Source organism: Clavelina lepadiformis, chromosome 9, assembly GCF_947623445.1.
Source record: "Clavelina lepadiformis chromosome 9, kaClaLepa1.1, whole genome shotgun sequence".
Classification (NCBI taxonomy): Eukaryota; Metazoa; Chordata; class Ascidiacea; order Aplousobranchia; family Clavelinidae; genus Clavelina; species Clavelina lepadiformis.
In genome coordinates, this window is record NC_135248.1 from 6,422,316 (window position 1) to 6,710,673 (window position 288,358).

Here is a 288,358-nt window from a genome sequence, read left to right on the forward strand (position 1 = left end):
TATACTGCATATGTTATAGTTAAGTTCTTTTAACGATAACAGACAAACCTTGTATTGGTTAACTGTTGTACTTTTATTATTTACTTATGAGACTATAATAAAAATTTTGAGACGCGTTAGAACTTTTTGGAATGTGAATTAAACATTTTGCACCGTATAGTTCACAAGGCTCTTTTTAGGACCAATATAACTAATGTATAGTGCATATGTTATAGTTAAGTTCTTTTAACGATAAGAGACAAACCTTTTATTGGTTAACTGTTATACTTTTATTATTTACTTATTAGACTCTAATAAAAATTTTGAGACGCGTTAGAACTTTTGGGAATGTGAATTAAACATTTCGCACCGTATAGTTCACAAGGCACCTTTTAGGACTTATATAACTAATGTATAGTGCATATGTTATAGTTAAGTTCTTTTAAAGATAAGAGACAAACCTTTTATTGGTTAACTGTTATACTTTTATTATTTACTTATTAGACTCTAATAAAAATTTTGAGACGCGTTAGAACTTTTGGGAATGTGAATTAAACATTTTGCACCATATAGTTCACAAGGCATCTTTTAGGTCCTATATAACCAATGTATACTGCATATGTTATAGTTAAGTTCTTTTAACGATAACAGACAAACCTTGTATTGGTTAACTGTTGTACTTTTATTATTTACTTATGAGACTATAATAAAAATTTTGAGACGCGTTAGAACTTTTTGGAATGTGAATTAAACATTTTGCACCGTATAGTTCACAAGGCTCTTTTTAGGTCCTATATAACTAATGTATAGTGCATATGTTATAGTTAAGTTCTTTTAACGATAAGAGACAAATCTTTTAATGGTTAACTGTTATGCTTTTATTATTTACTTATTAGACTCTTATAAAAATTTTGAGTCTCGTTAGAACTTTTGGAAATGTGAATTAAACATTTTGCACCGTATAGTTCACAAGGCTCTTTTTAGGTCCTATATAACCAATGTATAGTACATATCTTGTAGTTAAGTTCTTTTAACGATACCAGACAAACCTTTTATTGGTTAACTGTTATACTTTTATTATTTACTTATTAGACTCTAATAAACATTATGAGACGCGTTAGAACTTTTGGGAATGTGAATTAAACATTTTGCACCATATAGTTCACAAGGCATTTTTTAGGTCCTATATAATCAATGTATAGTGCATATGTTATAGTTAAGTTCTTTTAACGATAACAGACAAACCTTTTATTGGTTAACTGTTATACTTTTATTATTTACTTATTATACTCTAATAAACATTTTGAGACGCGTTAGAACGTTTAGGAATATGAATTAAACATTTTGCACCATATAGTTCACAAGGCACTTTTTAGGTCCTATATAACCAATGTATAGTACATTTGTTGTAGTTAAGTTCTTTTAACGATAACAGACAAACCTTTTATTGGTTAACTGTTATACTTTTATTATTTACTTATTATACTCTAATAAAAATTTTGAGACTCGTTAGAACTTTTTGGAATGTGAATTAAACATTTTGCACCATATAGTTCACAAGGCTCTTTTTAGGTCCTATATAACTAATGTATAGTGCATATGTTACAGTTAAGTTCTTTTAACGATAACAGACAAACCTTTAATTGGTTAACCGTTATACTTTTATTATTTACTTATGAGACTCTAATAAACATTTTGAGACTCGTTAGAACTTTTAGGAATGTGAATTAAACATTTTGCACCGTATAGTTCACAAAGCTCTTTTTAGGTCCTATATAACTAATGTATAGTGCATATGTTATAGTTAAGTTCTTTTAACGATAACTGACAAACCTTTTAATGGTTAACTGTTATGCTTTTATTATTTACTTATTATACTCTAATAAAAATTTTGAGACTCGTTAGAACTTTTAGGAATGTGAATTAAACATTTTGCACCGTATAGTTCACAAGGCTCTTTTTAGGTCCTATATAACCAATGTATAGTGCATATGTTGTAGTTAAGTTCTTTTAACGATAAGAGACAAACCTTTTATTGGTTAACTGTTATAATTTTATTATTTACTTATTAGACTCTAATAAAATTTTGAGACTCGTTAGAAATTTTGGGAATGTGAATTAAACATTTTGCACCATATAGTTCACAAGGCACCTTTTAGGACCTATATAACTAATGTATAGTGCATATGTTATAGTTAAGTTCTTTTAACGATAACAGACAAACCTTTTATTGGTTAACTGTTATACTTTTATTATTTACTTATTATACTCTAATAAAAATTTTGAGACGCGTTAGAACTTTTGGGAATGTGAATTAAACATTTTGCACCCTATATTTCACAAAGCTCTTTTTAGTTCCTATATAACTAATGTATAGTACATATGTTATAGTTAAGTTCTTTTAACGATAAGAGACAAACCTTTTATTGGTTAACTGTTATACTTTTATTATTTACTTATTATACTCTAATAAACATTTTGAGACGCATTAGAACTTTTAGGAATTTGAATTAAACATTTTGCACCATATAGTTCACAAGGCACTTTTTAGGTCCTATATAACCAATGTATAGTACATATGTTGTAGTTAAGTTCTTTTAACGATAACAGACAAACCTTTTATTGGTTAACTGTTAAACTTTTATTATTTACTTTATATACTCTAATGAAAATTTTGAGACTCGTTAGAACTTTTGGGAATGTGAATTAAACATTTTGCACCATATAGATCACAAGGCACTTTATGGAACCTATATAACTAATGTATAGTGCAAATTTTGTAGTTAAGTTCTTTTTAAGATAAGAGACAAACCTTTTATTGGTTAACTGTTATACTTTTATTATTTACTTATTAGACTCTAATAAACATTTTGAGACGCGTTAGAACGTTTAGGAATGTGAATTAAACATTTTGCACCATATAGTTCACAAGGGACCTTTTAGGAAATATGTAACTAATGTATAATACATATGTTATAGTTAAGTTCTTTTAACGAGAACAAACAAACCTTTTATTGGTTAACTGTTATACTTTTATTATTTACTTATTAGACTCTAATAAAAATTTTGAGTCTCGTTAGAACTTTTGGGAATGTGAATTAAACATTTTTCACCGTATAGTTCACAAGGCTCTTTTTAGGTCCTATATAACCAATGTATAGTGCATATGTTATAATTAAGTTCTTTTAACGATAACAGACAAACCTTTTATTGGTTAACTGTTATTCTTTTATTATTTACTTATTAGACTCTAATAAAAATTTTGAGACGCGTTAGAACTTTTGGGAATGTGAATTAAACATTTTGCACCATATAGTTCACAAGGCACCTTTTAGGACCTATATAACTAATGTATAGTGCATATGTTGTAGTTAAGTTCTTTTAACGATAACAGACAAACCTTTTATTGGTTAACTGTTATACTTTTATTATTTACTTACTAGACTCTAATAAAAATTTTGAGACTCGTTAGAACTTTTTGGAATATGAATTAAACATTTTGCACCATATAGTTCACAAGGCTCTTTTTAGGACCTATATAACTAATGTATAGTGCATATGTTATAGTTAAGTTCTTTTAACGATAACAGAAAAACTGTTTATTGGTTAACTGTTATACTTTTATTATTTACTTATTAGACTCTAATAAAAATTTTGAGACGCGTTAGAACTTTTGGGAATGTGAATTAAACATTTTGCACCATATAGTTCACAAGGCACCTTTTAGGACCTATATAACTAATGTATAGTGCATATGTTGTAGTTAAGTTCTTTTAACGATAACAGACAAACCTTTTATTGGTTAACTGTTATACTTTTATTATTTACTTACTAGACTCTAATAAAAATTTTGAGACGCGTTAGAACTTTTTGGAATATGAATTAAACATTTTGCACCATATAGTTCACAAGGCACTTTTTAGGACCTATATAACTAATGTATAGTGCATATGTTATAGTTAAGTTCTTTTAACGATAACAGAAAAACCTTTTATTGGTTAACTGTTATACTTTTATTATTTACTTATTAGACTCTAATAAAAATTTTGAGACGCGTTAGAACTTTTTGGAATATGAATTAAACATTTTGCACCGTATAGTTCACAAGGCTCTTTTTAGGACCAATATAACTAATGTATAGTGCATATGTTATAGTTAAGTTCTTTTAACGATAAGAGACAAACCTTTTATTGGTTAACTGTTATACTTTTATTATTTACTTATTAGACTCTAATAAAAATTTTGAGACGCGTTAGAACTTTTGGGAATGTGAATTAAACATTTCGCACCGTATAGTTCACAAGGCACCTTTTAGGACTTATATAACTAATGTATAGTGCATATGTTATAGTTAAGTTCTTTTAAAGATAAGAGACAAACCTTTTATTGGTTAACTGTTATACTTTTATTATTTACTTATTAGACTCTAATAAAAATTTTGAGACGCGTTAGAACTTTTGGGAATGTGAATTAAACATTTTGCACCATATAGTTCACAAGGCATCTTTTAGGTCCTATATAACCAATGTATACTGCATATGTTATAGTTAAGTTCTTTTAACGATAACAGACAAACCTTGTATTGGTTAACTGTTGTACTTTTATTATTTACTTATGAGACTATAATAAAAATTTTGAGACGCGTTAGAACTTTTTGGAATGTGAATTAAACATTTTGCACCGTATAGTTCACAAGGCTCTTTTTAGGTCCTATATAACTAATGTATAGTGCATATGTTATAGTTAAGTTCTTTTAACGATAAGAGACAAATCTTTTAATGGTTAACTGTTATGCTTTTATTATTTACTTATTAGACTCTAATAAAAATTTTGAGACGCGTTAGAACGTTTAGGAATGTGAATTAAACATTTTGCACCATATACATCACAAGGCACTTTTTAGGTCCTATATAACTAATGTATAGTGCATATGTTATAGTTAAGTTCTTTTAACGATAACAGACAAACCTTTTATTGGTTAACTGTTATGCTTTTATTATTTACTTATTAGACTCTTATAAAAATTTTGAGTCTCGTTAGAACTTTTGGAAATGTGAATTAAACATTTTGCACCGTATAGTTCACAAGGCTCTTTTTAGGTCCTATATAACCAATGTATAGTACATATCTTGTAGTTAAGTTCTTTTAACGATACCAGACAAACCTTTTATTGGTTAACTGTTATACTTTTATTATTTACTTATTAGACTCTAATAAACATTATGAGACGCGTTAGAACTTTTGGGAATGTGAATTAAACATTTTGCACCATATAGTTCACAAGGCATTTTTTAGGTCCTATATAATCAATGTATAGTGCATATGTTATAGTTAAGTTCTTTTAACGATAACAGACAAACCTTTTATTGGTTAACTGTTATACTTTTATTATTTACTTATTATACTCTAATAAACATTTTGAGACGCGTTAGAACGTTTAGGAATATGAATTAAACATTTTGCACCATATAGTTCACAAGGCACTTTTTAGGTCCTATATAACCAATGTATAGTACATTTGTTGTAGTTAAGTTCTTTTAACGATAACAGACAAACCTTTTATTGGTTAACTGTTATACTTTTATTATTTACTTATTATACTCTAATAAAAATTTTGAGACTCGTTAGAACTTTTTGGAATGTGAATTAAACATTTTGCACCATATAGTTCACAAGGCTCTTTTTAGGTCCTATATAACTAATGTATAGTGCATATGTTACAGTTAAGTTCTTTTAACGATAACAGACAAACCTTTAATTGGTTAACCGTTATACTTTTATTATTTACTTATGAGACTCTAATAAACATTTTGAGACTCGTTAGAACTTTTAGGAATGTGAATTAAACATTTTGCACCGTATAGTTCACAAAGCTCTTTTTAGGTCCTATATAACTAATGTATAGTGCATATGTTATAGTTAAGTTCTTTTAACGATAACTGACAAACCTTTTAATGGTTAACTGTTATGCTTTTATTATTTACTTATTATACTCTAATAAAAATTTTGAGACTCGTTAGAACTTTTAGGAATGTGAATTAAACATTTTGCACCGTATAGTTCACAAGGCTCTTTTTAGGTCCTATATAACTAATGTATAGTGCATATGTTATAATTAAGTTCTTTTAACGATAACAGACAAACCTTTTATTGGTTAACTGTTATACTTTTATTATTTACTTATTATACTCTAATAAAAATTTTGAGACGCGTTAGAACTTTTTGGAATGTGAATTAAACATTTTGCACCGTATAGTTCACAATGTTCTTTTTAGGACCTATATAACTAATGTATAGTGCATATGTTATAGTTAAGTTCTTTTAACGATAACAGACAAACCTTTTATTGGTTAACTGTTATACTTTAATATTTACTTATTAGACTCTAATAAACATTTTGAGACGCGTTAGAACTTTTTAGAATATGAATTAAACATTTTGCACCATATAGTTCACAAGGCTCTTTTTAGGTCCTATATAACCAATGTATAGTGCATATGTTATAGTTAAGTTCTTTTAACGATAACTGACAAACCTTTTAATGGTTAACTGTTATGCTTTTATTTTTTACTTATTATACTCTAATAAACATTTTGAGACGCATTAGAACTTTTAGGAATGTGAATTAAACATTTTGCACCGTATAGTTCACAAGCCACTTTTTAGGTCCTATGTAACCAATGTATAGTACATATGTTGTAGTTAAGTTCTTTTAACGATAAAAGACAAACCTTTTATTGGTTAACTGTTATACTTTTATTATTTACTTATTAGACTCTAATAAAACTTTGAGACACGTTAGAACTTTTTGGAATGTGAATTAAACATTTTGCACCGTATAGTTCACAAGGCTCTTTTTAGGTCCTATATAACCAATGTATAGTGCATATGTTGTAGTTAAGTTCTTTTAACGATAAGAGACAAACCTTTTATTGGTTAACTGTTATAATTTTATTATTTACTTATTAGACTCTAATAAAATTTTGAGACTCGTTAGAAATTTTGGGAATGTGAATTAAACATTTTGCACCATATAGTTCACAAGGCACCTTTTAGGACCTATATAACTAATGTATAGTGCATATGTTATAGTTAAGTTCTTTTAACGATAACAGACAAACCTTTTATTGGTTAACTGTTATACTTTTATTATTTACTTATTATACTCTAATAAAAATTTTGAGACGCGTTAGAACTTTTGGGAATGTGAATTAAACATTTTGCACCCTATATTTCACAAAGCTCTTTTTAGTTCCTATATAACTAATGTATAGTACATATGTTATAGTTAAGTTCTTTTAACGATAAGAGACAAACCTTTTATTGGTTAACTGTTATACTTTTATTATTTACTTATTATACTCTAATAAACATTTTGAGACGCATTAGAACTTTTAGGAATTTGAATTAAACATTTTGCACCATATAGTTCACAAGGCACTTTTTAGGTCCTATATAACCAATGTATAGTACATATGTTGTAGTTAAGTTCTTTTAACGATAACAGACAAACCTTTTATTGGTTAACTGTTAAACTTTTATTATTTACTTTATATACTCTAATGAAAATTTTGAGACTCGTTAGAACTTTTGGGAATGTGAATTAAACATTTTGCACCATATAGATCACAAGGCACTTTATGGAACCTATATAACTAATGTATAGTGCAAATTTTGTAGTTAAGTTCTTTTTAAGATAACAGACAAACCTTTTATTGGTTAACTGTTATACTTTTATTATTTACTTATTAGACTCTAATAAACATTTTGAGACGCGTTAGAACGTTTAGGAATGTGAATTAAACATTTTGCACCATATAGTTCACAAGGGACCTTTTAGGAAATATGTAACTAATGTATAATACATATGTTATAGTTAAGTTCTTTTAACGAGAACAAACAAACCTTTTATTGGTTAACTGTTATACTTTTATTATTTACTTATTAGACTCTAATAAAAATTTTGAGTCTCGTTAGAACTTTTGGGAATGTGAATTAAACATTTTTCACCGTATAGTTCACAAGGCTCTTTTTAGGTCCTATATAACCAATGTATAGTGCATATGTTATAATTAAGTTCTTTTAACGATAACAGACAAACCTTTTATTGGTTAACTGTTATTCTTTTATTATTTACTTATTAGACTCTAATAAAAATTTTGAGACGCGTTAGAACTTTTGGGAATGTGAATTAAACATTTTGCACCATATAGTTCACAAGGCACCTTTTAGGACCTATATAACTAATGTATAGTGCATATGTTGTAGTTAAGTTCTTTTAACGATAACAGACAAACCTTTTATTGGTTAACTGTTATACTTTTATTATTTACTTACTAGACTCTAATAAAAATTTTGAGACTCGTTAGAACTTTTTGGAATATGAATTAAACATTTTGCACCATATAGTTCACAAGGCTCTTTTTAGGACCTATATAACTAATGTATAGTGCATATGTTATAGTTAAGTTCTTTTAACGATAACAGAAAAACTGTTTATTGGTTAACTGTTATACTTTTATTATTTACTTATTAGACTCTAATAAAAATTTTGAGACGCGTTAGAACTTTTGGGAATGTGAATTAAACATTTTGCACCATATAGTTCACAAGGCACCTTTTAGGACCTATATAACTAATGTATAGTGCATATGTTGTAGTTAAGTTCTTTTAACGATAACAGACAAACCTTTTATTGGTTAACTGTTATACTTTTATTATTTACTTACTAGACTCTAATAAAAATTTTGAGACGCGTTAGAACTTTTTGGAATATGAATTAAACATTTTGCACCATATAGTTCACAAGGCACTTTTTAGGACCTATATAACTAATGTATAGTGCATATGTTATAGTTAAGTTCTTTTAACGATAACAGAAAAACCTTTTATTGGTTAACTGTTATACTTTTATTATTTACTTATTAGACTCTAATAAAAATTTTGAGACGCGTTAGAACTTTTTGGAATATGAATTAAACATTTTGCACCGTATAGTTCACAAGGCTCTTTTTAGGACCAATATAACTAATGTATAGTGCATATGTTATAGTTAAGTTCTTTTAACGATAAGAGACAAACCTTTTATTGGTTAACTGTTATACTTTTATTATTTACTTATTAGACTCTAATAAAAATTTTGAGACGCGTTAGAACTTTTGGGAATGTGAATTAAACATTTTTCACCGTATAGTTCACAAGGCACCTTTTAGGACTTATATAACTAATGTATAGTGCATATGTTATAGTTAAGTTCTTTTAAAGATAAGAGACAAACCTTTTATTGGTTAACTGTTATACTTTTATTATTTACTTATTAGACTCTAATAAAAATTTTGAGACGCGTTAGAACTTTTGGGAATGTGAATTAAACATTTTGCACCATATAGTTCACAAGGCATCTTTTAGGTCCTATATAACCAATGTATACTGCATATGTTATAGTTAAGTTCTTTTAACGATAACAGACAAACCTTGTATTGGTTAACTGTTGTACTTTTATTATTTACTTATGAGACTATAATAAAAATTTTGAGACGCGTTAGAACTTTTTGGAATGTGAATTAAACATTTTGCACCGTATAGTTCACAAGGCTCTTTTTAGGTCCTATATAACTAATGTATAGTGCATATGTTATAGTTAAGTTCTTTTAACGATAAGAGACAAATCTTTTAATGGTTAACTGTTATGCTTTTATTATTTACTTATTAGACTCTAATAAAAATTTTGAGACGCGTTAGAACGTTTAGGAATGTGAATTAAACATTTTGCACCATATACATCACAAGGCACTTTTTAGGTCCTATATAACTAATGTATAGTGCATATGTTATAGTTAAGTTCTTTTAACGATAACAGACAAACCTTTTATTGGTTAACTGTTATGCTTTTATTATTTACTTATTAGACTCTTATAAAAATTTTGAGTCTCGTTAGAACTTTTGGAAATGTGAATTAAACATTTTGCACCGTATAGTTCACAAGGCTCTTTTTAGGTCCTATATAACCAATGTATAGTACATATCTTGTAGTTAAGTTCTTTTAACGATACCAGACAAACCTTTTATTGGTTAACTGTTATACTTTTATTATTTACTTATTAGACTCTAATAAACATTATGAGACGCGTTAGAACTTTTGGGAATGTGAATTAAACATTTTGCACCATATAGTTCACAAGGCATTTTTTAGGTCCTATATAATCAATGTATAGTGCATATGTTATAGTTAAGTTCTTTTAACGATAACAGACAAACCTTTTATTGGTTAACTGTTATACTTTTATTATTTACTTATTATACTCTAATAAACATTTTGAGACGCGTTAGAACGTTTAGGAATATGAATTAAACATTTTGCACCATATAGTTCACAAGGCACTTTTTAGGTCCTATATAACCAATGTATAGTACATTTGTTGTAGTTAAGTTCTTTTAACGATAACAGACAAACCTTTTATTGGTTAACTGTTATACTTTTATTATTTACTTATTATACTCTAATAAAAATTTTGAGACTCGTTAGAACTTTTTGGAATGTGAATTAAACATTTTGCACCATATAGTTCACAAGGCTCTTTTTAGGTCCTATATAACTAATGTATAGTGCATATGTTACAGTTAAGTTCTTTTAACGATAACAGACAAACCTTTAATTGGTTAACCGTTATACTTTTATTATTTACTTATGAGACTCTAATAAACATTTTGAGACTCGTTAGAACTTTTAGGAATGTGAATTAAACATTTTGCACCGTATAGTTCACAAAGCTCTTTTTAGGTCCTATATAACTAATGTATAGTGCATATGTTATAGTTAAGTTCTTTTAACGATAACTGACAAACCTTTTAATGGTTAACTGTTATGCTTTTATTATTTACTTATTATACTCTAATAAAAATTTTGAGACTCGTTAGAACTTTTAGGAATGTGAATTAAACATTTTGCACCGTATAGTTCACAAGGCTCTTTTTAGGTCCTATATAACTAATGTATAGTGCATATGTTATAATTAAGTTCTTTTAACGATAACAGACAAACCTTTTATTGGTTAACTGTTATACTTTTATTATTTACTTATTATACTCTAATAAAAATTTTGAGACGCGTTAGAACTTTTTGGAATGTGAATTAAACATTTTGCACCGTATAGTTCACAATGTTCTTTTTAGGACCTATATAACTAATGTATAGTGCATATGTTATAGTTAAGTTCTTTTAACGATAACAGACAAACCTTTTATTGGTTAACTGTTATACTTTAATATTTACTTATTAGACTCTAATAAACATTTTGAGACGCGTTAGAACTTTTTAGAATATGAATTAAACATTTTGCACCATATAGTTCACAAGGCTCTTTTTAGGTCCTATATAACCAATGTATAGTGCATATGTTATAGTTAAGTTCTTTTAACGATAACAGACAAACCTTTTAATGGTTAACTGTTATGCTTTTATTATTTACTTATTAGACTCTAATAAACATTTTGAGACGCGTTAGAACGTTTAGGAATGTGAATTAAACATTTTGCACCATATAGTTCACAAGGGACCTTTTAGGAAATATGTAACTAATGTATAATACATATGTTATAGTTAAGTTCTTTTAACGAGAACAAACAAACCTTTTATTGGTTAACTGTTATACTTTTATTATTTACTTATTAGACTCTAATAAAAATTTTGAGTCTCGTTAGAACTTTTGGGAATGTGAATTAAACATTTTTCACCGTATAGTTCACAAGGCTCTTTTTAGGTCCTATATAACCAATGTATAGTGCATATGTTATAATTAAGTTCTTTTAACGATAACAGACAAACCTTTTATTGGTTAACTGTTATTCTTTTATTATTTACTTATTAGACTCTAATAAAAATTTTGAGACGCGTTAGAACTTTTGGGAATGTGAATTAAACATTTTGCACCATATAGTTCACAAGGCACCTTTTAGGACCTATATAACTAATGTATAGTGCATATGTTGTAGTTAAGTTCTTTTAACGATAACAGACAAACCTTTTATTGGTTAACTGTTATACTTTTATTATTTACTTACTAGACTCTAATAAAAATTTTGAGACTCGTTAGAACTTTTTGGAATATGAATTAAACATTTTGCACCATATAGTTCACAAGGCTCTTTTTAGGACCTATATAACTAATGTATAGTGCATATGTTATAGTTAAGTTCTTTTAACGATAACAGAAAAACTGTTTATTGGTTAACTGTTATACTTTTATTATTTACTTATTAGACTCTAATAAAAATTTTGAGACGCGTTAGAACTTTTGGGAATGTGAATTAAACATTTTGCACCATATAGTTCACAAGGCACCTTTTAGGACCTATATAACTAATGTATAGTGCATATGTTGTAGTTAAGTTCTTTTAACGATAACAGACAAACCTTTTATTGGTTAACTGTTATACTTTTATTATTTACTTACTAGACTCTAATAAAAATTTTGAGACGCGTTAGAACTTTTTGGAATATGAATTAAACATTTTGCACCATATAGTTCACAAGGCACTTTTTAGGACCTATATAACTAATGTATAGTGCATATGTTATAGTTAAGTTCTTTTAACGATAACAGAAAAACCTTTTATTGGTTAACTGTTATACTTTTATTATTTACTTATTAGACTCTAATAAAAATTTTGAGACGCGTTAGAACTTTTTGGAATATGAATTAAACATTTTGCACCGTATAGTTCACAAGGCTCTTTTTAGGACCAATATAACTAATGTATAGTGCATATGTTATAGTTAAGTTCTTTTAACGATAAGAGACAAACCTTTTATTGGTTAACTGTTATACTTTTATTATTTACTTATTAGACTCTAATAAAAATTTTGAGACGCGTTAGAACTTTTGGGAATGTGAATTAAACATTTCGCACCGTATAGTTCACAAGGCACCTTTTAGGACTTATATAACTAATGTATAGTGCATATGTTATAGTTAAGTTCTTTCAAAGATAAGAGACAAACCTTTTATTGGTTAACTGTTATACTTTTATTATTTACTTATTAGACTCTAATAAAAATTTTGAGACGCGTTAGAACTTTTGGGAATGTGAATTAAACATTTTGCACCATATAGTTCACAAGGCATCTTTTAGGTCCTATATAACCAATGTATACTGCATATGTTATAGTTAAGTTCTTTTAACGATAACAGACAAACCTTGTATTGGTTAACTGTTGTACTTTTATTATTTACTTATGAGACTATAATAAAAATTTTGAGACGCGTTAGAACTTTTTGGAATGTGAATTAAACATTTTGCACCGTATAGTTCACAAGGCTCTTTTTAGGTCCTATATAACTAATGTATAGTGCATATGTTATAGTTAAGTTCTTTTAACGATAAGAGACAAATCTTTTAATGGTTAACTGTTATGCTTTTATTATTTACTTATTAGACTCTAATAAAAATTTTGAGACGCGTTAGAACGTTTAGGAATGTGAATTAAACATTTTGCACCATATACATCACAAGGCACTTTTTAGGTCCTATATAACTAATGTATAGTGCATATGTTATAGTTAAGTTCTTTTAACGATAACAGACAAACCTTTTATTGGTTAACTGTTATGCTTTTATTATTTACTTATTAGACTCTTATAAAAATTTTGAGTCTCGTTAGAACTTTTGGAAATGTGAATTAAACATTTTGCACCGTATAGTTCACAAGGCTCTTTTTAGGTCCTATATAACCAATGTATAGTACATATCTTGTAGTTAAGTTCTTTTAACGATACCAGACAAACCTTTTATTGGTTAACTGTTATACTTTTATTATTTACTTATTAGACTCTAATAAACATTATGAGACGCGTTAGAACTTTTGGGAATGTGAATTAAACATTTTGCACCATATAGTTCACAAGGCATTTTTTAGGTCCTATATAATCAATGTATAGTGCATATGTTATAGTTAAGTTCTTTTAACGATAACAGACAAACCTTTTATTGGTTAACTGTTATACTTTTATTATTTACTTATTATACTCTAATAAACATTTTGAGACGCGTTAGAACGTTTAGGAATATGAATTAAACATTTTGCACCATATAGTTCACAAGGCACTTTTTAGGTCCTATATAACCAATGTATAGTACATTTGTTGTAGTTAAGTTCTTTTAACGATAACAGACAAACCTTTTATTGGTTAACTGTTATACTTTTATTATTTACTTATTATACTCTAATAAAAATTTTGAGACTCGTTAGAACTTTTTGGAATGTGAATTAAACATTTTGCACCATATAGTTCACAAGGCTCTTTTTAGGTCCTATATAACTAATGTATAGTGCATATGTTACAGTTAAGTTCTTTTAACGATAACAGACAAACCTTTAATTGGTTAACCGTTATACTTTTATTATTTACTTATGAGACTCTAATAAACATTTTGAGACTCGTTAGAACTTTTAGGAATGTGAATTAAACATTTTGCACCGTATAGTTCACAAAGCTCTTTTTAGGTCCTATATAACTAATGTATAGTGCATATGTTATAGTTAAGTTCTTTTAACGATAACTGACAAACCTTTTAATGGTTAACTGTTATGCTTTTATTATTTACTTATTATACTCTAATAAAAATTTTGAGACTCGTTAGAACTTTTAGGAATGTGAATTAAACATTTTGCACCGTATAGTTCACAAGGCTCTTTTTAGGTCCTATATAACTAATGTATAGTGCATATGTTATAATTAAGTTCTTTTAACGATAACAGACAAACCTTTTATTGGTTAACTGTTATACTTTTATTATTTACTTATTATACTCTAATAAAAATTTTGAGACGCGTTAGAACTTTTTGGAATGTGAATTAAACATTTTGCACCGTATAGTTCACAATGTTCTTTTTAGGACCTATATAACTAATGTATAGTGCATATGTTATAGTTAAGTTCTTTTAACGATAACAGACAAACCTTTTATTGGTTAACTGTTATACTTTAATATTTACTTATTAGACTCTAATAAACATTTTGAGACGCGTTAGAACTTTTTAGAATATGAATTAAACATTTTGCACCATATAGTTCACAAGGCTCTTTTTAGGTCCTATATAACCAATGTATAGTGCATATGTTATAGTTAAGTTCTTTTAACGATAACAGACAAACCTTTTAATGGTTAACTGTTATGCTTTTATTATTTACTTATTAGACTCTAATAAACATTTTGAGACGCGTTAGAACGTTTAGGAATGTGAATTAAACATTTTGCACCATATAGTTCACAAGGGACCTTTTAGGAAATATGTAACTAATGTATAATACATATGTTATAGTTAAGTTCTTTTAACGAGAACAAACAAACCTTTTATTGGTTAACTGTTATACTTTTATTATTTACTTATTAGACTCTAATAAAAATTTTGAGTCTCGTTAGAACTTTTGGGAATGTGAATTAAACATTTTTCACCGTATAGTTCACAAGGCTCTTTTTAGGTCCTATATAACCAATGTATAGTGCATATGTTATAATTAAGTTCTTTTAACGATAACAGACAAACCTTTTATTGGTTAACTGTTATTCTTTTATTATTTACTTATTAGACTCTAATAAAAATTTTGAGACGCGTTAGAACTTTTGGGAATGTGAATTAAACATTTTGCACCATATAGTTCACAAGGCACCTTTTAGGACCTATATAACTAATGTATAGTGCATATGTTGTAGTTAAGTTCTTTTAACGATAACAGACAAACCTTTTATTGGTTAACTGTTATACTTTTATTATTTACTTACTAGACTCTAATAAAAATTTTGAGACTCGTTAGAACTTTTTGGAATATGAATTAAACATTTTGCACCATATAGTTCACAAGGCTCTTTTTAGGACCTATATAACTAATGTATAGTGCATATGTTATAGTTAAGTTCTTTTAACGATAACAGAAAAACTGTTTATTGGTTAACTGTTATACTTTTATTATTTACTTATTAGACTCTAATAAAAATTTTGAGACGCGTTAGAACTTTTGGGAATGTGAATTAAACATTTTGCACCATATAGTTCACAAGGCACCTTTTAGGACCTATATAACTAATGTATAGTGCATATGTTGTAGTTAAGTTCTTTTAACGATAACAGACAAACCTTTTATTGGTTAACTGTTATACTTTTATTATTTACTTACTAGACTCTAATAAAAATTTTGAGACGCGTTAGAACTTTTTGGAATATGAATTAAACATTTTGCACCATATAGTTCACAAGGCACTTTTTAGGACCTATATAACTAATGTATAGTGCATATGTTATAGTTAAGTTCTTTTAACGATAACAGAAAAACCTTTTATTGGTTAACTGTTATACTTTTATTATTTACTTATTAGACTCTAATAAAAATTTTGAGACGCGTTAGAACTTTTTGGAATATGAATTAAACATTTTGCACCGTATAGTTCACAAGGCTCTTTTTAGGACCAATATAACTAATGTATAGTGCATATGTTATAGTTAAGTTCTTTTAACGATAAGAGACAAACCTTTTATTGGTTAACTGTTATACTTTTATTATTTACTTATTAGACTCTAATAAAAATTTTGAGACGCGTTAGAACTTTTGGGAATGTGAATTAAACATTTCGCACCGTATAGTTCACAAGGCACCTTTTAGGACTTATATAACTAATGTATAGTGCATATGTTATAGTTAAGTTCTTTCAAAGATAAGAGACAAACCTTTTATTGGTTAACTGTTATACTTTTATTATTTACTTATTAGACTCTAATAAAAATTTTGAGACGCGTTAGAACTTTTGGGAATGTGAATTAAACATTTTGCACCATATAGTTCACAAGGCATCTTTTAGGTCCTATATAACCAATGTATACTGCATATGTTATAGTTAAGTTCTTTTAACGATAACAGACAAACCTTGTATTGGTTAACTGTTGTACTTTTATTATTTACTTATGAGACTATAATAAAAATTTTGAGACGCGTTAGAACTTTTTGGAATGTGAATTAAACATTTTGCACCGTATAGTTCACAAGGCTCTTTTTAGGTCCTATATAACTAATGTATAGTGCATATGTTATAGTTAAGTTCTTTTAACGATAAGAGACAAATCTTTTAATGGTTAACTGTTATGCTTTTATTATTTACTTATTAGACTCTAATAAAAATTTTGAGACGCGTTAGAACGTTTAGGAATGTGAATTAAACATTTTGCACCATATACATCACAAGGCACTTTTTAGGTCCTATATAACTAATGTATAGTGCATATGTTATAGTTAAGTTCTTTTAACGATAACAGACAAACCTTTTATTGGTTAACTGTTATGCTTTTATTATTTACTTATTAGACTCTTATAAAAATTTTGAGTCTCGTTAGAACTTTTGGAAATGTGAATTAAACATTTTGCACCGTATAGTTCACAAGGCTCTTTTTAGGTCCTATATAACCAATGTATAGTACATATCTTGTAGTTAAGTTCTTTTAACGATACCAGACAAACCTTTTATTGGTTAACTGTTATACTTTTATTATTTACTTATTAGACTCTAATAAACATTATGAGACGCGTTAGAACTTTTGGGAATGTGAATTAAACATTTTGCACCATATAGTTCACAAGGCATTTTTTAGGTCCTATATAATCAATGTATAGTGCATATGTTATAGTTAAGTTCTTTTAACGATAACAGACAAACCTTTTATTGGTTAACTGTTATACTTTTATTATTTACTTATTATACTCTAATAAACATTTTGAGACGCGTTAGAACGTTTAGGAATATGAATTAAACATTTTGCACCATATAGTTCACAAGGCACTTTTTAGGTCCTATATAACCAATGTATAGTACATTTGTTGTAGTTAAGTTCTTTTAACGATAACAGACAAACCTTTTATTGGTTAACTGTTATACTTTTATTATTTACTTATTATACTCTAATAAAAATTTTGAGACTCGTTAGAACTTTTTGGAATGTGAATTAAACATTTTGCACCATATAGTTCACAAGGCTCTTTTTAGGTCCTATATAACTAATGTATAGTGCATATGTTACAGTTAAGTTCTTTTAACGATAACAGACAAACCTTTAATTGGTTAACCGTTATACTTTTATTATTTACTTATGAGACTCTAATAAAAATTTTGAGACTCGTTAGAACTTTTAGGAATGTGAATTAAACATTTTGCACCGTATAGTTCACAAGGCTCTTTTTAGGTCCTATATAACTAATGTATAGTGCATATGTTATAGTTAAGTTCTTTTAACGATAACTGACAAACCTTTTAATGGTTAACTGTTATGCTTTTATTATTTACTTATTATACTCTAATAAAAATTTTGAGACTCGTTAGAACTTTTAGGAATGTGAATTAAACATTTTGCACCGTATAGTTCACAAGGCTCTTTTTAGGTCCTATATAACTAATGTATAGTGCATATGTTATAATTAAGTTCTTTTAACGATAACAGACAAACCTTTTATTGGTTAACTGTTATACTTTTATTATTTACTTATTATACTCTAATAAAAATTTTGAGACGCGTTAGAACTTTTTGGAACGTGAATTAAACATTTTGCACCGTATAGTTCACAATGTTCTTTTTAGGACCTATATAACTAATGTATAGTGCATATGTTATAGTTAAGTTCTTTTAACGATAACAGACAAACCTTTTATTGGTTAACTGTTATACTTTAATATTTACTTATTAGACTCTAATAAACATTTTGAGACGCGTTAGAAATTTTTTGGATATGAATTAAACATTTTGCACCATATAGTTCACAAGGCTCTTTTTAGGTCCTATATAACCAATGTATAGTGCATATGTTATAGTTAAGTTCTTTTAACGATAACAGACAAACCTTTTAATGGTTAACTGTTATGCTTTTATTATTTACTTATTATACTCTTATAAACATTTTGAGACGCGTTAGAACGTTTAGGAATGTGAATTAAACATTTTGCACCATATAGTTCACAAGGCTCTTTTTAGGTCCTATATAACCAATGTATAGTGCATATGTTATAGTTAAGTTGTTTTAACGATAACAGACAAACCTTTTATTGGTTAACTGTTATAATTTTATTATTTACTTATTATACTCTAATAAACATTTTGAGACGCGTTAGAACGTTTAGGAATGTGAATTAAACATTTTGCACCATATAGTTCACAAGGCTCTTTTTAGGTCCTATATAACTAATGTATAGTGCATATGTTATAGTTAAGTTGTTTTAACGATAACAGACAAACCCTTTATTGGTTAACTGTTATACTTTTATTATTTACTTATTATACTCTAATAAAAATTTTGAGACGCGTTAGAACTTTTGGGAATGTGAATTAAACATTTTGCACCGTATAGTTCACAATGCTCTTTTTAGGTCCTATATAACTAATGTATAGTGCATATGTTATAGTTAAGTTCTTTTAACGATAACAGACAAACGTTTTAATGGTTAACTGTTATGCTTTTATTATTTACTTATTAGACTCTAATAAACATTTTGAGACGCATAAGAACTTTTAGGAATATGAATTAAACATTTTGCACCATATAGTTCACAAAGCACTTTTTAGGTCCTATATAACCAAAGTATAGTACATATGTTGTAGTTAAGTTCTTTTAACGATAAAAGACAAACCTTTTATTGGTTAACTGTTATACTTTTATTATTTACTTATTAGACTCTAATAAAACTTTGAGACACGTTAGAACTTTTTGGAATGTGAATTAAACATTTTGCACCGTATAGTTCACAAGGCACTTTTTAGGTCCTATATAACCAATGTATAGTACATATGTTGTAGTTAAGTTCTTTTAACGATAACAGACAAAACTTTTATTGGTTAACCGATATACTTTTATTATTTACTTATGAGACTCTAATAAAATATTTGAGACGCATTAGAACTTTTGGGAATGTGAATTAAACATTTTGCACCATATAGTTCACAAGGCTCTTTTTAGAACCTATTTAACTAATGTATAGTGCATATGTTATAGTTAAGTTCTTTTAACGATAACAGACAAAACTTTAATTGGTTAACTGTTATACTTTTATTATTTACTTATTAGACTCTAATAAAAATTTTGAGACGCGTTAGAACTTTTGGGAATGTGAATTAAACATTTTGCACCGTATAGTTCACAAGGCTCTTTTTAGGTCCTATATAACCAATGTATAGTACATATGTTATAGTTAAGTTCTTTTAACGATAACAGACAAACCTTTTAATGGTTAACTGTTATGCTTTTATTTTTTACTTATTATACTCTAATAAACATTTTGAGACGCATTAGAACTTTTAGGAATATGAATTAAACATTTTGCACCGTATAGTTCACAAGCCACTTTTTAGGTCCTATGTAACCAATGTATAGTACATATGTTGTAGTTAAGTTCTTTTAACGATAAAAGACAAACCTTTTATTGGTTAACTGTTATACTTTTATTATTTACTTATTAGACTCTAATAAAACTTTGAGACACGTTAGAACTTTTTGGAATGTGAATTAAACATTTTGCACCGTATAGTTCACAAGGCTCTTTTTAGGTCCTATATAACCAATGTATAGTGCATATGTTGTAGTTAAGTTCTTTTAACGATAAGAGACAAACCTTTTATTGGTTAACTGTTATAATTTTATTATTTACTTATTAGACTCTAATAAAATTTTGAGACTCGTTAGAAATTTTGGGAATGTGAATTAAACATTTTGCACCATATAGTTCACAAGGCACCTTTTAGGACCTATATAACTAATGTATAGTGCATATGTTATAGTTAAGTTCTTTTAACGATAACAGACAAACCTTTTATTGGTTAACTGTTATACTTTTATTATTTACTTATTATACTCTAATAAAAATTTTGAGACGCGTTAGAACTTTTGGGAATGTGAATTAAACATTTTGCACCCTATATTTCACAAAGCTCTTTTTAGTTCCTATATAACTAATGTATAGTACATATGTTATAGTTAAGTTCTTTTAACGATAAGAGACAAACCTTTTATTGGTTAACTGTTATACTTTTATTATTTACTTATTATACTCTAATAAAAATTTTGAGACTCGTTAGAACTTTTTGGAATGTGAATTAAACATTTTGCACCGTATAGTTCACAAGGCTCTTTTTAGGTCCTATATAACCAATGTATAGTGCATATGTTATAGTTAAGTTCTTTTAAATATAACAGACAAACCTTTTAATGGTTAACTGTTATGCTTTTATTATTTACTTATGAGACTCTAATAAAATTTTGAGACACGTTAGAACTTTTTGGAATGTGAATTAAACATTTTGCACCATATAGTTCACAAGGCTCTTTTTAGGTCCTATATAACTAATGTATAGTGCATATGTTATAGTTAAGTTCTTTTAACGATAACAGACAAACCTTTTAATGGTTAACTGTTGTACTTTTATTATTTACTTATGAGACTCTAATAAAATTTTGAGACACGTTAGAACTTTTGGGAATGTGAATTAAACATTTTGCACCATATAGTTCACAAGGCATCTTTTAGGTCCTATATAACCAATGTATACTGCATATGTTATAGTTAAGTTCTTTTAACGATAACAGACAAACCTTGTATTGGTTAACTGTTGTACTTTTATTATTTACTTATGAGACTATAATAAAAATTTTGAGACGCGTTAGAACTTTTTGGAATGTGAATTAAACATTTTGCACCGTATAGTTCACAAGGCTCTTTTTAGGTCCTATATAACTAATGTATAGTGCATATGTTATAGTTAAGTTCTTTTAACGATAAGAGACAAATCTTTTAATGGTTAACTGTTATGCTTTTATTATTTACTTATTAGACTCTAATAAAAATTTTGAGACGCGTTAGAACGTTTAGGAATGTGAATTAAACATTTTGCACCATATACATCACAAGGCACTTTTTAGGTCCTATATAACTAATGTATAGTGCATATGTTATAGTTAAGTTCTTTTAACGATAACAGACAAACCTTTTATTGGTTAACTGTTATGCTTTTATTATTTACTTATTAGACTCTTATAAAAATTTTGAGTCTCGTTAGAACTTTTGGAAATGTGAATTAAACATTTTGCACCGTATAGTTCACAAGGCTCTTTTTAGGTCCTATATAACCAATGTATAGTACATATCTTGTAGTTAAGTTCTTTTAACGATACCAGACAAACCTTTTATTGGTTAACTGTTATACTTTTATTATTTACTTATTAGACTCTAATAAACATTATGAGACGCGTTAGAACTTTTGGGAATGTGAATTAAACATTTTGCACCATATAGTTCACAAGGCATTTTTTAGGTCCTATATAATCAATGTATAGTGCATATGTTATAGTTAAGTTCTTTTAACGATAACAGACAAACCTTTTATTGGTTAACTGTTATACTTTTATTATTTACTTATTATACTCTAATAAACATTTTGAGACGCGTTAGAACGTTTAGGAATATGAATTAAACATTTTGCACCATATAGTTCACAAGGCACTTTTTAGGTCCTATATAACCAATGTATAGTACATTTGTTGTAGTTAAGTTCTTTTAACGATAACAGACAAACCTTTAATTGGTTAACCGTTATACTTTTATTATTTACTTATGAGACTCTAATAAACATTTTGAGACTCGTTAGAACTTTTAGGAATGTGAATTAAACATTTTGCACCGTATAGTTCACAAAGCTCTTTTTAGGTCCTATATAACTAATGTATAGTGCATATGTTATAGTTAAGTTCTTTTAACGATAACTGACAAACCTTTTAATGGTTAACTGTTATGCTTTTATTATTTACTTATTATACTCTAATAAACATTTTGAGACGCATTAGAACTTTTTGGAATTTGAATTAAACATTTTGCACCATATAGTTCACAAGGCTTTTTTTAGGTCCTATATAACCAATGTATAGTACATATGTTGTAGTTAAGTTCTTTTAACGATAAAAGACAAACCTTTTATTGGTTAACTGTTATACTTTTATTATTTACTTATTAGACTCTAATAAAAATTTTGAGACTCGTTAGAACTTTTAGGAATGTGAATTAAACATTTTGCACCGTATAGTTCACAAGGCTCTTTTTAGGTCCTATATAACTAATGTATAGTGCATATGTTATAATTAAGTTCTTTTAACGATAACAGACAAACCTTTTATTGGTTAACTGTTATACTTTTATTATTTACTTATTATACTCTAATAAAAATTTTGAGACGCGTTAGAACTTTTTGGAATGTGAATTAAACATTTTGCACCGTATAGTTCACAATGTTCTTTTTAGGACCTATATAACTAATGTATAGTGCATATGTTATAGTTAAGTTCTTTTAACGATAACAGACAAACCTTTTATTGGTTAACTGTTATTCTTTAATATTTACTTATTAGACTCTAATAAACATTTTGAGACGCGTTAGAACTTTTTAGAATATGAATTAAACATTTTGCACCATATAGTTCACAAGGCTCTTTTTAGGTCCTATATAACCAATGTATAGTGCATATGTTATAGTTAAGTTCTTTTAACGATAACAGACAAACCTTTTAATGGTTAACTGTTATGCTTTTATTATTTACTTATTATACTCTTATAAACATTTTGAGACGCGTTAGAACGTTTAGGAATGTGAATTAAACATTTTGCACCATATAGTTCACAAGGCTCTTTTTAGGTCCTATATAACCAATGTATAGTGCATATGTTATAGTTAAGTTGTTTTAACGATAACAGACAAACCTTTTATTGGTTAACTGTTATAATTTTATTATTTACTTATTATACTCTAATAAACATTTTGAGACGCGTTAGAACGTTTAGGAATGTGAATTAAACATTTTGCACCATATAGTTCACAAGGCTCTTTTTAGGTCCTATATAACTAATGTATAGTGCATATGTTATAGTTAAGTTGTTTTAACGATAACAGACAAACCCTTTATTGGTTAACTGTTATACTTTTATTATTTACTTATTATACTCTAATAAAAATTTTGAGACGCGTTAGAACTTTTGGGAATGTGAATTAAACATTTTGCACCGTATAGTTCACAATGCTCTTTTTAGGTCCTATATAACTAATGTATAGTGCATATGTTATAGTTAAGTTCTTTTAACGATAACAGACAAACGTTTTAATGGTTAACTGTTATGCTTTTATTATTTACTTATTAGACTCTAATAAACATTTTGAGACGCATAAGAACTTTTAGGAATATGAATTAAACATTTTGCACCATATAGTTCACAAAGCACTTTTTAGGTCCTATATAACCAAAGTATAGTACATATGTTGTAGTTAAGTTCTTTTAACGATAAAAGACAAACCTTTTATTGGTTAACTGTTATACTTTTATTATTTACTTATTAGACTCTAATAAAACTTTGAGACACGTTAGAACTTTTTGGAATGTGAATTAAACATTTTGCACCGTATAGTTCACAAGGCACTTTTTAGGTCCTATATAACCAATGTATAGTACATATGTTGTAGTTAAGTTCTTTTAACGATAACAGACAAAACTTTTATTGGTTAACCGATATACTTTTATTATTTACTTATGAGACTCTAATAAAATATTTGAGACGCATTAGAACTTTTGGGAATGTGAATTAAACATTTTGCACCATATAGTTCACAAGGCTCTTTTTAGAACCTATTTAACTAATGTATAGTGCATATGTTATAGTTAAGTTCTTTTAACGATAACAGACAAAACTTTAATTGGTTAACTGTTATACTTTTATTATTTACTTATTAGACTCTAATAAAAATTTTGAGACGCGTTAGAACTTTTGGGAATGTGAATTAAACATTTTGCACCGTATAGTTCACAAGGCTCTTTTTAGGTCCTATATAACCAATGTATAGTACATATGTTATAGTTAAGTTCTTTTAACGATAACAGACAAACCTTTTAATGGTTAACTGTTATGCTTTTATTTTTTACTTATTATACTCTAATAAACATTTTGAGACGCATTAGAACTTTTAGGAATATGAATTAAACATTTTGCACCGTATAGTTCACAAGCCACTTTTTAGGTCCTATGTAACCAATGTATAGTACATATGTTGTAGTTAAGTTCTTTTAACGATAAAAGACAAACCTTTTATTGGTTAACTGTTATACTTTTATTATTTACTTATTAGACTCTAATAAAACTTTGAGACACGTTAGAACTTTTTGGAATGTGAATTAAACATTTTGCACCGTATAGTTCACAAGGCTCTTTTTAGGTCCTATATAACCAATGTATAGTGCATATGTTGTAGTTAAGTTCTTTTAACGATAAGAGACAAACCTTTTATTGGTTAACTGTTATAATTTTATTATTTACTTATTAGACTCTAATAAAATTTTGAGACTCGTTAGAAATTTTGGGAATGTGAATTAAACATTTTGCACCATATAGTTCACAAGGCACCTTTTAGGACCTATATAACTAATGTATAGTGCATATGTTATAGTTAAGTTCTTTTAACGATAACAGACAAACCTTTTATTGGTTAACTGTTATACTTTTATTATTTACTTATTATACTCTAATAAAAATTTTGAGACGCGTTAGAACTTTTGGGAATGTGAATTAAACATTTTGCACCCTATATTTCACAAAGCTCTTTTTAGTTCCTATATAACTAATGTATAGTACATATGTTATAGTTAAGTTCTTTTAACGATAAGAGACAAACCTTTTATTGGTTAACTGTTATACTTTTATTATTTACTTATTATACTCTAATAAAAATTTTGAGACTCGTTAGAACTTTTTGGAATGTGAATTAAACATTTTGCACCGTATAGTTCACAAGGCTCTTTTTAGGTCCTATATAACCAATGTATAGTGCATATGTTATAGTTAAGTTCTTTTAAATATAACAGACAAACCTTTTAATGGTTAACTGTTATGCTTTTATTATTTACTTATGAGACTCTAATAAAATTTTGAGACACGTTAGAACTTTTTGGAATGTGAATTAAACATTTTGCACCATATAGTTCACAAGGCTCTTTTTAGGTCCTATATAACTAATGTATAGTGCATATGTTATAGTTAAGTTCTTTTAACGATAACAGACAAACCTTTTAATGGTTAACTGTTATGCTTTTATTATTTACTTATTAGACTCTAATAAACATTTTGAGACGCATTAGAACTTTTAGGAATATGAATTAAACATTTTGCACCATATAGTTCACAAGGCACTTTTTAGGTCCTATATAACCAATGTATAGTACATATGTTGTAGTTAAGTTCTTTTAACGATAAAAGACAAACCTTTTATTGGTTAACTGTTATACTTTTATTATTTACTTATTAGACTCTAATAAAACTTTGAGACACGTTAGAACTTTTTGAAATGTGAATTAAACATTTTGCACCGTATAGTTCACAAGGCATTTTTTAGGTCCTATATAACTAATGTATAGTACATATGTTGTAGTTAAGTTCTTTTAACGATAAGAGACAAACCTTTTATTGGTTAACTGTTATAATTTTAGTATTTACGTATTAGACTCTAATAAAAATTTTGAGACGCGTTAGAACGTTTAAGAATGTGAATTAAACATTTTGCACCATATAGTTCACAAGGGACCTTTTAGTAACTATGTAACTAATGTATAGTACATATGCTATAGTAAAGTTCTTTTAACGATAACAGACAAACCTTTTATTGGTTAACCGTTATACTTTTATTATTTACTTATTAGACTCTAATAAACATTTTGAAACTCGTTAGAACTTTTGGGAATGTGAATTAAACATTTTGCACCATATACATCACAAGGCACTTTTTAGGTCCTATATAACCAATGTATAGTACATATGTTGTAGTTAAGTTCTTTTAACGATAAGAGACAAACCTTTTATTGGTTAACTGTTATACTTTTATTATTTACTTATTATACTCTAATAAAAATTTTGAGACTCGTTAGAACTTTTTGGAATGTGAATTAAACATTTTGCACCGTATAGTTCACAAGGCTCTTTTTAGATCCTATATAACTAATGTATAGTGCATATGTTATAGTTAAGTTCTTTTAACGATAACAGACAAACCTTTTATTGGTTAACTGTTATACTTTTATTATTTACTTATTAGACTCTTATAAAAATTTTGAGTCTCGTTAGAACTTTTGGGAATGTGAATTAAACATTTTGCACCGTATAGTTCACAAGGCTCTTTTTAGGTCCTATATAACCAATGTATAGTACATATCTTGTAGTTAAGTTCTTTTAACGATACCAGACAAACCTTTTATTGGTTAACTGTTATACTTTTATTATTTACTTATTAGACTCTAATAAAAATTTTGAGACGCGTTAGAACTTTTGGGTATGTGAATTAAACATTTTGCACCATATAGTTCACAAGGCACCTTTTAGGACCTATATAACTAATGTATAGTGCATATGTTGTAGTTAAGTTCTTTTAACGATAAGAGAGAAACCTTTTATTGGTTAACTGTTATACTTTTATTATTTACTTATTATACTCTAATAAACATTTTGAGACGCGTTAGAACTTTTTGGAATATGAATTAAACATTTTGCACCATATAGTTCACAAGGCACTTTTTAGGACCTATATAACTAATGTATAGTGCATATGTTATAGTTAAGTTCTTTTAACGATAACAGACAAACCTTTTATTGGTTAACTGTTATACTTTTATTATTTACTTATTAGACTCTAATAAACGTTATGAGACGCGTTAGAACTTTTGGGAATGTGAATTAAACATTTTGCACCATATAGTTCACAAGGCATTTTTTAGGTCCTATATAATCAATGTATAGTGCATATGTTATAGTTAAGTTCTTTTAACGATAACAGACAAACCTTTTATTGGTTAACTGTTATACTTTTATTATTTACTTATTATACTCTAATAAACATTTTGAGACGCGTTAGAACTTTTAGGAATATGAATTAAACATTTTGCACCATATAGTTCACAAGGCACTTTTTAGGTCCTATATAACCAATGTATAGTACATTTGTTGTAGTTAAGTTCTTTTAACGATAACAGACAAACCTTTTATTGGTTAACTGTTATACTTTTATTATTTACTTATTATACTCTAATAAAAATTTTGAGACTCGTTAGAACTTTTTGGAATGTGAATTAAACATTTTGCACCGTATAGTTCACAAGGCTCTTTTTAGGTCCTATATAACCAATGTATAGTACATATGTTGTAGTTAAGTTCTTTTAACAATAACAGACTAAACTTTTATTGGTTAACTGTTATACTTTTATTATTTACTTATGAGACTCTAATAAACATTTTGAGACTCGTTAGAACTTTTTGGAATGTGAATTAAACATTTTGCACCGTATAGTTCACAAGGCTCTTTTTAGGTCCTATATAACTAATGTATAGTGCATATGTTATAGTTAAGTTCTTTTAACGATAACTGACAAACCTTTTAATGGTTAACTGTTATGCTTTTATTATTTACTTATTATACTCTAATAAACATTTTGAGACGCATTAGAACTTTTTGGAATTTGAATTAAACATTTTGCACCATATAGTTCACACGGCACTTTTTAGGTCCTATATAACCAATGTATAGTACATATGTTGTAGTTAAGTTCTTTTAACGATAAAAGACAAACCTTTTATTGGTTAACTGTTATACTTTTATTATTTACTTATTAGACTCTAATAAAAATTTTGAGACTCGTTAGAACTTTTAGGAATGTGAATTAAACATTTTGCACCATATAGTTCACAAGGCTCTTTTTAGGTCCTATATAACTAATGTATAGTGCATATGTTATAATTAAGTTCTTTTAACGATAACAGACAAACCTTTTATTGGTTAACTGTTATAGTTTTATTATTTACTTATTAGACTCTAATAAACATTTTGAGACGCGTTAGAACGTTTAAGAATGTGAATTAAACATTTTGCACCATATAGTTCACAAGGGACCTTTTAGTAACTATGTAACTAATGTATAGTACATATGTTATAGTAAAGTTCTTTTAACGATAACAGACAAACCTTTTATTGGTTAACCGTTATACTTTTATTATTTACTTATTAGACTCTAATAAACATTTTGAGACGCGTTAGAACTTTTTGGAATATGAATTAAACATTTTGCACCATATAGTTCACAAGGCTCTTTTTAGGACCTATTTAACTAATGTATAGTGCATATGTTATAGTTAAGTTCTTTTAACGATAACAGACAAACCTTTTATTGGTTAACTGTTATACTTTTATTATTTACTTATTATACTCTAATAAAAATTTTGAAACTCGTTAGAACTTTTGGGAATGTGAATTAAACATTTTGCACCATATACATCACAAGGCACTTTTTAGGTCCTATATAACCAATGTATAGTACATATGTTGTAGTTAAGTTCTTTTAACGATAAGAGACAAACCTTTTATTGGTTAACTGTTATACTTTTATTATTTACTTATTATACTCTAATAAAAATTTTGAGACTCGTTAGAACTTTTTGGAATGTGAATTAAACATTTTGCACCGTATAGTTCACGAGGCTCTTTTTAGATCCTATATAACTAATGTATAGTGCATATGTTATAGTTAAGTTCTTTTAACGATAACAGACAAACCTTTTATTGGTTAACTGTTATACTTTTATTATTTACTTATTAGACTCTTATAAAAATTTTGAGTCTCGTTAGAACTTTTGGGAATGTGAATTAAACATTTTGCACCATATAGTTCACAAGGCACCTTTTAGGACCTATATAACTAATGTATAGTGCATATGTTGTAGTTAAGTTCTTTTAACGATAAGAGAGAAACCTTTTATTGGTTAACTGTTATACTTTTATTATTTTCTTATTATACTCTAATAAACATTTTGAGACGCGTTAGAACTTTTTGGAATGTGAATTAAACATTTTGCACCATATAGTTCACAAGGCACTTTTTAGGACCTATATAACTAATGTATAGTGCATATGTTATAGTTAAGTTCTTTTAACGATAACAGACAAACCTTTTATTGGTTAACTGTTATACTTTTATTATTTACTTATTAGACTCTAATAAACATTATGAGACGCGTTAGAACTTTTGGGAATGTGAATTAAACATTTTGCACCATATAGTTCACAAGGCATTTTTTAGGTCCTATATAATCAATCTATAGTGCATATGTTATAGTTAAGTTCTTTTAACGATAACAGACAAACCTTTTATTGGTTTACTGTTATACTTTTATTATTTACTTATTATACTCTAATAAACATTTTGAGACGCGTTAGAACTTTTAGGAATATGAATTAAACATTTTGCACCATATAGTTCACAAAGCACTTTTTAGGTCCTATATAACCAAAGTATAGTACATATGTTGTAGTTAAGTTCTTTTAACGATAAAAGACAAACCTTTTATTGGTTAACTGTTATACTTTTATTATTTACTTATTAGACTCTAATAAAACTTTGAGACACGTTAGAACTTTTTGGAATGTGAATTAAACATTTTGCACCGTATAGTTCACAAGGCACTTTTTAGGTCCTATATAACCAATGTATAGTACATATGTTGTAGTTAAGTTCTTTTAACGATAACAGACAAAACTTTTATTGGTTAACCGATATACTTTTATTATTTACTTATGAGACTCTAATAAAATATTTGAGACGCATTAGAACTTTTGGGAATGTGAATTAAACATTTTGCACCATATAGTTCACAAGGCTCTTTTTAGAACCTATTTAACTAATGTATAGTGCATATGTTATAGTTAAGTTCTTTTAACGATAACAGACAAAACTTTAATTGGTTAACTGTTATACTTTTATTATTTACTTATTAGACTCTAATAAAAATTTTGAGACGCGTTAGAACTTTTGGGAATGTGAATTAAACATTTTGCACCGTATAGTTCACAAGGCTCTTTTTAGGTCCTATATAACCAATGTATAGTACATATGTTATAGTTAAGTTCTTTTAACGATAACAGACAAACCTTTTAATGGTTAACTGTTATGCTTTTATTTTTTACTTATTATACTCTAATAAACATTTTGAGACGCATTAGAACTTTTAGGAATATGAATTAAACATTTTGCACCGTATAGTTCACAAGCCACTTTTTAGGTCCTATGTAACCAATGTATAGTACATATGTTGTAGTTAAGTTCTTTTAACGATAAAAGACAAACCTTTTATTGGTTAACTGTTATACTTTTATTATTTACTTATTAGACTCTAATAAAACTTTGAGACACGTTAGAACTTTTTGGAATGTGAATTAAACATTTTGCACCGTATAGTTCACAAGGCTCTTTTTAGGTCCTATATAACCAATGTATAGTGCATATGTTGTAGTTAAGTTCTTTTAACGATAAGAGACAAACCTTTTATTGGTTAACTGTTATAATTTTATTATTTACTTATTAGACTCTAATAAAATTTTGAGACTCGTTAGAAATTTTGGGAATGTGAATTAAACATTTTGCACCATATAGTTCACAAGGCACCTTTTAGGACCTATATAACTAATGTATAGTGCATATGTTATAGTTAAGTTCTTTTAACGATAACAGACAAACCTTTTATTGGTTAACTGTTATACTTTTATTATTTACTTATTATACTCTAATAAAAATTTTGAGACGCGTTAGAACTTTTGGGAATGTGAATTAAACATTTTGCACCCTATATTTCACAAAGCTCTTTTTAGTTCCTATATAACTAATGTATAGTACATATGTTATAGTTAAGTTCTTTTAACGATAAGAGACAAACCTTTTATTGGTTAACTGTTATACTTTTATTATTTACTTATTATACTCTAATAAAAATTTTGAGACTCGTTAGAACTTTTTGGAATGTGAATTAAACATTTTGCACCGTATAGTTCACAAGGCTCTTTTTAGGTCCTATATAACCAATGTATAGTGCATATGTTATAGTTAAGTTCTTTTAAATATAACAGACAAACCTTTTAATGGTTAACTGTTATGCTTTTATTATTTACTTATGAGACTCTAATAAAATTTTGAGACACGTTAGAACTTTTTGGAATGTGAATTAAACATTTTGCACCATATAGTTCACAAGGCTCTTTTTAGGTCCTATATAACTAATGTATAGTGCATATGTTATAGTTAAGTTCTTTTAACGATAACAGACAAACCTTTTAATGGTTAACTGTTATGCTTTTATTATTTACTTATTAGACTCTAATAAACATTTTGAGACGCATTAGAACTTTTAGGAATATGAATTAAACATTTTGCACCATATAGTTCACAAGGCACTTTTTAGGTCCTATATAACCAATGTATAGTACATATGTTGTAGTTAAGTTCTTTTAACGATAAAAGACAAACCTTTTATTGGTTAACTGTTATACTTTTATTATTTACTTATTAGACTCTAATAAAACTTTGAGACACGTTAGAACTTTTTGAAATGTGAATTAAACATTTTGCACCGTATAGTTCACAAGGCATTTTTTAGGTCCTATATAACTAATGTATAGTACATATGTTGTAGTTAAGTTCTTTTAACGATAAGAGACAAACCTTTTATTGGTTAACTGTTATAATTTTAGTATTTACGTATTAGACTCTAATAAAAATTTTGAGACGCGTTAGAACGTTTAAGAATGTGAATTAAACATTTTGCACCATATAGTTCACAAGGGACCTTTTAGTAACTATGTAACTAATGTATAGTACATATGCTATAGTAAAGTTCTTTTAACGATAACAGACAAACCTTTTATTGGTTAACCGTTATACTTTTATTATTTACTTATTAGACTCTAATAAACATTTTGAAACTCGTTAGAACTTTTGGGAATGTGAATTAAACATTTTGCACCATATACATCACAAGGCACTTTTTAGGTCCTATATAACCAATGTATAGTACATATGTTGTAGTAAAGTTCTTTTAACGATAACAGACAAACCTTTTATTGGTTAACTGTTATACTTTTATTATTTACTTATTATACTCTAATAAAAATTTTGAGACTCGTTAGAACTTTTTGGAATGTGAATTAAACATTTTGCACCGTATAGTTCACAAGGCTCTTTTTAGATCCTATATAACTAATGTATAGTGCATATGTTATAGTTAAGTTCTTTTAACGATAACAGACAAACCTTTTATTGGTTAACTGTTATACTTTTATTATTTACTTATTAGACTCTTATAAAAATTTTGAGTCTCGTTAGAACTTTTGGGAATGTGAATTAAACATTTTGCACCGTATAGTTCACAAGGCTCTTTTTAGGTCCTATATAACCAATGTATAGTACATATCTTGTAGTTAAGTTCTTTTAACGATACCAGACAAACCTTTTATTGGTTAACTGTTATACTTTTATTATTTACTTATTAGACTCTAATAAAAATTTTGAGACGCGTTAGAACTTTTGGGTATGTGAATTAAACATTTTGCACCATATAGTTCACAAGGCACCTTTTAGGACCTATATAACTAATGTATAGTGCATATGTTGTAGTTAAGTTCTTTTAACGATAAGAGAGAAACCTTTTATTGGTTAACTGTTATACTTTTATTATTTACTTATTATACTCTAATAAACATTTTGAGACGCGTTAGAACTTTTTGGAATATGAATTAAACATTTTGCACCATATAGTTCACAAGGCACTTTTTAGGACCTATATAACTAATGTATAGTGCATATGTTATAGTTAAGTTCTTTTAACGATAACAGACAAACCTTTTATTGGTTAACTGTTATACTTTTATTATTTACTTATTAGACTCTAATAAACGTTATGAGACGCGTTAGAACTTTTGGGAATGTGAATTAAACATTTTGCACCATATAGTTCACAAGGCATTTTTTAGGTCCTATATAATCAATGTATAGTGCATATGTTATAGTTAAGTTCTTTTAACGATAACAGACAAACCTTTTATTGGTTAACTGTTATACTTTTATTATTTACTTATTATACTCTAATAAACATTTTGAGACGCGTTAGAACTTTTAGGAATATGAATTAAACATTTTGCACCATATAGTTCACAAGGCACTTTTTAGGTCCTATATAACCAATGTATAGTACATTTGTTGTAGTTAAGTTCTTTTAACGATAACAGACAAACCTTTTATTGGTTAACTGTTATACTTTTATTATTTACTTATTATACTCTAATAAAAATTTTGAGACTCGTTAGAACTTTTTGGAATGTGAATTAAACATTTTGCACCGTATAGTTCACAAGGCTCTTTTTAGGTCCTATATAACCAATGTATAGTACATATGTTGTAGTTAAGTTCTTTTAACAATAACAGACTAAACTTTTATTGGTTAACTGTTATACTTTTATTATTTACTTATGAGACTCTAATAAACATTTTGAGACTCGTTAGAACTTTTTGGAATGTGAATTAAACATTTTGCACCGTATAGTTCACAAGGCTCTTTTTAGGTCCTATATAACTAATGTATAGTGCATATGTTATAGTTAAGTTCTTTTAACGATAACTGACAAACCTTTTAATGGTTAACTGTTATGCTTTTATTATTTACTTATTATACTCTAATAAACATTTTGAGACGCATTAGAACTTTTTGGAATTTGAATTAAACATTTTGCACCATATAGTTCACACGGCACTTTTTAGGTCCTATATAACCAATGTATAGTACATATGTTGTAGTTAAGTTCTTTTAACGATAAAAGACAAACCTTTTATTGGTTAACTGTTATACTTTTATTATTTACTTATTAGACTCTAATAAAAATTTTGAGACTCGTTAGAACTTTTAGGAATGTGAATTAAACATTTTGCACCATATAGTTCACAAGGCTCTTTTTAGGTCCTATATAACTAATGTATAGTGCATATGTTATAATTAAGTTCTTTTAACGATAACAGACAAACCTTTTATTGGTTAACTGTTATAGTTTTATTATTTACTTATTAGACTCTAATAAACATTTTGAGACGCGTTAGAACGTTTAAGAATGTGAATTAAACATTTTGCACCATATAGTTCACAAGGGACCTTTTAGTAACTATGTAACTAATGTATAGTACATATGTTATAGTAAAGTTCTTTTAACGATAACAGACAAACCTTTTATTGGTTAACCGTTATACTTTTATTATTTACTTATTAGACTCTAATAAACATTTTGAGACGCGTTAGAACTTTTTGGAATATGAATTAAACATTTTGCACCATATAGTTCACAAGGCTCTTTTTAGGACCTATTTAACTAATGTATAGTGCATATGTTATAGTTAAGTTCTTTTAACGATAACAGACAAACCTTTTATTGGTTAACTGTTATACTTTTATTATTTACTTATTATACTCTAATAAAAATTTTGAAACTCGTTAGAACTTTTGGGAATGTGAATTAAACATTTTGCACCATATACATCACAAGGCACTTTTTAGGTCCTATATAACCAATGTATAGTACATATGTTGTAGTTAAGTTCTTTTAACGATAAGAGACAAACCTTTTATTGGTTAACTGTTATACTTTTATTATTTACTTATTATACTCTAATAAAAATTTTGAGACTCGTTAGAACTTTTTGGAATGTGAATTAAACATTTTGCACCGTATAGTTCACGAGGCTCTTTTTAGATCCTATATAACTAATGTATAGTGCATATGTTATAGTTAAGTTCTTTTAACGATAACAGACAAACCTTTTATTGGTTAACTGTTATACTTTTATTATTTACTTATTAGACTCTTATAAAAATTTTGAGTCTCGTTAGAACTTTTGGGAATGTGAATTAAACATTTTGCACCATATAGTTCACAAGGCACCTTTTAGGACCTATATAACTAATGTATAGTGCATATGTTGTAGTTAAGTTCTTTTAACGATAAGAGAGAAACCTTTTATTGGTTAACTGTTATACTTTTATTATTTTCTTATTATACTCTAATAAACATTTTGAGACGCGTTAGAACTTTTTGGAATGTGAATTAAACATTTTGCACCATATAGTTCACAAGGCACTTTTTAGGACCTATATAACTAATGTATAGTGCATATGTTATAGTTAAGTTCTTTTAACGATAACAGACAAACCTTTTATTGGTTAACTGTTATACTTTTATTATTTACTTATTAGACTCTAATAAACATTATGAGACGCGTTAGAACTTTTGGGAATGTGAATTAAACATTTTGCACCATATAGTTCACAAGGCATTTTTTAGGTCCTATATAATCAATCTATAGTGCATATGTTATAGTTAAGTTCTTTTAACGATAACAGACAAACCTTTTATTGGTTTACTGTTATACTTTTATTATTTACTTATTATACTCTAATAAACATTTTGAGACGCGTTAGAACTTTTAGGAATATGAATTAAACATTTTGCACCATATAGTTCACAAGGCACTTTTTAGGTCCTATATAACCAATGTATAGTACATTTGTTGTAGTTAAGTTCTTTTAACGATAACAGACAAACCTTTTATTGGTTAACTGTTATACTTTTATTATTTACTTATTATACTCTAATAAAAATTTTGAGACTCGTTAGAACTTTTTGGAATGTGAATTAAACATTTTGCACCGTATAGTTCACAAGGCTCTTTTTAGGTCCTATATAACTAATGTATAGTGCATATGTTATAGTTAAGTTCTTTTAACGATAACAGACAAACCTTTAATTGGTTAACCGTTATACTTTTATTATTTACTTATTAGACTCTAATAAAAATTTTGAGACGCGTTAGAACGTTTAAGAATGTGAATTAAACATTTTGCACCATATAGTTCACAAGGGACCTTTTAGTAACTATGTAACTAATGTATAGTACATATGTTATAGTAAAGTTCTTTTAACGATAACAGACAAACCTTTTATTGGTTAACCGTTATACTTTTATTATTTACTTATTAGACTCTAATAAACATTTTGAGACGCGTTAGAACTTTTTGGAATATGAATTAAACATTTTGCACCGTATAGTTCACAAGGCTCTTTTTAGGACCTATTTAACTAATGTATAGTGCATATGTTATAGTTAAGTTCTTTTAACGATAACAGACAAACCTTTTATTGGTTAACTGTTATACTTTTATTATTTACTTATTATACTCTAATAAAAATTTTGAAACTTGTTAGAACTTTTGGGAATGTGAATTAAACATTTTGCACCATATACATCACAAGGCACTTTTTAGGTCCTATATAACCAATGTATAGTACATATGTTGTAGTTAAGTTCTTTTAACGATAAGAGACAAACCTTTTATTGGTTAACTGTTATACTTTTATTATTTACTTATTATACTCTAATAAAAATTTTGAGACTCGTTAGAACTTTTTGGAATGTGAATTAAACATTTTGCACCGTATAGTTCACAAGGCTCTTTTTAGATCCTATATAACTAATGTATAGTGCATATGTTATAGTTAAGTTCTTTTAACGATAACAGACAAACATTTTATTGGTTAACTGTTATACTTTTATTATTTACTTATTAGACTCTTATAAAAATTTTGAGTCTCGTTAGAACTTTTGGGAATGTGAATTAAACATTTTGCACCGTATAGTTCACAAGGCTCTTTTTAGGTCCTATATAACCAATGTATAGTACATATCTTGTAGTTAAGTTCTTTTAACGATACCAGACAAACCTTTTATTGGTTAACTGTTATACTTTTATTATTTACTTATTAGACTCTAATAAAAATTTTGAGACGCGTTAGAACTTTTGGGAATGTGAATTAAACATTTTGCACCATATAGTTCACAAGGCACCTTTTAGGACCTATATAACTAATGTATAGTGCATATGTTGTAGTTAAGTTCTTTTAACGATAAGAGAGAAACCTTTTATTGGTTAACTGTTATACTTTTATTATTTACTTATTATACTCTAATAAACATTTTAAGACGCGTTAGAACTTTTTGGAATGTGAATTAAACATTTTGCACCATATAGTTCACAAGGCACTTTTTAGGACCTATATAACTAATGTATAGTGCATATGTTATAGTTAAGTTCTTTTAACGATAACAGACAAACCTTTTATTGGTTAACTGTTATAGTTTTATTATTTACTTATTAGACTCTAATAAACATTATGAGACGCGTTAGAACTTTTGGGAATGTGAATTAAACATTTTGCACCATATAGTTCACAAGGCACTTTTTAGGTCCTATATAATCAATGTATAGTGCATATGTTATAGTTAAGTTCTTTTAACGATAACAGACAAACCTTTTATTGGTTAACTGTTATACTTTTATTATTTACTTATTATACTCTAATAAACATTTTGAGACGCGTTAGAACTTTTAGGAATATGAATTAAACATTTTGCACCATATAGTTCACAAGGCACTTTTTAGGTCCTATATAACCAATGTATAGTACATTTGTTGTAGTTAAGTTCTTTTAACGATAACAGACAAACCTTTTATTGGTTAACTGTTATACTTTTATTATTTACTTATTATACTCTAATAAAAATTTTGAGACTCGTTAGAACTTTTTGGAATGTGAATTAAACATTTTGCACCGTATAGTTCACAAGGCTCTTTTTAGGTCCTATATAACTAATGTATAGTGCATATGTTATAGTTAAGTTCTTTTAACGATAACAGACAAACCTTTAATTGGTTAACCGTTATACTTTTATTATTTACTTATGAGACTCTAATAAACATTTTGAGACTCGTTAGAACTTTTTGGAATGTGAATTAAACATTTTGCACCGTATAGTTCACAAGGCTCTTTTTAGGTCCTATATAACTAATGTATAGTGCATATGTTATAGTTAAGTTCTTTTAACGATAAAAGACAAACCTTTTATTGGTTAACTGTTATGCTTTTATTATTTACTTATTATACTCTAATAAACATTTTGAGACGCATTAGAACTTTTTGGAATTTGAATTAAACATTTTGCACCATATAGTTCACAAGGCACTTTTTAGGTCCTATATAACCAATGTATAGTACATATGTTGTAGTTAAGTTCTTTTAACGATAAAAGACAAACCTTTTATTGGTTAACTGTTATACTTTTATTATTTACTTATTAGACTCTAATAAAAATTTTGAGACTCGTTAGAACTTTTAGGAATGTGAATTAAACATTTTGCACCGTATAGTTCACAAGGCTCTTTTTAGGTCCTATATAACTAATGTATAGTGCATATGTTATAATTAAGTTCTTTTAACGATAACAGACAAACCTTTTATTGGTTAACTGTTATAGTTTTATTATTTACTTATTAGACTCTAATAAAAATTTTGAGACGCGTTAGAACGTTTAAGAATGTGAATTAAACATTTTGCACCATATAGTTCACAAGGGACCTTTTAGTAACTATGTAACTAATGTATAGTACATATGTTATAGTAAAGTTCTTTTAACGATAACAGACAAACCTTTTATTGGTTAACCGTTATACTTTTATTATTTACTTATTAGACTCTAATAAACATTATGAGACGCGTTAGAACTTTTGGGAATGTGAATTAAACATTTTGCACCATATAGTTCACAAGGCATTTTTTAGGTCTTATATAATCAATGTATAGTGCATATGTTATAGTTAAGTTCTTTTAACGATAACAGACAAACCTTTTATTGGTTAACTGTTATACTTTTATTATTTACTTATTATACTCTAATAAACATTTTGAGACGCGTTAGAACTTTTAGGAATATGAATTAAACATTTTGCACCATATAGTTCACAAGGCACTTTTTAGGTCCTATATAACCAATGTATAGTACATTTGTTGTAGTTAAGTTCTTTTAACGATAACAGACAAACCTTTTATTGGTTAACTGTTATACTTTTATTATTTACTTATTATACTCTAATAAAAATTTTGAGACTCGTTAGAACTTTTTGGAATGTGAATTAAACATTTTGCACCGTATAGTTCACAAGGCTCTTTTTAGGTCCTATATAACTAATGTATAGTGCATATGTTATAGTTAAGTTCTTTTAACGATAACAGACAAACCTTTAATTGGTTAACCGTTATAATTTTATTATTTACTTATTATACTCTAATAAACATTTTGAGACGCATTAGAACTTTTTGGAATTTGAATTAAAGATTTTGCACCATATAGTTCACAAGGCACTTTTTAGGTTCTATATAACCAATGTATAGTACATATGTTGTAGTTAAGTTCTTTTAACGATAAAAGACAAACCTTTTATTGGTTAACTGTTATACTTTTATTATTTACTTATTAGACTCTAATAAAAATTTTGAGACTCGTTAGAACTTTTAGGAATGTGAATTAAACATTTTGCACCGTATAGTTCACAAGGCTCTTTTTAGGTCCTATATAACTAATGTATAGTGCATATGTTATAATTAAGTTCTTTTAACGATAACAGACAAACCTTTTATTGGTTAACTGTTATAGTTTTATTATTTACTTATTAGACTCTAATAAACATTTTGAGACGCGTTAGAACGTTTAAGAATGTGAATTAAACATTTTGCACCATATAGTTCACAAGGCACCTTTTACTAACTATGTAACTAATGTATAGTACATATGTTATAGTAAAGTTCTTTTAACGATAACAGACAAACCTTTTATTGGTTAACCGTTATACTTTTATTATTTACTTATTAGACTCTAATAAACATTTTGAGACGCGTTAGAACTTTTTGGAATATGAATTAAACATTTTGCACCATATAGTTCACAAGGCTCTTTTTAGGACCTATTTAACTAATGTATAGTGCATATGTTATAGTTAAGTTCTTTTAACGATAACAGACAAACCTTTTATTGGTTAACTGTTATACTTTTATTATTTACTTATTAGACTCTAATAAAAATTTTGAAACTCGTTAGAACTTTTGGGAATGTGAATTAAACATTTTGCACCATATACATCACAAGGCACTTTTTAGGTCCTATATAACCAATGTATAGTACATATGTTGTAGTTAAGTTCTTTTAACGATAAGAGACAAACCTTTTATTGGTTAACTGTTATACTTTTATTATTTACTTATTATACTCTAATAAAAATTTTGAGACTCGTTAGAACTTTTTGGAATGTGAATTAAACATTTTGCACCGTATAGTTCACAAGGCTCTTTTTAGGTCCTATATAACTAATGTATAGTGCATATGTTATAGTTAAGTTCTTTTAACGATAACAGACAAACCTTTTATTGGTTAACCGTTATACTTTTATTATTTACTTATGAGACTCTAATAAACATTTTGAGACTCGTTAGAACTTTTTGGAATGTGAATTAAACATTTTGCACCGTATAGTTCACAAGGCTCTTTTTAGGTCCTATATAACTAATGTATAGTGCATATGTTATAGTTAAGTTCTTTTAACGATAACTGACAAACCTTTTAATGGTTAACTGTTATGCTTTTATTATTTACTTATTATACTCTAATAAACATTTTGAGACGCATTAGAACTTTTTGGAATTTGAATTAAACATTTTGCACCATATAGTTCACAAGGCACTTTTTAGGTCCTATATAACCAATGTATAGTACATATGTTGTAGTTAAGTTCTTTTAACGATAAAAGACAAACCTTTTATTGGTTAACTGTTATACTTTTATTATTTACTTATTAGACTCTAATAAAAATTTTGAGACTCGTTAGAACTTTTAGGAATGTGAATTAAACATTTTGCACCGTATAGTTCACAAGGCTCTTTTTAGGTCCTATATAACTAATGTATTATGCATATGTTATAGTTAAGTTCTTTTAACGATAACAGACAAACCTTTTATTGGTTAACTGTTATAGTTTTATTATTTACTTATTAGACTCTAATAAACATTTTGAGACGCGTTAGAACGTTTAAGAATGTGAATTAAACATTTTGCACCATATAGTTCACAAGGGACCTTTTAGTAACTATGTAACTAATGTATAGTACATATGTTATAGTAAAGTTCTTTTAACGATAACAGACAAACCTTTTATTGGTTAACCGTTATACTTTTATTATTTACTTATTAGACTCTAATAAACATTTTGAGACGCGTTAGAACTTTTTGGAATATGAATTAAACATTTTGCACCATATAGTTCACAAGGCTCTTTTTAGGACCTATTTAACTAATGTATAGTGCATATGTTATAGTTAAGTTCTTTTAACGATAACAGACAAACCTTTTATTGGTTAACTGTTATACTTTTATTATTTACTTATTATACTCTAATAAAAATTTTGAAACTCGTTAGAACTTTTTGGAATATGAATTAAACATTTTGCACCGTATAGTTCACAAGGCTCTTTTTAGATCCTATATAACTAATGTATAGTGCATATGTTATAGTTAAGTTCTTTTAACGATAACAGACAAACCTTTTATTGGTTAACTGTTATACTTTTATTATTTACTTATTATACTCTAATAAAAATTTTGAGACGCGTTAGAACTTTTGGGAATGTGAATTAAACATTTTGCACCGTATAGTTCACAAGGCTCTTTTTAGTTCCTATATAACTAATGTATAGTGCATATGTTATAGTTAAGTTCTTTTAACGATAACAGACAAAACTTTAATTGGTTAACTGTTATACTTTTATTATTTACTTATGAGACTCTAATAAAAATTTTGAGACGCGTTAGAACTTTTGGGAATGTGAATTAAACATTTTGCACCGTATAGTTCACAAGGCTCTTTTTAGGTCCTATATAACAAATGTATAGTGCATATGTTATAGTTAAGTTCTTTTAACGATAACAGACAAACCTTTTAATGGTTAACTGTTATGCTTTTATTATTTACTTATTATACTCTAATAAACATTTTGAGACGAATTAGAACTTTTAGGAATTTGAATTAAACATTTTGCACCATATAGTTCACAAGGCACTTTTTAGGTCCTATATAACTAATGTATAGTACATATGTTGTAGTTAAGTTCTTTTAACGATAAAAGACAAACCTTTTATTGGTTAACTGTTATACTTTTATTATTTACTTATTAGACTCTATTGAAAATTTTGAGACTCGTGAGAACTTTTGGGAATGTGAATTAAACATTTTGCACCGTACAGTTCACAAGGCTCTTTTTAGGTCCTATATAACTAATGTATAGTGCATATGTTATAGTTAAGTTCTTTTAACGATAACAGACAAACCTTTTATTAGTTAACTGTTATACTTTTATTATTTACTTATTATACTCTAATAAAAACTTTGAGACGCGTTAGAACTTTTGGGAATGTGAATTAAACATTTTGCACCATATAGTTCACAAGGCACCTTTTAGGACCTATATAACTAATGTATAGTGCATATGTTGTAGTTAAGTTCTTTTAACGATAAGAGAGAAACCTTTTATTGGTTAACTGTTATACTTTTATTATTTACTTATTATACTCTAATAAACATTTTGAGACGCGTTAGAACTTTTTGGAATGTGAATTAAACATTTTGCACCATATAGTTCACAAGGCACTTTTTAGGACCTATATAACTAATGTATAGTGCATATGTTATAGTTAAGTTCTTTTAACGATAACAGACAAACCTTTTATTGGTTAACTGTTATACTTTTATTATTTACTTATTAGACTCTAATAAACGTTATGAGACGCGTTAGAACTTTTGGGAATGTGAATTAAACATTTTGCACCATATAGTTCACAAGGCATTTTTTAGGTCCTATATAATCAATGTATAGTGCATATGTTATAGTTAAGTTCTTTTAACGATAACAGACAAACCTTTTATTGGTTAACTGTTATACTTTTATTATTTACTTATTATACTCTAATAAACATTTTGAGACGCGTTAGAACTTTTAGGAATATGAATTAAACATTTTGCACCGTATAGTTCACAAGGCTCTTTTTAGGTCCTATATAACTAATGTATAGTGCATATGTTATAGTTAAGTTCTTTTAACGATAACTGACAAACCTTTTATTGGTTAACTGTTATGCTTTTATTATTTACTTATTTTACTCTAATAAACATTTTGAGACGCATTAGAACTTTTTGGAATTTGAATTAAACATTTTGCACCATATAGTTCACAAGGCACTTTTTAGGTCCTATATAACCAATGTATAGTACATATGTTGTAGTTAAGTTCTTTTAACGATAAAAGACAAACCTTTTATTGGTTAACTGTTATACTTTTATTATTTACTTATTAGACTCTAATAAAAATTTTGAGACTCGTTAGAACTTTTAGGAATGTGAATTAAACATTTTGCACCGTATAGTTCACAAGGCTCTTTTTAGGACCTATATAACTAATGTATAGTGCATATGTTATAATTAAGTTCTTTTAACGATAACAGACAAACCTTTTATTGGTTAACTGTTATAGTTTTATTATTTACTTATTAGACTCTAATAAAAATTTTGAGACGCGTTAGAACGTTTAAGAATGTGAATTAAACATTTTGCACCATATAGTTCACAAGGGACCTTTTAGTAACTATGTAACTAATGTATAGTACATATGTTATAGTAAAGTTCTTTTAACGATAACAGACAAACCTTTTATTGGTTAACCGTTATACTTTTATTATTTACTTATTAGACTCTAATAAACATTATGAGACGCGTTAGAACTTTTGGGAATGTGAATTAAACATTTTGCACCATATAGTTCACAAGGCATTTTTTAGGTCTTATATAATCAATGTATAGTGCATATGTTATAGTTAAGTTCTTTTAACGATAACAGACAAACCTTTTATTGGTTAACTGTTATACTTTTATTATTTACTTATTATACTCTAATAAACATTTTGAGACGCGTTAGAACTTTTAGGAATATGAATTAAACATTTTGCACCATATAGTTCACAAGGCACTTTTTAGGTCCTATATAACCAATGTATAGTACATTTGTTGTAGTTAAGTTCTTTTAACGATAACAGACAAACCTTTTATTGGTTAACTGTTATACTTTTATTATTTACTTATTATACTCTAATAAAAATTTTGAGACTCGTTAGAACTTTTTGGAATGTGAATTAAACATTTTGCACCGTATAGTTCACAAGGCTCTTTTTAGGTCCTATATAACTAATGTATAGTGCATATGTTATAGTTAAGTTCTTTTAACGATAACAGACAAACCTTTAATTGGTTAACCGTTATAATTTTATTATTTACTTATTATACTCTAATAAACATTTTGAGACGCGTTAGAACTTTTTGGAATTTGAATTAAAGATTTTGCACCATATAGTTCACAAGGCACTTTTTAGGTTCTATATAACCAATGTATAGTACATATGTTGTAGTTAAGTTCTTTTAACGATAAAAGACAAACCTTTTATTGGTTAACTGTTATACTTTTATTATTTACTTATTAGACTCTAATAAAAATTTTGAGACTCGTTAGAACTTTTAGGAATGTGAATTAAACATTTTGCACCGTATAGTTCACAAGGCTCTTTTTAGGTCCTATATAACTAATGTATAGTGCATATGTTATAATTAAGTTCTTTTAACGATAACAGACAAACCTTTTATTGGTTAACTGTTATAGTTTTATTATTTACTTATTAGACTCTAATAAACATTTTGAGACGCGTTAGAACGTTTAAGAATGTGAATTAAACATTTTGCACCATATAGTTCACAAGGCACCTTTTAGTAACTATGTAACTAATGTATAGTACATATGTTATAATAAAGTTCTTTTAACGATAACAGACAAACCTTTTATTGGTTAACCGTTATACTTTTATTATTTACTTATTAGACTCTAATAAACATTTTGAGACGCGTTAGAACTTTTTGGAATATGAATTAAACATTTTGCACCATATAGTTCACAAGGCTCTTTTTAGGACCTATTTAACTAATGTATAGTGCATATGTTATAGTTAAGTTCTTTTAACGATAACAGACAAACCTTTTATTGGTTAACTGTTATACTTTTATTATTTACTTATTAGACTCTAATAAAAATTTTGAAACTCGTTAGAACTTTTGGGAATGTGAATTAAACATTTTGCACCGTATAGTTCACAAGGCTCTTTTTAGGACCTATATAACTAATGTATAGTGCATATGTTATAATTAAGTTCTTTTAACGATAACAGACAAACCTTTTATTGGTTAACTGTTATAGTTTTATTATTTACTTATTAGACTCTAATAAAAATTTTGAGACGCGTTAGAACGTTTAAGAATGTGAATTAAACATTTTGCACCATATAGTTCACAAGGGACCTTTTAGTAACTATGTAACTAATGTATAGTACATATGTTATAGTAAAGTTCTTTTAACGATAACAGACAAACCTTTTATTGGTTAACCGTTATACTTTTATTATTTACTTATTAGACTCTAATAAACATTATGAGACGCGTTAGAACTTTTGGGAATGTGAATTAAACATTTTGCACCATATAGTTCACAAGGCATTTTTTAGGTCTTATATAATCAATGTATAGTGCATATGTTATAGTTAAGTTCTTTTAACGATAACAGACAAACCTTTTATTGGTTAACTGTTATACTTTTATTATTTACTTATTATACTCTAATAAACATTTTGAGACGCGTTAGAACTTTTAGGAATATGAATTAAACATTTTGCACCATATAGTTCACAAGGGACCTTTTAGTAACTATGTAACTAATGTATAGTACATATGTTATAGTAAAGTTCTTTTAACGATAACAGACAAACCTTTTATTGGTTAACCGTTATACTTTTATTATTTACTTATTAGACTCTAATAAACATTATGAGACGCGTTAGAACTTTTGGGAATGTGAATTAAACATTTTGCACCATATAGTTCACAAGGCATTTTTTAGGTCTTATATAATCAATGTATAGTGCATATGTTATAGTTAAGTTCTTTTAACGATAACAGACAAACCTTTTATTGGTTAACTGTTATACTTTTATTATTTACTTATTATACTCTAATAAACATTTTGAGACGCGTTAGAACTTTTAGGAATATGAATTAAACATTTTGCACCATATAGTTCACAAGGCACTTTTTAGGTCCTATATAACCAATGTATAGTACATTTGTTGTAGTTAAGTTCTTTTAACGATAACAGACAAACCTTTTATTGGTTAACTGTTATACTTTTATTATTTACTTATTATACTCTAATAAAAATTTTGAGACTCGTTAGAACTTTTTGGAATGTGAATTAAACATTTTGCACCGTATAGTTCACAAGGCTCTTTTTAGGTCCTATATAACTAATGTATAGTGCATATGTTATAGTTAAGTTCTTTTAACGATAACAGACAAACCTTTAATTGGTTAACCGTTATAATTTTATTATTTACTTATTATACTCTAATAAACATTTTGAGACGCGTTAGAACTTTTTGGAATTTGAATTAAAGATTTTGCACCATATAGTTCACAAGGCACTTTTTAGGTTCTATATAACCAATGTATAGTACATATGTTGTAGTTAAGTTCTTTTAACGATAAAAGACAAACCTTTTATTGGTTAACTGTTATACTTTTATTATTTACTTATTAGACTCTAATAAAAATTTTGAGACTCGTTAGAACTTTTAGGAATGTGAATTAAACATTTTGCACCGTATAGTTCACAAGGCTCTTTTTAGGTCCTATATAACTAATGTATAGTGCATATGTTATAATTAAGTTCTTTTAACGATAACAGACAAACCCTTTATTGGTTAACTGTTATAGTTTTATTATTTACTTATTAGACTCTAATAAACATTTTGAGACGCGTTAGAACGTTTAAGAATGTGAATTAAACATTTTGCACCATATAGTTCACAAGGCACCTTTTAGTAACTATGTAACTAATGTATAGTACATATGTTATAGTAAAGTTCTTTTAACGATAACAGACAAACCTTTTATTGGTTAACCGTTATACTTTTATTATTTACTTATTAGACTCTAATAAACATTTTGAGACGCGTTAGAACTTTTTGGAATATGAATTAAACATTTTGCACCATATAGTTCACAAGGCTCTTTTTAGGACCTATTTAACTAATGTATAGTGCATATGTTATAGTTAAGTTCTTTTAACGATAACAGACAAACCTTTTATTGGTTAACTGTTATACTTTTATTATTTACTTATTAGACTCTAATAAAAATTTTGAAACTCGTTAGAACTTTTGGGAATGTGAATTAAACATTTTGCACCGTATAGTTCACAAGGCTCTTTTTAGGACCTATATAACTAATGTATAGTGCATATGTTATAATTAAGTTCTTTTAACGATAACAGACAAACCTTTTATTGGTTAACTGTTATAGTTTTATTATTTACTTATTAGACTCTAATAAAAATTTTGAGACGCGTTAGAACGTTTAAGAATGTGAATTAAACATTTTGCACCATATAGTTCACAAGGGACCTTTTAGTAACTATGTAACTAATGTATAGTACATATGTTATAGTAAAGTTCTTTTAACGATAACAGACAAACCTTTTATTGGTTAACCGTTATACTTTTATTATTTACTTATTAGACTCTAATAAACATTATGAGACGCGTTAGAACTTTTGGGAATGTGAATTAAACATTTTGCACCATATAGTTCACAAGGCATTTTTTAGGTCTTATATAATCAATGTATAGTGCATATGTTATAGTTAAGTTCTTTTAACGATAACAGACAAACCTTTTATTGGTTAACTGTTATACTTTTATTATTTACTTATTATACTCTAATAAACATTTTGAGACGCGTTAGAACTTTTAGGAATATGAATTAAACATTTTGCACCATATAGTTCACAAGGCACTTTTTAGGTCCTATATAACCAATGTATAGTACATTTGTTGTAGTTAAGTTCTTTTAACGATAACAGACAAACCTTTTATTGGTTAACTGTTATACTTTTATTATTTACTTATTATACTCTAATAAAAATTTTGAGACTCGTTAGAACTTTTTGGAATGTGAATTAAACATTTTGCACCGTATAGTTCACAAGGCTCTTTTTAGGTCCTATATAACTAATGTATAGTGCATATGTTATAGTTAAGTTCTTTTAACGATAACAGACAAACCTTTAATTGGTTAACCGTTATAATTTTATTATTTACTTATTATACTCTAATAAACATTTTGAGACGCGTTAGAACTTTTTGGAATTTGAATTAAAGATTTTGCACCATATAGTTCACAAGGCACTTTTTAGGTTCTATATAACCAATGTATAGTACATATGTTGTAGTTAAGTTCTTTTAACGATAAAAGACAAACCTTTTATTGGTTAACTGTTATACTTTTATTATTTACTTATTAGACTCTAATAAAAATTTTGAGACTCGTTAGAACTTTTAGGAATGTGAATTAAACATTTTGCACCGTATAGTTCACAAGGCTCTTTTTAGGTCCTATATAACTAATGTATAGTGCATATGTTATAATTAAGTTCTTTTAACGATAACAGACAAACCTTTTATTGGTTAACTGTTATAGTTTTATTATTTACTTATTAGACTCTAATAAACATTTTGAGACGCGTTAGAACGTTTAAGAATGTGAATTAAACATTTTGCACCATATAGTTCACAAGGCACCTTTTAGTAACTATGTAACTAATGTATAGTACATATGTTATAGTAAAGTTCTTTTAACGATAACAGACAAACCTTTTATTGGTTAACCGTTATACTTTTATTATTTACTTATTAGACTCTAATAAACATTTTGAGACGCGTTAGAACTTTTTGGAATATGAATTAAACATTTTGCACCATATAGTTCACAAGGCTCTTTTTAGGACCTATTTAACTAATGTATAGTGCATATGTTATAGTTAAGTTCTTTTAACGATAACAGACAAACCTTTTATTGGTTAACTGTTATACTTTTATTATTTACTTATTAGACTCTAATAAAAATTTTGAAACTCGTTAGAACTTTTGGGAATGTGAATTAAACATTTTGCACCATATACATCACAAGGCACTTTTTAGGTCCTATATAACCAATGTATAGTACATATGTTGTAGTTAAGTTCTTTTAACGATAAGAGACAAACCTTTTATTGGTTAACTGTTATACTTTTATTATTTACTTATTATACTCTAATAAAAATTTTGAGACTCGTTAGAACTTTTTGGAATGTGAATTAAACATTTTGCACCGTATAGTTCACAAGGCTCTTTTTAGGTCCTATATAACTAATGTATAGTGCATATGTTATAGTTAAGTTCTTTTAACGATAACAGACAAACCTTTTATTGGTTAACCGTTATACTTTTATTATTTACTTATGAGACTCTAATAAACATTTTGAGACTCGTTAGAACTTTTTGGAATGTGAATTAAACATTTTGCACCGTATAGTTCACAAGGCTCTTTTTAGGTCCTATATAACTAATGTATAGTGCATATGTTATAGTTAAGTTCTTTTAACGATAACTGACAAACCTTTTAATGGTTAACTGTTATGCTTTTATTATTTACTTATTATACTCTAATAAACATTTTGAGACGCATTAGAACTTTTTGGAATTTGAATTAAACATTTTGCACCATATAGTTCACAAGGCACTTTTTAGGTCCTATATAACCAATGTATAGTACATATGTTGTAGTTAAGTTCTTTTAACGATAAAAGACAAACCTTTTATTGGTTAACTGTTATACTTTTATTATTTACTTATTAGACTCTAATAAAAATTTTGAGACTCGTTAGAACTTTTAGGAATGTGAATTAAACATTTTGCACCGTATAGTTCACAAGGCTCTTTTTAGGTCCTATATAACTAATGTATTATGCATATGTTATAGTTAAGTTCTTTTAACGATAACAGACAAACCTTTTATTGGTTAACTGTTATAGTTTTATTATTTACTTATTAGACTCTAATAAACATTTTGAGACGCGTTAGAACGTTTAAGAATGTGAATTAAACATTTTGCACCATATAGTTCACAAGGGACCTTTTAGTAACTATGTAACTAATGTATAGCACATATGTTATAGTAAAGTTCTTTTAACGATAACAGACAAACCTTTTATTGGTTAACCGTTATACTTTTATTATTTACTTATTAGACTCTAATAAACATTTTGAGACGCGTTAGAACTTTTTGGAATATGAATTAAACATTTTGCACCATATAGTTCACAAGGCATTTTTTAGGTCCTATATAATCAATGTATAGTGCATATGTTATAGTTAAGTTCTTTTAACGATAACAGACAAACCTTTTATTGGTTAACTGTTATACTTTTATTATTTACTTATTATACTCTAATAAACATTTTGAGACGCGTTAGAACTTTTAGGAATATGAATTAAACATTTTGCACCGTATAGTTCACAAGGCTCTTTTTAGGTCCTATATAACTAATGTATAGTGCATATGTTATAGTTAAGTTCTTTTAACGATAACTGACAAACCTTTTATTGGTTAACTGTTATGCTTTTATTATTTACTTATTTTACTCTAATAAACATTTTGAGACGCATTAGAACTTTTTGGAATTTGAATTAAACATTTTGCACCATATAGTTCACAAGGCACTTTTTAGGTCCTATATAACCAATGTATAGTACATATGTTGTAGTTAAGTTCTTTTAACGATAAAAGACAAACCTTTTATTGGTTAACTGTTATACTTTTATTATTTACTTATTAGACTCTAATAAAAATTTTGAGACTCGTTAGAACTTTTAGGAATGTGAATTAAACATTTTGCACCGTATAGTTCACAAGGCTCTTTTTAGGACCTATATAACTAATGTATAGTGCATATGTTATAATTAAGTTCTTTTAACGATAACAGACAAACCTTTTATTGGTTAACTGTTATAGTTTTATTATTTACTTATTAGACTCTAATAAAAATTTTGAGACGCGTTAGAACGTTTAAGAATGTGAATTAAACATTTTGCACCATATAGTTCACAAGGGACCTTTTAGTAACTATGTAACTAATGTATAGTACATATGTTATAGTAAAGTTCTTTTAACGATAACAGACAAACCTTTTATTGGTTAACCGTTATACTTTTATTATTTACTTATTAGACTCTAATAAACATTATGAGACGCGTTAGAACTTTTGGGAATGTGAATTAAACATTTTGCACCATATAGTTCACAAGGCATTTTTTAGGTCTTATATAATCAATGTATAGTGCATATGTTATAGTTAAGTTCTTTTAACGATAACAGACAAACCTTTTATTGGTTAACTGTTATACTTTTATTATTTACTTATTATACTCTAATAAACATTTTGAGACGCGTTAGAACTTTTAGGAATATGAATTAAACATTTTGCACCATATAGTTCACAAGGCACTTTTTAGGTCCTATATAACCAATGTATAGTACATTTGTTGTAGTTAAGTTCTTTTAACGATAACAGACAAACCTTTTATTGGTTAACTGTTATACTTTTATTATTTACTTATTATACTCTAATAAAAATTTTGAGACTCGTTAGAACTTTTTGGAATGTGAATTAAACATTTTGCACCGTATAGTTCACAAGGCTCTTTTTAGGTCCTATATAACTAATGTATAGTGCATATGTTATAGTTAAGTTCTTTTAACGATAACAGACAAACCTTTAATTGGTTAACCGTTATAATTTTATTATTTACTTATTATACTCTAATAAACATTTTGAGACGCGTTAGAACTTTTTGGAATTTGAATTAAAGATTTTGCACCATATAGTTCACAAGGCACTTTTTAGGTTCTATATAACCAATGTATAGTACATATGTTGTAGTTAAGTTCTTTTAACGATAAAAGACAAACCTTTTATTGGTTAACTGTTATACTTTTATTATTTACTTATTAGACTCTAATAAAAATTTTGAGACTCGTTAGAACTTTTAGGAATGTGAATTAAACATTTTGCACCGTATAGTTCACAAGGCTCTTTTTAGGTCCTATATAACTAATGTATAGTGCATATGTTATAATTAAGTTCTTTTAACGATAACAGACAAACCTTTTATTGGTTAACTGTTATAGTTTTATTATTTACTTATTAGACTCTAATAAACATTTTGAGACGCGTTAGAACGTTTAAGAATGTGAATTAAACATTTTGCACCATATAGTTCACAAGGCACCTTTTAGTAACTATGTAACTAATGTATAGTACATATGTTATAGTAAAGTTCTTTTAACGATAACAGACAAACCTTTTATTGGTTAACCGTTATACTTTTATTATTTACTTATTAGACTCTAATAAACATTTTGAGACGCGTTAGAACTTTTTGGAATATGAATTAAACATTTTGCACCATATAGTTCACAAGGCTCTTTTTAGGACCTATTTAACTAATGTATAGTGCATATGTTATAGTTAAGTTCTTTTAACGATAACAGACAAACCTTTTATTGGTTAACTGTTATACTTTTATTATTTACTTATTAGACTCTAATAAAAATTTTGAAACTCGTTAGAACTTTTGGGAATGTGAATTAAACATTTTGCACCATATACATCACAAGGCACTTTTTAGGTCCTATATAACCAATGTATAGTACATATGTTGTAGTTAAGTTCTTTTAACGATAAGAGACAAACCTTTTATTGGTTAACTGTTATACTTTTATTATTTACTTATTATACTCTAATAAAAATTTTGAGACTCGTTAGAACTTTTTGGAATGTGAATTAAACATTTTGCACCGTATAGTTCACAAGGCTCTTTTTAGGTCCTATATAACTAATGTATAGTGCATATGTTATAGTTAAGTTCTTTTAACGATAACAGACAAACCTTTTATTGGTTAACCGTTATACTTTTATTATTTACTTATGAGACTCTAATAAACATTTTGAGACTCGTTAGAACTTTTTGGAATGTGAATTAAACATTTTGCACCGTATAGTTCACAAGGCTCTTTTTAGGTCCTATATAACTAATGTATAGTGCATATGTTATAGTTAAGTTCTTTTAACGATAACTGACAAACCTTTTAATGGTTAACTGTTATGCTTTTATTATTTACTTATTATACTCTAATAAACATTTTGAGACGCATTAGAACTTTTTGGAATTTGAATTAAACATTTTGCACCATATAGTTCACAAGGCACTTTTTAGGTCCTATATAACCAATGTATAGTACATATGTTGTAGTTAAGTTCTTTTAACGATAAAAGACAAACCTTTTATTGGTTAACTGTTATACTTTTATTATTTACTTATTAGACTCTAATAAAAATTTTGAGACTCGTTAGAACTTTTAGGAATGTGAATTAAACATTTTGCACCGTATAGTTCACAAGGCTCTTTTTAGGTCCTATATAACTAATGTATTATGCATATGTTATAGTTAAGTTCTTTTAACGATAACAGACAAACCTTTTATTGGTTAACTGTTATAGTTTTATTATTTACTTATTAGACTCTAATAAACATTTTGAGACGCGTTAGAACGTTTAAGAATGTGAATTAAACATTTTGCACCATATAGTTCACAAGGGACCTTTTAGTAACTATGTAACTAATGTATAGCACATATGTTATAGTAAAGTTCTTTTAACGATAACAGACAAACCTTTTATTGGTTAACCGTTATACTTTTATTATTTACTTATTAGACTCTAATAAACATTTTGAGACGCGTTAGAACTTTTTGGAATATGAATTAAACATTTTGCACCATATAGTTCACAAGGCATTTTTTAGGTCTTATATAATCAATGTATAGTGCATATGTTATAGTTAAGTTCTTTTAACGATAACAGACAAACCTTTTATTGGTTAACTGTTATACTTTTATTATTTACTTATTATACTCTAATAAACATTTTGAGACGCGTTAGAACTTTTAGGAATATGAATTAAACATTTTGCACCATATAGTTCACAAGGCACTTTTTAGGTCCTATATAACCAATGTATAGTACATTTGTTGTAGTTAAGTTCTTTTAACGATAACAGACAAACCTTTTATTGGTTAACTGTTATACTTTTATTATTTACTTATTATACTCTAATAAAAATTTTGAGACTCGTTAGAACTTTTTGGAATGTGAATTAAACATTTTGCACCGTATAGTTCACAAGGCTCTTTTTAGGTCCTATATAACTAATGTATAGTGCATATGTTATAGTTAAGTTCTTTTAACGATAACAGACAAACCTTTAATTGGTTAACCGTTATAATTTTATTATTTACTTATTATACTCTAATAAACATTTTGAGACGCGTTAGAACTTTTTGGAATTTGAATTAAAGATTTTGCACCATATAGTTCACAAGGCACTTTTTAGGTTCTATATAACCAATGTATAGTACATATGTTGTAGTTAAGTTCTTTTAACGATAAAAGACAAACCTTTTATTGGTTAACTGTTATACTTTTATTATTTACTTATTAGACTCTAATAAAAATTTTGAGACTCGTTAGAACTTTTAGGAATGTGAATTAAACATTTTGCACCGTATAGTTCACAAGGCTCTTTTTAGGTCCTATATAACTAATGTATAGTGCATATGTTATAATTAAGTTCTTTTAACGATAACAGACAAACCTTTTATTGGTTAACTGTTATAGTTTTATTATTTACTTATTAGACTCTAATAAACATTTTGAGACGCGTTAGAACGTTTAAGAATGTGAATTAAACATTTTGCACCATATAGTTCACAAGGCACCTTTTAGTAACTATGTAACTAATGTATAGTACATATGTTATAGTAAAGTTCTTTTAACGATAACAGACAAACCTTTTATTGGTTAACCGTTATACTTTTATTATTTACTTATTAGACTCTAATAAAAATTTTGAGACGCGTTAGAACTTTTTGGAATATGAATTAAACATTTTGCACCATATAGTTCACAAGGCTCTTTTTAGGACCTATTTAACTAATGTATAGTGCATATGTTATAGTTAAGTTCTTTTAACGATAACAGACAAACCTTTTATTGGTTAACTGTTATACTTTTATTATTTACTTATTAGACTCTAATAAAAATTTTGAAACTCGTTAGAACTTTTGGGAATGTGAATTAAACATTTTGCACCGTATAGTTCACAAGGCTCTTTTTAGGACCTATATAACTAATGTATAGTGCATATGTTATAATTAAGTTCTTTTAACGATAACAGACAAACCTTTTATTGGTTAACTGTTATAGTTTTATTATTTACTTATTAGACTCTAATAAAAATTTTGAGACGCGTTAGAACGTTTAAGAATGTGAATTAAACATTTTGCACCATATAGTTCACAAGGGACCTTTTAGTAACTATGTAACTAATGTATAGTACATATGTTATAGTAAAGTTCTTTTAACGATAACAGACAAACCTTTTATTGGTTAACCGTTATACTTTTATTATTTACTTATTAGACTCTAATAAACATTATGAGACGCGTTAGAACTTTTGGGAATGTGAATTAAACATTTTGCACCATATAGTTCACAAGGCATTTTTTAGGTCTTATATAATCAATGTATAGTGCATATGTTATAGTTAAGTTCTTTTAACGATAACAGACAAACCTTTTATTGGTTAACTGTTATACTTTTATTATTTACTTATTATACTCTAATAAACATTTTGAGACGCGTTAGAACTTTTAGGAATATGAATTAAACATTTTGCACCATATAGTTCACAAGGCACTTTTTAGGTCCTATATAACCAATGTATAGTACATTTGTTGTAGTTAAGTTCTTTTAACGATAACAGACAAACCTTTTATTGGTTAACTGTTATACTTTTATTATTTACTTATTATACTCTAATAAAAATTTTGAGACTCGTTAGAACTTTTTGGAATGTGAATTAAACATTTTGCACCGTATAGTTCACAAGGCTCTTTTTAGGTCCTATATAACTAATGTATAGTGCATATGTTATAGTTAAGTTCTTTTAACGATAACAGACAAACCTTTAATTGGTTAACCGTTATAATTTTATTATTTACTTATTATACTCTAATAAACATTTTGAGACGCGTTAGAACTTTTTGGAATTTGAATTAAAGATTTTGCACCATATAGTTCACAAGGCACTTTTTAGGTTCTATATAACCAATGTATAGTACATATGTTGTAGTTAAGTTCTTTTAACGATAAAAGACAAACCTTTTATTGGTTAACTGTTATACTTTTATTATTTACTTATTAGACTCTAATAAAAATTTTGAGACTCGTTAGAACTTTTAGGAATGTGAATTAAACATTTTGCACCGTATAGTTCACAAGGCTCTTTTTAGGTCCTATATAACTAATGTATAGTGCATATGTTATAATTAAGTTCTTTTAACGATAACAGACAAACCTTTTATTGGTTAACTGTTATAGTTTTATTATTTACTTATTAGACTCTAATAAACATTTTGAGACGCGTTAGAACGTTTAAGAATGTGAATTAAACATTTTGCACCATATAGTTCACAAGGCACCTTTTAGTAACTATGTAACTAATGTATAGTACATATGTTATAGTAAAGTTCTTTTAACGATAACAGACAAACCTTTTATTGGTTAACCGTTATACTTTTATTATTTACTTATTAGACTCTAATAAACATTTTGAGACGCGTTAGAACTTTTTGGAATATGAATTAAACATTTTGCACCATATAGTTCACAAGGCTCTTTTTAGGACCTATTTAACTAATGTATAGTGCATATGTTATAGTTAAGTTCTTTTAACGATAACAGACAAACCTTTTATTGGTTAACTGTTATACTTTTATTATTTACTTATTAGACTCTAATAAAAATTTTGAAACTCGTTAGAACTTTTGGGAATGTGAATTAAACATTTTGCACCATATACATCACAAGGCACTTTTTAGGTCCTATATAACCAATGTATAGTACATATGTTGTAGTTTAGTTCTTTTAACGATAAGAGACAAACCTTTTATTGGTTAACTGTTATACTTTTATTATTTACTTATTATACTCTAATAAAAATTTTGAGACTCGTTAGAACTTTTTGGAATGTGAATTAAACATTTTGCACCGTATAGTTCACAAGGCTCTTTTTAGGTCCTATATAACTAATGTATAGTGCATATGTTATAGTTAAGTTCTTTTAACGATAACAGACAAACCTTTTATTGGTTAACCGTTATACTTTTATTATTTACTTATGAGACTCTAATAAACATTTTGAGACTCGTTAGAACTTTTTGGAATGTGAATTAAACATTTTGCACCGTATAGTTCACAAGGCTCTTTTTAGGTCCTATATAACTAATGTATAGTGCATATGTTATAGTTAAGTTCTTTTAACGATAACTGACAAACCTTTTAATGGTTAACTGTTATGCTTTTATTATTTACTTATTATACTCTAATAAACATTTTGAGACGCATTAGAACTTTTTGGAATTTGAATTAAACATTTTGCACCATATAGTTCACAAGGCACTTTTTAGGTCCTATATAACCAATGTATAGTACATATGTTGTAGTTAAGTTCTTTTAACGATAAAAGACAAACCTTTTATTGGTTAACTGTTATACTTTTATTATTTACTTATTAGACTCTAATAAAAATTTTGAGACTCGTTAGAACTTTTAGGAATGTGAATTAAACATTTTGCACCGTATAGTTCACAAGGCTCTTTTTAGGTCCTATATAACTAATGTATTATGCATATGTTATAGTTAAGTTCTTTTAACGATAACAGACAAACCTTTTATTGGTTAACTGTTATAGTTTTATTATTTACTTATTAGACTCTAATAAACATTTTGAGACGCGTTAGAACGTTTAAGAATGTGAATTAAACATTTTGCACCATATAGTTCACAAGGGACCTTTTAGTAACTATGTAACTAATGTATAGCACATATGTTATAGTAAAGTTCTTTTAACGATAACAGACAAACCTTTTATTGGTTAACCGTTATACTTTTATTATTTACTTATTAGACTCTAATAAACATTTTGAGACGCGTTAGAACTTTTTGGAATATGAATTAAACATTTTGCACCATATAGTTCACAAGGCTCTTTTTAGGACCTATTTAACTAATGTATAGTGCATATGTTATAGTTAAGTTCTTTTAACGATAACAGACAAACCTTTTATTGGTTAACTGTTATACTTTTATTATTTACTTATTATACTCTAATAAAAATTTTGAAACTCGTTAGAACTTTTTGGAATGTGAATTAAACATTTTGCACCGTATAGTTCACAAGGCTCTTTTTAGATCCTATATAACTAATGTATAGTGCATATGTTATAGTTAAGTTCTTTTAACGATAACAGACAAACCTTTTATTGGTTAACTGTTATACTTTTATTATTTACTTATTATACTCTAATAAAAATTTTGAGACGCGTTAGAACTTTTGGGAATGTGAATTAAACATTTTGCACCGTATAGTTCACAAGGCTCTTTTTAGTTCCTATATAACTAATGTATAGTGCATATGTTATAGTTAAGTTCTTTTAACGATAACAGACAAAACTTTAATTGGTTAACTGTTATACTTTTATTATTTACTTATGAGACTCTAATAAAAATTTTGAGACGCGTTAGAACTTTTGGGAATGTGAATTAAACATTTTGCACCGTATAGTTCACAAGGCACTTTTTAGGTCCTATATAACTAATGTATAGTACATATGTTGTAGTTAAGTTCTTTTAACGATAAAAGACAAACCTTTTATTGGTTAACTGTTATACTTTTATTATTTACTTATTAGACTCTATTGAAAATTTTGAGACTCGTGAGAACTTTTGGGAATGTGAATTAAACATTTTGCACCGTACAGTTCACAAGGCTCTTTTTAGGTCCTATATAACTAATGTATAGTGCATATGTTATAGTTAAGTTCTTTTAACGATAACAGACAAACCTTTAATTGGTTAACTGTTATACTTTTATTATTTACTTATTAGACTCTAGTAAACATTTTGAGACGCGTTAGAACGTTTAGGAATGTGAATTAAACATTTTGCACCATATAGTTCACAAGGGACCTTTTAGGAACTATGTAACTAATGTATAGTACATATGTTATAGTTAAGTTCTTTTAACGATAACAGACAAACCTTTAATTGGTTAACCGTTATACTTTTATTATTTACTTATTATACTCTAATAAAAATGTTGAGACTCGTTAGAACTTTTTGGAATGTGAATTAAACATTTTGCACCGTATAGTTCACAAGGCTCTTTTTAGGTCCTATATAACTAATGTATAGTGCATATGTTATAGTTAAGTTCTTTTAACGATAACAGACAAACCTTTTGTTGGTTAATTGTTATACTTTTATTATTTACTTATTATACTCTAATAAAAATTTTGAGACGCGTTAGAACTTTTTAGAATATGAATTAAACATTTTGCACCATATAGTTCACAAGGCTCTTTTTAGGTCCTATATAACCAATGTATAGTGCATATGTTATAGTTAAGTTCTTTTAACGATAACAGACAAACCTTTTAATGGTTAACTGTTATGCTTTTATTATTTACTTATTATACTCTAATAAACATTTTGAGACGAATTAGAACTTTTAGGAATGTGAATTAAACATTTTGCACCATATAGTTCACAAGGCACTTACTTTTATTATTTACTTATTAGACTCTAATAAACATTTTGAGACGCGTTAGAACTTTTTGGAATATGAATTAAACATTTTGCACCATATAGTTCACAAGGCTCTTTTTAGGACCTATTTAACTAATGTATAGTGCATATGTTATAGTTAAGTTCTTTTAACGATAACAGACAAACCTTTTATTGGTTAACTGTTATACTTTTATTATTTACTTATTAGACTCTAATAAAAATTTTGAGACGCGTTAGAACTTTTGGGAATGTGAATTAAACATTTTGCACCATATGCATCACAAGGCACTTTTTAGGTCCTATATAACCAATGTATAGTACATATGTTGTAGTTAAGTTCTTTTAACGATAAGAGACAAACCTTTTATTGGTTAACTGTTATACTTTTATTATTTACTTATTATACTCTAATAAAAATTTTGAGACTCGTTAGAACTTTTTGGAATGTGAATTAAACATTTTGCACCATATAGTTCACAAGGCTCTTTTTAGATGCTATATAACTAATGTATAGTGCATATGTTATAGTTAAGTTCTTTTAACGATAACAGACAAACCTTTTATTAGTTAACTGTTATACTTTTATTATTTACTTATTATACTCTAATAAAAATTTTGAGACGCGTTAGAACTTTTGGGAATGTGAATTAAACATTTTGCACCGTATAGTTCACAAGGCTCTTTTTAGGTCCTATATAACTAATGTATAGTGCATATGTTATAGTTAAGTTCTTTTAACGATAACAGACAAAACTTTAATTAGTTAACCGTTATACTTTTATTATTTACTTATGAGACTCTAATAAAAACTTTGAGACGCGTTAGAACTTTTGGGAATGTGAATTAAACATTTTGCACCATATAGTTCACAAGGCACCTTTTAGGACCTATATAACTAATGTATAGTGCATATGTTGTAGTTAAGTTCTTTTAACGATAAGAGAGAAACCTTTTATTGGTTAACTGTTATACTTTTATTATTTACTTATTATACTCTAATAAACATTTTGAGACGCGTTAGAACTTTTTGGAATGTGAATTAAACATTTTGCACCATATAGTTCACAAGGCACTTTTTAGGACCTATATAACTAATGTATAGTGCATATGTTATAGTTAAGTTCTTTTAACGATAACAGACAAACCTTTTATTGGTTAACTGTTATACTTTTATTATTTACTTATTAGACTCTAATAAACGTTATGAGACGCGTTAGAACTTTTGGGAATGTGAATTAAACATTTTGCACCATATAGTTCACAAGGCATTTTTTAGGTCCTATATAATCAATGTATAGTGCATATGTTATAGTTAAGTTCTTTTAACGATAACAGACAAACCTTTTATTGGTTAACTGTTATACTTTTATTATTTACTTATTATACTCTAATAAACATTTTGAGACGCGTTAGAACTTTTAGGAATATGAATTAAACATTTTGCACCATATAGTTCACAAGGCACTTTTTAGGTCCTATATAACCAATGTATAGTACATTTGTTGTAGTTAAGTTCTTTTAACGATAACAGACAAACCTTTTATTGGTTAACTGTTATACTTTTATTATTTACTTATTATACTCTAATAAAAATTTTGAGACTCGTTAGAACTTTTTGGAATGTGAATTAAACATTTTGCACCGTATAGTTCACAAGGCTCTTTTTAGGTCCTATATAACCAATGTATAGTACATATGTTGTAGTTAAGTTCTTTTAACAATAACAGACAAAACTTTTATTGGTTAACTGTTATACTTTTATTATTTACTTATGAGACTCTAATAAACATTTTGAGACTCGTTAGAACTTTTTGGAATGTGAATTAAACATTTTGCACCGTATAGTTCACAAGGCTCTTTTTAGGTCCTATATAACTAATGTATAGTGCATATGTTATAGTTAAGTTCTTTTAACGATAACTGACAAACCTTTTAATGGTTAACTGTTATGCTTTAATTATTTACTTATTATACTCTAATAAACATTTTGAGACGCATTAGAACTTTTTGGAATTTGAATTAAACATTTTGCACCATATAGTTCACACGGCACTTTTTAGGTCCTATATAACCAATGTATAGTACATATGTTGTAGTTAAGTTCTTTTAACGATAAAAGACAAACCTTTTATTGGTTAACTGTTATACTTTTATTATTTACTTATTAGACTCTAATAAAAATTTTGAGACGAATTAGAACTTTTAGGAATTTGAATTAAACATTTTGCACCATATAGTTCACAAGGCACTTTTTAGGTCCTATATAACTAATGTATAGTACATATGTTGTAGTTAAGTTCTTTTAACGATAAAAGACAAACCTTTAATTGGTTAACTGTTATACTTTTATTATTTACTTATTAGACTCTAGTAAACATTTTGAGACGCGTTAGAACGTTTAGGAATGTGAATTAAACATTTTGCACCATATAGTTCACAAGGGACCTTTTAGGAACTATGTAACTAATGTATAGTACATATGTTATAGTTAAGTTCTTTTAACGATAACAGACAAACCTTTAATTGGTTAACCGTTATACTTTTATTATTTACTTATTATACTCTAATAAAAATGTTGAGACTCGTTAGAACTTTTTGGAATGTGAATTAAACATTTTGCACCGTATAGTTCACAAGGCTCTTTTTAGGTCCTATATAACTAATGTATAGTGCATATGTTATAGTTAAGTTCTTTTAACGATAACAGACAAACCTTTTGTTGGTTAATTGTTATACTTTTATTATTTACTTATTATACTCTAATAAAAATTTTGAGACGCGTTAGAACTTTTTGGAATATGAATTAAACATTTTGCACCATATAGTTCACAAGGCTCTTTTTAGGTCCTATATAACCAATGTATAGTGCATATGTTATAGTTAAGTTCTTTTAACGATAACAGACAAACCTTTTAATGGTTAACTGTTATGCTTTTATTATTTACTTATTATACTCTAATAAACATTTTGAGACGAATTAGAACTTTTAGGAATGTGAATTAAACATTTTGCACCATATAGTTCACAAGGCACTTACTTTTATTATTTACTTATTAGACTCTAATAAACATTTTGAGACGCGTTAGAACTTTTTGGAATATGAATTAAACATTTTGCACCATATAGTTCACAAGGCTCTTTTTAGGACCTATTTAACTAATGTATAGTGCATATGTTATAGTTAAGTTCTTTTAACGATAACAGACAAACCTTTTATTGGTTAACTGTTATACTTTTATTATTTACTTATTAGACTCTAATAAAAATTTTGAGACGCGTTAGAACTTTTGGGAATGTGAATTAAACATTTTGCACCATATGCATCACAAGGCACTTTTTAGGTCCTATATAACCAATGTATAGTACATATGTTGTAGTTAAGTTCTTTTAACGATAAGAGACAAACCTTTTATTGGTTAACTGTTATACTTTTATTATTTACTTATTATACTCTAATAAAAATTTTGAGACTCGTTAGAACTTTTTGGAATGTGAATTAAACATTTTGCACCATATAGTTCACAAGGCTCTTTTTAGATGCTATATAACTAATGTATAGTGCATATGTTATAGTTAAGTTCTTTTAACGATAACAGACAAACCTTTTATTAGTTAACTGTTATACTTTTATTATTTACTTATTATACTCTAATAAAAATTTTGAGACGCGTTAGAACTTTTGGGAATGTGAATTAAACATTTTGCACCGTATAGTTCACAAGGCTCTTTTTAGGTCCTATATAACTAATGTATAGTGCATATGTTGTAGTTAAGTTCTTTTAACGATAACAGACAAAACTTTAATTAGTTAACCGTTATACTTTTATTATTTACTTATGAGACTCTAATAAAAACTTTGAGACGCGTTAGAACTTTTGGGAATGTGAATTAAACATTTTGCACCATATAGTTCACAAGGCACCTTTTAGGACCTATATAACTAATGTATAGTGCATATGTTGTAGTTAAGTTCTTTTAACGATAAGAGAGAAACCTTTTATTGGTTAACTGTTATACTTTTATTATTTACTTATTATACTCTAATAAACATTTTGAGACGCGTTAGAACTTTTTGGAATGTGAATTAAACATTTTGCACCATATAGTTCACAAGGCACTTTTTAGGACCTATATAACTAATGTATAGTGCATATGTTATAGTTAAGTTCTTTTAACGATAACAGACAAACCTTTTATTGGTTAACTGTTATACTTTTATTATTTACTTATTAGACTCTAATAAACGTTATGAGACGCGTTAGAACTTTTGGGAATGTGAATTAAACATTTTGCACCGTATAGTTCACAAGGCTCTTTTTAGGTCCTATATAACCAATGTATAGTACATATGTTGTAGTTAAGTTCTTTTAACAATAACAGACAAAACTTTTATTGGTTAACTGTTATACTTTTATTATTTACTTATGAGACTCTAATAAACATTTTGAGACTCGTTAGAACTTTTTGGAATGTGAATTAAACATTTTGCACCGTATAGTTCACAAGGCTCTTTTTAGGTCCTATATAACTAATGTATAGTGCATATGTTATAGTTAAGTTCTTTTAACGATAACTGACAAACCTTTTAATGGTTAACTGTTATGCTTTTATTATTTACTTATTATACTCTAATAAACATTTTGAGACGCATTAGAACTTTTTGCAATTTGAATTAAACATTTTGCACCATATAGTTCACACGGCACTTTTTAGGTCCTATATAACCAATGTATAGTACATATGTTGTAGTTAAGTTCTTTTAACGATAAAAGACAAACCTTTTATTGGTTAACTGTTATACTTTTATTATTTACTTATTAGACTCTAATAAAAATTTTGAGACGAATTAGAACTTTTAGGAATTTGAATTAAACATTTTGCACCATATAGTTCACAAGGCACTTTTTAGGTCCTATATAACTAATGTATAGTACATATGTTGTAGTTAAGTTCTTTTAACGATAAAAGACAAACCTTTAATTGGTTAACTGTTATACTTTTATTATTTACTTATTAGACTCTAGTAAACATTTTGAGACGCGTTAGAACGTTTAGGAATGTGAATTAAACATTTTGCACCATATAGTTCACAAGGGACCTTTTAGGAACTATGTAACTAATGTATAGTACATATGTTATAGTTAAGTTCTTTTAACGATAACAGACAAACCTTTAATTGGTTAACCGTTATACTTTTATTATTTACTTATTATACTCTAATAAAAATGTTGAGACTCGTTAGAACTTTTTGGAATGTGAATTAAACATTTTGCACCGTATAGTTCACAAGGCTCTTTTTAGGTCCTATATAACTAATGTATAGTGCATATGTTATAGTTAAGTTCTTTTAACGATAACAGACAAACCTTTTGTTGGTTAATTGTTATACTTTTATTATTTACTTATTATACTCTAATAAAAATTTTGAGACGCGTTAGAACTTTTTGGAATATGAATTAAACATTTTGCACCATATAGTTCACAAGGCTCTTTTTAGGTCCTATATAACCAATGTATAGTGCATATGTTATAGTTAAGTTCTTTTAACGATAACAGACAAACCTTTTAATGGTTAACTGTTATGCTTTTATTATTTACTTATTATACTCTAATAAACATTTTGAGACGAATTAGAACTTTTAGGAATGTGAATTAAACATTTTGCACCATATAGTTCACAAGGCACTTACTTTTATTATTTACTTATTAGACTCTAATAAACATTTTGAGACGCGTTAGAACTTTTTGGAATATGAATTAAACATTTTGCACCATATAGTTCACAAGGCTCTTTTTAGGACCTATTTAACTAATGTATAGTGCATATGTTATAGTTAAGTTCTTTTAACGATAACAGACAAACCTTTTATTGGTTAACTGTTATACTTTTATTATTTACTTATTAGACTCTAATAAAAATTTTGAGACGCGTTAGAACTTTTGGGAATGTGAATTAAACATTTTGCACCATATGCATCACAAGGCACTTTTTAGGTCCTATATAACCAATGTATAGTACATATGTTGTAGTTAAGTTCTTTTAACGATAAGAGACAAACCTTTTATTGGTTAACTGTTATACTTTTATTATTTACTTATTATACTCTAATAAAAATTTTGAGACTCGTTAGAACTTTTTGGAATGTGAATTAAACATTTTGCACCATATAGTTCACAAGGCTCTTTTTAGATGCTATATAACTAATGTATAGTGCATATGTTATAGTTAAGTTCTTTTAACGATAACAGACAAACCTTTTATTAGTTAACTGTTATACTTTTATTATTTACTTATTATACTCTAATAAAAATTTTGAGACGCGTTAGAACTTTTGGGAATGTGAATTAAACATTTTGCACCGTATAGTTCACAAGGCTCTTTTTAGGTCCTATATAACTAATGTATAGTGCATATGTTATAGTTAAGTTCTTTTAACGATAACAGACAAAACTTTAATTAGTTGACCGTTATACTTTTATTATTTACTTATGAGACTCTAATAAAAACTTTGAGACGCGTTAGAACTTTTGGGAATGTGAATTAAACATTTTGCACCATATAGTTCACAAGGCACCTTTTAGGACCTATATAACTAATGTATAGTGCATATGTTGTAGTTAAGTTCTTTTAACGATAAGAGAGAAACCTTTTATTGGTTAACTGTTATACTTTTATTATTTACTTATTATACTCTAATAAACATTTTGAGACGCGTTAGAACTTTTTGGAATGTGAATTAAACATTTTGCACCATATAGTTCACAAGGCACTTTTTAGGACCTATATAACTAATGTATAGTGCATATGTTATAGTTAAGTTCTTTTAACGATAACAGACAAACCTTTTATTGGTTAACTGTTATACTTTTATTATTTACTTATTATACTCTAATAAACGTTATGAGACGCGTTAGAACTTTTGGGAATGTGAATTAAACATTTTGCACCATATAGTTCACAAGGCATTTTTTAGGTCCTATATAATCAATGTATAGTGCATATGTTATAGTTAAGTTCTTTTAACGATAACAGACAAACCTTTTATTGGTTAACTGTTATACTTTTATTATTTACTTATTATACTCTAATAAACATTTTGAGACGCGTTAGAACTTTTAGGAATATGAATTAAACATTTTGCACCATATAGTTCACAAGGCACTTTTTAGGTCCTATATAACCAATGTATAGTACATTTGTTGTAGTTAAGTTCTTTTAACGATAACAGACAAACCTTTTATTGGTTAACTGTTATACTTTTATTATTTACTTATTATACTCTAATAAAAATTTTGAGACTCGTTAGAACTTTTTGGAATGTGAATTAAACATTTTGCACCGTATAGTTCACAAGGCTCTTTTTAGGTCCTATATAACCAATGTATAGTACATATGTTGTAGTTAAGTTCTTTTAACAATAACAGACAAAACTTTTATTGGTTAACTGTTATACTTTTATTATTTACTTATGAGACTCTAATAAACATTTTGAGACTCGTTAGAACTTTTTGGAATGTGAATTAAACATTTTGCACCGTATAGTTCACAAGGCTCTTTTTAGGTCCTATATAACTAATGTATAGTGCATATGTTATAGTTAAGTTCTTTTAACGATAACAGACAAACCTTTTAATGGTTAACTGTTATGCTTTTATTATTTACTTATTATACTCTAATAAACATTTTGAGACGCATTAGAACTTTTTGGAATTTGAATTAAACATTTTGCACCATATAGTTCACACGGCACTTTTTAGGTCCTATATAACCAATGTATAGTACATATGTTGTAGTTAAGTTCTTTTAACGATAAAAGACAAACCTTTTATTGGTTAACTGTTATACTTTTATTATTTACTTATTAGACTCTAATAAAAATTTTGAGACTCGTTAGAACTTTTAGGAATGTGAATTAAACATTTTGCACCATATAGTTCACAAGGCTCTTTTTAGGTCCTATATAACTAATGTATAGTGCATATGTTATAATTAAGTTCTTTTAACGATAACAGACAAACCTTTTATTGGTTAACTGTTATAGTTTTATTATTTACTTATTAGACTCTAATAAACATTTTGAGACGCGTTAGAACGTTTAAGAATGTGAATTAAACATTTTGCACCATATAGTTCACAAGGGACCTTTTAGTAACTATGTAACTAATGTATAGTACATATGTTATAGTAAAGTTCTTTTAACGATAACAGACAAACCTTTTATTGGTTAACCGTTATACTTTTATTATTTACTTATTAGACTCTAATAAACATTTTGAGACGCGTTAGAACTTTTTGGAATATGAATTAAACATTTTGCACCATATAGTTCACAAGGCTCTTTTTAGGACCTATTTAACTAATGTATAGTGCATATGTTATAGTTAAGTTCTTTTAACGATAACAGACAAACCTTTTATTGGTTAACTGTTATACTTTTATTATTTACTTATTATACTCTAATAAAAATTTTGAAACTCGTTAGAACTTTTGGGAATGTGAATTAAACATTTTGCACCATATACATCACAAGGCACTTTTTAGGTCCTATATAACCAATGTATAGTACATATGTTGTAGTTAAGTTCTTTTAACGATAAGAGAGAAACCTTTTATTGGTTAACTGTTATACTTTTATTATTTACTTATTATACTCTAATAAACATTTTGAGACGCGTTAGAACTTTTTGGAATGTGAATTAAACATTTTGCACCATATAGTTCACAAGGCACTTTTTAGGACCTATATAACTAATGTATAGTGCATATGTTATAGTTAAGTTCTTTTAACGATAAGAGACAAACCTTTTATTGGTTAACTGTTATACTTTTATTATTTACTTATTAGACTCTAATAAACATTATGAGACGCGTTAGAACTTTTGGGAATGTGAATTAAACATTTTGCACCATATAGTTCACAAGGCATTTTTTAGGTCCTATATAATCAATCTATAGTGCATATGTTATAGTTAAGTTCTTTTAACGATAACAGACAAACCTTTTATTGGTTAACTGTTATAATTTTATTATTTACTTATTATACTCTAATAAACATTTTGAGACGCGTTAGAACTTTTAGGAATATGAATTAAACATTTTGCACCATATAGTTCACAAGGCACTTTTTAGGTCCTATATAACCAATGTATAGTACATTTGTTGTAGTTAAGTTCTTTTAACGATAACAGACAAACCTTTTATTGGTTAACTGTTATACTTTTATTATTTACTTATTATACTCTAATAAAAATTTTGAGACTCGTTAGAACTTTTTGGAATGTGAATTAAACATTTTGCACCGTATAGTTCACAAGGCTCTTTTTAGGTCCTATATAACTAATGTATAGTGCATATGTTATAGTTAAGTTCTTTTAACGATAACAGACAAACCTTTAATTGGTTAACCGTTATACTTTTATTATTTACTTATTAGACTCTAATAAAAATTTTGAGACGCGTTAGAACGTTTAAGAATGTGAATTAAACATTTTGCACCATATAGTTCACAAGGGACCTTTTAGTAACTATGTAACTAATGTATAGTACATATGTTATAGTAAAGTTCTTTTAACGATAACAGACAAACCTTTTATTGGTTAACCGTTATACTTTTATTATTTACTTATTAGACTCTAATAAACATTTTGAGACGCGTTAGAACTTTTTGGAATATGAATTAAACATTTTGCACCGTATAGTTCACAAGGCTCTTTTTAGGTCCTATATAACTAATGTATAGTGCATATGTTATAGTTAAGTTCTTTTAACGATAACAGACAAAACTTTAATTAGTTAACCGTTATACTTTTATTATTTACTTATGAGACTCTAATAAAAACTTTGAGACGCGTTAGAACTTTTGGGAATGTGAATTAAACATTTTGCACCATATAGTTCACAAGGCACCTTTTAGGACCTATATAACTAATGTATAGTGCATATGTTGTAGTTAAGTTCTTTTAACGATAAGAGAGAAACCTTTTATTGGTTAACTGTTATACTTTTATTATTTACTTATTATACTCTAATAAACATTTTGAGACGCGTTAGAACTTTTTGGAATGTGAATTAAACATTTTGCACCATATAGTTCACAAGGCACTTTTTAGGACCTATATAACTAATGTATAGTGCATATGTTATAGTTAAGTTCTTTTAACGATAACAGACAAACCTTTTATTGGTTAACTGTTATACTTTTATTATTTACTTATTATACTCTAATAAACGTTATGAGACGCGTTAGAACTTTTGGGAATGTGAATTAAACATTTTGCACCATATAGTTCACAAGGCATTTTTTAGGTCCTATATAATCAATGTATAGTGCATATGTTATAGTTAAGTTCTTTTAACGATAACAGACAAACCTTTTATTGGTTAACTGTTATACTTTTATTATTTACTTATTATACTCTAATAAACATTTTGAGACGCGTTAGAACTTTTAGGAATATGAATTAAACATTTTGCACCATATAGTTCACAAGGCACTTTTTAGGTCCTATATAACCAATGTATAGTACATTTGTTGTAGTTAAGTTCTTTTAACGATAACAGACAAACCTTTTATTGGTTAACTGTTATACTTTTATTATTTACTTATTATACTCTAATAAAAATTTTGAGACTCGTTAGAACTTTTTGGAATGTGAATTAAACATTTTGCACCGTATAGTTCACAAGGCTCTTTTTAGGTCCTATATAACCAATGTATAGTACATATGTTGTAGTTAAGTTCTTTTAACAATAACAGACAAAACTTTTATTGGTTAACTGTTATACTTTTATTATTTACTTATGAGACTCTAATAAACATTTTGAGACTCGTTAGAACTTTTTGGAATGTGAATTAAACATTTTGCACCGTATAGTTCACAAGGCTCTTTTTAGGTCCTATATAACTAATGTATAGTGCATATGTTATAGTTAAGTTCTTTTAACGATAACAGACAAACCTTTTAATGGTTAACTGTTATGCTTTTATTATTTACTTATTATACTCTAATAAACATTTTGAGACGCATTAGAACTTTTTGGAATTTGAATTAAACATTTTGCACCATATAGTTCACACGGCACTTTTTAGGTCCTATATAACCAATGTATAGTACATATGTTGTAGTTAAGTTCTTTTAACGATAAAAGACAAACCTTTTATTGGTTAACTGTTATACTTTTATTATTTACTTATTAGACTCTAATAAAAATTTTGAGACTCGTTAGAACTTTTAGGAATGTGAATTAAACATTTTGCACCATATAGTTCACAAGGCTCTTTTTAGGTCCTATATAACTAATGTATAGTGCATATGTTATAATTAAGTTCTTTTAACGATAACAGACAAACCTTTTATTGGTTAACTGTTATAGTTTTATTATTTACTTATTAGACTCTAATAAACATTTTGAGACGCGTTAGAACGTTTAAGAATGTGAATTAAACATTTTGCACCATATAGTTCACAAGGGACCTTTTAGTAACTATGTAACTAATGTATAGTACATATGTTATAGTAAAGTTCTTTTAACGATAACAGACAAACCTTTTATTGGTTAACCGTTATACTTTTATTATTTACTTATTAGACTCTAATAAACATTTTGAGACGCGTTAGAACTTTTTGGAATATGAATTAAACATTTTGCACCATATAGTTCACAAGGCTCTTTTTAGGACCTATTTAACTAATGTATAGTGCATATGTTATAGTTAAGTTCTTTTAACGATAACAGACAAACCTTTTATTGGTTAACTGTTATACTTTTATTATTTACTTATTATACTCTAATAAAAATTTTGAAACTCGTTAGAACTTTTGGGAATGTGAATTAAACATTTTGCACCATATACATCACAAGGCACTTTTTAGGTCCTATATAACCAATGTATAGTACATATGTTGTAGTTAAGTTCTTTTAACGATAAGAGAGAAACCTTTTATTGGTTAACTGTTATACTTTTATTATTTACTTATTATACTCTAATAAACATTTTGAGACGCGTTAGAACTTTTTGGAATGTGAATTAAACATTTTGCACCATATAGTTCACAAGGCACTTTTTAGGACCTATATAACTAATGTATAGTGCATATGTTATAGTTAAGTTCTTTTAACGATAAGAGACAAACCTTTTATTGGTTAACTGTTATACTTTTATTATTTACTTATTAGACTCTAATAAACATTATGAGACGCGTTAGAACTTTTGGGAATGTGAATTAAACATTTTGCACCATATAGTTCACAAGGCATTTTTTAGGTCCTATATAATCAATCTATAGTGCATATGTTATAGTTAAGTTCTTTTAACGATAACAGACAAACCTTTTATTGGTTAACTGTTATAATTTTATTATTTACTTATTATACTCTAATAAACATTTTGAGACGCGTTAGAACTTTTAGGAATATGAATTAAACATTTTGCACCATATAGTTCACAAGGCACTTTTTAGGTCCTATATAACCAATGTATAGTACATTTGTTGTAGTTAAGTTCTTTTAACGATAACAGACAAACCTTTTATTGGTTAACTGTTATACTTTTATTATTTACTTATTATACTCTAATAAAAATTTTGAGACTCGTTAGAACTTTTTGGAATGTGAATTAAACATTTTGCACCGTATAGTTCACAAGGCTCTTTTTAGGTCCTATATAACTAATGTATAGTGCATATGTTATAGTTAAGTTCTTTTAACGATAACAGACAAACCTTTAATTGGTTAACCGTTATACTTTTATTATTTACTTATTAGACTCTAATAAAAATTTTGAGACGCGTTAGAACGTTTAAGAATGTGAATTAAACATTTTGCACCATATAGTTCACAAGGGACCTTTTAGTAACTATGTAACTAATGTATAGTACATATGTTATAGTAAAGTTCTTTTAACGATAACAGACAAACCTTTTATTGGTTAACCGTTATACTTTTATTATTTACTTATTAGACTCTAATAAACATTTTGAGACGCGTTAGAACTTTTTGGAATATGAATTAAACATTTTGCACCGTATAGTTCACAAGGCTCTTTTTAGGACCTATTTAACTAATGTATAGTGCATATGTTATAGTTAAGTTCTTTTAACGATAACAGACAAACCTTTTATTGGTTAACTGTTATACTTTTATTATTTACTTATTATACTCTAATAAAAATTTTGAAACTTGTTAGAACTTTTGGGAATGTGAATTAAACATTTTGCACCATATACATCACAAGGCACTTTTTAGGTCCTATATAACCAATGTATAGTACATATGTTGTAGTTAAGTTCTTTTAACGATAAGAGACAAACCTTTTATTGGTTAACTGTTATACTTTTATTATTTACTTATTAGACTCTTATAAAAATTTTGAGTCTCGTTAGAACTTTTGGGAATGTGAATTAAACATTTTGCACCATATAGTTCACAAGGCACCTTTTAGGACCTATATAACTAATGTATAGTGCATATGTTGTAGTTAAGTTCTTTTAACGATAAGAGAGAAACCTTTTATTGGTTAACTGTTATACTTTTATTATTTACTTATTATACTCTAATAAACATTTTGAGACGCGTTAGAACTTTTTGGAATGTGAATTAAACATTTTGCACCATATAGTTCACAAGGCACTTTTTAGGACCTATATAACTAATGTATAGTGCATATGTTATAGTTAAGTTCTTTTAACGATAACAGACAAACCTTTTATTGGTTAACTGTTATACTTTTATTATTTACTTATTAGACTCTAATAAACATTATGAGACGCGTTAGAACTTTTGGGAATGTGAATTAAACATTTTGCACCATATAGTTCACAAGGCATTTTTTAGGTCCTATATAATCAATCTATAGTGCATATGTTATAGTTAAGTTCTTTTAACGATAACAGACAAACCTTTTATTGGTTAACTGTTATACTTTTATTATTTACTTATTATACTCTAATAAACATTTTGAGACTCGTTAGAACTTTTTGGAATGTGAATTAAACATTTTGCACCGTATAGTTCACAAGGCTCTTTTTAGGTCCTATATAACTAATGTATAGTGCATATGTTATAGTTAAGTTCTTTTAACGATAACAGACAAACCTTTAATTGGTTAACCGTTATACTTTTATTATTTACTTATTAGACTCTAATAAAAATTTTGAGACGCGTTAGAACGTTTAAGAATGTGAATTAAACATTTTGCACCATATAGTTCACAAGGGACCTTTTAGTAACTATGTAACTAATGTATAGTACATATGTTATAGTAAAGTTCTTTTAACGATAACAGACAAACCTTTTATTGGTTAACCGTTATACTTTTATTATTTACTTATGAGACTCTAATAAACATTTTGAGACTCGTTAGAACTTTTTGGAATGTGAATTAAACATTTTGCACCGTATAGTTCACAAGGCTCTTTTTAGGTCCTATATAACTAATGTATAGTACATATGTTGTAGTTAAGTTCTTTTAACGATAAAAGACAAACCTTTTATTGGTTAACTGTTATACTTTTATTATTTACTTATTAGACTCTAATAAAAATTTTGAGACTCGTTAGAACTTTTAGGAATGTGAATTAAACATTTTGCACCGTATAGTTCACAAGGCTCTTTTTAGGTCCTATATAACTAATGTATAGTGCATATGTTATAATTAAGTTCTTTTAACGATAACAGACAAACCTTTTATTGGTTAACTGTTATAGTTTTATTATTTACTTATTAGACTCTAATAAAAATTTTGAGACGCGTTAGAACGTTTAAGAATGTGAATTAAACATTTTGCACCATATAGTTCACAAGGGACCTTTTAGTAACTATGTAACTAATGTATAGTACATATGTTATAGTAAAGTTCTTTTAACGATAACAGACAAACCTTTTATTGGTTAACCGTTATACTTTTATTATTTACTTATTAGACTCTAATAAACATTATGAGACGCGTTAGAACTTTTGGGAATGTGAATTAAACATTTTGCACCATATAGTTCACAAGGCATTTTTTAGGTCTTATATAATCAATGTATAGTGCATATGTTATAGTTAAGTTCTTTTAACGATAACAGACAAACCTTTTATTGGTTAACTGTTATACTTTTATTATTTACTTATTATACTCTAATAAACATTTTGAGACGCGTTAGAACTTTTAGGAATATGAATTAAACATTTTGCACCATATAGTTCACAAGGCACTTTTTAGGTCCTATATAACCAATGTATAGTACATTTGTTGTAGTTAAGTTCTTTTAACGATAACAGACAAACCTTTTATTGGTTAACTGTTATACTTTTATTATTTACTTATTATACTCTAATAAAAATTTTGAGACTCGTTAGAACTTTTTGGAATGTGAATTAAACATTTTGCACCGTATAGTTCACAAGGCTCTTTTTAGGTCCTATATAACTAATGTATAGTGCATATGTTATAGTTAAGTTCTTTTAACGATAACAGACAAACCTTTAATTGGTTAACCGTTATAATTTTATTATTTACTTATTATACTCTAATAAACATTTTGAGACGCATTAGAACTTTTTGGAATTTGAATTAAAGATTTTGCACCATATAGTTCACAAGGCACTTTTTAGGTTCTATATAACCAATGTATAGTACATATGTTGTAGTTAAGTTCTTTTAACGATAAAAGACAAACCTTTTATTGGTTAACTGTTATACTTTTATTATTTACTTATTAGACTCTAATAAAAATTTTGAGACTCGTTAGAACTTTTAGGAATGTGAATTAAACATTTTGCACCGTATAGTTCACAAGGCTCTTTTTAGGTCCTATATAACTAATGTATAGTGCATATGTTATAATTAAGTTCTTTTAACGATAACAGACAAACCTTTTATTGGTTAACTGTTATAGTTTTATTATTTACTTATTAGACTCTAATAAACATTTTGAGACGCGTTAGAACGTTTAAGAATGTGAATTAAACATTTTGCACCATATAGTTCACAAGGCACCTTTTAGTAACTATGTAACTAATGTATAGTACATATGTTATAGTAAAGTTCTTTTAACGATAACAGACAAACCTTTTATTGGTTAACCGTTATACTTTTATTATTTACTTATTAGACTCTAATAAACATTTTGAGACGCGTTAGAACTTTTTGGAATATGAATTAAACATTTTGCACCATATAGTTCACAAGGCTCTTTTTAGGACCTATTTAACTAATGTATAGTGCATATGTTATAGTTAAGTTCTTTTAACGATAACAGACAAACCTTTTATTGGTTAACTGTTATACTTTTATTATTTACTTATTAGACTCTAATAAAAATTTTGAAACTCGTTAGAACTTTTGGGAATGTGAATTAAACATTTTGCACCATATACATCACAAGGCACTTTTTAGGTCCTATATAACCAATGTATAGTACATATGTTGTAGTTAAGTTCTTTTAACGATAAGAGACAAACCTTTTATTGGTTAACTGTTATACTTTTATTATTTACTTATTATACTCTAATAAAAATTTTGAGACTCGTTAGAACTTTTTGGAATGTGAATTAAACATTTTGCACCGTATAGTTCACAAGGCTCTTTTTAGGTCCTATATAACTAATGTATAGTGCATATGTTATAGTTAAGTTCTTTTAACGATAACAGACAAACCTTTTATTGGTTAACCGTTATACTTTTATTATTTACTTATGAGACTCTAATAAACATTTTGAGACTCGTTAGAACTTTTTGGAATGTGAATTAAACATTTTGCACCGTATAGTTCACAAGGCTCTTTTTAGGTCCTATATAACTAATGTATAGTGCATATGTTATAGTTAAGTTCTTTTAACGATAACTGACAAACCTTTTAATGGTTAACTGTTATGCTTTTATTATTTACTTATTATACTCTAATAAACATTTTGAGACGCATTAGAACTTTTTGGAATTTGAATTAAACATTTTGCACCATATAGTTCACAAGGCACTTTTTAGGTCCTATATAACCAATGTATAGTACATATGTTGTAGTTAAGTTCTTTTAACGATAACAGACAAACCTTTTATTGGTTAACTGTTATACTTTTATTATTTACTTATTAGACTCTAATAAAAATTTTGAGACTCGTTAGAACTTTTAGGAATGTGAATTAAACATTTTGCACCGTATAGTTCACAAGGCTCTTTTTAGGTCCTATATAACTAATGTATTATGCATATGTTATAGTTAAGTTCTTTTAACGATAACAGACAAACCTTTTATTGGTTAACTGTTATAGTTTTATTATTTACTTATTAGACTCTAATAAACATTTTGAGACGCGTTAGAACGTTTAAGAATGTGAATTAAACATTTTGCACCATATAGTTCACAAGGGACCTTTTAGTAACTATGTAACTAATGTATAGTACATATGTTATAGTAAAGTTCTTTTAACGATAACAGACAAACCTTTTATTGGTTAACCGTTATACTTTTATTATTTACTTATTAGACTCTAATAAACATTTTGAGACGCGTTAGAACTTTTTGGAATATGAATTAAACATTTTGCACCATATAGTTCACAAGGCTCTTTTTAGGACCTATTTAACTAATGTATAGTGCATATGTTATAGTTAAGTTCTTTTAACGATAACAGACAAACCTTTTATTGGTTAACTGTTATACTTTTATTATTTACTTATTATACTCTAATAAAAATTTTGAAACTCGTTAGAACTTTTTGGAATATGAATTAAACATTTTGCACCGTATAGTTCACAAGGCTCTTTTTAGATCCTATATAACTAATGTATAGTGCATATGTTATAGTTAAGTTCTTTTAACGATAACAGACAAACCTTTTATTGGTTAACTGTTATACTTTTATTATTTACTTATTATACTCTAATAAAAATTTTGAGACGCGTTAGAACTTTTGGGAATGTGAATTAAACATTTTGCACCGTATAGTTCACAAGGCTCTTTTTAGTTCCTATATAACTAATGTATAGTGCATATGTTATAGTTAAGTTCTTTTAACGATAACAGACAAAACTTTAATTGGTTAACTGTTATACTTTTATTATTTACTTATGAGACTCTAATAAAAATTTTGAGACGCGTTAGAACTTTTGGGAATGTGAATTAAACATTTTGCACCGTATAGTTCACAAGGCTCTTTTTAGGTCCTATATAACAAATGTATAGTGCATATGTTATAGTTAAGTTCTTTTAACGATAACAGACAAACCTTTTAATGGTTAACTGTTATGCTTTTATTATTTACTTATTATACTCTAATAAACATTTTGAGACGAATTAGAACTTTTAGGAATTTGAATTAAACATTTTGCACCATATAGTTCACAAGGCACTTTTTAGGTCCTATATAACTAATGTATAGTACATATGTTGTAGTTAAGTTCTTTTAACGATAAAAGACAAACCTTTTATTGGTTAACTGTTATACTTTTATTATTTACTTATTATACTCTAATAAACATTTTGAGACTCGTTAGAACTTTTTGGAATGTGAATTAAACATTTTGCACCATATAGTTCACAAGGCACTTTTTAGGACCTATATAACTAATGTATAGTGCATATGTTATAGTTAAGTTCTTTTAACGATAACAGACAAACCTTTTATTGGTTAACTGTTATACTTTTATTATTTACTTATTAGACTCTAATAAACATTATGAGACGCGTTAGAACTTTTGGGAATGTGAATTAAACATTTTGCACCATATAGTTCACAAGGCATTTTTTAGGTCCTATATAATCAATCTATAGTGCATATGTTATAGTTAAGTTCTTTTAACGATAACAGACAAACCTTTTATTGGTTAACTGTTATACTTTTATTATTTACTTATTATACTCTAATAAACATTTTGAGACTCGTTAGAACTTTTTGGAATGTGAATTAAACATTTTGCACCGTATAGTTCACAAGGCTCTTTTTAGGTCCTATATAACTAATGTATAGTGCATATGTTATAGTTAAGTTCTTTTAACGATAACAGACAAACCTTTAATTGGTTAACCGTTATACTTTTATTATTTACTTATTAGACTCTAATAAAAATTTTGAGACGCGTTAGAACGTTTAAGAATGTGAATTAAACATTTTGCACCATATAGTTCACAAGGGACCTTTTAGTAACTATGTAACTAATGTATAGTACATATGTTATAGTAAAGTTCTTTTAACGATAACAGACAAACCTTTTATTGGTTAACCGTTATACTTTTATTATTTACTTATGAGACTCTAATAAACATTTTGAGACTCGTTAGAACTTTTTGGAATGTGAATTAAACATTTTGCACCGTATAGTTCACAAGGCTCTTTTTAGGTCCTATATAACTAATGTATAGTGCATATGTTATAGTTAAGTTCTTTTAACGATAACTGACAAACCTTTTATTGGTTAACTGTTATGCTTTTATTATTTACTTATTATACTCTAATAAACATTTTGAGACGCATTAGAACTTTTTGGAATTTGAATTAAACATTTTGCACCATATAGTTCACAAGGCACTTTTTAGGTCCTATATAACCAATGTATAGTACATATGTTGTAGTTAAGTTCTTTTAACGATAACAGACAAACCTTTTATTGGTTAACTGTTATACTTTTATTATTTACTTATTAGACTCTAATAAAAATTTTGAGACTCGTTAGAACTTTTAGGAATGTGAATTAAACATTTTGCACCGTATAGTTCACAAGGCTCTTTTTAGGTCCTATATAACTAATGTATTATGCATATGTTATAGTTAAGTTCTTTTAACGATAACAGACAAACCTTTTATTGGTTAACTGTTATAGTTTTATTATTTACTTATTAGACTCTAATAAACATTTTGAGACGCGTTAGAACGTTTAAGAATGTGAATTAAACATTTTGCACCATATAGTTCACAAGGGACCTTTTAGTAACTATGTAACTAATGTATAGTACATATGTTATAGTAAAGTTCTTTTAACGATAACAGACAAACCTTTTATTGGTTAACCGTTATACTTTTATTATTTACTTATTAGACTCTAATAAACATTTTGAGACGCGTTAGAACTTTTTGGAATATGAATTAAACATTTTGCACCATATAGTTCACAAGGCTCTTTTTAGGACCTATTTAACTAATGTATAGTGCATATGTTATAGTTAAGTTCTTTTAACGATAACAGACAAACCTTTTATTGGTTAACTGTTATACTTTTATTATTTACTTATTATACTCTAATAAAAATTTTGAAACTCGTTAGAACTTTTTGGAATATGAATTAAACATTTTGCACCGTATAGTTCACAAGGCTCTTTTTAGATCCTATATAACTAATGTATAGTGCATATGTTATAGTTAAGTTCTTTTAACGATAACAGACAAACCTTTTATTGGTTAACTGTTATACTTTTATTATTTACTTATTATACTCTAATAAAAATTTTGAGACGCGTTAGAACTTTTGGGAATGTGAATTAAACATTTTGCACCGTATAGTTCACAAGGCTCTTTTTAGTTCCTATATAACTAATGTATAGTGCATATGTTATAGTTAAGTTCTTTTAACGATAACAGACAAAACTTTAATTGGTTAACTGTTATACTTTTATTATTTACTTATGAGACTCTAATAAAAATTTTGAGACGCGTTAGAACTTTTGGGAATGTGAATTAAACATTTTGCACCGTATAGTTCACAAGGCTCTTTTTAGGTCCTATATAACAAATGTATAGTGCATATGTTATAGTTAAGTTCTTTTAACGATAACAGACAAACCTTTTAATGGTTAACTGTTATGCTTTTATTATTTACTTATTATACTCTAATAAACATTTTGAGACGAATTAGAACTTTTAGGAATTTGAATTAAACATTTTGCACCATATAGTTCACAAGGCACTTTTTAGGTCCTATATAACTAATGTATAGTACATATGTTGTAGTTAAGTTCTTTTAACGATAAAAGACAAACCTTTTATTGGTTAACTGTTATACTTTTATTATTTACTTATTATACTCTAATAAACATTTTGAGACTCGTTAGAACTTTTTGGAATGTGAATTAAACATTTTGCACCATATAGTTCACAAGGCACTTTTTAGGACCTATATAACTAATGTATAGTGCATATGTTATAGTTAAGTTCTTTTAACGATAACAGACAAACCTTTTATTGGTTAACTGTTATACTTTTATTATTTACTTATTAGACTCTAATAAACATTATGAGACGCGTTAGAACTTTTGGGAATGTGAATTAAACATTTTGCACCATATAGTTCACAAGGCATTTTTTAGGTCCTATATAATCAATCTATAGTGCATATGTTATAGTTAAGTTCTTTTAACGATAACAGACAAACCTTTTATTGGTTAACTGTTATACTTTTATTATTTACTTATTATACTCTAATAAACATTTTGAGACTCGTTAGAACTTTTTGGAATGTGAATTAAACATTTTGCACCGTATAGTTCACAAGGCTCTTTTTAGGTCCTATATAACTAATGTATAGTGCATATGTTATAGTTAAGTTCTTTTAACGATAACAGACAAACCTTTAATTGGTTAACCGTTATACTTTTATTATTTACTTATTAGACTCTAATAAAAATTTTGAGACGCGTTAGAACGTTTAAGAATGTGAATTAAACATTTTGCACCATATAGTTCACAAGGGACCTTTTAGTAACTATGTAACTAATGTATAGTACATATGTTATAGTAAAGTTCTTTTAACGATAACAGACAAACCTTTTATTGGTTAACCGTTATACTTTTATTATTTACTTATGAGACTCTAATAAACATTTTGAGACTCGTTAGAACTTTTTGGAATGTGAATTAAACATTTTGCACCGTATAGTTCACAAGGCTCTTTTTAGGTCCTATATAACTAATGTATAGTGCATATGTTATAGTTAAGTTCTTTTAACGATAACTGACAAACCTTTTATTGGTTAACTGTTATGCTTTTATTATTTACTTATTATACTCTAATAAACATTTTGAGACGCATTAGAACTTTTTGGAATTTGAATTAAACATTTTGCACCATATAGTTCACAAGGCACTTTTTAGGTCCTATATAACCAATGTATAGTACATATGTTGTAGTTAAGTTCTTTTAACGATAAAAGACAAACCTTTTATTGGTTAACTGTTATACTTTTATTATTTACTTATTAGACTCTAATAAAAATTTTGAGACTCGTTAGAACTTTTAGGAATGTGAATTAAACATTTTGCACCGTATAGTTCACAAGGCTCTTTTTAGGTCCTATATAACTAATGTATAGTGCATATGTTATAATTAAGTTCTTTTAACGATAACAGACAAACCTTTTATTGGTTAACTGTTATAGTTTTATTATTTACTTATTAGACTCTAATAAAAATTTTGAGACGCGTTAGAACGTTTAAGAATGTGAATTAAACATTTTGCACCATATAGTTCACAAGGGACCTTTTAGTAACTATGTAACTAATGTATAGTACATATGTTATAGTAAAGTTCTTTTAACGATAACAGACAAACCTTTTATTGGTTAACCGTTATACTTTTATTATTTACTTATTAGACTCTAATAAACATTATGAGACGCGTTAGAACTTTTGGGAATGTGAATTAAACATTTTGCACCATATAGTTCACAAGGCATTTTTTAGGTCTTATATAATCAATGTATAGTACATATGTTGTAGTTAAGTTCTTTTAACGATAAGAGACAAACCTTTTATTGGTTAACTGTTATACTTTTATTATTTACTTATTATACTCTAATAAAAATTTTGAGACTCGTTAGAACTTTTTGGAATGTGAATTAAACATTTTGCACCGTATAGTTCACAAGGCACTTTTTAGGTCCTATATAACCAATGTATAGTACATTTGTTGTAGTTAAGTTCTTTTAACGATAACAGACAAACCTTTTATTGGTTAACTGTTATACTTTTATTATTTACTTATTATACTCTAATAAAAATTTTGAGACTCGTTAGAACTTTTTGGAATGTGAATTAAACATTTTGCACCGTATAGTTCACAAGGCTCTTTTTAGGTCCTATATAACTAATGTATAGTGCATATGTTATAGTTAAGTTCTTTTAACGATAACAGACAAACCTTTAATTGGTTAACCGTTATAATTTTATTATTTACTTATTATACTCTAATAAACATTTTGAGACGCATTAGAACTTTTTGGAATTTGAATTAAAGATTTTGCACCATATAGTTCACAAGGCACTTTTTAGGTTCTATATAACCAATGTATAGTACATATGTTGTAGTTAAGTTCTTTTAACGATAAAAGACAAACCTTTTATTGGTTAACTGTTATACTTTTATTATTTACTTATTAGACTCTAATAAAAATTTTGAGACTCGTTAGAACTTTTAGGAATGTGAATTAAACATTTTGCACCGTATAGTTCACAAGGCTCTTTTTAGGTCCTATATAACTAATGTATAGTGCATATGTTATAATTAAGTTCTTTTAACGATAACAGACAAACCTTTTATTGGTTAACTGTTATAGTTTTATTATTTACTTATTAGACTCTAATAAACATTTTGAGACGCGTTAGAACGTTTAAGAATGTGAATTAAACATTTTGCACCATATAGTTCACAAGGCACCTTTTAGTAACTATGTAACTAATGTATAGTACATATGTTATAGTAAAGTTCTTTTAACGATAACAGACAAACCTTTTATTGGTTAACCGTTATACTTTTATTATTTACTTATTAGACTCTAATAAACATTTTGAGACGCGTTAGAACTTTTTGGAATATGAATTAAACATTTTGCACCATATAGTTCACAAGGCTCTTTTTAGGACCTATTTAACTAATGTATAGTGCATATGTTATAGTTAAGTTCTTTTAACGATAACAGACAAACCTTTTATTGGTTAACTGTTATACTTTTATTATTTACTTATTAGACTCTAATAAAAATTTTGAAACTCGTTAGAACTTTTGGGAATGTGAATTAAACATTTTGCACCATATACATCACAAGGCACTTTTTAGGTCCTATATAACCAATGTATAGTACATATGTTGTAGTTAAGTTCTTTTAACGATAAGAGACAAACCTTTTATTGGTTAACTGTTATACTTTTATTATTTACTTATTATACTCTAATAAAAATTTTGAGACTCGTTAGAACTTTTTGGAATGTGAATTAAACATTTTGCACCGTATAGTTCACAAGGCTCTTTTTAGGTCCTATATAACTAATGTATAGTGCATATGTTATAGTTAAGTTCTTTTAACGATAACAGACAAACCTTTTATTGGTTAACCGTTATACTTTTATTATTTACTTATGAGACTCTAATAAACATTTTGAGACTCGTTAGAACTTTTTGGAATGTGAATTAAACATTTTGCACCGTATAGTTCACAAGGCTCTTTTTAGGTCCTATATAACTAATGTATAGTGCATATGTTATAGTTAAGTTCTTTTAACGATAACTGACAAACCTTTTAATGGTTAACTGTTATGCTTTTATTATTTACTTATTATACTCTAATAAACATTTTGAGACGCATTAGAACTTTTTGGAATTTGAATTAAACATTTTGCACCATATAGTTCACAAGGCACTTTTTAGGTCCTATATAACCAATGTATAGTACATATGTTGTAGTTAAGTTCTTTTAACGATAACAGACAAACCTTTTATTGGTTAACTGTTATACTTTTATTATTTACTTATTAGACTCTAATAAAAATTTTGAGACTCGTTAGAACTTTTAGGAATGTGAATTAAACATTTTGCACCGTATAGTTCACAAGGCTCTTTTTAGGTCCTATATAACTAATGTATTATGCATATGTTATAGTTAAGTTCTTTTAACGATAACAGACAAACCTTTTATTGGTTAACTGTTATAGTTTTATTATTTACTTATTAGACTCTAATAAACATTTTGAGACGCGTTAGAACGTTTAAGAATGTGAATTAAACATTTTGCACCATATAGTTCACAAGGGACCTTTTAGTAACTATGTAACTAATGTATAGTACATATGTTATAGTAAAGTTCTTTTAACGATAACAGACAAACCTTTTATTGGTTAACCGTTATACTTTTATTATTTACTTATTAGACTCTAATAAACATTTTGAGACGCGTTAGAACTTTTTGGAATATGAATTAAACATTTTGCACCATATAGTTCACAAGGCTCTTTTTAGGACCTATTTAACTAATGTATAGTGCATATGTTATAGTTAAGTTCTTTTAACGATAACAGACAAACCTTTTATTGGTTAACTGTTATACTTTTATTATTTACTTATTATACTCTAATAAAAATTTTGAAACTCGTTAGAACTTTTTGGAATATGAATTAAACATTTTGCACCGTATAGTTCACAAGGCTCTTTTTAGATCCTATATAACTAATGTATAGTGCATATGTTATAGTTAAGTTCTTTTAACGATAACAGACAAACCTTTTATTGGTTAACTGTTATACTTTTATTATTTACTTATTATACTCTAATAAAAATTTTGAGACGCGTTAGAACTTTTGGGAATGTGAATTAAACATTTTGCACCGTATAGTTCACAAGGCTCTTTTTAGTTCCTATATAACTAATGTATAGTGCATATGTTATAGTTAAGTTCTTTTAACGATAACAGACAAAACTTTAATTGGTTAACTGTTATACTTTTATTATTTACTTATGAGACTCTAATAAAAATTTTGAGACGCGTTAGAACTTTTGGGAATGTGAATTAAACATTTTGCACCGTATAGTTCACAAGGCTCTTTTTAGGTCCTATATAACAAATGTATAGTGCATATGTTATAGTTAAGTTCTTTTAACGATAACAGACAAACCTTTTAATGGTTAACTGTTATGCTTTTATTATTTACTTATTATACTCTAATAAACATTTTGAGACGAATTAGAACTTTTAGGAATTTGAATTAAACATTTTGCACCATATAGTTCACAAGGCACTTTTTAGGTCCTATATAACTAATGTATAGTACATATGTTGTAGTTAAGTTCTTTTAACGATAAAAGACAAACCTTTTATTGGTTAACTGTTATACTTTTATTATTTACTTATTAGACTCTATTGAAAATTTTGAGACTCGTGAGAACTTTTGGGAATGTGAATTAAACATTTTGCACCGTACAGTTCACAAGGCTCTTTTTAGGTCCTATATAACTAATGTATAGTGCATATGTTATAGTTAAGTTCTTTTAACGATAACAGACAAACCTTTAATTGGTTAACTGTTATACTTTTATTATTTACTTATTAGACTCTAGTAAACATTTTGAGACGCGTTAGAACGTTTAGGAATGTGAATTAAACATTTTGCACCATATAGTTCACAAGGGACCTTTTAGGAACTATGTAACTAATGTATAGTACATATGTTATAGTTAAGTTCTTTTAACGATAACAGACAAACCTTTAATTGGTTAACCGTTATACTTTTATTATTTACTTATTATACTCTAATAAAAATGTTGAGACTCGTTAGAACTTTTTGGAATGTGAATTAAACATTTTGCACCGTATAGTTCACAAGGCTCTTTTTAGGTCCTATATAACTAATGTATAGTGCATATGTTATAGTTAAGTTCTTTTAACGATAACAGACAAACCTTTTGTTGGTTAATTGTTATACTTTTATTATTTACTTATTATACTCTAATAAAAATTTTGAGACGCGTTAGAACTTTTTGGAATATGAATTAAACATTTTGCACCATATAGTTCACAAGGCTCTTTTTAGGTCCTATATAACCAATGTATAGTGCATATGTTATAGTTAAGTTCTTTTAACGATAACAGACAAACCTTTTAATGGTTAACTGTTATGCTTTTATTATTTACTTATTATACTCTAATAAACATTTTGAGACGAATTAGAACTTTTAGGAATGTGAATTAAACATTTTGCACCATATAGTTCACAAGGCACTTTTTAGGTCCTATATAACCAATGTATAGTACATATGTTGTAGTTAAGTTCTTTTAACGATAAGAGACAAACCTTTTATTGGTTAACTGTTATACTTTTATTATTTACTTATTATACTCTAATAAAAATTTTGAGACTCGTTAGAACTTTTTGGAATGTGAATTAAACATTTTGCACCATATAGTTCACAAGGCTCTTTTTAGATGCTATATAACTAATGTATAGTGCATATGTTATAGTTAAGTTCTTTTAACGATAACAGACAAACCTTTTATTAGTTAACTGTTATACTTTTATTATTTACTTATTATACTCTAATAAAAATTTTGAGACGCGTTAGAACTTTTGGGAATGTGAATTAAACATTTTGCACCGTATAGTTCACAAGGCTCTTTTTAGGTCCTATATAACTAATGTATAGTGCATATGTTATAGTTAAGTTCTTTTAACGATAACAGACAAAACTTTAATTAGTTAACCGTTATACTTTTATTATTTACTTATGAGACTCTAATAAAAACTTTGAGACGCGTTAGAACTTTTGGGAATGTGAATTAAACATTTTGCACCGTATAGTTCACATGGCTCTTTTTAGGTCCTATATAACAAATGTATAGTGCATATGTTATAGTTAAGTTCTTTTAACGATAACAGACAAACCTTTTAATGGTTAAGTGTTATGCTTTTATTATTTACTTATTATGCTCTAATAAACATTTTTTGACGCATCACAACTTTTAGGAATTTGAATTAAACATTTTGCACCATATAGTTCACAAGGCTCTTTTTAGTTCCTATATAACTAATGTATAGTGCATATGTTATAGTTAAGTTCTTTTAACGATAAAAGACAAACCTTTTATTGGTTAACTGTTATAATTTTATTATTTACTTATTATACTCTAATAAAAATTTTGAGACTCGTTAGAACTTTTTGGAATGTGAATTAAACATTTTGCACTGTATAGTTCACAAGGCTCTTTTTAGGTCCTATATAACTAATGTATAGTGCATATGTTATAGTTAAGTTCTTTTAACGATAACAGACAAACCTTTTATTAGTTAACTGTTATACTTTTATTATTTACTTATTATACTCTAATAAACATTTTGAGACGCGTTAGAACTTTTTGGAATGTGAATTAAACATTTTGCACCGTATAGTTCACAATGCTCTTTTTAGGACCTATATAACTAATGTATAGTGCATATGTTATAGTTAAGTTCTTTTAACGATAACAGACAAACCTTTTATTGGTTAACTGTTATACTTTAATATTTACTTATTAGACTCTAATAAACATTTTGAGACGCGTTAGAACGTTTAGGAATGTGAATTAAACATTTTGCACCAAATAGTTCACAAGGATCTTTTTAGGTCCTATATAACTAATGTATAGTGCATATGTTATAGTTAAGTTCTTTTAACGATAACAGACAAACCTTTTATTGGTTAACTGTTATACTTTTATTATTTACTTATTATACTCTAATAAAAATTTTGAGACGCGTTAGAACTTTTGGGAATGTGAATTAAACATTTTGCACCGTATAGTTCACAATGCTCTTTTTAGGTCCTATATAACTAATGTATAGTGCATATGTTATAGTTAAGTTCTTTTAACGATAACAGACAAACCTTTTATTGGTTAACTGTTATGCTTTTATTATTTACTTATTATACTCTAATAAACATTTTGAGACGCGTTAGAACGTTTAGGAATGTGAATTAAACATTTTACACCATATAGTTCACAAGGCTCTTTTTAGGTCCTATATAACTAATGTATAGTGCATATGTTATAGTTAAGTTCTTTTAACGATAACAGACAAACCTTTTATTGGTTAACTGTTATACTTTTATTATTTACTTATTATACTCTAATAAAAATTTTGAGACGCGTTAGAACTTTTGGGAATGTGATTTAAATATTTTGCACCGTATAGTTCACAATGCTCTTTTTAGGTCCTATATAACTAATGTATAGTGCATATGTTATAGTTAAGTTCTTTTAACGATAACAGACAAAACTTTTATTGGTTAACCGTTATACTTTTATTATTTACTTATGAGACTCTAATAAAAACTTTGAGACGCATTAGAACTTTTGGGAATGTGAATTAAACATTTTGCACCATATAGTTCACAAGGCTCTTTTTAGGACCTATTTAACTAATGTATAGTGCATATGTTATAGTTAAGTTCTTTTAACGATAACAGACAAACCTTTAAATGGTTAACCGTTATACTTTTATTATTTACTTATTATACTCTAATAAACATTTTGAGACTCGTTAAAATTTTTTGGAATGTGAATTAAACATTTTGCACCGTATAGTTCACAAGGCTCTTTTTAGGTCCTATATAACTAATGTATAGTGCATATGTTATAGTTAAGTTCTTTTAACGATAACAGACAAACCTTTTATTGGTTAACTGTTATACATTTATTATTTACTTATTATACTCTAATAAAAATTTTGAGACGCGTTAGAACTTTTTGGAATGTGAATTAAACATTTTGCACCGTATAGTTCACAATGCTCTTTTTAGGACCTATATAACTAATGTATAGTGCATATGTTATAGTTAAGTTCTTTTAACGATAACAGACAAACCTTTTATTGGTTAACTGTTATACTTTAATATTTACTTATTAGACTCTAATAAACATTTTGAGACGCGTTAGAACTTTTTAGAATATGAATTAAACATTTTGCACCATATAGTTCACAAGGCTCTTTTTAGGTCCTATATAACCAATGTATAGTGCATATGTTATAGTTAAGTTCTTTTAACGATAACAGACAAACCTTTTAATGGTTAACTGTTATGCTTTTATTATTTACTTATTATACTCTAATAAACATTTTGAGACGCGTTAGAACGTTTAGGAATGTGAATTAAACATTTTGCACCATATAGTTCACAAGGCTCTTTTTAGGTCCTATATAACCAATGTATAGTGCATATGTTATAGTTAAGTTGTTTTAACGATAACAGACAAAATTTTATTGGTTAACTGTTATAATTTTATTATTTACTTATTATACTCTAATAAACATTTTGAGACGCGTTAGAACGTTTAGGAATGTGAATTAAACATTTTGCACCATATAGTTCACAATGCTCTTTTTAGGTCCTATATAACTAATGTATAGTGCATATGTTATAGTTAAGTTCTTTTAACGATAACAGACAAACGTTTTAATGGTTAACTGTTATGCTTTTATTATTTACTTATTAGACTCTAATAAACATTTTGAGACGCATAAGAACTTGTAGGAATATGAATTAAACATTTTGCACCATATAGTTCACAAAGCACTTTTTAGGTCCTATATAACCAAAGTATAGTACATATGTTGTAGTTAAGTTCTTTTAACGATAAAAGACAAACCTTTTATTGGTTAACTGTTATACTTTTATTATTTACTTATTAGACTCTAATAAAACTTTGAGACACGTTAGAACTTTTTGGAATGTGAATTAAACATTTTGCACCGTATAGTTCACAAGGCACTTTTTAGGTCCTATATAACCAATGTATAGTACATATGTTGTAGTTAAGTTCTTTTAACGATAACAGACAAAACTTTTATTGGTTAACCGATATACTTTTATTATTTACTTATGAGACTCTAATAAAAATTTTGAGACGCATTAGAACTTTTGGGAATGTGAATTAAACATTTTGCACCATATAGTTCACAAGGCTCTTTTTAGGACCTATTTAACTAATGTATAGTGCATATGTTATAGTTAAGTTCTTTTAACGATAACAGACAAAACTTTAATTGGTTAACTGTTATACTTTTATTATTTACTTATTAGACTCTAATAAAAATTTTGAGACGCGTTAGAACTTTTGGGAATGTGAATTAAACATTTTGCACCGTATAGTTCACAAGGCTCTTTTTAGGTCCTATATAACCAATGTATAGTACATATGTTATAGTTAAGTTCTTTTAACGATAACAGACAAACCTTTTAATGGTTAACTGTTATGCTTTTATTTTTTACTTATTATACTCTAATAAACATTTTGAGACGCATTAGAACTTTTAGGAATATGAATTAAACATTTTGCACCGTATAGTTCACAAGGCACTTTTTAGGTCCTATGTAACCAATGTATAGTACATATGTTGTAGTTAAGTTCTTTTAACGATAAAAGACAAACCTTTTATTGGTTAACTGTTATACTTTTATTATTTACTTATTAGACTCTAATAAAACTTTGAGACACGTTAGAACTTTTTGGAATGTGAATTAAACATTTTGCACCGTATAGTTCACAAGGCTCTTTTTAGGTCCTATATAACCAATGTATAGTGCATATGTTGTAGTTAAGTTCTTTTAACGATAAGAGACAAACCTTTTATTGGTTAACTGTTATAATTTTATTATTTACTTATTAGACTCTAATAAAATTTTGAGACTCGTTAGAAATTTTGGGAATGTGAATTAAACATTTTGCACCATATAGTTCACAAGGCACCTTTTAGGACCTATATAACTAATGTATAGTGCATATGTTATAGTTAAGTTCTTTTAACGATAACAGACAAACCTTTTATTGGTTAACTGTTATACTTTTATTATTTACTTATTATACTCTAATAAAAATTTTGAGACGCGTTAGAACTTTTGGGAATGTGAATTAAACATTTTGCACCGTATATTTCACAAAGCTCTTTTTAGTTCCTATATAACTAATGTATAGTACATATGTTATAGTTAAGTTCTTTTAACGATAAGAGACAAACCTTTTATTGGTTAACTGTTATACTTTTATTATTTACTTATTATACTCTAATAAAAATTTTGAGACTCGTTAGAACTTTTTGGAATGTGAATTAAACATTTTGCACCGTATAGTTCACAAGGCTCTTTTTAGGTCCTATATAACCAATGTATAGTGCATATGTTATAGTTAAGTTCTTTTAAATATAACAGACAAACCTTTTAATGGTTAACTGTTATGCTTTTATTATATACTTATGAGACTCTAATAAAATTTTGAGACACGTTAGAACTTTTTGGAATGTGAATTAAACATTTTGCACCATATAGTTCACAAGGCTCTTTTTAGGTCCTATATAACTAATGTATAGTGCATATGTTATAGTTAAGTTCTTTTAACGATAACAGACAAACCTTTCATTGGTTAACTGTTATGCTTTTATTATTTACTTATTAGACTCTAATAAACATTTTGAGACGCATTAGAACTTTTAGGAATATGAATTAAACATTTTGCACCATATAGTTCACAAGGCACTTTTTAGGTCCTATATAACCAATGTATAGTACATATGTTGTAGTTAAGTTCTTTTAACGATAAAAGACAAACCTTTTATTGGTTAACTGTTATACTTTTATTATTTACTTATTAGACTCTAATAAAACTTTGAGACACGTTAGAACTTTTTGGAATGTGAATTAAACATTTTGCACCGTATAGTTCACAAGGCATTTTTTAGGTCCTATATAACTAATGTATAGTACATATGTTGTAGTTAAGTTCTTTTAACGATAAGAGACAAACCTTTTATTGGTTAACTGTTATAATTTTAGTATTTACGTATTAGACTCTAATAAAATTTTGAGACTCGTTAGAACTTTTGGGAATGTGAATTAAACATTTTGCACCATATACATCACAAGGCACTTTTTAGGTCCTATATAACCAATGTATAGTACATATGTTGTAGTTAAGTTCTTTTAACGATAAGAGACAAACCTTTTATTGGTTAACTGTTATAATTTTATTATTTACTTATTAGACTCTAATAAAATTTTGAGACTCGTTAGAAATTTTGGGAATGTGAATTAAACATTTTGCACCATATAGTTCACAAGGCACCTTTTAGGACCTATATAACTAATGTATAGTGCATATGTTATAGTTAAGTTCTTTTAACGATAAGAGACAAACCTTTTATTGGTTAACTGTTATACTTTTATTATTTACTTATTATACTCTAATAAAAATTTTGAGACTCGTTAGAACTTTTGGGAATGTGAATTAAACATTTTGCACCGTATAGTTCACAAGGCTCTTTTTAGGTCCTATATAACTAATGTATAGTGCATATGTTATAGTTAAGTTCTTTTAACGATAACAGACAAACCTTTTATTGGTTAACTGTTATACTTTTATTATTTACTTATTATACTCTAATAAAAATTTTGAGACGCGTTAGAACGTTTAGGAATGTGAATTAAACATTTTGCACCATATAGTTCACAAGGGACCTTTTAGGAACTATGTAACTAATGTATAGTACATATGTTATAGTTAAGTTCTTTTAACGATAACAGACAAACCTTTTGTTGGTTAACCGTTATATTTTTATTATTTACTTATTAGACTCTAATAAACATTTTGAGACGCGTTAGAACTTTTTGGAATATGAATTAAACATTTTGCACCGTATAGTTCACAATGCTCTTTTTAGGTCCTATATAACTAATGTATAGTGCATATGTTATAGTTAAGTTCTTTTAACGATAACAGACAAATCTTTTATTGGTTAACTGTTATACTTTTATTATTTACTTATTAGACTCTAATAAACATTTTGAAACGCGTTAGAACTTTTTGGAATATGAATTAAACATTTTGCACCATATAGTTCACAAGGCTCTTTTTAGGTCCTATATAACTAATGTATAGTGCATATGTTATAGTTAAGTTCTTTTAACGATAACAGACAAAACTTTTAATGGTTAACTGTTATGCTTTTATTATTTACTTATTAGACTCTAATAAACATTTTGAGACGCATTAGAACTTTTAGGAATATGAATTAAACATTTTGCACCATATAGTTCACAAGGCACTTTTTAGGTCCTATATAACCAATGTATAGTACATATGTTGTAGTTAAGTTCTTTTAACGATAAAAGACAAACCTTTTATTGGTTAACTGTTATACTTTTATTATTTACTTATTAGACTCTAATAAAACTTTGAGACACGTTAGAACGTTTTGGAATGTGAATTAAACATTTTGCACCGTATAGTTCACAAGGCACTTTTTAGGTCCTATATAACTAATGTATAGTACATATGTTATAGTTAAGTTCTTTTAACGATAAAAGACAAACCTTTTATTGGTTAACTGCTATACTTTTATTATTTACTTATTAGACTCTAATAAAACTTTGAGACACGTTAGAACTTTTTGGAATGTGAATTAAACATTTTGCACCGTATAGTTCACAAGGCACTTTTTAGGTCCTATATAACTAATGTATAGTACATATGTTGTAGTTAAGTTCTTTTAACGATAAGAGACAAACCTTTTATTGGTTAACTGTTATAATTTTAGTATTTACGTATTAGACTCTAATAAAATTTTGAGACTCGTTAGAACTTTTGGGAATGTGAATTAAACATTTTGCACCATATAGTTCACAAGGCACTTTTTAGGTCCTATATAACCAATGTATAGTACATATGTTGTAGTTAAGTTCTTTTAACGATAAGAGACAAACCTTTTATTGGTTAACTGTTATAATTTTATTATTTACTTATTAGACTCTAATAAAATTTTGAGACTCGTTAGAAATTTTGGGAATGTGAATTAAACATTTTGCACCATATAGTTCACAAGGCACCTTTTAGGACCTATATAACTAATGTATAGTGCATATGTTATAGTTAAGTTCTTTTAACGATAAGAGACAAACCTTTTATTGGTTAACTGTTATGCTTTTATTATTTACTTATGAGACTCTAATAAAATTTTGAGACACGTTAGAACTTTTTGGAATGTGAATTAAACATTTTGCACCATATAATTCACAAGGCTCTTTTTAGGTCCTATATAACTAATGTATAGTGCATATGTTATAGTTAAGTTCTTTTAACGGTAACAGACAAACCTTTTAATGGTTAACTGTTATGCTTTTATTATTTACTTATTAGACTCTAATAAACATTTTGAGACGCATTAGAACTTTTAGGAATATGAATTAAACATTTTGCACCGTATAGTTCACAAGGCACTTTTTAGGTCCTATATAACTAATGTATAGTACATATGTTGTAGTTAAGTTCTTTTAACGATAAGAGACAAACCTTTTATTGGTTAACTGTTATAATTTTAGTATTTACGTATTAGACTCTAATAAAATTTTGAGACTCGTTAGAACTTTTGGGAATGTGAATTAAACATTTTGCACCATATACATCACAAGGCACTTTTTAGGTCCTATATAACCAATGTATAGTACATATGTTGTAGTTAAGTTCTTTTAACGATAAGAGACAAACCTTTTATTGGTTAACTGTTATAATTTTATTATTTACTTATTAGACTCTAATAAAATTTTGAGACTCGTTAGAAATTTTGGGAATGTGAATTAAACATTTTGCACCATATAGTTAACAAGGCACCTTTTAGGACCTATATAACTAATGTATAGTGCATATGTTATAGTTAAGTTCTTTTAACGATAACAGACAAACCTTTTATTGGTTAACTGTTATACTTTTATTATTTACTTATTGTACTCTAATAAAAATTTTGAGACTCGTTAGAACTTTTTGGAATGTGAATTAAACATTTTGCACCGTATAGTTCACAAGGCTCTTTTTAGGTCCCATATAACCAATGTATAGTACATATGTTATAGTTAAGTTCTTTTAACGATAACAGACAAACCTTTTAATGGTTAACTGTTATGCTTTTATTATTTACTTATGAGACTCTAATAAAATTTTGAGACTCGTTAGAACTTTTGGGAATGTGAATTAAACATTTTGCACCGTATAGTTCACAAGGCTCTTTTTAGGTCCTATATAACTAATGTATAGTGCATATGTTATAGTTAAGTTCTTTTAACGATAACAGACAAACCTTTTATTGGTTAACTGTTATACTTTTATTATTTACTTATTATACTCTAATAAACATTTTGAGACGCGTTAGAACGTTTAGGAATGTGAATTAAACATTTTGCACCATATAGTTCACAAGGGACCTTTTAGGAACTATGTAACTAATGTATAGTACATATGTTATAGTTAAGTTCTTTTAACGATAACAGACAAACCTTTTGTTGGTTAACCGTTATACTTTTATTATTTACTTTTTAGACTCTAATAAACATTTTGAGACGCGTTAGAAGTTTTTGGAATATGAATTAAACATTTTGCACCGTATAGTTCACAATGCTCTTTTTAGGTCCTATATAACTAATGTATAGTACATATGTTGTAGTTAAGTTCTTTTAACGATAAGAGACAAACCTTTTATTGGTTAACTGTTATAATTTTAGTATTTACGTATTAGACTCTAATAAAATTTTGAGACTCGTTAGAACTTTTGGGAATGTGAATTAAACATTTTGCACCATATACATCACAAGGCACTTTTTAGGTCCTATATAACCAATGTATAGTACATATGTTGTAGTTAAGTTCTTTTAACGATAAGAGACAAACCTTTTATTGGTTAACTGTTATAATTTTATTATTTACTTATTAGACTCTAATAAAATTTTGAGACTCGTTAGAAATTTTGGGAATGTGAATTAAACATTTTGCACCATATAGTTCACAAGGCACCTTTTAGGACCTATATAACTAATGTATAGTGCATATGTTATAGTTAAGTTCTTTTAACGATAAGAGACAAACCTTTTATTGGTTAACTGTTATACTTTTATTATTTACTTATTATACTCTAATAAAAATTTTGAGACTCGTTAGAACTTTTGGGAATGTGAATTAAACATTTTGCACCGTATAGTTCACAAGGCTCTTTTTAGGTCCTATATAACTAATGTATAGTGCATATGTTATAGTTAAGTTCTTTTAACGATAACAGACAAACCTTTTATTGGTTAACTGTTATACTTTTATTATTTACTTATTATGCTCTAATAAAAATTTTGAGACGCGTTAGAACGTTTAGGAATGTGAATTAAACATTTTGCACCATATAGTTCACAAGGGACCTTTTAGGAACTATGTAACTAATGTATAGTACATATGTTATAGTTAAGTTCTTTTAACGATAACAGACAAACCTTTTGTTGGTTAACCGTTATACTTTTATTATTTACTTATTAGACTCTAATAAACATTTTGAGACGCGTTAGAACTTTTTGGAATATGAATTAAACATTTTGCACCGTATAGTTCACAATGCTCTTTTTAGGTCCTATATAACTAATGTATAGTGCATATGTTATAGTTAAGTTCTTTTAACGATAACAGACAAATCTTTTATTGGTTAACTGTTATACTTTTATTATTTACCTATTAGACTCTAATAAACATTTTGAAACGCGTTAGAACTTTTTGGAATATGAATTAAACATTTTGCACCATATAGTTCACAAGGCTCTTTTTAGGTCCTATATAACTAATGTATAGTGCATATGTTATAGTTAAGTTCTTTTAACGATAACAGACAAAACTTTTAATGGTTAACTGTTATGCTTTTATTATTTACTTATTAGACTCTAATAAACATTTTGAGACGCATTAAAACTTTTAGGAATATGAATTAAACATTTTGCACCATATAGTTCACAAGGCACTTTTTAGGTCCTATATAACCAATGTATAGTACATATGTTGTAGTTAAGTTCTTTTAACGATAAAAGACAAACCTTTTATTGGTTAACTGTTATACTTTTATTATTTACTTATTAGACTCTAATAAACATTTTGAGACGCGTTAGAACTTTTTGGAATATGAATTAAACATTTTGCACCGTATAGTTCACAATGCTCTTTTTAGGTCCTATATAACTAATGTATAGTGCATATGTTATAGTTAAGTTCTTTTAACGATAACAGACAAATCTTTTATTGGTTAACTGTTATACTTTTATTATTTACTTATTAGACTCTAATAAACATTTTGAAACGCGTTAGAACTTTTTGGAATATGAATTAAACATTTTGCACCATATAGTTCACAAGGCTCTTTTTAGGTCCTATATAACTAATGTATAGTGCATATGTTATAGTTAAGTTCTTTTAACGATAACAGACAAAACTTTTAATGGTTAACTGTTATGCTTTTATTATTTACTTATTAGACTCTAATAAACATTTTGAGACGCATTAGAACTTTTAGGAATATGAATTAAACATTTTGCACCATATAGTTCACAAGGCACTTTTTAGGTCCTATATAACCAATGTATAGTACATATGTTGTAGTTAAGTTCTTTTAACGATAAAAGACAAACCTTTTATTGGTTAACTGTTATACTTTTATTATTTACTTATTATACTCTAATAAAAATTTTGAGACTCGTTAGAACTTTTGGGAATGTGAATTAAACATTTTGCACCGTATAGTTCACAAGGCTCTTTTTAGGTCCTATATAACTAATGTATAGTGCATATGTTATAGTTAAGTTCTTTTAACGATAACAGACAAACCTTTTATTGGTTAACTGTTATACTTTTATTATTTACTTATTATACTCTAATAAAAATTTTGAGACGCGTTAGAACGTTTAGGAATGTGAATTAAACATTTTGCACCATATAGTTCACAAGGGACCTTTTAGGAACTATGTAACTAATGTATAGTACATATGTTATAGTTAAGTTCTTTTAACGATAACAGACAAACCTTTTGTTGGTTAACCGTTATACTTTTATTATTTACTTATTAGACTCTAATAAACATTTTGAGACGCGTTAGAACTTTTTGGAATATGAATTAAACATTTTGCACCGTATAGTTCACAATGCTCTTTTTAGGTCCTATATAACTAATGTATAGTGCATATGTTATAGTTAAGTTCTTTTAACGATAACAGACAAATCTTTTATTGGTTAACTGTTATACTTTTATTATTTACCTATTAGACTCTAATAAACATTTTGAAACGCGTTAGAAATTTTTGGAATATGAATTAAACATTTTGCACCATATAGTTCACAAGGCTCTTTTTAGGTCCTATATAACTAATGTATAGTGCATATGTTATAGTTAAGTTCTTTTAACGATAACAGACAAAACTTTTAATGGTTAACTGTTATGCTTTTATTATTTACTTATTAGACTCTAATAAACATTTTGAGACGCATTAAAACTTTTAGGAATATGAATTAAACATTTTGCACCATATAGTTCACAAGGCACTTTTTAGGTCCTATATAACCAATGTATAGTACATATGTTGTAGTTAAGTTCTTTTAACGATAAAAGACAAACCTTTTATTGGTTAACTGTTATACTTTTATTATTTACTTATTAGACTCTAATAAACATTTTGAGACTCGTTAGAACTTTTTGGAATATGAATTAAACATTTTGCACCGTATAGTTCACAATGCTCTTTTTAGGTCCTATATAACTAATGTATAGTGCATATGTTATAGTTAAGTTCTTTTAACGATAACAGACAAATCTTTTATTGGTTAACTGTTATACTTTTATTATTTACTTATTAGACTCTAATAAACATTTTGAAACGCGTTAGAACTTTTTGGAATATGAATTAAACATTTTGCACCATATAGTTCACAAGGCTCTTTTTAGGTCCTATATAACTAATGTATAGTGCATATGTTATAGTTAAGTTCTTTTAACGATAACAGACAAAACTTTTAATGGTTAACTGTTATGCTTTTATTATTTACTTATTAGACTCTAATAAACATTTTGAGACGCATTAGAACTTTTAGGAATATGAATTAAACATTTTGCACCATATAGTTCACAAGGCACTTTTTAGGTCCTATATAACCAATGTATAGTACATATGTTGTAGTTAAGTTCTTTTAACGATAAAAGACAAACCTTTTATTGGTTAACTGTTATACTTTTATTATTTACTTATTAGACTCTAATAAAACTTTGAGACACGTTAGAACGTTTTGGAATGTGAATTAAACATTTTGCACCGTATAGTTCACAAGGCACTTTTTAGGTCCTATATAACTAATGTATAGTACATATGTTATAGTTAAGTTCTTTTAACGATAAAAGACAAACCTTTTATTGGTTAACTGTTATACTTTTATTATTTACTTATTAGACTCTAATAAAACTTTGAGACACGTTAGAACTTTTTGGAATGTGAATTAAACATTTTGCACCGTATAGTTCACAAGGCACTTTTTAGGTCCTATATAACTAATGTATAGTACATATGTTGTAGTTAAGTTCTTTTAACGATAAGAGACAAACCTTTTATTGGTTAACTGTTATAATTTTAGTATTTACGTATTAGACTCTAATAAAATTTTGAGACTCGTTAGAACTTTTGGGAATGTGAATTAAACATTTTGCACCATATAGTTCACAAGGCACTTTTTAGGTCCTATATAACCAATGTATAGTACATATGTTGTAGTTAAGTTCTTTTAACGATAAGAGACAAACCTTTTATTGGTTAACTGTTATAATTTTATTATTTACTTATTAGACTCTAATAAAATTTTGAGACTCGTTAGAAATTTTGGGAATGTGAATTAAACATTTTGCACCATATAGTTCACAAGGCACCTTTTAGGACCTATATAACTAATGTATAGTGCATATGTTATAGTTAAGTTCTTTTAACGATAAGAGACAAACCTTTTATTGGTTAACTGTTATGCTTTTATTATTTACTTATGATACTCTAATAAAATTTTGAGACACGTTAGAACTTTTTGGAATGTGAATTAAACATTTTGCACCATATAATTCACAAGGCTCTTTTTAGGTCCTATATAACTAATGTATAGTGCATATGTTATAGTTAAGTTCTTTTAACGGTAACAGACAAACCTTTTAATGGTTAACTGTTATGCTTTTATTATTTACTTATTAGACTCTAATAAACATTTTGAGACGCATTAGAACTTTTAGCAATATGAATTAAACATTTTGCACCGTATAGTTCACAAGGCACTTTTTAGGTCCTATATAACTAATGTATAGTACATATGTTGTAGTTAAGTTCTTTTAACGATAAGAGACAAACCTTTTATTGGTTAACTGTTATAATTTTAGTATTTACGTATTAGACTCTAATAAAATTTTGAGACTCGTTAGAACTTTTGGGAATGTGAATTAAACATTTTGCACCATATACATCACAAGGCACTTTTTAGGTCCTATATAACCAATGTATAGTACATATGTTGTAGTTAAGTTCTTTTAACGATAAGAGACAAACCTTTTATTGGTTAACTGTTATAATTTTATTATTTACTTATTAGACTCTAATAAAATTTTGAGACTCGTTAGAAATTTTGGGAATGTGAATTAAACATTTTGCACCATATAGTTAACAAGGCACCTTTTAGGACTTATATAACTAATGTATAGTGCATATGTTATAGTTAAGTTCTTTTAACGATAACAGACAAACCTTTTATTGGTTAACTGTTATACTTTTATTATTTACTTATTGTACTCTAATAAAAATTTTGAGACTCGTTAGAACTTTTTGGAATGTGAATTAAACATTTTGCACCGTATAGTTCACAAGGCTCTTTTTAGGTCCCATATAACCAATGTATAGTACATATGTTATAGTTAAGTTCTTTTAACGATAACAGACAAACCTTTTAATGGTTAACTGTTATGCTTTTATTATTTACTTATGAGACTCTAATAAAATTTTGAGACTCGTTAGAACTTTTGGGAATGTGAATTAAACATTTTGCACCGTATAGTTCACAAGGCTCTTTTTAGGTCCTATATAACTAATGTATAGTGCATATGTTATAGTTAAGTTGTTTTAACGATAACAGACAAACCTTTTATTGGTTAACTGTTATACTTTTATTATTTACTTATTATACTCTAATAAACATTTTGAGACGCGTTAGAACGTTTAGGAATGTGAATTAAACATTTTGCACCATATAGTTCACAAGGGACCTTTTAGTAACTATGTAACTAATGTATAGTACATATGTTATAGTTAAGTTCTTTTAACGATAACAGACAAACCTTTTGTTGGTTAACCGTTATACTTTTATTATTTACTTTTTAGACTCTAATAAACATTTTGAGACGCGTTAGAAGTTTTTGGAATATGAATTAAACATTTTGCACCGTATAGTTCACAATGCTCTTTTTAGGTCCTATATAACTAATGTATAGTACATATGTTGTAGTTAAGTTCTTTTAACGATAAGAGACAAACCTTTTATTGGTTAACTGTTATAATTTTAGTATTTACGTATTAGACTCTAATAAAATTTTGAGACTCGTTAGAACTTTTGGGAATGTGAATTAAACATTTTGCACCATATACATCACAAGGCACTTTTTAGGTCCTATATAACCAATGTATAGTACATATGTTGTAGTTAAGTTCTTTTAACGATAAGAGACAAACCTTTTATTGGTTAACTGTTATAATTTTATTATTTACTTATTAGACTCTAATAAAATTTTGAGACTCGTTAGAAATTTTGGGAATGTGAATTAAACATTTTGCACCATATAGTTCACAAGGCACCTTTTAGGACCTATATAACTAATGTATAGTGCATATGTTATAGTTAAGTTCTTTTAACGATAAGAGACAAACCTTTTATTGGTTAACTGTTATACTTTTATTATTTACTTATTATACTCTAATAAAAATTTTGAGACTCGTTAGAACTTTTGGGAATGTGAATTAAACATTTTGCACCGTATAGTTCACAAGGCTCTTTTTAGGTCCTATATAACTAATGTATAGTGCATATGTTATAGTTAAGTTCTTTTAACGATAACAGACAAACCTTTTATTGGTTAACTGTTATACTTTTATTATTTACTTATTATACTCTAATAAAAATTTTGAGACGCGTTAGAACGTTTAGGAATGTGAATTAAACATTTTGCACCATATAGTTCACAAGGGACCTTTTAGGAACTATGTAACTAATGTATAGTACATATGTTATAGTTAAGTTCTTTTAACGATAACAGACAAACCTTTTGTTGGTTAACCGTTATACTTTTATTATTTACTTATTAGACTCTAATAAACATTTTGAGACGCGTTAGAACTTTTTGGAATATGAATTAAACATTTTGCACCGTATAGTTCACAATGCTCTTTTTAGGTCCTATATAACTAATGTATAGTGCATATGTTATAGTTAAGTTCTTTTAACGATAACAGACAAATCTTTTATTGGTTAACTGTTATACTTTTATTATTTACCTATTAGACTCTAATAAACATTTTGAAACGCGTTAGAACTTTTTGGAATATGAATTAAACATTTTGCACCATATAGTTCACAAGGCTCTTTTTAGGTCCTATATAACTAATGTATAGTGCATATGTTATAGTTAAGTTCTTTTAACGATAACAGACAAAACTTTTAATGGTTAACTGTTATGCTTTTATTATTTACTTATTAGACTCTAATAAACATTTTGAGACGCATTAAAACTTTTAGGAATATGAATTAAACATTTTGCACCATATAGTTCACAAGGCACTTTTTAGGTCCTATATAACCAATGTATAGTACATATGTTGTAGTTAAGTTCTTTTAACGATAAAAGACAAACCTTTTATTGGTTAACTGTTATACTTTTATTATTTACTTATTAGACTCTAATAAAACTTTGAGACACGTTAGAACGTTTTGGAATGTGAATTAAACATTTTGCACCGTATAGTTCACAAGACACTTTTTAGGTCCTATATAACTAATGTATAGTACATATGTTATAGTTAAGTTCTTTTAACGATAAAAGACAAACCTTTTATTGGTTAACTGTTATACTTTTATTATTTACTTATTAGACTCTAATAAAACTTTGAGACACGTTAGAACTTTTTGGAATGTGAATTAAACATTTTGCACCGTATAGTTCACAAGGCACTTTTTAGGTCCTATATAACTAATGTATAGTACATATGTTGTAGTTAAGTTCTTTTAACGATAAGAGACAAACCTTTTATTGGTTAACTGTTATAATTTTAGTATTTACGTATTAGACTCTAATAAAATTTTGAGACTCGTTAGAACTTTTGGGAATGTGAATTAAACATTTTGCACCATATAGTTCACAAGGCACTTTTTAGGTCCTATATAACCAATGTATAGTACATATGTTGTAGTTAAGTTCTTTTAACGATAAGAGACAAACCTTTTATTGGTTAACTGTTATAATTTTATTATTTACTTATTAGACTCTAATAAAATTTTGAGACTCGTTAGAAATTTTGGGAATGTGAATTAAACATTTTGCACCATATAGTTCACAAGGCACCTTTTAGGACCTATATAACTAATGTATAGTGCATATGTTATAGTTAAGTTCTTTTAACGATAAGAGACAAACCTTTTATTGGTTAACTGTTATACTTTTATTATTTACTTATTATACTCTAATAAAAATTTTGAGACTCGTTAGAACTTTTTGGAATGTGAATTAAACATTTTGCACCGTATAGTTCACAAGGCTCTTTTTAGGTCCTATATAACCAATGTATAGTGCATATGTTATAGTTAAGTTCTTTTAAATATAACAGACAAACCTTTTAATGGTTAACTGTTATGCTTTTATTATTTACTTATGAGACTCTAATAAAATTTTGAGACTCGTTAGAACTTTTTGGAATGTGAATTAAACATTTTGCACCATATAGTTCACAAGGCTCTTTTTAGGTCCTATATAACTAATGTATAGTGCATATGTTATAGTTAAGTTCTTTTAACGATAACAGACAAACCTTTTAATGGTTAACTGTTATGCTTTTATTATTTACTTATTAGACTCTAATAAACATTTTGAGACGCATTAGAACTTTTAGGAATATGAATTAAACATTTTGCACCGTATAGTTCACAAGGCACTTTTTAGGTCCTATATAACTAATGTATAGTACATATGTTGTAGTTAAGTTCTTTTAACGATAAGAGACAAACCTTTTATTGGTTAACTGTTATAATTTTAGTATTTACGTATTAGACTCTAATAAAATTTTGAGACTCGTTAGAACTTTTGGGAATGTGAATTAAACATTTTGCACCATATACATCACAAGGCACTTTTTAGGTCCTATATAACCAATGTATAGTACATATGTTGTAGTTAAGTTCTTTTAACGATAAGAGACAAACCTTTTATTGGTTAACTGTTATAATTTTATTATTTACTTATTAGACTCTAATAAAATTTTGAGACTCGTTAGAAATTTTGGGAATGTGAATTAAACATTTTGCACCATATAGTTAACAAGGCACCTTTTAGGACCTATATAACTAATGTATAGTGCATATGTTATAGTTAAGTTCTTTTAACGATAACAGACAAACCTTTTATTGGTTAACTGTTATACTTTTATTATTTACTTATTGTACTCTAATAAAAATTTTGAGACTCGTTAGAACTTTTTGGAATGTGAATTAAACATTTTGCACCGTATAGTTCACAAGGCTCTTTTTAGGTCCTATATAACCAATGTATAGTGCATATGTTATAGTTAAGTTCTTTTAACGATAACAGACAAACCTTTTAATGGTTAACTGTTATGCTTTTATTATTTACTTATGAGACTCTAATAAAATTTTGAGACTCGTTAGAACTTTTGGGAATGTGAATTAAACATTTTGCACCGTATAGTTCACAAGGCTCTTTTTAGGTCCTATATAACTAATGTATAGTGCATATGTTATAGTTAAGTTCTTTTAACGATAACAGACAAACCTTTTATTGGTTAACTGTTATACTTTTATTATTTACTTATTATACTCTAATAAACATTTTGAGACGCGTTAGAACGTTTAGGAATGTGAATTAAACATTTTGCACCATATAGTTCACAAGGGACCTTTTAGGAACTATGTAACTAATGTATAGTACATATGTTATAGTTAAGTTCTTTTAACGATAACAGACAAACCTTTTGTTGGTTAACCGTTATACTTTTATTATTTACTTTTTAGACTCTAATAAACATTTTGAGACGCGTTAGAAGTTTTTGGAATATGAATTAAACATTTTGCACCGTATAGTTCACAATGCTCTTTTTAGGTCCTATATAACTAATGTATAGTGCATATGTTATAGTTAAGTTCTTTTAACGATAACAGACAAATCTTTTATTGGTTAACTGTTATACTTTTATTATTTACTTATTAGACTCTAATAAACACTTTGAAACGCGTTAGAACTTTTTGGAATATGAATTAAACATTTTGCACCATATAGTTCACAAGGCTCTTTTTAGGTCCTATATAACTAATGTATAGTGCATATGTTATAGTTAAGTTCTTTTAACGATAACAGACAAACCTTTTAATGGTTAACTGTTATGCTTTTATTATTTACTTATTAGACTCTAATAAAAATTTTGAGACGCATTAGAACTTTTAGGAATATGAATTAAACATTTTGCACCATATAGTTCACAAGGCACTTTTTAGGTCCTATATAACCAATGTATAGTACATATGTTGTAGTTAAGTTCTTTTAACGATAAAAGACAAACCTTTTATTGGTTAACTGTTATACTTTTATTATTTACTTATTAGACTCTAATAAAACTTTGAGACACGTTAGAACGTTTTGGAATGTGAATTAAACATTTTGCACCGTATAGTTCACAAGGCACTTTTTAGGTCCTATATAACTAATGTATAGTACATATGTTGTAGTTAAGTTCTTTTAACGATAAGAGACAAACCTTTTATTGGTTAACTGTTATAATTTTAGTATTTACGTATTAGACTCTAATAAAATTTTGAGACTCGTTAGAACTTTTGGGAATGTGAATTAAACATTTTGCACCATAAACATCACAAGGCACTTTTTAGGTCCTATATAACCAATGTATAGTACATATGTTGTAGTTAAGTTCTTTTAACGATAACAGACAAACCTTTTATTGGTTAACTGTTATACTTTTATTATTTACTTATTAGACTCTAATAAAAAGGTTAAGACGCGTTAGAACTTTTTGGAATGTGAATTAAACATTTTGCACCATATAGTTCACAAGGCTCTTTTTAGGTCCTATATAACCAATGTATAGTACATATCTTGTAGTTAAGTTCTTTTAACGATAACAGACAAACCTTTTATTGGTTAACTGTTATACTTTTATTATTTACTTATTAGACTCTAATAAACATTTTGAGACGCGTTAGAACTTTTAGGAATGTGAATTAAACATTTTGCACCATATAGTTCACAAGGGACCTTTTAGGAACTATGTAACTAATGTATAGTACATATGTTGTAGTTAAGTTCTTTTAACGATAAGTAACAAACCTTTTATTGGTTAACTGTTATACTTTTATTATTTACTTATTAGACTCTAATAAAAATTTTGAGACGCGTTAGAACTTTTTGGAATATGAATTAAACATTTTGCACCATATAGTTCACAAGGCTCTTTTTAGGTCCTATATAACTAATGTATAGTGCATATGTTATAGTTAAGTTCTTTTAACGATAACAGACAAACCTTTTAATGGTTAACTGTTATGCTTTTATTATTTACTTATTATACTCTAATAAAATTTTGAGAAACGTTAGAACTTTTTGGAATGTGAATTAAACATTTTGCACCGTGTAGTTCACAAGGCACTTTTTAGGTCCTATATAACCAATGTATAGTACATATGTCGTAGTTAAGTTCTTTTAACGATAACAGACAAACCTTTTATTGGTTAACTGTTATAATTTTATTATTTACTTATTAGACTCTAATAAAATTTTGAGACTCGTTAGAACTTTTTGGAATGTGAATTAAACATTTTGCACCATATAGTTCACAAGGCTCTTTTTAGGTCCTATATAACTAATGTATAGTGCATATGTTATAGTTAAGTTCTTTTAACGATACCAGACAAACCTTTTATTGGTTAACTGTTATACTTTTATTATTTACTTATTAGACTCTAATAAAATTTTGAGACGCGTTAGAACTTTTAGGAATGTGAATTAAACATTTTGCACCATATAGTTCACAAGGGACCTTTTAGGAACTATGTAACTAATGTATAGTACATATGTTATTGTTAAGTTTTTTTAACGATAACAGACAAACCTTTAATTGGTTAAATGTTATACTTTTATTATTTACTTATTAGACTCTAATAAAAATTTTGAGACTCGTTAGAACTTTTTGGAATATGAATTAAACATTTTGCACCATATAGTTCACAAGGCACTTTTTAGGTCCTATATAACCAATGTATAGTACTTATCTTGTAGTTAAGTTCTTTTAACGATAACAGACAAACCTTTTATTGGTTAACTGTTATACTTTTATTATTTACTTATTATACTCTAATAAACATTTTGAGACACGTTTGAACTTTTTGGAATGTGAATTAAACATTTTGCACCGTATAGTTCACAAGGCACTTTTTAGGTCCTTTATAACCAATGTATAGTACATATGTTGTAGTTAAGTTCTTTTAACGATAAGAGACAAACCTTTTATTGGTTAACTGTTATACTTTTATTATTTACTTATTAGACTCTAATAAAAATTTTGAGACGCGTTAGAACTTTTTGGAATATGAATTAAACATTTTGCACCATATAGTTCACAAGGCTCTTTTTAGGTCCTATATAACTAATGTATAGTGCATATGTTATAGTTAAGTTCTTTTAACGATAACAGACAAACCTTTTAATGGTTAACTGTTATGCTTTTATTATTTACTTATTAGACTCTAATAAAATTTTGAGAAACGTTAGAACTTTTTGGAATGTGAATTAAACATTTTGCACCGTGTAGTTCACAAGGCTTTTTTTAGGTCCTATATAACCAATGTATAGTACATATGTCGTAGTTAAGTTTTTTTAACGATAACAGACAAACCTTTTATTGGTTAACTGTTATAATTTTATTATTTACTTATTAGACTCTAATAAAATTTTGAGACTCGTTAGAACTTTTTGGAATGTGAATTAAACATTTTGCACCATATAGTTCACAAGGCTCTTTTTAGGTCCTATATAACTAATGTATAGTGCATATGTTATAGTTAAGTTCTTTTAACGATACCAGACAAACCTTTTATTGGTTAACTGTTATACTTTTATTATTTACTTATTATACTCTAATGAAAATTTTGAGACTCGTTAGAACTTTTGGGAATGTGAATTAAACATTTTGCACCGTATAGTTCACAAGGCTCTTTTTAGGTCCTATATAACTAATGTATAGTGCATATGTTATAGTTAAGTTCTTTTAACGATAACAGACAAACCTTTTATTGGTTAACTGTTATACTTTTATTATTTACTTATTAGACTCTAATAAACATTTTGAGACGCGTTAGAACGTTTAGGAATGTGAATTAAACATTTTGCACCATATAGTTCACAAGGGACCTTTTAGGAACTATGTAACTAATGTATAGTACATATGTTATAGTTAAGTTTTTTTAACGATAACAGACAAACCTTTAATTGGTTAACTGTTATACTTTTATTATTTACTTATTAGACTCTAATAAACATTTTGAGACGCGTTAGAACTTTTTGGAATATGAATTAAACATTTTGCACCATATAGTTCACAAGGCTCTTTTTAGGTCCTATATAACTAATGTATAGTGCATATGTTATAGTTAAGTTCTTTTAACGATAACAGACAAACCTTTTAATGGTTAACTGTTATGCTTTTATTATTTACTTATTATACTCTAATAAACATTTTGAGACGCATTAGAACTTTTAGGAATGTGAATTAAACATTTTGCACCATATAGTTCACAAGGCACTTTTTAGGTCCTATATAACCAATGTATAGTACATATATTGTAGTTAAGTTCTTTTAACGATAAAAGACAAACCTTTTATTGGTTAACTGTTATACTTTTATTATTTACTTATTAGACTCTAATAAAACTTTGAGACACGTTAGAACTTTTTGGAATGTGAATTAAACATTTTGCACCGTATAGTTCACAAGGCTCTTTTTAGGTCCTATATAACCAATGTATAGTACATATGTTGTAGTTAAGTTCTTTTAACGATAAGAGACAAACCTTTTATTGGTTAACTGTTATAATTTTATTATTTACTTATTAGACTCTAATAAAATTTTGAGACTCGTTAGAAATTTTGGGAATGTGAATTAAACATTTTGCACCATATAGTTCACAAGGCACTTTTTAGGTCCTATATAACTAATGTATAGTGCATATGTTATAGTTAAGTTCTTTTAACGATACCAGACAAACCTTTTATTGGTTAACTGTTATACTTTTATTATTTACTTATTATACTCTAATAAACGTTTTGAGACACGTTAGAACTTTTTGGAATGTGAATTAAACATTTTGCACCGTATAGTTCACAAGGCACTTTTTAGGTCCTATATAACCAATGTATAGTACATATGTTGTAGTTAAGTTCTTTTAACGATAAGAGACAAACCTTTTATTGGTTAACTGTTATACTTTTATTATTTACTTATTAGACTCTAATAAACATTTTGAGACGCGTTAGAACTTTTAGGAATGTGAATTAAACATTTTGCACCATATAGTTCACAAGGGACCTTTTAGGAACTATGTAACTAATGTATAGTACATATGTTGTAGTTAAGTTCTTTTAACGATAAGTAACAAACCTTTTATTGGTTAACTGTTATACTTTTATTATTTACTTATTATACTCTAATAAACATTTTGAGACGCATTAGAACTTTTAGGAATATGAATTAAACATTTTGCACCATATAGTTCACAAGGCACTTTTTAGGTCCTATATAACCAATGTATAGTACATATATTGTAGTTAAGTTCTTTTAACGATAAAAGACAAACCTTTTATTGGTTAACTGTTATACTTTTATTATTTACTTATTAGACTCTAATAAACATTTTGAGACGCGTTAGAACTTTTAGGAATGTGAATTAAACATTTTGCACCATATAGTTCACAAGGGACCTTTTAGGAACTATGTAACTAATGTATAGTACATATGTTGTAGTTAAGTTCTTTTAACGATAAGTAACAAACCTTTTATTGGTTAACTGTTATACTTTTATTATTTACTTATTAGACTCTAATAAAAATTTTGAGACGCGTTAGAACTTTTTGGAATATGAATTAAACATTTTGCACCATATAGTTCACAAGGCTCTTTTTAGGTCCTATATAACTAATGTATAGTGCATATGTTATAGTTAAGTTCTTTTAACGATACCAGACAAACCTTTTATTGGTTAACTGTTATACTTTTATTATTTACTTATTAGACTCTAATGAAAATTTTGAGACTCGTTAGAACTTTTAGGAATATGAATTAAACATTTTGCACCATATAGTTCACAAGGCACTTTTTAGGTCCTATATAACTAATGTATAGTGCATATGTTATAGTTAAGTTCTTTTAACGATACCAGACAAACCTTTTATTGGTTAACTGTTATACTTTTATTATTTACTTATTAGACTCTAATAAAATTTTGAGACGCGTTAGAACTTTTAGGAATGTGAATTAAACATTTTGCACCATATAGTTCACAAGGGACCTTTTAGGAACTATGTAACTAATGTATAGTACATATGTTATTGTTAAGTTTTTTTAACGATAACAGACAAACCTTTAATTGGTTAAATGTTATACTTTTATTATTTACTTATTAGACTCTAATAAAAATTTTGAGACGCGTTAGAACTTTTTGGAATATGAATTAAACATTTTGCACCATATAGTTCACAAGGCACTTTTTAGGTCCTATATAACCAATGTATAGTACTTATCTTGTAGTTAAGTTCTTTTAACGATAACAGACAAACCTTTTATTGGTTAACTGTTATAATTTTATTATTTACTTATTAGACTCTAATAAACATTTTGAGACACGTTAGAACTTTTTGGAATGTGAATTAAACATTTTGCACCATATAGTTCACAAGGCTCTTTTTAGGTCCTATATAACTAATGTATAGTGCATATGTTATAGTTAAGTTCTTTTAACGATAACAGACAAACCTTTTATTGGTTAACTGTTATACTTTTATTATTTACTTATTAGACTCTAATAAAATTTTGAGACGCGTTAGAACTTTTAGGAATGTGAATTAAACATTTTGCACCATATAGTTCACAAGGGACCTTTTAGGAACTATGTAACTAATGTATAGTACATATGTTATTGTTAAGTTTTTTTAACGATAACAGACAAACCTTTAATTGGTTAAATGTTATACTTTTATTATTTACTTATTAGACTCTAATAAAAATTTTGAGACTCGTTAGAACTTTTTGGAATATGAATTAAACATTTTGCACCGTATAGTTCACAAAGCACTTTTTAGGTCCTTTATAACCAATGTATAGTACATATGTTGTAGTTAAGTTCTTTTAACGATAAGAGACAAACCTTTTATTGGTTAACTGTTATACTTTTATTATTTACTTATTAGACTCTAATAAAAATTTTGAGACGCGTTAGAACTTTTTGGAATATGAATTAAACATTTTGCACCATATAGTTCACAAGGCTCTTTTTAGGTCCTATATAACTAATGTATAGTGCATATGTTATAGTTAAGTTCTTTTAACGATAAGAGACAAACCTTTTATTGGTTAACTGTTATACTTTTATTATTTACTTATTATACTCTAATAAACGTTTTGAGACACGTTAGAACTTTTTGGAATGTGAATTAAACATTTTGCACCGTATAGTTCACAAGGCACTTTTTAGGTCCTATATAACCAATGTATAGTACATATGTTGTAGTTAAGTTCTTTTAACGATAAGAGACAAACCTTTTATTGGTTAACTGTTATACTTTTATTATTTACTTATTAGACTCTAATAAAAATTTTGAGACGCGTTAGAACTTTTTGGAATATAAATTAAACATTTTGCACCATATAGTTCACAAGGCTCTTTTTAGGTCCTATATAACTAATGTATAGTGCATATGTTATAGTTAAGTTCTTTTAACGATAACAGACAAACCTTTTAATGGTTAACTGTTATGCTTTTATTATTTACTTATTATACTCTAATAAAATTTTGAGAAACGTTAGAAATTTTTGGAATGTGAATTGAACATTTTGCACCGTGTAGTTCACAAGGCAATTTTAGGTCCTATATAACCAATGTATAGTACATATGTCGTAGTTAAGTTCTTTTAACGATAACAGACAAACCTTTTATTGGTTAACTGTTATAATTTTATTATTTACTTATTAGACTCTAATAAAACTTTGAGACTCGTTAGAACTTTTTGGAATGTGAATTAAACATTTTGCACCATATAGTTCACAAGGCTCTTTTTAGGTCCTATATAACTAATGTATAGTGCATATGTTATAGTTAAGTTCTTTTAACGATACCAGACAAACCTTTTATTGGTTAACTGTTATACTTTTATTATTTACTTATTAGACTCTAATGAAAATTTTGAGACTCGTTAGAACTTTTAGGAATATGAATTAAACATTTTGCACCATATAGTTTACAAGGCACTTTTTAGGTCCTATATAACTAATGTATAGTGCATATGTTATAGTTAAGTTCTTTTAACGATACCAGACAAACCTTTTATTGGTTAACTGTTATACTTTTATTATTTACTTATTAGACTCTAATAAACATTTTGAGACTCGTTAGAACTTTTAGGAATGTGAATTAAACATTTTGCACCGTATAGTTCACAAGGCTCTTTTTAGGTCCTATATAACTAATGTATAGTGCATATGTTATAGTTAAGTTGTTTTAACGATAACAGACAAACCTTTTATTGGTTAACTGTTATACTTTTATTATTTACTTATTAGACTCTAATAAACATTTTGAGACGCGTTAGAACTTTTAGGAATGTGAATTAAACATTTTGCACCATATAGTTCACAAGGGACCTTTTAGGAACTATGTAACTAATGTATAGTACATATGTTATTGTTAAGTTTTTTTAACGATAACAGACAAACCTTTAATTGGTTAAATGTTTTACTTTTATTATTTACTTATTAGACTCTAATAAAAATTTTAAGACGCGTTAGAACTTTTTGGAATATGAATTAAACATTTTGCACCATATAGTTCACAAGGCACTTTTTAGGTCCTATATAACCAATGTATAGTACATATCTTGTAGTTAAGTTCTTTTAACGATAACAGACAAACCTTTTATTGGTTAACTGTTATACTTTTATTATTTACTTATTAGACTCTAATAAACATTTTGAGACGCGTTAGAACTTTTAGGAATGTGAATTAAACATTTTGCACCATATAGTTCACAAGGGACCTTTTAGGAAATATGTAACTAATGTATAATACATATGTTATAGTTAAGTTCTTTTAACGAGAACAAACAAATCTTTTATTGGTTAACTGTTATACTTTTATTATTTACTTATTAGACTCTAATAAAATTTTGAGAAACGTTAGAACTTTTTGGAATGTGAATTAAACATTTTGCACCGTGTAGTTCACAAGGCACTTTTTAGGTCCTATATAACCAATGTATAGTACATATGTCGTATTAAGTTCTTTTAACGATAACAGACAAACCTTTTATTGGTTAACTGTTATAATTTTATTATTTACTTATTAGACTCTAATAAAATTTTGAGACTCGTTAGAACTTTTTGGAATGTGAATTAAACATTTTGCACCATATAGTTCACAAGGCTCTTTTTAGGTCCTATATAACTAATGTATAGTGCATATGTTATAGTTAAGTTCTTTTAACGATACCAGACAAACCTTTTATTGGTTAACTGTTATACTTTTATTATTTACTTATTATACTCTAATGAAAATTTTGAGACTCGTTAGAACTTTAGGGAATGTGAATTAAACATTTTGCACCGTATAGTTCACAAGGCTCTTTTTAGGTCCTATATAACTAATGTATAGTACATATGTTATAGTTAAGTTCTTTTAACGATAACAGACAAACCTTTTATTGGTTAACTGTTATACTTTTATTATTTACTTATTAGACTCTAATAAACATTTTGAGACGCGTTAGAACGTTTAGGAATGTGAATTAAACATTTTGCACCATATAGTTCACAAGGGACCTTTTGGGAACTATGTAACTAATGTATAGTACATATGTTATAGTTAAGTTCTTTTAACGATAACAGACAAACCTTTTATTGGTTAACTGTTATACTTTTATTATTTACTTATTAGACTCTAATAAACATTTTGAGACGCGTTAGAACTTTTTGGAATATGAATTAAACATTTTGCACCATATAGTTCACAAGGCTCTTTTTAGGTCCTATATACTGTAACTAATTTATTGTGCATATGTTATAGTTAAGTTCTTTTAACGATAACAGACAAACCTTTTAATGGTTAACTGTTATGCTTTTATTATTTACTTATTATACTCTAATAAACATTTTGAGACGCATTAGAACTTTTAGGAATATGAATTAAACATTTTGCACCATATAGTTCACAAGGCACTTTTTAGGTCCTATATAACCAATGTATAGTACATATGTCGTAGTTAAGTTCTTTTAACGATAAAAGACAAACCTTTTATTGGTTAACTGTTATACTTTTTTTATTTACTTATTAGACTCTAATAAAACTTTGAGACACGTTAGAACTTTTTGGAATATGAATTAAGCCTTTTGCACCGTATAGTTCACAAGGCTCTTTTTAGGTCCTATATAACCAATGTATAGTACATATGTTGTAGTTAAGTTCTTTTAACGATAAGAGACAAACCTTTTTTTGGTTAACTGTTATAATTTTATTATTTACTTATTATACTCTAATTAAACTTTGAGACTCGTTAGAAATTTTGGGAATGTGAATTAAACATTTTGCACCATATAGTTCACAAGGCACTTTTTAGGTCCTATATAACTAATGTATAGTGCATATGTTATAGTTAAGTTCTTTTAACGATACCAGACAAACCTTTTTTTGGTTAACTGTTATAATTTTATTATTTACTTATTATACTCTAATAAAATTTTGAGACTCGTTAGAAATTTTGGGAATGTGAATTAAACATTTTGCACCATATAGTTCACAAGGCTCTTTTTAGGTCCTATATAACTAATGTATAGTGCATATGTTATAGTTAAGTTTTTTTAACGATAACAGACAAACCTTTAATTGGTTAACTGTTATACTTTTATTATTTACTTATTAGACTCTAATAAACATTTTGAGACGCGTTAGAACTTTTTGGAATATGAATTAAACATTTTGCACCATATAGTTCACAAGGCTCTTTTTAGGTCCTATATAACTAATGTATAGTGCATATGTTATAGTTAAGTTCTTTTAACGATAACAGACAAACCTTTTAATGGTTAACTGTTATGCTTTTATTATTTACTTATTATACTCTAATAAACATTTTGAGACGCATTAGAACTTTTAGGAATATGAATTAAACATTTTGCACCATATAGTTCACAAGGCACTTTTTAGGTCCTATATAACCAATGTATAGTACATATATTGTAGTTAAGTTCTTTTAACGATAAAAGACAAACCTTTTATTGGTTAACTGTTATACTTTTATTATTTACTTATTAGACTCTAATAAAACTTTGAGACACGTTAGAACTTTTTGGAATGTGAATTAAACATTTTGCACCGTATAGTTCACAAGGCTCTTTTTAGGTCCTATATAACCAATGTATAGTACATATGTTGTAGTTAAGTTCTTTTAACGATAAGAGACAAACCTTTTATTGGTTAACTGTTATAATTTTATTATTTACTTATTAGACTCTAATAAAAATTTTGAGACGCGTTAGAACTTTTTGGAATATGAATTAAACATTTTGCACCATATAGTTCACAAGGGACCTTTTAGGAACTATGTAACTAATGTATAGTACATATGTTGTAGTTAAGTTCTTTTAACGATAAGTAACAAACCTTTTATTGGTTAACTGTTATACTTTTATTATTTACTTATTAGACTCTAATAAAAATTTTGAGACGCGTTAGAACTTTTTGGAATATGAATTAAACATTTTGCACCATATAGTTCACAAGGCTCTTTTTAGGTCCTATATAACTAATGTATAGTGCATATGTTATAGTTAAGTTCTTTTAACGATACCAGACAAACCTTTTATTGGTTAACTGTTATACTTTTATTATTTACTTATTAGACTCTAATGAAAATTTTGAGACTCGTTAGAACTTTTAGGAATATGAATTAAACATTTTGCACCATATAGTTCACAAGGCACTTTTTAGGTCCTATATAACTAATGTATAGTGCATATGTTATAGTTAAGTTCTTTTAACGATACCAGACAAACCTTTTATTGGTTAACTGTTATACTTTTATTATTTACTTATTAGACTCTAATAAAATTTTGAGACGCGTTAGAACTTTTAGGAATGTGAATTAAACATTTTGCACCATATAGTTCACAAGGGACCTTTTAGGAACTATGTAACTAATGTATAGTACATATGTTATTGTTAAGTTTTTTTTAACGATAACAGACAAACCTTTAATTGGTTAAATGTTATACTTTTATTATTTACTTATTAGACTCTAATAAAAATTTTGAGACGCGTTAGAACTTTTTGGAATATGAATTAAACATTTTGCACCATATAGTTCACAAGGCACTTTTTAGGTCCTATATAACCAATGTATAGTACTTATCTTGTAGTTAAGTTCTTTTAACGATAACAGACAAACCTTTTATTGGTTAACTGTTATAATTTTATTATTTACTTATTAGACTCTAATAAAATTTTGAGACTCGTTAGAACTTTTTGGAATGTGAATTAAACATTTTGCACCATATAGTTCACAAGGCTCTTTTTAGGTCCTATATAACTAATGTATAGTGCATATGTTATAGTTAAGTTCTTTTAACGATACCAGACAAACCTTTTATTGGTTAACTGTTATACTTTTATTATTTACTTATTAGACTCTAATAAAATTTTGAGACGCGTTAGAACTTTTAGGAATGTGAATTAAACATTTTGCACCATATAGTTCACAAGGGACCTTTTAGGAACTATGTAACTAATGTATAGTACATATGTTATTGTTAAGTTTTTTTAACGATAACAGACAAACCTTTAATTGGTTAAATGTTATACTTTTATTATTTACTTATTAGACTCTAATAAAAATTTTGAGACTCGTTAGAACTTTTTGGAATATGAATTAAACATTTTGCACCGTATAGTTCACAAGGCACTTTTTAGGTCCTTTATAACCAATGTATAGTACATATGTTGTAGTTAAGTTCTTTTAACGATAAGAGACAAACCTTTTATTGGTTAACTGTTATACTTTTATTATTTACTTATTAGACTCTAATAAAAATTTTGAGACGCGTTAGAACTTTTTGGAATATGAATTAAACATTTTGCACCATATAGTTCACAAGGCTCTTTTTAGGTCCTATATAACTAATGTATAGTGCATATGTTATAGTTAAGTTCTTTTAACGATAACAGACAAACCTTTTATTGGTTAACTGTTATACTTTTATTATTTACTTATTATACTTTAATAAACGTTTTGAGACACGTTAGAACTTTTTGGAATGTGAATTAAACATTTTGCACCGTATAGTTCACAAGGCACTTTTTAGGTCCTATATAACCAATGTATAGTACATATGTTGTAGTTAAGTTCTTTTAACGATAAGAGACAAACCTTTTATTGGTTAACTGTTATACTTTTATTATTTACTTATTAGACTCTAATAAAAATTTTGAGACGCGTTAGAACTTTTTGGAATATGAATTAAACATTTTGCACCATATAGTTCACAAGGCTCTTTTTAGGTCCTATATAACTAATGTATAGTGCATATGTTATAGTTAAGTTCTTTTAACGATAACAGACAAACCTTTTAATGGTTAACTGTTATGCTTTTATTATTTACTTATTATACTCTAATAAAATTTTGAGAAACGTTAGAACTTTTTGGAATGTGAATTGAACATTTTGCACCGTGTAGTTCACAAGGCACTTTTTAGGTCCTATATAACCAATGTATAGTACATATGTCGTAGTTAAGTTCTTTTAACGATAACAGACAAACCTTTTATTGGTTAACTGTTATAATTTTATTATTTACTTATTAGACTCTAATAAAACTTTGAGACTCGTTAGAACTTTTTGGAATGTGAATTAAACATTTTGCACCATATAGTTCACAAGGCTCTTTTTAGGTCCTATATAACTAATGTATAGTGCATATGTTATAGTTAAGTTCTTTTAACGATACCAGACAAACCTTTTATTGGTTAACTGTTATACTTTTATTATTTACTTATTAGACTCTAATGAAAATTTTGAGACTCGTTAGAACTTTTAGGAATATGAATTAAACATTTTGCACCATATAGTTTACAAGGCACTTTTTAGGTCCTATATAACTAATGTATAGTGCATATGTTATAGTTAAGTTCTTTTAACGATACCAGACAAACCTTTTATTGGTTAACTGTTATACTTTTATTATTTACTTATTAGACTCTAATAAACATTTTGAGACTCGTTAGAACTTTTAGGAATGTGAATTAAACATTTTGCACCGTATAGTTCACAAGGCTCTTTTTAGGTCCTATATAACTAATGTATAGTGCATATGTTATAGTTAAGTTGTTTTAACGATAACAGACAAACCTTTTATTGGTTAACTGTTATACTTTTATTATTTACTTATTAGACTCTAATAAACATTTTGAGACGCGTTAGAACTTTTAGGAATGTGAATTAAACATTTTGCACCATATAGTTCACAAGGGACCTTTTAGGAACTATGTAACTAATGTATAGTACATATGTTATTGTTAAGTTTTTTTAACGATAACAGACAAACCTTTAATTGGTTAAATGTTTTACTTTTATTATTTACTTATTAGACTCTAATAAAAATTTTAAGACGCGTTAGAACTTTTTGGAATATGAATTAAACATTTTGCACCATATAGTTCACAAGGCACTTTTTAGGTCCTATATAACCAATGTATAGTACATATCTTGTAGTTAAGTTCTTTTAACGATAACAGACAAACCTTTTATTGGTTAACTGTTATACTTTTATTATTTACATATTAGACTCTAATAAACATTTTGAGACGCGTTAGAACTTTTAGGAATGTGAATTAAACATTTTGCACCATATAGTTCACAAGGGACCTTTTAGGAAATATGTAACTAATGTATAATACATATGTTATAGTTAAGTTCTTTTAACGAGAACAAACAAACCTTTTATTGGTTAACTGTTATACTTTTATTATTTACTTATTAGACTCTAATAAAATTTTGAGAAACGTTAGAACTTTTTGGAATGTGAATTAAACATTTTGCACCGTGTAGTTCACAAGGCACTTTTTAGGTCCTATATAACCAATGTATAGTACATATGTCGTATTAAGTTCTTTTAACGATAACAGACAAACCTTTTATTGGTTAACTGTTATAATTTTATTATTTACTTATTAGACTCTAATAAAATTTTGAGACTCGTTAGAACTTTTTGGAATGTGAATTAAACATTTTGCACCATATAGTTCACAAGGCTCTTTTTAGGTCCTATATAACTAATGTATAGTGCATATGTTATAGTTAAGTTCTTTTAACGATACCAGACAAACCTTTTATTTGTTAACTGTTATACTTTTATTATTTACTTATTATACTCTAATGAAAATTTTGAGACTCGTTAGAACTTTAGGGAATGTGAATTAAACATTTTGCACCGTATAGTTCACAAGGCTCTTTTTAGGTCCTATATAACTAATGTATAGTACATATGTTATAGTTAAGTTCTTTTAACGATAACAGACAAACCTTTTATTGGTTAACTGTTATACTTTTATTATTTACTTATTAGACTCTAATAAACATTTTGAGACGCGTTAGAACGTTTAGGAATGTGAATTAAACATTTTGCACCATATAGTTCACAAGGGACCTTTTGGGAACTATGTAACTAATGTATAGTACATATGTTATAGTTAAGTTCTTTTAACGATAACAGACAAACCTTTTATTGGTTAACTGTTATACTTTTATTATTTACTTATTAGACTCTAATAAACATTTTGAGACGCGTTAGAACTTTTTGGAATATGAATTAAACATTTTGCACCATATAGTTCACAAGGCTCTTTTTAGGTCCTATATACTGTAACTAATTTATAGTGCATATGTTATAGTTAAGTTCTTTTAACGATAACAGACAAACCTTTTAATGGTTAACTGTTATGCTTTTATTATTTACTTATTATACTCTAATAAACATTTTGAGACGCATTAGAACTTTTAGGAATATGAATTAAACATTTTGCACCATATAGTTCACAAGGCACTTTTTAGGTCCTATATAACCAATGTATAGTACATATGTCGTAGTTAAGTTCTTTTAACGATAAAAGACAAACCTTTTATTGGTTAACTGTTATACTTTTTTTATTTACTTATTAGACTCTAATAAAACTTTGAGACACGTTAGAACTTTTTGGAATATGAATTAAGCCTTTTGCACCGTATAGTTCACAAGGCTCTTTTTAGGTCCTATATAACCAATGTATAGTACATATGTTGTAGTTAAGTTCTTTTAACGATAAGAGACAAACCTTTTATTGGTTAACTGTTATAATTTTATTATTTACTTATTATACTCTAATTAAACTTTGAGACTCGTTAGAAATTTTGGGAATGTGAATTAAACATTTTGCACCATATAGTTCACAAGGCACTTTTTAGGTCCTATATAACTAATGTATAGTGCATATGTTATAGTTAAGTTCTTTTAACGATACCAGACAAACCTTTTTTTGGTTAACTGTTATAATTTTATTATTTACTTATTATACTCTAATAAAATTTTGAGACTCGTTAGAAATTTTGGGAATGTGAATTAAACATTTTGCACCATATAGTTCACAAGGCTCTTTTTAGGTCCTATATAACTAATGTATAGTGCATATGTTATAGTTAAGTTTTTTTAACGATAACAGACAAACCTTTAATTGGTTAACTGTTATACTTTTATTATTTACTTATTAGACTCTAATAAACATTTTGAGACGCGTTAGAACTTTTTGGAATATGAATTAAACATTTTGCACCATATAGTTCACAAGGCTCTTTTTAGGTCCTATATAACTAATGTATAGTGCATATGTTATAGTTAAGTTCTTTTAACGATAACAGACAAACCTTTTAATGGTTAACTGTTATGCTTTTATTATTTACTTATTATACTCTAATAAACATTTTGAGACGCATTAGAACTTTTAGGAATATGAATTAAACATTTTGCACCATATAGTTCACAAGGCACTTTTTAGGTCCTATATAACCAATGTATAGTACATATATTGTAGTTAAGTTCTTTTAACGATAAAAGACAAACCTTTTATTGGTTAACTGTTATACTTTTATTATTTACTTATTAGACTCTAATAAAACTTTGAGACACGTTAGAACTTTTTGGAATGTGAATTAAACATTTTGCACCGTATAGTTCACAAGGCTCTTTTTAGGTCCTATATAACTAATGTATAGTACATATGTTGTAGTTAAGTTCTTTTAACGATAAGAGACAAACCTTTTATTGGTTAACTGTTATAATTTTATTATTTACTTATTAGACTCTAATAAAAATTTTGAGACGCGTTAGAACTTTTTGGAATATGAATTAAACATTTTGCACCATATTGTTCACAAGGGACCTTTTAGGAACTATGTAACTAATGTATAGTACATATGTTGTAGTTAAGTTCTTTTAACGATAAGTAACAAACCTTTTATTGGTTAACTGTTATACTTTTATTATTTACTTATTAGACTCTAATAAAAATTTTGAGACGCGTTAGAACTTTTTGGAATATGAATTAAACATTTTGCACCATATAGTTCACAAGGCTCTTTTTAGGTCCTATATAACTAATGTATAGTGCATATGTTATAGTTAAGTTCTTTTAACGATACCAGACAAACCTTTTATTGGTTAACTGTTATACTTTTATTATTTACTTATTAGACTCTAATGAAAATTTTGAGACTCGTTAGAACTTTTAGGAATATGAATTAAACATTTTGCACCATATAGTTCACAAGGCACTTTTTAGGTCCTATATAACTAATGTATAGTGCATATGTTATAGTTAAGTTCTTTTAACGATACCAGACAAACCTTTTATTGGTTAACTGTTATACTTTTATTATTTACTTATTAGACTCTAATAAAATTTTGAGACGCGTTAGAACTTTTAGGAATGTGAATTAAACATTTTGCACCATATAGTTCACAAGGGACCTTTTAGGAACTATGTAACTAATGTATAGTACATATGTTATTGTTAAGTTTTTTTAACGATAACAGACAAACCTTTAATTGGTTAAATGTTATACTTTTATTATTTACTTATTAGACTCTAATAAAAATTTTGAGACGCGTTAGAACTTTTTGGAATATGAATTAAACATTTTGCACCATATAGTTCACAAGGCACTTTTTAGGTCCTATATAACCAATGTATAGTACTTATCTTGTAGTTAAGTTCTTTTAACGATAACAGACAAACCTTTTATTGGTTAACTGTTATAATTTTATTATTTACTTATTAGACTCTAATAAAATTTTGAGACTCGTTAGAACTTTTTGGAATGTGAATTAAACATTTTGCACCATATAGTTCACAAGGCTCTTTTTAGGTCCTATATAACTAATGTATAGTGCATATGTTATAGTTAAGTTCTTTTAACGATACCAGACAAACCTTTTATTGGTTAACTGTTATACTTTTATTATTTACTTATTAGACTCTAATAAAATTTTGAGACGCGTTAGAACTTTTAGGAATGTGAATTAAACATTTTGCACCATATAGTTCACAAGGGACCTTTTAGGAACTATGTAACTAATGTATAGTACATATGTTGTAGTTAAGTTCTTTTAACGATAAGAGACAAACCTTTTATTGGTTAACTGTTATACTTTTATTATTTACTTATTAGACTCTAATAAAAATGTTGAGACGCGTTAGAACTTTTTGGAATATGAATTAAACATTTTGCACCATATAGTTCACAAGGCTCTTTTTAGGTCCTATATAACTAATGTATAGTGCATATGTTATAGTTAAGTTCTTTTAACGATAACAGACAAACCTTTTAATGGTTAACTGTTATGCTTTTATTATTTACTTATTATACTCTAATAAAATTTTGAGAAACGTTAGAACTTTTAGGAATATGAATTAAACATTTTGCACCATATAGTTCACAAGGCACTTTTTAGGTCCTATATAACTAATGTATAGTGCATATGTTATAGTTAAGTTCTTTTAACGATAACAGACAAACCTTTTATTGGTTAACTGTTATACTTTTATTATTTACTTATTAGACTCTAATAAACATTTTGAGACGCGTTAGAACTTTTTGGAATATGAATTAAACATTTTGCACCATATAGTTCACAAGGCTCTTTTTAGGTCCTATATACTGTAACTAATGTATAGTGCATATGTTATAGTTAAGTTCTTTTAACGATAACAGACAAACCTTTTAATGGTTAACTGTTATGCTTTTATTATTTACTTATTATACTCTAATAAACATTTTGAGACGCATTAGAACTTTTAGGAATATGAATTAAACATTTTGCACCATATAGTTCACAAGGCACTTTTTAGGTCCTATATAACCAATGTATAGTACATATGTTGTAGTTAAGTTCTTTTAACGATAAAAGACAAACCTTTTATTGGTTAACTGTTATACTTTTATTATTTACTTATTAGACTCTAATAAAACTTTGAGACACGTTAGAACTTTTTGGAATGTGAATTAAACATTTTGCACCGTATAGTTCACAAGGCTCTTTTTAGGTCCTATATAACCAATGTATAGTACATATGTTGTAGTTAAGTTCTTTTAACGATAAGAGACAAACCTTTTATTGGTTAACTGTTATAATTTTATTATTTACTTATTATACTCTAATAAAATTTTGAGACTCGTTAGAAATTTTGGGAATGTGAATTAAACATTTTGCACCATATAGTTCACAAGGCACTTTTTAGGTCCTATATAACTAATGTATAGTGCATATGTTATAGTTAAGTTCTTTTAACGATACCAGACAAACCTTTTTTTGGTTAACTGTTATACTTTTATTATTTACTTATTAGACTCTAATGAAAATTTTGAGACTCGTTAGAACTTTTGGGAATGTGAATTAAACATTTTGCACCATATAGTTCACAAGGGACCTTTTAGGAACTATGTAACTAATGTATAGTACATATGTTGTAGTTAAGTTGTTTTAACGATAAGAGACAAACCTTTTATTGGTTAACTGTTATACTTTTATTATTTACTTATTAGACTCTAATAAAAATTTTGAGACGCGTTAGAACTTTTTGGAATATGAATTAAACATTTTGCACCATATAGTTCACAAGGCTCTTTTTAGGTCCTATATAACTAATGTATAGTGCATATGTTATAGTTAAGTTCTTTTAACGATAACAGACAAACCTTTTAATGGTTAACTGTTATGCTTTTATTATTTACTTATTATACTCTAATAAAATTTTGAGAAACGTTAGAACTTTTTGGAATGTGAATTAAACATTTTGCACCGTGTAGTTCACAAGGCACTTTTTAGGTCCTATATAACCAATGTATAGTACATATGTCGTAGTTAAGTTCTTTTAACGATAACAGACAAACCTTTTATTGGTTAACTGTTATACTTTTATTATTTACTTATTATACTCTAATAAACATTTTGAGACACGTTTGAACTTTTTGGAATGTGAATTAAACATTTTGCACCGTATAGTTCACAAGGCACTTTTTAGGTCCTTTATAACCAATGTATAGTACATATGTTGTAGTTAAGTTCTTTTAACGATAAGAGACAAACCTTTTATTGGTTAACTGTTATACTTTTATTATTTACTTATTAGACTCTAATAAAAATTTTGAGACGCGTTAGAACTTTTTGGAATATGAATTAAACATTTTGCACCATATAGTTCACAAGGCTCTTTTTAGGTCCTATATAACTAATGTATAGTGCATATGTTATAGTTAAGTTCTTTTAACGATAACAGACAAACCTTTTAATGGTTAACTGTTATGCTTTTATTATTTACTTATTAGACTCTAATAAAATTTTGAGACTCGTTAGAACTTTTTGGAATGTGAATTAAACATTTTGCACCGTGTAGTTCACAAGGCACTTTTTAGGTCCTATATAACCAATGTATAGTACATATGTCGTAGTTAAGTTCTTTTAACGATAACAGACAAACCTTTTATTGGTTAACTGTTATAATTTTATTATTTACTTATTAGACTCTAATAAAATTTTGAGACTCGTTAGAACTTTTTGGAATGTGAATTAAACATTTTGCACCATATAGTTCACAAGGGACCTTTTAGGAACTATGTAACTAATGTATAGTACATATGTTATAGTTAAGTTTTTTTAACGATAACAGACAAACCTTTTATTGGTTAACTGTTATACTTTTATTATTTACTTATTAGACTCTAATAAACATTTTGAGACGCGTTAGAACTTTTTGGAATATGAATTAAACATTTTGCACCATATAGTTCACAAGGCTCTTTTTAGGTCCTATATAACTAATGTATAGTGCATATGTTATAGTTAAGTTCTTTTAACGATAACAGACAAACCTTTTAATGGTTAACTGTTATGCTTTTATTATTTACTTATTATACTCTAATAAACATTTTGAGACGCATTAGAACTTTTAGGAATATGAATTAAACATTTTGCACCATATAGTTCACAAGGCACTTTTTAGGTCCTATATAACCAATGTAAAGTACATATGTTGTAGTTAAGTTCTTTTAACGATAAAAGACAAACCTTTTATTGGTTAACTGTTATACTTTTGTTATTTACTTATTAGACTTTAATAAAACTTTGAGACACGTTAGAACTTTTTGGAATGTGAATTAAACATTTTGCACCGTATAGTTCACAAGGCTCTTTTTAGGTCCTATATAACCAATGTATAGTACATATGTTGTAGTTAAGTTCTTTTAACGATAAGAGACAAACCTTTTATTGGTTAACTGTTATAATTTTATTATTTACTTATTAGACTCTAATAAAATTTTGAGACTCGTTAGAAATTTTGGGAATGTGAATTAAACATTTTGCACCATATAGTTCACAAGGCACTTTTTAGGTCCTATATAACTAATGTATAGTGCCTATGTTATAGTTAAGTTCTTTTAACGATACCAGACAAACCTTTTATTGGTTAACTGTTATACTTTTATTATTTACTTATTATACTCTAATAAACGTTTTGAGACGCATTAGAACTTTTTGGAATGTGAATTAAACATTTTGCACCGTATAGTTCACAAGGCACTTTTTAGGTCCTTTATAACCAATGTATAGTACATATGTTGTAGTTAAGTTCTTTTAACGATAAGAGACAAACCTTTTATTGGTTAACTGTTATACTTTTATTATTTACTTATTAGACTCTAATAAAAATTTTGAGACGCGTTAGAACTTTTTGGAATATGAATTAAACATTTTGCACCATATAGTTCACAAGGCTCTTTTTAGGTCCTATATAACTAATGTATAGTGCATATGTTATAGTTAAGTTCTTTTAACGATAACAGACAAACCTTTTAATGGTTAACTGTTATGCTTTTATTATTTACTTATTATGCTCTAATAAAATTTTGAGAAACGTTAGAACTTTTTGGAATGTGAATTAAACATTTTGCACCGTGTAGTTCACAAGGCACTTTTTAGGTCCTATATAACCAATGTATAGTACATATGTCGTAGTTAAGTTCTTTTAACGATAACAGACAAACCTTTTATTGGTTAACTGTTATAATTTTATTATTTACTTATTAGACTCTAATAAAATTTTGAGACTCGTTAGAACTTTTTGGAATGTGAATTAAACATTTTGCACCATATAGTTCACAAGGCTCTTTTTAGGTCCTATATAACTAATGTATAGTGCATATGTTATAGTTAAGTTCTTTTAACGATACCAGACAAACCTTTTATTGGTTAACTGTTATACTTTTATTATTTACTTATTAGACTCTAATGAAAATTTTGAGACTCGTTAGAATTTTTAGGAATATGAATTAAACATTTTGCACCATATAGTTTACAAGGCACTTTTTAGGTCCTATATAACTAATGTATAGTGCATATGTTATAGTTAAGTTCTTTTAACGATACCAGACAAACCTTTTATTGGTTAACTGTTATACTTTTATTATTTACTTATTAGACTCTAATAAAATTTTGAGAAACGTTAGAACTTTTTGGAATGTGAATTAAACATTTTGCACCATATAGTTCACAAGGCTCTTTTTAGGTCCTATATAACTAATGTATAGTGCATATGTTATAGTTAAGTTCTTTTAACGATACCAGACAAACCTTTTATTGGTTAACTGTTATACTTTTATTATTTACTTATTATACTCTAATGAAAATTTTGAGACTCGTTAGAACTTTTGGGAATGTGAATTAAACATTTTGCACCGTATAGTTCACAAGGCTCTTTTTAGGTCCTATATAACTAATGTATAGTGCATATGTTATAGTTAAGTTCTTTTAACGATAACAGACAAACCTTTTATTGGTTAACTGTTATACTTTTATTATTTACTTATTAGACTCTAATAAACATTTTGAGACACGTTAGAACGTTTAGGAATGTGAATTAAACATTTTGCACCATATAGTTCACAAGGGACCTTTTAGGAACTATGTAACTAATGTATAGTACATATGTTATAGTTAAGTTTTTTTAACGATAACAGACAAACCTTTTATTGGTTAACTGTTATACTTTTATTATTTACTTATTAGACTCTAATAAACATTTTGAGACGCGTTAGAACTTTTTGGAATATGAATTAAACATTTTGCACCATATAGTTCACAAGGCTCTTTTTAGGTCCTATATAACTAATGTATAGTGCATATGTTATAGTTAAGTTCTTTTAACGATAACAGACAAACCTTTTAATGGTTAACTGTTATGCTTTTATTATTTACTTATTATACTCTAATAAACATTTTGAGACGCATTAGAACTTTTAGGAATATGAATTAAACATTTTGCACCATATAGTTCACAAGGCACTTTTTAGGTCCTATATAACCAATGTATAGTACATATGTTGTAGTTAAGTTCTTTTAACGATAAAAGACAAACCTTTTATTGGTTAACTGTTATACTTTTGTTATTTACTTATTAGACTTTAATAAAACTTTGAGACACGTTAGAACTTTTTGGAATGTGAATTAAACATTTTGCACCGTATAGTTCACAAGGCTCTTTTTAGGTCCTATATAACCAATGTATAGTACATATGTTGTAGTTAAGTTCTTTTAACGATAAGAGACAAACCTTTTATTGGTTAACTGTTATAATTTTATTATTTACTTATTAGACTCTAATAAAATTTTGAGACTCGTTAGAAATTTTGGGAATGTGAATTAAACATTTTGCACCATATAGTTCACAAGGCACTTTTTAGGTCCTATATAACTAATGTATAGTGCCTATGTTATAGTTAAGTTCTTTTAACGATACCAGACAAACCTTTTATTGGTTAACTGTTATACTTTTATTATTTACTTATTATACTCTAATAAACGTTTTGAGACACGTTAGAACTTTTTGGAATGTGAATTAAACATTTTGCACCGTATAGTTCACAAGGCACTTTTTAGGTCCTTTATAACCAATGTATAGTACATATGTTGTAGTTAAGTTCTTTTAACGATAAGAGACAAACCTTTTATTGGTTAACTGTTATACTTTTATTATTTACTTATTAGACTCTAATAAAAATTTTGAGACGCGTTAGAACTTTTTGGAATATGAATTAAACATTTTGCACCATATAGTTCACAAGGCTCTTTTTAGGTCCTATATAACTAATGTATAGTGCATATGTTATAGTTAAGTTCTTTTAACGATAACAGACAAACCTTTTAATGGTTAACTGTTATGCTTTTATTATTTACTTATTATACTCTAATAAAATTTTGAGAAACGTTAGAACTTTTTGGAATGTGAATTAAACATTTTGCACCGTGTAGTTCACAAGGCACTTTTTAGGTCCTATATAACCAATGTATAGTACATATGTCGTAGTTAAGTTCTTTTAACGATAACAGACAAACCTTTTATTGGTTAACTGTTATAATTTTATTATTTACTTATTAGACTCTAATAAAATTTTGAAACTCGTTAGAACTTTTTGGAATGTGAATTAAACATTTTGCACCATATAGTTCACAAGGCTCTTTTTAGGTCCTATATAACTAATGTATAGTGCATATGTTATAGTTAAGTTCTTTTAACGATACCAGACAAACCTTTTATTGGTTAACTGTTATACTTTTATTATTTACTTATTAGACTCTAATGAAAATTTTGAGACTCGTTAGAATTTTTAGGAATATGAATTAAACATTTTGCACCATATAGTTTACAAGGCACTTTTTAGGTCCTATATAACTAATGTATAGTGCATATGTTATAGTTAAGTTCTTTTAACGATACCAGACAAACCTTTTATTGGTTAACTGTTATACTTTTATTATTTACTTATTAGACTCTAATGAAAATTTTGAGACTCGTTAGAACTTTTGGGAATGTGAATTAAACATTTTGCACCGTATAGTTCACAAGGCTCTTTTTAGGTCCTTTATAACCAATGTATAGTACATATGTTGTAGTTAAGTTCTTTTAACGATAAGAGACAAACCTTTTATTGGTTAACTGTTATACTTTTATTATTTACTTATTAGACTCTAATAAAAATTTTGAGACGCGTTAGAACTTTTTGGAATATGAATTAAACATTTTGCACCATATAGTTCACAAGGCTCTTTTTAGGTCCTATATAACTAATGTATAGTGCATATGTTATAGTTAAGTTCTTTTAACGATAACAGACAAACCTTTTAATGGTTAACTGTTATGCTTTTATTATTTACTTATTATACTCTAATAAAATTTTGAGAAACGTTAGAACTTTTTGGAATGTGAATTAAACATTTTGCACCGTGTAGTTCACAAGGCACTTTTTAGGTCCTATATAACCAATGTATAGTACATATGTCGTAGTTAAGTTCTTTTAACGATAACAGACAAACCTTTTATTGGTTAACTGTTATAATTTTATTATTTACTTATTAGACTCTAATAAAATTTTGAGACTCGTTAGAACTTTTTGGAATGTGAATTAAACATTTTGCACCATATAGTTCACAAGGCTCTTTTTAGGTCCTATATAACTAATGTATAGTGCATATGTTATAGTTAAGTTCTTTTAACGATACCAGACAAACCTTTTATTGGTTAACTGTTATACTTTTATTATTTACTTATTAGACTCTAATGAAAATTTTGAGACTCGTTAGAATTTTTAGGAATATGAATTAAACATTTTGCACCATATAGTTTACAAGGCACTTTTTAGGTCCTATATAACTAATGTATAGTGCATATGTTATAGTTAAGTTCTTTTAACGATACCAGACAAACCTTTTATTGGTTAACTGTTATACTTTTATTATTTACTTATTAGACTCTAATAAAATTTTGAGAAACGTTAGAACTTTTTGGAATGTGAATTAAACATTTTGCACCATATAGTTCACAAGGCTCTTTTTAGGTCCTATATAACTAATGTATAGTGCATATGTTATAGTTAAGTTCTTTTAACGATACCAGACAAACCTTTTATTGGTTAACTGTTATACTTTTATTATTTACTTATTATACTCTAATGAAAATTTTGAGACTCGTTAGAACTTTTGGGAATGTGAATTAAACATTTTGCACCGTATAGTTCACAAGGCTCTTTTTAGGTCCTATATAACTAATGTATAGTGCATATGTTATAGTTAAGTTCTTTTAACGATAACAGACAAACCTTTTATTGGTTAACTGTTATACTTTTATTATTTACTTATTAGACTCTAATAAACATTTTGAGACACGTTAGAACGTTTAGGAATGTGAATTAAACATTTTGCACCATATAGTTCACAAGGGACCTTTTAGGAACTATGTAACTAATGTATAGTACATATGTTATAGTTAAGTTTTTTTAACGATAACAGACAAACCTTTTATTGGTTAACTGTTATACTTTTATTATTTACTTATTAGACTCTAATAAACATTTTGAGACGCGTTAGAACTTTTTGGAATATGAATTAAACATTTTGCACCATATAGTTCACAAGGCTCTTTTTAGGTCCTATATAACTAATGTATAGTGCATATGTTATAGTTAAGTTCTTTTAACGATAACAGACAAACCTTTTAATGGTTAACTGTTATGCTTTTATTATTTACTTATTATACTCTAATAAACATTTTGAGACGCATTAGAACTTTTAGGAATATGAATTAAACATTTTGCACCATATAGTTCACAAGGCACTTTTTAGGTCCTATATAACCAATGTATAGTACATATGTTGTAGTTAAGTTCTTTTAACGATAAAAGACAAACCTTTTATTGGTTAACTGTTATACTTTTGTTATTTACTTATTAGACTTTAATAAAACTTTGAGACACGTTAGAACTTTTTGGAATGTGAATTAAACATTTTGCACCGTATAGTTCACAAGGCTCTTTTTAGGTCCTATATAACCAATGTATAGTACATATGTTGTAGTTAAGTTCTTTTAACGATAAGAGACAAACCTTTTATTGGTTAACTGTTATAATTTTATTATTTACTTATTAGACTCTAATAAAATTTTGAGACTCGTTAGAAATTTTGGGAATGTGAATTAAACATTTTGCACCATATAGTTCACAAGGCACTTTTTAGGTCCTATATAACTAATGTATAGTGCCTATGTTATAGTTAAGTTCTTTTAACGATACCAGACAAACCTTTTATTGGTTAACTGTTATACTTTTATTATTTACTTATTATACTCTAATAAACGTTTTGAGACACGTTAGAACTTTTTGGAATGTGAATTAAACATTTTGCACCGTATAGTTCACAAGGCACTTTTTAGGTCCTTTATAACCAATGTATAGTACATATGTTGTAGTTAAGTTCTTTTAACGATAAGAGACAAACCTTTTATTGGTTAACTGTTATACTTTTATTATTTACTTATTAGACTCTAATAAAATTTTGAGACGCGTTAGAACTTTTTGGAATATGAATTAAACATTTTGCACCATATAGTTCACAAGGCTCTTTTTAGGTCCTATATAACTAATGTATAGTGCATATGTTATAGTTAAGTTCTTTTAACGATAACAGACAAACCTTTTAATGGTTAACTGTTATGCTTTTATTATTTACTTATTATACTCTAATAAAATTTTGAGAAACGTTAGAACTTTTTGGAATGTGAATTAAACATTTTGCACCGTGTAGTTCACAAGGCACTTTTTAGGTCCTATATAACCAATGTATAGTACATATGTCGTAGTTAAGTTCTTTTAACGATAACAGACAAACCTTTTATTGGTTAACTGTTATAATTTTATTATTTACTTATTAGACTCTAATAAAATTTTGAAACTCGTTAGAACTTTTTGGAATGTGAATTAAACATTTTGCACCATATAGTTCACAAGGCTCTTTTTAGGTCCTATATAACTAATGTATAGTGCATATGTTATAGTTAAGTTCTTTTAACGATACCAGACAAACCTTTTATTGGTTAACTGTTATACTTTTATTATTTACTTATTAGACTCTAATGAAAATTTTGAGACTCGTTAGAATTTTTAGGAATATGAATTAAACATTTTGCACCATATAGTTTACAAGGCACTTTTTAGGTCCTATATAACTAATGTATAGTGCATATGTTATAGTTAAGTTCTTTTAACGATACCAGACAAACCTTTTATTGGTTAACTGTTATACTTTTATTATTTACTTATTAGACTCTAATGAAAATTTTGAGACTCGTTAGAACTTTTGGGAATGTGAATTAAACATTTTGCACCGTATAGTTCACAAGGCTCTTTTTAGGTCCTATATAACTAATGTATAGTGCATATGTTATAGTTAAGTTGTTTTAACGATAACAGACAAACCTTTTATTGGTTAACTGTTATACTTTTATTATTTACTTATTAGACTCTAATAAACATTTTGAGACGCGTTAGAACTTTTAGGAATGTGAATTAAACATTTTGCACCATATAGTTCACAAGGGACCTTTTAGGAACTATGTAACTAATGTATAGTACATATGTTATTGTTAAGTTTTTTTAACGATAACAGACAAACCTTTAATTGGTTAAATGTTTTACTTTTATTATTTACTTATTATACTCTAATAAACATTTTGAGACACGTTTGAACTTTTTGGAATGTGAATTAAACATTTTGCACCGTATAGTTCACAAGGCACTTTTTAGGTCCTTTATAACCAATGTATAGTACATATGTTGTAGTTAAGTTCTTTTAACGATAAGAGACAAACCTTTTATTGGTTAACTGTTATACTTTTATTATTTACTTATTAGACTCTAATAAAAATTTTGAGACGCGTTAGAACTTTTTGGAATATGAATTAAACATTTTGCACCGTATAGTTCACAAGGCTCTTTTTAGGTCCTATATAACTAATGTATAGTGCATATGTTATAGTTAAGTTCTTTTAACGATAACAGACAAACCTTTTAATGGTTAACTGTTATGCTTTTATTATTTACTTATTATACTCTAATAAAATTTTGAGAAACGTTAGAACTTTTTGGAATGTGAATTAAACATTTTGCACCGTGTAGTTCACAAGGCACTTTTTAGGTCCTATATAACCAATGTATAGTACATATGTCGTATTAAGTTCTTTTAACGATAACAGACAAACCTTTTATTGGTTAACTGTTATAATTTTATTATTTACTTATTAGACTCTAATAAAATTTTGAGACTCGTTAGAACTTTTTGGAATGTGAATTAAACATTTTGCACCATATAGTTCACAAGGCTCTTTTTAGGTCCTATATAACTAATGTATAGTGCATATGTTATAGTTAAGTTCTTTTAACGATACCAGACAAACCTTTTATTGGTTAACTGTTATACTTTTATTATTTACTTATTATACTCTAATGAAAATTTTGAGACTCGTTAGAACTTTTGGGAATGTGAATTAAACATTTTGCACCGTATAGTTCACAAGGCTCTTTTTAGGTCCTATATAACTAATGTATAGTGCATATGTTATAGTTAAGTTCTTTTAACGATAACAGACAAACCTTTTATTGGTTAACTGTTATACTTTTATTATTTACTTATTAGACTCTAATAAACATTTTGAGACGCGTTAGAACGTTTAGGAATGTGAATTAAACATTTTGCACCATATAGTTCACAAGGGACCTTTTAGGAACTATGTAACTAATGTATAGTACATATGTTATAGTTAAGTTCTTTTAACGATAACAGACAAACCTTTTATTGGTTAACTGTTATACTTTTATTATTTACTTATTAGACTCTAATAAACATTTTGAGACGCGTTAGAACTTTTTGGAATATGAATTAAACATTTTGCACCATATAGTTCACAAGGCTCTTTTTAGGTCTTATATACTGTAACTAATGTATAGTGCATATGTTGTAGTTAAGTTCTTTTAACGATAACAGACAAACCTTTTATTGGTTAACTGTTATACTTTTATTATTTACTTATTAGACTCTAATAAAACTTTGAGACACGTTAGAACTTTTTGGAATGTGAATTAAACATTTTGCACCGTATAGTTCACAAGGCTCTTTTTAGGTCCTATATAACCAATGTATAGTACATATGTTGTAGTTAAGTTCTTTTAACGATAAGAGACAAACCTTTTATTGGTTAACTGTTATAATTTTATTATTTACTTATTATACTCTAATAAAATTTTGAGACTCGTTAGAAATTTTGGGAATGTGAATTAAACATTTTGCACCATATAGTTAACAAGGCACTTTTTAGGTCCTATATAACTAATGTATAGTGCATATGTTATAGTTAAGTTCTTTTAACGATACCAGACAAACCTTTTTTTGGTTAACTGTTATACTTTTATTATTTACTTATTAGACTCTAATGAAAATTTTGAGACTCGTTAGAACTTTTGGGAATGTGAATTAAACATTTTGCACCGTATAGTTCACAAGGCTCTTTTTAGGTCCTATATAACTAATGTATAGTGCATATGTTATAGTTAAGTTGTTTTAACGATAAGAGACAAACCTTTTATTGGTTAACTGTTATACTTTTATTATTTACTTATTAGACTCTAATAAAAATTTTGAGACTCGTTAGAACTTTTTGGAATATGAATTAAACATTTTGCACCATATAGTTCACAAGGCTCTTTTTAGGTCCTATATAACTAATGTATAGTGCATATGTTATAGTTAAGTTCTTTTAACGATAACAGACAAACCTTTTAATGGTTAACTGTTATGCTTTTATTATTTACTTATTATACTCTAATAAAATTTTGAGAAACGTTAGAACTTTTTGGAATGTGAATTAAACATTTTGCACCGTGTAGTTCACAAGGCACTTTTTAGGTCCTATATAACCAATGTATAGTACATATGTCGTAGTTAAGTTCTTTTAACGATAACAGACAAACCTTTTATTGGTTAACTGTTATAATTTTATTATTTACTTATTAGACTCTAATAAAATTTTGAGACTTGTTAGAACTTTTTGGAATGTGAATTAAACATTTTGCACCATATAGTTCACAAGGCTCTTTTTAGGTCCTATATAACTAATGTATAGTGCATATGTTATAGTTAAGTTCTTTTAACGATACCAGACAAACCTTTTTTTGGTTAACTGTTATACTTTTATTATTTACTTATTAGACTCTAATGAAAATTTTGAGACTCGTTAGAATTTTTAGGAATATGAATTAAACATTTTGCACCATATAGTTTACAAGGCACTTTTTAGGTCCTATATAACTAATGTATAGTGCATATGTTATAGTTAAGTTCTTTTAACGATACCAGACAAACCTTTTATTGGTTAACTGTTATACTTTTATTATTTACTTATTAGACTCTAATGAAAATTTTGAGACTCGTTAGAAGTTTTGGGAATGTGAATTAAACATTTTGCACCGTATAGTTCACAAGGCTCTTTTTAGGTCCTATATAACTAATGTATAGTGCATATGTTATAGTTAAGTTGTTTTAACGATAACAGACAAACCTTTTATTGGTTAACTGTTATACTTTTATTATTTACTTATTAGACTCTAATAAACATTTTGAGACGCGTTAGAACTTTTAGGAATGTGAATTAAACATTTTGCACCATATAGTTCACAAGGGACCTTTTAGGAACTATGTAACTAATGTATAGTACATATGTTATTGTTAAGTTTTTTTAACGATAACAGACAAACCTTTAATTGGTTAAATGTTTTACTTTTATTATTTACTTATTATACTCTAATAAACATTTTGAGACACGTTTGAACTTTTTGGAATGTGAATTAAACATTTTGCACCGTATAGTTCACAAGGCACTTTTTAGGTCCTTTATAACCAATGTATAGTACATATGTTGTAGTTAAGTTCTTTTAACGATAAGAGACAAACCTTTTATTGGTTAACTGTTATACTTTTATTATTTACTTATTAGACTCTAATAAAAATTTTGAGACGCGTTAGAACTTTTTGGAATATGAATTAAACATTTTGCACCATATAGTTCACAAGGCTCTTTTTAGGTCCTATATAACTAATGTATAGTGCATATGTTATAGTTAAGTTCTTTTAACGATAACAGACAAACCTTTTAATGGTTAACTGTTATGCTTTTATTATTTACTTATTATACTCTAATAAAATTTTGAGAAACGTTAGAACTTTTTGGAATGTGAATTAAACATTTTGCACCATATAGTTCACAAGGCTCTTTTTAGGTCCTATATAACTAATGTATAGTGCATATGTTATAGTTAAGTTCTTTTAACGATAACAGACAAACCTTTTAATGGTTAACTGTTATGCTTTTATTATTTACTTATTATACTCTAATAAAATTTTGAGAAACGTTAGAACTTTTTGGAATGTGAATTAAACATTTTGCACCGTGTAGTTCACAAGGCACTTTTTAGGTCCTATATAACCAATGTATAGTACATATGTCGTAGTTAAGTTCTTTTAACGATAACAGACAAACCTTTTATTGGTTAACTGTTATAATTTTATTATTTACTTATTAGACTCTAATAAAATTTTGAGACTCGTTAGAACTTTTGGGAATGTGAATTAAACATTTTGCACCGTATAGTTCACAAGGCTCTTTTTAGGTCCTATATAACTAATGTATAGTGCATATGTTATAGTTAAGTTCTTTTAACGATAACAGACAAACCTTTTATTGGTTAACTGTTATACTTTTATTATTTACTTATTAGACTCTAATAAACATTTTGAGACGCGTTAGAACGTTTAGGAATGTGAATTAAACATTTTGCACCATATAGTTCACAAGGGACCTTTTAGGAACTATGTAACTAATGTATAGTACATATGTTATAGTTAAGTTCTTTTAACGATAACAGACAAACCTTTTATTGGTTAACTGTTATACTTTTATTATTTACTTATTAGACTCTAATAAACATTTTGAGACGCGTTAGAACTTTTTGGAATATGAATTAAACATTTTGCACCATATAGTTCACAAGGCTCTTTTTAGGTCCTATATACTGTAACTAATGTATAGTGCATATGTTATAGTTAAGTTCTTTTAACGATAACAGACAAACCTTTTAATGGTTAACTGTTATGCTTTTATTATTTACTTATTATACTCTAATAAACATTTTGAGACGCATTAGAACTTTTAGGAATATGAATTAAACATTTTGCACCATATAGTTTACAAGGCACTTTTTAGGTCCTATATAACCAATGTATAGTACATATGTTGTAGTTAAGTTCTTTTAACGATAAAAGACAAACCTTTTATTGGTTAACTGTTATACTTTTATTATTTACTTATTAGACTCTAATAAAACTTTGAGACACGTTAGAACTTTTTGGAATGTGAATTAAACATTTTGCACCGTATAGTTCACAAGGCTCTTTTTAGGTCCTATATAACCAATGTATAGTACATATGTTGTAGTTAAGTTCTTTTAACGATAAGAGACAAACCTTTTATTGGTTAACTGTTATAATTTTATTATTTACTTATTATACTCTAATAAAATTTTGAGACTCGTTAGAAATTTTGGGAATGTGAATTAAACATTTTGCACCATATAGTTAACAAGGCACTTTTTAGGTCCTATATAACTAATGTATAGTGCATATGTTATAGTTAAGTTCTTTTAACGATACCAGACAAACCTTTTTTTGGTTAACTGTTATAATTTTATTATTTACTTATTAGACTCTAATAAAATTTTGAGACTCGTTAGAACTTTTGGGAATGTGAATTAAACATTTTGCACCGTATAGTTCACAAGGCTCTTTTTAGGTCCTATATAACTAATGTATAGTGCATATGTTATAGTTAAGTTCTTTTAACGATAACAGACAAACCTTTTATTGGTTAACTGTTATACTTTTATTATTTACTTATTAGACTCTAATAAACATTTTGAGACGCGTTAGAACGTTTAGGAATGTGAATTAAACATTTTGCACCATATAGTTCACAAGGGACCTTTTAGGAACTATGTAACTAATGTATAGTACATATGTTATAGTTAAGTTCTTTTAACGATAACAGACAAACCTTTTATTGGTTAACTGTTATACTTTTATTATTTACTTATTAGACTCTAATAAACATTTTGAGACGCGTTAGAACTTTTTGGAATATGAATTAAACATTTTGCACCATATAGTTCACAAGGCTCTTTTTAGGTCCTATATACTGTAACTAATGTATAGTGCATATGTTATAGTTAAGTTCTTTTAACGATAACAGACAAACCTTTTAATGGTTAACTGTTATGCTTTTATTATTTACTTATTATACTCTAATAAACATTTTGAGACGCATTAGAACTTTTAGGAATATGAATTAAACATTTTGCACCATATAGTTTACAAGGCACTTTTTAGGTCCTATATAACCAATGTATAGTACATATGTTGTAGTTAAGTTCTTTTAACGATAAAAGACAAACCTTTTATTGGTTAACTGTTATACTTTTATTATTTACTTATTAGACTCTAATAAAACTTTGAGACACGTTAGAACTTTTTGGAATGTGAATTAAACATTTTGCACCGTATAGTTCACAAGGCTCTTTTTAGGTCCTATATAACCAATGTATAGTACATATGTTGTAGTTAAGTTCTTTTAACGATAAGAGACAAACCTTTTATTGGTTAACTGTTATAATTTTATTATTTACTTATTATACTCTAATAAAATTTTGAGACTCGTTAGAAATTTTGGGAATGTGAATTAAACATTTTGCACCATATAGTTAACAAGGCACTTTTTAGGTCCTATATAACTAATGTATAGTGCATATGTTATAGTTAAGTTCTTTTAACGATACCAGACAAACCTTTTTTTGGTTAACTGTTATACTTTTATTATTTACTTATTAGACTCTAATGAAAATTTTGAGACTCGTTAGAACTTTTGGGAATGTGAATTAAACATTTTGCACCGTATAGTTCACAAGGCTCTTTTTAGGTCCTATATAACTAATGTATAGTGCATATGTTATAGTTAAGTTGTTTTAACGATAAGAGACAAACCTTTTATTGGTTAACTGTTATGCTTTTATTATTTACTTATTATACTCTAATAAAATTTTGAGAAACGTTAGAACTTTTTGGAATGTGAATTAAACATTTTGCACCGTGTAGTTCACAAGGCACTTTTTAGGTCCTATATAACCAATGTATAGTACATATGTCGTAGTTAAGTTCTTTTAACGATAACAGACAAACCTTTTATTGGTTAACTGTTATAATTTTATTATTTACTTATTAGACTCTAATAAAATTTTGAGACTCGTTAGAACTTTTTGGAATGTGAATTAAACATTTTGCACCATATAGTTCACAAGGCTCTTTTTAGGTCCTATATAACTAATGTATAGTGCATATGTTATAGTTAAGTTCTTTTAACGATACCAGACAAACCTTTTTTTGGTTAACTGTTATACTTTTATTATTTACTTATTATACTCTAATGAAAATTTTGAGACTCGTTAGAACTTTTGGGAATGTGAATTAAACATTTTGCACCGTATAGTTCACAAGGCTCTTTTTAGGTCCTATATAACTAATGTATAGTGCATATGTTATAGTTAAGTTCTTTTAACGATAACAGACAAACCTTTTATTGGTTAACTGTTATACTTTTATTATTTACTTATTAGACTCTAATAAACATTTTGAGACGCGTTAGAACGTTTAGGAATGTGAATTAAACATTTTGCACCATATAGTTCACAAGGGACCTTTTAGGAACTATGTAACTAATGTATAGTACATATGTTATAGTTAAGTTTTTTTAACGATAACAGACAAACCTTTTATTGGTTAACTGTTATACTTTTATTATTTACTTATTAGACTCTAATAAACATTTTGAGACGCGTTAGAACTTTTTGGAATATGAATTAAACATTTTGCACCATATAGTTCACAAGGCTCTTTTTAGGTCCTATATAACTAATGTATAGTGCATATGTTATAGTTAAGTTCTTTTAACGATAACAGACAAACCTTTTAATGGTTAACTGTTATGCTTTTATTATTTACTTATTATACTCTAATAAACATTTTGAGACGCATTAGAACTTTTTGGAATATGAATTAAACATTTTGCACCATATAGTTCACAAGGCACTTTTTAGGTCCTATATAACTAATGTATAGTACATATGTTGTAGTTAAGTTCTTTTAACGATAAAAGACAAACCTTTTATTGGTTAACTGTTATACTTTTATTATTTACTTATTAGACTCTAATAAAACTTTGAGACACGTTAGAACTTTTTGGAATGTGAATTAAACATTTTGCACCGTATAGTTCACAAGGCTCTTTTTAGGTCCTATATAACCAATGTATAGTACATATGTTGTAGTTAAGTTCTTTTAACGATAAGAGACAAACCTTTTATTGGTTAACTGTTATAATTTTATTATTTACTTATTAGACTCTAATAAAATTTTGAGACTCGTTAGAAATTTTGGGAATGTGAATTAAACATTTTGCACCATATCGTTCACAAGGCACCTTTTGGGACCTATATAACTAATGTATAGTGCATATGTTATAGTTAAGTTCTTTTAACGATAAGAGACAAACCTTTTATTGGTTAACTGTTATACTTTTATTATTTACTTATTAGACTCTAATAAAAATTTTGAGACGCGTTAGAACTTTTTGGAATATGAATTAAACATTTTGCACCATATAGTTCACAAGGCTCTTTTTAGGTCCTATATAACTAATGTATAGTGCATATGTTATAGTTAAGTTCTTTTAACGATAACAGAGAAACCTTTTAATGGTTAACTGTTATGCTTTTATTATTTACTTATTATACTCTAATAAAATTTTGAGAAACGTTAGAACTTTTTGGAATGTGAATTAAACATTTTGCACCGTGTAGTTCACAAGGCACTTTTTAGGTCCTATATAACCAATGTATAGTACATATGTCGTAGTTAAGTTCTTTTAACGATAACAGACAAACCTTTTATTGGTTAACTGTTATAATTTTATTATTTACTTATTAGACTCTAATAAAATTTTGAGACTCGTTAGAACTTTTTGGAATGTGAATTAAACATTTTGCACCATATAGTTCACAAGGCTCTTTTTAGGTCCTATATAACTAATGTATAGTGCATATGTTATAGTTAAGTTCTTTTAACGATACCAGACAAACCTTTTATTGGTTAACTGTTATACTTTTATTATTTACTTATTATACTCTAATGAAAATTTTGAGACTCGTTAGAACTTTTGGGAATGTGAATTAAACATTTTGCACCGTGTAGTTCACAAGGCACTTTTTAGGTCCTATATAACCAATGTATAGTACATATGTCGTATTAAGTTCTTTTAACGATAACAGACAAACCTTTTATTGGTTAACTGTTATAATTTTATTATTTACTTATTAGACTCTAATAAAATTTTGAGACTCGTTAGAACTTTTTGGAATGTGAATTAAACATTTTGCACCATATAGTTCACAAGGCTCTTTTTAGGTCCTATATAACTAATGTATAGTGCATATGTTATAGTTAAGTTCTTTTAACGATACCAGACAAACCTTTTATTGGTTAACTGTTATACTTTTATTATTTACTTATTATACTCTAATGAAAATTTTGAGACTCGTTAGAACTTTTGGGAATGTGAATTAAACATTTAGCACCGTATAGTTCACAAGGCTCTTTTTAGGTCCTATATAACTAATGTATAGTGCATATGTTATAGTTAAGTTCTTTTAACGATAAAAGACAAACCTTTTATTGGTTAACTGTTATACTTTTATTATTTACTTATTAGACTCTAATAAACATTTTGAGACGCGTTAGAACGTTTAGGAATGTGAATTAAACATTTTGCACCATATAGTTCACAAGGGACCTTTTAGGAACTATGTAACTAATGTATAGTACATATGTTATAGTTAAGTTCTTTTAACGATAACAGACAAACCTTTTATTGGTTAACTGTTATACTTTTATTATTTACTTATTATACTCTAATAAACATTTTGAGACGCGTTAGAACGTTTAGGAATGTGAATTAAACATTTTGCACCATATAGTTCACAAGGGACCTTTTAGGAACTATGTAACTAATGTATAGTACATATGTTATAGTTAAGTTTTTTTTAACGATAACAGACAAACCTTTTATTGGTTAACTGTTATACTTTTATTATTTACTTATTAGACTCTAATAAACATTTTGAGACGCGTTAGAACTTTTTGGAATATGAATTAAACATTTTGCACCATATAGTTCACAAGGCTCTTTTTAGGTCCTATATAACTAATGTATAGTGCATATGTTATAGTTAAGTTCTTTTAACGATAACAGACAAACCTTTTAATGGTTAACTGTTATGCTTTTATTATTTACTTATTATACTCTAATAAACATTTTGAGACGCATTAGAACTTTTTGGAATATGAATTAAACATTTTGCACCATATAGTTCACAAGGCACTTTTTAGGTCCTATATAACCAATGTATAGTACATATGTTGTAGTTAAGTTCTTTTAACGATAAAAGACAAACCTTTTATTGGTTAACTGTTATACTTTTATTATTTACTTATTAGACTCTAATAAAACTTTGAGACACGTTAGAACTTTTTGGAATGTGAATTAAACATTTTGCACCGTATAGTTCACAAGGCTCTTTTTAGGTCCTATATAACCAATGTATAGTACATATGTTGTAGTTAAGTTCTTTTAACGATAAGAGACAAACCTTTTATTGGTTAACTGTTATAATTTTATTATTTACTTATTAGACTCTAATAAAATTTTGAGACTCGTTAGAAATTTTGGGAATGTGAATTAAACATTTTGCACCATATAGTTCACAAGGCACCTTTTGGGACCTATATAACTAATGTATAGTGCATATGTTATAGTTAAGTTCTTTTAACGATAAGAGACAAACCTTTTATTGGTTAACTGTTATACTTTTATTATTTACTTATTAGACTCTAATAAAAATTTTGAGACGCGTTAGAACTTTTTGGAATATGAATTAAACATTTTGCACCATATAGTTCACAAGGCTCTTTTTAGGTCCTATATAACTAATGTATAGTACATATGTTATAGTTAAGTTCTTTTAACGATAACAGACAAACCTTTTAATGGTTAACTGTTATGCTTTTATTATTTACTTATTATACTCTAATAAAATTTTGAGAAACGTTAGAACTTTTTGGAATGTGAATTAAACATTTTGCACCGTGTAGTTCACAAGGCACTTTTTAGGTCCTATATAACCAATGTATAGTACATATGTCGTAGTTAAGTTCTTTTAACGATAACAGACAAACCTTTTATTGGTTAACTGTTATAATTTTATTATTTACTTATTAGACTCTAATAAAATTTTGAGACTCGTTAGAACTTTTTGGAATGTGAATTAAACATTTTGCACCATATAGTTCACAAGGCTCTTTTTAGGTCCTATATAACTAATGTATAGTGCATATGTTATAGTTAAGTTCTTTTAACGATACCAGACAAACCTTTTATTGGTTAACTGTTATACTTTTATTATTTACTTATTATACTCTAATGAAAATTTTGAGACTCGTTAGAACTTTTGGGAATGTGAATTAAACATTTTGCACCGTATAGTTCACAAGGCTCTTTTTAGGTCCTATATAACTAATGTATAGTGCATATGTTATAGTTAAGTTCTTTTAACGATAACAGACAAACCTTTTATTGGTTAACTGTTATACTTTTATTATTTACTTATTAGACTCTAATAAACATTTTGAGACGCGTTAGAACGTTTAGGAATGTGAATTAAACATTTTGCACCATATAGTTCACAAGGGACCTTTTAGGAACTATGTAACTAATGTATAGTACATATGTTATAGTTAAGTTTTTTTAACGATAACAGACAAACCTTTTATTGGTTAACTGTTATACTTTTATTATTTACTTATTAGACTCTAATAAACATTTTGAGACGCGTTAGAACTTTTTGGAATATGAATTAAACATTTTGCACCATATAGTTCACAAGGCTCTTTTTAGGTCCTATATAACTAATGTATAGTGCATATGTTATAGTTAAGTTCTTTTAACGATAACAGACAAACCTTTTAATGGTTAACTGTTATGCTTTTATTATTTACTTATTATACTCTAATAAACATTTTGAGACGCATTAGAACTTTTAGGAATATGAATTAAACATTTTGCACCATATAGTTCACAAGGCACTTTTTAGGTCCTATATAACCAATGTATAGTACATATGTTGTAGTTAAGTTCTTTTAAAGATAAAAGACAAACCTTTTATTGGTTAACTGTTATACTTTTATTATTTACTTATTAGACTCTAATAAAACTTTGAGACACGTTAGAACTTTTTGGAATGTGAATTAAACATTTTGCACCGTATAGTTCACAAGGCTCTTTTTAGGTCCTATATAACCAATGTATAGTACATATGTTGTAGTTAAGTTCTTTTAACGATAAGAGACAAACCTTTTATTGGTTAACTGTTATAATTTTATTATTTACTTATTAGACTCTAATAAAATTTTGAGACTCGTTAGAAATTTTGGGAATATGAATTAAACATTTTGCACCATATAGTTCACAAGGCACCTTTTGGGACCTATATAACTAATGTATAGTGCATATGTTATAGTTAAGTTCTTTTAACGATAAGAGACAAACCTTTTATTGGTTAACTGTTATACTTTTATTATTTACTTATTAGACTCTAATGAAAATTTTGAGACTCGTTAGAACTTTTGGGAATGTGAATTAAACATTTTGCACCGTATAGTTCACAAGGCTCTTTTTAGGTCCTATATAACTAATGTATAGTGCATATGTTATAGTTAAGTTCTTTTAACGATAAGAGACAAACCTTTTATTGGTTAACTGTTATAATTTTATTATTTACTTATTAGACTCTAATAAAAATTTTGAGACGCGTTAGAACTTTTTGGAATATGAATTAAACATTTTGCACCATATAGTTCACAAGGCTCTTTTTAGGTCCTATATAACTAATGTATAGTGCATATGTTATAGTTAAGTTCTTTTAACGATAACAGACAAACCTTTTAATGGTTAACTGTTATGCTTTTATTATTTACTTATTATACTCTAATAAAATTTTGAGAAACGTTAGAACTTTTTGGAATGTGAATTAAACATTTTGCACCGTGTAGTTCACAAGGCACTTTTTAGGTCCTATATAACCAATGTATAGTACATATGTCGTAGTTAAGTTCTTTTAACGATAACAGACAAACCTTTTATTGGTTAACTGTTATAATTTTATTATTTACTTATTAGACTCTAATAAAATTTTGAGACTCGTTAGAACTTTTTGGAATGTGAATTAAACATTTTGCACCATATAGTTCACAAGGCTCTTTTTAGGTCCTATATAACTAATGTATAGTGCATATGTTATAGTTAAGTTCTTTTAACGATACCAGACAAACCTTTTATTGGTTAACTGTTATACTTTTATTATTTACTTATTATACTCTAATGAAAATTTTGAGACTCGTTAGAACTTTTGGGAATGTGAATTAAACATTTTGCACCGTATAGTTCACAAGGCTCTTTTTAGGTCCTATATAACTAATGTATAGTGGATATGTTATAGTTAAGTTTTTTTAACGATAACAGACAAACCTTTTATTGGTTAACTGTTATACTTTTATTATTTACTTATTAGACTCTAATAAACATTTTGAGACGCGTTAGAACTTTTTGGAATATGAATTAAACATTTTGCACCATATAGTTCACAAGGCTCTTTTTAGGTCCTATATAACTAATGTATAGTGCATATGTTATAGTTAAGTTCTTTTAACGATAACAGACAAACCTTTTAATGGTTAACTGTTATGCTTTTATTATTTACTTATTATACTCTAATAAACATTTTGAGACGCATTAGAACTTTTAGGAATATGAATTAAACATTTTGCACCATATAGTTCACAAGGCACTTTTTAGGTCCTATATAACCAATGTATAGTACATATGTTGTAGTTAAGTTCTTTTAACGATAAAAGACAAACCTTTTATTGGTTAACTGTTATACTTTTATTATTTACTTATTATACTCTAATAAAACTTTGAGACACGTTAGAACTTTTTGGAATGTGAATTAAACATTTTGCACCGTATAGTTCACAAGGCTCTTTTTAGGTCCTATATAACCAATGTATAGTACATATGTTATAGTTAAGTTCTTTTAACGATAACAGACAAACCTTTTATTGGTTAACTGTTATACTTTTATTATTTACTTATTATACTCTAATAAAAATTTTGAGACTCGTTAGAAGTTTTGGGAATGTGAATTAAACATTTTGCACCGTATAGTTCACAAGGCTCTTTTTAGGTCCTATATAACTAATGTATAGTGCATATGTTATAGTTAAGTTCTTTTAACGATAACAGACAAACCTTTTATTGGTTAACTGTTATACTTTTATTATTTACTTATTAGACTCTAATAAACATTTTGAGACGCGTTAGAACGTTTAGGAATGTGAATTAAACATTTTGCACCATATAGTTCACAAGGGACCGTTTAGGAACTATGTAACTAATGTATAGTACATATGTTATAGTTAAGTTTTTTTAACGATAACAGACAAACCTTTTATTGGTTAACTGTTATAGTTTTATTATTTACTTATTAGACTCTAATAAACATTTTGAGACGCGTTAGAACTTTTTGGAATATGAATTAAACATTTTGCACCATATAGTTCACAAGGCTCTTTTTAGGTCCTATATAACTAATGTATAGTGCATATGTTATAGTTAAGTTCTTTTAACGATAACAGACAAACCTTTTAATGGTTAACTGTTATGCTTTTATTATTTACTTATTATACTCTAATAAACATTTTGAGACGCATTAGAACTTTTAGGAATATGAATTAAACATTTTGCACCATATAGTTCACAAGGCACTTTTTAGGTCCTATATAACCAATGTATAGTACATATGTTGTAGTTAAGTTCTTTTAACGATAAAAGACAAACCTTTTATTGGTTAACTGTTATACTTTTATTATTTACTTATTAGACTCTAATAAACATTTTGAGACGCGTTAGAACTTTTTGGAATATGAATTAAACATTTTGCACCATATAGTTCACAAGGCTCTTTTTAGGTCCTATATACTGTAACTAATGTATAGTGCATATGTTATAGTTAAGTTCTTTTAACGATTACAGACAAACCTTTTAATGGTTAACTGTTATGCTTTTATTATTTACTTGTTATACTCTAATAAACATTTTGAGACGCATTAGAACTTTTAGGAATATGAATTAAACATTTTGCACCATATAGTTCACAAGGCACTTTTTAGGTCCTATATAACCAATGTATAGTACATATGTTGTAGTTAAGTTCTTTTAACGATAAAAGACAAACCTTTTATTGGTTAACTGTTATAATTTTATTATTTACTTATTATACTCTAATAAAATTTTGAGACTCGTTAGAAATTTTGGGAATGTGAATTAAACATTTTGCACCATATAGTTCACAAGGCACTTTTTAGGTCCTATATAACTAATGTATAGTGCATATGTTATAGTTAAGTTCTTTTAACGATACCAGACAAACCTTTTTTTGGTTAACTGTTATACTTTTATTATTTACTTATTAGACTCTAATGAAAATTTTGAGACTCGTTAGAAGTTTTGGGAATGTGAATTAAACATTTTGCACCGTATAGTTCACAAGGCTCTTTTTAGGTCCTATATAACTAATGTATAGTGCATATGTTATAGTTAAGTTGTTTTAACGATAAGAGACAAACCTTTTATTGGTTAACTGTTATACTTTTATTATTTACTTATTAGACTCTAATAAAAATTTTGAGACGCGTTAGAACTTTTTGGAATATGAATTAAACATTTTGCACCATATAGTTCACAAGGCTCTTTTTAGGTCCTATATAACTAATGTATAGTGCATATGTTATAGTTAAGTTCTTTTAACGATAACAGACAAACCTTTTAATGGTTAACTGTTATGCTTTTATTATTTACTTATTATACTCTAATAAAATTTTGAGAAACGTTAGAACTTATTGGAATGTGAATTAAACATTTTGCACCGTGTAGTTCACAAGGCACTTTTTAGGTCCTATATAACCAATGTATAGTACATATGTCGTAGTTAAGTTCTTTTAACGATAACAGACAAACCTTTTATTGGTTAACTGTTATAATTTTATTATTTACTTATTAGACTCTAATAAAATTTTGAGACTCGTTAGAACTTTTTGGAATGTGAATTAAACATTTTGCACCATATAGTTCACAAGGCTCTTTTTAGGTCCTATATAACTAATGTATAGTGCATATGTTATAGTTAAGTTCTTTTAACGATACCAGACAAACCTTTTATTGGTTAACTGTTATACTTTTATTATTTACTTATTATACTCTAATGAAAATTTTGAGACTCGTTAGAACTTTTGGGAATGTGAATTAAACATTTTGCACCGTATAGTTCACAAGGCTCTTTTTAGGTCCTATATAACTAATGTATAGTGCATATGTTATAGTTAAGTTCTTTTAACGATAACAGACAAACCTTTTATTGGTTAACTGTTATACTTTTATTATTTACTTATTAGACTCTAATAAACATTTTGAGACGCGTTAGAACGTTTAGGAATGTGAATTAAACATTTTGCACCATATAGTTCACAAGGCACCTTTTAGGAATTATGTAACTAATGTATAGTATATATGTTATAGTTAAGTTTTTTTAACGATAACAGACAAACCTTTTATTGGTTAACTGTTATACTTTTATTATTTACTTATTAGACTCTAATAAACATTTTGAGACGCGTTAGAACTTTTTGGAATATGAATTAAACATTTTGCACCATATAGTTCACAAGGCTCTTTTTAGGTCCTATATAACTAATGTATAGTGCATATGTTATAGTTAAGTTCTTTTAACGATAACAGACAAACCTTTTAATGGTTAACTGTTATGCTTTTATTATTTACTTATTATACTCTAATAAACATTTTGAGACGCATTAGAACTTTTAGGAATATTAATTAAACATTTTGCACCATATAGTTCACAAGGCACTTTTTAGGTCCTATATAACCAATGTATAGTACATATGTTGTAGTTAAGTTCTTTTAACGATAACAGACAAACCTTTTATTGGTTAACTGTTATAATTTTATTATTTACTTATTAGACTCTAATAAAACTTTGAGACACGTTAGAACTTTTTGGAATGTGAATTAAACATTTTGCACCGTATAGTTCACAAGGCTCTTTTTAGGTCCTATATATCCAATGTATAGTACATATGTTGTAGTTAAGTTCTTTTAACGATAAGAGACAAACCTTTTATTGGTTAACTGTTATAATTTTATTATTTACTTATTAGACTCTAATAAAATTTTGAGACTCGTTAGAAATTTTGGGAATGTGAATTAAACATTTTGCACCATATAGTTCACAAGGCACCTTTTGGGACCTATATAACTAATGTATAGTGCATATGTTATAGTTAAGTTCTTTTAACGATAAGAGACAAACCTTTTATTGGTTAACTGTTATACTTTTATTATTTACTTATTAGAACCTAATAAAAATTTTGAGACGCGTTAGAACTTTTTGGAATATGAATTAAACATTTTGCACCATATAGTTCACAAGGCTCTTTTTAGGTCCTATATAACTAATGTATAGTGCATATGTTATAGTTAAGTTCTTTTAACGATAACAGACAAACCTTTTAATGGTTAACTGTTATGCTTTTATTATTTACTTATTATACTCTAATAAAATTTTGAGAAACGTTAGAACTTTTTGGAATGTGAATTAAACATTTTGCACCGTGTAGTTCACAAGGCACTTTTTAGGTCCTATATAACCAATGTATAGTACATATGTCGTAGTTAAGTTCTTTTAACGATAACAGACAAACCTTTTATTGGTTAACTGTTATAATTTTATTATTTACTTATTAGACTCTAATAAACATTTTGAGACTCGTTAGAACTTTTTGGAATGTGAATTAAACATTTTGCACCATATAGTTCACAAGGCTCTTTTTAGGTCCTATATAACTAATGTATAGTGCATATGTTATAGTTAAGTTCTTTTAACGATACCAGACAAACCTTTTATTGGTTAACTGTTATACTTTTATTATTTACTTATTATACTCTAATGAAAATTTTGAGACTCGTTAGAACTTTTGGGAATGTGAATTAAACATTTTGCACCGTATAGTTCACAAGGCTCTTTTTAGGTCCTATATAACTAATGTATAGTGCATATGTTATAGTTAAGTTTTTTTAACGATAACAGACAAACCTTTTATTGGTTAACTGTTATACTTTTATTATTTACTTATTAGACTCTAATAAACATTTTGAGACGCGTTAGAACTTTTTGGAATATGAATTAAACATTTTGCACCATATAGTTCACAAGGCTCTTTTTAGGTCCTATATAACTAATGTATAGTGCATATGTTATAGTTAAGTTCTTTTAACGATAACAGACAAACCTTTTAATGGTTAACTGTTATGCTTTTATTATTTACTTATTATACTCTAATAAACATTTTGAGACGCATTAGAACTTTTAGGAATATGAATTAAACATTTTGCACCATATAGTTCACAAGGCACTTTTTAGGTCCTATATAACCAATGTATAGTACATATGTTGTAGTTAAGTTCTTTTAACGATAAAAGACAAACCTTTTATTGGTTAACTGTTATACTTTTATTATTTACTTATTAGACTCTAATAAAACTTTGAGACACGTTAGAACTTTTTGGAATGTGAATTAAACATTTTGCACCGTATAGTTCACAAGGCTCTTTTTAGGTCCTATATAACCAATGTATAGTTCATATGTTGTAGTTAAGTTCTTTTAACGATAAGAGACAAACCTTTTATTGGTTAACTGTTATAATTTTATTATTTACTTATTAGACTCTAATAAAATTTTGAGACTCGTTAGAAATTTTGGGAATGTGAATTAAACATTTTGCACCATATAGTTCACAAGGCACCTTTTGGGACCTATATAACTAATGTATAGTGCATATGTTATAGTTAAGTTCTTTTAACGATAACAGACAAACCTTTTATTGGTTAACTGTTATAATTTTATTATTTACTTATTATACTCTAATAAAAATTTTGAGACTCGTTAGAACTTTTTGGAATGTGAATTAAACATTTTGCACCATATAGTTCACAAGGCTCTTTTTAGGTCCTATATAACTAATGTATAGTGCATATGTTATAGTTAAGTTCTTTTAACGATAACAGACAAACCTTTTAATGGTTAACTGTTATGCTTTTATTATTTACTTATTAGACTCTAATAAAATTTTGAGACACGTTAGAACTTTTTGGAATGTGAATTAAACATTTTGCACCATATAGTTCACAAGGCTCTTTTTAGGTCCTATATAACTAATGTATAGTGCATATGTGATAGTTAAGTTCTTTTAACGATACCAGACAAACCTTTTAATGGTTAACTGTTATGCTTTTATTATTTACTTATTATACTCTAATAAACATTTTGAGACGCATTAGAACTTTTAGGAATATGAATTAAACATTTTGCACCATATAGTTCACAAGGCACTTTTTAGGTCCTATATAACCAATGTATAGTACATATGTTGTAGTTAAGTTCTTTTAACGATAAAAGACAAACCTTTTATTGGTTAACTGTTATAATTTTATTATTTACTTATTATACTCTAATAAAATTTTGAGACTCGTTAGAAATTTTGAGAATGTGAATTAAACATTTTGCACCATATAGTTCACAAGGCACTTTTTAGGTCCTATATAACTAATGTATAGTGCATATGTTATAGTTAAGTTCTTTTAACGATACCAGACAAACCTTTTTTTGGTTAACTGTTATACTTTTATTATTTACTTATTAGACTCTAATGAAAATTTTGAGACTCGTTAGAAGTTTTGGGAATGTGAATTAAACATTTTGCACCGTATAGTTCACAAGGCTCTTTTTAGGTCCTATATAACTAATGTATAGTGCATATGTTATAGTTAAGTTGTTTTAACGATAAGAGACAAACCTTTTATTGGTTAACTGTTATACTTTTATTATTTACTTATTAGACTCTAATAAAAATTTTGAGACGCGTTAGAACTTTTTGGAATATGAATTAAACATTTTGCACCATATAGTTCACAAGGCTCTTTTTAGGTCCTATATAACTAATGTATAGTGCATATGTTATAGTTAAGTTCTTTTAACGATAACAGACAAACCTTTTAATGGTTAACTGTTATGCTTTTATTATTTACTTATTATACTCTAATAAAATTTTGAGAAACGTTAGAACTTTTTGGAATGTGAATTAAACATTTTGCACCGTGTTGTTCACAAGGCACTTTTTAGGTCCTATATAACCAATGTATAGTACATATGTCGTAGTTAAGTTCTTTTAACGATAACAGACAAACCTTTTATTGGTTAACTGTTATAATTTTATTATTTACTTATTAGACTCTAATAAAATTTTGAGACTCGTTAGAACTTTTTGGAATGTCAATTAAACATTTTGCACCATATAGTTCACAAGGCTCTTTTTAGGTCCTATATAACTAATGTATAGTGCATATGTTATAGTTAAGTTCTTTTAACGATACCAGACAAACCTTTTTTTGGTTAACTGTTATACTTTTATTATTTACTTATTAGACTCTAATGAAAATTTTGAGACTCGTTAGAAGTTTTGGGAATGTGAATTAAACATTTTGCACCGTATAGTTCACAAGGCTCTTTTTAGGTCCTATATAACTAATGTATAGTGCATATGTTATAGTTAAGTTGTTTTAACGATAAGAGACAAACCTTTTATTGGTTAACTGTTATACTTTTATTATTTACTTATTAGACTCTAATAAAAATTTTGAGACGCGTTAGAACTTTTTGGAATATGAATTAAACATTTTGCACCATATAGTTCACAAGGCTCTTTTTAGGTCCTATATAACTAATGTATAGTGCATATGTTATAGTTAAGTTCTTTTAACGATAACAGACAAACCTTTTAATGGTTAACTGTTATGCTTTTATTATTTACTTATTATACTCTAATAAAATTTTGAGAAACGTTAGAACTTTTTGGAATGTGAATTAAACATTTTGCACCGTGTTGTTCACAAGGCACTTTTTAGGTCCTATATAACCAATGTATAGTACATATGTCGTAGTTAAGTTCTTTTAACGATAACAGACAAACCTTTTATTGGTTAACTGTTATAATTTTATTATTTACTTATTAGACTCTAATAAAATTTTGAGACTCGTTAGAACTTTTTGGAATGTGAATTAAACATTTTGCACCGTATAGTTCACAAGGCTCTTTTTAGGTCCTATATAACTAATGTATAGTGCATATGTTATAGTTAAGTTCTTTTAACGATAACAGACAAACCTTTTATTGGTTAACTGTTATACTTTTATTATTTACTTATTAGACTCTAATAAACATTTTGAGACGCGTTAGAACGTTTAGGAATGTGAATTAAACATTTTGCACCATATAGTTCACAAGGGACCTTTTAGGAACTATGTAACTAATGTATAGTACATATGTTATAGTTAAGTTTTTTTAACGATAACAGACAAACCTTTTATTGGTTAACTGTTATACTTTTATTATTTACTTATTATACTCTAATAAAACTTTGAGACACGTTAGAACTTTTTGGAATGTGAATTAAACATTTTGCACCGTATAGTTCACAAGGCTCTTTTTAGGTCCTATATAACCAATGTATAGTACATATGTTGTAGTTAAGTTCTTTTAACGATAAGAGACAAACCTTTTATTGGTTAACTGTTATAATTTTATTATTTACTTATTAGACTCTAATAAAATTTTGAGACTCGTTAGAAATTTTGGGAATGTGAATTAAACATTTTGCACCATATAGTTCACAAGGCACCTTTTGGGACCTATATAACTAATGTATAGTGCATATGTTATAGTTAAGTTCTTTTAACGATAAGAGACAAACCTTTTATTGGTTAACTGTTATACTTTTATTATTTACTTATTAGACTCTAATAAAAATTTTGAGACGCGTTAGAACTTTTTGGAATATGAATTAAACATTTTGCACCATATAGTTCACAAGGCTCTTTTTAGGTCCTATATAACTAATGTATAGTGCATATGTTATAGTTAAGTTCTTTTAACGATAACAGACAAACCTTTTAATGGTTAACTGTTATGCTTTTATTATTTACTTATTATACTCTAATAAAATTTTGAGAAACGTTAGAACTTTTTGGAATGTGAATTAAACATTTTGCACCGTGTAGTTCACAAGGCACTTTTTAGGTCCTATATAACCAATGTATAGTACATATGTCGTAGTTAAGTTCTTTTAACGATAACAGACAAACCTTTTATTGGTTAAGTGTTATAATTTTATTATTTACTTATTAGACTCTAATAAACATTTTGAGACTCGTTAGAACTTTTTGGAATGTGAATTAAACATTTTGCACCATATAGTTCACAAGGCTCTTTTTAGGTCCTATATAACTAATGTATAGTGCATATGTTATAGTTAAGTTCTTTTAACGATACCAGACAAACCTTTTATTGGTTAACTGTTATACTTTTATTATTTACTTATTATACTCTAATGAAAATTTTGAGACTCGTTAGAACTTTTGGGAATGTGAATTAAACATTTTGCACCGTATAGTTCACAAGGCTCTTTTTAGGTCCTATATAACTAATGTATAGTGCATATGTTATAGTTAAGTTTTTTTAACGATAACAGACAAACCTTTTATTGGTTAACTGTTATACTTTTATTATTTACTTATTAGACTCTAATAAACATTTTGAGACGCGTTAGAACTTTTTGGAATATGAATTAAACATTTTGCACCATATAGTTCACAAGGCTCTTTTTAGGTCCTATATAACTAATGTATAGTGCATATGTTATAGTTAAGTTCTTTTAACGATAACAGACAAACCTTTTAATGGTTAACTGTTATGCTTTTATTATTTACTTATTATACTCTAATAAACATTTTGAGACGCATTAGAACTTTTAGGAATATGAATTAAACATTTTGCACCATATAGTTCACAAGGCACTTTTTAGGTCCTATATAACCAATGTATAGTACATATGTTGTAGTTAAGTTCTTTTAACGATAAAAGACAAACCTTTTATTGGTTAACTGTTATACTTTTATTATTTACTTATTAGACTCTAATAAAACTTTGAGACACGTTAGAACTTTTTGGAATGTGAATTAAACATTTTGCACCGTATAGTTCACAAGGCTCTTTTTAGGTCCTATATAACCAATGTATAGTTCATATGTTGTAGTTAAGTTCTTTTAACGATAAGAGACAAACCTTTTATTGGTTAACTGTTATAATTTTATTATTTACTTATTAGACTCTAATAAAATTTTGAGACTCGTTAGAAATTTTGGGAATGTGAATTAAACATTTTGCACTATATAGTTCACAAGGCACCTTTTGGGACCTATATAACTAATGTATAGTGCATATGTTATAGTTAAGTTCTTTTAACGATAACAGACAAACCTTTTATTGGTTAACTGTTATAATTTTATTATTTACTTATTATACTCTAATAAAAATTTTGAGACTCGTTAGAACTTTTTGGAATGTGAATTAAACATTTTGCACCATATAGTTCACAAGGCTCTTTTTAGGTCCTATATAACTAATGTATAGTGCATATGTTATAGTTAAGTTCTTTTAACGATAACAGACAAACCTTTTATTGGTTAACTGTTATAATTTTATTATTTACTTATTATACTCTAATAAAAATTTTGAGACTCGTTAGAACTTTTTGGAATGTGAATTAAACATTTTGCACCATATAGTTCACAAGGCTCTTTTTAGGTCCTATATAACTAATGTATAGTGCATATGTTATAGTTAAGTTCTTTTAACGATAACAGACAAACCTTTTATTGGTTAACTGTTATACTTTTATTATTTACTTATTAGACTCTAATAAACATTTTGAGACGCGTTAGAACGTTTAGGAATGTGAATTAAACATTTTGCACCATATAGTTCACAAGGGACCTTTTAGGAACTATGTAACTAATGTATAGTACATATGTTATAGTTAAGTTTTTTTAACGATAACAGACAAACCTTTTATTGGTTAACTGTTATACTTTTATTATTTACTTATTATACTCTAATAAAACTTTGAGACACGTTAGAACTTTTTGGAATGTGAATTAAACATTTTGCACCGTATAGTTCACAAGGCTCTTTTTAGGTCCTATATAACCAATGTATAGTACATATGTTGTAGTTAAGTTCTTTTAACGATAAGAGACAAACCTTTTATTGGTTAACTGTTATAATTTTATTATTTACTTATTAGACTCTAATAAAATTTTGAGACTCGTTAGAAATTTTGGGAATGTGAATTAAACATTTTGCACCATATAGTTCACAAGGCACCTTTTGGGACCTATATAACTAATGTATAGTGCATATGTTATAGTTAAGTTCTTTTAACGATAAGAGACAAACCTTTTATTGGTTAACTGTTATACTTTTATTATTTACTTATTAGACTCTAATAAAAATTTTGAGACGCGTTAGAACTTTTTGGAATATGAATTAAACATTTTGCACCATATAGTTCACAAGGCTCTTTTTAGGTCCTATATAACTAATGTATAGTGCATATGTTATAGTTAAGTTCTTTTAACGATAACAGACAAACCTTTTAATGGTTAACTGTTATGCTTTTATTATTTACTTATTATACTCTAATAAAATTTTGAGAAACGTTAGAACTTTTTGGAATGTGAATTAAACATTTTGCACCGTGTAGTTCACAAGGCACTTTTTAGGTCCTATATAACCAATGTATAGTACATATGTCGTAGTTAAGTTCTTTTAACGATAACAGACAAACCTTTTATTGGTTAAGTGTTATAATTTTATTATTTACTTATTAGACTCTAATAAACATTTTGAGACTCGTTAGAACTTTTTGGAATGTGAATTAAACATTTTGCACCATATAGTTCACAAGGCTCTTTTTAGGTCCTATATAACTAATGTATAGTGCATATGTTATAGTTAAGTTCTTTTAACGATACCAGACAAACCTTTTATTGGTTAACTGTTATACTTTTATTATTTACTTATTATACTCTAATGAAAATTTTGAGACTCGTTAGAACTTTTGGGAATGTGAATTAAACATTTTGCACCGTATAGTTCACAAGGCTCTTTTTAGGTCCTATATAACTAATGTATAGTGCATATGTTATAGTTAAGTTTTTTTAACGATAACAGACAAACCTTTTATTGGTTAACTGTTATACTTTTATTATTTACTTATTAGACTCTAATAAACATTTTGAGACGCGTTAGAACTTTTTGGAATATGAATTAAACATTTTGCACCATATAGTTCACAAGGCTCTTTTTAGGTCCTATATAACTAATGTATAGTGCATATGTTATAGTTAAGTTCTTTTAACGATAACAGACAAACCTTTTAATGGTTAACTGTTATGCTTTTATTATTTACTTATTATACTCTAATAAACATTTTGAGACGCATTAGAACTTTTAGGAATATGAATTAAACATTTTGCACCATATAGTTCACAAGGCACTTTTTAGGTCCTATATAACCAATGTATAGTACATATGTTGTAGTTAAGTTCTTTTAACGATAAAAGACAAACCTTTTATTGGTTAACTGTTATACTTTTATTATTTACTTATTAGACTCTAATAAAACTTTGAGACACGTTAGAACTTTTTGGAATGTGAATTAAACATTTTGCACCGTATAGTTCACAAGGCTCTTTTTAGGTCCTATATAACCAATGTATAGTTCATATGTTGTAGTTAAGTTCTTTTAACGATAAGAGACAAACCTTTTATTGGTTAACTGTTATAATTTTATTATTTACTTATTAGACTCTAATAAAATTTTGAGACTCGTTAGAAATTTTGGGAATGTGAATTAAACATTTTGCACTATATAGTTCACAAGGCACCTTTTGGGACCTATATAACTAATGTATAGTGCATATGTTATAGTTAAGTTCTTTTAACGATAACAGACAAACCTTTTAATGGTTAACTGTTATGCTTTTATTATTTACTTATTATACTCTAATAAACATTTTGAGACTCGTTAGAAATTTTGGGAATGTGAATTAAACATTTTGCACCATATAGTTCACAAGGCACCTTTTGGGACCTATATAACTAATGTATAGTGCATATGTTATAGTTAAGTTCTTTTAACGATAAGAGACAAACCTTTTATTGGTTAACTGTTATACTTTTATTATTTACTTATTAGACTCTAATAAAAATTTTGAGACGCGTTAGAACTTTTTGGAATATGAATTAAACATTTTGCACCATATAGTTCACAAGGCTCTTTTTAGGTCCTATATAACTAATGTATAGTGCATATGTTATAGTTAAGTTCTTTTAACGATAACAGACAAACCTTTTAATGGTTAACTGTTATGCTTTTATTATTTACTTATTATACTCTAATAAAATTTTGAGAAACGTTAGAACTTTTTGGAATGTGAATTAAACATTTTGCACCGTGTAGTTCACAAGGCACTTTTTAGGTCCTATATAACCAATGTATAGTACATATGTCGTAGTTAAGTTCTTTTAACGATAACAGACAAACCTTTTATTGGTTAAGTGTTATAATTTTATTATTTACTTATTAGACTCTAATAAACATTTTGAGACTCGTTAGAACTTTTTGGAATGTGAATTAAACATTTTGCACCATATAGTTCACAAGGCTCTTTTTAGGTCCTATATAACTAATGTATAGTGCATATGTTATAGTTAAGTTCTTTTAACGATAACAGACAAACCTTTTAATGGTTAACTGTTATGCTTTTATTATTTACTTATTATACTCTAATAAACATTTTGAGACGCATTAGAACTTTTAGGAATATGAATTAAACATTTTGCACCATATAGTTCACAAGGCACTTTTTAGGTCCTATATAACCAATGTATAGTACATATGTTGTAGTTAAGTTCTTTTAACGATAAAAGACAAACCTTTTATTGGTTAACTGTTATACTTTTATTATTTACTTATTAGACTCTAATAAAACTTTGAGACACGTTAGAACTTTTTGGAATGTGAATTAAACATTTTGCACCGTATAGTTCACAAGGCTCTTTTTAGGTCCTATATAACCAATGTATAGTTCATATGTTGTAGTTAAGTTCTTTTAACGATAAGAGACAAACCTTTTATTGGTTAACTGTTATAATTTTATTATTTACTTATTAGACTCTAATAAAATTTTGAGACTCGTTAGAAATTTTGGGAATGTGAATTAAACATTTTGCACTATATAGTTCACAAGGCACCTTTTGGGACCTATATAACTAATGTATAGTGCATATGTTATAGTTAAGTTCTTTTAACGATAACAGACAAACCTTTTATTGGTTAACTGTTATAATTTTATTATTTACTTATTATACTCTAATAAAAATTTTGAGACTCGTTAGAACTTTTTGGAATGTGAATTAAACATTTTGCACCATATAGTTCACAAGGCTCTTTTTAGGTCCTATATAACTAATGTATAGTGCATATGTTATAGTTAAGTTCTTTTAACGATAACAGACAAACCTTTTAATGGTTAACTGTTATGCTTTTATTATTTACTTATTAGACTCTAATAAAATTTTGAGACACGTTAGAACTTTTTGGAATGTGAATTAAACATTTTGCACCATATAGTTCACAAGGCTCTTTTTAGGTCCTATATAACTAATGTATAGTGCATATGTTATAGTTAAGTTCTTTTAACGATACCAGACAAACCTTTTATTGGTTAACTGTTATACTTTTATTATTTACTTATTAGACTCTAATAAACATTTTGAGACGCGTTAGAACTTTTTGGAATATGAATTAAACATTTTGCACCATATAGTTCACAAGGCTCTTTTTAGGTCCTATATAACTAATGTATAGTGCATATGTTATAGTTAAGTTCTTTTAACGATAACAGACAAACCTTTTAATGGTTAACTGTTATGCTTTTATTATTTACTTATTATACTCTAATAAACATTTTGAGACGCATTAGAACTTTTAGGAATATGAATTAAACATTTTGCACCATATAGTTCACAAGGCACTTTTTAGGTCCTATATAACCAATGTATAGTACATATGTTGTAGTTAAGTTCTTTTAACGATAACAGACAAACCTTTTATTGGTTAACTGTTATACTTTTATTATTTACTTATTAGACTCTAATAAAACTTTGAGACACGTTAGAACTTTTTGGAATGTGAATTAAACATTTTGCACCGTATAGTTCACAAGGCTCTTTTTAGGTCCTATATAACCAATGTATAGTACATATGTTGTAGTTAAGTTCTTTTAACGATAAGAGACAAACCTTTTATTGGTTAACTGTTATAATTTTATTATTTACTTATTAGACTCTAATAAAATTTTGAGACTCGTTAGAAATTTTGGGAATGTGAATTAAACATTTTGCACCATATAGTTCACAAGGCTCTTTTTAGGTCCTATATAACTAATGTATAGTGCATATATTATAGTTAAGTTCTTTTAACGATAACAGACAAACCTTTTATTGGTTAACTGTTATACTTTTATTATTTACTTATTAGACTCTAATAAACATTTTGAGACGCGTTAGAACGTTTAGGAATGTGAATTAAACATTTTGCACCATATAGTTCACAAGGGACCTTTTAGGAACTATGTAACTAATGTATAGTACATATGTTATAGTTAAGTTTTTTTAACGATAACAGACAAACCTTTTATTGGTTAACTGTTATACTTTTATTATTTACTTATTAGACTCTAATAAACATTTTGAGACGCGTTAGAACTTTTTGGAATATGAATTAAACATTTTGCACCATATAGTTCACAAGGCTCTTTTTAGGTCCTATATAACTAATGTATAGTGCATATGTTATAGTTAAGTTCTTTTAACGATAACAGACAAACCTTTTAATGGTTAACTGTTATGCTTTTATTATTTACTTATTATACTCTAATAAACATTTTGAGACGCATTAGAACTTTTAGGAATATGAATTAAACATTTTGCACCATATAGTTCACAAGGCACTTTTTAGGTCCTATATAACCAATGTATAGTACATATGTTGTAGTTAAGTTCTTTTAACGATAAAAGACAAACCTTTTATTGGTTAACTGTTATACTTTTATTATTTACTTATTAGACTCTAATAAAACTTTGAGACACGTTAGAACTTTTTGGAATGTGAATTAAACATTTTGCACCGTATAGTTCACAAGGCTCTTTTTAGGTCCTATATAACCAATGTATAGTACATATGTTGTAGTTAAGTTGTTTTAACGATAAGAGACAAACCTTTTATTGGTTAACTGTTATAATTTTATTATTTACTTATTAGACTCTAATAAAATTTTGAGACTCGTTAGAAATTTTTGGAATGTGAATTAAACATTTTGCACCATATAGTTCACAAGGCACCTTTTGGGACCTATATAACTAATGTATAGTGCATATGTTATAGTTAAGTTCTTTTAACGATAAGAGACAAACCTTTTATTGGTTAACTGTTATACTTTTATTATTTACTTATTAGACTCTAATGAAAATTTTGAGACTCGTTAGAACTTTTGGGAATGTGAATTAAACATTTTGCACCGTATAGTTCACAAGGCTCTTTTTAGGTCCTATATAACTAATGTATAGTGCATATGTTATAGTTAAGTTGTTTTAACGATAAGAGACAAACCTTTTATTGGTTAACTGTTATACTTTTATTATTTACTTATTAGACTCTAATAAAAATTTTGAGACGCGTTAGAACTTTTTGGAATATGAATTAAACATTTTGCACCATATAGTTCACAAGGCTCTTTTTAGGTCCTATATAACTAATGTATAGTGCATATGTTATAGTTAAGTTCTTTTAACGATAACAGACAAACCTTTTAATGGTTAACTGTTATGCTTTTATTATTTACTTATTATACTCTAATAAAATTTTGAGAAACGTTAGAACTTTTTGGAATGTGAATTAAACATTTTGCACCGTGTAGTTCACAAGGCACTTTTTAGGTCCTATATAACCAATGTATAGTACATATGTCGTAGTTAAGTTCTTTTAACGATAACAGACAAACCTTTTATTGGTTAACTGTTATAATTTTATTATTTACTTATTAGACTCTAATAAACATTTTGAGACTCGTTAGAACTTTTTGGAATGTGAATTAAACATTTTGCACCATATAGTTCACAAGGCTCTTTTTAGGTCCTATATAACTAATGTATAGTGCATATGTTATAGTTAAGTTCTTTTAACGATACCAGACAAACCTTTTATTGGTTAACTGTTATACTTTTATTATTTACTTATTATACTCTAATGAAAATTTTGAGACTCGTTAGAACTTTTGGGAATGTGAATTAAACATTTTGCACCGTATAGTTCACAAGGCTCTTTTTAGGTCCTATATAACTAATGTATAGTGTATATGTTATAGTTAAGTTTTTTTAACGATAACAGACAAACCTTTTATTGGTTAACTGTTATACTTTTATTATTTACTTATTAGACTCTAATAAACATTTTGAGACGCGTTAGAACTTTTTGGAATATGAATTAAACATTTTGCACCATATAGTTCACAAGGCTCTTTTTAGGTCCTATATAACTAATGTATAGTGCATATGTTATAGTTAAGTTCTTTTAACGATAACAGACAAACCTTTTAATGGTTAACTGTTATGCTTTTATTATTTACTTATTATACTCTAATAAACATTTTGAGACGCATTAGAACTTTTAGGAATATGAATTAAACATTTTGCACCATATAGTTCACAAGGCACTTTTTAGGTCCTATATAACCAATGTATAGTACATATGTTGTAGTTAAGTTCTTTTAACGATAAAAGACAAACCTTTTATTGGTTAACTGTTATACTTTTATTATTTACTTATTATACTCTAATAAAACTTTGAGACACGTTAGAACTTTTTGGAATGTGAATTAAACATTTTGCACCGTATAGTTCACAAGGCTCTTTTTAGGTCCTATATAACCAATGTATAGTACATATGTTGTAGTTAAGTTCTTTTAACGATAAAAGACAAACCTTTTATTGGTTAACTGTTATAATTTTATTATTTACTTATTAGACTCTAATAAAATTTTGAGACTCGTTAGAAATTTTGGGAATGTGAATTAAACATTTTGCACCATATAGTTCACAAGGCACCTTTTGGGACCTATATAACTAATGTATAGTGCATATGTTATAGTTAAGTTCTTTTAACGATAACAGACAAACCTTTTATTGGTTAACTGTTATAATTTTATTATTTACTTATTAGACTCTAATAAACATTTTGAGACTCGTTAGAACTTTTTGGAATGTGAATTAAACATTTTGCACCATATAGTTCACAAGGCTCTTTTTAGGTCCTATATAACTAATGTATAGTGCATATGTTATAGTTAAGTTCTTTTAACGATACCAGACAAACCTTTTATTGGTTAACTGTTATACTTTTATTATTTACTTATTATACTCTAATGAAAATTTTGAGACTCGTTAGAACTTTTGGGAATGTGAATTAAACATTTTGCACCGTATAGTTCACAAGGCTCTTTTTAGGTCCTATATAACTAATGTATAGTGCATATGTTATAGTTAAGTTTTTTTAACGATAACAGACAAACCTTTTATTGGTTAACTGTTATACTTTTATTATTTACTTATTAGACTCTAATAAACATTTTGAGACGCGTTAGAACTTTTTGGAATATGAATTAAACATTTTGCACCATATAGTTCACAAGGCTCTTTTTAGGTCCTATATAACTAATGTATAGTGCATATGTTATAGTTAAGTTCTTTTAACGATAACAGACAAACCTTTTAATGGTTAACTGTTATGCTTTTATTATTTACTTATTATACTCTAATAAACATTTTGAGACGCATTAGAACTTTTAGGAATATGAATTAAACATTTTGCACCATATAGTTCACAAGGCACTTTTTAGGTCCTATATAACCAATGTATAGTACATATGTTGTAGTTAAGTTCTTTTAACGATAAAAGACAAACCTTTTATTGGTTAACTGTTATACTTTTATTATTTACTTATTAGACTCTAATAAAACTTTGAGACACGTTAGAACTTTTTGGAATGTGAATTAAACATTTTGCACCGTATAGTTCACAAGGCTCTTTTTAGGTCCTATATAACCAATGTATAGTTCATATGTTGTAGTTAAGTTCTTTTAACGATAAGAGACAAACCTTTTATTGGTTAACTGTTATAATTTTATTATTTACTTATTAGACTCTAATAAAATTTTGAGACTCGTTAGAAATTTTGGGAATGTGAATTAAACATTTTGCACTATATAGTTCACAAGGCACCTTTTGGGACCTATATAACTAATGTATAGTGCATATGTTATAGTTAAGTTCTTTTAACGATAACAGACAAACCTTTTATTGGTTAACTGTTATAATTTTATTATTTACTTATTATACTCTAATAAAAATTTTGAGACTCGTTAGAACTTTTTGGAATGTGAATTAAACATTTTGCACCATATAGTTCACAAGGCTCTTTTTAGGTCCTATATAACTAATGTATAGTGCATATGTTATAGTTAAGTTCTTTTAACGATAACAGACAAACCTTTTAATGGTTAACTGTTATGCTTTTATTATTTACTTATTAGACTCTAATAAAATTTTGAGACACGTTAGAACTTTTTGGAATGTGAATTAAACATTTTGCACCATATAGTTCACAAGGCTCTTTTTAGGTCCTATATAACTAATGTATAGTGCATATGTTATAGTTAAGTTCTTTTAACGATACCAGACAAACCTTTTATTGGTTAACTGTTATACTTTTATTATTTACTTATTAGACTCTAATAAACATTTTGAGACGCGTTAGAACTTTTTGGAATATGAATTAAACATTTTGCACCATATAGTTCACAAGGCTCTTTTTAGGTCCTATATAACTAATGTATAGTGCATATGTTATAGTTAAGTTCTTTTAACGATAACAGACAAACCTTTTAATGGTTAACTGTTATGCTTTTATTATTTACTTATTATACTCTAATAAACATTTTGAGACGCATTAGAACTTTTAGGAATATGAATTAAACATTTTGCACCATATAGTTCACAAGGCACTTTTTAGGTCCTATATAACCAATGTATAGTACATATGTTGTAGTTAAGTTCTTTTAACGATAACAGACAAACCTTTTATTGGTTAACTGTTATACTTTTATTATTTACTTATTAGACTCTAATAAAACTTTGAGACACGTTAGAACTTTTTGGAATGTGAATTAAACATTTTGCACCGTATAGTTCACAAGGCTCTTTTTAGGTCCTATATAACCAATGTATAGTACATATGTTGTAGTTAAGTTCTTTTAACGATAAGAGACAAACCTTTTATTGGTTAACTGTTATAATTTTATTATTTACTTATTAGACTCTAATAAAATTTTGAGACTCGTTAGAAATTTTGGGAATGTGAATTAAACATTTTGCACCATATAGTTCACAAGGCTCTTTTTAGGTCCTATATAACTAATGTATAGTGCATATATTATAGTTAAGTTCTTTTAACGATAACAGACAAACCTTTTATTGGTTAACTGTTATACTTTTATTATTTACTTATTAGACTCTAATAAACATTTTGAGACGCGTTAGAACGTTTAGGAATGTGAATTAAACATTTTGCACCATATAGTTCACAAGGGACCTTTTAGGAACTATGTAACTAATGTATAGTACATATGTTATAGTTAAGTTTTTTTAACGATAACAGACAAACCTTTTATTGGTTAACTGTTATACTTTTATTATTTACTTATTAGACTCTAATAAACATTTTGAGACGCGTTAGAACTTTTTGGAATATGAATTAAACATTTTGCACCATATAGTTCACAAGGCTCTTTTTAGGTCCTATATAACTAATGTATAGTGCATATGTTATAGTTAAGTTCTTTTAACGATAACAGACAAACCTTTTAATGGTTAACTGTTATGCTTTTATTATTTACTTATTATACTCTAATAAACATTTTGAGACGCATTAGAACTTTTAGGAATATGAATTAAACATTTTGCACCATATAGTTCACAAGGCACTTTTTAGGTCCTATATAACCAATGTATAGTACATATGTTGTAGTTAAGTTCTTTTAACGATAAAAGACAAACCTTTTATTGGTTAACTGTTATACTTTTATTATTTACTTATTAGACTCTAATAAAACTTTGAGACACGTTAGAACTTTTTGGAATGTGAATTAAACATTTTGCACCGTATAGTTCACAAGGCTCTTTTTAGGTCCTATATAACCAATGTATAGTACATATGTTGTAGTTAAGTTGTTTTAACGATAAGAGACAAACCTTTTATTGGTTAACTGTTATAATTTTATTATTTACTTATTAGACTCTAATAAAATTTTGAGACTCGTTAGAAATTTTGGGAATGTGAATTAAACATTTTGCACCATATAGTTCACAAGGCACCTTTTGGGACCTATATAACTAATGTATAGTGCATATGTTATAGTTAAGTTCTTTTAACGATAAGAGACAAACCTTTTATTGGTTAACTGTTATACTTTTATTATTTACTTATTAGACTCTAATGAAAATTTTGAGACTCGTTAGAACTTTTGGGAATGTGAATTAAACATTTTGCACCGTATAGTTCACAAGGCTCTTTTTAGGTCCTATATAACTAATGTATAGTGCATATGTTATAGTTAAGTTGTTTTAACGATAAGAGACAAACCTTTTATTGGTTAACTGTTATACTTTTATTATTTACTTATTAGACTCTAATAAAAATTTTGAGACGCGTTAGAACTTTTTGGAATATGAATTAAACATTTTGCACCATATAGTTCACAAGGCTCTTTTTAGGTCCTATATAACTAATGTATAGTGCATATGTTATAGTTAAGTTCTTTTAACGATAACAGACAAACCTTTTAATGGTTAACTGTTATGCTTTTATTATTTACTTATTATACTCTAATAAAATTTTGAGAAACGTTAGAACTTTTTGGAATGTGAATTAAACATTTTGCACCGTGTAGTTCACAAGGCACTTTTTAGGTCCTATATAACCAATGTATAGTACATATGTCGTAGTTAAGTTCTTTTAACGATAACAGACAAACCTTTTATTGGTTAACTGTTATAATTTTATTATTTACTTATTAGACTCTAATAAACATTTTGAGACTCGTTAGAACTTTTTGGAATGTGAATTAAACATTTTGCACCATATAGTTCACAAGGCTCTTTTTAGGTCCTATATAACTAATGTATAGTGCATATGTTATAGTTAAGTTCTTTTAACGATACCAGACAAACCTTTTATTGGTTAACTGTTATACTTTTATTATTTACTTATTATACTCTAATGAAAATTTTGAGACTCGTTAGAACTTTTGGGAATGTGAATTAAACATTTTGCACCGTATAGTTCACAAGGCTCTTTTTAGGTCCTATATAACTAATGTATAGTGTATATGTTATAGTTAAGTTTTTTTAACGATAACAGACAAACCTTTTATTGGTTAACTGTTATACTTTTATTATTTACTTATTAGACTCTAATAAACATTTTGAGACGCGTTAGAACTTTTTGGAATATGAATTAAACATTTTGCACCATATAGTTCACAAGGCTCTTTTTAGGTCCTATATAACTAATGTATAGTGCATATGTTATAGTTAAGTTCTTTTAACGATAACAGACAAACCTTTTAATGGTTAACTGTTATGCTTTTATTATTTACTTATTATACTCTAATAAACATTTTGAGACGCATTAGAACTTTTAGGAATATGAATTAAACATTTTGCACCATATAGTTCACAAGGCACTTTTTAGGTCCTATATAACCAATGTATAGTACATATGTTGTAGTTAAGTTCTTTTAACGATAAAAGACAAACCTTTTATTGGTTAACTGTTATACTTTTATTATTTACTTATTATACTCTAATAAAACTTTGAGACACGTTAGAACTTTTTGGAATGTGAATTAAACATTTTGCACCGTATAGTTCACAAGGCTCTTTTTAGGTCCTATATAACCAATGTATAGTACATATGTTGTAGTTAAGTTCTTTTAACGATAAAAGACAAACCTTTTATTGGTTAACTGTTATAATTTTATTATTTACTTATTAGACTCTAATAAAATTTTGAGACTCGTTAGAAATTTTGGGAATGTGAATTAAACATTTTGCACCATATAGTTCACAAGGCACCTTTTGGGACCTATATAACTAATGTATAGTGCATATGTTATAGTTAAGTTCTTTTAACGATAACAGACAAACCTTTTATTGGTTAACTGTTATAATTTTATTATTTACTTATTATACTCTAATAAAAATTTTGAGACTCGTTAGAACTTTTTGGAATGTGAATTAAACATTTTGCACCATATAGTTCACAAGGCTCTTTTTAGGTCCTATATAACTAATGTATAGTGCATATGTTATAGTTAAGTTCTTTTAACGATAACAGACAAACCTTTTAATGGTTAACTGTTATGCTTTTATTATTTACTTATTAGACTCTAATAAAATTTTGAGACACGTTAGAACTTTTTGGAATGTGAATTAAACATTTTGCACCATATAGTTCACAAGGCTCTTTTTAGGTCCTATATAACTAATGTATAGTGCATATGTTATAGTTAAGTTCTTTTAACGATACCAGACAAACCTTTTATTGGTTAACCGTTATACTTTTATTATTTACTTATTATACTCTAATGAAAATTTTGAGACTCGTTAGAACTTTTGGGAATGTGAATTAAACATTTTGCACCGTATAGTTCACAAGGCTCTTTTTAGGTCCTATATAACTAATGTATAGTGCATATGTTATAGTTAAGTTCTTTTAACGATAACAGACAAGCCTTTTATTGGTTAACTGTTATACTTTTATTATTTACTTATTAGACTCTAATAAACATTTTGAGACGCGTTAGAACGTTTAGGAATGTGAATTAAACATTTTGCGCCATATAGTTCACAAGGGACCTTTTAGGAACTATGTAACTAATGTATAGTACATATGTTATAGTTAAGTTTTTTTAACGATAACAGACAAACCTTTTATTGGTTAACTGTTATACTTTTATTATTTACTTATTAGACTCTAATAAACATTTTGAGACGCGTTAGAACTTTTTGGAATATGAATTAAACATTTTGCACCATATAGTTCACAAGGCTCTTTTTAGGTCCTATATAACTAATGTATAGTGCATATGTTATAGTTAAGTTCTTTTAATGATAACAGACAAACCTTTTAATGGTTAACTGTTATACTTTTATTATTTACTTATTATACTCTAATAAACATTTTGAGACGCATTAGAACTTTTAGGAATATGAATTAAACATTTTGCACCATATAGTTCACAAGGCACTTTTTAGGTCCTATATAACCAATGTATAGTACATATGTTGTAGTTAAGTTCTTTTAACGATAAAAGACAAACCTTTTATTGGTTAACTGTTATACTTTTATTATTTACTTATTAGACTCTAATAAAACTTTGAGACACGTTAGAACTTTTTGGAATGTGAATTAAACATTTTGCACCGTATAGTTCACAAGGCTCTTTTTAGTTCCTATATAACCAATGTATAGTACATATGTTGTAGTTAAGTTCTTTTAACGATAAGAGACAAACCTTTTATTGGTTAACTGTTATAATTTTATTATTTACTTATTAGACTCTAATAAAATTTTGAGACTCGTTAGAAACTTTGGGAATGTGAATTAAACATTTTGCACCATATAGTTCACAAGGCACCTTTTGGGACCTATATAACTAATGTATAGTGCATATGTTATAGTTAAGTTCTTTTAACGATAAAAGACAAACCTTTTATTGGTTAACTGTTATACTTTTATTATTTACTTATTATACTCTAATGAAAATTTTGAGACTCGTTAGAACTTTTTGGAATGTGAATTAAACATTTTGCACCGTATAGTTCACAAGGCTCTTTTTAGGTCCTATATAACTAATGTATAGTGCATATGTTATAGTTAAGTTCTTTTAACGATAACAGACAAACCTTTTATTGGTTAACTGTTATACTTTTATTATTTACTTATTAGACTCTAATAAACATTTTGAGACTCGTTAGAACGTTTAGGAATTTGAATTAAACATTTTGCACCATATAGTTCACAAGGGACCTTTTAGGAACTATGTAACTAATGTATAGTACATATGTTATAGTTAAGTTCTTTTAACGATAACAGACAAACCTTTTGTTGGTTAACCGTTATACTTTTATTATTTACTTATTAGACTCTAATAAACATTTTGAGACGCGTTAGAACTTTTTGGAATAGGAATTAAACATTTTGCACCATATAGTTCACAATGCTCTTTTTAGGTCCTATATAACTAATGTATAGTGCATATGTTATAGTTAAGTTCTTTTAACGATAACAGACAAATCTTTTATTGGTTAACTGTTATACTTTTATTATTTACTTATTAGACTCTAATAAACATTTTGAAACGCGTTAGAACTTTTTGGAATATGAATTAAACATTTTGCACCATATAGTTCACAAGGCTCTTTTTAGGTCCTATATAACTAATGTATAGTGCATATGTTATAGTTAAGTTCTTTTAACGATAACAGACAAACCTTTTAATGGTTAACTGTTATGCTTTTATTATTTACTTATTAGACTCTAATGAAAATTTTGAGACTCGTTAGAACTTTTGGGAATGTGAATTAAACATTTTGCACCGTATAGTTCACAAGGCTCTTTTTAGGTCCTATATAACTAATGTATAGTGCATATGTTATAGTTAAGTTCTTTTAACGATAACAGACAAGCCTTTTATTGGTTAACTGTTATACTTTTATTATTTACTTATTAGACTCTAATAAACATTTTGAGACGCGTTAGAACGTTTAGGAATGTGAATTAAACATTTTGCGCCATATAGTTCACAAGGGACCTTTTAGGAACTATGTAACTAATGTTTAGTACATATGTTATAGTTAAGTTTTTTTAACGATAACAGACAAACCTTTTATTGGTTAACTGTTATACTTTTATTATTTACTTATTAGACTCTAATAAACATTTTGAGACGCGTTAGAACTTTTTGGAATATGAATTAAACATTTTGCACCATATAGTTCACAAGGCTCTTTTTAGGTCCTATATAACTAATGTATAGTGCATATGTTATAGTTAAGTTCTTTTAATGATAACAGACAAACCTTTTAATGGTTAACTGTTATACTTTTATTATTTACTTATTATACTCTAATAAACATTTTGAGACGCATTAGAACTTTTAGGAATATGAATTAAACATTTTGCACCATATAGTTCACAAGGCACTTTTTAGGTCCTATATAACCAATGTATAGTACATATGTTGTAGTTAAGTTCTTTTAACGATAAAAGACAAACCTTTTATTGGTTAACTGTTATACTTTTATTATTTACTTATTAGACTCTAATAAAACTTTGAGACACGTTAGAACTTTTTGGAATGTGAATTAAACATTTTGCACCGTATAGTTCACAAGGCTCTTTTTAGTTCCTATATAACTAATGTATAGTACATATGTTGTAGTTAAGTTCTTTTAACGATAAGAGACAAACCTTTTATTGGTTAACTGTTATAATTTTATTATTTACTTATTAGACTCTAATAAAATTTTGAGACTCGTTAGAAACTTTGGGAATGTGAATTAAACATTTTGCACCATATAGTTCACAAGGCACCTTTTGGGACCTATATAACTAATGTATAGTGCATATGTTATAGTTAAGTTCTTTTAACGATAACAGACAAACCTTTTATTGGTTAACTGTTATACTTTTATTATTTACTTATTATACTCTAATGAAAATTTTGAGACTCGTTAGAACTTTTGGGAATGTGAATTAAACATTTTGCACCGTATAGTTCACAAGGCTCTTTTTAGGTCCTATATAACTAATGTATAGTGCATATGTTATAGTTAAGTTCTTTTAACGATAACAGACAAACCTTTTATTGGTTAACTGTTATACTTTTATTATTTACTTATTAGACTCTAATAAACATTTTGAGACGCGTTAGAACGTTTAGGAATGTGAATTAAACATTTTGCACCATATAGTTCACAAGGGACCTTTTAGGAACTATGTAACTAATGTATAGTACATATGTTATAGTTAAGTTCTTTTAACGATAACAGACAAACCTTTTGTTGGTTAACCGTTATACTTTTATTATTTACTTATTAGACTCTAATAAACATTTTGAGACGCGTTAGAACTTTTTGGAATAGGAATTAAACATTTTGCACCATATAGTTCACAATGCTCTTTTTAGGTCCTATATAACTAATGTATAGTGCATATGTTATAGTTAAGTTCTTTTAACGATAACAGACAAATCTTTTATTGGTTAACTGTTATACTTTTATTATTTACTTATTAGACTCTAATAAACATTTTGAAACGCGTTAGAACTTTTTGGAATATGAATTAAACATTTTGCACCATATAGTTCACAAGGCTCTTTTTAGGTCCTATATAACTAATGTATAGTGCATATGTTATAGTTAAGTTCTTTTAACGATAACAGACAAACCTTTTAATGGTTAACTGTTATGCTTTTATTATTTACTTATTAGACTCTAATGAAAATTTTGAGACTCGTTAGAACTTTTGGGAATGTGAATTAAACATTTTGCACCGTATAGTTCACAAGGCTCTTTTTAGGTCCTATATAACTAATGTATAGTGCATATGTTATAGTTAAGTTCTTTTAACGATAACAGACAAGCCTTTTATTGGTTAACTGTTATACTTTTATTATTTACTTATTAGACTCTAATAAACATTTTGAGACGCGTTAGAACGTTTAGGAATGTGAATTAAACATTTTGCGCCATATAGTTCACAAGGGACCTTTTAGGAACTATGTAACTAATGTTTAGTACATATGTTATAGTTAAGTTTTTTTAACGATAACAGACAAACCTTTTATTGGTTAACTGTTATACTTTTATTATTTACTTATTAGACTCTAATAAACATTTTGAGACGCGTTAGAACTTTTTGGAATATGAATTAAACATTTTGCACCATATAGTTCACAAGGCTCTTTTTAGGTCCTATATAACTAATGTATAGTGCATATGTTATAGTTAAGTTCTTTTAATGATAACAGACAAACCTTTTAATGGTTAACTGTTATACTTTTATTATTTACTTATTATACTCTAATAAACATTTTGAGACGCATTAGAACTTTTAGGAATATGAATTAAACATTTTGCACCATATAGTTCACAAGGCACTTTTTAGGTCCTATATAACCAATGTATAGTACATATGTTGTAGTTAAGTTCTTTTAACGATAAAAGACAAACCTTTTATTGGTTAACTGTTATACTTTTATTATTTACTTATTAGACTCTAATAAAACTTTGAGACACGTTAGAACTTTTTGGAATGTGAATTAAACATTTTGCACCGTATAGTTCACAAGGCTCTTTTTAGTTCCTATATAACCAATGTATAGTACATATGTTGTAGTTAAGTTCTTTTAACGATAAGAGACAAACCTTTTATTGGTTAACTGTTATAATTTTATTATTTACTTATTAGACTCTAATAAAATTTTGAGACTCGTTAGAAACTTTGGGAATGTGAATTAAACATTTTGCACCATATAGTTCACAAGGCACCTTTTGGGACCTATATAACTAATGTATAGTGCATATGTTATAGTTAAGTTCTTTTAACGATAACAGACAAACCTTTTGTTGGTTAACCGTTATACTTTTATTATTTACTTATTAGACTCTAATAAACATTTTGAGACGCGTTAGAACTTTTTGGAATAGGAATTAAACATTTTGCACCATATAGTTCACAATGCTCTTTTTAGGTCCTATATAACTAATGTATAGTGCATATGTTATAGTTAAGTTCTTTTAACGATAACAGACAAATCTTTTATTGGTTAACTGTTATACTTTTATTATTTACTTATTAGACTCTAATAAAAATTTTGAGACGCGTTAGAACTTTTTGGAATATGAATTAAACATTTTGCACCATATATTTCACAAGGCTCTTTTTAGTTCCTATATAACTAATGTATAGTGCATATGTTATAGTTAAGTTCTTTTAACGATAACAGACAAACCTTTTAATGGTTAACTGTTATGCTTTTATTATTTACTTATTATACTCTAATAAAATTTTGAGAAACGTTAGAACTTTTTGGAATGTGAATTAAACATTTTGCACCGTGTAGTTCACAAGGCACTTTTTAGGTCCTATATAACCAATGTATAGTACATATGTCGTAGTTAAGTTCTTTTAACGATAACAGACAAACCTTTTATTGGTTAACTTTTATAATTTTATTATTTACTTATTAGACTCTAATAAAATTTTGAGACTCGTTAGAACTTTTTGGAATGTGAATTAAACATTTTGCACCATATAGTTCACAAGGCTCTTTTTAGGTCTTATATAACTAATGTATAGTGCATATGTTATAGTTAAGTTCTTTTAACGATACCAGACAAACCTTTTATTGGTTAACTGTTATACTTTTATTATTTACTTATTATACTCTAATGAAAATTTTGAGACTCGTTAGAACTTTTGGGAATGTGAATTAAACATTTTGCACCGTATAGTTCACAAGGCACTTTTTAGGTCCTATATAACTAATGTATAGTGCATATGTTATAGTTAAGTTCTTTTAACGATAACAGACAAACCTTTTATTGGTTAACTGTTATACTTTTATTATTTACTTATTAGACTCTAATAAAAATTTTGAGACGCGTTAGAACGTTTAGGAATGTGAATTAAACATTTTGCACTATATAGTTCACAAGGGACCTTTTAGGAACTATGTAACTAATGTATAGTACATATGTTATAGTTAAGTTCTTTTAACGATAACAGACAAACCTTTTGTTGGTTAACCGTTATACTTTTATTATTTACTTATTAGACTCTAATAAACATTTTGAGACGCGTTAGAACTTTTTGGAATAGGAATTAAACATTTTGCACCATATAGTTCACAATGCTCTTTTTAGGTCCTATATAACTAATGTATAGTGCATATGTTATAGTTAAGTTCTTTTAACGATAACAGACAAATCTTTTATTGGTTAACTGTTATACTTTTATTATTTACTTATTAGACTCTAATAAACATTTTGAAACGCGTTAGAACTTTTTGGAATATGAATTAAACATTTTGCACCATATAGTTCACAAGGCTCTTTTTAGGTCCTATATAACTAATGTATAGTGCATATGTTATAGTTAAGTTCTTTTAACGATAACAGACAAACCTTTTAATGGTTAACTGTTATGCTTTTATTATTTACTTATTAGACTCTAATGAAAATTTTGAGACTCGTTAGAACTTTTGGGAATGTGAATTAAACATTTTGCACCGTATAGTTCACAAGGCTCTTTTTAGGTCCTATATAACTAATGTATAGTGCATATGTTATAGTTAAGTTCTTTTAACGATAACAGACAAGCCTTTTATTGGTTAACTGTTATACTTTTATTATTTACTTATTAGACTCTAATAAACATTTTGAGACGCGTTAGAACGTTTAGGAATGTGAATTAAACATTTTGCGCCATATAGTTCACAAGGGACTTTTTAGGAACTATGTAACTAATGTTTAGTACATATGTTATAGTTAAGTTTTTTTAACGATAACAGACAAACCTTTTATTGGTTAACTGTTATACTTTTATTATTTACTTATTAGACTCTAATAAACATTTTGAGACGCGTTAGAACTTTTTGGAATATGAATTAAACATTTTGCACCATATAGTTCACAAGGCTCTTTTTAGGTCCTATATAACTAATGTATAGTGCATATGTTATAGTTAAGTTCTTTTAATGATAACAGACAAACCTTTTAATGGTTAACTGTTATACTTTTATTATTTACTTATTATACTCTAATAAACATTTTGAGACGCATTAGAACTTTTAGGAATATGAATTAAACATTTTGCACCATATAGTTCACAAGGCACTTTTTAGGTCCTATATAACCAATGTATAGTACATATGTTGTAGTTAAGTTCTTTTAACGATAAAAGACAAACCTTTTATTGGTTAACTGTTATACTTTTATTATTTACTTATTAGACTCTAATAAAACTTTGAGACACGTTAGAACTTTTTGGAATGTGAATTAAACATTTTGCACCGTATAGTTCACAAGGCTCTTTTTAGTTCCTATATAACCAATGTATAGTACATATGTTGTAGTTAAGTTCTTTTAACGATAAGAGACAAACCTTTTATTGGTTAACTGTTATAATTTTATTATTTACTTATTAGACTCTAATAAAATTTTGAGACTCGTTAGAAACTTTGGGAATGTGAATTAAACATTTTGCACCATATAGTTCACAAGGCACCTTTTGGGACCTATATAACTAATGTATAGTGCATATGTTATAGTTAAGTTCTTTTAACGATAACAGACAAACCTTTTGTTGATTAACCGTTATACTTTTATTATTTACTTATTAGACTCTAATAAACATTTTGAGACGCGTTAGAACTTTTTGGAATAGGAATTAAACATTTTGCACCATATAGTTCACAATGCTCTTTTTAGGTCCTATATAACTAATGTATAGTGCATATGTTATAGTTAAGTTCTTTTAACGATAACAGACAAATCTTTTATTGGTTAACTGTTATACTTTTATTATTTACTTATTAGACTCTAATAAACATTTTGAAACGCGTTAGAACTTTTTGGAATATGAATTAAACATTTTGCACCATATAGTTCACAAGGCTCTTTTTAGGTCCTATATAACTAATGTATAGTGCATATGTTATAGTTAAGTTCTTTTAACGATAACAGACAAACCTTTTAATGGTTAACTGTTATGCTTTTATTATTTACTTATTAGACTCTAATAAAAATTTTGAGACGCGTTAGAACTTTTTGGAATATGAATTAAACATTTTGCACCATATATTTCACAAGGCTCTTTTTAGGTCCTATATAACTAATGTATAGTGCATATGTTATAGTTAAGTTCTTTTAACGATAACAGACAAACCTTTTAATGGTTAACTGTTATGCTTTTATTATTTACTTATTAGACTCTAATAAAATTTTGAGACTCGTTAGAAATTTTGGGAATGTGAATTAAACATTTTGCACCATATAGTTCACAAGGCACTTTTTAGGTCCTATATAACTAATGTATAGTGCATATGTTATAGTTAAGTTCTTTTAACGATACCAGACAAACCTTTTTTTGGTTAACTGTTATACTTTTATTATTTACTTATTAGACTCTAATGAAAATTTTGAGACTCGTTAGAAGTTTTGGGAATGTGAATTAAACATTTTGCACCGTATAGTTCACAAGGCTCTTTTTAGGTCCTATATAACTAATGTATAGTGCATATGTTATAGTTAAGTTGTTTTAACGATAAGAGACAAACCTTTTATTGGTTAACTGTTATACTTTTATTATTTACTTATTAGACTCTAATAAAAATTTTGAGACGCGTTAGAACTTTTTGGAATATGAATTAAACATTTTGCACCATATAGTTCACAAGGCTCTTTTTAGGTCCTATATAACTAATGTATAGTGCATATGTTATAGTTAAGTTCTTTTAACGATAACAGACAAACCTTTTAATGGTTAACTGTTATGCTTTTATTATTTACTTATTATACTCTAATAAAATTTTGAGAAACGTTAGAACTTATTGGAATGTGAATTAAACATTTTGCACCGTGTAGTTCACAAGGCACTTTTTAGGTCCTATATAACCAATGTATAGTACATATGTCGTAGTTAAGTTCTTTTAACGATAACAGACAAACCTTTTATTGGTTAACTGTTATAATTTTATTATTTACTTATTAGACTCTAATAAAATTTTGAGACTCGTTAGAACTTTTTGGAATGTGAATTAAACATTTTGCACCATATAGTTCACAAGGCTCTTTTTAGGTCCTATATAACTAATGTATAGTGCATATGTTATAGTTAAGTTCTTTTAACGATACCAGACAAACCTTTTATTGGTTAACTGTTATACTTTTATTATTTACTTATTATACTCTAATGAAAATTTTGAGACTCGTTAGAACTTTTGGGAATGTGAATTAAACATTTTGCACCGTATAGTTCACAAGGCTCTTTTTAGGTCCTATATAACTAATGTATAGTGCATATGTTATAGTTAAGTTCTTTTAACGATAACAGACAAACCTTTTATTGGTTAACTGTTATACTTTTATTATTTACTTATTAGACTCTAATAAACATTTTGAGACGCGTTAGAACGTTTAGGAATGTGAATTAAACATTTTGCACCATATAGTTCACAAGGCACCTTTTAGGAACTATGTAACTAATGTATAGTATATATGTTATAGTTAAGTTTTTTTAACGATAACAGACAAACCTTTTATTGGTTAACTGTTATACTTTTATTATTTACTTATTAGACTCTAATAAACATTTTGAGACGCGTTAGAACTTTTTGGAATATGAATTAAACATTTTGCACCATATAGTTCACAAGGCTCTTTTTAGGTCCTATATAACTAATGTATAGTGCATATGTTATAGTTAAGTTCTTTTAACGATAACAGACAAACCTTTTAATGGTTAACTGTTATGCTTTTATTATTTACTTATTATACTCTAATAAACATTTTGAGACGCATTAGAACTTTTAGGAATATGAATTAAACATTTTGCACCATATAGTTCACAAGGCACTTTTTAGGTCCTATATAACCAATGTATAGTACATATGTTGTAGTTAAGTTCTTTTAACGATAACAGACAAACCTTTTATTGGTTAACTGTTATAATTTTATTATTTACTTATTAGACTCTAATAAAACTTTGAGACACGTTAGAACTTTTTGGAATGTGAATTAAACATTTTGCACCGTATAGTTCACAAGGCTCTTTTTAGGTCCTACATATCCAATGTATAGTACATATGTTGTAGTTAAGTTCTTTTAACGATAAGAGACAAACCTTTTATTGGTTAACTGTTATAATTTTATTATTTACTTATTAGACTCTAATAAAATTTTGAGACTCGTTAGAAATTTTGGGAATGTGAATTAAACATTTTGCACCATATAGTTCACAAGGCACCTTTTGGGACCTATATAACTAATGTATAGTGCATATGTTATAGTTAAGTTCTTTTAACGATAAGAGACAAACCTTTTATTGGTTAACTGTTATACTTTTATTATTTACTTATTAGACTCTAATAAAAATTTTGAGACGCGTTAGAACTTTTTGGAATATGAATTAAACATTTTGCACCATATAGTTCACAAGGCTCTTTTTAGGTCCTATATAACTAATGTATAGTGCATATGTTATAGTTAAGTTCTTTTAACGATAACAGACAAACCTTTTAATGGTTAACTGTTATGCTTTTATTATTTACTTATTATACTCTAATAAAATTTTGAGAAACGTTAGAACTTTTTGGAATGTGAATTAAACATTTTGCACCGTGTAGTTCACAAGGCACTTTTTAGGTCCTATATAACCAATGTATAGTACATATGTCGTAGTTAAGTTCTTTTAACGATAACAGACAAACCTTTTATTGGTTAACTGTTATAATTTTATTATTTACTTATTAGACTCTAATAAACATTTTGAGACTCGTTAGAACTTTTTGGAATGTGAATTAAACATTTTGCACCATATAGTTCACAAGGCTCTTTTTAGGTCCTATATAACTAATGTATAGTGCATATGTTATAGTTAAGTTCTTTTAACGATACCAGACAAACCTTTTATTGGTTAACTGTTATACTTTTATTATTTACTTATTATACTCTAATGAAAATTTTGAGACTCGTTAGAACTTTTGGGAATGTGAATTAAACATTTTGCACCGTATAGTTCACAAGGCTCTTTTTAGGTCCTATATAACTAATGTATAGTGCATATGTTATAGTTAAGTTTTTTTAACGATAACAGACAAACCTTTTATTGGTTAACTGTTATACTTTTATTATTTACTTATTAGACTCTAATAAACATTTTGAGACGCGTTAGAACTTTTTGGAATATGAATTAAACATTTTGCACCATATAGTTCACAAGGCTCTTTTTAGGTCCTATATAACTAATGTATAGTGCATATGTTATAGTTAAGTTCTTTTAACGATAACAGACAAACCTTTTAATGGTTAACTGTTATGCTTTTATTATTTACTTATTATACTCTAATAAACATTTTGAGACGCATTAGAACTTTTAGGAATATGAATTAAACATTTTGCACCATATAGTTCACAAGGCACTTTTTAGGTCCTATATAACCAATGTATAGTACATATGTTGTAGTTAAGTTCTTTTAACGATAAAAGACAAACCTTTTATTGGTTAACTGTTATACTTTTATTATTTACTTATTAGACTCTAATAAAACTTTGAGACACGTTAGAACTTTTTGGAATGTGAATTAAACATTTTGCACCGTATAGTTCACAAGGCTCTTTTTAGGTCCTATATAACCAATGTATAGTTCATATGTTGTAGTTAAGTTCTTTTAACGATAAGAGACAAACCTTTTATTGGTTAACTGTTATAATTTTATTATTTACTTATTAGACTCTAATAAAATTTTGAGACTCGTTAGAAATTTTGGGAATGTGAATTAAACATTTTGCACCATATAGTTCACAAGGCACCTTTTGGGACCTATATAACTAATGTATAGTGCATATGTTATAGTTAAGTTCTTTTAACGATAACAGACAAACCTTTTATTGGTTAACTGTTATAATTTTATTATTTACTTATTATACTCTAATAAAAATTTTGAGACTCGTTAGAACTTTTTGGAATGTGAATTAAACATTTTGCACCATATAGTTCACAAGGCTCTTTTTAGGTCCTATATAACTAATGTATAGTGCATATGTTATAGTTAAGTTCTTTTAACGATAACAGACAAACCTTTTAATGGTTAACTGTTATGCTTTTATTATTTACTTATTAGACTCTAATAAAATTTTGAGACACGTTAGAACTTTTTGGAATGTGAATTAAACATTTTGCACCATATAGTTCACAAGGCTCTTTTTAGGTCCTATATAACTAATGTATAGTGCATATGTGATAGTTAAGTTCTTTTAACGATACCAGACAAACCTTTTAATGGTTAACTGTTATGCTTTTATTATTTACTTATTATACTCTAATAAACATTTTGAGACGCATTAGAACTTTTAGGAATATGAATTAAACATTTTGCACCATATAGTTCACAAGGCACTTTTTAGGTCCTATATAACCAATGTATAGTACATATGTTGTAGTTAAGTTCTTTTAACGATAAAAGACAAACCTTTTATTGGTTAACTGTTATAATTTTATTATTTACTTATTATACTCTAATAAAATTTTGAGACTCGTTAGAAATTTTGAGAATGTGAATTAAACATTTTGCACCATATAGTTCACAAGGCACTTTTTAGGTCCTATATAACTAATGTATAGTGCATATGTTATAGTTAAGTTCTTTTAACGATACCAGACAAACCTTTTTTTGGTTAACTGTTATACTTTTATTATTTACTTATTAGACTCTAATGAAAATTTTGAGACTCGTTAGAAGTTTTGGGAATGTGAATTAAACATTTTGCACCGTATAGTTCACAAGGCTCTTTTTAGGTCCTATATAACTAATGTATAGTGCATATGTTATAGTTAAGTTGTTTTAACGATAAGAGACAAACCTTTTATTGGTTAACTGTTATACTTTTATTATTTACTTATTAGACTCTAATAAAAATTTTGAGACGCGTTAGAACTTTTTGGAATATGAATTAAACATTTTGCACCATATAGTTCACAAGGCTCTTTTTAGGTCCTATATAACTAATGTATAGTGCATATGTTATAGTTAAGTTCTTTTAACGATAACAGACAAACCTTTTAATGGTTAACTGTTATGCTTTTATTATTTACTTATTATACTCTAATAAAATTTTGAGAAACGTTAGAACTTTTTGGAATGTGAATTAAACATTTTGCACCGTGTTGTTCACAAGGCACTTTTTAGGTCCTATATAACCAATGTATAGTACATATGTCGTAGTTAAGTTCTTTTAACGATAACAGACAAACCTTTTATTGGTTAACTGTTATAATTTTATTATTTACTTATTAGACTCTAATAAAATTTTGAGACTCGTTAGAACTTTTTGGAATGTGAATTAAACATTTTGCACCATATAGTTCACAAGGCTCTTTTTAGGTCCTATATAACTAATGTATAGTGCATATGTTATAGTTAAGTTCTTTTAACGATACCAGACAAACCTTTTTTTGGTTAACTGTTATACTTTTATTATTTACTTATTAGACTCTAATGAAAATTTTGAGACTCGTTAGAAGTTTTGGGAATGTGAATTAAACATTTTGCACCGTATAGTTCACAAGGCTCTTTTTAGGTCCTATATAACTAATGTATAGTGCATATGTTATAGTTAAGTTGTTTTAACGATAAGAGACAAACCTTTTATTGGTTAACTGTTATACTTTTATTATTTACTTATTAGACTCTAATAAAAATTTTGAGACGCGTTAGAACTTTTTGGAATATGAATTAAACATTTTGCACCATATAGTTCACAAGGCTCTTTTTAGGTCCTATATAACTAATGTATAGTGCATATGTTATAGTTAAGTTCTTTTAACGATAACAGACAAACCTTTTAATGGTTAACTGTTATGCTTTTATTATTTACTTATTATACTCTAATAAAATTTTGAGAAACGTTAGAACTTTTTGGAATGTGAATTAAACATTTTGCACCGTGTTGTTCACAAGGCACTTTTTAGGTCCTATATAACCAATGTATAGTACATATGTCGTAGTTAAGTTCTTTTAACGATAACAGACAAACCTTTTATTGGTTAACTGTTATAATTTTATTATTTACTTATTAGACTCTAATAAAATTTTGAGACTCGTTAGAACTTTTTGGAATGTGAATTAAACATTTTGCACCGTATAGTTCACAAGGCTCTTTTTAGGTCCTATATAACTAATGTATAGTGCATATGTTATAGTTAAGTTCTTTTAACGATAACAGACAAACCTTTTATTGGTTAACTGTTATACTTTTATTATTTACTTATTAGACTCTAATAAACATTTTGAGACGCGTTAGAACGTTTAGGAATGTGAATTAAACATTTTGCACCATATAGTTCACAAGGGACCTTTTAGGAACTATGTAACTAATGTATAGTACATATGTTATAGTTAAGTTTTTTTAACGATAACAGACAAACCTTTTATTGGTTAACTGTTATACTTTTATTATTTACTTATTATACTCTAATAAAACTTTGAGACACGTTAGAACTTTTTGGAATGTGAATTAAACATTTTGCACCGTATAGTTCACAAGGCTCTTTTTAGGTCCTATATAACCAATGTATAGTACATATGTTGTAGTTAAGTTCTTTTAACGATAAGAGACAAACCTTTTATTGGTTAACTGTTATAATTTTATTATTTACTTATTAGACTCTAATAAAATTTTGAGACTCGTTAGAAATTTTGGGAATGTGAATTAAACATTTTGCACCATATAGTTCACAAGGCACCTTTTGGGACCTATATAACTAATGTATAGTGCATATGTTATAGTTAAGTTCTTTTAACGATAAGAGACAAACCTTTTATTGGTAACTGTTATACTTTTATTATTTACTTATTAGACTCTAATAAAAATTTTGAGACGCGTTAGAACTTTTTGGAATATGAATTAAACATTTTGCACCATATAGTTCACAAGGCTCTTTTTAGGTCCTATATAACTAATGTATAGTGCATATGTTATAGTTAAGTTCTTTTAACGATAACAGACAAACCTTTTAATGGTTAACTGTTATGCTTTTATTATTTACTTATTATACTCTAATAAAATTTTGAGAAACGTTAGAACTTTTTGGAATGTGAATTAAACATTTTGCACCGTGTAGTTCACAAGGCACTTTTTAGGTCCTATATAACCAATGTATAGTACATATGTCGTAGTTAAGTTCTTTTAACGATAACAGACAAACCTTTTATTGGTTAAGTGTTATAATTTTATTATTTACTTATTAGACTCTAATAAACATTTTGAGACTCGTTAGAACTTTTTGGAATGTGAATTAAACATTTTGCACCATATAGTTCACAAGGCTCTTTTTAGGTCCTATATAACTAATGTATAGTGCATATGTTATAGTTAAGTTCTTTTAACGATACCAGACAAACCTTTTATTGGTTAACTGTTATACTTTTATTATTTACTTATTATACTCTAATGAAAATTTTGAGACTCGTTAGAACTTTTGGGAATGTGAATTAAACATTTTGCACCGTATAGTTCACAAGGCTCTTTTTAGGTCCTATATAACTAATGTATAGTGCATATGTTATAGTTAAGTTTTTTTAACGATAACAGACAAACCTTTTATTGGTTAACTGTTATACTTTTATTATTTACTTATTAGACTCTAATAAACATTTTGAGACGCGTTAGAACTTTTTGGAATATGAATTAAACATTTTGCACCATATAGTTCACAAGGCTCTTTTTAGGTCCTATATAACTAATGTATAGTGCATATGTTATAGTTAAGTTCTTTTAACGATAACAGACAAACCTTTTAATGGTTAACTGTTATGCTTTTATTATTTACTTATTATACTCTAATAAACATTTTGAGACGCATTAGAACTTTTAGGAATATGAATTAAACATTTTGCACCATATAGTTCACAAGGCACTTTTTAGGTCCTATATAACCAATGTATAGTACATATGTTGTAGTTAAGTTCTTTTAACGATAAAAGACAAACCTTTTATTGGTTAACTGTTATACTTTTATTATTTACTTATTAGACTCTAATAAAACTTTGAGACACGTTAGAACTTTTTGGAATGTGAATTAAACATTTTGCACCGTATAGTTCACAAGGCTCTTTTTAGGTCCTATATAACCAATGTATAGTTCATATGTTGTAGTTAAGTTCTTTTAACGATAAGAGACAAACCTTTTATTGGTTAACTGTTATAATTTTATTATTTACTTATTAGACTCTAATAAAATTTTGAGACTCGTTAGAAATTTTGGGAATGTGAATTAAACATTTTGCACTATATAGTTCACAAGGCACCTTTTGGGACCTATATAACTAATGTATAGTGCATATGTTATAGTTAAGTTCTTTTAACGATAACAGACAAACCTTTTATTGGTTAACTGTTATAATTTTATTATTTACTTATTATACTCTAATAAAAATTTTGAGACTCGTTAGAACTTTTTGGAATGTGAATTAAACATTTTGCACCATATAGTTCACAAGGCTCTTTTTAGGTCCTATATAACTAATGTATAGTGCATATGTTATAGTTAAGTTCTTTTAACGATAACAGACAAACCTTTTATTGGTTAACTGTTATAATTTTATTATTTACTTATTATACTCTAATAAAAATTTTGAGACTCGTTAGAACTTTTTGGAATGTGAATTAAACATTTTGCACCATATAGTTCACAAGGCTCTTTTTAGGTCCTATATAACTAATGTATAGTGCATATGTTATAGTTAAGTTCTTTTAACGATAACAGACAAACCTTTTATTGGTTAACTGTTATACTTTTATTATTTACTTATTAGACTCTAATAAACATTTTGAGACGCGTTAGAACGTTTAGGAATGTGAATTAAACATTTTGCACCATATAGTTCACAAGGGACCTTTTAGGAACTATGTAACTAATGTATAGTACATATGTTATAGTTAAGTTTTTTTAACGATAACAGACAAACCTTTTATTGGTTAACTGTTATACTTTTATTATTTACTTATTATACTCTAATAAAACTTTGAGACACGTTAGAACTTTTTGGAATGTGAATTAAACATTTTGCACCGTATAGTTCACAAGGCTCTTTTTAGGTCCTATATAACCAATGTATAGTACATATGTTGTAGTTAAGTTCTTTTAACGATAAGAGACAAACCTTTTATTGGTTAACTGTTATAATTTTATTATTTACTTATTAGACTCTAATAAAATTTTGAGACTCGTTAGAAATTTTGGGAATGTGAATTAAACATTTTGCACCATATAGTTCACAAGGCACCTTTTGGGACCTATATAACTAATGTATAGTGCATATGTTATAGTTAAGTTCTTTTAACGATAAGAGACAAACCTTTTATTGGTTAACTGTTATACTTTTATTATTTACTTATTAGACTCTAATAAAAATTTTGAGACGCGTTAGAACTTTTTGGAATATGAATTAAACATTTTGCACCATATAGTTCACAAGGCTCTTTTTAGGTCCTATATAACTAATGTATAGTGCATATGTTATAGTTAAGTTCTTTTAACGATAACAGACAAACCTTTTAATGGTTAACTGTTATGCTTTTATTATTTACTTATTATACTCTAATAAAATTTTGAGAAACGTTAGAACTTTTTGGAATGTGAATTAAACATTTTGCACCGTGTAGTTCACAAGGCACTTTTTAGGTCCTATATAACCAATGTATAGTACATATGTCGTAGTTAAGTTCTTTTAACGATAACAGACAAACCTTTTATTGGTTAAGTGTTATAATTTTATTATTTACTTATTAGACTCTAATAAACATTTTGAGACTCGTTAGAACTTTTTGGAATGTGAATTAAACATTTTGCACCATATAGTTCACAAGGCTCTTTTTAGGTCCTATATAACTAATGTATAGTGCATATGTTATAGTTAAGTTCTTTTAACGATACCAGACAAACCTTTTATTGGTTAACTGTTATACTTTTATTATTTACTTATTATACTCTAATGAAAATTTTGAGACTCGTTAGAACTTTTGGGAATGTGAATTAAACATTTTGCACCGTATAGTTCACAAGGCTCTTTTTAGGTCCTATATAACTAATGTATAGTGCATATGTTATAGTTAAGTTTTTTTAACGATAACAGACAAACCTTTTATTGGTTAACTGTTATACTTTTATTATTTACTTATTAGACTCTAATAAACATTTTGAGACGCGTTAGAACTTTTTGGAATATGAATTAAACATTTTGCACCATATAGTTCACAAGGCTCTTTTTAGGTCCTATATAACTAATGTATAGTGCATATGTTATAGTTAAGTTCTTTTAACGATAACAGACAAACCTTTTAATGGTTAACTGTTATGCTTTTATTATTTACTTATTATACTCTAATAAACATTTTGAGACGCATTAGAACTTTTAGGAATATGAATTAAACATTTTGCACCATATAGTTCACAAGGCACTTTTTAGGTCCTATATAACCAATGTATAGTACATATGTTGTAGTTAAGTTCTTTTAACGATAAAAGACAAACCTTTTATTGGTTAACTGTTATACTTTTATTATTTACTTATTAGACTCTAATAAAACTTTGAGACACGTTAGAACTTTTTGGAATGTGAATTAAACATTTTGCACCGTATAGTTCACAAGGCTCTTTTTAGGTCCTATATAACCAATGTATAGTTCATATGTTGTAGTTAAGTTCTTTTAACGATAAGAGACAAACCTTTTATTGGTTAACTGTTATAATTTTATTATTTACTTATTAGACTCTAATAAAATTTTGAGACTCGTTAGAAATTTTGGGAATGTGAATTAAACATTTTGCACTATATAGTTCACAAGGCACCTTTTGGGACCTATATAACTAATGTATAGTGCATATGTTATAGTTAAGTTCTTTTAACGATAACAGACAAACCTTTTAATGGTTAACTGTTATGCTTTTATTATTTACTTATTATACTCTAATAAACATTTTGAGACTCGTTAGAAATTTTGGGAATGTGAATTAAACATTTTGCACCATATAGTTCACAAGGCACCTTTTGGGACCTATATAACTAATGTATAGTGCATATGTTATAGTTAAGTTCTTTTAACGATAAGAGACAAACCTTTTATTGGTTAACTGTTATACTTTTATTATTTACTTATTAGACTCTAATAAAAATTTTGAGACGCGTTAGAACTATTTGGAATATGAATTAAACATTTTGCACCATATAGTTCACAAGGCTCTTTTTAGGTCCTATATAACTAATGTATAGTGCATATGTTATAGTTAAGTTCTTTTAACGATAACAGACAAACCTTTTAATGGTTAACTGTTATGCTTTTATTATTTACTTATTATACTCTAATAAAATTTTGAGAAACGTTAGAACTTTTTGGAATGTGAATTAAACATTTTGCACCGTGTAGTTCACAAGGCACTTTTTAGGTCCTATATAACCAATGTATAGTACATATGTCGTAGTTAAGTTCTTTTAACGATAACAGACAAACCTTTTATTGGTTAAGTGTTATAATTTTATTATTTACTTATTAGACTCTAATAAACATTTTGAGACTCGTTAGAACTTTTTGGAATGTGAATTAAACATTTTGCACCATATAGTTCACAAGGCTCTTTTTAGGTCCTATATAACTAATGTATAGTGCATATGTTATAGTTAAGTTCTTTTAACGATACCAGACAAACCTTTTATTGGTTAACTGTTATACTTTTATTATTTACTTATTATACTCTAATGAAAATTTTGAGACTCGTTAGAACTTTTGGGAATGTGAATTAAACATTTTGCACCGTATAGTTCACAAGGCTCTTTTTAGGTCCTATATAACTAATGTATAGTGCATATGTTATAGTTAAGTTTTTTTAACGATAACAGACAAACCTTTTATTGGTTAACTGTTATACTTTTATTATTTACTTATTAGACTCTAATAAACATTTTGAGACGCGTTAGAACTTTTTGGAATATGAATTAAACATTTTGCACCATATAGTTCACAAGGCTCTTTTTAGGTCCTATATAACTAATGTATAGTGCATATGTTATAGTTAAGTTCTTTTAACGATAACAGACAAACCTTTTAATGGTTAACTGTTATGCTTTTATTATTTACTTATTATACTCTAATAAACATTTTGAGACGCATTAGAACTTTTAGGAATATGAATTAAACATTTTGCACCATATAGTTCACAAGGCACTTTTTAGGTCCTATATAACCAATGTATAGTACATATGTTGTAGTTAAGTTCTTTTAACGATAAAAGACAAACCTTTTATTGGTTAACTGTTATACTTTTATTATTTACTTATTAGACTCTAATAAAACTTTGAGACACGTTAGAACTTTTTGGAATGTGAATTAAACATTTTGCACCGTATAGTTCACAAGGCTCTTTTTAGGTCCTATATAACCAATGTATAGTTCATATGTTGTAGTTAAGTTCTTTTAACGATAAGAGACAAACCTTTTATTGGTTAACTGTTATAATTTTATTATTTACTTATTAGACTCTAATAAAATTTTGAGACTCGTTAGAAATTTTGGGAATGTGAATTAAACATTTTGCACTATATAGTTCACAAGGCACCTTTTGGGACCTATATAACTAATGTATAGTGCATATGTTATAGTTAAGTTCTTTTAACGATAACAGACAAACCTTTTATTGGTTAACTGTTATAATTTTATTATTTACTTATTATACTCTAATAAAAATTTTGAGACTCGTTAGAACTTTTTGGAATGTGAATTAAACATTTTGCACCATATAGTTCACAAGGCTCTTTTTAGGTCCTATATAACTAATGTATAGTGCATATGTTATAGTTAAGTTCTTTTAACGATAACAGACAAACCTTTTAATGGTTAACTGTTATGCTTTTATTATTTACTTATTAGACTCTAATAAAATTTTGAGACACGTTAGAACTTTTTGGAATGTGAATTAAACATTTTGCACCATATAGTTCACAAGGCTCTTTTTAGGTCCTATATAACTAATGTATAGTGCATATGTTATAGTTAAGTTCTTTTAACGATACCAGACAAACCTTTTATTGGTTAACTGTTATACTTTTATTATTTACTTATTAGACTCTAATAAACATTTTGAGACGCGTTAGAACTTTTTGGAATATGAATTAAACATTTTGCACCATATAGTTCACAAGGCTCTTTTTAGGTCCTATATAACTAATGTATAGTGCATATGTTATAGTTAAGTTCTTTTAACGATAACAGACAAACCTTTTAATGGTTAACTGTTATGCTTTTATTATTTACTTATTATACTCTAATAAACATTTTGAGACGCATTAGAACTTTTAGGAATATGAATTAAACATTTTGCACCATATAGTTCACAAGGCACTTTTTAGGTCCTATATAACCAATGTATAGTACATATGTTGTAGTTAAGTTCTTTTAACGATAACAGACAAACCTTTTATTGGTTAACTGTTATACTTTTATTATTTACTTATTAGACTCTAATAAAACTTTGAGACACGTTAGAACTTTTTGGAATGTGAATTAAACATTTTGCACCGTATAGTTCACAAGGCTCTTTTTAGGTCCTATATAACCAATGTATAGTACATATGTTGTAGTTAAGTTCTTTTAACGATAAGAGACAAACCTTTTATTGGTTAACTGTTATAATTTTATTATTTACTTATTAGACTCTAATAAAATTTTGAGACTCGTTAGAAATTTTGGGAATGTGAATTAAACATTTTGCACCATATAGTTCACAAGGCTCTTTTTAGGTCCTATATAACTAATGTATAGTGCATATATTATAGTTAAGTTCTTTTAACGATAACAGACAAACCTTTTATTGGTTAACTGTTATACTTTTATTATTTACTTATTAGACTCTAATAAACATTTTGAGACGCGTTAGAACGTTTAGGAATGTGAATTAAACATTTTGCACCATATAGTTCACAAGGGACCTTTTAGGAACTATGTAACTAATGTATAGTACATATGTTATAGTTAAGTTTTTTTAACGATAACAGACAAACCTTTTATTGGTTAACTGTTATACTTTTATTATTTACTTATTAGACTCTAATAAACATTTTGAGACGCGTTAGAACTTTTTGGAATATGAATTAAACATTTTGCACCATATAGTTCACAAGGCTCTTTTTAGGTCCTATATAACTAATGTATAGTGCATATGTTATAGTTAAGTTCTTTTAACGATAACAGACAAACCTTTTAATGGTTAACTGTTATGCTTTTATTATTTACTTATTATACTCTAATAAACATTTTGAGACGCATTAGAACTTTTAGGAATATGAATTAAACATTTTGCACCATATAGTTCACAAGGCACTTTTTAGGTCCTATATAACCAATGTATAGTACATATGTTGTAGTTAAGTTCTTTTAACGATAAAAGACAAACCTTTTATTGGTTAACTGTTATACTTTTATTATTTACTTATTAGACTCTAATAAAACTTTGAGACACGTTAGAACTTTTTGGAATGTGAATTAAACATTTTGCACCGTATAGTTCACAAGGCTCTTTTTAGGTCCTATATAACCAATGTATAGTACATATGTTGTAGTTAAGTTGTTTTAACGATAAGAGACAAACCTTTTATTGGTTAACTGTTATAATTTTATTATTTACTTATTAGACTCTAATAAAATTTTGAGACTCGTTAGAAATTTTGGGAATGTGAATTAAACATTTTGCACCATATAGTTCACAAGGCACCTTTTGGGACCTATATAACTAATGTATAGTGCATATGTTATAGTTAAGTTCTTTTAACGATAAGAGACAAACCTTTTATTGGTTAACTGTTATACTTTTATTATTTACTTATTAGACTCTAATGAAAATTTTGAGACTCGTTAGAACTTTTGGGAATGTGAATTAAACATTTTGCACCGTATAGTTCACAAGGCTCTTTTTAGGTCCTATATAACTAATGTATAGTGCATATGTTATAGTTAAGTTGTTTTAACGATAAGAGACAAACCTTTTATTGGTTAACTGTTATACTTTTATTATTTACTTATTAGACTCTAATAAAAATTTTGAGACGCGTTAGAACTTTTTGGAATATGAATTAAACATTTTGCACCATATAGTTCACAAGGCTCTTTTTAGGTCCTATATAACTAATGTATAGTGCATATGTTATAGTTAAGTTCTTTTAACGATAACAGACAAACCTTTTAATGGTTAACTGTTATGCTTTTATTATTTACTTATTATACTCTAATAAACATTTTGAGACGCATTAGAACTTTTAGGAATATGAATTAAACATTTTGCACCATATAGTTCACAAGGCACTTTTTAGGTCCTATATAACCAATGTATAGTACATATGTTGTAGTTAAGTTCTTTTAACGATAAAAGACAAACCTTTTATTGGTTAACTGTTATACTTTTATTATTTACTTATTATACTCTAATAAAACTTTGAGACACGTTAGAACTTTTTGGAATGTGAATTAAACATTTTGCACCGTATAGTTCACAAGGCTCTTTTTAGGTCCTATATAACCAATGTATAGTACATATGTTGTAGTTAAGTTCTTTTAACGATAAAAGACAAACCTTTTATTGGTTAACTGTTATAATTTTATTATTTACTTATTAGACTCTAATAAAATTTTGAGACTCGTTAGAAATTTTGGGAATGTGAATTAAACATTTTGCACCATATAGTTCACAAGGCACCTTTTGGGACCTATATAACTAATGTATAGTGCATATGTTATAGTTAAGTTCTTTTAACGATAACAGACAAACCTTTTATTGGTTAACTGTTATAATTTTATTATTTACTTATTATACTCTAATAAAAATTTTGAGACTCGTTAGAACTTTTTGGAATGTGAATTAAACATTTTGCACCATATAGTTCACAAGGCTCTTTTTAGGTCCTATATAACTAATGTATAGTGCATATGTTATAGTTAAGTTCTTTTAACGATAACAGACAAACCTTTTAATGGTTAACTGTTATGCTTTTATTATTTACTTATTAGACTCTAATAAAATTTTGAGACACGTTAGAACTTTTTGGAATGTGAATTAAACATTTTGCACCATATAGTTCACAAGGCTCTTTTTAGGTCCTATATAACTAATGTATAGTGCATATGTTATAGTTAAGTTCTTTTAACGATACCAGACAAACCTTTTATTGGTTAACCGTTATACTTTTATTATTTACTTATTATACTCTAATGAAAATTTTGAGACTCGTTAGAACTTTTGGGAATGTGAATTAAACATTTTGCACCGTATAGTTCACAAGGCTCTTTTTAGGTCCTATATAACTAATGTATAGTGCATATGTTATAGTTAAGTTCTTTTAACGATAACAGACAAGCCTTTTATTGGTTAACTGTTATACTTTTATTATTTACTTATTAGACTCTAATAAACATTTTGAGACGCGTTAGAACGTTTAGGAATGTGAATTAAACATTTTGCGCCATATAGTTCACAAGGGACCTTTTAGGAACTATGTAACTAATGTATAGTACATATGTTATAGTTAAGTTTTTTTAACGATAACAGACAAACCTTTTATTGGTTAACTGTTATACTTTTATTATTTACTTATTAGACTCTAATAAACATTTTGAGACGCGTTAGAACTTTTTGGAATATGAATTAAACATTTTGCACCATATAGTTCACAAGGCTCTTTTTAGGTCCTATATAACTAATGTATAGTGCATATGTTATAGTTAAGTTCTTTTAATGATAACAGACAAACCTTTTAATGGTTAACTGTTATACTTTTATTATTTACTTATTATACTCTAATAAACATTTTGAGACGCATTAGAACTTTTAGGAATATGAATTAAACATTTTGCACCATATAGTTCACAAGGCACTTTTTAGGTCCTATATAACCAATGTATAGTACATATGTTGTAGTTAAGTTCTTTTAACGATAAAAGACAAACCTTTTATTGGTTAACTGTTATACTTTTATTATTTACTTATTAGACTCTAATAAAACTTTGAGACACGTTAGAACTTTTTGGAATGTGAATTAAACATTTTGCACCGTATAGTTCACAAGGCTCTTTTTAGTTCCTATATAACCAATGTATAGTACATATGTTGTAGTTAAGTTCTTTTAACGATAAGAGACAAACCTTTTATTGGTTAACTGTTATAATTTTATTATTTACTTATTAGACTCTAATAAAATTTTGAGACTCGTTAGAAACTTTGGGAATGTGAATTAAACATTTTGCACCATATAGTTCACAAGGCACCTTTTGGGACCTATATAACTAATGTATAGTGCATATGTTATAGTTAAGTTCTTTTAACGATAAAAGACAAACCTTTTATTGGTTAACTGTTATACTTTTATTATTTACTTATTATACTCTAATGAAAATTTTGAGACTCGTTAGAACTTTTTGGAATGTGAATTAAACATTTTGCACCGTATAGTTCACAAGGCTCTTTTTAGGTCCTATATAACTAATGTATAGTGCATATGTTATAGTTAAGTTCTTTTAACGATAACAGACAAACCTTTTATTGGTTAACTGTTATACTTTTATTATTTACTTATTAGACTCTAATAAACATTTTGAGACTCGTTAGAACGTTTAGGAATTTGAATTAAACATTTTGCACCATATAGTTCACAAGGGACCTTTTAGGAACTATGTAACTAATGTATAGTACATATGTTATAGTTAAGTTCTTTTAACGATAACAGACAAACCTTTTGTTGGTTAACCGTTATACTTTTATTATTTACTTATTAGACTCTAATAAACATTTTGAGACGCGTTAGAACTTTTTGGAATAGGAATTAAACATTTTGCACCATATAGTTCACAATGCTCTTTTTAGGTCCTATATAACTAATGTATAGTGCATATGTTATAGTTAAGTTCTTTTAACGATAACAGACAAATCTTTTATTGGTTAACTGTTATACTTTTATTATTTACTTATTAGACTCTAATAAACATTTTGAAACGCGTTAGAACTTTTTGGAATATGAATTAAACATTTTGCACCATATAGTTCACAAGGCTCTTTTTAGGTCCTATATAACTAATGTATAGTGCATATGTTATAGTTAAGTTCTTTTAACGATAACAGACAAACCTTTTAATGGTTAACTGTTATGCTTTTATTATTTACTTATTAGACTCTAATGAAAATTTTGAGACTCGTTAGAACTTTTGGGAATGTGAATTAAACATTTTGCACCGTATAGTTCACAAGGCTCTTTTTAGGTCCTATATAACTAATGTATAGTGCATATGTTATAGTTAAGTTCTTTTAACGATAACAGACAAGCCTTTTATTGGTTAACTGTTATACTTTTATTATTTACTTATTAGACTCTAATAAACATTTTGAGACGCGTTAGAACGTTTAGGAATGTGAATTAAACATTTTGCGCCATATAGTTCACAAGGGACCTTTTAGGAACTATGTAACTAATGTTTAGTACATATGTTATAGTTAAGTTTTTTTAACGATAACAGACAAACCTTTTATTGGTTAACTGTTATACTTTTATTATTTACTTATTAGACTCTAATAAACATTTTGAGACGCGTTAGAACTTTTTGGAATATGAATTAAACATTTTGCACCATATAGTTCACAAGGCTCTTTTTAGGTCCTATATAACTAATGTATAGTGCATATGTTATAGTTAAGTTCTTTTAATGATAACAGACAAACCTTTTAATGGTTAACTGTTATACTTTTATTATTTACTTATTATACTCTAATAAACATTTTGAGACGCATTAGAACTTTTAGGAATATGAATTAAACATTTTGCACCATATAGTTCACAAGGCACTTTTTAGGTCCTATATAACCAATGTATAGTACATATGTTGTAGTTAAGTTCTTTTAACGATAAAAGACAAACCTTTTATTGGTTAACTGTTATACTTTTATTATTTACTTATTAGACTCTAATAAAACTTTGAGACACGTTAGAACTTTTTGGAATGTGAATTAAACATTTTGCACCGTATAGTTCACAAGGCTCTTTTTAGTTCCTATATAACCAATGTATAGTACATATGTTGTAGTTAAGTTCTTTTAACGATAAGAGACAAACCTTTTATTGGTTAACTGTTATAATTTTATTATTTACTTATTAGACTCTAATAAAATTTTGAGACTCGTTAGAAACTTTGGGAATGTGAATTAAACATTTTGCACCATATAGTTCACAAGGCACCTTTTGGGACCTATATAACTAATGTATAGTGCATATGTTATAGTTAAGTTCTTTTAACGATAACAGACAAACCTTTTGTTGGTTAACCGTTATACTTTTATTATTTACTTATTAGACTCTAATAAACATTTTGAGACGCGTTAGAACTTTTTGGAATAGGAATTAAACATTTTGCACCATATAGTTCACAATGCTCTTTTTAGGTCCTATATAACTAATGTATAGTGCATATGTTATAGTTAAGTTCTTTTAACGATAACAGACAAATCTTTTATTGGTTAACTGTTATACTTTTATTATTTACTTATTAGACTCTAATAAAAATTTTGAGACGCGTTAGAACTTTTTGGAATATGAATTAAACATTTTGCACCATATATTTCACAAGGCTCTTTTTAGTTCCTATATAACTAATGTATAGTGCATATGTTATAGTTAAGTTCTTTTAACGATAACAGACAAACCTTTTAATGGTTAACTGTTATGCTTTTATTATTTACTTATTATACTCTAATAAAATTTTGAGAAACGTTAGAACTTTTTGGAATGTGAATTAAACATTTTGCACCGTGTAGTTCACAAGGCACTTTTTAGGTCCTATATAACCAATGTATAGTACATATGTCGTAGTTAAGTTCTTTTAACGATAACAGACAAACCTTTTATTGGTTAACTTTTATAATTTTATTATTTACTTATTAGACTCTAATAAAATTTTGAGACTCGTTAGAACTTTTTGGAATGTGAATTAAACATTTTGCACCATATAGTTCACAAGGCTCTTTTTAGGTCTTATATAACTAATGTATAGTGCATATGTTATAGTTAAGTTCTTTTAACGATACCAGACAAACCTTTTATTGGTTAACTGTTATACTTTTATTATTTACTTATTATACTCTAATGAAAATTTTGAGACTCGTTAGAACTTTTGGGAATGTGAATTAAACATTTTGCACCGTATAGTTCACAAGGCACTTTTTAGGTCCTATATAACTAATGTATAGTGCATATGTTATAGTTAAGTTCTTTTAACGATAACAGACAAACCTTTTATTGGTTAACTGTTATACTTTTATTATTTACTTATTAGACTCTAATAAAAATTTTGAGACGCGTTAGAACGTTTAGGAATGTGAATTAAACATTTTGCACCATATAGTTCACAAGGGACCTTTTAGGAACTATGTAACTAATGTATAGTACATATGTTATAGTTAAGTTCTTTTAACGATAACAGACAAACCTTTTGTTGGTTAACCGTTATACTTTTATTATTTACTTATTAGACTCTAATAAACATTTTGAGACGCGTTAGAACTTTTTGGAATAGGAATTAAACATTTTGCACCATATAGTTCACAATGCTCTTTTTAGGTCCTATATAACTAATGTATAGTGCATATGTTATAGTTAAGTTCTTTTAACGATAACAGACAAATCTTTTATTGGTTAACTGTTATACTTTTATTATTTACTTATTAGACTCTAATAAACATTTTGAAACGCGTTAGAACTTTTTGGAATATGAATTAAACATTTTGCACCATATAGTTCACAAGGCTCTTTTTAGGTCCTATATAACTAATGTATAGTGCATATGTTATAGTTAAGTTCTTTTAACGATAACAGACAAACCTTTTAATGGTTAACTGTTATGCTTTTATTATTTACTTATTAGACTCTAATGAAAATTTTGAGACTCGTTAGAACTTTTGGGAATGTGAATTAAACATTTTGCACCGTATAGTTCACAAGGCTCTTTTTAGGTCCTATATAACTAATGTATAGTGCATATGTTATAGTTAAGTTCTTTTAACGATAACAGACAAGCCTTTTATTGGTTAACTGTTATACTTTTATTATTTACTTATTAGACTCTAATAAACATTTTGAGACGCGTTAGAACGTTTAGGAATGTGAATTAAACATTTTGCGCCATATAGTTCACAAGGGACTTTTTAGGAACTATGTAACTAATGTTTAGTACATATGTTATAGTTAAGTTTTTTTAACGATAACAGACAAACCTTTTATTGGTTAACTGTTATACTTTTATTATTTACTTATTAGACTCTAATAAACATTTTGAGACGCGTTAGAACTTTTTGGAATATGAATTAAACATTTTGCACCATATAGTTCACAAGGCTCTTTTTAGGTCCTATATAACTAATGTATAGTGCATATGTTATAGTTAAGTTCTTTTAATGATAACAGACAAACCTTTTAATGGTTAACTGTTATACTTTTATTATTTACTTATTATACTCTAATAAACATTTTGAGACGCATTAGAACTTTTAGGAATATGAATTAAACATTTTGCACCATATAGTTCACAAGGCACTTTTTAGGTCCTATATAACCAATGTATAGTACATATGTTGTAGTTAAGTTCTTTTAACGATAAAAGACAAACCTTTTATTGGTTAACTGTTATACTTTTATTATTTACTTATTAGACTCTAATAAAACTTTGAGACACGTTAGAACTTTTTGGAATGTGAATTAAACATTTTGCACCGTATAGTTCACAAGGCTCTTTTTAGTTCCTATATAACCAATGTATAGTACATATGTTGTAGTTAAGTTCTTTTAACGATAAGAGACAAACCTTTTATTGGTTAACTGTTATAATTTTATTATTTACTTATTAGACTCTAATAAAATTTTGAGACTCGTTAGAAACTTTGGGAATGTGAATTAAACATTTTGCACCATATAGTTCACAAGGCACCTTTTGGGACCTATATAACTAATGTATAGTGCATATGTTATAGTTAAGTTCTTTTAACGATAACAGACAAACCTTTTGTTGATTAACCGTTATACTTTTATTATTTACTTATTAGACTCTAATAAACATTTTGAGACGCGTTAGAACTTTTTGGAATAGGAATTAAACATTTTGCACCATATAGTTCACAATGCTCTTTTTAGGTCCTATATAACTAATGTATAGTGCATATGTTATAGTTAAGTTCTTTTAACGATAACAGACAAATCTTTTATTGGTTAACTGTTATACTTTTATTATTTACTTATTAGACTCTAATAAACATTTTGAAACGCGTTAGAACTTTTTGGAATATGAATTAAACATTTTGCACCATATAGTTCACAAGGCTCTTTTTAGGTCCTATATAACTAATGTATAGTGCATATGTTATAGTTAAGTTCTTTTAACGATAACAGACAAACCTTTTAATGGTTAACTGTTATGCTTTTATTATTTACTTATTAGACTCTAATAAAAATTTTGAGACGCGTTAGAACTTTTTGGAATATGAATTAAACATTTTGCACCATATATTTCACAAGGCTCTTTTTAGGTCCTATATAACTAATGTATAGTGCATATGTTATAGTTAAGTTCTTTTAACGATAACAGACAAACCTTTTAATGGTTAACTGTTATGCTTTTATTATTTACTTATTATACTCTAATAAAATTTTGAGAAACGTTAGAACTTTTTGGAATGTGAATTAAACATTTTGCACCGTGTAGTTCACAAGGCACTTTTTAGGTCCTATATAACCAATGTATAGTACATATGTCGTAGTTAAGTTCTTTTAACGATAACAGACAAACCTTTTATTGGTTAACTTTTATAATTTTATTATTTACTTATTAGACTCTAATAAAATTTTGAGACTCGTTAGAACTTTTTGGAATGTGAATTAAACATTTTGCACCATATAGTTCACAAGGCTCTTTTTATGTCTTATATAACTAATGTATAGTGCATATGTTATAGTTAAGTTCTTTTAACGATACCAGACAAACCTTTTATTGGTTAACTGTTATACTTTTATTATTTACTTATTATACTCTAATGAAAATTTTGAGACTCGTTAGAACTTTTGGGAATGTGAATTAAACATTTTGCACCGTATAGTTCACAAGGCTCTTTTTAGGTCCTATATAACTAATGTATAGTGCATATGTTATAGTTAAGTTCTTTTAACGATAACAGACAAACCTTTTATTGGTTAACTGTTATACTTTTATTATTTACTTATTAGACTCTAATAAACATTTTGAGACGCGTTAGAACTTTTTGAAATATGAATTAAACATTTTGCACCATATAGTTCACAAGGCTCTTTTTAGGTCCTATATAACTAATGTATAGTGCATATGTTATAGTTAAGTTCTTTTAACGATAACAGACAAACCTTTTAATGGTTAACTGTTATGCTTTTATTATTTACTTATTATACTCTAATAAACATTTTGAGACGCATTAGAACTTTTAGGAATATGAATTAAACATTTTGCACCATATAGTTCACAAGGCACTTTTTAGGTCCTATATAACCAATGTATAGTACATATGTTGTAGTTAAGTTCTTTTAACGATAAAAGACAAACCTTTTATTGGTTAACTGTTATACTTTTATTATTTACTTATTAGACTCTAATAAAACTTTGAGACACGTTAGAACTTTTTGGAATGTGAATTAAACATTTTGCACCATATAGTTCACAAGGCTCTTTTTAGGTCCTATATAACTAATGTATAGCGCATATGTTATAGTTAAGTTCTTTTAACGATAACAGACAAACCTTTTAATGGTTAACTGTTATGCTTTTATTATTTACTTATGAGACTCTAATAAAATTTTGAGACACGTTAGAACTTTTTGGAATGTGAATTAAACATTTTGCACCATATAGTTCACAAGGCTCTTTTTAGGTCCTATATAACTAATGTATAGTGCATATGTTATAGTTAAGTTCTTTTAACGATACCAGACAAACCTTTTATTGGTTAACTGTTATACTTTTATTATTTACTTATTATACTCTAATGAAAATTTTGAGACTCGTTAGAACTTTTGGGAATGTGAATTAAACATTTTGCACCGTATAGTTCACAAGGCTCTTTTTAGGTCCTATATAACTAATGTATAGTGCATATGTTATAGTTAAGTTCTTTTAACGATAACAGACAAGCCTTTTATTGGTTAACTGTTATACTTTTATTATTTACTTATTAGACTCTAATAAACATTTTGAGACGCGTTACAACGTTTAGGAATGTGAATTAAACATTTTGCGCCATATAGTTCACAAGGGACCTTTTAGGAACTATGTAACTAATGTATAGTACATATGTTATAGTTAAGTTTTTTTAACGATAACAGACAAACCTTTTATTGGTTAACTGTTATACTTTTATTATTTACTTATTAGACTCTAATAAACATTTTGAGACGCGTTAGAACTTTTTGGAATATGAATTAAACATTTTGCACCATATAGTTCACAAGGCTCTTTTAGGTCCTATATAACTAATGTATAGTGCATATGTTATAGTTAAGTTCTTTTAACGATAAGAGACAAACCTTTTAATGGTTAACTGTTATGCTTTTATTATTTACTTATTATACTCTAATAAACATTTTGAGACGCATTAGAACTTTTAGGAATATGAATTAAACATTTTGCACCATATAGTTCACAAGGCACTTTTTAGGTCCTATATAACCAATGTATAGTACATATGTTGTAGTTAAGTTCTTTTAACGATAAAAGACAAACCTTTTATTGATTAACTATTATACTTTTATTATTTACTTATTAGACTCTAATAAAACTTTGAGACACGTTAGAACTTTTTGGAATGTGAATTAAACATTTTGCACCGTATAGTTCACAAGGCTCTTTTTAGTTCCTATATAACCAATGTATAGTACATATGTTGTAGTTAAGTTCTTTTAACGATAAGAGACAAACCTTTTATTGGTTAACTGTTATAATTTTATTATTTACTTATTAGACTCTAATAAAATTTTGAGACTCGTTAGAAATTTTGGGAATGTGAATTAAACATTTTGCACCATATAGTTCACAAGGCACCTTTTGGGACCTATATAACTAATGTATAGTGCATATGTTATAGTTAAGTTCTTTTAACGATAACAGACAAACCTTTTCTTGGTTAACTGTTATACTTTTATTATTTACTTATTATACTCTAATAAAAATTTTGAGACTGGTTAGAACTTTTTGGAATGTGAATTAAACATTTTGCACCATATAGTTCACAAGGCTCTTTTTAGGTCCTATATAACTAATGTATAGTGCAAATGTTATAGTTAAGTTCTTTTAACGATAACAGACAAACCTTTTAATGGTTAACTGTTATGCTTTTATTATTTACTTATGAGACTCTAATAAAATTTTGAGACACGTTAGAACTTTTTGGAATGTGAATTAAACATTTTGCACCATATAGTTCACAAGGCTCTTTTTAGGTCCTATATAACTAATGTATAGTGCATATGTTATAGTTAAGTTCTTTTAACGATACCAGACAAACCTTTTATTGGTTAACTGTTATACTTTTATTATTTACTTATTATACTCTAATGAAAATTTTGAGACTCGTTAGAACTTTTGGGAATGTGAATTAAACATTTTGCACCGTATAGTTCACAAGGCTCTTTTTAGGTCCTATATAACTAATGTATAGTGCATATGTTATAGTTAAGTTCTTTTAACGATAACAGACAAACCTTTTATTGGTTAACTGTTATACTTTTATTATTTACTTATTATACTCTAATAAACATTTTGAGACGCGTTAGAACGTTTAGGAATGTGAATTAAACATTTTGCACCATATAGTTCACAAGGGACCTTTTAGGAACTATGTAACTAATGTATAGTACATATGTTATAGTTAAGTTCTTTTAACGATAACAGACAAACCTTTTGTTGGTTAACCGTTATACTTTTATTATTTACTTATTATACTCTAATAAACATTTTGAGACGCGTTAGAACTTTTTGGAATATGAATTAAACATTTTGCACCATATAGTTCACAATGCTCTTTTTAGGTCCTATATAACTAATGTATAGTGCATATGTTATAGTTAAGTTCTTTTAACGATAACAGGCAAATCTTTTATTGGTTAACTGTTATACTTTTATTATTTACTTATTAGACTCTAATAAACATTTTGAAACGCGTTAGAACTTTTAGGAATATGAATTAAACATTTTGCACCATATAGTTCACAAGGCACTTTTTAGGTCCTATATAACCAATGTATAGTACATATCTTGTAGTTAAGTTCTTTTAACGATAACAGACAAACCTTTTATTGGTTAACTGTTATACTTTTATTATTTACTTATTAGACTCTAATAAAACTTTGAGACACGTTAGAACTTTTAGGAATGTGAATTAAACATTTTGCACCGTATAGTTCACAAGGCACTTTTTAGGTCCTATATAACCAATGTATAGTACATATGTTGTAGTTAAGTTCTTTTAACGATCAGAGAGAAACCTTTTATTGGTTAACTGTTATAATTTTATTATTTACGTATTAGACTCTAATAAAATTTTGAGACTCGTTAGAACTTTTGGGAATGTGAATTAAACATTTTGCACCATATAGTTCACAAGGCACCTTTTAGGACCTATATAAATAATGTATAGTGCATATGTTATAGTTAAGTTCTTTTAACGATAAGAGACAAACCTTTTATTGGTTAACTGTTATACTTTTATTATTTACTTATTAGACTCTAATAAAAATTTTGTGTCGCGTTAGAACTTTTGGGAATGTGAATTAAACATTTTGCACCCTATAGTTCACAAGGCACTTTTTAGGTCCTATATAACCAATGTATAGTGCATATGTTATAGTTAAGTTCTTTTAACGATAACAGACAAACCTTTTATTGGTTAACCGTTATACTTTTATTATTTACTTATTAGACTCTAATAAAAATGTTGAGACGCGTTAGAACTTTTTGGAATATGAATTAAACATTTTGCACCATATAGTTCACAAGGCTCTTTTTAGGTCCTATATAACCAATGTATAGTACATATCTTGTAGTTAAGTTCTTTTAACGATAACAGACAAACCTTTTATTGGTTAACTGTTATACTTTTATTATTTACTTATTATACTCTAATGAACATTTTGAGACGCATTAGAACTTTTAGGAATATGAATTAAACATTTTGCACCATATAGTTCACAAGGCACTTTTTAGGTCCTATATAACTAATGTATAGTGCATATGTTATAGTTAAGTTCTTTTAATGATACCAGACAAACCTTTTATTGGTTAACTGTTATACTTTTATTATTTACTTATTAGACTCTAATGAAAATTTTGAGACTCGTTAGAACTTTTTGGAATGTGAATTAAACATTTTGCACCATATAGTTCACAAGGCACTTTTTAGGTCCTATATAACCAATGTATAGTACATATCTTGTAGTTAAGTTCTTTTAACGATAACAGACAAACCTTTTATTGGTTAACTGTTATACTTTTATTATTTACTTATTATACTCTAATAAACATTTTGAGACGCATTAGAACTTTTACGAATAAGAATTAAACATTTTGCACCGTATAGTTCACAAGGCTCTTTTTAGGTCCTATATAACCAATGTATAGTACATATGTTGTAGTTAAGTTCTTTTAACGATAAGAGACAAACCTTTCATTGGTTAACTGTTATAATTTTATTATTTACTTATTAGACTCTAATAAAATTTTGAGACTCGTTAGAAATTTTGGGAATGTGAATTAAACATTTTGCACCATATAGTTCACGAGGCACCTTTTGGGACCTATATAACTAATGTATAGTGCATATGTTATAGTTAAGTTCTTTTAACGATAACAGACAAACCTTTTATTGGTTAACTGTTATACTTTTATTATTTACTTATTATACTCTAATAAACATTTTGAGACGCGTTAGAACGTTTAGGAATGTGAATTAAACATTTTGCACCATATAGTTCACAAGGGACCTTTTAGGAACTATGTAACTAATGTATAGTACATATGTTATAGTTAAGTTCTTTTAACGATAACAGACAAACCTTTTGTTGGTTAACCGTTATACTTTTATTATTTACTTATTATACTCTAATAAACATTTTGAGACGCGTTAGAACTTTTTGGAATATGAATTAAACATTTTGCACCATATAGTTCACAATGCTCTTTTTAGTTCCTATATAACTAATGTATAGTGCATATGTTATAGTTAAGTTCTTTTAACGATAACAGGCAAATCTTTTATTGGTTAACTGTTATACTTTTATTATTTACTTATTAGACTCTAATAAACATTTTGAAACGCGTTAGAACTTTTAGGAATATGAATTAAACATTTTGCACCATATAGTTCACAAGGCACTTTTTAGGTCCTATATAACCAATGTATAGTACATATCTTGTAGTTAAGTTCTTTTAACGATAACAGACAAACCTTTTATTGGTTAACTGTTATACTTTTATTATTTACTTATTAGACTCTAATAAAACTTTGAGACACGTTAGAACTTTTAGGAATGTGAATTAAACATTTTGCACCGTATAGTTCACAAGGCTCTTTTTAGGTCCTATATAACCAATGTATAGTGCATATGTTATAGTTAAGTTCTTTTAACGATAACAGACAAACCTTTTAATGGTTAACCGTTATACTTTTATTATTTACTTATTATACTCTAATAAAATTTTGAGACACGTTAGAACTTTTTGGAATGTGAATTAAACATTTTGCACCATATAGTTCACAAGGCTCTTTTTAGGTCCTATATAACTAATGTATAGTGCATATGTTATAGTTAAGTTCTTTTAACGATACCAGACAAACCTTTTATTGGTTAACTGTTATACTTTTATTATTTACTTATTATACTCTAATGAAAATTTTGAGACTCGTTAGAACTTTTAGGAATGTGAATTAAACATTTTGCACCGTATAGTTCACAAGGCTCTTTTTAGGTCCTATATAACTAATGTATAGTGCATATGTTATAGTTAAGTTGTTTTAACGATAACAAACAAACCTTTTATTGGTTAACTGTTATACTTTTATTATTTACTTATTAGACTCTAATAAATATTTTGAGACTCGTTAGAACGTTTAGGAATGTGAATTAAACATTTTGCACCATATAGTTCACAAGGCTCTTTTTAGGTCCTATATAACTAATGTATAGTGCATATGTTATAGTTAAGTTCTTTTAACGATAACAGACAAACCTTTTAATGGTTAACTGTTATGCTTTTATTATTTACTTATTATACTCTAATAAACATTTTGAGACGCATTAGAACTTTTAGGAATATGAATTAAACATTTTGCACCATATAGTTCACAAGGCACTTTTTAGGTCCTATATAACCAATGTATAGTACATATGTTGTAGTTAAGTTCTTTTAACGATAAAAGACAAACCTTTTATTGGTTAACTGTTATGCTTTTATTATTTACTTATTATACTCTAATAAAAATTTTGAGACTCGTTAGAACTTTTTGGAATGTGAATTAAACATTTTGCACCATATAGTTCACAAGGCTCTTTTTAGGTCCTATATAACTAATGTATAGTGCATATGTTATAGTTAAGTTCTTTTAACGATAACAGACAAACCTTTTATTGGTTAACTGTTATACTTTTATTATTTACTTATTATACTCTAATAAAAATTTTGAGACGCGTTAGAACTTTTGGGAATATGAATTAAACATTTTGCACCATATAGTTCACAAGGCTCTTTTTAGTTCCTATATAACTAATGTATAGTGCATATGTTATAGTTAAGCTCTTTTAACGATAACAGACAAAACTTTAATTTGTTAACCGTTATGCTTTTATTATTTACTTATGAGACTCTAATAAAAATTTTGAGACGCGTTAGAAGTTTTGGGAATGTGAATTAAACATTTTGCACCATATAGTTCACAAGGCTCTTTTTAGGTCCTATATAACCAATGTATAGTGCATATGTTATAGTTAAGTTCTTTTAACGATAACAGACAAACCTTTTAATGGTTAACTGTTATACTTTTATTATTTACTTATTATACTCTAATAAAATTTTGAGACACGTTAGAACTTTTTGGAATGTGAATTAAACATTTTGCACCATATAGTTCACAAGGCTCTTTTTAGGTCCTATATAACCAATGTATAGTGCATATGTTATAGTTAAGTACTTTTAACGATACCAGACAAACCTTTTATTGGTTAACTGTTATACTTTTATTATTTACTTATTATACTCTAATGAAAATTTTGAGACTCGTTAGAACTTTTAGGAATGTGAATTAAACATTTTGCACCGTATAGTTCACAAGGCTCTTTTTAGGTCCTATATAACTAATGTATAGTGCATATGTTATAGTTAAGTTGTTTTAACGATAACAGACAAACCTTTTATTGGTTAACTGTTATACTTTTATTATTTACTTATTAGACTCTAATAAATATTTTGAGACGCTTTAGAACGTTTAGGAATGTGAATTAAACATTTTGCACCATATAGTTCACAAGGCTCTTTTTAGGTCCTATATAACTAATGTATAGTGCATATGTTATAGTTAAGTTCTTTTAACGATAACAGACAAACCTTTTATTGGTTAACTGTTATGCTTTATTATTTACTTATTATACTCTAATAAACATTTTGAGACGCATTAGAACTTTTAGGAATATGAATTAAACATTTTGCATCATATAGTTCACAAGGCACTTTTTAGGTCCTATATAACCAATGTATAGTACATATGTTGAAGTTAAGTTCTTTTAACGATAAGAGACAAACCTTTTATTGGTTAACTGTTATAATTTTATTATTTACTTATTAGACTCTAATAAATTTTGAGACTCGTTAGAAATTTTGGGAATGTGAATTAAACATTTTGCACCATATAGTTCACAAGGCACCTTTTAGGACCTATATAACTAATGTATAGTGCATATGTTATAGTTAAGTTCTTTTAACGATAACAGACAAACCTTTTATTGGTTAACTGTTATACTTTTATTATTTACTTATTATACTCTAATAAACATTTTGAGACTCGTTAGAACTTTTTGGAATGTGAATTAAACATTTTGCACCATATAGTTCACAAGGCTCTTTTTAGGTCCTATATAACTAATGTATAGTGCATATGTTATAGTTAAGTTCTTTTAACGATAACAGACAAACCTTTTATTGGTTAACTGTTATACTTTTATTATTTACTTATTAAACTCTAATAAAAATTTTGAGACGCGTTAGAACTTTTGGGAATGTGAATTAAACATTTTGCACCATATAGTTCACAAGGCTCTTTTTAGTTCCTATATAACTAATGTATAGTGCATATGTTATAGTTAAGTTCTTTTAACGATAACAGACAAACCTTTTATTGGTTAACTGTTATACTTTTATTATTTACTTATTATACTCTAATAAACATTTTGAGACTCGTTAGAACTTTTTGGAATGTGAATTAAACATTTTGCACCATATAGTTCACAAGGCTCTTTTTAGGTCCTATATAACTAATGTATAGTGCATATGTTATAGTTAAGTTCTTTTAACGATAACAGACAAACCTTTTATTGGTTAACTGTTATACTTTTATTATTTACTTATTAAACTCTAATAAAAATTTTGAGACGCGTTAGAACTTTTGGGAATGTGAATTAAACATTTTGCACCATATAGTTCACAAGGCTCTTTTTAGTTCCTATATAACTAATGTATAGTGCATATGTTATAGTTAAGTTCTTTTAACGATAACAGACAAAACTTTAATTGGTTAACCGTTATGCTTTTATTATTTACTTATGAGACTCTAATAAAAATTTTGAGACGCGTTAGAAGTTTTGGGAATGTGAATTAAACATTTTGCACCATATAGTTCACAAGGCTCTTTTTAGGTCCTATATAACCAATGTATAGTACATATGTTGTAGTTAAGTTCTTTTAACGATAAGAGACAAACCTTTTATTGGTTAACTGTTATAATTTTATTATTTACTTATTAGACTCTAATAAATTTTGAGACTCGTTAGAAATTTTGGGAATGTGAATTAAACATTTTGCACCATATAGTTCACAAGGCACCTTTTAGGACCTATATAACTAATGTATAGTGCATATGTTACAGTTAAGCTCTTTTAACGATAAGAGACAAACCTTTTATTGGTTAACTGTTATACTTTTATTATTTACTTATTATACTCTAATAAAAATTTTGAGACTCGTTAGAACTTTTTGGAATGTGAATTAAACATTTTGCATCATATAGTTCACAAGGCTCTTTTTAGGTCCTATATAACTAATGTATAGTGCATATGTTATAGTTAAGTTCTTTTAACGATAACAGACAAACCTTTTATTGGTTAACTGTTATACTTTTATTATTTACTTATTATACTCTAATAAAAATTTTGAGACGCGTTAGAAGTTTTGGGAATGTGAATTAAACATTTTGCACCATATAGTTCACAAGGCTCTTTTTAGTTCCTATATAACTAATGTATAGTGCATATGTTATAGTTAAGTTCTTTTAACGATAACAGACAAAACTTTAATTGGTTAACCGTTATGCTTTTATTATTTACTTATGAGACTCTAATAAAAATTTTGAGACGCGTTAGAAGTTTTGGGAATGTGAATTAAACATTTTGCACCGTATAGTTCACAAGGCTCTTTTTAGGTCCTATATAACCAATGTATAGTGCATATGTTATAGTTAAGTTCTTTTAACGATAACAGACAAACCTTTTAATGGTTAACTGTTACACTTTTATTATTTACTTATTATACTCTAATAAAATTTTGAGACACGTTAGAACTTTTTGGAATGTGAATTAAACATTTTGCACCATATAGTTCACAAGGCTCTTTTTAGGTCCTATATAACTAATGTATAGTGCATATGTTATAGTTAAGTTCTTTTAACGATAACAGACAAAACTTTAATTGGTTAACCGTTATGCTTTTATTATTTACTTATGAGACTCTAATAAAAATTTTGAGACGTGTTAGAAGTTTTGGGAATGTGAATTAAACATTTTGCACCGTATAGTTCACAAGGCTCTTTTTAGGTCCTATATAACCAATGTATAGTGCATATGTTATAGTTAAGTTCTTTTAACGATACCAGACAAACCTTTTATTGGTTAACTGTTATACTTTTATTATTTACTTATTATACTCTAATAAAAATTTTGAGATGCGTTAGAACTTTTGGGAATGTGAATTAAACATTTTGCACCATATAGTTCACAAGGCTCTTTTTAGTTCCTATATAACTAATGTATAGTGCATATGTTATAGTTAAGTTCTTTTAACGATAACAGACAAAAATTTAATTGGTTAACCGTTATGCTTTTATTATTTACTTATGAGATTCTAATAAAAATTTTGAGACGCGTTAGAAGTTTTGGGAATGTGAATTAAACATTTTGCACCATATAGTTCACAAGGCTCTTTTTAGGTCCTATATAACCAATGTATAGTACATATGTTGTAGTTAAGTTCTTTTAACGATAAGAGACAAACCTTTTATTGGTTAACTGTTATAATTTTATTATTTACTTATTAGACTCTAATAAATTTTGAGACTCGTTAGAAATTTTGGGAATGTGAATTAAACATTTTGCACCATATAGTTCACAAGGCACCTTTTAGGACCTATATAACTAATGTATAGTGCATATGTTATAGTTAAGTTCTTTTAACGATAACAGACAAACCTTTTATTGGTTAACTGTTATACTTTTATTATTTACTTATTATACTCTAATAAAAATTTTGAGACTCGTTAGAACTTTTTGGAATGTGAATTAAACATTTTGCACCATATAGTTCACAAGGCTCTTTTTAGGTCCTATATAACTAATGTATAGTGCATATGTTATAGTTAAGTTCTTTTAACGATAACAGACAAACCTTTTATTGGTTAACTGTTATAATTTTATTATTTACTTATTAAACTCTAATAAAAATTTTGAGACGCGTTAGAACTTTTGGGAATGTGAATTAAACATTTTGCACCATATAGTTCACAAGGCTCTTTTTAGTTCCTATATAACTAATGTATAGTGCATATGTTATAGTTAAGTTCTTTTAACGATAACAGACAAAACTTTAATTGGTTAACCGTTATGCTTTTATTATTTACTTATGAGACTCTAATAAAAATTTTGAGACGCGTTAGAAGTTTTGGGAATGTGAATTAAACATTTTGCACCATATAGTTCACAAGGCTCTTTTTAGGTCCTATATAACCAATGTATAGTACATATGTTGTAGTTAAGTTCTTTTAACGATAAGAGACAAACCTTTTATTGGTTAACTGTTATAATTTTATTATTTACTTATTAGACTCTAATAAATTTTGAGACTCGTTAGAAATTTTGGGAATGTGAATTAAACATTTTGCACCATATAGTTCACAAGGCACCTTTTAGGACCTATATAACTAATATATAGTGCATATGTTATAGTTAAGCTCTTTTAACGATAAGAGACAAACCTTTTATTGGTTAACTGTTATACTTTTATTATTTACTTAGTATACTCTAATAAAAATTTTGAGACTCGTTAGAACTTTTTGGAATGTGAATTAAACATTTTGCATCATATAGTTCACAAGGCTCTTTTTAGGTCCTATATAGCTAATGTATAGTGCATATGTTATAGTTAAGTTCTTTTAACGATAACAGACAAACCTTTTATTGGTTAACTGTTATACTTTTATTATTTACTTATTATACTCTAATAAAAATTTTGAGACGCGTTAGTACTTTTGGGAATGTGAATTAAACATTTTGCACCATATAGTTCACAAGGCTCTTTTTAGTTCCTATATAACTAATGTATAGTGCATATGTTATAGTTAAGTTCTTTTAACGATAACAGACAAAACTTTAATTGGTTAACCGTTATGCTTTTATTATTTACTTATGAGACTCTAATAAAAATTTTGAGACGCGTTAGAAGTTTTGGGAATGTGAATTAAACATTTTGCACCGTATAGTTCACAAGGCTCTTTTTAGGTCCTATATAACCAATGTATAGTGCATATGTTATAGTTAAGTTCTTTTAACGATAACAGACAAACCTTTTAATGGTTAACTGTTATACTTTTATTATTTACTTATTATACTCTAATAAAATTTTGAGACACGTTAGAACTTTTTGGAATGTGAATTAAACATTTTGCACCATATAGTTCACAAGGCTCTTTTTAGGTCCTATATAACTAATGTATAGTGCATATGTTATAGTTAAGTTCTTTTAACGATAACAGACAAAACTTTAATTGGTTAACCGTTATGCTTTTATTATTTACTTATGAGACTCTAATAAAAAGTTTGAGACGTGTTAGAAGTTTTGGGAAGGTGAATTAAACATTTTGCACCGTATAGTTCACAAGGCTCTTTTTAGGTCCTATATAACCAATGTATAGTGCATATGTTATAGTTAAGTTCTTTTAACGATACCAGACAAACCTTTTATTGGTTAACTGTTATACTTTTATTATTTACTTATTATACTCTAATAAAAATTTTGAGACTCGTTAGAACTTTTTGGAATGTGAATTAAACATTTTGCATCATATAGTTCACAAGGCTCTTTTTAGGTCCTATATAACTAATGTATAGTGCATATGTTATAGTTAAGTTCTTTTAACGATAACAGACAAACCTTTTATTGGTTAACTGTTATACTTTTATTATTTACTTATTATACTCTAATAAAAATTTTGAGACGCGTTAGAAGTTTTGGGAATGTGAATTAAACATTTTGCACCATATAGTTCACAAGGCTCTTTTTAGTTCCTATATAACTAATGTATAGTGCATATGTTATAGTTAAGTTCTTTTAACGATAACAGACAAAACTTTAATTGGTTAACCGTTATGCTTTTATTATTTACTTATGAGACTCTAATAAAAATTTTGAGACGCGTTAGAAGTTTTGGGAATGTGAATTAAACATTTTGCACCGTATAGTTCACAAGGCTCTTTTTAGGTCCTATATAACCAATGTATAGTGCATATGTTATAGTTAAGTTCTTTTAACGATAACAGACAAACCTTTTAATGGTTAACTGTTATACTTTTATTATTTACTTATTATACTCTAATAAAATTTTGAGACACGTTAGAACTTTTTGGAATGTGAATTAAACATTTTGCACCATATAGTTCACAAGGCTCTTTTTAGGTCCTATATAACTAATGTATAGTGCATATGTTATAGTTAAGTTCTTTTAACGATAACAGACAAAACTTTAATTGGTTAACCGTTATGCTTTTATTATTTACTTATGAGACTCTAATAAAAATTTTGAGACGTGTTAGAAGTTTTGGGAATGTGAATTAAACATTTTGCACCGTATAGTTCACAAGGCTCTTTTTAGGTCCTATATAACCAATGTATAGTGCATATGTTATAGTTAAGCTCTTTTAACGATACCAGACAAACCTTTTATTGGTTAACTGTTATACTTTTATTATTTACTTATTATACTCTAATAAAAATTTTGAGACTCGTTAGAAGTTTTGGGAATGTGAATTAAACATTTTGCACCATATAGTTCACAAGGCTCTTTTTAGTTCCTATATAACTAATGTATAGTGCATATGTTATAGTTAAGTTCTTTTAACGATAACAGACAAAACTTTAATTGGTTAACCGTTATGCTTTTATTATTTACTTATGAGACTCTAATAAAAATTTTGAGACGCGTTAGAAGTTTTGGGAATGTGAATTAAACATTTTGCACCGTATAGTTCACAAGGCTCTTTTTAGGTCCTATATAACCAATGTATAGTGCATATGTTATAGTTAAGTTCTTTTAACGATACCAGACAAACCTTTTATTGGTTAACTGTTATACTTTTATTATTTACTTATTATACTCTAATAAACATTTTGAGACGCGTTAGAACTTTTGGGAATGTGAATTAAACATTTTGCACCATATAGTTCACAAGGCTCTTTTTAGTTCCTATATAACTAATGTATAGTGCATATGTTATAGTTAAGTTCTTTTAACGATAACAGACAAAACTTTAATTGGTTAACCGTTATGCTTTTATTATTTACTTATGAGACTCTAATAAAAATTTTGAGACGTGTTAGAAGTTTTGGGAATGTGAATTAAACATTTTGCACCGTATAGTTCACAAGGCTCTTTTTAGGTCCTATATAACCAATGTATAGTGCATATGTTATAGTTAAGTTCTTTTAACGATAACAGACAAACCTTTTAATGGTTAACTGTTATACTTTTATTATTTACTTATTATACTCTAATAAAATTTTGACACACGTTAGAACTTTTTGGAATGTGAATTAAACATTTTGCACCATATAGTTCACAAGGCTCTTTTTAGGTCCTATATAACTAATGTATAGTGCATATGTTATAGTTAAGTACTTTTAACGATACCAGACAAACCTTTTATTGGTTAACTGTTATACTTTTATTATTTACTTATTATACTCTAATGAAAATTTTGAGACACGTTAGAACTTTTAGGAATGTGAATTAAACATTTTGCACCGTATAGTTCACAAGGCTCTTTTTAGGTCCTATATAACTAATGTATAGTGCATATGTTATAGTTAAGTTGTTTTAACGATAACAGACAAACCTTTTATTGGTTAACTGTTATACTTTTATTATTTACTTATTAGACTCTAATAAATATTTTGAGACGCTTTAGAACGTTTAGGAATGTGAATTAAACATTTTGCACCATATAGTTCACAAGGCTCTTTTTAGGTCCTATATAACTAATGTATAGTGCATATGTTATAGTTAAGTTCTTTTAACGATAACAGACAAACCTTTTATTGGTTAACTGTTATGCTTTTATTGTTTACTTATTATACTCTAATAAACATTTTGAGACGCATTAGAACTTTTAGGAATATGAATTAAACATTTTGCATCATATAGTTCACAAGGCACTTTTTAGGTCCTATATAACCAATGTATAGTACATATGTTGAAGTTAAGTTCTTTTAACGATAAGAGACAAACCTTTTATTGGTTAACTGTTATAATTTTATTATTTACTTATTAGACTCTAATAAATTTTGAGACTCGTTAGAAATTTTGGGAATGTGAATTAAACATTTTGCACCATATAGTTCACAAGGCACCTTTTAGGACCTATATAACTAATGTATAGTGCATATGTTATAGTTAAGTTCTTTTAACGATAACAGACAAACCTTTTATTGGTTAACTGTTATACTTTTATTATTTACTTATTATACTCTAATAAACATTTTGAGACTCGTTAGAACTTTTTGGAATGTGAATTAAACATTTTGCACCATATAGTTCACAAGGCTCTTTTTAGGTCCTATATAACTAATGTATAGTGCATATGTTATAGTTAAGTTCTTTTAACGATAACAGACAAACCTTTTATTGGTTAACTGTTATACTTTTATTATTTACTTATTAAACTCTAATAAAAATTTTGAGACGCGTTAGAACTTTTGGGAATGTGAATTAAACATTTTGCACCATATAGTTCACAAGGCTCTTTTTAGTTCCTATATAACTAATGTATAGTGCATATGTTATAGTTAAGTTCTTTTAACGATAACAGACAAAACTTTAATTGGTTAACCGTTATGCTTTTATTATTTACTTATGAGACTCTAATAAAAATTTTGAGACGCGTTAGAAGTTTTGGGAATGTGAATTAAACATTTTGCACCATATAGTTCACAAGGCTCTTTTTAGGTCCTATATAACCAATGTATAGTACATATGTTGTAGTTAAGTTCTTTTAACGATAAGAGACAAACCTTTTATTGGTTAACTGTTATAATTTTATTATTTACTTATTAGACTCTAATAAATTTTGAGACTCGTTAGAAATTTTGGGAATGTGAATTAAACATTTTGCACCATATAGTTCACAAGGCACCTTTTAGGACCTATATAACTAATGTATAGTGCATATGTTATAGTTAAGCTCTTTTAACGATAAGAGACAAACCTTTTATTGGTTAACTGTTATACTTTTATTATTTACTTATTATACTCTAATAAAAATTTTGAGACTCGTTAGAACTTTTTGGAATGTGAATTAAACATTTTGCATCATATAGTTCACAAGGCTCTTTTTAGGTCCTATATAACTAATGTATAGTGCATATGTTATAGTTAAGTTCTTTTAACGATAACAGACAAACCTTTTATTGGTTAACTGTTATACTTTTATTATTTACTTATTATACTCTAATAAAAATTTTGAGACGCGTTAGAAGTTTTGGGAATGTGAATTAAACATTTTGCACCATATAGTTCACAAGGCTCTTTTTAGTTCCTATATAACTAATGTATAGTGCATATGTTATAGTTAAGTTCTTTTAACGATAACAGACAAAACTTTAATTGGTTAACCGTTATGCTTTTATTATTTACTTATGAGACTCTAATAAAAATTTTGAGACGCGTTAGAAGTTTTAGGAATGTGAATTAAACATTTTGCACCGTATAGTTCACAAGGCTCTTTTTAGGTCCTATATAACCAATGTATAGTGCATATGTTATAGTTAAGTTCTTTTAACGATAACAGACAAACCTTTTAATGGTTAACTGTTATACTTTTATTATTTACTTATTATACTCTAATAAAATTTTGAGACACGTTAGAACTTTTTGGAATGTGAATTAAACATTTTGCACCATATAGTTCACAAGGCTCTTTTTAGGTCCTATATAACTAATGTATAGTGCATATGTTATAGTTAAGTTCTTTTAACGATAACAGACAAAACTTTAATTGGTTAACCGTTATGCTTTTATTATTTACTTATGAGACTCTAATAAAAATTTTGAGACGTGTTAGAAGTTTTGGGAATGTGAATTAAACATTTTGCACCATATAGTTCACAAGGCTCTTTTTAGGTCCTATATAACCAATGTATAGTGCATATGTTATAGTTAAGTTCTTTTAACGATACCAGACAAACCTTTTATTGGTTAACTGTTATACTTTTATTATTTACTTATTATACTCTAATAAAAATTTTGAGACGCGTTAGAAATTTTGGGAATGTGAATTAAACATTTTGCACCATATAGTTCACAAGGCTCTTTTTAGGTCCTATATAACCAATCTATAGTACATATGTTGTAGTTAAGTTCTTTTAACGATAAGAGACAAACCTTTTATTGGTTAACTGTTATAATTTTATTATTTACTTATTAGACTCTAATAAATTTTGAGACTCGTTAGAAATTTTGGGAATGTGAATTAAACATTTTGCACCATATAGTTCACAAGGCACCTTTTAGGACCTATATAACTAATGTATAGTGCATATGTTATAGTTAAGTTCTTTTAACGATAACAGACAAACCTTTTATTGGTTAACTGTTATACTTTTATTATTTACTTATTATACTCTAATAAAAATTTTGAGACTCGTTAGAACTTTTTGGAATGTGAATTAAACATTTTGCACCATATAGTTCACAAGGCTCTTTTTAGGTCCTATATAACTAATGTATAGTGCATATGTTATAGTTAAGTTCTTTTAACGATAACAGACAAACCTTTTATTGGTTAACTGTTATACTTTTATTATTTACTTATTAAACTCTAATAAAAATTTTGAGACGCGTTAGAACTTTTGGGAATGTGAATTAAACATTTTGCACCATATAGTTCACAAGGCTCTTTTTAGGTCCTATATAACCAATGTATAGTACATATGTTGTAGTTAAGTTCTTTTAACGATAAGAGACAAACCTTTTATTGGTTAACTGCTATAATTTTATTATTTACTTATTAGACTCTAATAAATTTTGAGACTCGTTAGAAATTTTGGGAATGTGAATTAAACATTTTGCACCATATAGTTCACAAGGCACCTTTTAGGACCTATATAACTAATGTATAGTGCATATGTTATAGTTAAGCTCTTTTAACGATAAGAGACAAACCTTTTATTGGTTAACTGTTATACTTTTATTATTTACTTATTATACTCTAATAAAAATTTTGAGACGCGTTAGAAATTTTGGGAATGTGAATTAAACATTTTGCACCATATAGTTCACAAGGATCTTTTTAGGTCCTATATAACCAATCTATAGTACATATGTTGTAGTTAAGTTCTTTTAACGATAAGAGACAAACCTTTTATTGGTTAACTGTTATAATTTTATTATTTACTTATTAGACTCTAATAAATTTTGAGACTCGTTAGAAATTTTGGGAATGTGAATTAAACATTTTGCACCATATAGTTCACAAGGCACCTTTTAGGACCTATATAACTAATGTATAGTGCATATGTTATAGTTAAGTTCTTTTAACGATAACAGACAAACCTTTTATTGGTTAACTGTTATACTTTTATTATTTACTTATTATACTCTAATAAAAATTTTGAGACTCGTTAGAACTTTTTGGAATGTGAATTAAACATTTTGCACCATATAGTTCACAAGGCTCTTTTTAGGTCCTATATAACTAATGTATAGTGCATATGTTATAGTTAAGTTCTTTTAACGATAACAGACAAACCTTTTATTGGTTAACTGTTATACTTTTATTATTTACTTATTAAACTCTAATAAAAATTTTGAGACGCGTTAGAACTTTTGGGAATGTGAATTAAACATTTTGCACCATATAGTTCACAAGGCTCTTTTTAGGTCCTATATAACCAATGTATAGTACATATGTTGTAGTTAAGTTCTTTTAACGATAAGAGACAAACCTTTTATTGGTTAACTGTTATAATTTTATTATTTACTTATTAGACTCTAATAAATTTTGAGACTCGTTAGAAATTTTGGGAATGTGAATTAAACATTTTGCACCATATAGTTCACAAGGCACCTTTTAGGACCTATATAACTAATGTATAGTGCATATGTTATAGTTAAGCTCTTTTAACGATAAGAGACAAACCTTTTATTGGTTAACTGTTATACTTTTATTATTTACTTATTATACTCTAATAAAAATTTTGAGACTCGTTAGAACTTTTTGGAATGTGAATTAAACATTTTGCATCATATAGTTCACAAGGCTCTTTTTAGGTCCTATATAACTAATGTATAGTGCATATGTTATAATTAAGTTCTTTTAACGATAACAGACAAACCTTTTATTGGTTAACTGTTATACTTTTATTATTTACTTATTATACTCTAATAAAAATTTTGAGACGCGTTAGAACTTTTGGGAATGTGAATTAAACATTTTGCACCATATAGTTCACAAGGCTCTTTTTAGTTCCTATATAACTAATGTATAGTGCATATGTTATAGTTAAGTTCTTTTAACGATAACAGACAAAACTTTAATTGGTTAACCGTTATGCTTTTATTATTTACTTATGAGACTCTAATAAAAATTTTGAGACGCGTTAGAAGTTTTGGGAATGTGAATTAAACATTTTGCACCGTATAGTTCACAAGGCTCTTTTTAGGTCCTATATAACCAATGTATAGTGCATATGTTATAGTTAAGTTCTTTTAACGATAACAGACAAACCTTTTAATGGTTAACTGTTATACTTTTATTATTTACTTATTATACTCTAATAAAATTTTGAGACACGTTAGAACTTTTTGGAATGTGAATTAAACATTTTGCACCATATAGTTCACAAGGCTCTTTTTAGGTCCTATATAACTAATGTATAGTGCATATGTTATAGTTAAGTTCTTTTAACGATAACAGACAAAACTTTAATTGGTTAACCGTTATGCTTTTATTATTTACTTATGAGACTCTAATAAAAATTTTGAGACGTGTTAGAAGTTTTGGGAAGGTGAATTAAACATTTTGCACCGTATAGTTCACAAGGCTCTTTTTAGGTCCTATATAACCAATGTATAGTGCATATGTTATAGTTAAGTTCTTTTAACGATACCAGACAAACCTTTTATTGGTTAACTGTTATACTTTTATTATTTACTTATTATACTCTAATAAAAATTTTGAGACTCGTTAGAACTTTTTGGAATGTGAATTAAACATTTTGCATCATATAGTTCACAAGGCTCTTTTTAGGTCCTATATAACTAATGTATAGTGCATATGTTATAGTTAAGTTCTTTTAACGATAACAGACAAACCTTTTATTGGTTAACTGTTATACTTTTATTATTTACTTATTATACTCTAATAAAAATTTTGAGACGCGTTAGAAGTTTTGGGAATGTGAATTAAACATTTTGCACCATATAGTTCACAAGGCTCTTTTTAGTTCCTATATAACTAATGTATAGTGCATATGTTATAGTTAAGTTCTTTTAACGATAACAGACAAAACTTTAATTGGTTAACCGTTATGCTTTTATTATTTACTTATGAGACTCTAATAAAAATTTTGAGACGCGTTAGAAGTTTTGGGAATGTGAATTAAACATTTTGCACCGTATAGTTCACAAGGCTCTTTTTAGGTCCTATATAACCAATGTATAGTGCATATGTTATAGTTAAGTTCTTTTAACGATAACAGACAAACCTTTTAATGGTTAACTGTTATACTTTTATTATTTACTTATTATACTCTAATAAAATTTTGAGACACGTTAGAACTTTTTGGAATGTGAATTAAACATTTTGCACCATATAGTTCACAAGGCTCTTTTTAGGTCCTATATAACTAATGTATAGTGCATATGTTATAGTTAAGTTCTTTTAACGATAACAGACAAAACTTTAATTGGTTAACCGTTATGCTTTTATTATTTACTTATGAGACTCTAATAAAAATTTTGAGACGCGTTAGAACTTTTGGGAATGTGAATTAAACATTTTGCACCATATAGTTCACAAGGCTCTTTTTAGTTCCTATATAACTAATGTATAGTGCATATGTTATAGTTAAGTTCTTTTAACGATAACAGACAAAACTTTAATTGGTTAACCGTTATGCTTTTATTATTTACTTATGAGATTCTATTAAAAATTTTGAGACGCGTTAGAAGTTTTGGGAATGTGAATTAAACATTTTGCACCATATAGTTCACATGGCTCTTTTTAGGTCCTATATAACCAATGTATAGTACATATGTTGTAGTTAAGTTCTTTTAACGATAAGAGACAAACCTTTTATTGGTTAACTGTTATAATTTTATTATTTACTTATTAGACTCTAATAAATTTTGAGACTCGTTAGAAATTTTGGGAATGTGAATTAAACATTTTGCACCATATAGTTCACAAGGCACCTTTTAGGACCTATATAACTAATGTATAGTGCATATGTTATAGTTAAGCTCTTTTAACGATAAGAGACAAACCTTTTATTGGTTAACTGTTATACTTTTATTATTTACTTATTATACTCTAATAAAAATTTTGAGACGCGTTAGAACTTTTGGGAATGTGAATTAAACATTTTGCACCATATAGTTCACAAGGCTCTTTTTAGTTCCTATATAACTAATGTATAGTGCATATGTTATAGTTAAGTTCTTTTAACGATAACAGACAAAACGTTAATTGGTTAACCGTTATGCTTTTATTATTTACTTATGAGACTCTAATAAAAATTTTGAGACGCGTTAGAAGTTTTGGGAATGTGAATTAAACATTTTGCACCGTATAGTTCACAAGGCTCTTTTTAGGTCCTATATAACCAATGTATAGTGCATATGTTATAGTTAAGTTCTTTTAACGATAACAGACAAACCTTTTAATGGTTAACTGTTATACTTTTATTATTTACTTATTATACTCTAATAAAATTTTGAGACACGTTAGAACTTTTTGGAATGTGAATTAAACATTTTGCACCATATAGTTCACAAGGCTCTTTTTAGGTCCTATATAACTAATGTATAGTGCATATGTTATAGTTAAGTTCTTTTAACGATAACAGACAAAAATTTAATTGGTTAACAGTTATGCTTTTATTATTTACTTATGAGACTCTAATAAAAATTTTGAGACGTGTTAGAACTTTTGGGAATGTGAATTAAACATTTTGCACCATATAGTTCACAAGGCTCTTTTTAGTTCCTATATAACTAATGTATAGTGCATATGTTATAGTTAAGTTCTTTTAACGATAACAGACAAAACTTTAATTGGTTAACCGTTATGCTTTTATTATTTACTTATGAGACTCTAATAAAAATTTTGAGACGCGTTAGAAGTTTTGGGAATGTGAATTAAACATTTTGCACCATATAGTTCACAAGGCACCTTTTAGGTCCTATATAACTAATGTATAGTGCATATGTTATAGTTAAGTTCTTTTAACGATAACAGACAAACCTTTTATTGGTTAACTGTTATACTTTTATTATTTACTTATTATACTCTAATAAAAATTTTGAGACTCGTTAGAACTTTTTGGAATGTGAATTAAACATTTTGCATCATAAAGTTCACAAGGCTCTTTTTAGGTCCTATATAACTAATGTATAGTGCATATGTTATAGTTAAGTTCTTTTAACGATAACAGACAAACCTTTTATTGGTTAACTGTTATACTTTTATTATTTACTTATTATACTCTAATAAAAATTTTGAGACGCGTTAGAACTTTTGGGAATGTGAATTAAACATTTTGCACCATATAGTTCACAAGGCTCTTTTTAGTTCCTATATAACTAATGTATAGTGCATATGTTATAGTTAAGTTCTTTTAACGATAACAGACAAAACTTTAATTGGTTAACCGTTATTCTTTTATTATTTACTTATGAGACTCTAATAAAAATTTTGAGACGCGTTAGAAGTTTTGGGAATGTGAATTAAACATTTTGCACCGTATAGTTCACAAGGCTCTTTTTAGGTCCTATATAACCAATGTATAGTGCATATGTTATAGTTAAGTTCTTTTAACGATAACAGACAAACCTTTTAATGGTTAACTGTTATACTTTTATTATTTACTTATTATACTCTAATAAAATTTTGAGACACGTTAGAACTTTTTGGAATGTGAATTAAACATTTTGCACCATATAGTTCACAAGGCTCTTTTTAGGTCCTATATAACTAATGTATAGTGCATATGTTATAGTTAAGTACTTTTAACGATACCAGACAAACCTTTTATTGGTTAACTGTTATACTTTTATTATTTACTTATTATACTCTAATGAAAATTTTGAGACTCGTTAGAACTTTTAGGAATGTGAATTAAACATTTTGCACCGTATAGTTCACAAGGCTCTTTTTAGGTCCTATATAACTAATGTATAGTGCATATGTTATAGTTAAGTTGTTTTAACGATAACAGACAAACCTTTTATTGGTTAACTGTTATACTTTTATTATTTACTTATTAGACTCTAATAAATATTTTGAGACGCTTTAGAACGTTTAGGAATGTGAATTAAACATTTTGCACCATATAGTTCACAAGGCTCTTTTTAGGTCCTATATAACTAATGTATAGTGCATATGTTATAGTTAAGTTCTTTTAACGATAACAGACAAACCTTTTATTGGTTAACTGTTATGCTTTTATTATTTACTTATTATACTCTAATAAACATTTTGAGACGCATTAGAACTTTTAGGAATATGAATTAAACATTTTGCACCATATAGTTCACAAGGCACTTTTTAGGTCCTATATAACCAATGTATAGTACATATGTTGTAGTTAGGTTCTTTTAACGATAAAAGACAAACCTTTTATTGGTTAACTGTTATACTTTTATTATTTACTTATTATACTCTAATAAAACTTTGAGACACGTTAGAACTTTTTGGAATGTGAATTAAACATTTTGCACCATATAGTTCAGAAGGCTCTTTTTAGGTCCTATATAACCAATGTATAGTACATATGTTGTAGTTAAGTTCTTTTAACGATAAGAGACAAACCTTTTATTGGTTAACTGTTATAATTTTATTATTTTCTTATTAGACTCTAATAAATTTTGAGACTCGTTAGAAATTTTGGGAATGTGAATTAAACATTTTGCACCATATAGTTCACAAGGCACCTTTTAGGACCTATATAACTAATGTATAGTGCATATGTTATAGTTAAGCTCTTTTAACGATAAGAGACAAACCTTTTATTGGTTAACTGTTATACTTTTATTATTTACTTATTATACTCTAATAAAAATTTTGAGACTCGTTAGAACTTTTTGGAATGTGAATTAAACATTTTGCATCATATAGTTCACAAGGTTCTTTTTAGGTCCTATATAACTAATGTATAGTGCATATGTTATAGTTAAGTTCTTTTAACGATAACAGACAAACCTTTTATTGGTTAACTGTTATACTTTTATTATTTACTTATTATACTCTAATAAAAATTTTGAGACGCGTTAGAACTTTTGGGAATGTGAATTAAACATTTTGCACCATATAGTTCACAAGGCTCTTTTTAGTTCCTATATAACTAATGTATAGTGCATATGTTATAGTTAAGTTCTTTTAACGATAACAGACAAACCTTTTAATGGTTAACTGTTATACTTTTATTATTTACTTATTATACTCTAATAAAATTTTGAGACACGTTAGAACTTTTTGGAATGTGAATTAAACATTTTGCACCATATAGTTCACAAGGCTCTTTTTAGGTCCTATATAACTAATGTATAGTGCATATGTTATAGTTAAGTTCTTTTAACGATAACAGACAAAACTTTAATTGGTTAACCGTTATGGTTTTATTATTTACTTATGAGACTCTAATAAAAATTTTGAGACGTGTTAGAAGTTTTGGGAATGTGAATTAAACATTTTGCACCGTATAGTTCACAAGGCACCTTTTAGGACCTATATAACTAATGTATAGTGCATATGTTATAGTTAAGCTCTTTTAACGATAAGAGACAAACCTTTTATTGGTTAACTGTTATACTTTTATTATTTACTTATTATACTCTAATAAAAATTTTGAGACTCGTTAGAACTTTTTGGAATGTGAATTAAACATTTTGCATCATATAGTTCACAAGGCTCTTTTTAGGTCCTATATAACTAATGTATAGTGCATATGTTATAGTTAAGTTCTTTTAACGATAACAGACAAACCTTTTATTGGTTAACTGTTATACTTTTATTATTTACTTATTATACTCTAATAAAAATTTTGAGACGCGTTAGAACTTTTGGGAATGTGAATTAAACATTTTGCACCATATAGTTCACAAGGCTCTTTTTAGTTCCTATATAACTAATGTATAGTGCATATGTTATAGTTAAGTTCTTTTAACAATAACAGACAAAACTTTAATTGGTTAACCGTTATGCTTTTATTATTTACTTATGAGACTCTAATAAAAATTTTGAGACGCGTTAGAAGTTTTGGGAATGTGAATTAAACATTTTGCACCGTATAGTTCACAAGGCTCTTTTTAGGTCCTATATAACCAATGTATAGTGCATATGTTATAGTTAAGTTCTTTTAACGATAACAGACAAACCTTTTAATGGTTAACTGTTATACTTTTATTATTTACTTATTATACTCTAATAAAATTTTGAGACACGTTAGAACTTTTTGGAATGTGAATTAAACATTTTGCACCATATAGTTCACAAGGCTCTTTTTAGGTCCTATATAACTAATGTATAGTGCATATGTTATAGTTAAGTTCTTTTAACGATAACAGACAAAACTTTAATTGGTTAACCGTTATGGTTTTATTATTTACTTATGAGACTCTAATAAAAATTTTGAGACGTGTTAGAAGTTTTGGGAATGTGAATTAAACATTTTGCACCGTATAGTTCACAAGGCTCTTTTTAGGTCCTATATAACCAATGTATAGTGCATATGTTATAGTTAAGTTCTTTTAACAATAACAGACAAACCTTTTAATGGTTAACTGTTATACTTTTATTATTTACTTATTATACTCTAATAAAATTTTGAGACACGTTAGAACTTTTTGGAATGTGAATTAAACATTTTGCACCATATAGTTCACAAGGCTCTTTTTAGGTCCTATATAACTAATGTATAGTGCATATGTTATAGTTAAGTACTTTTAACGATACCAGACAAACCTTTTATTGGTTAACTGTTATACTTTTATTATTTACTTATTATACTCTAATGAAAATTTTGAGACTCGTTAGAACTTTTAGGAATGTGAATTAAACATTTTGCACCGTATAGTTCACAAGGCTCTTTTTAGGTCCTATATAACTAATGTATAGTGCATATGTTATAGTTAAGTTGTTTTAACGATAACAGACAAACCTTTTATTGGTTAACTGTTATACTTTTATTATTTACTTATTAGACTCTAATAAATATTTTGAGACGCTTTAGAACGTTTAGGAATGTGAATTAAACATTTTGCACCATATAGTTCACAAGGCTCTTTTTAGGTCCTATATAACTAATGTATAGTGCATATGTTCTAGTTAAGTTCTTTTAACGATAACAGACAAACCTTTTATTGGTTAACTGTTATGCTTTTATTATTTACTTATTATACTCTAATAAACATTTTGAGACGCATTAGAACTTTTAGGAATATGAATTAAACATTTTGTACCATATAGTTCACAAGGCACTTTTTAGGTCCTATATAACCAATGTATAGTACATATGTTGTAGTTAAGTTCTTTTAACGATAAAAGACAAACCTTTTATTGGTTAACTGTTATACTTTTATTATTTATTTATTAGACTCTAATAAAACTTTGAGACACGTTAGAACGTTTTGGAATGTGAATTAAACATTTTGCACCATATAGTTCACAAGGCTCTTTTTAGGTCCTATATAACCAATGTATAGTACATATGTTGTAGTTAAGTTCTTTTAACGATAAGAGACAAACCTTTTATTGGTTAACTGTTATAATTTTATTATTTACTTATTAGACTCTAATAAAATTTTGAGACTCGTTAGAAATTTTGGGAATGTGAATTAAACATTTTGTACCATATAGTTCACAAGGCACTTTTTAGGTCCTATATAACCAATGTATAGTACATATGTTGTAGTTAAGTTCTTTTAACGATAAAAGACAAACCTTTTATTGGTTAACTGTTATACTTTTATTATTTATTTATTAGACTCTAATAAAACTTTGAGACACGTTAGAACGTTTTGGAATGTGAATTAAACATTTTGCACCGTATAGTTCACAAGGCTCTTTTTAGGTCCTATATAACCAATGTATAGTGCATATGTTATAGTTAAGTTCTTTTAACGATAACAGACAAACCTTTTAATGGTTAACTGTTATACTTTTATTATTTACTTATTATACTCTAATAAAATTTTGAGACACGTTAGAACTTTTTGGAATGTGAATTAAACATTTTGCACCATATAGTTCACAAGGCTCTTTTTAGGTCCTATATAACTAATGTATAGTGCATATGTTATAGTTAAGTTCTTTTAACGATAACAGACAAAACTTTAATTGGTTAACCGTTATGGTTTTATTATTTACTTATGAGACTCTAATAAAAATTTTGAGACGTGTTAGAAGTTTTGGGAATGTGAATTAAACATTTTGCACCGTATAGTTCACAAGGCTCTTTTTAGGTCCTATATAACCAATGTATAGTGCATATGTTATAGTTAAGTTCTTTTAACAATAACAGACAAACCTTTTAATGGTTAACTGTTATACTTTTATTATTTACTTATTATACTCTAATAAAATTTTGAGACACGTTAGAACTTTTTGGAATGTGAATTAAACATTTTGCACCATATAGTTCACAAGGCTCTTTTTAGGTCCTATATAACTAATGTATAGTGCATATGTTATAGTTAAGTACTTTTAACGATACCAGACAAACCTTTTATTGGTTAACTGTTATACTTTTATTATTTACTTATTATACTCTAATGAAAATTTTGAGACTCGTTAGAACTTTTAGGAATGTGAATTAAACATTTTGCACCGTATAGTTCACAAGGCTCTTTTTAGGTCCTATATAACTAATGTATAGTGCATATGTTATAGTTAAGTTGTTTTAACGATAACAGACAAACCTTTTATTGGTTAACTGTTATACTTTTATTATTTACTTATTAGACTCTAATAAATATTTTGAGACGCTTTAGAACGTTTAGGAATGTGAATTAAACATTTTGCACCATATAGTTCACAAGGCTCTTTTTAGGTCCTATATAACTAATGTATAGTGCATATGTTCTAGTTAAGTTCTTTTAACGATAACAGACAAACCTTTTATTGGTTAACTGTTATGCTTTTATTATTTACTTATTATACTCTAATAAACATTTTGAGACGCATTAGAACTTTTAGGAATATGAATTAAACATTTTGTACCATATAGTTCACAAGGCACTTTTTAGGTCCTATATAACCAATGTATAGTACATATGTTGTAGTTAAGTTCTTTTAACGATAAAAGACAAACCTTTTATTGGTTAACTGTTATACTTTTATTATTTATTTATTAGACTCTAATAAAACTTTGAGACACGTTAGAACGTTTTGGAATGTGAATTAAACATTTTGCACCATATAGTTCACAAGGCTCTTTTTAGGTCCTATATAACCAATGTATAGTACATATGTTGTAGTTAAGTTCTTTTAACGATAAGAGACAAACCTTTTATTGGTTAACTGTTATAATTTTATTATTTACTTATTAGACTCTAATAAAATTTTGAGACTCGTTAGAAATTTTGGGAATGTGAATTAAACATTTTGCACCATATAGTTCACAAGGCACCTTTTAGGACCTATATAACTAATGTATAGTGCATATGTTATAGTTAAGTTCTTTTAACGATAACAGACAAACCTTTTATTGGTTAACTGTTATACTTTTATTATTTACTTATTATACTCTAATAAAAATTTTGAGACTCGTTAGAACTTTTTGGAATGTGAATTAAACATTTTGCACCATATAGTTCACAAGGTTCTTTTTAGGTCCTATATAACTAATGTATAGTGCATATGTTATAGTTAAGTTCTTTTAACGATAACAGACAAAACTTTAATTGGTTAACCGTTATGCTTTTATTATTTACTTATGAGACTCTAATAAAAATTTTGAGACGCGTAAGAAGTTTTGGGAATGTGAATTAAACATTTTGCACCGTATAGTTCACAAGGCTCTTTTTAGGTCCTATATAACTAATGTATAGTGCATATGTTATAGTTAAGTTCTTTTAACGATAACAGACAAACCTTTTAATGGTTAACTGTTATACTTTTATTATTTACTTATTATACTCTAATAAAACTTTGAGACACGTTAGAACTTTTTGGAATGTGAATTAAACATTTTGCACCATATAGTTCACAAGGCTCTTTTTAGGTCCTATATAACCAATGTATAGTACATATGTTGTAGTTAAGTTCTTTTAACGATAAGAGACAAACCTTTTATTGGTTAACTGTTATAATTTTATTATTTTATTATTAGACTCTAAAAAATTTTGAGACTCGTTAGAAATTTTGGGAATGTGAATTAAACATTTTGCACCATATAGTTCACAAGGCACCTTTTAGGACCTATATAACTAATGTATAGTGCATATGTTATAGTTAAGCTCTTTTAACGATAAGAGACAAACCTTTTATTGGTTAACTGTTATACTTTTATTATTTACTTATTATACTCTAATAAAAATTTTGAGACTCGTTAGAACTTTTTGGAATGTGAATTAAACATTTTGCATCATATAGTTCACAAGGCTCTTTTTAGGTCCTATATAACTAATGTATAGTGCATATGTTATAGTTAAGTTCTTTTAACGATAACAGACAAACCTTTTATTGGTTAACTGTTATACTTTTATTATTTACTTATTATACTCTAATAAAAATTTTGAGACGCGTTAGAACTTTTGGGAATGTGAATTAAACATTTTGCACCATATAGTTCACAAGGCTCTTTTTAGTTCCTATATAACTAATGTATAGTGCATATGTTATAGTTAAGTTCTTTTAACGATAACAGACAAAACTTTAATTGGTTAACCGTTATGCTTTTATTATTTACTTATGAGACTCTAATAAAAATTTTGAGACGCGTTAGAAGTTTTGGGAATGTGAATTAAACATTTTGCACCGTTTAGTTCACAAGGCTCTTTTTAGGTCCTATATAACCAATGTATAGTGCATATGTTATAGTTAAGTTCTTTTAACGATAACAGACAAACCTTTTAATGGTTAACTGTTATACTTTTATTATTTACTTATTATACTCTAATAAAATTTTGAGACACGTTAGAACTTTTTGGAATGTGAATTAAACATTTTGCACCATATAGTTCACAAGGCTCTTTTTAGGTCCTATATAACTAATGTATAGTGCATATGTTATAGTTAAGTTCTTTTAACGATAACAGACAAACCTTTTATTGGTTAACTGTTATGCTTTTATTATTTACTTATTATACTCTAATAAACATTTTGAGACGCATTAGAACTTTTAGGAATATGAATTAAACATTTTGTACCATATAGTTCACAAGGCACTTTTTAGGTCCTATATAACCAATGTATAGTACATATGTTGTAGTTAAGTTCTTTTAACGATAAAAGACAAACCTTTTATTGGTTAACTGTTATACTTTTATTATTTACTTATTAGACTCTAATAAAACTTTGAGACACGTTAGAACGTTTTGGAATGTGAATTAAACATTTTGCACCATATAGTTCACAAGGCTCTTTTTAGGTCCTATATAACCAATGTATAGTACATATGTTGTAGTTAAGTTCTTTTAACGATAAGAGACAAACCTTTTATTGGTTAACTGTTATAATTTTATTATTTACTTATTAGACTCTAATAAAATTTTGAGACTCGTTAGAAATTTTGGGAATGTGAATTAAACATTTTGCACCATATAGTTCACAAGGCACCTTTTAGGACCTATATAACTAATGTATAGTGCATATGTTATAGTTAAGTTCTTTTAACGATAACAGACAAACCTTTTAATGGTTAACTGTTATACTTTTATTATTTACTTATTATACTCTAATAAAACTTTGAGACACGTTAGAACTTTTTGGAATGTGAATTAAACATTTTGCACCATATAGTTCACAAGGCTCTTTTTAGGTCCTATATAACCAATGTATAGTACATATGTTGTAGTTAAGTTCTTTTAACGATAAGAGACAAACCTTTTATTGGTTAACTGTTATAATTTTATTATTTTATTATTAGACTCTAAAAAATTTTGAGACTCGTTAGAAATTTTGGGAATGTGAATTAAACATTTTGCACCATATAGTTCACAAGGCACCTTTTAGGACCTATATAACTAATGTATAGTGCATATGTTATAGTTAAGCTCTTTTAACGATAAGAGACAAACCTTTTATTGGTTAACTGTTATACTTTTATTATTTACTTATTATACTCTAATAAAAATTTTGAGACTCGTTAGAACTTTTTGGAATGTGAATTAAACATTTTGCATCATATAGTTCACAAGGCTCTTTTTAGGTCCTATATAACTAATGTATAGTGCATATGTTATAGTTAAGTTCTTTTAACGATAACAGACAAACCTTTTATTGGTTAACTGTTATACTTTTATTATTTACTTATTATACTCTAATAAAAATTTTGAGACGCGTTAGAACTTTTGGGAATGTGAATTAAACATTTTGCACCATATAGTTCACAAGGCTCTTTTTAGTTCCTATATAACTAATGTATAGTGCATATGTTATAGTTAAGTTCTTTTAACGATAACAGACAAAACTTTAATTGGTTAACCGTTATGCTTTTATTATTTACTTATGAGACTCTAATAAAAATTTTGAGACGCGTTAGAAGTTTTGGGAATGTGAATTAAACATTTTGCACCGTTTAGTTCACAAGGCTCTTTTTAGGTCCTATATAACCAATGTATAGTGCATATGTTATAGTTAAGTTCTTTTAACAATAACAGACAAACCTTTTAATGGTTAACTGTTATACTTTTATTATTTACTTATTATACTCTAATAAAATTTTGAGACACGTTAGAACTTTTTGGAATGTGAATTAAACATTTTGCACCATATAGTTCACAAGGCTCTTTTTAGGTCCTATATAACTAATGTATAGTGCATATGTTATAGTTAAGTACTTTTAACGATACCAGACAAACCTTTTATTGGTTAACTGTTATACTTTTATTATTTACTTATTATACTCTAATGAAAATTTTGAGACTCGTTAGAACTTTTAGGAATGTGAATTAAACATTTTGCACCGTATAGTTCACAAGGCTCTTTTTAGGTCCTATATAACTAATGTATAGTGCATATGTTATAGTTAAGTTGTTTTAACGATAACAGACAAACCTTTTATTGGTTAACTGTTATACTTTTATTATTTACTTATTAGACTCTAATAAATATTTTGAGACGCTTTAGAACGTTTAGGAATGTGAATTAAACATTTTGCACCATATAGTTCACAAGGCTCTTTTTAGGTCCTATATAACTAATGTATAGTGCATATGTTCTAGTTAAGTTCTTTTAACGATAACAGACAAACCTTTTATTGGTTAACTGTTATGCTTTTATTATTTACTTATTATACTCTAATAAACATTTTGAGACGCATTAGAACTTTTAGGAATATGAATTAAACATTTTGTACCATATAGTTCACAAGGCACTTTTTAGGTCCTATATAACCAATGTATAGTACATATGTTGTAGTTAAGTTCTTTTAACGATAAAAGACAAACCTTTTATTGGTTAACTGTTATACTTTTATTATTTACTTATTAGACTCTAATAAAACTTTGAGACACGTTAGAACGTTTTGGAATGTGAATTAAACATTTTGCACCATATAGTTCACAAGGCTCTTTTTAGGTCCTATATAACCAATGTATAGTACATATGTTGTAGTTAAGTTCTTTTAACGATAAGAGACAAACCTTTTATTGGTTAACTGTTATAATTTTATTATTTACTTATTAGACTCTAATAAAATTTTGAGACTCGTTAGAAATTTTGGGAATGTGAATTAAACATTTTGCACCATATAGTTCACAAGGCACCTTTTAGGACCTATATAACTAATGTATAGTGCATATGTTATAGTTAAGTTCTTTTAACGATAACAGACAAACCTTTTATTGGTTAACTGTTATACTTTTATTATTTACTTATTATACTCTAATAAAAATTTTGAGACTCGTTAGAACTTTTTGGAATGTGAATTAAACATTTTGCACCATATAGTTCACAAGGTTCTTTTTAGGTCCTATATAACTAATGTATAGTGCATATGTTATAGTTAAGTTCTTTTAACGATAACAGACAAAACTTTAATTGGTTAACCGTTATGCTTTTATTATTTACTTATGAGACTCTAATAAAAATTTTGAGACGCGTAAGAAGTTTTGGGAATGTGAATTAAACATTTTGCACCGTATAGTTCACAAGGCTCTTTTTAGGTCCTATATAACTAATGTATAGTGCATATGTTATAGTTAAGTTCTTTTAACGATAACAGACAAACCTTTTAATGGTTAACTGTTATACTTTTATTATTTACTTATTATACTCTAATAAAATTTTGAGACACGTTAGAACTTTTTGGAATGTGAATTAAACATTTTGCACCATATAGTTCACAAGGCTCTTTTTAGGTCCTATATAACTAATGTATAGTGCATATGTTATAGTTAAGTTCTTTTAACGATACCAAACAAACCTTTTATTGGTTAACTGTTATACTTTTATTATTTACTTATTAGACTCTAATAAAAATTTTGAGACTCGTTAGAACTTTTTGGAATGTGAATTAAACATTTTGCACCATATAGTTCACAAGGCTCTTTTTAGTTCCTATATAACTAATTTATAGTGCATATGTTATAGTTAAGTTCTTTTAACGATAACAGACAAAACTTTAATTGGTTAACCGTTATGCTTTTATTATTTACTTATGAGACTCTAATAAAAATTTTGAGACGCGTTAGAAGTTTTGGGAATGTGAATTAAACATTTTGCACCGTATAGTTCACAAGGCTCTTTTTAGGTCCTATATAACCAATGTATAGTGCATATGTTATAGTTAAGTTCTTTTAACGATAACAGACAAACCTTTTAATGGTTAACTGTTATACTTTTATTATTTACTTATTATACTCTAATAAAATTTTGAGACACGTTAGAACTTTTTGGAATGTGAATTAAACATTTTGCACCATATAGTTCACAAGGCTCTTTTTAGGTCCTATATAACTAATGTATAGTGCATATGTTATAGTTAAGTTCTTTTAACGATAACAGACAAAACTTTAATTGGTTAACCGTTATGCTTTTATTATTTACTTATGAGACTCTAATAAAAATTTTGAGACGTGTTAGAAGTTTTGGGAATGTGAATTAAACATTTTGCACCGTATAGTTCACAAGGCTCTTTTTAGGTCCTATATAACCAATGTATAGTGCATATGTTATAGTTAAGTTGTTTTAACGATAACAGACAAACCTTTTAATGGTTAACTGTTATACTTTTATTATTTACTTATTATACTCTAATAAAATTTTGAGACACGTTAGAACTTTTTGGAATGTGAATTAAACATTTTGCACCATATAGTTCACAAGGCTCTTTTTAGGTCCTATATAACTAATGTATAGTGCATATGTTATAGTTAAGTACTTTTAACGATACCAGACAAACCTTTTATTGGTTAACTGTTATACTTTTATTATTTACTTATTATACTCTAATGAAAATTTTGAGACTCGTTAGAACTTTTAGGAATGTGAATTAAACTATTTGCACCGTATAGTTCACAAGGCTCTTTTTAGGTCCTATTTAACTAATGTATAGTGCATATGTTATAGTTAAGTTGTTTTAACGATAACAGACAAACCTTTTATTGGTTAACTGTTATACTTTTATTATTTACTTATTAGACTCTAATAAACATTTTGAGACGCTTTAGAACGTTTAGGAATGTGAATTAAACATTTTGCACCATATAGTTCACAAGGCTCTTTTTAGGTCCTATATAACTAATGTATAGTGCATATGTTATAGTTAAGTTCTTTTAACGATAAAAGACAAACCTTTTATTGGTTAACTGTTATGCTTTTATTATTTACTTATTATACTCTAATAAACATTTTTAGACGCATTAGAACTTTTAGGAATATGAATTAAACATTTTGCACCATATAGTTCACAAGGCACTTTTTATGTCCTATATAACCAATGTATAGTACATATGTTGTAGTTAAGTTCTTTTAACGATAAAAGACAAACCTTTTATTGGTTAACTGTTATACTTTTATTATTTACTTATTAGACTCTAATAAAACTTTGAGACACGTTAGAACTTTTTGGAATGTGAATTAAACATTTTGCACCATATAGTTCACAAGGCTCTTTTTAGGTCCTATATAACCAATGTATAGTACATATGTTGTAGTTAAGTTCTTTTAACGATAAGAGACAAACCTTTTATTGGTTAACTGTTATAATTTTATTATTTACTTATTAGACTCTAATAAAATTTTGAGACTCGTTAGAAATTTTGGGAATGTGAATTAAACATTTTGCACCATATAGTTCACAAGGCACCTTTTAGGACCTATATAACTAATGTATAGTGCATATGTTATAGTTAAGTTCTTTTAACGATAACAGACAAACCTTTTATTGGTTAACTGTTATACTTTTATTATTTACTTATTATACTCTAATAAAAATTTTGAGACTCGTTAGAACTTTTAGGAATGTGAATTAAACATTTTGCACCATATAGTTCACAAGGCTCTTTTTAGGTCCTATATAACTAATGTATAGTGCATATGTTATAGTTAAGTTCTTTTAACGATAACAGACAAAACTTTAATTGGTTAACCGTTATGCTTTTATTATTTACTTATGAGACTCTAATAAAAATTTTGAGACGCGTTACAACTTTTGGGAATGTGAATTAAACATTTTGCACCGTATAGTTCACAAGGCTCTTTTTAGGTCCTATATAACTAATGTATAGTACATATGTTATAGTTAAGTTCTTTTAACGATAACAGACAAACCTTTTATTGGTTAATTGTTATACTTTTATTATTTACTTATTAGACTCTAATAAATATTTTGAGACGCGTTACAACTTTTTGGAATATGAATTAAACATTTTGCACCATATAGTTCACAAGGGACCTTTTAGGAACTATGTAACTAATGCATAGTACATATGTTATAGTTAAGTTCTTTTAACGATAACAGACAAACCTTTTATTGGTTAACTGTTATACTTTTATTATTTACTTATTAGACTCTAATAAACATTTTAAGACGCGTTAGAACTTTTAGGAATATGAATTAAACATTTTGCACCATATAGTTCACAAGGCACTTTTTAGGTCCTATATAACCAATGTATAGTACATATGTTGTAGTTAAGTTCTTTTAACGATAAAAGACAAACCTTTTATTGGTTAACTGTTATACTTTTATTATTTACTTATTAGACTCTAATAAAACTTTGAGACACGTTAGAACTTTTTGGAATGTGAATTAAACATTTTGCACCATATAGTTCACAAGGCTCTTTTTAGGTCCTATATAACCAATGTATAGTACATATGTTGTAGTTAAGTTCTTTTAACGATAAGAGACAAACCTTTTATTGGTTAACTGTTATAATTTCGTTATTTACTTATTAGACTCTAATAAAATTTTGAGACTCGTTAGAAATTTTGGGAATGTGAATTAAACATTTTGCACCATATATTTCACAAGGCACCTTTTAGGACCTATATAACTAATGTATAGTGCATATGTTATAGTTAAGTTCTTTTAACGATAACAGACAAAACTTTAATTGGTTAACCGTTATGCTTTTATTATTTACTTATGAGACTCTAATAAAAATTTTGAGACGCGTTAGAAGTTTTGGGAATGTGAATTAAACATTTTGCACCGTATAGTTCACAAGGCTCTTTTTAGGTCCTATATAACTAATGTATAGTACATATGTTATAGTTAAGTTCTTTTAACGATAACAGACAAACCTTTTATTGGTTAACTGTTATACTTTTATTATTTACTTATTAGACTCTAATAAATATTTTGAGACGCGTTACAACTTTTTGGAATATGAATTAAACATTTTGCACCATATAGTTCACAAGGGACCTTTTAGGAACTATGTAACTAATGTATAGTACATATGTTATAGTTAAGTTCTTTTAACGATAACAGACAAACCTTTTATTGGTTAACTGTTATACTTTTATTATTTACTTATTAGACTCTAATAAACATTTTGAGACGCGTTAGAACTTTTAGGAATATGAATTAAACATTTTGCACCATATAGTTCACAAGGCACTTTTTAGGTCCTATATAACCAATGTATAGTACATATGTTGTAGTTAAGTTCTTTTAACGATAAAAGACAAACCTTTTATTGGTTAACTGTTATACTTTTATTATTTACTTATTAGACTCTAATAAAACTTTGAGACACGTTAGAACTTTTTGGAATGTGAATTAAACATTTTGCACCATATAGTTCACAAGGCTCTTTTTAGGTCCTATATAACCAATGTATAGTACATATGTTGTAGTTAAGTTCTTTTAACGATAAGAGACAAACCTTTTATTGGTTAACTGTTATAATTTTGTTATTTACTTATTAGACTCTAATAAAATTTTGAGACTCGTTAGAAATTTTGGGAATGTGAATTAAACATTTTGCACCATATAGTTCACAAGGCACCTTTTAGGACCTATATAACTAATGTATAGTGCATATGTTATAGTTAAGTTCTTTTAACGATAACAGACAAACCTTTTATTGGTTAACTGTTATACTTTTATTATTTACTTATTATACTCTAATAAAAATTTTGAGACTCGTTAGAACTTTTTGGAATGTGAATTAAACATTTTGCACCATATAGTTCACAAGGCTCTTTTTAGGTCCTATATAACTAATGTATAGTGCATATGTTATAGTTAAGTTCTTTTAACGATAACAGACAAACCTTTTATTGGTTATCTGTTATACTTTTATTATTTACTTATTATACTCAAATAAAAATTTTGAGACGCGTTAGAACTTTTGGGAATGTGAATTAAACATTTTGCACCGTATAGTTCACAAGGCTCTTTTTAGTTACTATATAACTAATGTATAGTGCATATGTTATAGTTAAGTTCTTTTAACGATAACAGACAAAACTTTAATTGGTTAACCGTTATGCTTTAATTATTTACTTATGAGACTCTAATAAAAATTTTGAGCAGCGTTAGAAGTTTTGGGAATGTGAATTAAACATTTTGCACCGTATAGTTCACAAGGCTCTTTTTAGGTCCTATATAACCAATGTATAGTGCATATGTTATAGTTAAGTTCTTTTAACGATAACAGACAAACCTTTTAATGGTTAACTGTTATACTTTTATTATTTACTTATTATACTCTAATAAAATTTTGAGACACGTTAGAACTTTTTGGAATGTGAATTAAACATTTTGCACCGTATAGTTCACAAGGCTCTTTTTAGGTCCTATATAACTAATGTATAGTGCATATGTTATAGTTAAGTTGTTTTAACGATAACAGACAAACCTTTTATTGGTTAACTGTTATACTTTTATTATTTACTTATTAGACTCTAATAAATATTTTGAGACGCTTTAGAACGTTTAGGAATGTGAATTAAACATTTTGCACCATATAGTTCACAAGGCTCTTTTTAGGTCCTATATAACTAATGTATAGTGCATATGTTATAGTTAAGTTCTTTTAACGATAACAGACAAACCTTTTATTGGTTAACTGTTATGCTTTTATTATTTACTTATTATACTCTAATAAACATTTTAAGACGCATTAGAACTTTTAGGAATATGAATTAAACATTTTGCACCATATAGTTCACAAGGCTCTTTTTAGGTCCTATATAACCAATGTATAGTACATATGTTGTAGTTAGGTTCTTTTAACGATAAAAGACAAACCTTTTATTGGTTAACTGTTATACTTTTATTATTTACTTATTATACTCTAATAAAACTTTGAGACACGTTAGAACTTTTTGGAATGTGAATTAAACATTTTGCACCATATAGTTCACAAGGCTCTTTTTAGGTCCTATATAACTAATGTATAGTGCATATGTTATATTTAAGTTCTTTTAACGATAACAGACAAAACTTTAATTGGTTAACCGTTATGGTTTTATTATTTACTTATTATACTCTAATAAAATTTTGAGACACGTTAGAACTTTTTGGAATGTGAATTAAACATTTTGCACCATATAGTTCACAAGGCACCTTTTAGGACCTATATAACTAATGTATAGTGCATATGTTATAGTTAAGCTCTTTTAACGATAAGAGACAAACCTTTTATTGGTTAACTGTTATACTTTTATTATTTACTTATTATACTCTAATAAAAATTTTGAGACTCGTTAGAACTTTTTGGAATGTGAATTAAACATTTTGCATCATATAGTTCACAAGGCTCTTTTTAGGTCCTATATAACTAATGTATAGTGCATATGTTATAGTTAAGTTCTTTTAACGATAAGAGACAAACTTTTTATTGGTTAACTGTTATACTTTTATTATTTACTTATGAGACTCTAATAAAAATTTTGAGACGCGTTAGAAGTTTTGGGAATGTGAATTAAACATTTTGCACCGTATAGTTCACAAGGCTCTTTTTAGGTCCTATATAACCAATGTATAGTGCATATGTTATAGTTAAGTTCTTTTAACGATAACAGACAAACCTTTTAATGGTTAACTGTTATACTTTTATTATTTACTTATTATACTCTAATAAAATTTTGAGACACGTTAGAACTTTTTGGAATGTGAATTAAACATTTTGCACCATATAGTTCACAAGGCTCTTTTTAGGTCCTATATAACTAATGTATAGTGCATATGTTATAGTTAAGTTCTTTTAACGATAACAGACAAAAATTTAATTGGTTAACCGTTATGCTTTTATTATTTACTTATGAGACTCTAATAAAAATTTTGAGACGTGTTAGAACTTTTGGGAATGTGAATTAAACATTTTGCACCATATAGTTCACAAGGCTCTTTTTAGTTCCTATATAACTAATGTATAGTGCATATGTTATAGTTAAGTTCTTTTAACGATAACAGACAAAACTTTAATTGGTTAACCGTTATGCTTTTATTATTTACTTATGAGACTCTAATAAAAATTTTGAGACGCGTTAGAAGTTTTGGGAATGTGAATTAAACATTTTGCACCATATAGTTCACAAGGCTCTTTTTAGGTCCTATATAACCAATGTATAGTACATATGTTGTAGTTAAGTTCTTTTAACGATAACAGACAAACCTTTTATTGGTTAACTGTTATGCTTTTATTATTTACTTATTATACTCTAATAAACATTTTGAGACGCATTAGAACTTTTAGGAATATGAATTAAACATTTTGCACCATATAGTTCACAAGGCACTTTTTAGGTCCTATATAACCAATGTATAGTACATATGTTGTAGTTAGGTTCTTTTAACGATAAAAGACAAACCTTTTATTGGTTAACTGTTATACTTTTATTATTTACTTATTATACTCTAATAAAACTTTGAGACACGTTAGAACTTTTTGGAATGTGAATTAAACATTTTGCATCATAAAGTTCACAAGGCTCTTTTTAGGTCCTATATAACCAATATATAGTACATATGTTGTAGTTAAGTTCTTTTAACGATAAGAGACAAACCTTTTATTGGTTAACTGTTATAATTTTATTATTTTCTTATTAGACTCTAATAAATTTTGAGACTCGTTAGAAATTTTGGGAATGTGAATTAAACATTTTGCACCATATAGTTCACAAGGCACCTTTTAGGACCTATATAACTAATGTATAGTGCATATGTTATAGTTAAGCTCTTTTAACGATAAGAGACAAACCTTTTATTGGTTAACTGTTATACTTTTATTATTTACTTATTATACTCTAATAAAAATTTTGAGACTCGTTAGAACTTTTTGGAATGTGAATTAAACATTTTGCATCATATAGTTCACAAGGCTCTTTTTAGGTCCTATATAACTAATGTATAGTGCATATGTTATAGTTAAGTTCTTTTAACGATAACAGACAAACCTTTTATTGGTTAACAGTTATACTTTTATTATTTACTTATTATACTCTAATAAAAAATTTGAGACGCGTTAGAACTTTTGGGAATGTGAATTAAACATTTTGCACCATATAGTTCACAAGGCTCTTTTTAGTTCCTATATAACTAATGTATAGTGCATATGTTATAGTTAAGTTCTTTTAACGATAACAGACAAAACTTTAATTGGTTAACCGTTATGCTTTTATTATTTACTTATTATACTCTAATGAAAATTTTGAGACGCGTTAGAAGTTTTGGGAATGTGAATTAAACATTTTGCACCGTATAGTTCACAAGGCTCTTTTTAGGTCCTATATAACCAATGTATAGTGCATATGTTATAGTTAAGTTCTTTTAACGATAACAGACAAACCTTTTAATGGTTAACTGTTATACTTTTATTATTTACTTATTATACTCTAATAAATATTTTGAGACGCTTTAGAACGTTTAGGAATGTGAATTAAACATTTTGCACCATATAGTTCACAAGGCTCTTTTTAGGTCCTATATAACTAATGTATAGTGCATATGTTACAGTTAAGTTCTTTTAACGATAACAGACAAACCTTTTATTGGTTAACTGTTATGCTTTTATTATTTACTTATTATACTCTAATAAACATTTTGAGACGCATTAGAACTTTTAGGAATATGAATTAAACATTTTGCACCATATAGTTCACAAGGCACTTTTTAGGTCCTATATAACCAATGTATAGTACATATGTTGTAGTTAGGTTCTTTTAACGATAAAAGACAAACCTTTTATTGGTTAACTGTTATACTTTTATTATTTACTTATTATACTCTAATAAAACTTTGAGACACGTTAGAACTTTTTGGAATGTGAATTAAACATTTTGCACCATATAGTCCACAAGGCTCTTTTTAGGTCCTATATAACCAATGTATAGTACATAGGTTGTAGTTAAGTTCTTTTAACGATAAGAGACAAACCTTTTATTGGTTAACTGTTATAATTTTATTATTTTCTTATTAGACTCTAATAAATTTTGAGACTCGTTAGAAATTTTGGGAATGTGAATTAAACATTTTGCACCATATAGTTCACAAGGCACCTTTTAGGACCTATATAACTAATGTATAGTGCATATGTTATAGTTAAGCTCTTTTAACGATAAGAGACAAACCTTTTATTGGTTAACTGTTATACTTTTATTATTTACTTATTATACTCTAATAAAAATTTTGAGACTCGTTAGAACTTTTTGGAATGTGAATTAAACATTTTGCATCATATAGTTCACAAGGCTCTTTTTAGGTCCTATATAACTAATGTATAGTGCATATGTTATAGTTAAGTTCTTTTAACGATAACAGACAAACCTTTTATTGGTTAACTGTTATACTTTTATTATTTACTTATTATACTCTAATAAAAATTTTGAGACGCGTTAGAACTTTTTGGAATGTGAATTAAACATTTTGCACCATATAGTTCACAAGGCTCTTTTTAGTTCCTATATAACTAATGTATAGTGCATATGTTATAGTTAAGTTGTTTTAACGATAACAGACAAAACTTTAATTGGTTAACCGTTAAGCTTTTATTATTTACTTATGAGACTCTAATAAAAATTTTGAGACGCGTTAGAAGTTTTGGGAATGTGAATTAAACATTTTGCATCATATAGTTCACAAGGCTCTTTTTAGGTCCTATATAACTAATGTATAGTGCATATGTTATAGTTAAGTTCTTTTAACGATAACAGACAAACCTTTTATTGGTTAACTGTTATACTTTTATTATTTACTTATTATACTCTAATAAAAATTTTGAGACGCGTTAGAACTTTTTGGAATGTGAATTAAACATTTTGCACCATATAGTTCACAAGGCTCTTTTTAGTTCCTATATAACTAATGTATAGTGCATATGTTATAGTTAAGTTGTTTTAACGATAACAGACAAAACTTTAATTGGTTAACCGTTAAGCTTTTATTATTTACTTATGAGACTCTAATAAAAATTTTGAGACGCGTTAGAAGTTTTGGGAATGTGAATTAAACATTTTGCACCGTATAGTTCACAAGGCTCTTTTTAGGTCCTACATAACCAATGTATAGTGCATATGTTATAGTTAAGTTCTTTTAACGATAACAGACAAACCTTTTAATGGTTAACTGTTATACTTTTATTATTTACTTATTATACTCTAATAAAATTTTGAGACACGTTAGAACTTTTTGGAATGTGAATTAAACATTTTGCACCATATAGTTCACAAGGCTCTTTTTAGGTCCTATATAACTAATGTATAGTGCATATGTTATAGTTAAGTTCTTTTAACGATAACAGACAAAACTTTAATTGGTTAACCGTTATGGTTTTATTATTTACTTATGAGACTCTAATAAAAATTTTGAGACGTGTTAGAAGTTTTGGGAATGTGAATTAAACATTTTGCACCGTATAGTTCACAAGGCTCTTTTTAGGTCCTATATAACCAATGTATAGTGCATATGTTATAGTTAAGTTCTTTTAACAATAACAGACAAACCTTTTAATGGTTAACTGTTATACTTTTATTATTTACTTATTATACTCTAATAAAGTTTTGAGACACGTTAGAACTTTTTGGAATGTGAATTAAACATTTTGCACCATATAGTTCACAAGGCTCTTTTTAGGTCCTATATAACTAATGTATAGTGCATATGTTATAGTTAAGTACTTTTAACGATACCAGACAAACCTTTTATTGGTTAACTGTTATACTTTTATTATTTACTTATTATACTCTAATGAAAATTTTGAGACTCGTTAGAACTTTTAGGAATGTGAATTAAACATTTTGCACCGTATAGTTCACAAGGCTCTTTTTAGGTCCTATATAACTAATGTATAGTGCATATGTTATAGTTAAGTTGTTTTAACGATAACAGACAAACCTTTTATTGGTTAACTGTTATACTTTTATTATTTACTTATTAGACTCTAATAAATATTTTGAGACGCTTTAGAACGTTTAGGAATGTGAATTAAACATTTTGCACCATATAGTTCACAAGGCTCTTTTTAGGTCCTATATAACTAATGTATAGTGCATATGTTCTAGTTAAGTTCTTTTAACGATAACAGACAAACCTTTTATTGGTTAACTGTTATGCTTTTATTATTTACTTATTATACTCTAATAAACATTTTGAGACGCATTAGAACTTTTAGGAATATGAATTAAACATTTTGCACCATATAGTTCACAAGGCACTTTTTAGGTCCTATATAACCAATGTATAGTACATATGTTGTAGTTAGGTTCTTTTAACGATAAAAGACAAACCTTTTATTGGTTAACTGTTATACTTTTATTATTTACTTATTATACTCTAATAAAACTTTGAGACACGTTAGAACTTTTTGGAATGTGAATTAAACATTTTGCACCATATAGTTCACAAGGCTCTTTTTAGGTCCTATATAACCAATATATAGTACATATGTTGTAGTTAAGTTCTTTTAACGATAAGAGACAAACCTTTTATTGGTTAACTGTTATAATTTTATTATTTTCTTATTAGACTCTAATAAATTTTGAGACTCGTTAGAAATTTTGGGAATGTGAATTAAACATTTTGCACCATATAGTTCACAAGGCACCTTTTAGGACCTATATAACTAATGTATAGTGCATATGTTATAGTTAAGCTCTTTTAACGATAAGAGACAAACCTTTTATTGGTTAACTGTTATACTTTTATTATTTACTTATTATACTCTAATAAAAATTTTGAGACTCGTTAGAACTTTTTGGAATGTGAATTAAACATTTTGCATCATATAGTTCACAAGGCTCTTTTTAGGTCCTATATAACTAATGTATAGTGCATATGTTATAGTTAAGTTCTTTTAACGATAACAGACAAACCTTTTATTGGTTAACAGTTATACTTTTATTATTTACTTATTATACTCTAATAAAAAATTTGAGACGCGTTAGAACTTTTGGGAATGTGAATTAAACATTTTGCACCATATAGTTCACAAGGCTCTTTTTAGTTCCTATATAACTAATGTATAGTGCATATGTTATAGTTAAGTTCTTTTAACGATAACAGACAAAACTTTAATTGGTTAACCGTTATGCTTTTATTATTTACTTATGAGACTCTAATAAAAATTTTGAGACGCGTTAGAAGTTTTGGGAATGTGAATTAAACATTTTGCACCGTATAGTTCACAAGGCTCTTTTTAGGTCCTATATAACCAATGTATAGTGCATATGTTATAGTTAAGTTCTTTTAACGATAACAGACAAACCTTTTAATGGTTAACTGTTATACTTTTATTATTTACTTATTATACTCTAATAAAATTTTGAGACACGTTAGAACTTTTTGGAATGTGAATTAAACATTTTGCACCATATAGTTCACAAGGCTCTTTTTAGGTCCTATATAACTAATGTATAGTGCATATGTTATAGTTAAGTTCTTTTAACGATAACAGACAAAACTTTAATTGGTTAACCGTTATGGTTTTATTATTTACTTATGAGACTCTAATAAAAATTTTGAGACGTGTTAGAAGTTTTGGGAATGTGAATTAAACATTTTGCACCGTATAGTTCACAAGGCTCTTTTTAGGTCCTATATAACCAATGTATAGTGCATATGTTATAGTTAAGTTCTTTTAACAATAACAGACAAACCTTTTAATGGTTAACTGTTATACTTTTATTATTTACTTATTATACTCTAATAAAATTTTGAGACACGTTAGAACTTTTTGGAATGTGAATTAAACATTTTGCACCATATAGTTCACAAGGCTCTTTTTAGGTCCTATATAACTAATGTATAGTGCATATGTTATAGTTAAGTACTTTTAACGATACCAGACAAACCTTTTATTGGTTAACTGTTATACTTTTATTATTTACTTATTATACTCTAATGAAAATTTTGAGACTCGTTAGAACTTTTAGGAATGTGAATTAAACTATTTGCACCGTATAGTTCACAAGGCTCTTTTTAGGTCCTATTTAACTAATGTATAGTGCATATGTTATAGTTAAGTTGTTTTAACGATAACAGACAAACCTTTTATTGGTTAACTGTTATACTTTTATTATTTACTTATTAGACTCTAATAAATATTTTGAGACGCTTTAGAACGTTTAGGAATGTGAATTAAACATTTTGCACCATATAGTTCACAAGGCTCTTTTTAGGTCCTATATAACTAATGTATAGTGCATATGTTATAGTTAAGTTCTTTTAACGATAACAGACAAACCTTTTATTGGTTAACTGTTATGCTTTTATTATTTACTTATTATACTCTAATAAACATTTTGAGACGCATTAGAACTTTTAGGAATATGAATTAAACATTTTGCACCATATAGTTCACAAGGCACTTTTTATGTCCTATATAACCAATGTATAGTACATATGTTGTAGTTAAGTTCTTTTAACGATAAAAGACAAACCTTTTATTGGTTAACTGTTATACTTTTATTATTTACTTATTAGACTCTAATAAAACTTTGAGACACGTTAGAACTTTTTGGAATGTGAATTAAACATTTTGCACCATATAGTTCACAAGGCTCTTTTTAGGTCCTATATAACCAATGTATAGTACATATGTTGTAGTTAAGTTCTTTTAACGATAAGAGACAAACCTTTTATTGGTTAACTGTTATAATTTTATTATTTACTTATTAGACTCTAATAAAATTTTGAGACTCGTTAGAAATTTTGGGAATGTGAATTAAACATTTTGCACCATATAGTTCACAAGGCACCTTTTAGGACCTATATAACTAATGTATAGTGCATATGTTATAGTTAAGTTCTTTTAACGATAACAGACAAACCTTTTATTGGTTAACTGTTATACTTTTATTATTTACTTATTATACTCTAATAAAAATTTTGAGACTCGTTAGAACTTTTAGGAATGTGAATTAAACATTTTGCACCATATAGTTCACAAGGCTCTTTTTAGGTCCTATATAACTAATGTATAGTGCATATGTTATAGTTAAGTTCTTTTAACGATAACAGACAAAACTTTAATTGGTTAACCGTTATGCTTTTATTATTTACTTATGAGACTCTAATAAAAATTTTGAGACGCGTTAGAAGTTTTGGGAATGTGAATTAAACATTTTGCACCGTATAGTTCACAAGGCTCTTTTTAGGTCCTATATAACTAATGTATAGTACATATGTTATAGTTAAGTTCTTTTAACGATAACAGACAAACCTTTTATTGGTTAATTGTTATACTTTTATTATTTACTTATTAGACTCTAATAAATATTTTGAGACGCGTTACAACTTTTTGGAATATGAATTAAACATTTTGCACCATATAGTTCACAAGGGACCTTTTAGGAACTATGTAACTAATGTATAGTACATATGTTATAGTTAAGTTCTTTTAACGATAACAGACAAACCTTTTATTGGTTAACTGTTATACTTTTATTATTTACTTATTAGACTCTAATAAACATTTTAAGACGCGTTAGAACTTTTAGGAATATGAATTAAACATTTTGCACCATATAGTTCACAAGGCACTTTTTAGGTCCTATATAACCAATGTATAGTACATATGTTGTAGTTAAGTTCTTTTAACGATAAAAGACAAACCTTTTATTGGTTAACTGTTATACTTTTATTATTTACTTATTAGACTCTAATAAAACTTTGAGACACGTTAGAACTTTTTGGAATGTGAATTAAACATTATGCACCATATAGTTCACAAGGCTCTTTTTAGGTCCTATATAACCAATGTATAGTACATATGTTGTAGTTAAGTTCTTTTAACGATAAGAGACAAACCTTTTATTGGTTAACTGTTATAATTTCGTTATTTACTTATTAGACTCTAATAAAATTTTGAGACTCGTTAGAAATTTTGGGAATGTGAATTAAACATTTTGCACCATATAGTTCACAAGGCACCTTTTAGGACCTATATAACTAATGTATAGTGCATATGTTATAGTTAAGTTCTTTTAACGATAACAGACAAAACTTTAATTGGTTAACCGTTATGCTTTTATTATTTACTTATGAGACTCTAATAAAAATTTTGAGACGCGTTAGAAGTTTTGGGAATGTGAATTAAACATTTTGCACCGTATAGTTCACAAGGCTCTTTTTAGGTCCTATATAACTAATGTATAGTACATATGTTATAGTTAAGTTCTTTTAACGATAACAGACAAACCTTTTATTGGTTAACTGTTATACTTTTATTATTTACTTATTAGACTCTAATAAATATTTTGAGACGCGTTACAACTTTTTGGAATATGAATTAAACATTTTGCACCATATAGTTCACAAGGGACCTTTTAGGAACTATGTAACTAATGTATAGTACATATGTTATAGTTAAGTTCTTTTAACGATAACAGACAAACCTTTTATTGGTTAACTGTTATACTTTTATTATTTACTTATTAGACTCTAATAAACATTTTGAGACGCGTTAGAATATTTAGGAATATGAATTAAACATTTTGCACCATATAGTTCACAAGGCACTTTTTAGGTCCTATATAACCAATGTATAGTACGTATGTTGTAGTTAAGTTCTTTTAACGATAAAAGACAAACCTTTTATTGGTTAACTGTTATACTTTTATTATTTACTTATTAGACTCTAATAAAACTTTGAGACACGTTAGAACTTTTTGGAATGTGAGTTAAACATTTTGCACCATATAGTTCACAAGGCTCTTTTTAGGTCCTATATAACCAATGTATAGTACATATGTTGTAGTTAAGTTCTTTTAACGATAAGAGACAAACCTTTTATTGGTTAACTGTTATAATTTTGTTATTTACTTATTAGACTCTAATAAAATTTTGAGACTCGTTAGAAATTTTGGGAATGTGAATTAAACATTTTGCACCATATAGTTCACAAGGCACCTTTTAGGACCTATATAACTAATGTATAGTGCATATGTTATAGTTAAGTTCTTTTAACGATAACAGACAAACCTTTTATTGGTTAACTGTTATACTTTTATTATTTACTTATTATACTCTAATAAAAATTTTGAGACTCGTTAGAACTTTTTGGAATGTGAATTAAACATTTTGCACCATATAGTTCACAAGGCTCTTTTTAGGTCCTATATAACTAATGTATAGTGCATATGTTATAGTTAAGTTCTTTTAACGATAACAGACAAACCTTTTATTGGTTAACTGTTATACTTTTATTATTTACTTATTATACTCAAATAAAAATTTTGAGACGCGTTAGAACTTTTGGGAATGTGAATTAAACATTTTGCACCGTATAGTTCACAAGGCTCTTTTTAGTTACTATATAACTAATGTATAGTGCATATGTTATAGTTAAGTTCTTTTAACGATAACAGACAAAACTTTAATTGGTTAACCGTTATGCTTTAATTATTTACTTATGAGACTCTAATAAAAATTTTGAGACGCGTTAGAAGTTTTGGGAATGTGAATTAAACATTTTGCACCGTATAGTTCACAAGGCTCTTTTTAGGTCCTATATAACCAATGTATAGTGCATATGTTATAGTTAAGTTCTTTTAACGATAACAGACAAACCTTTTAATGGTTAACTGTTATACTTTTATTATTTACTTATTATACTCTAATAAAATTTTGAGACACGTTAGAACTTTTTGGAATGTGAATTAAACATTTTGCACCGTATAGTTCACAAGGCTCTTTTTAGGTCCTATATAACTAATGTATAGTGCATATGTTATAGTTAAGTTGTTTTAACGATAACAGACAAACCTTTTATTGGTTAACTGTTATACTTTTATTATTTACTTATTAGACTCTAATAAACATTTTGAGACGCATTAGAACGTTTAGGAATGTGAATTAAACATTTTGCACCATATAGTTCACAAGGGACCTTTTAGGAACTATGTAAATAATGTATAGTACATATGTTATTGTTAAGTTCTTTTAACGATAACAGACAAACCTTTAATTGGTTAAATGTTATACTTTTATTATTTACTTATTAGACTCTAATAAAAATTTTGAGACGCGTTAGAACGTTTTGGAATATGAATTAAACATTTTGCACCATATAGTTCACAAGGCACTTTTTAGGTCCTATATAACCAATGTATAGTACATATCTTGTAGTTAAGTTCTTTTAACGATAACAGACAAACCTTTTATTGGTTAACTGTTATACTTTTATTATTTACTTATTATACTCTAATAAACATTTTGAGACGCATTAGAACTTTTGGGAATATGAATTAAACATTTTGCACCATATAGTTCTCAAGGCACTTTTTAGGTCCTATATAACCAATGTATAGTACATATGTTGTAGTTAAGTTCTTTTAACGATAACAGACAAAACCTTTTATTGGTTAACTGTTATACTTTTATTATTTACTTATTATACTCTAATAAAATTTTGAGACACGTTAGAACTTTTTGGAATGCGAATTAAACATTTTGCACCGTATAGTTCACAAGGCACTTTTTAGGTCCTATATAACCAATGTATAGTACATATGTTGTAGTTAAGTTCTTTTAACGATAAGAGACAAACCTTTTATTGGTTAACTGTTATACTTTTATTATTTACTTATTAGACTCTAATAAAAATTTTGAGACGCGTTAGAACTTTTTGGAATATGAATTAAACATTTTGCACCATATAGTTCACAAGGCTCTTTTTAGGTCCTATATAACTAATGTATAATGCATATGTTATAGTTAAGTTCTTTTAACGATAACAGACAAACCTTTTATTGGTTAACTGTTATACTTTTATTATTTACTTATTAGACTCTAATAAAATTTTGAGACACGTTAGAAATTTTTGGAATGTGAATTAAACATTTTGCACCGTATAGTTCACAAGGCACTTTTTAGGTCCTATATAACCAATGTATAGTACATATGTCGTAGTTAAGTTCTTTTAACGATAAGAGACAAACCTTTTATTGGTTAACTGTTATAATTTTATTATTTACTTATTAGACTCTAATAAACATTTTGAGACTCGTTAGAACTTTTGGGAATGTGAATTAAACATTTTGCACCATATAGTTCACAAGGCTCTTTTTAGGTCCTATATAACTAATGTATAGTGCATATGTTATAGTTAAGTTCTTTTAACGATAACAGACAAACCTTTTATTGGTTAACTGTTATACTTTTATTATTTACTTATTAGACTCTAATAAACATTTTGAGACGCGTTAGAACGTTTAGGAATGTGAATTAAACATTTTGCACCATATAGTTCACAAGGGACCTTTTAGGAACTATGTAACTAATGTATAGTACATATGTTATAGTTAAGTTCTTTTAACGATAACAGACAAACCTTTTATTGGTTAACTGTTATACTTTTATTATTTACTTATTAGACTCTAATAAACATTTTGAGACGCGTTAAAACTTTTTGGAATATGAATTAAACATTTTGCACCATATAGTTCACAAGGCTCTTTTTAGGTCCTATATAACTAATGTATAGTGCATATGTTATAGTTAAGTTCTTTTAACGATAACAGACAAACCTTTTAATGGTTAACTGTTATGCTTTTATTATTTACTTATTATACTCTAATAAACATTTTGAGACGCATTAGAACTTTTAGGAATATGAATTAAACATTTTGCACCATATAGTTCACAAGGCACTTTTTAGGTCCTATATAACCAATGTATAGTACATATGTTGTAGTTAAGTTCTTTTAACGATAAAAGACAAACCTTTTATTGGTTAACTGTTATACTTTTATTATTTACTTATTAGACTCTAATAAAACTTTGAGACACGTTAGAACTTTTTGGAATGTGAATTAAACATTTTGCACCGTATAGTTCACAAGGCTCTTTTTAGGTCCTATATAACCAATGTATAGTACTTATGTTGTAGTTAAGTTCTTTTAACGATAAGAGACAAACCTTTTATTGGTTAACTGTTATAATTTTATTATTTACTTATTAGACTCTAATAAAATTTTGAGACTCGTTAGAACTTTTTGGAATGTGAATTAAACATTTTGCACCGTATAGTTCACAAGGCTCTTTTTAGGTCCTATATAACCAATGTATAGTGCATATGTTATAGTTAAGTTCTTTTAACGATAACAGACAAACCTTTTAATGGTTAACTGTTATACTTTTATTATTTACTTATTAGACTCTAATAAACATTTTGAGACGCGTTAGAACGTTTAGGAATGTGAATTAAACATTTTGCACCATATAGTTCACAAGGGACCTTTTAGGAACTATGTAACTAATGTATAGTACATATGTTATAGTTAAGTTCTTTTAACGATAAGAGACAAACCTTTTATTGGTTAACTGTTATACTTTTATTATTTACTTATTAGACTCTAATAAACATTTTGAGACGCGTTAGAACTTTTTGGAATATGAATTAAACATTTTGCACCGTATAGTTCACAATGCTCTTTTTAGGTCCTATATAACTAATGTATAGTGCATATGTTATAGTTAAGTTCTTTTAACGATAACAGACAAATCTTTTATTGGTTAACTGTTATACTTTTATTATTTACTTATTAGACTCTAATAAACATTTTGAAACGCGTTAGAACTTTTTGGAATATGAATTAAACATTTTGCACCATATAGTTCACAAGGCTCTTTTTAGGTCCTATATAACTAATGTATAGTGCATATGTTATAGTTAAGTTCTTTTAACGATAACAGACAAACCTTTTAATGGTTAACTGTTATGCTTTTATTATTTACTTATTAGACTCTAATAAACATTTTGAGACGCATTAGAACTTTTAGGAATATGAATTAAACATTTTGCACCATATAGTTCACAAGGCACTTTTTAGGTCCTATATAACCAATGTATAGTACATATGTTGTAGTTAAGTTCTTTTAACGATAAAAGACAAACCTTTTCTTGATTAACTGTTATACTTTTATTATTTACTTATTAGACTCTAATAAAACTTTGAGACACGTTAGAACTTTTTGGAACGTGAATTAAACATTTTGCACCGTATAGTTCACAAGGCACTTTTTAGGTCCTATATAACCAATGTATAGTACATATGTTGTAGTTAAGTTCTTTTAACGATAAGAGACAAACCTTTTATTGGTTAACTGTTATAATTTTAGTATTTACTTATTAGACTCTAATAAAATTTTGAGACTCGTTAGAACTTTTGGGAATGTGAATTAAACATTTTGCACCGTATACATCACAAGGCACTTTTTAGGTCCTATATAACTAATGTATAGTGCATATGTTATAGTTAAGTTCTTTTAACGATAACAGACAAACCTTTTAATGGTTAACTGTTATGCTTTTATTATTTACTTATTAGACTCTAGTAAACATTTTGAGACGCATTAGAACTTTTAGGAATATGAATTAAACATTTTGCACCATATAGTTCACAAGGCACTTTTTAGGTCCAATATAACCAATGTATAGTACATATGTTGTAGTTAAGTTCTTTTAACGATAAAAGACAAACCTTTTCTTGATTAACTGTTATACTTTTATTATTTACTTATTAGACTCTAATAAAACTTTGAGACACGTTAGAACTTTTTGGAACGTGAATTAAACATTTTGCACCGTATAGTTCACAAGGCACTTTTTAGGTCCTATATAACCAATGTATAGTACATATGTTGTAGTTAAGTTCTTTTAACGATAAGAGACAAACCTTTTATTGGTTAACTGTTATAATTTTAGTATTTACGTATTAGACTCTAATAAAATTTTGAGACTCGTTAGAACTTTTGGGAATGTGAATTAAACATTTTGCACCGTATACATCACAAGGCACTTTTTAGGTCCCATATAACCAATGTATAGTACATATGTTGTAGTTAAGTTCTTTTAACGATAAGAGACAAACCTTTTATTGGTTAACTGTTATACTTTTATTATTTACTTATTAGACTCTAATAAAAATTTTGAGACGCGTTAGAACTTTTGGGAATGTGAATTAAACATTTTGCACCATATAGTTCACAAGGCTCTTTTTAGGTCCTATATAACCAATGTATAGTGCATATGTTATAGTTAAGTTCTTTTAACGATAACAGACAAACCTTTTAATGGTTAACTGTTATGCTTTTATTATTTACTTATTATACTCTAATAAACATTTTGAGACGCATCACAACTTTTACGAATTTGAATTAAACGTTTTGCACCATATAGTTCACAAGGCACTTTGTAGGTCCTATATAACCAATGTATAGTACATATGTTGTAGTTAAGTTCTTTTAACGATAAAAGACAAAACTTTTATTGGTTAACTGTTATACTTTTATTATTTACTTATTAGACTCTAATAAACATTTTGAGACGCGTTAGAACGTTTAGGAATGTGAATTAAACATTTTGCACCATATAGTTCACAAGGGACCTTTTAGGAACTATGTAACTAATGTATAGTACATATGTTATAGTTAAGTTCTTTTAACGATAACAGACAAACCTTTTGTTGGTTAACCGTTATACTTTTATTATTTACTTATTAGACTCTAATAAACATTTTGAGACGCGTTAGAAGTTTTTGGAATATGAATTAAACATTTTGCACCGTATAGTTCACAATGCTCTTTTTAGGTCCTATATAACTAATGTATAGTGCATATGTTATAGTTAAGTTCTTTTAACGATAACAGACAAATCTTTTATTGGTTAACTGTTATACTTTTATTATTTACTTATTAGACTCTAATAAACATTTTGAAACGCGTTAGAACTTTTTGGAATATGAATTAAACATTTTGCACCATATAGTTCACAAGGCTCTTTTTAGGTCCTATATAACTAATGTATAGTACATATGTTATAGTTAAGTTCTTTTAACGATAACAGACAAACCTTTTAATGGTTAACTGTTATGCTTTTATTATTTACTTATTAGACTCTAATAAACTTTTTGAGACGCATTAGAACTTTTAGGAATATAAATTAAACATTTTGCACCATATAGTTCACAAGGCACTTTTTAGGTCCTATATAACCAATGTATAGTACATATGTTGTAGTTAAGTTCTTTTAACGATAAAAGACAAACCTTTTCTTGGTTAACTGTTATACTTTTATTATTTACTTATTAGACTCTAATAAAACTTTGAGACACGTTAGAACTTTTTGGAACGTGAATTAAACATTTTGCACCGTATAGTTCACAAGGCACTTTTTAGGTCCTATATAACTAATGTATAGTGCATATGTTATAGTTAAGTTGTTTTAACGATAAAAGACAAACCTTTTCTTGGTTAACTGTTATACTTTTATTATTTACTTATTAGACTCTAATAAAACTTTGAGACACGTTAGAACTTTTTGGAATGTGAATTAAACATTTTGCACCATATAGTTCACAAGGCTCTTTTTAGGTCCTATATAACTAATGTATAGTGCATATGTTATAGTTAAGTTCTTTTAACGATAACAGACAAACCTTTTATTGGTTAACTGTTATACTTTTATTATTTTGAGACGCGTTAGAACTTTTGGGAATGTGAATTAAACATTTTGCACCGTATAGTTCACAAGGCTCTTTTTAGTTCCTATATAACTAATGTATAGTGCATATGTTATAGTTAAGTTCTTTTAACGATAACAGACAAATCTTTTAATGGTTAACTGTTATACTTTTATTATTTACTTATTATACTCTAATAAAATTTTGAGACACGTTAGAACTTTTTGGAATATGAATTAAACATTTTGCACCGTATAGTTCACAAGGCTCTTTTTAGGTCCTATATAACTAATGTATAGTGCATATGTTATAGTTAAGTTCTTTTAACGATAAGAGACAAACCTTTTATTGGTTAACTGTTATAATTTTATTATTTACTTATTAGACTCTAATAAATTTTGAGACTCGTTAGAAATTTTGGGAATGTGAATTAAACATTTTGCACCATATAGTTCACAAGGCACCTTTTAGGACCTATATAACTAATGTATAGTGCATATGTTATAGTTAAGTTCTTTTAACGATAACAGACAAACCTTTTATTGGTTAACTGTTATACTTTTATTATTTACTTATTATACTCTAATAAAAATTTTGAGACTCGTTAGAACTTTTTGGAATGTGAATTAAACATTTTGCACCGTATAGTTCACAAGGCTCTTTTTAGGTCCTATATAACCAATGTATAGTGCATATGTTATAGTTAAGTTCTTTTAACGATAACAGACAAACCTTTTAATGGTTAACTGTTATACTTTTATTATTTACTTTTTATACTCTAATAAAATTTTGAGACACGTTAGAACTTTTTGGAATGTGAATTAAACATTTTGCACCATATACATCACAAGGCTCTTTTTAGGTCCTATATAACTAATGTATAGTGCATATGTTATAGTTAAGTTCTTTTAACGATAACAGACAAACCTTTTATTGGTTAACTGTTATACTTTTATTATTTACTTATTAGACTCTAATAAACATTTTGAGACGCGTTAGAACGTTTAGGAATGTGAATTAAACATTTTGCACCATATAGTTCACAAGGGACCTTTTAGGAACTATGTAACTAATGTATAGTACATATGTTATAGTTAAGTTCTTTTAACGATAAGAGACAAACCTTTTATTGGTTAACTGTTATACTTTTATTATTTACTTATTAGACTCTAATAAACATTTTGAGACGCGTTAGAACTTTTTGGAATATGAATTAAACATTTTGCACCGTATAGTTCACAATGCTCTTTTTAGGTCCTATATAACTAATGTATAGTGCATATGTTATAGTTAAGTTCTTTTAACGATAACAGACAAATCTTTTATTGGTTAACTGTTATACTTTTATTATTTACTTATTAGACTCTAATAAACATTTTGAAACGCGTTAGAACTTTTTGGAATATGAATTAAACATTTTGCACCATATAGTTCACAAGGCTCTTTTTAGGTCCTATATAACTAATGTATAGTGCATATGTTATAGTTAAGTTCTTTTAACGATAACAGACAAACCTTTTAATGGTTAACTGTTATGCTTTTATTATTTACTTATTAGACTCTAATAAACATTTTGAGACGCATTAGAACTTTTAGGAATATGAATTAAACATTTTGCACCATATAGTTCTCAAGGCACTTTTTAGGTCCTATATAACCAATGTATAGTACATATGTTGTAGTTAAGTTCTTTTAACGATAAAAGACAAACCTTTTCTTGATTAACTGTTATACTTTTATTATTTACTTATTAGACTCTAATAAAACTTTGAGACACGTTAGAACTTTTTGGAACGTGAATTAAACATTTTGCACCGTATAGTTCACAAGGCACTTTTTAGGTCCTATATAACCAATGTATAGTACATATGTTGTAGTTAAGTTCTTTTAACGATAAGAGACAAACCTTTTATTGGTTAACTGTTATAATTTTAGTATTTACGTATTAGACTCTAATAAAATTTTGAGACTCGTTAGAACTTTTGGGAATGTGAATTAAACATTTTGCACCGTATACATCACAAGGCACTTTTTAGGTCCTATATAACTAATGTATAGTGCATATGTTATAGTTAAGTTCTTTTAACGATAACAGACAAACCTTTTAATGGTTAACTGTTATGCTTTTATTATTTACTTATTAGACTCTAGTAAACATTTTGAGACGCATTAGAACTTTTAGGAATATGAATTAAACATTTTGCACCATATAGTTCACAAGGCACTTTTTAGGTCCAATATAACCAATGTATAGTACATATGTTGTAGTTAAGTTCTTTTAACGATAAAAGACAAACCTTTTCTTGATTAACTGTTATACTTTTATTATTTACTTATTAGACTCTAATAAAACTTTGAGACACGTTAGAACTTTTTGGAACGTGAATTAAACATTTTGCACCGTATAGTTCACAAGGCACTTTTTAGGTCCTATATAACCAATGTATAGTACATATGTTGTAGTTAAGTTCTTTTAACGATAAGAGACAAACCTTTTATTGGTTAACTGTTATAATTTTAGTATTTACGTATTAGACTCTAATAAAATTTTGAGACTCGTTAGAACTTTTGGGAATGTGAATTAAACATTTTGCACCGTATACATCACAAGGCACTTTTTAGGTCCCATATAACCAATGTATAGTACATATGTTGTAGTTAAGTTCTTTTAACGATAAGAGACAAACCTTTTATTGGTTAACTGTTATACTTTTATTATTTACTTATTAGACTCTAATAAAAATTTTGAGACGCGTTAGAACTTTTGGGAATGTGAATTAAACATTTTGCACCATATAGTTCACAAGGCTCTTTTTAGGTCCTATATAACCAATGTATAGTGCATATGTTATAGTTAAGTTCTTTTAACGATAACAGACAAACCTTTTAATGGTTAACTGTTATGCTTTTATTATTTACTTATTATACTCTAATAAACATTTTGAGACGCATCACAACTTTTTCGAATTTGAATTAAACGTTTTGCACCATATAGTTCACAAGGCACTTTGTAGGTCCTATATAACCAATGTATAGTACATATGTTGTAGTTAAGTTCTTTTAACGATAAAAGACAAAACTTTTATTGGTTAACTGTTATACTTTTATTATTTACTTATTAGACTCTAATAAACATTTTGAGACGCGTTAGAACGTTTAGGAATGTGAATTAAACATTTTGCACCATATAGTTCACAAGGGACCTTTTAGGAACTATGTAACTAATGTATAGTACATATGTTATAGTTAAGTTCTTTTAACGATAACAGACAAACCTTTTGTTGGTTAACCGTTATACTTTTATTATTTACTTATTAGACTCTAATAAACATTTTGAGACGCGTTAGAAGTTTTTGGAATATGAATTAAACATTTTGCACCGTATAGTTCACAATGCTCTTTTTAGGTCCTATATAACTAATGTATAGTGCATATGTTATAGTTAAGTTCTTTTAACGATAACAGACAAATCTTTTATTGGTTAACTGTTATACTTTTATTATTTACTTATTAGACTCTAATAAACATTTTGAAACGCGTTAGAACTTTTTGGAATATGAATTAAACATTTTGCACCATATAGTTCACAAGGCTCTTTTTAGGTCCTATATAACTAATGTATAGTACATATGTTATAGTTAAGTTCTTTTAACGATAACAGACAAACCTTTTAATGGTTAACTGTTATGCTTTTATTATTTACTTATTAGACTCTAATAAACTTTTTGAGACGCATTAGAACTTTTAGGAATATAAATTAAACATTTTGCACCATATAGTTCACAAGGCACTTTTTAGGTCCTATATAACCAATGTATAGTACATATGTTGTAGTTAAGTTCTTTTAACGATAAAAGACAAACCTTTTCTTGGTTAACTGTTATACTTTTATTATTTACTTATTAGACTCTAATAAAACTTTGAGACACGTTAGAACTTTTTGGAACGTGAATTAAACATTTTGCACCGTATAGTTCACAAGGCACTTTTTAGGTCCTATATAACTAATGTATAGTGCATATGTTATAGTTAAGTTGTTTTAACGATAAAAGACAAACCTTTTCTTGGTTAACTGTTATACTTTTATTATTTACTTATTAGACTCTAATAAAACTTTGAGACACGTTAGAACTTTTTGGAATGTGAATTAAACATTTTGCACCATATAGTTCACAAGGCTCTTTTTAGGTCCTATATAACTAATGTATAGTGCATATGTTATAGTTAAGTTCTTTTAACGATAACAGACAAACCTTTTATTGGTTAACTGTTATACTTTTATTATTTTGAGACGCGTTAGAACTTTTGGGAATGTGAATTAAACATTTTGCACCGTATAGTTCACAAGGCTCTTTTTAGTTCCTATATAACTAATGTATAGTGCATATGTTATAGTTAAGTTCTTTTAACGATAACAGACAAATCTTTTAATGGTTAACTGTTATACTTTTATTATTTACTTATTATACTCTAATAAAATTTTGAGACACGTTAGAACTTTTTGGAATATGAATTAAACATTTTGCACCGTATAGTTCACAAGGCTCTTTTTAGGTCCTATATAACTAATGTATAGTGCATATGTTATAGTTAAGTTCTTTTAACGATAACAGACAAATCTTTTATTGGTTAACTGTTATACTTTTATTATTTACTTATTAGACTCTAATAAACATTTTGAGACGCATTAGAACTTTTAGGAATATGAATTAAACATTTTGCACCATATAGTTCACAAGGCACTTTTTAGGTCCTATATAACCAATGTATAGTACATATGTTGTAGTTAAGTTCTTTTAACGATAAAAGACAAACCTTTTCTTGATTAACTGTTATACTTTTATTATTTACTTATTAGACTCTAATAAAACTTTGAGACACGTTAGAACTTTTTGGAACGTGAATTAAACATTTTGCACCGTATAGTTCACAAGGCACTTTTTAGGTCCTATATAACCAATGTATAGTACATATGTTGTAGTTAAGTTCTTTTAACGATAAGAGACAAACCTTTTATTGGTTAACTGTTATAATTTTAGTATTTACGTATTAGACTCTAATAAAATTTTGAGACTCGTTAGAACTTTTGGGAATGTGAATTAAACATTTTGCACCGTATACATCACAAGGCACTTTTTAGGTCCCATATAACCAATGTATAGTACATATGTTGTAGTTAAGTTCTTTTAACGATAAGAGACAAACCTTTTATTGGTTAACTGTTATACTTTTATTATTTACTTATTAGACTCTAATGAAAATTTTGAGACGCGTTAGAACTTTTGGGAATGTGAATTAAACATTTTGCACCGTATAGTTCACAAGGCTCTTTTTAGGTCCTATATAACCAATGTATAGTGCATATGTTATAGTTAAGTTCTTTTAACGATAACAGACAAACCTTTTAATGGTTAACTGTTATGCTTTTATTATTTACTTATTATACTCTAATAAACATTTTGAGACGCATCACAACTTTTACGAATTTGAATTAAACATTTTGCACCATATAGTTCACAAGGCACTTTGTAGGTCCTATATAACCAATGTATAGTACATATGTTGTAGTTAAGTTCTTTTAACGATAAAAGACAAAACTTTTATTGGTTAACTGTTATACTTTTATTATTTACTTATTAGACTCTAATAAACATTTTGAGACGCGTTAGAACGTTTAGGAATGTGAATTAAACATTTTGCACCATATAGTTCACAAGGGACCTTTTAGGAACTATGTAACTAATGTATAGTACATATGTTATAGTTAAGTTCTTTTAACGATAACAGACAAACCTTTTGTTGGTTAACCGTTATACTTTTATTATTTACTTATTAGACTCTAATAAACATTTTGAGACGCGTTAGAAGTTTTTGGAATATGAATTAAACATTTTGCACCGTATAGTTCACAATGCTCTTTTTAGGTCCTATATAACTAATGTATAGTGCATATGTTATAGTTAAGTTCTTTTAACGATAACAGACAAATCTTTTATTGGTTAACTGTTATACTTTTATTATTTACTTATTAGACTCTAATAAACATTTTGAAACGCGTTAGAACTTTTTGGAATATGAATTAAACATTTTGCACCATATAGTTCACAAGGCTCTTTTTAGGTCCTATATAACTAATGTATAGTGCATATGTTATAGTTAAGTTCTTTTAACGATAACAGACAAACCATTTAATGGTTAACTGTTATGCTTTTATTATTTACTTATTAGACTCTAATAAACTTTTTGAGACGCATTAGAACTTTTAGGAATATAAATTAAACATTTTGCACCATATAGTTCACAAGGCACTTTTTAGGTCCTATATAACCAATGTATAGTACATATGTTGTAGTTAAGTTCTTTTAACGATAAAAGACAAACCTTTTCTTGGTTAACTGTTATACTTTTATTATTTACTTATTAGACTCTAATAAAACTTTGAGACACGTTAGAACTTTTTGGAACGTGAATTAAACATTTTGCACCGTATAGTTCACAAGGCACTTTTTAGGTCCTATATAACTAATGTATAGTGCATATGTTATAGTTAAGTTCTTTTAACGATAACAGACAAACCTTTTATTGGTTAACTGTTATACTTTTATTATTTTGAGACGCGTTAGAACTTTTGGGAATGTGAATTAAACATTTTGCACCGTATAGTTCACAAGGCTCTTTTTAGTTCCTATATAACTAATGTATAGTGCATATGTTATAGTTAAGTTCTTTTAACGATAACAGACAAACCTTTTAATGGTTAACTGTTATACTTTTATTATTTACTTATTATACTCTAATAAAATTTTGAGACACGTTAGAACTTTTTGGAATATGAATTAAACATTTTGCACCGTATAGTTCACAAGGCTCTTTTTAGGTCCTATATAACTAATGTATAGTGCATATGTTATAGTTAAGTTGTTTTAACGATAAGAGACAAACCTTTTATTGGTTAACTGTTATACTTTTATTATTTACTTATTAGACTCTAATAAACATTTTGAGACGCGTTAGAACGTTTAGGAATGTGAATTAAACATTTTGCACCATATAGTTCACAAGGGACCTTTTAGGAACTATGTAACTAATGTATAGTACATATGTTATTGTTAAGTTTTTTTAACGATAACAGACAAACCTTTAATTGGTTAAATGTTATACTTTTATTATTTACTTATTAGACTCTAATAAAAATTTTGAGACGCGTTAGAACTTTTTGGAATATGAATTAAACATTTTGCACCATATAGTTCACAAGGCACTTTTTAGGTCCTATATAACCAATGTATAGTACATATCTTGTAGTTAAGTTCTTTTAACGATAAGAGACAAACCTTTTATTAGTTAACTGTTATACTTTTATTATTTACTTATTATATCTAATAAAATTTTGAGACACGTTAGAACTTTTTGGAATGCGAATTAAACATTTTGCACCATATAGTTCACAAGGCACTTTTTAGGTCCTATATAACCAATGTATAGTACATATGTTGTAGTTAAGTTCTTTTAACGATAACAGACAAACCTTTTATTGGTTAACTGTTATACTTTTATTATTTACTTATTAGACTCTAATAAAAATTTTGAGACGCGTTAGAACTTTTTGGAATATGAATTAAACATTTTGCACCATATAGTTCACAAGGCTCTTTTTAGGTCCTATATAACTAATGTATAGTGCATATGTTATAGTTAAGTTCTTTTAACGATAACAGACAAACCTTTTATTGGTTAACTGTTATGCTTTTATTATTTACTTATTAGACTCTAATAAAATTTTGAGACACGTTAGAAATTTTTGGAATGTGAATTAAACATTTTGCACCGTATAGTTCACAAGGCACTTTTTAGGTCCTATATAACTAATGTATAGTGCATATGTTATAGTTAAGTTGTTTTAACGATAACAGACAAACCTTTTATTGGTTAACTGTTATACTTTTATTATTTACTTATTAGACTCTAATAAACATTTTGAGACGCGTTAGAACGTTTAGGAATGTGTATTAAACATTTTGCACCATATAGTTCACAAGGGACCTTTTAGGAACTATGTAACTAATGTATAGTACATATGTTATAGTTAAGTTCTTTTAACGATAACAGACAAACCTTTTGTTGGTTAACCGTTATACTTTTATTATTTACTTATTAGACTCTAATAAACATTTTGAGACGCGTTAGAAGTTTTTGGAATATGAATTAAACATTTTGCACCGTATAGTTCACAATGCTCTTTTTAGGTCCTATATAACTAATGTATAGTGCATATGTTATAGTTAAGTTCTTTTAACGATAACAGACAAACCTTTTATTGGTTAACTGTTATACTTTTATTATTTTGAGACGCGTTAGAACTTTTGGGAATGTGAATTAAACATTTTGCACCGTATAGTTCACAAGGCTCTTTTTAGTTCCTATATAACTAATGTATAGTGCATATGTTATAGTTAAGTTCTTTTAACGATAACAGACAAACCTTTTAATGGTTAACTGTTATACTTTTATTATTTACTTATTATACTCTAATAAAATTTTGAGACACGTTAGAACTTTTTGGAATATGAATTAAACATTTTGCACCGTATAGTTCACAAGGCTCTTTTTAGGTCCTATATAACTAATGTATAGTGCATATGTTATAGTTAAGTTGTTTTAACGATAAGAGACAAACCTTTTATTGGTTAACTGTTATACTTTTATTATTTACTTATTAGACTCTAATAAACATTTTGAGACGCGTTAGAACGTTTAGGAATGTGAATTAAACATTTTGCACCATATAGTTCACAAGGGACCTTTTAGGAACTATGTAACTAATGTATAGTACATATGTTATTGTTAAGTTTTTTTAACGATAACAGACAAACCTTTAATTGGTTAAATGTTATACTTTTATTATTTACTTATTAGACTCTAATAAAAATTTTGAGACGCGTTAGAACTTTTTGGAATATGAATTAAACATTTTGCACCATATAGTTCACAAGGCACTTTTTAGGTCCTATATAACCAATGTATAGTACATATCTTGTAGTTAAGTTCTTTTAACGATAAGAGACAAACCTTTTATTAGTTAACTGTTATACTTTTATTATTTACTTATTATATCTAATAAAATTTTGAGACACGTTAGAACTTTTTGGAATGCGAATTAAACATTTTGCACCATATAGTTCACAAGGCACTTTTTAGGTCCTATATAACCAATGTATAGTACATATGTTGTAGTTAAGTTCTTTTAACGATAACAGACAAACCTTTTATTGGTTAACTGTTATACTTTTATTATTTACTTATTAGACTCTAATAAAAATTTTGAGACGCGTTAGAACTTTTTGGAATATGAATTAAACATTTTGCACCATATAGTTCACAAGGCTCTTTTTAGGTCCTATATAACTAATGTATAGTGCATATGTTATAGTTAAGTTCTTTTAACGATAACAGACAAACCTTTTATTGGTTAACTGTTATGCTTTTATTATTTACTTATTAGACTCTAATAAAATTTTGAGACACGTTAGAAATTTTTGGAATGTGAATTAAACATTTTGCACCGTATAGTTCACAAGGCACTTTTTAGGTCCTATATAACTAATGTATAGTGCATATGTTATAGTTAAGTTGTTTTAACGATAACAGACAAACCTTTTATTGGTTAACTGTTATACTTTTATTATTTACTTATTAGACTCTAATAAACATTTTGAGACGCGTTAGAACGTTTAGGAATGTGTATTAAACATTTTGCACCATATAGTTCACAAGGGACCTTTTAGGAACTATGTAACTAATGTATAGTACATATGTTATAGTTAAGTTCTTTTAACGATAACAGACAAACCTTTTGTTGGTTAACCGTTATACTTTTATTATTTACTTATTAGACTCTAATAAACATTTTGAGACGCGTTAGAAGTTTTTGGAATATGAATTAAACATTTTGCACCGTATAGTTCACAATGCTCTTTTTAGGTCCTATATAACTAATGTATAGTGCATATGTTATAGTTAAGTTCTTTTAACGATAACAGACAAATCTTTTATTGGTTAACTGTTATACTTTTATTATTTACTTATTAGACTCTAATAAACATTTTGAAACGCGTTAGAACTTTTTGGAATATGAATTAAACATTTTGCACCATATAGTTCACAAGGCTCTTTTTAGGTCCTATATAACTAATGTATAGTGCATATGTTATAGTTAAGTTCTTTTAACGATAACAGACAAACCATTTAATGGTTAACTGTTATGCTTTTATTATTTACTTATTAGACTCTAATAAACTTTTTGAGACGCATTAGAACTTTTAGGAATATAAATTAAACATTTTGCACCATATAGTTCACAAGGCACTTTTTAGGTCCTATATAACCAATGTATAGTACATATGTTGTAGTTAAGTTCTTTTAACGATAAAAGACAAACCTTTTCTTGGTTAACTGTTATACTTTTATTATTTACTTATTAGACTCTAATAAAACTTTGAGACACGTTAGAACTTTTTGGAACGTGAATTAAACATTTTGCACCGTATAGTTCACAAGGCACTTTTTAGGTCCTATATAACTAATGTATAGTGCATATGTTATAGTTAAGTTCTTTTAACGATAACAGACAAACCTTTTATTGGTTAACTGTTATACTTTTATTATTTACTTATTAGACTCTAATAAAACTTTGAGACACGTTAGAACTTTTTGGAATGTGAATTAAACATTTTGCACCATATAGTTCACAAGGCTCTTTTTAGGTCCTATATAACTAATGTATAGTGCATATGTTATAGTTAAGTTCTTTTAACGATAACAGACAAACCTTTTATTAGTTAACTGTTATACTTTTATTATTTTGAGACGCGTTAGAACTTTTGGGAATGTGAATTAAACATTTTGCACCGTATAGTTCACAAGGCTCTTTTTAGTTCCTATATAACTAATGTATAGTGCATATGTTATAGTTAAGTTCTTTTAACGATAACAGACAAACCTTTTAATGGTTAACTGTTATACTTTTATTATTTACTTATTATAATCTAATAAAATTTTCAGACACGTTAGAACTTTTTGGAATATGAATTAAACATTTTGCACCGTATAGTTCACAAGGCTCTTTTTAGGTCCTATATAACTAATGTATAGTGCATATGTTATAGTTAAGTTGTTTTAACGATAAGAGACAAACCTTTTATTGGTTAACTGTTATACTTTTATTATTTACTTATTAGACTCTAATAAACATTTTGAGACGCGTTAGAACGTTTAGGAATGTGAATTAAACATTTTGCACCATATAGTTCACAAGGGACCTTTTAGGAACTATGTAACTAATGTATAGTACATATGTTATTGTTAAGTTTTTTTAACGATAACAGACAAACCTTTAATTGGTTAAATGTTATACTTTTATTATTTACTTATTAGACTCTAATAAAAATTTTGAGACGCGTTAGAACTTTTTGGAATATGAATTAAACATTTTGCACCATATAGTTCACAAGGCACTTTTTAGGTCCTATATAACCAATGTATAGTACATATCTTGTAGTTAAGTTCTTTTAACGATAAGAGACAAACCTTTTATTGGTTAACTGTTATACTTTTATTATTTACTTATTATATCTAATAAAATTTTGAGACACGTTAGAACTTTTTGGAATGCGAATTAAACATTTTGCACCATATAGTTCACAAGGCACTTTTTAGGTCCTATATAACCAATGTATAGTACATATGTTGTAGTTAAGTTCTTTTAACGATAAAAGACAAACCTTTTCTTGGTTAACTGTTATACTTTTATTATTTACTTATTAGACTCTAATAAAACTTTGAGACACGTTAGAACTTTTTGGAACGTGAATTAAACATTTTGCACCGTATAGTTCACAAGGCACTTTTTAGGTCCTATATAACTAATGTATAGTGCATATGTTATAGTTAAGTTCTTTTAACGATAACAGACAAACCTTTTATTGGTTAACTGTTATACTTTTATTATTTACTTATTAGACTCTAATAAAAATTTTGAGACGCGTTAGAACTTTTGGGAATGTGAATTAAACATTTTGCACCGTATAGTTCACAAGGCTCTTTTTAGTTCCTATATAACCAATGTATAGTACATATGTTGTAGTTAAGTTCTTTTAACGATAAAAGACAAACCTTTTATTGGTTAACTGTTATACTTTTATTATTTACTTATTAGACTCTAATAAAACTTTGAGACACGTTAGAACTTTTTGGAATGTGAATTAAACATTTTGCACCATATAGTTCACAAGGCTCTTTTTAGGTCCTATATAACTAATGTATAGTGCATATGTTATAGTTAAGTTCTTTTAACGATAACAGACAAACCTTTTATTAGTTAACTGTTATACTTTTATTATTTTGAGACGCGTTAGAACTTTTGGGAATGTGAATTAAACATTTTGCACCGTATAGTTCACAAGGCTCTTTTTAGTTCCTATATAACTAATGTATAGTGCATATGTTATAGTTAAGTTCTTTTAACGATAACAGACAAACCTTTTAATGGTTAACTGTTATACTTTTATTATTTACTTATTATACTCTAATAAAATTTTGAGACACGTTAGAACTTTTTGGAATATGAATTAAACATTTTGCACCGTATAGTTCACAAGGCTCTTTTTAGGTCCTATATAACTAATGTATAGTGCATATGTTATAGTTAAGTTCTTTTAACGATAACAGACAAACCTTTTATTGGTTAACTGTTATACTTTTATTATTTACTTATTAGACTCTAATAAAAATTTTGAGACGCGTTAGAACTTTTTGGAATATGAATTAAACATTTTGCACCATATAGTTCACAAGGCTCTTTTTAGGTCCTATATAACTAATGTATAGTGCATATGTTATAGTTAAGTTCTTTTAACGATAACAGACAAACCTTTTATTGGTTAACTGTTATGCTTTTATTATTTACTTATTAGACTCTAATAAAATTTTGAGACACGTTACAAATTTTTGGAATGTGAATTAAACATTTTGCACCGTATAGTTCACAAGGCACTTTTTAGGTCCTATATAACTAATGTATAGTGCATATGTTATAGTTAAGTTGTTTTAACGATAACAGACAAACCTTTTATTGGTTAACTGTTATACTTTTATTATTTTCTTATTAGACTCTAATAAACATTTTGAGACGCGTTAGAACGTTTAGGAATGTGAATTAAACATTTTGCACCGTATAGTTCACAAGGGACCTTTTAGGAACTATGTAACTAATGTATAGTACATATGTTATAGTTAAGTTCTTTTAACGATAACAGACAAACCTTTTATTGGTTAACTGTTATACTTTTATTATTTACTTATTAGACTCTAATAAACATTTTGAGACGCGTTAAAACTTTTTGGAATATGAATTAAACATTTTGCACCATATAGTTCACAAGGCTCTTTTTAGGTCCTATATAACTAATGTATAGTGCATATGTTATAGTTAAGTTCTTTTAACGATAACAGACAAACCTTTTAATGGTTAACTGTTATGCTTTTATTATTTACTTATTATACTCTAATAAACATTTTGAGACGCATTAGAACTTTTAGGAATATGAATTAAACATTTTGCACCATATAGTTCACAAGGCACTTTTTAGGTCCTATATAACCAATGTATAGTACATATGTTGTAGTTAAGTTCTTTTAACGATAAAAGACAAACCTTTTATTGGTTAACTGTTATACTTTTATTATTTACTTATTAGACTCTAATAAAACTTTGAGACACGTTAGAACTTTTTGGAATGTGAATTAAACATTTTGCACCGTATAGTTCACAAGGCTCTTTTTAGGTCCTATATAACCAATGTATAGTACATATGTTGTAGTTAAGTTCTTTTAACGATAAGAGACAAACCTTTTATTGGTTAACTGTTATAATTTTATTATTTACTTATTAGACTCTAATAAAATTTTGAGACTCGTTAGAAATTTTGGGAATGTGAATTAAACATTTTGCACCATATAGTTCACAAGGCACCTTTTAGGACCTATATAACTAATGTATAGTGCATATGTTATAGTTAAGTTCTTTTAACGATAAGAGACAAACCTTTTATTGGTTAACTGTTATACTTTTATTATTTACTTATTATACTCTAATAAAAATTTTGAGACTCGTTAGAACTTTTTGGAATGTGAATTAAACATTTTGCACCGTATAGTTCACAAGGCTCTTTTTAGGTCCTATATAACCAATGTATAGTGCATATGTTATAGTTAAGTTCTTTTAACGATAACAGACAAACCTTTTAATGGTTTACTGTTATGCTTTTATTATTTACTTTTTATACTCTAATAAAATTTTGAGACACGTTAGAACTTTTTGGAATGTGAATTAAACATTTTGCACCATATACATCACAAGGCTCTTTTTAGATCCTATATAACTAATGTATAGTGCATATGTTATAGTTAAGTTCTTTTAACGATACCAGACAAACCTTTTATTGGTTAACTGTTATACTTTTATTATTTACTTATTATACTCTAATGAAAATTTTGAGACTCGTTAGAACTTTTGGGAATGTGAATTAAACATTTTGCACCGTATAGTTCACAAGGCTCTTTTTAGGTCCTATATAACTAATGTATAGTGCATATGTTATAGTTAAGTTCTTTTAACGATAACAGACAAACCTTTTATTGGTTAACTGTTATGCTTTTATTATTTACTTATTAGACTCTAATAAACATTTTGAGACGCATTAGAACTTTTAGGAATATGAATTAAACATTTTGCACCATATAGTTCACAAGGCACTTTTTAGGTCCTATATAACCAATGTATAGTACATATGTTGTAGTTAAGTTCTTTTAACGATAAAAGACAAACCTTTTCTTGGTTAACTGTTATACTTTTATTATTTACTTATTAGACTCTAATAAAACTTTGAGACACGTTAGAACTTTTTGGAACGTGAATTAAACATTTTGCATCGTGTAGTTCACAAGGCACTTTTTAGGTCCTATATAACCAATGTATAGTACATATGTTGTAGTTAAGTTCTTTTAACGATAAGAGACAAACCTTTTATTGGTTAACTGTTATAATTTTAGTATTTACGTATTAGACTCTAATAAAATTTTGAGACTCGTTAGAACTTTTTAGAATGTGAATTAAACATTTTGCACCGTATACATCACAAGGCACTTTTTAGGTCCCATATAACCAATGTATAGTACATATGTTGTAGTTAAGTTCTTTTAACGATAAGAGACAAACCTTTTATTGGTTAACTGTTATACTTTTATTATTTACTTATTAGACTCTAATGAAAATTTTGAGACGCGTTAGAAGTTTTGGGTATGTGAATTAAACATTTTGCACCATATAGTTCACAAGGCACCTTTTAGGACCTATATAACTAATGTATAGTGCATATGTTATAGTTAAGTTCTTTTAACGATAAGAGACAAACCTTTTATTGGTTAACTGTTATACTTTTATTATTTACTTATTAGACTCTAATAAAAATTTTGAGACGCGTTAGAACTTTTGGGAATGTGAATTAAACATTTTGCACCGTATAGTTCACAAGGCTCTTTTTAGGTCCTATATAACCAATGTATAGTGCATATGTTATAGTTAAGTTCTTTTAACGATAACAGACAAACCTTTTAATGGTTAACTGTTATGCTTTTATTATTTACTTATTATACTCTAATAAAAATTTTGAGACGCGTTAGAACTTTTGGGAATGTGAATTAAACATTTTGCACCGTATAGTTCACAAGGCTCTTTTTAGTTCCTATATAACTAATGTATAGTGCATATGTTATAGTTAAGTTCTTTTAACGATAACAGACAAAACTTTAATTGGTTAAACATTATGCTTTTATTATTTACTTATGAGACTCTAATAAAAATTTTGAGACGCGTTAGAAGTTTTGGGAATGTGAATTAAACATTTTGCACCGTATAATTCACAAGGCTCTTTTTAGGTCCTATATAACCAATGTATAGTGCATATGTTATAGTTAAGTTCTTTTAACGATAACAGACAAACCTTTTAATGGTTAACTGTTATACTTTTATTATTTACTTATTATACTCTAATAAAATTTTGAGACACGTTAGAACTTTTTGGAATGTGAATTAAACATTTTGCACCATATAGTTCACAAGGCTCTTTTTAGGTCCTATATAACTAATGTATAGTGCATATGTTTTAGTTAAGTTCTTTTAACGATACCAGACAAATCTTTTATTGGTTAACTGTTATACTTTTATTATTTACTTATTAGACTCTAATAAACATTTTGAGACGCGTTAGAACGTTTAGGAATGTGAATTAAACATTTTGCACCATATAGTTCACAAGGGACCTTTTAGGAACTATGTAACTAATGTATAGTACATATGTTATTGTTAAGTTTTTTTAACGATAACAGACAAACCTTTAATTGGTTAAATGTTATACTTTTATTATTTACTTATTAGACTCTAATAAAAATTTTGAGACGCGTTAGAACTTTTTGGAATATGAATTAAACATTTTGCACCATATAGTTCACAAGGCACTTTTTAGGTCCTATATAACCAATGTATAGTACATATCTTGTAGTTAAGTTCTTTTAACGATAACAGACAAACCTTTTATTGGTTAACTGTTATACTTTTATTATTTACTTATTATACTCTAATAAACATTTTGAGACGCATTAGAACTTTTAGGAATATGAATTAAACATTTTGCACCATATAGTTCACAAGGCACTTTTTAGGACCTATATAACCAATGTATAGTACATATGTTGTAGTTAAGTTCTTTTAACGATAAGAGACAAACCTTTTATTGGTTAACTGTTATACTTTTATTATTTACTTATTATACTCTAATAAATTTTTGAGACACGTTAGAACTTTTTGCAATGCGAATTAAACATTTTGCACCGTATAGTTCACAAGGCACTTTTTAGGTCCTATATAACCAATGTATAGTACATATGTTGTAGTTAAGTTCTTTTAACGATAACAGACAAACCTTTTATTGGTTAACTGTTATACTTTTATTATTTACTTATTAGACTCTAATAAAAATTTTGAGACGCGTTAGAACTTTTTGGAATATGAATTAAACATTTTGCACCATATAGTTCACAAGGCTCTTTTTAGGTCCTATATAACTAATGTATAGTGCATATGTTATAGTTAAGTTCTTTTAACGATAACAGACAAACCTTTTATTGGTTAACTGTTATGCTTTTATTATTTACTTATTAGACTCTAATAAAATTTTGAGACACGTTAGAACTTTTTGGAATGTGAATTAAACATTTTGCACCGTATAGTTCACAAGGCACTTTTTAGGTCCTATATAACCAATGTATAGTACATATGTCGTAGTTAAGTTCTTTTAACGATAACAGACAAACCTTTTATTGGTTAACTGTTATAATTTTATTATTTACTTATTAGACTCTAATAAACATTTTGAGACGCGTTAGAACTTTTTGGAATGTGAATTAAACATTTTGCATCATATAGTTCACAAGGCTCTTTTTAGGTCCTATATAACTAATGTATAGTGCATATGTTATAGTTAAGTTCTTTTAACGATACCAGACAAACCTTTTATTGGTTAACTGTTATACTTTTATTATTTACTTATTATACTCTAATGAAAATTTTGAGACTCGTTAGAACTTTTGGGAATGTGAATTAAACATTTTGCACCGTATAGTTCACAAGGCTCTTTTTAGGTCCTATATAACTAATGTATAGTGCATATGTTGTAGTTAAGTTCTTTTAACGATAAGAGACAAACCTTTTATTGGTTAACTGTTATAATTTTAGTATTTACGTATTAGACTCTAATAAAATTTTGAGACTCGTTAGAACTTTTTGGAATGTGAATTAAACATTTTGCACCGTATACATCACAAGGCACTTTTTAGGTCCCATATAACCAATGTATAGTACATATGTTGTAGTTAAGTTCTTTTAACGATAAGAGACAAACCTTTTATTGGTTAACTGTTATACTTTTATTATTTACTTATTAGACTCTAATGAAAATTTTGAGACGCGTTAGAACTTTTGGGAATGTGAATTAAACATTTTGCACCGTATAGTTCACAAGGCTCTTTTTAGGTCCTATATAACCAATGTATAGTGCATATGTTATAGTTAAGTTCTTTTAACGATAACAGACAAACCTTTTAATGGTTAACTGTTATGCTTTTATTATTTACTTATTATACTCTAATAAACATTTTGAGACGCATCACAACTTTTACGAATTTGAATTAAACATTTTGCACCATATAGTTCACAAGGCACTTTGTAGGTCCTATATAACCAATGTATAGTACATATGTTGTAGTTAAGTTCTTTTAACGATAAAAGACAAAACTTTTATTGGTTAACTGTTATACTTTTATTATTTACTTATTAGACTCTAATAAACATTTTGAGACGCATTAGAACGTTTAGGAATGTGAATTAAACATTTTGCACCATATAGTTCACAAGGGACCTTTTAGGAACTATGTAACTAATGTATAGTACATATGTTATAGTTAAGTTCTTTTAACGATAACAGACAAACCTTTTGTTGGTTAACCGTTATACTTTTATTATTTACTTATTAGACTCTAATAAACATTTTGAGACGCGTTAGAAGTTTTTGGAATATGAATTAAACATTTTGCACCATATAGTTCACAATGCTCTTTTTAGGTCCTATATAACTAATGTATAGTGCATATGTTATAGTTAAGTTCTTTTAACGATAACAGACAAATCTTTTATTGGTTAACTGTTATACTTTTATTATTTACTTATTAGACTCTAATAAACATTTTGAAACGCGTTAGAACTTTTTGGAATATGAATTAAACATTTTGCACCATATAGTTCACAAGGCTCTTTTTAGGTCCTATATAACTAATGTATAGTGCATATGTTATAGTTAAGTTCTTTTAACGATAACAGACAAACCATTTAATGGTTAACTGTTATGCTTTTATTATTTACTTATTAGACTCTAATAAACTTTTTGAGACGCATTAGAACTTTTAGGAATATAAATTAAACATTTTGCACCATATAGTTCACAAGGCACTTTTTAGGTCCTATATAACCAATGTATAGTACATATGTTGTAGTTAAGTTCTTTTAACGATAAAAGACAAACCTTTTCTTGGTTAACTGTTATACTTTTATTATTTACTTATTAGACTCTAATAAAACTTTGAGACACGTTAGAACTTTTTGGAATGTGAATTAAACATTTTGCACCGTATAGTTCACAAGGCACTTTTTAGGTCCTATATAACTAATGTATAGTGCATATGTTATAGTTAAGTTCTTTTAACGATAACAGACAAACCTTTTATTGGTTAACTGTTATACTTTTATTATTTACTTATTAGACTCTAATAAAAATTTTGAGACGCGTTAGAACTTTTGGGAATGTGAATTAAACATTTTGCACCGTATAGTTCACAAGGCTCTTTTTAGTTCCTATATAACCAATGTATAGTACATATGTTGTAGTTAAGTTCTTTTAACGATAAAAGACAAACCTTTTATTGGTTAACTGTTATACTTTTATTATTTACTTATTAGACTCTAATAAAACTTTGAGACACGTTAGAACTTTTTGGAATGTGAATTAAACATTTTGCACCATATAGTTCACAAGGCTCTTTTTAGGTCTTATATAACTAATGTATAGTGCATATGTTATAGTTAAGTTCTTTTAACGATAACAGACAAACCTTTTATTAGTTAACTGTTATACTTTTATTATTTTGAGACGCGTTAGAACTTTTGGGAATGTGAATTAAACATTTTGCACCGTATAGTTCACAAGGCTCTTTTTAGTTCCTATATAACTAATGTATAGTGCATATGTTATAGTTAAGTTCTTTTAACGATAACAGACAAACCTTTTAATGGTTAACTGTTATACTTTTATTATTTACTTATTATACTCTAATAAAATTTTGAGACACGTTAGAACTTTTTGGAATATGAATTAAACATTTTGCACCGTATAGTTCACAAGGCTCTTTTTAGGTCCTATATAACTAATGTATAGTGCATATGTTATAGTTAAGTTGTTTTAACGATAAGAGACAAACCTTTTATTGGTTAACTGTTATACTTTTATTATTTACTTATTAGACTCTAATAAACATTTTGAGACGCGTTAGAACGTTTAGGAATGTGAATTAAACATTTTGCACCATATAGTTCACAAGGGACCTTTTAGGAACTATGTAACTAATGTATAGTACATATGTTATTGTTAAGTTTTTTTAACGATAACAGACAAACCTTTAATTGGTTAAATGTTATACTTTTATTATTTACTTATTAGACTCTAATAAAAATTTTGAGACGCGTTAGAACTTTTTGGAATATGAATTAAACATTTTGCACCATATAGTTCACAAGGCACTTTTTAGGTCCTATATAACCAATGTATAGTACATATCTTGTAGTTAAGTTCTTTTAACGATAAGAGACAAACCTTTTATTGGTTAACTGTTATACTTTTATTATTTACTTATTAGACTCTAATAAAAATTTTGAGACGCGTTAGAACTTTTTGGAATATGAATTAAACATTTTGCACCATATAGTTCACAAGGCTCTTTTTAGGTCCTATATAACTAATGTATAGTGCATATGTTATAGTTAAGTTCTTTTAACGATAACAGACAAACCTTTTATTGGTTAACTGTTATGCTTTTATTATTTACTTATTAGACTCTAATAAAATTTTGAGACACGTTAGAAATTTTTGGAATGTGAATTAAACATTTTGCACCGTATAGTTCACAAGGCACTTTTTAGGTCCTATATAACTAATGTATAGTGCATATGTTATAGTTAAGTTGTTTTAACGATAACAGACAAACCTTTTATTGGTTAACTGTTATACTTTTATTATTTACTTATTAGACTCTAATAAACATTTTGAGACGCGTTAGAACGTTTAGGAATGTGAATTAAACATTTTGCACCATATAGTTCACAAGGGACCTTTTAGGAACTATGTAACTAATGTATAGTACATATGTTATAGTTAAGTTCTTTTAACGATAACAGACAAACCTTTTATTGGTTAACTGTTATACTTTTATTATTTACTTATTAGACTCTAATAAACATTTTGAGACGCGTTAAAACTTTTTGGAATATGAATTAAACATTTTGCACCATATAGTTCACAAGGCTCTTTTTAGGTCCTATATAACTAATGTATAGTGCATATGTTATAGTTAAGTTCTTTTAACGATAACAGACAAACCTTTTAATGGTTAACTGTTATGCTTTTATTATTTACTTATTATACTCTAATAAACATTTTGAGACGCATTAGAACTTTTAGGAATATGAATTAAACATTTTGCACCATATAGTTCACAAGGCACTTTTTAGGTCCTATATAACCAATGTATAGTACATATGTTGTAGTTAAGTTCTTTTAACGATAATAGACAAACCTTTTATTGGTTAACTGTTATACTTTTATTATTTACTTATTAGACTCTAATAAAACTTTGAGACACGTTAGAACTTTTTGGAATGTGAATTAAACATTTTGCACCGTATAGTTCACAAGGCTCTTTTTAGGTCCTATATAACCAATGTATAGTACATATGTTGTAGTTAAGTTCTTTTAACGATAAGAGACAAACCTTTTATTGGTTAACTGTTATAATTTTATTATTTACTTATTAGACTCTAATAAAATTTTGAGACTCGTTAGAAATTTTGGGAATGTGAATTAAACATTTTGCACCATATAGTTCACAAGGCACCTTTTAGGACCTATATAACTAATGTATAGTGCATATGTTATAGTTAAGTTCTTTTAACGATAAGAGACAAACCTTTTATTGGTTAACTGTTATACTTTTATTATTTACTTATTATACTCTAATAAAAATTTTGAGACTCGTTAGAACTTTTTGGAATGTGAATTAAACATTTTGCACCGTATAGTTCACAAGGCTCTTTTTAGGTCCTATATAACCAATGTATAGTGCATATGTTATAGTTAAGTTCTTTTAACGATAACAGACAAACCTTTTAATGGTTTACTGTTATGCTTTTATTATTTACTTTTTATACTCTAATAAAATTTTGAGACACGTTAGAACTTTTTGGAATGTGAATTAAACATTTTGCACCATATACATCACAAGGCTCTTTTTAGATCCTATATAACTAATGTATAGTGCATATGTTATAGTTAAGTTCTTTTAACGATACCAGACAAACCTTTTATTGGTTAACTGTTATACTTTTATTATTTACTTATTATACTCTAATGAAAATTTTGAGACTCGTTAGAACTTTTGGGAATGTGAATTAAACATTTTGCACCGTATAGTTCACAAGGCTCTTTTTAGGTCCTATATAACTAATGTATAGTGCATATGTTATAGTTAAGTTCTTTTAACGATAACAGACAAACCTTTTATTGGTTAACTGTTATGCTTTTATTATTTACTTATTAGACTCTAATAAACATTTTGAGACGCATTAGAACTTTTAGGAATATGAATTAAACATTTTGCACCATATAGTTCACAAGGCACTTTTTAGGTCCTATATAACCAATGTATAGTACATATGTTGTAGTTAAGTTCTTTTAACGATAAAAGACAAACCTTTTCTTGGTTAACTGTTATACTTTTATTATTTACTTATTAGACTCTAATAAAATTTTGAGACTCGTTAGAACTTTTTGGAATGTGAATTAAACATTTTGCACCGTATACATCACAAGGCACTTTTTAGGTCCCATATAACCAATGTATAGTACATATGTTGTAGTTAAGTTCTTTTAACGATAAGAGACAAACCTTTTATTGGTTAACTGTTATACTTTTATTATTTACTTATTAGACTCTAATGAAAATTTTGAGACGCGTTAGAAGTTTTGGGTATGTGAATTAAACATTTTGCACCATATAGTTCACAAGGCACCTTTTAGGACCTATATAACTAATGTATAGTGCATATGTTATAGTTAAGTTCTTTTAACGATAAGAGACAAACCTTTTATTGGTTAACTGTTATACTTTTATTATTTACTTATTAGACTCTAATAAAAATTTTGAGACGCGTTAGAACTTTTGGGAATGTGAATTAAACATTTTGCACCGTATAGTTCACAAGGCTCTTTTTAGGTCCTATATAACCAATGTATAGTGCATATGTTATAGTTAAGTTCTTTTAACGATAACAGACAAACCTTTTAATGGTTAACTGTTATGCTTTTATTATTTACTTATTATACTCTAATAAAAATTTTGAGACGCGTTAGAACTTTTGGGAATGTGAATTAAACATTTTGCACCGTATAGTTCACAAGGCTCTTTTTAGTTCCTATATAACTAATGTATAGTGCATATGTTATAGTTAAGTTCTTTTAACGATAACAGACAAAACTTTAATTGGTTAAACATTATGCTTTTATTATTTACTTATGAGACTCTAATAAAAATTTTGAGACGCGTTAGAAGTTTTGGGAATGTGAATTAAACATTTTGCACCGTATAGTTCACAAGGCTCTTTTTAGGTCCTATATAACCAATGTATAGTGCATATGTTATAGTTAAGTTCTTTTAACGATAACAGACAAACCTTTTAATGGTTAACTGTTATACTTTTATTATTTACTTATTATACTCTAATAAAATTTTGAGACACGGTAGAACTTTTTGGAATGTGAATTAAACATTTTGCACCATATAGTTCACAAGGCTCTTTTTAGGTCCTATATAACTAATGTATAGTGCATATGTTATAGTTAAGTTCTTTTAACGATACCAGACAAATCTTTTATTGGTTAACTGTTATACTTTTATTATTTACTTATTAGACTCTAATAAACATTTTGAGACACGTTAGAACGTTTAGGAATGTGAATTAAACATTTTGCACCATATAGTTCACAAGGGACCTTTTAGGAACTATGTAACTAATGTATAGTACATATGTTATTGTTAAGTTTTTTTAACGATAACAGACAAACCTTTAATTGGTTAAATGTTATACTTTTATTATTTACTTATTAGACTCTAATAAAAATTTTGAGACGCGTTAGAACTTTTTGGAATATGAATTAAACATTTTGCACCATATAGTTCACAAGGCACTTTTTAGGTCCTATATAACCAATGTATAGTACATATCTTGTAGTTAAGTTCTTTTAACGATAACAGACAAACCTTTTATTGGTTAACTGTTATACTTTTATTATTTACTTATTATACTCTAATAAACATTTTGAGACGCATTAGAACTTTTAGGAATATGAATTAAACATTTTGCACCATATAGTTCACAAGGCACTTTTTAGGACCTATATAACCAATGTATAGTACATATGTTGTAGTTAAGTTCTTTTAACGATAAGAGACAAACCTTTTATTGGTTAACTGTTATACTTTTATTATTTACTTATTAGACTCTAATAAAAATTTTGAGACGCGTTAGAACTTTTTGGAATATGAATTAAACATTTTGCACCATATAGTTCACAAGGCTCTTTTTAGGTCCTATATAACTAATGTATAGTGCATATGTTATAGTTAAGTTCTTTTAACGATAACAGACAAACCTTTTATTGGTTAACTGTTATGCTTTTATTATTTACTTATTAGACTCTAATAAAATTTTGAGACACGTTAGAACTTTTTGGAATGTGAATTAAACATTTTGCACCGTATAGTTCACAAGGCACTTTTTAGGTCCTATATAACCAATGTATAGTACATATGTCGTAGTTAAGTTCTTTTAACGATAACAGACAAACCTTTTATTGGTTAACTGTTATAATTTTATTATTTACTTATTAGACTCTAATAAACATTTTGAGACGCGTTAGAACTTTTTGGAATGTGAATTAAACATTTTGCATCATATAGTTCACAAGGCTCTTTTTAGGTCCCATATAACCAATGTATAGTACATATGTTGTAGTTAAGTTCTTTTAACGATAAAAGACAAACCTTTTATTGGTTAACTGTTATACTTTTATTATTTACTTATTAGACTCTAATGAAAATTTTGAGACGCGTTAGAAGTTTTGGGTATGTGAATTAAACATTTTGCACCATATAGTTCACAAGGCACCTTTTAGGACCTATATAACTAATGTATAGTGCATATGTTATAGTTAAGTTCTTTTAACGATAAGAGACAAACCTTTTATTGGTTAACTGTTATACTTTTATTATTTACTTATTAGACTCTAATAAAACTTTGAGACACGTTAGAACTTTTTGGAACGTGAATTAAACATTTTGCACCGTATAGTTCATAAGGCACTTTTTAGGTCCTATATAACTAATGTATAGTGCATATGTTATAGTTAAGTTCTTTTAACGATAACAGACAAACCTTTTATTGGTTAACTGTTATACTTTTATTATTTACTTATTATACTCTAATAAAAATTTTGAGACGCGTTAGAATTTTTGGGAATGTGAATTAAACATTTTGCACCGTATAGTTCACAAGGCTCTTTTTAGTTCCTATATAACCAATGTATAGTACATATGTTGTAGTTAAGTTCTTTTAACGATAAAAGACAAACCTTTTCTAGGTTAACTGTTATACTTTTATTATTTACTTATTAGACTCTAATAAAACTTTGAGACACGTTAGAACTTTTTGGAATGTGAATTAAACATTTTGCACCATATAGTTCACAAGGCTCTTTTTAGGTCCTATATAACTAATGTATAGTGCATATGTTATAGTTAAGTTCTTTTAACGATAACAGACAAACCTTTTATTGGTTAACTGTTATACTTTTATTATTTACTTATTAGACTCTAATAAAAATTTTGAGACGCGTTAGAATTTTTGGGAATATGAATTAAACATTTTGCACCGTATAGTTCACAAGGCTCTTTTTAGTTCCTATATAACTAATGTATAGTGCATATGTTATAGTTAAGTTCTTTTAACGATAACAGACAAAACTTTAATTGGTTAACCGTTATGCTTTTATTATTTACTTATGAGACTCTAATAAAAATTTTGAGACGCGTTAGAAGTTTTGGGAATGTGAATTAAACATTTTGCACCGTATAGTTCACAAGGCTCTTTTTAGGTCCTATATAACCAATGTATAGTGCATATGTTATAGTTAAGTTCTTTTAACGATAACAGACAAACCTTTTAATGGTTAACTGTTATACTTTTATTATTTACTTATTATACTCTAATAAAATTTTGAGACACGTTAGAACTTTTTGGAATGTGAATTAAACATTTTGCACCATATAGTTCACAAGGCTCTTTTTAGGTCCTATATAACTAATGTATAGTGCATATGTTATAGTTAAGTTCTTTTAACGATACCAGACAAACCTTTTATTGGTTAACTGTTATACTTTTATTATTTACTTATTATACTCTAATGAAAATTTTGAGACTCGTTAGAACTTTTAGGAATGTGAATTAAACATTTTGCACCGTATAGTTCACAAGGCTCTTTTTAGGTCCTATATAACTAATGTATAGTGCATATGTTATAGTTAAGTTGTTTTAACGATAACAGACAAACCTTTTATTGGTTAACTGTTATACTTTTATTATTTACTTATTAGACTCTAATAAACATTTTGAGACGCGTTAGAACGTTTAGGAATGTGAATTAAACATTTTGCACCATATAGTTCACAAGGGACCTTTTAGGAACTATGTAACTAATGTATAGTACATATGTTATTGTTAAGTTTTTTTAACGATAACAGACAAACCTTTAATTGGTTAAATGTTATACTTTTATTATTTACTTATTAGACTCTAATAAACATTTTGAAACGCGTTAGAACTTTTTGGAATATAAATTAAACATTTTGCACCATATAGTTCACAAGGCACTTTTTAGGTCCTATATAACCAATGTATAGTACATATGTTGTAGTTAAGTTCTTTTAACGATAAAAGGCAAACCTTTTCTTGGTTAACTGTTATACTTTTATTATTTACTTATTATACTCTAATAAATTTTTGAGACACGTTAGAACTTTTTGGAATGCGAATTAAACATTTTGCACCGTATAGTTCACAAGGCACTTTTTAGGTCCTATATAACCAATGTATAGTACATATGTTGTAGTTAAGTTCTTTTAACGATAAGAGACAAACCTTTTATTGGTTAACTGTTATACTTTTATTATTTACTTATTAGACTCTAATAAAAATTTTGAGACGCGTTAGAACTTTTTGGAATATGAATTAAACATTTTGCACCATATAGTTCACAAGGCTCTTTTTAGGTCCTATATAACTAATGTATAGTGCATATGTTATAGTTAAGTTCTTTTAACGATAACAGACAAACCTTTTATTGGTTAACTGTTATGCTTTTATTATTTACTTATTAGACTCTAATAAAATTTTGAGACACGTTAGAACTTTTTGGAATGTGAATTAAACATTTTGCACCGTATAGTTCACAAGGCACTTTTTAGGTCCTATATAACCAATGTATAGTACATATGTCGTAGTTAAGTTCTTTTAACGATAACAGACAAACCTTTTATTGGTTAACTGTTATAATTTTATTATTTACTTATTAGACTCTAATAAACATTTTGAGACTCGTTAGAACTTTTTGGAATGTGAATTAAACATTTTGCACCGTATACATCACAAGGCACTTTTTAGGTCCCATATAACCAATGTATAGTACATATGTTGTAGTTAAGTTCTTTTAACGATAAAAGACAAACCTTTTATTGGTTAACTGTTATACTTTTATTATTTACTTATTAGACTCTAATGAAAATTTTGAGACGCGTTAGAAGTTTTGGGTATGTGAATTAAACATTTTGCACCATATAGTTCACAAGGCACCTTTTAGGACCTATATAACTAATGTATAGTGCATATGTTATAGTTAAGTTCTTTTAACGATAAGAGACAAACCTTTTATTGGTTAACTGTTATACTTTTATTATTTACTTATTAGACTCTAATAAAACTTTGAGACACGTTAGAACTTTTTGGAACGTGAATTAAACATTTTGCACCGTATAGTTCATAAGGCACTTTTTAGGTCCTATATAACTAATGTATAGTGCATATTTTATAGTTAAGTTCTTTTAACGATAACAGACAAACCTTTTATTGGTTAACTGTTATACTTTTATTATTTACTTATTATACTCTAATAAAAATTTTGAGACGCGTTAGAACTTTTGGGAATGTGAATTAAACATTTTGCACCGTATAGTTCACAAGGCTCTTTTTAGTTCCTATATAACCAATGTATAGTACATATGTTGTAGTTAAGTTCTTTTAACGATAAAAGACAAACCTTTTCTAGGTTAACTGTTATACTTTTATTATTTACTTATTAGACTCTAATAAAACTTTGAGACACGTTAGGACTTTTTGGAATGTGAATTAAACATTTTGCACCATATAGTTCACAAGGCTCTTTTTAGGTCCTATATAACTAATGTATAGTGCATATGTTATAGTTAAGTTCTTTTAACGATACCAGACAAACCTTTTATTGGTTAACTGTTATACTTTTATTATTTACTTATTATACTCTAATGAAAATTTTGAGACTCGTTAGAACTTTTAGGAATGTGAATTAAACATTTTGCACCGTATAGTTCACAAGGCTCTTTTTAGGTCCTATATAACTAATGTATAGTGCATATGTTATAGTTAAGTTGTTTTAACGATAACAGACAAACCTTTTATTGGTTAACTGTTATACTTTTATTATTTACTTATTAGACTCTAATAAACATTTTGAGACGCGTTAGAACGTTTAGGAATGTGAATTAAACATTTTGCACCATATAGTTCACAAGGGACCTTTTAGGAACTATGTAACTAATGTATAGTACATATGTTATTGTTAAGTTTTTTTAACGATAACAGACAAACCTTTAATTGGTTAAATGTTATACTTTTATTATTTACTTATTAGACTCTAATAAACATTTTGAAACGCGTTAGAACTTTTTGGAATATAAATTAAACATTTTGCACCATATAGTTCACAAGGCACTTTTTAGGTCCTATATAACCAATGTATAGTACATATGTTGTAGTTAAGTTCTTTTAACGATAAAAGACAAACCTTTTCTTGGTTAACTGTTATACTTTTATTATTTACTTATTATACTCTAATAAATTTTTGAGACACGTTAGAACTTTTTGGAATGCGAATTAAACATTTTGCACCGTATAGTTCACAAGGCACTTTTTAGGTCCTATATAACCAATGTATAGTACATATGTTGTAGTTAATTTCTTTTAACGATAAGAGACAAACCTTTTATTGGTTAACTGTTATACTTTTATTATTTACTTATTAGACTCTAATAAAAATTTTGAGACGCGTTAGAACTTTTAGGAATATGAATTAAACATTTTGCACCATATAGTTCACAAGGCTCTTTTTAGGTCCTATATAACTAATGTATAGTGCATATGTTATAGTTAAGTTCTTTTAACGATAACAGACAAACCTTTTATTGGTTAACTGTTATGCTTTTATTATTTACTTATTAGACTCTAATAAAATTTTGAGACACGTTAGAACTTTTTGGAATGTGAATTAAACATTTTGCACCGTATAGTTCACAAGGCACTTTTTAGGTCCTATATAACCAATGTATAGTACATATGTCGTAGTTAAGTTCTTTTAACGATAACAGACAAACCTTTTATTGGTTAACTGTTATAATTTTATTATTTACTTATTAGACTCTAATAAACATTTTGAGACGCGTTAGAACTTTTTGGAATGTGAATTAAACATTTTGCATCATATAGTTCACAAGGCTCTTTTTAGGTCCTATATAACTAATGTATAGTGCATATGTTATAGTTAAGTTCTTTTAACGATACCAGACAAACCTTTTATTGGTTAACTGTTATACTTTTATTATTTACTTATTATACTCTAATGAAAATTTTGAGACTCGTTAGAACTTTTGGGAATGTGAATTAAACATTTTGCACCGTATAGTTCACAAGGCTCTTTTTAGGTCCTATATAACTAATGTATAGTGCATATGTTGTAGTTAAGTTCTTTTAACGATAAGAGACAAACCTTTTATTGGTTAACTGTTATAATTTTAGTATTTACGTATTAGACTCTAATAAAATTTTGAGACTCGTTAGAACTTTTTGGAATGTGAATTAAACATTTTGCACCGTATACATCACAAGGCACTTTTTAGGTCCCATATAACCAATGTATAGTACATATGTTGTAGTTAAGTTCTTTTAACGATAAAAGACAAACCTTTTATTGGTTAACTGTTATACTTTTATTATTTACTTATTAGACT